The sequence below is a fragment of the Ochlerotatus camptorhynchus genome, unplaced genomic scaffold (genome assembly GCF_037179485.1).
Source record: "Ochlerotatus camptorhynchus isolate MF236.1 unplaced genomic scaffold, CSIRO-AGI_Acam_v1.1 ptg000511l, whole genome shotgun sequence".
Classification (NCBI taxonomy): Eukaryota; Metazoa; Arthropoda; class Insecta; order Diptera; family Culicidae; genus Ochlerotatus; species Ochlerotatus camptorhynchus.
In genome coordinates, this window is record NW_027040995.1 from 275,065 (window position 1) to 563,422 (window position 288,358).

The 288,358-nt window shown below is 39.0% G+C and overlaps 3 protein-coding genes across 4 annotated transcripts in view; 2 read left to right on the forward strand and 1 right to left on the reverse strand.

Moving 5' to 3' along the window:
• Positions 1-93, forward strand: part of LOC135712889 (putative uncharacterized protein DDB_G0271606) — a 1,777-nt gene extending 1,684 nt beyond the window's left edge. Inside the window, exon 4 of the mRNA XM_065235977.1 lies at positions 1-93. This exon is cut by the window's left edge and continues 96 nt beyond it. Coding sequence (XP_065092049.1) covers positions 1-93 — 93 coding nt within the window.
• Positions 94-15,278: 15,185 nt separating this feature from the next.
• On the reverse strand, positions 15,279-230,647 carry Dmtn (transmembrane and coiled-coil domain 2 protein Dmtn). Of its 2 annotated transcripts, none has more exons than XM_065235981.1 (10): positions 230,557-230,647; positions 223,532-223,684; positions 220,268-220,712; positions 220,087-220,217; positions 150,597-150,804; positions 150,434-150,542; positions 93,781-93,885; positions 87,391-87,504; positions 25,328-25,503; positions 15,279-15,421 (listed from the first exon to the last, which is right to left on the reverse strand). In XM_065235981.1, exons 1-10 carry the CDS (start codon positions 230,630-230,632, stop codon positions 15,298-15,300), a joined length of 1,641 nt encoding a protein of 546 aa, XP_065092053.1. In that variant the 5' UTR covers positions 230,633-230,647; the 3' UTR covers positions 15,279-15,297. The 2 variants fall into 2 exon arrangements, with proteins under 2 accessions (XP_065092053.1, XP_065092052.1); XM_065235980.1 differs by having other exon boundaries at positions 150,597-150,816.
• Positions 230,648-239,714: 9,067 nt separating this feature from the next.
• Positions 239,715-240,302, forward strand: LOC135712886 (uncharacterized). The gene has a single exon (XM_065235973.1). The coding sequence runs from the start codon at positions 239,715-239,717 to the stop codon at positions 240,300-240,302; it is 588 nt and encodes a 195-aa protein (XP_065092045.1).
• The last annotated feature ends 48,056 nt before the right edge of the window (positions 240,303-288,358 follow it).

Sequence of the window (288,358 nt, forward strand, 5' to 3'; positions counted from 1 at the left end):
TTTGGAAACACTGAAGATCTTGTACGGGCGTCCAGAGATGGTGATCAATTCGCTTCTACAGAAGGCTCGTTCCACACCAGCGCCAAAACCTGAGAAGCTGGAGACGCTCATCAGTTTCGGTATCACTTGTCGGAACTTAAGCGAGCATTTACGGGTAGCAGGTCAAATGGCTCATTTGTCAAATCCATCGTTACTCCAGGAGCTCGTTGATAAATTACCAGCAAACATAAAGCTAGATTGGGCCATATATAAGAGACAGTTTGCTGTAGTAGATCTCAACGTGTTTGGAGACTATATGGGAAACATCGTGGCGGCCGTTAGTGATGTGACTGTACCAAATTCAGCGGACGGTGTGTTCAGTAAACCCAAAGAAAAGGAGAAATTGTTCGTGAATGCTCACTCTTCCGATGGAACAGATTCAAAGAATGAAGGTCATCAATTTAGGAACACACTACGTAAGGAAAATCATCAACCAAAGCCGTGCTTTATTTGCCAAAAAGCTGGTCATAAATCAAAAGACTGCCATGTTTTTTTGGATTTGGATTTGAGCGAACGCTGGAGAAAAGTACAAGAAAATCATCTCTGTCGACGTTGTCTTATGGCTCACGGAAGATTTCCCTGCAAAGCGCCGAACTGTGGAATAGCAAAGTGCAACGAACGCCATCATATACTACTACATCCAGGAAATCCGGAATCTATCACCAATCCCTCAGAAGCACCATCAACTTCAGGAACTGTGTCAATGCATCGCCAACTTCATCATTCTATCATGTTCAGAATCTTACCAGTGACACTCCATGGGAAGAGCCGAAGTCTTGACACTTTCGCATTTCTTGATGAAGGATAATCGACGACACTGATGGAAGAAAAAATCGCAGAAACGTTGGAATTGCAAGGAGAGACGCATCCTCTATGCCTACAGTGGACCGGAGACGTTGAACGAACAGAAGAAAATTCGAAGATGGTTGAATTGGAGATTTCGGGTTTTGGAACTCGGAAGCGACATATTCTGAACGACGTCCATACTGTATCATCTCTTCAGCTACCTATTCAGTCGTTTAAATTCGATGAACTCAGCAAACAATATCCATATCTGCGTGGAATACCAGCACATAACTACCAGGACGCTGTACCAACAATATTAATCGGCTTGGACAATACGCGCTTGAAGCTTGCGCTAAAGGTTAGAGAAGGTAAAAAAGGAGAACCGGTTGCTACCAAAACAAGATTGGGATGGGCAGTATATGGACAAGTACCTGCAGGATCAACAACGGACTATAATCATCATCTGCACATTTGCACGCGGTCATCGGACAGTGAACTTCATGAGATGGTGAAACAATTCTTTTCTGTTGAAAATTTGGGAGTGTCCACCTTGTCACCAGTAGAAGGCACTGAAGAGAAGCGAGCTAAAGAAATTTTGAAGAAAACTACTGTACGACTACCATCCGGGCAGTTCCAGACAGGACTATTATGGAAATACGACAATATCGAACTACCGAATAGCAGACCAATGGCAGAACGTCGATTGCAGTGCCTCGAACGGCGTCTGAAAAAACAACCAGATATGTATGAGAAAGTGAGAAAGCTGATTGCGGAATACGAAACAAAAGGATATGCCCACAAGCTAACTGTTGAAGAAATGAAGTCGCTTGATCCAAATCGTGTTTGGTACTTGCCATTAGGAGTTGTCATCAATCCAAAAAAACCAAATAAAGTGCGACTGATATGGGACGCCGCCGCGAAGGTTGGAGGACACAGCTTCAATTCAGCCATGTTATCTGGACCAGATCTCCTGACTTCGCTCCTATCGGTTCTCTGCAGATACAGACAACGAGAAATTGCTATCAGTGGGGATATAAAGGAGCTGTTTCATCAGATCCTAATAAGAGTGGGAGATAAGTACATGCAGCTGTTTCTGTGGCGTGATGATCCTTCCCAATTACCGAAGGTTTATGTAATGGATGTCACTACATTTGGTTCAACTTGTTCTCCATGCGTAGCACAATACGTCAAAAATTTCAACGTTCAAGACTTCGCAGAACAGTATCCCACTGCTGCTACAGCTATCGTTGAGAATCACTATGTAGACGATTACCTGGATAGTCTTGATACAGTTGAGGAAGCGGTGAAACTAGCATTGGAGGTAAAACTTATCCACACCAAAGGAGGTTTTGAGATGCGAAACTGGTTGTCGAGCTCTAAAGAAGTGCTGGAACAGGTCGGGGATTCGAGCCTAAAATCTGTCAAGAATTTCAATACACAACCTACTTTAAGTTTTGAGAGAGTGCTAGGAATGATCTGGGTGCCGGAATCAGACGTCTTCACTTTTTCTGGAATTTTCAATCAAGATAACACTAGTTTACAAATCAACATAAAAAGTGTGAACTTTAGTGGTTGACCAACGTTTCTAATGCAAAATCCTACGCTGAATTCAATGCCGTGGTCAGAAAAAAAATTAAAGTAGAGCCATTTTTGAGATATACAAAAATTTTGATTTTTTGAATTTTGGACAAAAGTACGATTACTAAAATGTCAATATCTTTGGAACTAGTGCACCAATTTTAAATCTTTTTTTTATGAAAGTGAAGCTAAATAAATTTTCTATCGTTCACTAGAATATTATGTCTTAATTAAAAATTGAATTTTGAAGTCATTTAAAAATAGACAGCATTTTTTTTTATTTTTCCTGCGAATTTTCCAAAAAAAAATTTGTTTTAATCAACATTTTTAATGGGATGAAAAGATTCAAAAAATCATTCCATAATTTATTCTTAAAGTCCATTAAAAACTGGAGAAAATGAGCCTTTAATGGATGAAATCGGTTGGAAATTGTCGAAGTTATGAATTTTTTTGTAAAATCATGGAAATTTAATGTTCCAAGATTGGCCGTTGTCCCGCTCCTAGGTTCATGCACTACTTACAGTAAGCCTTTCTGCGGACGTGTACGCATACGGTGCATTTCACTAACACTACCAGCTGTCACGCAAAATTAAATGGGATATTTCAACAATATAATTTACGCTAGTGTTTGTGAGATCGCTCGGCGAGAACCTAACGCAACCAACTCAATTTGACAGCTTTCTTTCTTTAACATTGCTTAACGATTTATACGACAAAACGTGAATTCAAGTGTAAAAATGATCCTCAAAAGTTGTGTTACGCGTGTGGCAACTAGATATTTACAAAATCGGTCAATTTCACTGCTTCGTTGCAAACTGCATACAGGCTTTATTTTAAAATTGATCCTGGAGACTTTGACGAACCGTGGATTCCAAAAGTATTATGTAGTTCGTGCAAAACGTGCTTGGCTAGGTGGATGTCAGGCGCAAGGTAAATTGATTTTTTGAATAACTTTCATATAAACAATTTATGTACAGCATGGTAGTGCTTTGTTCTTTCCTGATCGACATTATCTTACTTCATCTATTTTGATAAGTGTTAATGTCTTACTTACTAACTCACTTATTTGTTATCTGTCAGTCGCTATTTGTCCTTTGACATGCCCACCATATGGCGTTGACCGTTTTGTCATGCAACGGATTGTTATTTCTGCTTGACAAAAGTTAAGCAACAAGGACGTCACAAAACAGTTGAGTATCCACAAGTGGCTTCTATGATAAAACCTGTTCCACATTCAAGTTCGGTCCCGTATCCTGTTTATCCAAAGCGGAAACGAGCGCCCTCTGTTGAATCGACCGTTACAAAAAGTGAGGAGGAATTCAAGGAGGAATGCGAGGAAGACTTCGAGGTGGAATTGGAAAGAAACCCAAAACTGTTTACACAATCCGAATTTAATGATTTGGTGCGAGATCTCGACTTATCGAAGGAGAAATCCGAATTGCTGGCATCACACTTGAAAGAACACAACATGCTGAGCAAGGAGGTCAAAATTTCTTGTCACAGGAATCGTCACAAGAAATTTGACAAATATTATTCTACAAAGGACAAGGCATGTTTTTGCCATGACGTAAACGGCTTGTTTGAAGAGTTTGGTGAGCCATATGATGCAGCTGAATGGCGTTTATTCATCGATAGCAGCAAGTTGAGCTTGAAAGCCGTTTTACTGCATCAAGGGAATGAGAAACCTTCTATTCCATTAGCTCATGCCGTTAATATGAAGGAAACGTATGAATCAATGGCTCTATTGCTCAATTTGATAAATTACAATCAACACAATTGGAAAATTTGTTCCGGTCTTAAAGTGGTTGCCATGTTGACTGGATTGCAACAGGGATACACAAAATATATGTGTTTTTTGTGTAAATGGGACAGTCGAGCTCGTAAGGAACACTACGTCCGAAAAGATTGGCCAAAACGGGATAATTTCACAATTGGTAAAGACAACGTTAAAAATGATCCTCTTGTGGTAAAAGAACGCATAATACTTCCACCACTACATATAAAACTTGGGCTATTCAAAAATTTCGTCAAAGCGTTGCAAAAAGAAGGGCCGGCATTCCAGTACTTGAAATCAGTATTTCGAAATTTATCTGACGCAAAGATAAAGGAAGGTGTATTTGTTGGCCCACAGATCAAAAAACTGCTCAATGATTCCGCATTCAATACAGTTTTGACACCAGATGAGGAAGAAGCGTGGAAATCGTTCCAGCGTGTTGTCACAACCTTTTTAGGAAATTTCAGAAGCCCAGATTATGAGGAAGCCGTCGATGAATTGCTCAAAAATTATGAGAAAATAGGTATAAATCAAAAATATTGTGTTTGTTACATATAATTAATTTCAAATCCTTTTATTTCACTGAACACAGGTGTGAATATGTCTTTGAAGATACATTTCCTACATTCTCACATGGATTTTTTCCCGGAAAATCTTGGTGACGAGAGTGATGAGCACGGCGGACGTTTTCACCAACAAATGAAGATGATGGAACGTCGTTACCAAGGGTTTTGGGATGAAACAATGATAGGTGACTATTGTTGGTTTCTGATTCGAGAAACAAGTTCAAAACATCGAAGACAAAGTCATTCGATTCTCAATCATTTTTAATAAAACCTAAATAAATTTCTTTTGTATCAACTTGGTTTTAAATCCTGCTTTGCCTTAATCAATTAATCAAATTCATATGTAGAGAAGAGAATCTCCCATGAAAACTTTACATGCGATTTGGATGCTTACAACGACACCTAGAAAAGGAACTCTAAAGCTGTTGTATTTCAGCAACATTTTTAAGTGTTTTACAAAAATGCTCATAACTTCGACAATTTCCAACCGATTTCATCCATTAAAGGCTCATTTTCTCCGGTTTTGAATGGACTTTAAGAATAAATTATGGAATGATTTTTTGAATCTTTTTATCCCATTAAAAATGTTGATTAAAACAAGATTTTTATGGAAAATTCGCAGGAAAAATAAAAAAAAATGCTGTAGATACGAAAAAAGAAGGACCACGCGAGTTGTTGCTCTACGTTGGGCGCTTCAACACGGGAGTGAAACATGGATGTGCAACGAAGTTGGGCGCTTCATCTGGTGACAGCGGAAACTAAACCGCTATTTTCAAGTGTTGGAACGCCAAAAAAGTGTTGGAACGCCAAAACGCCAAAAGTGTTAATTATCAAGAAAAAAAAAAAACCAAAAAGTGGCTTTGATTAAATTACAAAAAAAAGTGAACTAGTGATTAATAAAGAGTACAGCACATTGGTGCACATCTGGTCAACTATAAGGATATGGGGACTTCATCTGGGAACTTCATCGCAGACTCAACAAGGAATGATCCTGATCCTGCTCTTGATAGGGTAAGTACTCAGTTTAAAAAAAAAAAAATGTGTAATGTTCTATTCTAGATACACATAAATGGAGTGTCTCATATCATACAAGTGAACATTATAAATTGAGTAAAGTTCTGATAAATTTCATACAATATTATAAATATTGTACATTTCATCTTTGTAAGAAATATTTTTTGCAAGATGCTGGATTGCGTGATATGAAATATAAGTAATTCAGAATTTTTTGCGGTGTAATTATTATCCTTTTCTTAATCAACCACTTTAAGGGAACGTTAAATTAATTTAAACAAATTTAAAAGGCCAACAGGCAAATTTGATCAACAAAGCACAAAACATGAAAAAAAAAGTTTTTGTTTATCTTGAATTTACGCTGAAAGCGTTTTTGATCCAATTAAATTCGCGAAAAGGCAAGATAATACCAATATCCATAAATTAATAAGGGACTGAGAAAGAAACAGTCGCATTTTTACTCGTTTGCTTCGAAAAACAAACAAAAATGGCAGAGTTCCCAACTTAAAGAGCTATTCAATGCATTCCAGAGTTCAGAGGCGCGGCCTTAGAATTACCATCGTTTCTATACCAGTGTGATTTCTTCGCTAAGAAATTGTCAGTAGAAGAATCGCATGAACCTTTAATTCAGTTAATTTTGATGAAATTGAAAGATCCGGCATCAGGGTATTTCAAACGCATTTATGCGGAAACATAGCCCGAAGTGAGAACCAATCTCGAAATAGAATTTGGGACACATGTTAAACTGGAAGAAATTTTTCAGAAAATCGAAACTTTGGAGCAAGGACCAAACGAATCCTTTCAAGATTACAAAGATAGGGCATTAACATTAAAAGAACAAGTAGATGAATATGAAGAAAATAATGCCAAAGGCAGAGAGTCATATGCACTACGGAGTTTGAGGATACATCTTTTGGGAGGTTTGAAAAACTACAAAGAATGCAGGGGCAAACAACCCAAACAAAAATAAACAACAAGCCATCAAGCGATTCCACTTACCAGTATTTGAGAACTGACCAACCTCAAAGGGACTCAGTTTTTAATGAATTAGTAAACATGGATATAAGTGACAATGAAAACACCACAAAGAAAGATGATAACCACAATTTATACAATGATTTTAAAGCAAGCGTAGAGCAATCATTAGGAAACACAGATGAATTTATGATTTCAGGGAAATTAACTAATGACTCAGCAGATGCTACATTAGTTATATTAAATAGTAGATCAGCCTACAAGGAAATTTCAACTGTGTGTAATTTACCACATGGATTGAAGGATTATGATAAAAATGGAATTATAAATATACCAAACGAAAAGATTGCAGGAATGATTATCGAGGGGAAAAATAACTCTTTGCTCAATGGTAAAAGTTTCCTAAAGAAACTCAATAGGAGCTTTATAAAAGGTCCTGACTATATAAAGCAAGCAAAACATGTCCATATATTATTATTTCGCAAAATAAAACATTTTGAAGTATTACAAATGATACAATACATATCACTGAAATTTGATAAGAAAATTTCTTTGTACAATGCAGACTCTGAACGTATCCAAATAGAGGGTGAAGAAATCGAAACAATTTTACGAGAATTTCATTACGCACCCCTAGGTGGACATGTAGGAGCAAAACGTATGCGAAAGAGAGTTGGATCTCTTTTTACATGGAAAAATATGAGACGAGATATTTTGAAAAATTATTTATGGATATCGTTGTTTTACCCGAATCGGAATGGGGTTGTAAATACGGATTAGTCGTTCAGGATGACCTAACCAGATATTTAATTGTCGCATTTATGGAAAATCAGGAAGCACAAACAGTAGCAAGAACTTTTGTCGAAAATGTGATCTGTAAATTCGGGTGTCCAAAAGAAATAGTGACCGATCAAGGTGCAAACCTCATGAAAAACATATGTAAAATTTTGAAAATTAAAAAAATCAACACTACATCAACAAACCATCCACAGGCTAATTTAGTGGAACGTTCAAACAGAGAGTTGAAAATCTATTTACGACAATTTATTGGAAGGAATTAAAGAACATGGGACCAATTGATACCATACTTCAACTTTGAATACAATACAACGATTAACTCTTCAACAAATTACACCCCATTGGAGTTACTATATGGACGAAAGGCAAACATTCCTACATCCATTTATAAAAAAGGTAATTCCACAATGGACTAAAGGGTGATACGGTCAAAATTTGGTCAATATCAACTTGACGTATTTCTTTCAATTTTGCATTTAAAAAACCTGAACACCCCTCATTTTGAAGGTGTGTGTGTGTAGAATGTTGCTCCTATTTTGATTTGGAATTCACTCTTCAGTTGTCAAAATGCCGTCCAAGCAAGAAGAGCAGCGTATCAAAATTTTGCTCGCGCATCGCGAAAATCCGAGCTACTCGCACGCAAAGTTGGCAAAATCGCTAAAAGTTGCCAAATCATTCGTTACAAATGTAATTAAAGTGTTTGGGGAACGTTTGTCGACAGCCAGGAAGTCTGGATCGGGGGGAAATCGAAAACCGGAAGCCGCTGAGACGACAAAGAGAGTTGCCGGTAGTTTCAAGCGAAACCCTAACCTCTCTCTCCGAGATGCCGCAAATAAGCTGGGTGTATCGTCTACAACCGTGCATCGAGCCAAAAAACGAGCCGGACTATCGACTAACAAGAAGGTAGTGACTCCAAATCGCGATGATAAACAAAATACGACGGCCAAAGCGCGATCCCGGAGGCTGTACACGACGATGCTGACGAAGTTTGACTGCGTGGTAATGGACGACGAAACCTACGTCAAAGCCGACTACAAGCAGCTTCCGGGACAGGAGTTTTATACGGCAAAAGGAAGGGGAAAGGTAGCAGATGTTTTCAAGCACATGAAACTGTCAAAGTTCGCAAAGAAATATCTGGTTTGGCAAGCCATCTATACCTGTGGCTTGAAAAGCAGCATTTTCATAGCTTCCGGGACTGTCAACCAAGAAATTTACGTGAAAGAGTGTTTGAATAAACGTCTGCTGTCTTTCCTGAAGAAACACGGTTGTTCCGTACTGTTTTGGCCGGATTTGGCATCTTGCCATTACGGTAAAAAGGCCATGGAGTGGTACGCCGCCAACAACGTGCAGGTGGTTCCCAAGGACAAGAACCCTCCCAACACGCCAGAGCTCCGCCCAATTGAGAAATACTGGGCTATTGTCAAGCGGAACCTAAAGAAGACCAAAAAACTGCTAAGGGCGAGCAGCAGTTCAAGGCAAACTGGCTTTCTGCGGCGAAGAAGGTGGACAAGGAGGCTGTACAAAATCTGATGGCAGGGGTCAAGCGTAAGGCCCGGCAATTCGGATTTGGAAAAGCGGAAGCCTAACTGAATATTTTTCCTGAATTTTATAATAATTGAACTTGAAAAAGAAATTTAATTTGATTTTTTAAATAAACGATTTCACCGATTTACACGCGTTTTCCCTTGACCAAATTTTGACCGTATCACCCTTTATCATGATTACGTTGGTGAAATGAAGAGCATTTTGAGCAACATTCATTATAACGCGAGAGAAAACTTGAAAATATCAAAAGAAAAGCGGAAGGTTCAATATGACAAAAATTCAAATCAATGACAACCAATGTGGGGAGATTTAGTTTTAGTGCAATCAAACCCTATGGGGGTAGGACAAAAATTACAGAGTATGTGGCGTGTGAACAAACCGTGGTATTACAGAATGGGAAGAAATTAGAAAAAATCCACGTCAATCGTATAAAGCGATACAATGATTAATCATCAAGTACGCGAAACAAATTCGTCAGTGCAGATAAAGTTTCTTATAATCAAAATAAGTATTTATTTATCGATTATTATGTACAAAATATTTATATTATAATTAAGAATAGAGAGACACACATATTAAAATAACAATTAAAATTTGGATGTTACTCCAGGAGATGGCTATGAAAATGGAAAGAATACTGCGAGCAAATAATAAAAATATTGGTGAAGTGAAAAAAAGGAAGTGATAAACTGTAGCTAATGTATAAGAGGGATACATGGAATGTTTTTGAGAGAGTGCGTTAGACAAGGGAAGACGTTCCCGGAACGAATGATGTATATGGTGATGATTAAATTGAATAGTAATATAAATAAATAATAAGAATAAAAATCGAATGGATATTATTGACTAAATGATAATGACCCCGGGGTATATATAAAATTAAGAATTGTTATTTGAAAATGAAAGAGGATCTAAGAAGTGCGTTCAGAGCGAGGGGAACGACTCTATCTACGATGCAAATTGTGTTTTGCTGTGGCTAGCTGCGCGCACGCTGAGTAGATAGAAAGAAGATTGATGACGATACTAAAGATTTCCTGTAAAAAGATGATGCGCGATGCAAGTAGATGCGACAAATGAAAGAAGATTTTTCGAAGATTGATTCGCTAGTGTGAGATTTGTTGAGCATCTAAACTTGAAATTAAGATGTGTCGCCCCCCTCGGTTCAGAGTGCACTGCGGTCTGGGAGATGTCGCGATGTCAATCCGGATGAGAAAGGCGTACGGTGGCATGCAAGTTCTGAACGTGGACGAACTGACAGAAACGATTGGCGTATTTGGATTTTAATTTCATCTATACATGATAAAGCTCCAAGCGTTCAATACCTAACACTATTTCACCACACATATTTTTTAACTTGCATCCCAGTACAGTCGACAAAGACGTAGTTCTATGTGTCATTACTATAGCAGTGTAGTCCGTTAACAGTGGGTGAAAAGAAGAATAAAAAGAAGTTTGTATAAAGGTTCGTTTGATTTATCCTTTGGTTTGTTTTCCGTCGATCTTGTTTTCCGTGCTGAGCACCAATGCTACCGACGCCAAGGAGGCAGCTCCCACACCTGGACCCTACCTATCGACCCATCAAACTCATGAACCGGGGACCAACGGCTTTACTTCCCTTCCGAAGGAAGACGTGATCAGAGATGTTGCGCCTCAGAACATCCCGGCGGCGCCAACTGGGATTGAACCCAGGCCTGCTGGGGTGAGAGGTAATCACGCTTACCACTACACCACCGGCGGCCCTAATGGTGGGAGTCGTTAAAACCCATGGATTACGGAAATGGGTATCAAACCCTGTTTAGCGCCCCCTCGGTGGTTATGCTCTAATGCTTCTTCGAGAGCGTGCACTGAAAAAAGTTTTCACTTAGTTACTATTAGGAACGCACATAATATTTTTCCAATAACAAAAATAATGATTGTTATCTGAATATCACATAGCATAAGAAATTCTATATGCTAAATCATATAGATTTCATGTGAAATTCCCATGGATATTTTCCGCTGGTTATGTGATTTATTTTAGGAGTGTGGTTTAAAGGCTTGGATTTAAGTAGTGACTTCATTCGCGTGATGAGTACACGAAACGAAAATCAATTATTTTATTTATGTATTTCACTTATACATTTTTGCCAAAACATCAGCCTTATACATTCCATAAGACAAACCACATAGGTCCTATAAGATTGCATAAAAGGTATTTGTGACCGCTTATACATTTCATTTGAAACATGTTCTTCATTAGCTTTTTGCAAGGCGTCTGCTAATTAGTTGACTTATACATTTTATGAATAATCAGCAATATAAATTTGCCAAAAGATATAAGGAGATTTCTATCTGTGTAGACTTATGTCCAACCACTACTCGTTAGATGCGCATCTCCATAGAATAAACCTCGTGTACAGCAACATCTGTCAGTGTGGAAACCGTTATGATGACGTCGAACACGCAGTTTGGCAATGTACGTATAATGACTTTGAATACTTTCGAGACCCAAGGAAGACAACCCTATGTTCCTATCAGAGACGTGTTGGGAACTCGTGATATCCGCTATATGCAGTCGATTTATGTGTTTCTTCAAATGTCTAGTATAAGAATTTAATTCCTCTGTCTTTTGTCTCTCTTTAATAGTTTTTGTTTGTTCCGTTCCCCCCGTTTCGGCTACCCTACCCCGGAGTTTAACAGACTCTGTGAAGTCTTGAACAATGTCCTGAAAATATTTAAGAGTCTATGAAGCTTTAGAGAGCCTCTTCATGGACATCAAGAAATGCAACTTTTTGCCATGATACATCGAAACGTTTTCGGAATTTGTGAACTATGACTATGACTATCACAGTGATTCGAAAGGATGACGTAGCTCAAGTCTATTTTCCACGATCCAACATTTTCACGAAACAGATTGGGATTCAAGAAATACAGGATGGCTCATTCTACCCTATCATTCGCATCCAAGAAACAACTCGAGGAGGAATTACAGAAGGCTCACATCAATCACATTCCAACTATCTGGCGGAAATGTTGGGTACGGTAAGTCCGTTAATAAGTTAATAAATTACAGTGCGTTACTGAACTCCTGATGATTGTAATAAATGCATATTACAAAAATCCCTAGCCCAGCAGACCAATCAACTAGTGAAAAACAATCGAATGGAGAAGTCCCAGATGTTTGTTGCACAAACTCAGCGTTGCCAACAGGCAACAATCAATCGAAGCAGGATTCTGTACTGTTAGAGGAAGGAAACAGCTACCGCAGTATGTATGTGCAACAATTAGAATCGGATGAACTAGAGAACATATCGTATGTTAGAGGTGCAGTAACGCCTGAAAGGGACTGTATGAACATTCCTACAATCAACGTATGCGCCACCGAATCGAGAAAAGATGCCATTGATCTAAAGCGCAGTGAACGATACATTGATATGTGTGGCCTTCAGGAAACCAGAATGTCTTGGGGAGCAACCACGACCCGCAACTATCAATGGCATTTGAGCCCGATTGAGAGTAAAACTAGTCATCGAGCGAGGCATCGGTATTAGCAATGGGCGATCTTGGATCGAAACACAAAAGATCGATTTTTTGGTTCGATTAATCGATTCTTTGAATCGATCTCAAACACGACAAAAATCGATTGGATCGATCCTTTTTAATCGATTTTTGTTTCAATCCAAAAAAAATTTCAGTTCATTTGCATTTGCAATTTAATATTGATTTTTTTTGTCTTCAGCTTTGCACATCACTTGCCTTGAACATGGATTCTGCAAACAAGCAATGTGACAGTTCAGTTGAATCATTCACTTCTTATGATATATTTCAGGTTCATCAGTCCTCTGCTATGTCAGAACTGAATTGCCATGGGGACATATCGGCAGAATTACAAAATTTCTTGCATCAGCCTGTTTTCCCACGTTCAGTCGATCCTTTTCAAGCATGGGAGAAAATCCGTAGTGAATATCCCCATGTATATCCCATTGCTCGAGACTGTTTATCAAGAATGGTAACAAGTGTTCCGTCAGAGAGGCAATTCTCTAAAACTGGTGAAACCACACAGAATCGATATCGGCTCAATGCAAAACGCATGGCTCAATTAGCTTTCTTGGGATCCCTCTCGGATGAGTTTTGGGATATCTGAATTAAGTACTTTGCGTACTTATCTGCTTTTAAACTCCGACCATCTAATCGTTTTGTGTCATATGTTAATCTTTCGTTTTTTTAATCGTTTATTTAATACCTCTAATCTAATATTATAGTCTGTTAAATCACTCACCTAATCAATTATCCTGAGCAAAAACTTCCAGATGTCAAATGAAATCAAAATAGTAATTTACTATGTTCTCATCATGTACAGGGGTTACTCAAAATAACTAGGATAGGCAAATTTTTGGTCAACTTTGGAGTGTTGTAACTTCGTCAAATATGATCCGATTTTAAATCTTCCAAGAGCATTTGACTGGAAAACTAATATTGTTTTAAGGTGTAGCCACGAACATAATCCTGGTCACCGGATACCGGAGATATTCCGGGTTTCCGGAGGGCTTCCGCCCAAAACTTGGTCATAATCTTTAGCAGTGATCTTTCTTTTCATGGCAACGATTGGTCCAACTGAGTGCCTCATCCGTGCTTTACAATCGCTAGCGAGCACAGAAGTGCTGGCGAACATCTCCAGAGCTGACTTCGACAGTCATTTTGTTCATTAAAGAGTTGTTGTTGTGCTCTTGCTACACCTTACATCAATAGAAGAGAGAGAGATTTTTATTGGTCTACAACCAGAGTTGAAAGGCCTAACCTCCCCATCCACTGCTAGTAGTCAATGCTCCATTTCAAGACTTCAGATTGTTCGAGCTGTCTAACGGCATTGTGAAGTGAAAATACAATTTTCCTTTTACATGTTATCCTGGGGCATCTACTGGTTCCAGAATGAGCTCCCCAATGGCATTGTTTTGTGCAAAAATGTGATTGCAGCCTACTACAGGTTCCCCCCGGGGGATTCCAGACACTCCGGAAAGACCAATGTGGTCAATGTTTCACTTTAAGTTTATAGAAAGGATATTCATGAAAATCCTTGCAGAAAGAGCAGTCGCACGGCACGTTTTTGAGGCGCACTGGTCACCATAGCTGGTCGAACTCCAGACGAAACTAGAACCGCGTTGATGAGACAACGAAACCTCACCCCAAGCTCCTCCCCTGATCCTATCCTTCGACAATGTACCTCTCTAACCGAGAGTAAGCCGCGAGTATTCGGCCCAACTCCTACTAGACAAAGAATTAAGTGAATTTTGTTGAACAATGAACAATGAATTATCAGCTCCGTAAAGCTAACGCAATTGCGCTTTCCATGTAAACGAACTAGATAAAAAAGAAGACAGATGGTTCGCTTTAAAGCAAAAATGTCCTCGTCAGTTAATGTTACCCTTGGAGTTCCACAATGATCACATTTAGCTTCTTTATTATTTATTTTATTTGTACATGACGTGAAGTTTGTGTTAAATCGCCTAAATGTGCTCATGTATGCTGGCGATATGAAACTGTACATGGAAATCTTTAACAATTCTGATTTGCTACATTTTCATGATGAAACTGACAGCGGCACCGGTGGTGTAGTGGTAATCGTGATTATCTCTCACCCCAGCAGGCCTGGGTTCAATCCCAGTCGGCGCCGCCGGGATGTTCTTGAGGCATAACATCTCTGATCACGCCTTCCTTCGGAAGGGAAGTAAACCGTTGGTCCCCGGTTCATGAGTTGATGAATCGTTAGGAAAACAAGATCGACGGAAAACAAGTCAAGGAAAAAAAAAACAAGATGAAATTGATGTTTTCTACAATTGTATTATATGTTATATGTTATTCCAGAAAACACACTACTCTAGATTTTACATGTAGGAAATCAGCTGGTTGTAAGTTGCGATAAAATTAGGGAAATATTTTAATTAAATTATAGCCAAATAGAAGGTATTTTTATTAATAACTACTGAGTTAATTAATTATTCTTAAAAAATATAGCAGTTTTAATGCTTCCGACAGACTCACTTAATCAAGTCCAAAAGTATACCGATAAACTGGGATCAATTAAAAGTAGAAATTTCAAGAATTTCGATGAACGCCCAGAAAAATTACACCTCTTTGATTTGTTTTTTTGGAGAGAAAATATAATATGCTAATAGTGGCCAGGGTTAACAGTGATATAGTAATACGGAAAAAAAACAAGAACATGCTGAAATAATACATCTTTATTTAAGTTGAAGCAAAAATTTTCATTGTATCTATTGAATAAAACCATAAATTCCTGATCTCAGTCCATTGTCTAAAAATAAACACCACAGATATGATACAAACGACCGTTGTCAAAACACGCACCCTGTAACGAAAATAAGATAAAATTTATGATGTGCAGCAAGGATAACTAACAAAAATCTATGGTTATTGAACTATCTGTATGTCTTTATGATCTTCTCGTATATCTATACATTTTTAAGTGAAAAGGGACGAGCAGTACAGGGTCCGAAAGTGAGTTTAGTTTTTTAAGAGTCTGTGTGTAACAATTCTGCACAACAGAAATTAATCAGTTCCAAATCAGGTCTTTAATATTCTTTAAAAATTGGAGCTCATCTGGATGCAGTCACTGCACAGGCTCTTTGAAGATTAAACATAAAGTAATTATATACAAGTAATAGGGTTAAGATCTGTCATACTAAGCAAAACTCGCACTTAACCTCTCTCTTACGATCGGGTTTGAACGAATAATGGAATGTTTCAATCAAAGATAATTTCTTAATTTATTTTCCTTTACCTGGCCAATGAAACACAAATATCAAGATTACAGCGCTTGCAGAATAAAATAATGCGTTTGATTTTGAGATGTAATAGATTCACTTCCTCAACTTTTATGCTAGATGCCTCACAATGGTTTTCGGTGAAGCAAAGAATTGTATAGTTGATTATAGTGTTCATTTTCAAGTAGTTAACGATTTGCTACCTCGATATTTGTGTGATAGAATTGAAAGAGGAAGTTACTTTCATAGATATTATTCTAGTATTGAAATAAGAACACCAAATGTCTTGACTTGTGCTTCACAAAATTCATGATATTTTAAAGGAATAAATGTTTTCAATTTGATGCCTAGACATATCAAACGTTCGCAACACTTACATAATTTAAGAGGGAAAATACAAGTAAAAATTTATTTTTATCAATTTTTTATATTTTACTTTAAAAATTAAAAAAAAATGCTACGAGCACGAGAAAAGAGTGATCTATGGCCCAGGTTTCGCCGATTAACCGTAAGTTCCAGAAATCATGTTTTTACACAACCCAAAACTTTAAACGCGTTTTTCTCGAAACGGTGTTTTCCAAATTGGCGGGAAAGAATGTGAACCACTGATATCATGAAAAAATTAACAATAAATAATTTTCATGTTTGCCTAAAGTGGAAAAAAAAACAGTGAAAAATCAATATTTTTTTTTTCTAAATTTTTAAATGGTTTTTTATGGGTTTTAGAGGTTCACATAGAACAAAAATCTTTTCTGAATAAGGTCCAATTGATAAAAGTAAGTTTTGTCCATTTTTCAGGGCTCTAGAACGCCCGCCAATTACCAATCCCCACCGGAGGCGACCTCCTTCCGATATGACCCCAAGGAGCCACAAATGTCACAAACCAATGAAAAAAATCTCAAATGTAAGCAATTTAATGCAAAAAACCTCAAACGCTCACAAAAAAAAAATCCGAAAATCGTCGAGTTTTTGACGTGTTACTTATATTTCCCATGTAATGTGTCTAAGTAGGCATCCCTAAATTTCATACCAAAAACAAACATCCAACCGTTCAGGCAGCAGAGTCAATGTATCACCTCAAAACTGCAACCATGAAATTTCGAGTGCCTTTTGTATTTTGTACCTGTCGTCCCAAATGACGAGCTGCCCGGGCGCACCTAATAATCGATATTACTGATTAAGCAATATAAACTTCAATTGTCGCTCCAGTTGTCTCCCTTATGCAAAACTAAACCAAAATTACCAAATTGAAAGCTCAGTCTATCACATAGTCTGGCTCAACTGGTCTTCTCCGGTTTGAGTATCAGACACTCTAAAAAGTACCTACCGTGTTTTCATTTCGACTCTAGTCGAAATCGAATTGAGAAAAGTCCACGGTACGCGTGTAAATGCCGCGCAGGAATGGCACCGTCGCGAAACGGAACGCGAAGTGCAGGAAATAAATCCACACCCCCCTTAAAAGACACTGCATTTCACACATTAAACCTGTGTTGTGAACACGTATCCAGTGATTTTTTTATGAATTGACAAATTATGTATCTTGACGACATTATCTCTAACGGATTATTTTGTATGGATAGCTGTCATAATGACTTTTTAATAATTATTGTAAGCGGCATCGGTGATGTAGTGGTAAGCGTGGCCTGGGTTCAATCCCAGTCGGCGTCGCCGGGATGTTCTGAGACATAACATTTCTGATCACGGGAAGGAAGGGAAGTAAAGCCGTTGGTCTCCGGTTCATGAGTTGATGGGTCGATATGTAGGGTCCTGGTGTCGGAGCTGCCTCCCTGGCGTCAGTACATTGATGCTCAGCACGGAAAGCAAGATCGACGGAAAACAAATCAAGGAAAAAAAATATTGTAGCACTGCAAAAACTTCGGCACGATGGTTCGCGTCCGTTTGAGAGTGGATTGCTTCCACAAGTTGTACTCCGACACAGGCAGCATGGTATTTTTTGTTACAAAATTCGCACTTCCATAGAAAGCGGTCGTCGTTGATGCTGCATGATATTACACCGCACGGCATAACTATGTTGTAAATATTCGACGCGATACTATAAGGGACAAATGGCCAGCGAGACCCACACGCGTCGTTGTCTAAGTGTAAAAAAAAACATTTATATATATACAAATTACTTGCGGACCAAAATGCAAATGCGTCCGCGCCCGAAGACAGCTCGTGGCGAAAAAAAATGGAAGATGCTCTCCACAATTCCAGAAAACGTGAACATGGGAGCATGTTCTTGCTGATTTTTCAGCTGTTTTTCTGGCTGAAAAATGGGATATCTGGGGTTTTAGATATTCCCAGAAGTGGTGGAATTTACTACATTTAAATTCCGGTGGTGGGGGGTTTCGGTACATTTCCACTACCTCTTAAATTTGTCAAGGTAGGTTGAGAGTCCATACGAGAAGTCTTACGAGGATTTTTAGTGTTTTTTTAAACCGCTTTCTCGTGTCACCTTTAAAGACAAAGGGACTACCGTCACCAGCCTCTGAGTCAGAGCCCTGATCATCATCTGGCAAAATGGAGTATGTGTTTTTGCTTTTTGAGGTGGTTTGGGAAGATGAAGTAGTGTTTTTTAAGAGTTCTGCAAGTGACCTCTTGGAGCGAGCTTGCAAAGACCGTTTAAGTTTTTCTCCCTGCTGTTTGTACTTCGGACAATCAACCAAAGCATGCAGAGTATCCTTGCAGTAAACACATTTTGGGGTAGACCGGCAAAGACCATCTGCATGCAGTTCGCCACATTGATCGCAGCTCGGTTTGTTTGAGCAGAAGTCAGCGGTGTGACCAAGTTGCTTGCATTTTGAGCAGTTCACCCGCGGTATAAACAAGCGTACAGGCAGTCGAACCTTCCCAATTACGACTTAGTCAGGTAGCGCCGATCCTGAAAAGGTCACACGGAACGAGTCTGACAGAGAATACGTTTTTTTTTTTCGTGCCAATGAGAGACACTGATTGCATTTGGATGCAATCCAGAATCTTCACTTTCGGAAGGACACGGTTTTTAAAAATACCGAAGGATTCGACATGAAGGAAATCTTCGCAAGTTAGTTCGCTTCGGTGACCACTCCTTCGATTTCTACATCGCAACTGGGGATGTAGACTCGATATTCCATCGTAAAAAGCTCATAGGCAACAATCCGGTTTGCCTGCTTCGGGTCAAACTTGCCAAACTGTCGAAAAAGTTATAGAATCAAGAATTTTACTCTTTTCAGCGAACGTGAAAAAGGGGAATGATAAGGTTAGATATAACAGTAATAATATCTAAAATTAGTTGTTGAAGGTCATGGAACAGGGTCGATAGGTACTGCCAATCACATACATCTCTATCTCTTTATCCCACCTTTTAAATATTATCACTATTACTTTGACTATCCCCTATATTCAATAACTTTCCTTACTATCATCTGACCCCTGTGATTATTGTGGAATAATTCTATGATGTCAAATCTATATCTCTGATTTTTTTACTGGATACCCTATGACCCCATTATGTGCTTGAAAACGAAAACGAAGTCAAGAAAAATAGTTATTTATTGACTATAACTTTTTGAATCTATAATCAACTATTTTGCACTACATGGTTACCACAAAATAATCAATAATGACTATAAAGCATGCAAATAGAGGGAAAACGGAACTACCCATTAAATGAGTAAATTTCACCCATTAATGGGTAGCTGTTAGTTACAAATAGGGGGGATAGAATTAATAGATATTTTTGGTCGCTATTGAAAATTTAATCGCTGGCTGAATTTATGTATGGGCCCAAATTAGGAGCATTTAGGCCGACATTACATTTATTTCCCCTATGTTGGGATTCATAAAAAGATTTAATTATCATTTTAAAAACCCATATACCATCAAAACACTTTATACAGCTTACATGAGATCAATTCTCGAATATTGCAGTGTGGCTCAATACCTTGAAACTTATATAAATCGTATAGAATCAGTTCAAAAACAGTTCTTGTTATTTGCTCTTAGGAAACTAGGCTGGACCCCTTTTCTCCTTTCTTCTTATGAGTCCCGTTGCAATTCTTAAAAAGAACATCACTTGTCTTTTAGATCAATCAAAACTTTTTGAATAGGTTGTCATAGAGACCCTAAATGCGCATTGCAAGCAATATCTAAGTATAGATCAACACGGATTCATAACTAGGCGTTCCACAACTACGAACCTGCTGTGTCTAACGTCTTACATCACAGAAAGTTTGATTGCTCGGACCCAAACGGACGTTATTTACACAGATCTCACGACAGCCTTCGATAAACTGAACCACGAAATTGCGATCGCTAAGCTTGATAGGCTAGGTATCGGTGGAAATCTTTTGAGATGGTTTCGTTCTTACCTCACGGAGCGCCAACTGACAGTAACTTTGAGTACTTGTCGCTCAGCAAGCTTCTGCGTAAAGTCCGGTATACTTCAGGGTAGCCATCTGGGACCATTGTTATTTCTCCTTTACTTCGACGATGTTCACCATGTTATCACAGGGCCACGATTATCGTTTGCAGACGATCTGAAAGTTTTTCTGCGCATCCGCTCACTCGCCGACTGCCGTTCTCTCCAAGATCAGATTGACATCTTTGCTGACTGGTGTAGTCTAAACCGACTGGTGGTCAACCCAGCTAAGTGTACAATCGTTACTTTCTCACGCAAGAAACAGTCGATTATTTTCAATTACAAACTACTATGCACGATTATCGAACGGGTGCATTGCGGGAAAGACTCAGGCGTTTTTCTGGACTCAAAGCTGACATGTATTGTATGTCGTCGACAAAGCGTCCAGAACTCTTGGCTTTGTCTTCAAGATTACTAAGAACTTCGCGAGAACTCTTACGATCTACGTTGGAATACTGCTCTGCAGTCTGGGGCCCAAACTACAATAATGGGGTCGAGCGAATTGAATCTGTGTAACGACGTTTTCTTCGCTTCGCGCTCCGTAAGCTGCCTTGGAGATACCCATTTTGTCTTCCAAGCTACGAGAATCGCTGCCAATCAATGTCGAGCCCTTACGTATCCGAAAAGATGTTTTCAGATCCTTAACCGTTGCCGATACTCTGCAAGGAAGAATCGACTGCGAAGCAATTCTGCAACAAGTGAACATTAATGTTCAACCTCGATCACTACGCAACAGTCTTATGCTAAGACTTCCACTTCGAACTAATTCTAGCTTAGGGAGCGCTATTTACGGCTTGCAGCGAGTGTTCAACCGAGTGGCGTCGATGTTCGATTTCCACTTGACATGGAATATGCCTGATGCCCAACAGCTAAGTGTAAAATTTTAGACTTATACATTTTTAGTAACTTGACAATGCTTTCCTTGTTATTTTCGTTTGTAACTGTAGTATATGTAGTCTGTATAATCTGTACTTTTTATACAATACATCATTGGGACTCTTTCTAGTCTGTTGATGCAAACATAACAAATAAACAAATATAGATGAACATTGAAACACTTCAGAGAAATTTCCATGATTTCCTTTCTACTTATATTTTTGCGTACCATCACGCATCTTAACAACTCGAAGTGTATTAAACATTTTCAACTACTATACTGCCGTTATACGCATAAGAGTCCAACGGTGCAAAAGGATTGCATAGAACATGGGACAGTTATGTGTATAACGGCAGTATATACATTTTTTTTCCTTGATTTGTTTTCCGTCGATCTTGCTTTCCGTGCTGAGCACCAATGCTACCGACGCCAGGGAGGCAGCTCCCACACCTGGACCCTACCTATCGACCCATTAACTCATGAACCGGGGACCTTAAGGAAGGCGTGATCAGAGATGTTATGCCGTAGAACATCCCGGCGGCGCCGACTGGGATTGAACGCAGGCCTGCTGGAGTAAGAGGTAATCACGCTTACCACTACACCACCACCGGCGCCGCTGTGTATACATTAGTGGTGTGGAGAAATTATGATTAAAATTGGGCTGAAATTCAAATGGTGATAGTGATAGTGATGTTCCCACTTAACCCTATAAAGGTTTGAGCTAGACGATTTATTTTTAAGTTAATTAAGTATGACATCTTAACCAGATTAGCAAACAAAAACTAAACGGCGCCGGTGGTGTAGTGGTAAGCGTGATTACCTCTCACCCCAGCAGGCCTGGGTTCAATCCCAGTCGGCGCCGCCGGGATGTTCTGAGGCATAACATCTCTGATCACGCCTTCCTTCGGAAGGGAAGTAAAGCCGTTGGTCCCCGGTTCATGAGTTGGGTCGATAGGTAGGGTCCAGGTGTGGGAGCTGCCTTCCTGGCACGTCGGTAGCATTGGTGCTCAGCACGGAAAACAAGATCGACAGAAAAAACAAACCAAAGGAAAAAAAAAAGCAAGCAAAAACGAACTGGTTACAGTTACCGCTTTAAATTCCCTCAACACTTTTCAATTGCTTCACAGCGATATAAATGTGATAAATATTAGTCTCTATAATCTGTACTTTTTTTACAACACATCACTGAGACTATTTCTAGTCTGTTGAAATTTCCATGATTTCCTTTCTACTTATATTTTTGCGTACCATCACGCATCTTAAGGGGAAGTTTAACGGCCCGAAAAAAAAAAATATTTTTCTTTCTTAGTTTTTTGTCAAAAAATTACATGTAAAAATATTTAGTCTATCTCATCATGAAAAAAATTGGACTCTCAGCAAAACCGAAAAGTCGATATTTTGTGGTTTTTTGAGTCCAACTTTACGCCATAATGACTTATAAAAAATGGTTTTGCCCGGAATTTTCTCTGAAAAATTAGAAAAAAATGTGATTTTTTTAGATTTTTTATACCTTTTCTCAATATTTTTAGAAAAATCCTAATGTATATTTTTTTTCGGAGCGGTTAACTTCCCCTTAAGAACTCGAAATGTATTTCAACTGTCACCTAACAGAACGAATTTAGGGTAAAAATAGACCAATTAATAGAATGATGAGAGTGTATAATAATTATTGTGAGAGTATAGATCTAACTATGTCTAAAGATACAGCAAGGAGAATACTAACGGCTAGTTCTTTTTGAACCATTTTTATTTCCTATGTAGATGTTTGAATATGTAGTCTACATTGATTGACAATTTCAAATAAAACGTTTGTTTTAAAATAGCATGTAAGGTAACAGCACTATTGTAAAACGGACTACACTGATTGGCGACAAATAAATAAATAAATAAAATAAATAAAGTTAATAAAATAAATAAAATAAGTTAAATCAATAAAATAAATAAATAAATTTACATGAGCGTCAAGTTGCCATAAGGCATAGAATTAGACTACTGCATGGCTTTGACTAGCAAAGCCCTTCAATCGTTGATGTGGGTGGATTAGAATAGGTTTCGGGATGCTGAAAGATATAGATTGGTTCGTGGTTACTTGTTTGGAACTTATTCCAGTCTTAATCAAGTTGCAGCAACTTATTGTGATTGAAGTGTGCTGCTTGGGTCGTTTTTCAATTTTGTAAATCATAGAGGATGCGTAGCTGATGAGGTTTGTTGTAGTAGATCATTTTTTGACAAACCTATGCTGTTCGTCTGCGATGATGTGGTGCACACAGTGTTGAGAAAATATCAAAAAATGAAATCTCAATCTCTTCGATGATCACGCTTGATTTTCGTGGACAAATATCAACAAACAAACAACAGCGGATGATATTTATTGCTGGACTGCTCGAAACATGAAAAAAGTGTGATAAAAGTACACGTTTCCGTCAAATTGTGTTGGTGTCTTCGGAGCACTTATTGCTTACATCATATGAAGACGATAAGAAGAAAACTCGCACTTTATAATAGGTGAAAACGCATTTATTTGTCTAGTTTGGTATGAATTGTGCAATATCAAGATCTGTATCAAACACAAGTCTAGACGAACAATTAAAAAGATCCTATCTGCTTTAATCGATTCTCTTCATCGACTTTCTCTTTCGTTAATAACTCAGCTGCAAAAACATTCTCTGTTGAATTTGATGTTCTGGGATGGAATCTTCTTTATAAAAAAAAAGGTTTTGAACAAAACAAAAAATGTTTTCATCAAAGATAACTTCTAAATTTATTCACCTTTCCATACGTACCGTTGGAATTGATAAAGAGTCAAACAATGTTGAGATATTATTAAAAATCTAACACTGTTTCTTTATTCTAAATTCGTCCTACGAGTTTCAATTCCGTCCTAACGCATTGAAACGCCATTAGATTTTCTTCGTCCTACGGATGATTGTAGAAAAAGTGAATTCGCTAGGAGCGCTTCTTTTGTTTTGAGGACAATGAGTGTAAATATTCATACAATGCGCTGTACTAGGCTTCATGTGGTGGCTTATGAACCAACGGATCGGAACAAACGTATTATTGATTTGTGCACGGTGAAATCATTGATATTATTGATGATTTCTGCTCGATAGAACGGAAATTGGCGATTACGACGAAGTAGCGCTCTTCCCTATGCCGTTTTTTCCTCGATTTTTCTTTCGTCGATCTTGTTTTCCGTACTGAGTACCAATGTTACCGTCGCCAGAGACGCAGCTCCCACACTTGGACCCTACTCTAACGACCGATCAGCTCATGAAACGGGGGCCAACAGCTGTACTTCCCTTCCGAAGGAAGGCGTGATCAAAGATTTTGTGCCTCAGAAAATCCCGACGGCGCTGACTGGTATTGAACCCAGGCCTTTTGGAGTGAGAAGCAATCACGTTTTCCGCGCGGCTCGTATATTCATCGTTATCAAATGAGAAAATCAGTTAAGACTTTGTACACTGTTGTACTACCGTTGTACTAGAAACTACCAATTTTAAATTGGCTCACTACTTGACTAGCCTATTAGTCCCAAGTACATCTATAAGCGTACCCCATTCTAGTCGAAATTCTAGTACTATACTATGTTTGTTTTGATTCGCTATGAAAGTTTGACAGATAAAATGAGGGGTTCGTTGATTTTCCTTCGAACCGAAGATAGTACCAGAGCTGAACCAAAAAGTTGAGCACGTTTCTTCGGGACCTTCTGGTCTTAGAGTCACCTCTATGGTTGTACTGATTTAAGCTAGTACTACCATAGAGGTAACTCTAAGACCAGAAGGTCCCGAAGAAACGTGCTCAACTTTTTGGCTCAGCTCTGGTACTCTCTTCGGTCCCAAGCTAATCGATGCACCCTTCCAAACAGAGGAAAATCCACGAACCTCTCATTTGGTCTTTCTTTCATAGCGAATCAAAACATAGTGTAGCACTAGAATTTAGACTAGAATGGGGTACGTTAATCGTTTTCTTGGGACCAATAGTCAAATAGTGAGCCAATTTAAAATCGTTTCCATCGGTTGGTACTACTTTGTATGTCTGTCGATGGTATAAGAGAATCGATTAATGCAGATAGGAACTTTTGTAATGTTCATCGAGAATGAATGTTCCTCTCTAGTGCAAACGGGGAATAATGATGGCATAATCGATATACTTAAATCTCTACATATAATAGCCTGTAAATTACCATTACTTTATGATAAAATTGTAACCTACCTCGTTTTAAGGAAAGGCATAGTAATTCCAGCAGCAGTTGCCACCAGTAAAAGTATCACTTGAAGAACTGTCAAAACCACATTTATAAGTTTTACAACTACTGCTCTTGCATTCGAGTTATCTATTCCTTCCACAGTTACATATTGTTGCTGCGACAAATGTTCTATTTTAGAAATCTGAAAAATAGAGCGTATTTAGTTGTAAATTAGTGCCATTTGAATCGTGTTAGTTAACTTATTTAAAATATCAGGAAGTTTGGTGATAAAAGCATTAAATAATTAGTCTTGCAAGGTTAAAGGCATACAATTCTGTTAGATGTAATAGCAGCGGATGCCGATTTCCAAACAAAATGGTCAACTTTACCATGCTGTAAATTTGTTCTCTTATAATAAACTGAGCTGAAATCTTCTCCACAGAACTACAAATGTGTTCAAAATGTAAATATTTTAAACATTTTCAACTACTATACTGTCGTTATACGCATAAGAGTCCAACGTATAACGGCAGTATATACATTTGTCAATGGTGTGGAGAAATTAGGCTGAAATTCAAATGGTGATAGTGATGTTCCCACTTAAACCCATAAAGGTTTGAGCTAGACGATTTATTTTTAAGATAATTAAGTATGACATCTTAACCAGATTAGCAAACAAAAACGAACTGGTTACAGTTACAGCTTTAAATTCCCTCAACAATTTTCAGTTGCTTCACAGCGATATAAATGTGAAAAATATTAGGCGTTCTCCTCTTTGTTCACTCTTTTGTCCACCTCAAATATTCGCAGGCATTCCCAGCGACCAAGAGTTAATGAATGATCAACAAAGAATCCTATTACATTACCAACCCCGCATGATATTATCATAATTTTCAGCAATGTCAATAATGCTCACGAACCGCCGACATTCAGCCAGAAAAATTACTATTAATTCAAGGCTACCACTCACTGTAGCAAGACGACTGTCAGTAGACTGTGGGCTGTCCTCGCTGTTCAATTAGATCAAATGTAATAACCTCTAATGTTACTAAACCTGCCATTGTACGAAGAGTAAAAAACGGGATGGGTATCGTCCACGTGCACCCACGAGATAGTTGAGAATCTCCTTCAAGCAACAGGATCATGCAACCGATCAAGAAACCAGCCATCTAACAGAAGAATGCCCCAATGAGTGGGGAGAAGAGCCCGCCCTCTATTCACGAAATGTTAAAAATAAGGAGATGGCATTTCCACTCTTCCCATCTATGCTGCTTCAATTGGTGGATCGTTAATATAATAATCCAATTAAAAGTTAAAATATAAATAAAGAATGATCACACCCGATATCCAGAATCCATGACATCACGATGATTTCGAAGAGCTCCCATAGGTATGTTGCCGTTACATCCTCAACCGGTGTTAAAAACGGCACTCTCGCCTTTTCCTTCCTGGGTTTTAAGGACTAGGACAACAACTACTTAACATATTCTAGCTGCTCCGACTAAGGGATCTAGCAGAGAAAAAAAGGACTGCGACCACTTTTCATCACCATTCATCGCGACTCAACGGATTCAGTTCATCTGTACACCGTCTGGAAGGCGCAGCGCCAGTCCCCACCGGCCGAATCAACGCAGAAATCAGAAGCGACAAGTCCAGCGACCAAAAAAAGCGTCTAATATTGACCAACATAACCAACATAGATAAGCGCCTTTCGTCCGGGAGGTGGAACGCCAGCACGCAGCAAGCAAAAGGATGAAACAAAACATACACCCACAGAGCATGGCACGAGCAGAACTGCTAACGACCGGTGCCGGTGGTGTAGTGGTATGCTTGACTGCTTTTCCCTCCAATGGGTCTGGATTCAATCCCAGCCGAGGTCGGTGTGATTTTTCTGAGGTATACAAATCTCCGGTCACGTCTTCCTTCGGATGGGAAGTAAAGCCGGCCCATGTTTTTTGATGGGTATTATATCCTATGCTGGTGTGGAAGCAGCCTCCCTGCCATTGGCGTAGCTAATGAGGGTGCCTGGCTCCCTTCAGAATGATTCAGGTCCCTCCAGTTTTTTTTTTGGTTATTCAAATACCGACGATTTAAATAATATTAATCTACAAAACATTCTGGAGGGGGCCTAGATGATTGTAGAGGAGGCTTTGCCCCCTTGGCACCCCCATTAAATGCGCCCATGCTCCCTGCACATCCGATTGTCGTCAATAGATGGCAATGATTGGCACTAGCTTGAGGAACAGAGACCGACGCACGGAGTGGTATCTGGTAAATCTAGCTGACCAAAACACATTTTTTCGAAATGGGGCTAACTGTAAATGAAGTCGTGCAAGGTGAACAATACCCTGTACTTGTTTTATCTTTTACGTATCTGTTCGCTTGCTGTAGCAGTTCAAAGTTGACTTTAGAGTTGGTCGTGTGATTCGTGCAATTATTTTTTTTTCGCGCCGTTGAGGATTCTGTTCCGCTAGTCAACTCAAGTTATATTTTTGAAAACACATCTAGGATGGACTCTATTCAGGCAGGTAATTAAGAACATATTAATTTGAATCATGCATGAGTTAGGTATTAACGGTGTTGTAAATAAGTACACAGCAAAAAAAAAAAGTAATATGCCTCAACGTAATGATGCTAACGTATCAGGAAACTAGATGTAATTGTGAGAAATATGTGCAAATTAACACCAATTCCATGTAATATTATATCGCTCTTCTAGAGATGAACTAGCTTAAGGCTAAAAATCTCTTTAATAAAGCTTTAAAAAAAATATCGCTCTTAGAATTACGCAGAAACAAAATGACTATTTTTCATTCCGTCACATGTGTGTAATATTCACAAATAAATAACATAATTATTACACATAAACAGCTGCACATAGGTCATTCAACAAATAGTTGTGTAATATTACACTAATATTATGCGATATGACAGCTAATTACTACGCGATATTAAATCTCGCAAACCGCCATTGTTATTCGAGTGCTCGGTCCAGTGCCTTATTGTAAAATGTTGTCCGTTAATTGTGAACGTGCTACAAAATGGTAAGTTGAGACAAAAACCACCAATTTACGTATTTCATTGACAAAGAAATCCCTTATTACGGGGGACAACGAGTCACATTATTTGATTGGCATGGTGAATCACTTCAGGCCGATAACATAGTGAGAGGATGCTGTTCTCGGCGACGCAGACGTCTCGGACAGAGGAACTGGGTAAGCTTGCGTAAATCAGAGCCAATCTATGTCGGGGTGGACGATCTCAAGGCGGAAGCCACCGTCACTGGACTGGAGCAGGGTTTCTTAGTGTGTCCCTCGGAGAAGCGTTTGCTCATGTCGTTCATGTTCCTTAATAAGAACCACAAGAAGAAGGTTATGGTGTTCTTCTCTTCGTGTTTGTCCGTTAATACCATCACGAGCTTTTCAACTTTTTTTCTAAAATCTTTCGGCAATTTAATCTGAGCAATTTTCGATTCACAGGGTGAACAGAAACAAGCCAGTCTTCTTCCAGTTTTGCAGCCGGAATACATTCACCGAGTCGGCCGTATTGCCCGAGGCGAGAACATCTGTGGCCATCCTCTGCTGTTGCTATGTCCAGAGGAGGTGGCTCAAGTACCTTAAGCAGGCAAAGGTTCTACTTAATGAGTTTGAGTTCTCCTGGAGCAAGATCGCCGACATTTAGTTGCGGTTGAAAAATCTGCTGTCGAAGAACTACTTCCTTAACCAGTCCGGCAAGTTGTCGTTCAAAACGTACGTTAGAGCGTACGAAGGACACCACATGAAGGATGTTCTTAATGTGGCGAAATCGTTGGTTTCACGCAGCCTCCCAACGTGGACTTTGGCAAGAGCTACAATATTCAGATCTCGGATCGGCGGGCAGGAAATCGGGGGTTGGGTCACTTCAAGACCATGAACAAGGACAAGAAAGGCGAGATGAAGTTTAAGCATATTATTAATCGGCAGGAGCTGAAGAAGTGCCAGTAGGCGAAATGTTGGTTGTTAAGGAAGCTTTCTTTTTGGTAAATATACTTTCTAAGCTTTTGGTTTTCGGTAGAATGATAGAGAAATTGTCCGATGTTCCGCTTGCGTAAAGGGAGCGCTATTAATTATAAGCAGCGGAAGCTTTCTATGGCACCTGAAAACAGTCTTCGTAAGATGACAGCCTCTTCACGGCGGATATGAAACCTTAGTCTAACTACTTTTTTTCCTCGGAACATTACACTCAAAAAAGTCCACATGTCGGTTCGAAGTGTTTAAACGCTTGACTTTTCAAAAGTTATTTTAAGTGTATTTCACCTTGGTTCAAAGTGATATACACGTTGATTTCTAGTGTTTCAATCTTAGAAATGTTGATAATCTTTCACTATCAATTCAAGTGTATTGCACATTGAATCACACTACTTTTCAAAACAGAAGGATTCGAAGTGTTTTGCATTACAATGTGAATTGATTGTTCTGCTAGGTAAACATCTAAAACATGAGTTATGGCTTCATCCTTATGAACCATTTTCATATATGAGAACAACCGTGGCCCACTCGAAAAAAAAAATAATTATAATAAAACAACGAAATTTCAATAATTTTTACTGTTGAATTTCGAGTACATTAAAATTTATTGTTAAATTGTTGTACGGGAGAAAATACAAAATTCATTTTTTAACGATACAATGCTCAAACAATGAAAATTAATGTGATAAGAACAAATTTGTTCTAGAAACATCAGCTTTTATATTGCTAAAATACTTAACAACCCCTCTTATTTACTGTAAATTCATCAAATACCATGATTTTTATTGTTGTGAATTATGAATTTCGTTGTGATTTTATGGTGATCGACAAAAATGTCCAATGTTTTCACAATAAATATCATGGTTACAATGACATTGAAACTCATTGTATTTTTATTGTATTTTTTTTTTTACGGGCAGTGAGATCGAACAAATACAACGGCAGCAGCACACTTCAACAGTCCAGGATCGAATCCCAAATTAGACCCATTAAAAAAAGCATGTATAAGCCCGCTCCCTTGCAGCTTTTTGTTTATATATTTTCGATTAATTTTTAGAATAGCTAAAGTAGAATATCGTAGAACATTGAAGTGTGATGTGCCATTGATGTCTTTTGAACATTTTTCTCGTCAATTTTTCCTTTGCAAGGTCGTTGAATATTGCTCAGCGACTGAGTAACATTGTATTGCAAATTCATTTTTTCTCACGGAAATTTCACCCAGTTAAACCGCTGTTACTCATACACGGTGTTTCACGAAAACCCATTAATGGGTATAAAAATACCCATTTCCGCTAAAAGTGCCCCTCCTCATTTAATGGGTAAACTATGGTTTACTCATAAATGGGTAAATGGGTGGTCTGTCAATAAATGGGTGTTTTTTCACCCATTTTCTTATATTGTGTTTACCGTAAAATGGGTGAAAAATACTCATTTTTACAAATGGAGGATGCAAGCGCTCGTTGATGTAAAAATGTTTCTAAAACATTGAAAATAAATGCAGGTGTTCCGCTCAAGTTTTTCACGAAACATTATAATACAAATTATCCATTGTATTGACTTATCCGTAAGCCGGTGACGGAAATGAGCCGGTGACGGAAATGAGCCGGTGACGGAAATGAGACGATAAAATTTCGAAGTGTTTTTTCACCCATTAATGGGTAAAAAATATACCCATTATTCAACCGTGAACTGATTCTTTAAATGGGTATTTTTTCACCCATTTTATGAATTCAAAATTCCCCCATTTTTTGACAGCTGCATACATGGTTTGAAAATGGGTATTTTTTACCCATTAATGGGTTTTCACGAAACACCGTGTAGATCTGTAACGGCAATTTTACTAAAACTGAGTAAAATTTCTGTGAGAGAAAGAGATTGCTATAAAATTTTGCTCAGCCAGTGAGCAAGGTCGTTGAATTTTGCTCAGTGACTGAGTAAAATTGTATTGCAATTTCATTTTTTCTCACGGAAATTTCACCCAGTTAAACAGGGACACTTTCAAATCTATGGTCCACGATGTTCCAGAAATTCCACCTGTAGCAAAGCTGCAATTCCTGTTGCAGTCCTTGGAAAAAGATGCCAGGAAGCCGTACGAGACGGTAGACATCGAGGCAGGTAACTATGGACCAACCTGGGAGGCCCTCCTCAAACGCTACGACGACCAGCGTTTCCTAAAGAAGCAGCTGTTCCGGGCTCTATACGATCTGACGCCTATTCGCAAGGAATCTCCGGAAGGTCTCCACACCCTAGTGGACGACTTCCAACGCCACGTCAAGGCATTGGCAAAGCTAAGGGAAGCAGTCGACACATGGGACACTCCTCTGGTATGTATACTCTCGTATAAATTAGATTCTGCTTCTCTCCGTGCCTGGGAAGAGCATTCGTCGAAAATGGACCAGGTTACATACGCTAATTGCATCGAATTCCTATACCAACGGATCAGGGTTCTCCAGACGGTCTCCTCAGAGATGGAACATCGTCATACACCGGTTAAGGTGGCCGGTACAAGTCCGTTCAGGAAACCACAGCAATCGAGGTCGGTTGCTAATACCGCGGTTGCTAGCCCACGATCCAGTCCCCTATCGTGTATCTCCTGCTCCGAAAAGCATCTCTTGGTACAGTGTCCAACATTCCAAAGGCTCTCCGTTGGTCAACGGAGGGAACTCATCGCCCAGAAACGTCTTTGCTGGAACTGTTTCAAGTCCTCCCACGTCGCACGGAACTGTGACTCAAGGTTTTCCTGTCGCCTCTGCCATGAACGACACCACACGCTGCTCCACCAATCCCAGCCTTCACCATCCCCACAGAAATGTTGCGTCGCCCCAGAAGTCGAACCACCAGCCTCCTCCTCCACGGTAAGGTCCGTGGAATCAAGTGTATCAGCTCATCCAGCTACCGAAGTGAGTCTGCCAGCTCATGCCCGCTCTTCAAGCACAGCTTTCCTTTGCACGGTTGTGCTGACAGTCCTCGATGAAGACGGTAACGAGCACTCCGCTCGAGCACTCATCGATTCTGGATCCCAATCCAACTTCATCTCCAAAAGGCTCGCTAGTCGTCTGAGTCTGAAACCAGAACGAGCCCACATCCTCATCACTGGGGTTGGGGAGTCGGCAACCAGAGTTTCACAGCTGGTCTACGCAACGATTCGCTCACGAGACGAGTACTACACAACTGAATTGGAATTCCTAGTTCTTCCAACCCTCATGACCGAACTTCCGGGCAGAGACGTGGACATCTCCGATTGGTACATTCCCAAGACAGTTGAACTCGCCGATCCCAACTTCAACATCAATAGTCCCATCGATATGATCTTGGGAGCTGACCAATTCCATGAGTACCTGAGGAACGGTAGGATCCACCTCAACCGTGGGTCACCAACGCTAATCGAAACAATTTTCGGTTGGGCAGTTTCGGGCCGCTGGTACAGCAATTTTCCACGAATCCCTCTACGCTGTTGTACCGCAACCACCACCCATAACCTGGAATCACTTATGGAGAAGTTCTGGGAGATTGAGTCCATCAATACTGGTCGAATTTACTCGGCAGACGAAGTCGCTTGTGATGAGCTGTACCAGGCTACTACGATCAGAAACGCAGACGGAAGGTAAGGTATGTAGTCGCTCTTCCAAAATCTCAGAATCCCCATATTCACCTCGGCGAATCCCGAGCCATCGCCGAAAGACGTCTGCGAAGTTTGGAACGCCGGCTTGAGCGGGACGAAGCTGTCAAGGTAGCCTACCATGAATTTATGGACGAGTACCTACGACTTGGCCACATGCGACGACTCGAAGATCCGGTAGATGATTCTCTGATGCACTACTACTTGCCGCATCACCCGGTGTTCAAGGCCAGCAGTACTACGACAAAGGTACGGGTCGTATTCGATGCCTCCTGCCGCACATCATCCGGCAATTCCTTGAACGACATTCTCCTCGTTGGCCCAGTCGTGCAAGAGGATCTCCAGTCCATCGAATTGCGATTCCGGACGAAACCTGTTGGAGTCGTGGCGGATGTGGAGAAAATGTACCGCCAGATAGGAGTTCTACGCATCGACCGATCGCTCATCCGAATTCTCTTCAGAAATAAACCAACAGATCCAATCTCCACGTTCGAGCTTCAGACCGTTACATATGGTACGTCCTCTGCGCCATTCCTCGCCACTCGAACCCTAGTTCAACTCGCCAACGATGAAGGTGAGAATTTCCCGATGGCCAAGAAGGCCGTGCTAGAAGATTTTTACGTCGACGACCTCATCAGCGGTGCCGAAACTCCAGAAGAAGCCATCGAACTCCGTCGGCAGCTCAGTGAGATGCTAAGTTCCGCCGGTTTTCCATTGAGGAAATGGGCCTCCAACAGCTCAGCAGTCCTAGCCGAAATTCCTTCGGACCAACTAGCAATCCAACCGTTCTACGAGTTCTCCGACGAGCAGTCGGTGACCACCCTCGGACTTATCTGGGAACCGAAGTTCGATACACTGCGATTCCGAATACAGCTTCCAATTCCAGCTACCGTGCTCACCAGACGAAACGTCCTTTCGTATATCGCGCAGATCTACGACCCACTGGGCCTCGCCGGTCCGGTAATCTCCATCGCCAAGCAGTTCATGCAGCGCCTGTGGGCGTTGACGACCAACGACGGGAAGACCTACGCTTGGGATGATCCACTTCCACCAAGACTCCAAACCGAATGGAAAACGTTCCATGATCAGCTGAATCTCTTGAGTGACGTACGAATTCCCCGATTTGTCTCGGTGGCCGGGGCAAACAACATCCAGCTACACTTCTTTTCGGATGCTTCCGAGAAGGCTTACGGCGCATGCGTATACATGCGCTCCGAAGTTCAACATCAGAACATTTTCGTCCACTTGCTGGCAGCAAAGTCAAGAGTCACGCCGTTGAAGACCCGCCATTCCATTGCGCGCTTGGAACTCTGCGCGGCGGTTTTGTCTACCGAACTCTTCCAAAAGGTAAATGCTTCCTTAAAATCCGACTGTCCAGTATTCTTTTGGGTAGATTCCACGACGGTGCTGCAGTGGCTAAATTCATCACCGGCCTGCTGGAAGGTATTCGTGGGCAATCGAGTTTCAAAAATCCAACAAGCTACGATGGGACATCCATGGAATCACGTCGCTGGGTCCGACAATCCGGCCGATGACATCTCTCGTGGCCTTACTCCGGCCGATCTTCTCCACTGCGAACGCTGGTGGACCGGACCAACGTGGTTGAAACTTCCGTCGGACCTGTGGCCAAACCAAATCAACGGAGGCGATAATACTTCAACAACCGTCGCTGAAGAACGCAAGATTTGTCTAACAGCCAACGCAACCCAATCCAACAAGTTCTCCGAATTCTTATTTGGTCGCTTTTCGTCAAACTCCAAGCTACGCCGAATCGTCGCTTATGTTTTCCGTTACCTGCGTGCACTGTGCGCATCAGCCGCAAGGAACCATCCAAATGGTGCTTGTGCGGTCTCATCGAAGTCTGTGGTACAACCCGCCGCATTTCTCACAACGTCGGAACTACGGGAGACCGAAATCGCTTTATGTCGCCTGGCTCAGCGCGATACGTTCTCTGGAGAAGTGGCAGCTCTACGAAACGGTATACTTGTGAATAAATCTTCGTCGATGAAATGGCTCAACCCTAGCATTAGCATCAACGACGTCATTCGGGTCGGTGGACGACTCGAAAACTCCAAGGCTTCTGACGATACTAAACACCCAATCATCATTTCCGGCAAGCATCCGCTGGCCACGCTGCTGGCCAACCATTACCATCGATCGCTACTGCATGCCGGACCACAGCTGATGATGTGCACCATTCGCCAGAAATTCTGGATTCTTGGCGGTTGGGATCTCCTTCGTCAGGTGTACCACCAATGTCACACCTGCTTCCGACGAAAGCCAGTCCTTGTGCAACAAACAACCGCCGAATTACCAACCTCACGAGTAACTCCATCCCGTCCGTTCTCTGTATCGGGAGTGGACTACTGTGGTCCGATCTACCTGATGGGAGCACACCGCCATGCAGGACCGGTGAAGGCATACATCGCCATTGTCGCATTTTGTATGTTTCTCCACCCGAGCGGTCCACATAGAACTTGTCCACGATCTTTCGACGGCAGCATTCCTTGCTGCACTCCGAAGATTTGTTGCTCGTCGTGGTATGGTCTCAGAGTTGCATTCGGATAACGCGACCAACTACAAGGGAGCTGCAAACGAGCTCAACCAAGTGTACCGAATGCTCAAGACGAACGAACAAGACCGCAAGCTCATCTTCAACTGGTGCACCAATAGCAACATCGAATGGAAGTTCATACCACCTCGCGCGCCCCACTTTGGTGGATTATGGGAGGCGGCGGTAAAATCGACGAAAAATCATATGCACAACAACAGCCACCCAGGACGAAATGACAACTCTACTCGCTCAGGTAGAAATGTGCCTGAATTCCCGACCAATCACCCAGATGTCATCCGATCCAGCCGATCTGGAAGCACTCACTCCAGGTCACTTCTTAGTCGGCTCCAATCTTCAAGCGATTCCCGAGTTCGACCTCAAACCAACACCAGACAATAGGCTGTCACGATGGCAGTTAGTGTAGAAGCGATTCCAGCAGATATGGAGAAGGTGGTACCCCGAATACCTCCAACAACTTCAAGCTCGCTCCACGAAAGGCAGTCGATTGCCCGTCAGCATCCAAATCGGTCGTCTAGTCATCATCAAAGACGATAACCTCCCTCCAGCACAGTGGCCACTGGGTCGCATCACAAAACTCCATCCTGGGCAGGACGGAATAGTACGAGTCGTCACCCTCCGGACGGCGACCACCAACAGTGTCACCCGACCAGTCGCCAAGATCGCTCTTCTTCCAATGCCATCGGACAACGCCGTGGAGGAGATAGGTAACAAATAAATTATCAATCTAATCAATTCAGTTTCGTTCCCGATGCTGTTTTCTGGTGAGCTACAGTCTGCCGCCCGATGCCCATTGGTCGATTCCCCACGTTAACGCCACCAGTACAACCCTAGAATCTACAGCAGCAGAGCGGTTACATGCAAATATAATTAAAATAGCATGGCCATTTTAAGGTGGCCGGAATGTTAGGGATCAAACCAAGCTTAAATTAGGAATTGCTTAAGCTAGCATTCAGTTATTTTTGTTGTATCTTGTTGAAGTTATCCTAAACTTAATTACGTCCACTATTACTACTGTACCCTCAATGACTTGAAAGCAATCTAAATGTAACATGCAAGAAGGTAGAGAATAGATCGTCATACCGAACCGATCGTTGATCACTCTTTATATACACTACTTACATACACATACGCACCACACACAAGAAATGGTAGAAATAGGTGATCGGTACCACGGTAGGAGTTAGTTCGCCTAGATACTTCGGCAGCAACAGTTCTGCACAAAAAACCACGTACCCGTGCCCAATCGAATAAAGTTAAAGTCAGTGAAATTGCTCTGTCGTTCTGTTTTTCTGCAAAGTCTGAAACTAAGAAGGGACTTGTGATCTTTCGTCGCGGGTGAAGTGTGTTTGCCCACGAGTTTCCCACTAAGTCCGAAACAGAGGTGTGGATTTAATATTTTCCTAGCGCGGTTGGAGTGATCAGCTACCCTGAATGGGACAGGGGGCACCGGAAAGAGCATTTTTGTTGTGGTGAAGTAGCAGATACCAGGTAGCTTTGTGTTAGTGTGACCGCGGTGATCGAGTGATCATCTTTTGGCCAGAGGCTGAAGCCGTTAAGCAAACCTCCGTGATCTGGACATTTTAAAGTGCTCTCTCGGGCACGAACAGGGTTCTTATTAGCCTTCCAAAATTTGAACTCATTTAGTAAGAAACTGACTTGGCACAAACCATTTGAACTTTTTATGGAAATTACTTGGGAAAACCATTTTTTTTTGTTCATATCTATATAACAATTCATCATCTCCCTTTGCTTTAAAACAAAATAGCTGGGCATTTGGAAAATTTCCTCAGCTACAACTTTGTTGAAAATCACTTTCCAACAAAATGTAAGGAACGAAAGTTATTAATTATTCAAGTCACTGATGTCTTATGATTATGCTCAATCAACTGTTCAACAGGCAACATTGGTGTTTCTGGTGCGAAGAATAAAGCACAAATATCATGGCTACTATGTCACACTGCAGAATTCAGTGTTGCCCACAAAACAGCTGCTTGATCATGCAATAAGATCTACTAAACAATTAATAACTATTTAATTTGACGTTTGGCTGAAAAACGATTTTCTACAAAGTTGTAGCTGACAAAATTTGCCATTAGAATAGAACTATAGAACTATTTAACAGTTTAATATAAAAAAAAAACTAGAAGGCAAGGAACAAAAAGTTAGGTTTCCCCATAGTAATTTCCATACAAACTTCAAATGGTTCGTGCCAAGGCAGTTTCTTACCAAAACAGTTTAAATTTTGGGAGGCTAATCAGGATCCAATTTGGAACCGGTTTAGCACTGTGAAGCGAAAATTTCAAATTTGCATCAGTCTAGTGTACATCGTTTTACCATTACATCCAATTGTATACATCGCTTCGTGTACGTCAAATTTATTACATCGGGAAAATTACATCGGTTTTTTGTATTGCACCAAAGGCCCTCGAGTACATTCCTTCTTGTACGTCAAATTTATTACATCGGGTAAATTACATCGTTTTTTTTTTGTATTGCATCAAAGGCCCTCGAGTACATCGCCCATCGTAATACTACACAACCGATGGATTGACCTATGTGCAGCTGTTTCGATGTAATATTCAACAAATTTTTTTGCTGTGTAGCAAAAAATGCAAAAATAGATAATTTTGTTATGTATTCGGGTGGATTCGGGCGATGTGAATCAGTTGAAGTTGATGCAAGTTGTCTTCGCTTATTGTTGCCACAAAAAAATCCTGCCGTTAACTGTCTCCGAGTACGTTGGAGGCATTTTTCAGCTCAATTCTATAATATTTTGATGAAATTTATATTTAACTACACCCCAACTATACATTTTTATTTTTTATGCAGTTCATAATAATCTCATTTGTTTAAAGAATATATTTATAGTTCTGTGCCAACATTTCAGCTCAATTGGTAATAACAGAACAAAGTTACAACACGTCGAAGTTGGATAGTTTGTATGAAAATCGTGCTATTTTATTGGGTTGAAAGGTTATTTACTGTAAGGGTAAACACTTTTAATTTCTTCGTGGATATCTCGTAAACAAACAATAACACTGAGCACACTGAAAATAGACAAACCGTATCCATAGCCCTTAGGCTATTTCTATACACCACCAATATAGATTGCGCTAGGCGATTATGAGAGGAAACGTCAACCAAGCCGTTTGTTTACATCAAAATTACAATTTTTATATCTCAAATTAACGCATATTGATATTTCATATTTCCATCGGTAGGGGTCTTATTTTATTATTTTTCACAGATTTGAACGGATTTACAGCTCAAATAACACCACATAAAAAATCCGGAACGTCAAAACCGCTGGGGTAGTTTTTTAAATCTTCACTTTTCTTAACAAAAATATGTGAAAGCACCAGCCGGATCACTGCAAAATCGATATATAAAACAAAATATTCCAAGTGGATCATGATAACAAGCACCTGCGATGGACAAAGTAATCAGAAAAGGTAAAAAACAGGTTTCCTTATTCACCACCAGAGGCTGGCTTAGTTTCTATTGCTGTAATTATACTGATAAAAAAAAATATGAAAATACCAGAGATTAACAGAGAAATGTTTTTTTCTATCTTTTAAAATTACATTGAAAGTAATGCACTAAATCATCAGGCTAAATTTTAATGAAAGGGAAGAAGAAGTTTTGGAAGCCATCATTGAATAAAACTCGCCCTTATTACCGATGTCACTTCACGGTGAAGTGACAACTTATCACTCACGGTGAAGTGATTCCCATTTGATTTACACGGCAATCACTTCACCGTGAGTGACAACTCTAGATAGAGCTAGAATTAGGGCCAAACAGCTTTTGTAAACAATGGCTTCTATCGATTATTTCTAGAAATTCAAGGCTCGCCCACGCAAACTAACATTCTCATCGGGTAGGGAAAGACTTCCCCTATCCGATGGTTATATTCGTCTGCGTGGGCATGCCTTGAGTTCCTAGAAATCATCGATAGAAGTCATTGTTTACAAAAGCTGTTACGCCCTAATTCCAGCTCTATCTAGAACTGGTCACTTCACTTCGTTTTCACCGTGAAGTGACACCCGTAATAAGGCCCTATATGGATTAATATAACAAAGAACGCGTTACCCACTGAGTTGCACCCACCGCTTGTCTTGCCAAGCGCTGTGATTTTCTGCGAGTGACTACAAGCTGAACATTGCATTTGGTCCTAAGTAACATTGACAGATTCTCTTCGTCGACTTTCTCTTTGCATCCCCCGGCCATGTAAAGACATTCCCACTTATGTTCAGCTCACAAATCGAAAAAAAATTAAGCTTTTATGTAGCATCTAATACGTCAAACAGATCAAGAAACGGTTATGTGTTCAAGTTATAAACGAAAAAGAAAGTCGATGAAGAGAATCGATCAATGTTACTTAGGACCTAATGCAATGTTCAGCTTGACTAGTTCTCCATTGACCCTACTTACATGCAAAAAATCAGACCGACTGGTTGAAACTAGAGTCGGTGTATAATGAGTCACGCCAAGAGAAAAATAGTTGAACTCACATCACGGTTTTCGAAAGATTACAATTCTTTTCACTTGGCAACAGAGGACTTCTACAACAACTTCAACTGACTTCTAGCGAGAGACAAAATACTGCGGCTGTAGTAAATCATTATATCAGTGATTTTGTCAAATTATCTTAACAAAAAATAGTAGAAATTCTCATTACTAATCATTACCGAGCGTATCCCATGACAATTTAACGCTCACTGCGTGTTTATGCTTATTCTTCGATTATTATTATTATTATTATTATTATTATTTATTAACGACACTTTACCATCATCGTAGCATTCGTGTCGGGTAAAAAGATATTACATAACAAATTCCTCATGGCAATTAATAAGATTAGATTTCATTATATAGGTTGCTATCTTTGAAAAATTGTAGAACTGCTGCCTTTTTCCGTGAGTTGTACGCCAATATTTCAGCTAATGATCCATTGATCCCGCAAGCGATTCGTGTTTGAGCATATTCCCTGCAGTCGACTAATATATGCTGTATTGATAGTTGCACTCCGCAACATCTGCATATTGGTGGAGGGTTCTTGTTCAGCAAATGCGAGTGGGTGAGTCGAGTGTGTTCTATTCGAGTCCGTGTTAAGATGCGTTGCTCGGAAGCACATTTGCGATCCGGATACTTCCCTGATGTGTGTTTGATTTGCCTCAGTTGAGCTTGGCTGTGGTACCATTCGGATTCCCAGGCAGCCCAAATGTTCCTTTTGATAGCATGTATGACGTCTTGAGATGGTATTGGGATGTCGAGTTCAGCTTCATTTCGTCCTTGTTTAGCAAGGTTGTCTGCTTCTTCGTTTCCGGCTTTACTTCCCGTGATCAGAGATGTTATGCCTCAGAACATCCCGGCGGCGCCGACTGGGATTGAACCCAGGCCTGCTGGGGTGAGAGGCAATCACGCTTACCACTACACCAGTGGCGCCGCTGAAACTATTTTCTGATTAGCATCAATTTTTTTGATGTTCGACGGTAAGGTTTGCGACGCTGCCACGCAAACGAGTTCTACGATGAAATGTTATATATGGGTCATTCCAGCTCAAGTGGGTACAGAATTAAAAAAAAAAAGTTGTGGTCGATGTCACCAACTTGAGCCAAACTTGGCCAAAGCGCTTATTTTGGAATTCTGAACAAACTCCTTTTTTGATTTTGCTATAATGTGCCTAGATCCTTCTGGGCTACAACCCTGGATTTCCGAGATTTTTAAAAATTTCCACTTTCAGAAGAGATTACTCCACAACCAAATAAGCTATTCGTGATCTTAAAACGTCAACTTGAAGGTTTTTTAATTTCTTCTTATAGGTGTAAAAACATTTTGTTTTTGTTATAGTTATAGTAACTTAAATCGATGACATCGACCACAGGTGGTGTTCGAGCCGTTCGCAAACGCCGCGTATGAAGGAAATTATTTGACAGTGTATCACCCGGCCGCAGCCTGATGAGATGCACGAATAAGCAACGTACCGCTACACGAACGTCGAAACAAAACGAGAACGAGATAGCACCATAGAGGTAACTCTAAGACCACTGGGTCCCGAAGAAAATCATTATTATTTTTGGCTCACTCAGTACCAGAACAACGGTCCCAAGCAGTCCCAAGCTATTTCACTCACCCCTGCATGTTCTGCATGAATCCACACACCCCTGATGTTATCTGTCAAACTTTCATAGCGAATCAAAACAAACATAGTGTAGTAATAGAATTTCAACTAGAATAGGGTACGTTAATCGTTTGCTTGGGACCAATAGGCTACTAAAGTGGTGAGCCAATTTAAAATCGTTAGTTTCGTATTGATTGTTGATAGCACGAACGGGAGGAGAAATTCTACGAGGAGATGGGAAGCCATTATTGTCCGAAGCTTCCACCAAGTGAAGATCATGTTTGGTCATGTGAGAGCAACAGTAGGAAATAAATGTAAATAAGTGTATATATAGTGGTTTAAAGAACAGCTAAAACTAACATGTGTTTTCATCCGAGATTCCGAAACCCTGATAGGAAATGGTTGTCTTTTGGAGTGTCCACCAGTTTCCATTAAGAAAAGGTTAAATGCATACAGTCCACTCGCGAACAGGTGGTGTACCCACTAGAGCTGGAATGACCCATATGTGGAGTAACATCTAATAATAGTCCAGAATGTATTGATTTTAATAATCTAGATGTATTATACTTTGGTCTCTCGGAGTTACATGCAAGGGGGTATCTTTGAAAGTATGATGCATGTTTCGTATAAACTACCTTTAAAAAAAATGTAGGCTGCAGTTGCAAGAGGATAAAGACATCGTGAAGCAAAGTAAAACTAGAATACAAGATGAATACAATTAACAAAAACTAGGCCTTCTTGTGGATGTACCCGAGCCAGGATTAGGAAATACGAATGATGGTAATACCAGTCGGCGTATTTTTGTAGAGCTAACTATTTCAGCCGATATAACTGGGATTGATTACAATTTACTCTATCGCTTCAAAGTTTTTTGGAGGTTCTATCTAGTGGCCATAAAATTGACATCAAAAAGTTTTCTATTTTACATTAAGCGGCGCTGGTGGTGTAAAGGTAAGCGTGATTACCTTTCACCCCAGCGGCCTGGGTTCAATCCCAGTCGGCGCCGCCGGGATGTTCTGAGGCATAGGGAAGTAAAGCCGTTGGTCCCCGGTTCATGAGTTGATGGGTCGATAGGTAGGGTCCAGGAGTAGAAACTGCCTTCCTGGCGTCGGTAGCATTGGTGCTCAGCACGGAAAACAAGATCGACAGAAAACAAAAAAGAAGTAAAAAAAATATTTATACAAAAGACACCGTAAAACTGCATTTGAGCAATTCTCTACAGATTGACGAATTTTTTAATTTGTCGACTCCGATTTTGATGAAAATTTGCACAGTTGTTCTTTTTTAGTAAAGATGCCAATTTATGTTATCAGTTCTTCAAATTGAATCACGACTACTTTTCTAACAGGGCCTGTGTAAAAATAGTACTAATGAGTTAAAAAATTTATATTGCTGAAACGCTTTGTTCGATTAATTTGGTGTCTTGAGCAAAGTTGTAGATATTATTTTGGCAATAATGTTAAAAATATACACTGTAAAAAAATTCGTTTGTTTCAATGAAAAAAAATATATTTCTTATTAAAAAAATTAATTTCTCAAAAAGTACGTTTTAAGCCTCATTGAAGCTCATAATATTTGCTACAAACTGGCAAAGTTTGGTGATGGTAAACTCAAAATCAAAAAAGTTATGATTTTTTTTTAAATTTCACGATTTTTACATTTACATTAAAAACACATGTTTTTCAACCGTGTATATTTTTTCAAGAATTGCATTTTAATTTTGCACAACTTTCTCAAAGACACCAATGCAATCAAGCAAGCCGTTTTTGCAATATAGATATGTTTATTTCATTAGTGTTTTTCTACACAGGCCCTATTGAAAAGTTAGGATTCATTACAACTGATACCATGAAAAGGTATCGTTACTAACAAAACTAAAAAATTCATTTGATGAATATTGAGCTAGAACTAAATAAAAGTGAAATGATGCTCAAACTAGCGATTAATTTTCTTTTTTATTCATTGTCTTCAATTTTGCATAGTTGTATCAGTGATCTTAACGGTAATAAGTCAACACTGTAGTAGTGAACACCAAAAACATCTGTCTGTACCTAATGTAGAAATTATACCTATCGATCTGATACTTAAATGAGTTTGAATGGTGAAAACAAGCAGTTGATCACAAAGATTGCTTTTTACCGCATACATCTTAAAAAGTTATCATAGGAAATAAGTGTAACACTATTTGGTTAAAAGGTAAGCATAACCTTCAGTTGTATTTCAATGAAATCATTTTTAAAGATTATTATTTTTAATTTTTTTAATACAGGAAGCAACATGAGTGAACGAGCATGTTTTATCAGGTGCATTCGGCCGTTCGAGGAAGTCAAGTGCTCGAAAGAGCTGAGGAATATTTCGAATATTACCATCCAGAAATTAAAATCGATTGGATATTCTGAAGCATCAGGATTGAATACTGGTTTTCGCATTTGCACGTCCTGTCGTCTTCGTGTTGATAAACAAGCTCTTTTCATCTCAAACGAGGAACAGCATGTTGCCGGAAGCTCAAAGATGCCAACTACAGTGATAGTACCTGTCGTACCGAGCTGTGAAAGCCTTACAACTGTACCATCAATGAAATCAGTTACTTCAGTTCAATCGTACCAAGAATTTACTCAACCAGTCAACATCGAGATATTCAACCGAGGCATTGCAGGAATCCAGGTATCACCGATAGACGTGGGAAAACTCAACTACATCCACTACCCCGAAAAGAAGCACCGTGAAATCAACGGAGGTATTAGAAAGAATCTTTTCAACTTCGAGTCTGAGGCTGACGAAGTGAATGAACTCAAAGAAGTTTTAGAAAACATGAAGGAAAAGTTTTCCAATGCATCCACTGCAAGAAGTGAAAAATTATTAATTTTATCGTTATTGCCTTATTCATGGTCAACACAAAAAGTTATGGATCAATTTAATGCTAGTAGATATATTGCGACAGAGGCTAAGTTGATAAAGGAAGGTCATTCGTCAAAAACCGCAAAATATGGCACACCCTTAAGTGATGAAACAAAATTTGCAGTCATAAATTTTTTTGTAGATGATGATATAAGCCGGGCAATGCCTGGTCAAAAAGATTATGTGTCTGTGCAGAAAGAAGGAAAACGACAAGCCATTCAAAAAAGATTACTAATGATGACTTTGAGAGAAGCTTATAAACGATTCAATGAAATTCACTGCAATGTAAAAATTGGATTCTCTTCATTTGCAAAACTCCACCCTAAGCAATGTAAACTTTTAACCAGCTCTGGAACCTACAATGTTTGCGTGTGCACAACGCATGAAAACATCAATCTAATTTTACACAGTTTGAAAAAACTTAACCATTTAAATGATGTAAAAACGTTCACTGACAGCCTACTTTGTGAAAACAAGACAACATATTGCTATCTACGGTGTTGTGAAGATTGTCCAGACTCTTCCGCATTAGAAAACATTTTATTAAAACAATTAGAGGAAAATGCATTGATCAGCTTTCATTTGAACAGTGGGTTACCACGGATAGATGTGATTTAGAAACTATTGTAAAGCCTGCAGACGAGTTTGTTTCATTTTTCTGCTTGAAATTGACAAGTTTGATACCACATGATTTCATAAAAACACAGCAATCTAATTTTTTGAAAACTACACGAAATAATTTGCAAGAAGGTGAATTTTTAGTTACTTGCGATTTTTCCGAAAACTACAGCTTTGTGTTACAGGATGAAGTTCAGTCTCATCACTGGAATGTCCAACAAGCTACCATTCATCCATTTGTTATATATTTTAGAGAAAATATGCAAGTTAAACATTTAAGTTTTATTATAATTTCTGAAGAGTTAAGGCATGACTCAGTGGCTGTTAACTTATTTATTTCTAAAATGATAAGTTTTTTACGCATTAACCAAAGTAAAAATATCAACAAGATTTATTTTATGTCCGATGGAGCCGCCTCACAGTACAAGAACCCGAAAAATTTTGCTAGCCTTTGTAAATTTAAATCAAAGTATGGAATTGAAGCCGAATGGCATTTCTTTGCAACATCACATGGGAAAGGTCCTTGTGACGCTATTGGAGGTACAATAAAACGTATGGCTACTAGAGCAAGTTTGGCCAAAGAACGTGAACATCCAATAAAAAAATGCAAGAGAGCTTTATAATTGGGCAAATAATCGAAAAGAAGAAGAATTAACAAAATTATCATTTAGTTTTGCCACAACAGAGGAATACGAATGTATGGCTTCACACCTCAACGTGCAATATAATAATGCAAAAATAATTCAAGGAACTCAAAAGTTTCATTCTTTCATTCCTGTATCAGAAAATAAAATTAAAGCCAAACGATACTCAAACTGTAATGATAATGATGCCAAAATATTCGATGTATTTAAGAAGTGATGTAAATAAAAATAGAAAGTAAGTGTATTACAATGAAAATAAATTATGTATCATTTGTCCATAAGGTTTTCGAATAAAAGAAAAGTAAAAAAGAGCAGATAAATGTATTTTGTGGATTTAAGTTGAGATTTTAAAATAAAAAAGTAGTCGGGATTCGCTATTACAAATTGTAATAGCGAACCCCGACTACTTTTCCGATAGGGCCTGTGTAGAAAAGCGCTTATAAAATAAACATTTTAATACATTGCAAAAACGGCTTGCTTGATTGCTATGGTGTCTTCGGAAAAGTTGTGCAAAATTAAAATGCAATTCTTGGAAAAATATACACGGTTAAAAAAAATGTGTTTTTAATGAAAATGTAAAAATCGTGAAATATTCAAAAAACCATAACTTTTTTGTTTTTGAGTTTACCATCACCAAACTTTGCCAGTTAGTAGCAAACATTATGAGCTTGAATGAGGCTTAAAAAAATGTACTTTTTGAGAAATTAACTTTTTTAATAATAAATATAATTTTTTTCATTGATACAAACGAAATTTTTTACAGTGTATATTTTTTACACAATTGCCAAAATAATATCTACAACTTTGCTCTAGACCCCAAATCAATCGAACAAAGCGTTTCGGCAATATATATTTTTAAACTCATTAGTACTATTTTTATACAGGCTCTTTTCAAAAAGTAGTCGTAATTCAATATGAAAAACTTAGAGCACAAAATGGCGCCTTTACTAAAAAGGAACAACTGTGCAAAGTTTCAGCGTAATTGGAAATGATCGGTCAGGATCGATTTGCGAACCTTCGTGGAATGCCTCATTTGGAAATATATCCAAGGATCCCGATGACGCCCACGATTCATAAAATATTGATACACGGTGGGATTGTTATTAAAAATGCTATGCTTTCAGAAGAAGCAGTAGAAGCGAGGAACAAGCTTATTCGATCATACCGTGAGAATTTTGCCAGGAATTTTTCTAGAGAATCGTGTAGCCGAGACGTGCTCAATAGGCTGGTTCTAAACTCGGATCCTCTACTTTCTTCATGTAAGTTTCCGTTTTTGACTACACCGTTCAAAAAATGCATGTAAATTTCGGCGAGATATAGCGCACATAAAATTAACGCTATATGTGGCATAAATTTACACGATATTTCCTGTAAATATAAGCGCAATATCGCATAAATTAGCAATATTGTACGCAAGCTTGTAAACGATTTCGCTGTTTATGCCAATTATAGCTCAAAATTAAACGAAGGGAGATTTTACGCGATAGTCAAAATTCAGAACCTATGTATGGTACTAGCACTTGGTTTTAAATCTAAAAATATATTATGCATGTGGTCATAGTACCATTATATACGTGGCAAAACATTTTAGGACTGCTAACAAAAAGGAGAAAAAAGTGATGAAAAGTTGCTCTCAATATCCAAAGTTACACCCATGCACGGTTTTTTTTTAATGAAAATATGCCATGGTCTTAGTACCATTATGAAGGTGTCAACACATGTTCGGTAACAGTTTTAACATTATTTTTTAGTGTAACAAAAAAGGGGAAAAACGTGATAGACAGTTACTCTAGTAAAACAAAGCTACACCCATTTACTGTGAACTGGTGTAAATCTTAAAATACACCATGCAAATGACCATAGCACCCTTTTAAAAGTGACAAAACATCTTTTGTAGCAGTTTTAGGACTATTTTCCGGTGTAACAAAAAGGACAAAAATGGTGGAAAGTTAGGGTTGATGCATATATTATGTCACGCTCTAAGGGGGCGGGGGTCTAAGATTTTGTGACAAGCAATGCATTAGGTATAGGAAAAACGTCACGGTAGGGGGGGGGGAGGGGGTAATTTTTTGCTCGATTTAGCGTGACATAATTAATGCATGGGCCCCTCATAATTCAAAGTTACCCATGTACGGTACTGGTAATTGGATTGAAGACTAAAAATGTACCATGTATAGGCCATAGTGCTTAGAGGTGTCAAAATATCTTTCGTAGCAGTTTTAAGTGTAACAAAATGGAGAAAAAAGTGGTGGAAAGTTACGCTCATTATCCAATGTTACACCCATGAACGGTACTGTTATGGAGGTATTAAAATGACATCTGATTTATCAAATACCCCTAAGTGCGACGTTAAATAAAAGAATATTTAAGAAAAAGAATTGCTAACGTTGAAAGCCAAACGCGAACTGGTTGGGCCTAGTATAGATACTATAGATTCCATAGATAACCGGAGGCACAAAAATTGTTTTGGCAACCATGAAAAATAAATGATCTTACTGGCATCCATGAAAAAAAATTCATGCCAGGCATAACATTTGATAACGGCACAAAAGCATTTGTAAACAAACTTTCAGAGGTCCTTTACACGCGAACCAAAGTACGGCCACGCCCAAACCAACAACATCATCGGATAGGGGCAACTATCACCTTTCCGAAAGTGGTATTGGTTTGCGTGAGCGTACTTTGGTTCGCGTGTAAAGGGCCTTAGAAAGTTTGTTTACAAATGCTTTTGTACCGTTATCAAATGTTATGCCTGATGCCATCATAGAGCTCTTCGTTGTGCAGTTTTGTTTTGTTTCGTGCGTAAAAGTTCAAAATGAAGTGCAAAGCAAATCTTTGCAACAATGTATCGAGGAATGATTTGCTTTATCTTTCCTTCTTCCATTGTCCGCGGAATGTGGAGTGTGGAAAGCGTTTTGTGCTCATAATATTACAACACTTCTCCCTCAAAACAACACCATGATGACGTCATGCTCGTTTGGCTACACTAACTGACAGTTCATTTGGCTACATTATACTTTTCCTCCGCTTATCTATGGAATCTATAGTATCTATAGGGCCTAGGGGGTGACATTAGGCCAAGATTTAAAAATGTAAATATGATGTAAATATAAATGATAGGGGGAAATGCCTCTAATGTTGGCCTATGGATCTAAGATTGGGCCCATCGCTAAAAATATGCTATTTATCAATTTTATCTAGATGATCGCGTCATGTGGACGGTACTTATGGATATTTTTGGTCGCTATTGAAAATTTAGTCGATTGCTGAATTTATGTATGGGCCCAAATTATGAGCACTTAGGCCAACATTTACATCCATTTCTTCTATTTAAAGGAAAAAAATGTTAGTTTATTCTTTTGGTTTGCCAAATCCGAACTCTCGTGCCTTCCGCTCAACCCATTCCATTTTGTAGTGGTCTCATCGACCTTATTCGCCGCCAGTTAGATTTAAACTGCTGCTTGTTTTCCATGGGTTTATTAATTTTTGAGATTCCATTGACCAAGGCCACATATCATATGTGGAACTCGATCATCAAAAATTGACCCCATTTCAGTGATTTCAAGTGGTATAAACGGACATCAATCTGTCAAATTGATTATACCAGCTGTAAAATGAGTAAGGGAATCAAGGGGTAGTCAATTTTATTTTTTCCTTGATCTGTTTTTCCGTCGATCTTGTTTTCCGTGCTGAGCACCAATGCTACCGACGCCAGGGAGGCAGCTCCCACACCTGGACCCTACCTATCGACTCATCAACTCATGAACCGGGGACCAACGGCTTTACTTTCCTTCCGAAGGAAGGCGTGATCAGAGATGTTATGCCTCAGAACATCCCGGCGGCGCCGACTGGGATTGAACCCAGGCCTGCTGGGGTGAGAGGTAATCACGCTTACCACTACACCACCGGCGCCGCTGGTCAATTTTATTAGAATAATTCTAACGTGGATTATAATGATATGTCTTCTTAATACTCCTGAACTCATGTTTTAGTATTTCCTTAACCATTTACCACATACAAACAGACATAACACATTGAATATTTTTCACTGTAAAACATCGTCGCTAAAACATTACCGCCATCTGTTGAGTACACTGTGGTGGGTAGTACGCTGAACAGATGGCGGTAGTGCGTAAACGTCAAACGAAAGGCAATCGACTATGCGCGCCACAGGTGGCGGTACTGCCAACTACGAAACTTTTAAATTGACCGTTAAATGCTTGTTCGATGAACAACTTGCGAGTGTTATGTCTGTTTGTCTGTGCATTTACGTTCTTTATTTATAATAATATAGCTAGCTTTAACATATTCATCACCTTGCTTCACCTGCAAAACATTAACGTTTGCATTAAAAAAGTAGACATCAATGCATCAATTTTGTGTTTAAATTTTTTTTTATAAGTCATCATGACTCAAAAAACTACAAAACATCGACTTTTCGGTTTTGCTGAGGGTCAAATTTTTTTCATGATATAAAAAAATATTTTGAAACGTAAATTTTCCCAGAAAAATTATCAAAGGAAACAACGGATTTTCTTGGATTTTTGATAAAAAAAAATTAAAACGTGCCGAAAACAATTTTTTATTCTCGGGTCGGTAAACTTCCTTCTAACAACGCTCTTGATTGATTTCTTATCGACTTGAAAATACTAGTGAAAATATCCTTTGAAAAAACCCCTGAAGAGCTTGTCGAAAAAAGAATGGCCGCATTATCAAATGAGCTGTAAACAGCAAACTCCGTCAACCCTTTAAACAGCGGAGGAACAAAAGAGACGATAAATTCTCTGAACCTCACCTCTTTACACTCATTGCGCATTACCTTGACAATTGACAATTCGCCTTTTCGTTCACTCTGTAACTCTTTACTCCTATGTAAAGAGGCTGAATTTATAAAGAGACGACATGTCAAAATTGGAACAATCGATTGTCTGTCAAAGTCATAGGAAAAGTCATTCCAATCGAGCAGAAGACCTATCAAATGGATAAGATGTCGCCTCTTTATAAATTCAGGCTCTTTACTCCTATGGTAGAATCCGTAAAATCCCATTAGCAAACATCAGTCTGTCCGTGAAACATGGTGAACATTTCCTTACCCTTTCTTTCCTATGAAAATCCCATAAGATACTGTCTTCTTTCCGCGAAAAGACGGCGGCTTGCATGGTGGAATGAAGAGATAAGACAAAGCCCGCTAGATTTCAAGCTCACATTACTTATGAGATTTTACCAAAGGAGTCAAGAGTTGCAGAGTCGCCGTCAACAGCAATGCCCACTTAGCATGCAACCATAGAGGTAACTCTAAGACTAGAAGGTCCCGAAGAAACGTGCTCAACTTTTTGGCTCAGCTCTGGTACTCTCTTCGGTCCCAAGCTAATCGATGCACCCCTCGAAACATAGGAAAATTCACGAACCCCTCGTTTTATCTGTCAAACTTTCATAGCGAATCAAAACAAACATCGTGTAGTACTAGAATTTCAACTAGAATGGGGTACGTTAATCGATTTGCTTGGGACAATAGGCTAGTCAAGTAGTGAGCCAATTTAAAATCGTTAGTTGCCACCGGTTGATGCAACCGTATATCTGCTTTTCTTTCATAAGGGCAAATTCCGCAAACGTAAATAATTACTTTTTCGGCGAATTTCTCGAGAATGAAAATTCACTCAAGTAAACCATCACGATGATTGTATAGAGCGAGAGTCCTCCTATCTGATAGAATTGGTGGCTTACATTGATTGACGAAATTTACGAAAGAAGCCATTGTTTACGTTTTCGACATTGGTCCTTATGAACGCTGAGTGTCGAAATCACGAAAATTTTGTTTTGACACATCGATGTCCAACTATGCCAGTTATATCACTGAGACAACATAAAAAATGGGTCAACTTTTAGTCAGCTATTTTGAATGAAGTTCCACATATGTTATGTGCCAAGGCCCCATACCGTTCAATAGGGCGGAGTTCTGGGCTGTTGGGAGGGTTGTGGTCTTTGGGTACCACAACCACGTTGTTCGCATCGTACCACTCGATTGCCTTTTTTCCATAGTGGCAGCTCGCCAAGTCCGGCCAGAACAGCACAGGTCTATTATGTTGCTTTAGGAATGGTAGCAGCCGCTTTTCCATGCACTCTTGGACGTAGATCTCTTGATTGATGATTCCCGTAGTAATGAAAAAACCGCTTTTTAGACTACACGTGCATATGGCCTGCCAAACGAGATATTTTTTCGGGAACTTCGATAGTTTGATGGTTTTGAAAATTTCAGCCACCTTCCCTTTGTCGAACTTTGTGAGCAGATTCGTATACAGCTTTCTAGATCGCTACTTTGTCGACGTGTTTTGTTTGTACCACCTTCACCTTCTTAAACGTCGACAACCCGGCTCGTTTCTTGGCCCGCTGCACAGTAGTATGGGAGACAGTTGAGCTTGCCAGCGACGTTCCGGATGGACAGGTTAGGATTCCGCTTATATTTCATATTCATATTTATATTTCCCACGTCCGGATTACGATTGCCGCCGCTTCCAGGCTTCTTGGCGGTCGACAGACGCTCCCCGAACACTTTTAAAATGTTTGTCACGGTCGATTTGGCCACATCCAGCAATTTTGCCAACTTGGTGTGAGAGAATGTCGGATTATCTTGCTGCGCGAGCAAAATTTTGACACGCTGCTCCTCTTGCTTGGATGTCATTTTGAAAACTGGAGAGCAAACGGTGAAAACTCATCATAGCATCCATGATGCAGCATTTCAGGTTTTTTATGCATTTTAACAGATATACACCAATTTGAAGTTGACCAATTTTTACGCGTTCCAGACTTTAAATAGTGCTGTAAATTTAAGCGTCCACGAGCAAACAAAAGTTTGAACACATTTTTATGTGAATAGACGAGAGTTACACGTAAAATTTAGCCATACATACGAATTACATTTTTATCATAACCTTGTATACTCTTACAGCTACGTTTCATTTACATTTTTATGTTTACGACACAAACCAGCCCACGGCTGAAAGTCTCGTTAATAAAGAAAAACTAAACTAAACTATGTTTTGGCCCAATTTCCGAACTATTTACCGAATGTTCAGCTGTTGAGATTTCGGAAACATTTTAGTGTAATGTGTAGTTCCCAGAACCTTTATAAAACCAAAATTGTTACTTGGGTACTACTATTGAATCAAAGATCAAAAACCCAGCATCGCCACCGTGACGAACACAATAGTTTTTACAGTGCTACAATAATTATTAAAAAGTCGTTATGGCACCTATCTATACAACATAATCACTTAGAGATAACGTCAAGATCAAGGAATCAAAAATATCGAAAAATGACAAAATGACAAGCGAGCAACGAACCGAATGATAATGCTATGTCAGAAGTGGAAAGCAATAATGATATAATCTTCTTCCTTTTTATCATGACAAGCAGCCCGTATGACACAGCTCATTCGGGGCGGTAGAAGGAAACGAGCAAATTGTTGGCAAGCTGCTTCACGAAGTAAAGCCGAAGATGATACACGTGTGTTAATGGGAATTTTTTGTTATGTCTTTTCTCGATTCAGATCAAGTTATGTCCTCATCCGTGTATATTGCAACAAAGCAGGCAAGCAATATATCATTATCCTTCTGCCACTCTGATCGAGCCATGTTACAGAGCGAGTTTGTCATGGTAGTCGTAGCAACCGTTTTGTCTGTATCGTTGGTTGCTTTATGTGTTTGGATTCACTGGTCAAGATACTTAATTTGTCAATTCATAAAAAAAAATGACTAGATAACTGTTCAAAACACAGCTTTAACATGGGAAATGTAGTGTATCTTAAATTTTGTAAGAATGGTTCATTGTATTAAAAACTTTTCATTCTTTAAAATAAAATTAGTTTTGTGAAGCACATGTCAAGAAATGTGGTGTTTTATTTCATCCGCAAAGTCACTTCCTTTTTCAATTCGATCACACAAATATCCAGAGAGCAAACCGTTCCTTTGGTTTGTTTTCCGTGCTGAGCACCAATGCTACCGACGTGCCAGGAAGGCAGTTCTCCCACACCTGGACCCTACCTATCGACCCATCAACTCATGAACCGGGGACCAACGGCTTTACTTCCCATCCGAAGGAAGGCGTGATCAGAGATGTTATGCCTCAGAACATCCCGGCGGCGCCGACTGGGATTGAACCCAGGCCTGCTGGGGTGAGAGGTAAACACGCTTACCATTACACCACCGGCACCGTTTGGCAGCAAACCGTTAACTACTTTAAAAATCAACACTAAAATTTAGGGTCTTCCTCTATATATTTAATTTCAATATCAACCGCATTATTTTACTCTGGAAGCACTGTAATCTCCATATGTTTGTATCATTGTACAAAACTAAAATTGGAGGGCAACAGTGAGCAGAGATTGATTTGTTTAGTTGTATTTTACTGGTAATAGTTAAAACGTTTTTTAATCGACATAGAGTTCCATACTTCTTGGCAATTTTCTTGATGACATTGGCAATGCATTTCCGCATCGAACGTTCGACTGTTTCGGTCTAGTGTTGCTTGCACTCCGTTATCAGTACTAGTTTTTTTTCCCTATTGAGGTTTTTTTCAAGCCGCTTTCACACTGAGTGGTGTTATAGTATACACAAGTGTAGTGAGCATCGCGGAATTGCATTTGCTGCACAACCGTTCGAGAAAGGAAGCAGTCATTTCCGGCCGAGTCCGGCAGATGAGCTGTTCATCTTTAGCCAACAAATTTCATCGCATCACGCCACTGCAACATCAAGGTCATCGAGTTCACCAGCCGGCGAGCCAGCCGGTGCTTTGTTGAAAACACTCGAGGGCAACAATAGAACGATCATCACCATCCTCACATCAGTAGATCATCGCCATCAGCCACACTCCGTGCGCTTGTGTGGAGAGTTAAGTAACAAACGGTTATCTTCCGTTCTCCGCAACCTGATTAATCTCCATACAGCGTTGATTAACTTTTCTGACACCTTTTTGTTTTTTCCTGAAAAAGTTTTCCTTTTTTTTCTTTTTCACTTTGGTTTTTTTTTTTGCTATTTATTGACACCTTTTTGTTTTTCTTGAAAAAGTTTTCATTTTTTTTTCTTTTTTTTTTTTTCACTTACTGTTTTTTTGCAGTCTGATTAATCTCCCTATAGTGTTGATTAACTTTCCTGGCACATTTTTTTTTGCTTTGTTGGATTAAGTATTATTTTTACCGTATATTTCTGGATAAGTTTTTTTTTCTTATATATATATTTTTTTTTATTATTATTTTATTTTATTTTTTTTTTTTCCTTACGCATATTTTTTTTCTTCTTGTTTATGTCGAAATCTGTTGCGGAGGTACTTAAGACCCCGCAATGGATTAAAAAAAAGATGATGGCGGGGGTATTTCGCTAGCAGATATCTCCGATGATGAGTCTGTTGAATCTCCATCATTCGAAAATCTGCTTCTCACTGAAGAGAAAATGGATACCTCAGGGGACTCTACTTCGGACCCCAAAACGAGCACTGGAGCTTACCCAAAGGTGATGTCTAAACAACAGCCTCCTGCACCCCCTGCCCCCCCTTCTCCACCATCGCCCCCTCGTCCACCTGTTCCCCCTACTCCAACCGTTCCCTTAAAAATTTCTGCGACCCCCCGCCATAAAGCTTACCCAAGTGGCTCAAAAGGTCCGTGGGTTGTTTTTTTCCGGCCCAAACAAAAACCTTTGAATATTTCTCGGATTTCGAAGGATCTGACAAAACATTTTTCGGCCGTAACCGATATATTTAAGGTGACGCCAAACAAACTGCGCGTTACCGTTGATGACCTGAAACAGGCAAACCGGATTGTTGCCTATGAGCTTTTTACGATGGAATATCGAGTCTACATCCCCAGTTGCGACGTAGAAATCGAAGGAGTGGTCACCGAAGCGAGTCTAACTTGCGAAGATTTCCTTCATGCCGAATCCTTCGGTATTTTTAAAAACCGTGCCCTTCCGAAAGTGAAGATTCTGGATTGCATCCAAATGCAATCAGTGTCTCTCATTGGCACGAAAAAAACGTACTCTCTGTCAGACTCGTTCCGTGTGACCTTTTCAGGATCGGCGCTACCTGACTACGTCGTAATTGGGAAGGTTCGACTGCCTGTACGCTTGTTTGTACCGCGGGTAATGAACTGCTCAAAATGCAAGCAACTTGGTCACACCGCTGACTTCTGCTCCAACAAACCGAGCTGCGATCAATGCGGCGAGCTGCATGCAGATGGTCCTTGCCGGGCTACCCCAAAATGTGTTTACTGCAAGGATACTCTGCATGCTTTGGTTGATTGCCCGAAGTACAAACAGCAGGGAGAAAAACTTAAGCGGTCTTTGCAAGCTCGCTCCAAGAGGTCACTTGCAGAACTCTTAAAAAACACCGCTTCATCTTCCCAAACCACCCCAAAAACCAAAAAACACATACTCCATTTTGCCAGATGATGATCAGGGCTCTGACTCAGAGGTTGGTGAAGGTAGTCCCTTTGTCTTTAAAGGCAACACGAGAAAGCGATTAAAAAAAAACGTCACTCAAAATCCGCGTAAGACCACTCGTATGGACTACCAACCTACCTTGACAAATTTAAGAGGTAGCGGAAATGTACCGAAACCTCCACCACCGGGATTTAAATCTTGTAATTTTAACAAGGACTTTCCGCCACTTCCGGGATCATCTAAAACCCCAGATATCCCAGTTTTTCAGCCAGAAAAACAGCTGAATAATCAGCAAGAACATGATGCCATGCTCACGTTTTCTGGAATTGTGGAGAGCATCTTCAATATATTCAACGTCTCTGACTCAACTCGGAACATTATTAATTTAGTGCTTCCATTCGTGAAAACTCTTTTGAAGCAACTAGCTTCTAGGTGGTCCTTCCTTGCATCGATCATATCCTTTGATGGATAATTTTCCGAATGAGGTCGGGGATATGATCTCTGTTCTTCAGTGGAACTGTAGAAGTCTTATACCGAAACTTGACACATTCAAATTTTTAGTTCACAACTCACTTTGTGATGCATTTGCTCTTTGTGAAACATGGCTTTCTTGAGACACCGATCTCCCTTTCCACGATTTTAACATTATTCGCCTTGATCGAGCAGATTCGTATGGAGGGGTGCTTCTCGGGATTAATAAGCTCCATTCCTTTCATAGAATCGATCTGCCTTCCGTGACAGGCATTGAAGTTGTCGCATGTCAGGTAAATATTCGAGGTAAAAGCCTCAGTATTGCCTCAGTATATCTTCCTCCAAGAACTGCGATTTCTCGCCAAGGTCTCTCAGATATCTGCTCAGCTTTATCTGAGCCTCGGTTGATATTAGGAGATTTTAACTCCCACGGTACAGGCTGGGGGGAACTGTACGATGACAACCGCTCAACCCTGATATACGACCTTTGCGATAACTTCAATATGACAATTCTAAACACTGGGGAAGTAACACGAGTGGCCAAACCTCCAGCAAGAGAAAGTAGATTAGACCTCTCCCTCAGTTCGAGTTCACTATCGTTGGATTGCTCGTGGAAAGTAATTCAAGATCCCTACGGTAGTGACCACTTGCCAATCAAAATTTCTATTACCAATGGTTCATCTTCCACTCGCTCGGTTGACATCGCGTACGACCTCACGAAAAACATCGACTGGCAAAAATTTGCGTCCGCGGTTCTCGGTGGTACTGATTCGGTTGAGATACTCCCTCCGCTGGATGAGTACTCCTTTTTATCGCGACTTATCGTTGACTGCGGTCTTCAAGCACAGACGAAACGCGTTCCGGGTGTTTTCGTTCGCAAACGACCTCTCACTCCGTGGTGGGATAAGGATTGCACCGACGCGAACAGCGAGAAGTCCGACGCGTTTAAACGCTTCCGCAAACACGGTAAGGTCGAGGATTTCGAGCGGTACACCGACCTCGAGAAAACTTTTAAGAGCTTGATTAAAGCCAAAAAACGCGGTTACTGGCGTCGGTTCGTCGATGGTTTGTCGAGAGAGACTTCCATGAGAACACTCTGGAATGTCGGCAGGAGAATGCGCAACGCGTCATCACCGGTCAACGAAGACAAGGAGTACTCAGACAGTTGGATATTCAGCTTCGCGCAGAAAGTTTGCCCGGATTAGGTGTCGGTTCAAACCAACGTTCGTGATAGTCCGCCGGGTAGTAACGAAATAGATTCTCCGTTTTCGATGGTGGAATTCTCACTTGCTCTCCTCTCATGTAACAACTCAGCTCCAGGAATGGATAGAATCAAGTTCAACTTGCTCAAAAATCTCCCAGACGTCGCGAAGAGACGCTTGTTGAACTTATTCAATCAATTTCTGGAGCACAACATTGTTCCGGATGATTGGAGGCAAGTAGGAGTTATCGCCATTCGAAAACCCGGTAAACCCGCGTCGGATTATAACTCGTACCGTCCCATCGCGATGCTGTCCTGTATACGGAAATTGTTGGAGAAAATGATTCTTTTTCGTCTAGACAAATGGGTCGAGTCGAATGGTTTACTTTCAGATACGCAATTTGGATTTCGGAGAGGCAAAGGAACGAGCGACTGTCTTGCGTTGCTTTCAACTGAAATTCAACTGGCCTATGCGCAAAAACAGCAAATGGGTTCAGTTTTCTTGGACATTAAGGGGGCTTTTGATTCTGTTTGTATCGATGTCCTTTCGGATAAACTCCACGATAGTGGGCTTTCACCAATTATGAACAACTATTTGAGCAACTTGTTGTCTGAGAAATATATGAGCTTTTCTCATGGAAACTCGACAACTTCACGAATTAGTTACATGGGTCTCCCCCAGGGCTCATGTTTAAGCCCCCTTCTTTATAATTTTTACGTTAAAGACATTGATGGTTGTCTTGATGAAAATTGCTCGCTAAGGCAGCTTGCAGATGACGGCGTTGTGTCCGTTATAGGGCCAAGTGCACCGGACCTGCAAGGACCATTGCAAGATACCTTAGACAATTTGTCTACTTGGGCTATGAAGCTGGGTATCGAATTCTCTCCGGAGAAAACTGAGTTGGTTGTTTTTTCTAGGAAGCATCATCCTGCACAGTTACAGCTTCAACTAAAGGGTAGAACAATCACTCAAAGTATATCTTTCAAGTATTTAGGTGTCTGGTTCGATTCCAAATGCACATGGGGAAAACATATTGCGTATCTAAAACAAAAATGCCAACAAAGAATCAATTTTCTTCGTACAATTACCGGAACTTGGTGGGGAGCACACCCGGAAGATCTTATCAGGTTGTATCGAACAACCATCTTGTCGGTTCTAGAGTACGGTAGCTTCTGCTTTCAATCCGCGGCGAAAACACATATCTTGAAGCTGCAACGAGTTCAATACCGTTGCCTCCGAATCGCGCTTGGCTGTATGCACTCGACGCATACGATGAGCCTCGAAGTACTCGCGGGTGTTCTCCCACTGACAGATCGTTTCGCTGAGCTGTCTTTCCGGTTCCTCATCCGTTGTGAAGTATTGAATCCTTTGGTAATAGAACACTTTGAGAAGCTGCTCGACCAAAATCCTCAAACAAGATTCATGAGTTTGTACTATGAGTACATGACGCTGGAGGTTGGTCCTTCTTCATTAATCTCCAATCGTGATTGCTTCCAAGCCTTCTATAGTTCCTCTGTAAATTTTGATCTGACCATGATGCAAGAAATCCATGGAATACCAGATCACCATCGGTCGATGGTTGTTCCCTCAATTTTTGCAATCAAGTACCACCATGTAAGTAACGATAAAAGATTTTTCACAGATGGGTCAACCATAAATGCTTCCACTGGATTTGGTGTATTTAATCAATTTCATAGCGCCTCCTATAAACTGCAGAAACCATGCTCCGTATACGTTGCGGAACTCGCAGCTATATTTTACGCAGTAGAGCGAATTGCCTCACTACCTTCTGACCATTATTTCATTTTTACGGATAGTCTTAGCTCATTGGAGGCTATTCGTTCAATGAGGCCGATGAAGCACTCCCCGTATTTCCTGCCTGAAATACGATCTAAACTGAGTGCTTTATCTAACTGCTCCTATACTATCACCTTAGCTTGGGTCCCATCTCATTGCTCAATTCCGGGTAATGAGAAAGCGGACTCATTGGCTAAGGTGGGCGCTATGGAAGGCGATATTTTTGAGCGACAAATCGCCTTCAACGAATTTTTCTCCATTGCTCGCCAGCAAGTCCTCATCAGTTGGCAACAAAAATGGAATGATGGTGAATTGGGAAGATGGTTACATTCTATTCTCCCACAGGTGTCGAACAAACCATGGTTCAAAGGGTTGGACATGAGCCGCGACTTTATACGCGTTATATCAAGGCTTATGTCCAATCACTGCTCGTTAGACTCGCACTTCTATCGAATTGGGCTCTCAGGCAGCAATTTATGTGCGTGTGGCAGTGGTTATCACGATATCGAGCATGTTGTTTGGTCGTGTACCTTACACCGTGTTGCCAGATCTGAGTTATCCACATCCCTCAGGGCCCGAGGAAAACAACCCGCGATACCCGTTAGAGATGTTTTGGCGAGCCGAGACCTTGACTATTTGAATTTAATTTATGTGTTTTTAAAACGGATAAATTTGAGGATTTAGAAGTTAGTGTCATCTTGTGTTCTCCCAAGTTGTTAGCTACCCATCGGTGTACCCCGATGTTTGTCTTTTTCATCAGAGTGTCGCCTAGTTCGAGATCAAGAGCACATTGCTCTCCAAACCTTGTGTTCACAATCCCTACCCTGCCATCCATTTGTTACAATTTGTTACCCCTAACCTCGAGATAGCCGCGAGTAATCGGCCCCCGCTTTACTAACGTTAGTTTTAAGTAATTTTGTTATCTAAACAATGAATATCGGCTCCGCAAAGCTACAGCAAATGAGCCTGGAAAAATAAACGAATTATTAAAAAAAATTGGCAATGTGAGAGTTGAACTTAAGTTTGTCATCAATAGTCACGCCAAGATATTTAATCTCCCGAACGTGAATAGTCTCGTCATCTACAATACAGACGTTATCATTTACTCGATTCCATGAATTTAGGTTCACTTGTATTCAATTTCAACTACTTCAGCCATCCACTTAGAGAACGCAAAGCTAGTGTTCAAGTGTGAGACTCATCTTTGTACATGGTACACTTAGTACTGGTGTGAAGTTTACCAAACCTCGTGATTTTGTGGAGTCCATAGTAAGCACGGCTTCCGACAATAATGTGTCTCGGAATTCCTCTGCTACAGTTGTTATCCGACGTCACCAATGATCCGAGGTATACAAATTCATCTGGGATTTACTTCCCAGACCCTGAATATCAGTCGGTGTAGATAAGTAGCCAGCTTATCCACACTTATTTTAATAAGTTCCGCTCTGATACCAGTCTTCCCAGCTGCCTGTTTGATAACACATTTAACTTCACTTACCATGGGAGTTGGAATGTCTCCCTCATCCGCCGTACCGATGAAGCCATTGCTCCCGCTGTCTTGGTGCTCCGCCTCTGCGCCATTCAGGTGTTCATTATAGCTTCTTCACTTTTCAATCACCTAACGTTCATCCGTCAAGATACCTCCATCCTTATCCCGACACTTTTCGGCTCGCGATGGGCGTTCAACTACTCAACAAATCTTGAGAATTACCAATTTAATTCGTTCAAACAAATCCGAAGGCTGCTCAACTGGAGTTGCGCAGTGTTTGGCATGAAGGTTTGATTGCTAAATTGAAAAAGTTAGCTTTTCCACTCTATATTATGAAATTATTTAGTTAAAAATCATTTAACTGACAGAACTTTACAGGTAAATTAACAAAATCCCAAATCTAATCGACTACATTTTCTTTCCTTGATTTCTTTTTCCGTATTGAGTACCAATGCTAACGACGCCAGGGAGGCAGCACCCACTTCAATATGTAATGGCGAACGTTATAGTTTATTTTGCAGTGCTGTGATAAATATTTGATTAAATAAATAAGTGTGAAATTGTGCTGTGTGCCACGATAGAATTGATGCTACGCGTGCCCTGTAGTGATCATTTAGTGGATAAGCAGGATAACGGTTGCTGCTGCAGCGTGTTCCTGTTCAATTTGCGTTTTTTCTCCTTCGCCCGGCATGCCTTTAGTAAGCTGCGTTCATTTTTTGAAACTGGTGCGGAAAAGAAATTAGCTGCAACGAATGGTGCATCTAGGACGATACATTCTGAATCGGACCGAAATCCCAGACCCAAAAAAAATGTAAATTTCAAAATAGTGACAACGTTTTGACTGATGATGTTTTTCAAGAAAAAGTCGTGCTTGTACAAGTACAAATAAAAATATAAGAAACAGTAACAAAACAAATAATCGTAAGACTCGTCCGGACATTGTGATTTAACCGAAAGAATCCAAACAAGCTTGCGAAGATACTCGTAAGTTTTTGAAAACACAGTTGGATCCAAAAACACAAAATTCAGTAATTTTAGGAATGGTAAAGATGGCTCTATAATTGTTGACTGTGCAACAGGAGCTAATCTAAATGATGTAAAACTGGTATTGAAAGCAATCTGGGTGAAAAATATAGTGCTGTTGTTCCCACTTCGGTGCCAAGATTAAAAATAGTGGACACACGCTATGTTTAAAGGCGACTTTTATTCAAAGTGAATGTACCTAAAATTTTATTTCACTAGATGATAATTTGGGACCTCTAGTTTCATTATCTGTAAGATTTAAAATATTTCATCGGTAAAAATTTGATTTTTTTTTTCATTTTTTTTTGACGTAAAAATATGTTTTGATTTAAAAAAAAATATTGAAACAGTATGTCGCAAGTCTAAAACCAGCACTTTTTTCCTCTAGTTTTTAGAAAAAATTACATGTAAAAACATTTTTCTGTGTTGTCATGGCAAAAAGTTGGACTAAAAAACCGGAAAAATCAACAATTTTTTTGTATTATATTATCTCTTAAGTTCAGACGCAAGGTCAATGTGCCTACTGTGATTTATGTATATCATTATTGTTGTCATGAAATGAGGAGGTAAAGAAAGATGCAGCTCGTCAAATGCATTTGTATAAGTAACGTGAAAATATTGTAAACACAAATAGTGACGTCACTATTTGCATGGGCAGCAAACGGAGCCCTGCGCGTATGCAGTTGAGATATCGCTTAAATCGTACAATGGTATAATGAGAGAGAGAGAAGGATTAGTAATTTCCATTTAATTCCACTACCTTATTTGCTTATCCTTGACAGATACGCGTATTTCGTCTACAATGTGCAGACTTCTTCAGTGTCTTATACTAATACTCGACTGGTCGAAGTTGAGTATTAGTACAAGACACTGAAGAAGTCTGCACATTGTAAACGAAATACGCGTATCTGTCAAGGATAAGCAAATACGGTAGTGGAATTAAATGGAAATTACTAATCCTTCTCTCTCTCATTATACAGGTATTCCACTAAGCCACACACATTCATCAGGACACGTACAATGGTGTCACTCACACAACATACCTAGCCAATTGCTTCACCATTGCAGATTATGTATCATCAATATAAGCGTATGCTTCAATTGAAAAGTAAAAACCATAATGTGTGGTCGCGAGGAGAAGCGTGGAAAAGTGTTCAGTCCACATCGTGCTCTCTTGCCGTGCGGATCTATTTGCTTTTTGCTGAAGGAAGTGTTACTACTACCTAAAGCTACAACAAATTTAAACATGCGCAACCTGTAAAATTTCTACCTTGTTCAACTCTTATTCCTCTTCGATCCTTGTTTGGACCCTACCCGAGGTAATCCTTCTTGGATATCGATTTGGAAAATTCCTCTTCGATCCTTCAGATTCTCCTTGTAAGTCGATTTGGATAAAAATTTACTGCCGCCATGGCGCCAAAACGCAAAAGAAAGGGGCAAACTCGTAATCCCCCTTCTGATGAAATTAATTTGAGTAATCAATTTGATTTGCTCACGGATGATGAGAATGATCCATCATCCAAGAAAAATTCTACTAAACTTTCCCGGCTTAATGTCAAGGAGGAAAAGATTCCCCCTATTGTGATAACCACTTCCGATTTCCATGCTCTTCGCATGGAACTTTTGAACTTCGTGAAAGTTAAGTTTTCACTACAAATTGGACGTCGGGGTGAATGCCGTGTATTGGCTGAAACCTTGGACGGATTTAAATGTCTTCTCAAGTATCTAATTGAAAAGCAGCACAAATTTTTTACTTACGACACCAAAACTGAACGTGTGTTCAAGGTTGTCATGAAAGGACTGCCCAGTGGTGAATCCCTGGATCAGATTAAAGATGAACTGGCAAAATTACTTGGAGTTGTGCCACTCCAAGTAATCAAAATGAAAATGAAATCCCGTCCTGGCGATTCGCGCAACGGGATTTCTAATGATTTTTATTTAGTTCACTTCAAGTCTAGTGAACTAAACAACCTTAAGGCCTTAGAAAAAGCTAGCCTTATGCTCCATGTCCGAGTGAAGTGGGAACACTTCAGGAAGACTGGAGGAAATTTCCAAAAGCTCACCCAGTGCCGTAAGTGCCAAGGATGGGGTCACGGAACTAAAAATTGCTACATACCAGCTAAATGCATGAATTGTGGTGATTCCTCTCACGCAAAGGACAACTGTCCTGTAAAGGAAGATCCTAAGAAATTTAAATGTTCATGTGACGGCAACCGAATGTGCAGGAAGGCAGCTTCCACACCTGCGTAGGATATCGCACCCATTCACAACACACATGAGCCAGGACCAACGGCTTTACTACCCTTCCGAAGGAAGACGTGACCAGAGATTTTTATGCATCAGAAAAATCCCACCGACCTCGGCTGGAGATTGAACCCAGACCCATTGGGGTGTTAGAAAGCAGTCACGCTTACCACTACACCACCGGCGCCCAACAAACAAGTTTTTAGACCGGCCATGCTTTACGCTGTGCCAATATGGTCTAGTTGTTGCACTACATGGAAAGTTCTGAAGATGATTTTGAGGTTGCCTCCCTGGTACAGTACTACCGAAGTACGTAGAATTTCGAATGTTGAGACTTTAGAACAAATGTCCAACAAAATAATTAATAATTTCAGGCAAAAATCGTTGCAATCCTCAATTGCAACGATTAATTCCCTTTATACTCAGGTAAGATTTAGTTTTAGTTTTTAGTTTTAAGATTTCAAATGTAATACAGACATGCAGGTTTAAAAAACCTGTTTAAAATACTGTGGCAAGGCAGGAACAATGTAAAAACACATAGATATATATCATAACAATTAAGGCTGGTAAGTCACTGTAGTAACTGGAGCACCTAGGTTAAAATGAAATGTAATTTATTTTGAATTTGGAACAAATAGAGTTAAAAAAAACGTGGAAAAGTGTGCATTTTATGCTTTTAATAGAGCAAAACAGCCGAAATTCATTCATCAAACCCCGAAGTCAGTGATTGTTGCAAATTTAGAATAAATCTATAAACCATTGATAATACAAAATCTGACATATCTTCAATGGTGAAGCAATTCGCTATGTTGTGTGAGTGACACCATTGTACGATTTAAGCGATATCTCAACTACATACGCGTAGGGCTCCGTATGCTGCCCATGCAAATAGTGACGTCACTATTTGTGTTTACAAAATTTTCGCGTTACTTATACAAATGCATTTGACGATCTGCACACTTAGTTTTTTCTACCGAGCTCGGCTGTGCAAATCTCGGCAAAAATAAGTTTCACTGAGATCTTAGCAAAAGTAACATTTGATTGCTAAGTTTCGGATAATGCCTAGCTGAATCTCAGCACATAAATGGAATGTTTGCTGAGATCTCAGTAAACCTTTTTTGCCGGGATTTGCACAGCCGAGCTCGGTAGAAAAAACTACGTGTGTGCATCTTTCTGTACCTCCTCATTTCATGACAACAACAATGATATAAAGCACAGTAGGCACATTGACCTTGCGTCTGAACTTAAGAGATTTTTTTTTCCTCTGTTCGGGATCTAACACCACTGCGACCAGTAATTTGATCTATTGTCGTATACCCCGTGTCCTTAGTTTAGTGCATGTCGTATTACTCCATCACTATTGAGAAATGATGAAGTATTCGAATTTTTTAAGTTTCTCGCTTTTATCGCAAGGATCCGACTCTAATTGAAAGGTTCCGCTATTTATACCCTATTGAAACACCCTCCAAAGGCACGGCCCTTTGTCAGTCAAAATTGGATTCTTTGGTAACAAAATTAAGGAATGACACCGATAAGACCATGCATCAGAACCTTAGTCTTAACCACTAGGGAACAACGAATAGAAGATTAGGAATCACATAGATGAAGACTAACTAACTCATTTTTTCCTTGTTTCACGATCATCCTCGGTGGGCCGAGGCTTGTCACTATCAACAAGGCATAAAAACTTTTTATTAAAAAGTAACAAGGACTAAGATGTGTTCCTTTGATTGCTGAAAAATCCTGTTCCCCTAGTTTGAAGTAGTCAGGACTAGGAATCGGTGGTAGATCTTACATCCCGTAACGTACCACGAAAAGGTGATCTACCTACGTTACGGGGTAACTTAAGAGATAATATAATACGAAAAAAATGGTTGATTTTTCCAGTTTTTTAGTGCAACTTTTTGCCTTGACAACACAGAAAAAATGTTTTTATACGTAAATTTTTCTAAAAGCTAGAGGAAAAAACTGCTGTTATTAGATTTGCGACATCTTGTATCAATATTTTTTTTTAAATCAAAACGTATTTTTACGTTTAAAAAAAACATAAAAAATGCAAAAAATCTAATTTTTACCGATGAAATATTTTAAATCTTACAGATTATGAAACTAGAGGTCCCAAACTATCATCTAGTGAAATAAAATTTTGAAAAAAAGTCACCTTTAAACATAGCGTGAGACATGAGCGATCAGTATTTCTCCGATGTCTTCATTGACTACTTAAAAAGTCAAAATGAAGACATCGCTATAAATGATATAAAAGTAGTTAACATGTTTGAAAATCCACGCTTCACTAACAATAAGTTAAGTTTTGTAATTGAAGTCGATGTAGATACGTATACATTTTTCTTATGTGCGAAAAAAGTACATGTAGGGTTTGATCGATAGTTCGATCCTTCCCGCGACTAATGTGTTGAGATACTTCAAATGTGGAGAATTTGGGCACAAGAGCATGGATTGCAAAAATTGTGAGAGATGCTCTGAGGTGAAGCCAACAACACAAAACGTCGGAGTGTACGTCAACTGTATTGAAATATATAAATTGTTTGAAAATGAATAAAAAACGTAAAATGAACTTGAACGTCATCCATGCCGCATTTAGTTCAGACTGTTTAGTTTATAAAAGACTTTTTGATCAGAAGAAAAGCAGCTTGTGTTTCAATAAATAGCAGCCAAGTTCCAGGAATGTGCATCAATTCGATTTTTTGTATTTGAATATTGCTGGATTGTCAAAAAACTACGTAGCATTACATCAGATTGTTGAGGAAAAACGTCCTCTTTTAGTATTATTATCTGAAACTCATATTGCAGAAATTGAAGCTTTTGATCAGTATAGTATTGTTTATCACATTCTAGGCACACTGGCGGTGTTGCTATTTATGTCAAATAATCAGTTCAATTCAACCTTCGTACCAACGAAGTTATTGATGGCAACTGGTTCTTGGGCATTACAGTTATACGTGACATGAATATGGGTAATTATGGTGTTTTGTACCATTCTCCCAGTTCTAGTGACCAGCGTTTTGTTGAAGTTTTAGAGAACTGGCTCGAGACATTACTTGATTCTAGTAAATTAAATATATTGGCTGGTGACTTTAATATTAATAGCTGATTTTTTTTCATTTAAAACAAACGGTAGATGAATATACGCGTATTTTCAGGCACATTAGAACTTTAATTGACCACGTTTATTCCAATTTTGATTCCATTAGGCCATGCTTAATGTATTAGATAATATCAATACCAACGATGAATTAGTTAAATTGAAGTGCTGTTTCGAATCTTGTTGAGAAGAGCGTGGATTTTCCACGGCCGGTAACTTAGATGAATCTACTGATCTACTTAGATGAATTACCTTTTGATTATAATATCGATAATGTTGAAACTATATGAAGGTTAGTGATCATTATTAGGTGTGTGGATGGAGTAGTAATTGAAGGAAATGAGGTTCTCATGTGGCTTATAGGTAATTCTAAAATTGGTAAATCATGCAAGCACACACCTTTTACAATTCTTGTCCTACTTACCAGTTCCGTCCAGTATAAATTGGCTGTCTCCAACCGGCGTGATCCTTTCTGACTACTTACTCTCTTCTTTTCTTGTTCACGCTTTCTCGCTTTTTTTCCGTTCTATTGAACATCTGGCCGTGTTCCCATTTGTTCTCGACAGTTTATATTGGTAAATGAAAAGAAGAAAGAAATAGAACAAGTGAAGTGTTAGCCAACATTCGTTGGTTAATCGTTTGGGTCATGGTGTTGTGATCCCTATTTTATTTGCCTCTATTTCGCTCTTAGATCACAACGTTTCACTGTCCCCTCCCCCCAAATTATTTTGGACGAAAAAGAGAACCTATTTTTTAGTAACCTCTCGCGAGCGCAATTCAAAAGATATAATAACAAACTAATCTAGAACTGGGCTCAAACATATATAATGATACGCGTTCCATGATGGTTTAACTTAGAATGTTTATTGAATTCAAATATTTGTTACAAGAAGTTTCGGTTTATTCGAAAAGAACTTAATTTTAGTTGTAAACATATAGAATCGTATTGTATATAAGTATGGGCGGAGCCTGGACTACTTGATCGTTGTATATTGGTGATCGATATGTAAAACGGAATAGAAATGCAACATATGCGTAAACTGTCGTTCTCACGACGAGTTAGATAGGTGGGCTGTAATTCGATCTTCATGCTTACGAGTTACATCGGGTACGATGCACTCAGCATGGTGTGTTGATTTAGGGTTGAGCATTTAAAGTGCATGGTAAACAAATGTGGCTATTTTGTAAGGATGCTTAGGTCAAAATATGAAATGTGGGAACGGTGCTGTGATTGCGATATCACACATATAACATTTTCTAAGACTGGTCATCATTAATATAGTAGGAATAATGAGAATTGTATGAAGAAAAGACGATCCCAAAAGAAAGTTCCCTAGCAATGGAACTATAACTATGTGCTAATCTGAGTTATTTCAAAATGGGAATCCACAAAAAACATACTCAGAAACTATACCTGATCTCAACAAACTGTACCGAAATCGGAAATCAGAACAGCTAACTACTCGGTAAGATTTTGGCATTTCTATTTAATTGCATTAAGCTACTTTATAGCTCTTTTCAATAATTGCAACATGTGAATAATGCAGAACAAGTTTAAAATTGTGCTAAATCCAAATTGGTTTTGAAAGGAAGGTAAAACTACCACCGAACAGCTCAGCCACTCTGAACCCTTCAAGTATGAACATTATGCTTTTCCTAAGCGGTTCCTCCGCGCTCTGCCTCTGTTAACCCAAAACCCTAAAACTGATCCAAAGATTATAATATAAAGAGTATAAAATAAAATGTCCATCTGCACTGTATTGTTCATTCAGAAATCATTAAACCCGAACCCACTTACTTGGCCAGACTTCAGCATCAACCGGTGGGCAGTGCACTCTACACTCCAAGTTCTCTTTTTCCTCATTTATCTAAAATTTCATACTTTACCCATTGAGTGTTGATTAATCACTATACAAATTACGACCGAGCGCGGACTTGAGGTTACTAGACTATTAAATAATTTAGATCCTTTTTAGGATTACATTTACATAAAAAATCCAATTTTGGCCAATGTTCACCGAAAATAAATAAAACTACTTTATGACTTAAAGTGCAATGAATGAGCGTTAGTTTCTGGATCATTTTAGTGTAAGAGTTATGTTAGTTTTGATCCGTAATAAGCCCTGCCGGCCCCTCCAACATTAGTTGCAGGCAGTGGTTGTTAGATCATACCACACTGTAACTACTACTATGTTAGATATATGATTCGTCAAGTTTGTACAACTCAATGTTTCAATTGAGATAAACTATTTATTTTATAATTACAAAAGCAAATTTTAAATTACAATTATATGCAAATGCAAAATAAAACTTGACAAATCATCGTCAATCCCCTTATTCTTGGGCAGGGCCTGACGATGTCAATCTGATTTGGATCAGTTAACGGGCATCATATGGTACATTCTATCACTATAAACCTGTCATTTCTAGTCTATCTGAACTATTTAATAAATGGAAACCATAACATGGGTTACGCTCCCCCTGAGCGGGCCCTCCGCATCCTATCTCTGTCTTATCTCAAATACCAAATGCCAATGCACAGTGGTTTGAATGCTCAATATCACGAACTTTTTTATTTGCGCCTTCAATGTTGGTTTTTTCACTATGGTGTCTTTAAAAGAGTTTTTGCATAAAATAAGGCGCAAAGACTAGTGATAGGTTTTAGTTCAGAACTCCACCACAGGCGGCGCTGCAAAATCTTACTTTTTACATTTACAAGATAGGTATGTGATGTCTTCAGCAAAGTTGTAGATAATTTTACTACAAAAATCTTTGCTGAACACACAAATCCTCTATATTCCTTAGTTTTTGAGATACGTAGCGTTTAATATGACTGTTCAACAAAATTTAATTTTTTTCACTTTTTATAACATATTTAAAAAAAACTATAGGTTTTAGAAGACTATAATGTTCAACAAATATATGTATTTTATTACAATACAAAACTTTGTTCATTTCGTCTGAAAGTTATAGATTACACAGACTGAGTTATTCACAAATTTAGTAAATTTTTTTTACATATTTTGTGCCCTCACAGACAAAAATCCGGCAATCTTGAATAGGATGAAAGCATGTTCAAAAGTGATCTCAAATTCCATTGAAACATTTGCCTCTTTTAGTATCCTCGTTGATTATTTTGCATTTCAAAAAGGTCTTGACCACGGACATCACAGTAATTGCCATAATCATAAATCACAGTAGTCTACTTGAAGGTAATATATAATTTTCAGTTAGCTATTATTATATTATAATTAAATGATTTAACGTATTACGTTATACATCATTGTATGCATGTATATATAAATATTTCAAAAATATTAACAAAGGTTACACAATATTGTTTTCAAAAACATTTTCATCTTTCTCTTCCACATCGCTTGTCTCGAGATGCTCTAAGGCTGCTGATGAGAGGATCAGAAAATGTTCCCATTTGATTCCAATTTGATCGGCACAATGGATGCAACAAACATATTTGCATCGGATTTAGTTCCGTCATCATCGTCAAGTGCTTGCTTGTGTTCACTTAATCCAGTTGTGCCATCAAATCCCCACTGAATCATCATTTTCTCCAATTCGTCATCACTAAACTTTTCCAGCATGCACGCATTTGCATCAACAATCCACATTGTCGTGTGCTCCAAGAGATCCTTTAGTTTCACTTTGGTCTTTCGATAAATTAAGATCCAATATTAACGCAAGAGCTTCCGTCTCCGAATAGGGTACAAAACCATTTTTGGATGACTGCAGCGCCGAACCCATTTTCACGGCTCTTGTCGGAGTTGTTTGCGTTGCCTGTTTTACAATGAACGCTGCATCTTCTTTACCATCCTCACGTAATTTCATTTGGGTTGCAAATGCAAGTTCATCTGTTGGGTAGTTAGACCGCATTGCAGACGTCTTGCGTCTCTTAACAACCTCGCTGCTTTCTTCGAACGCCAAAGATTTTCTTCCACGACGGGAAGATCCAGAAGTACAAGGGAAACGATCAACAGCTTTCTGTGGTAGTTTGAAGGGGCTATCAAAATAACCACGACTGCTTTCAAGCATAGTCCGGTTGTGGATTTCTCACAGTTTTTTTTTTTTAATTTTTGCATGTCGCCTTCACAAAATAGTTGATTTCAGCTGCCACTTGTGTCCAGAGAAGTTTTTGACTGTTACGGCATTGATTATGTTTCAATGCCGTAACAGTCAACAACTTCTCTCGACACAACGTTTGATTTATCAATGTCGTTTCCCTTAAATTCTTTCCACAGTTTAAAAAGCTTTCGCCTGTCGATTTCAACTGAAATTTTATTTGATAACTTATAATTTAAACTATTTTTGAAATTGTCACAAACAAATAACTTCCATAGATAACTCATTTTCAGCATGAATTGGAAATTAACACTGAATACCTTATTAACTACATGGTTGTACTTACCTTCATTGTTGAAAGACATGCTTTTCTCACTTTTGGGATCTGCTACGGAAATGTTGAAAAAATAACCTTCACATTTTCTAAGTAATATGCGTTTAATGCTGCAAAACCGATCAATGTGTGACCAAACTTTGTTATATTATCACTGAGCCTACTTTGATTCAGTATTTGACAAATGCGCGCTGACACTAAACTACGGAACGACCTTTTAAAAATACAAAACAATCAACGAGGATACTAAAAGGGACAAAAGTTTCAATGGAATTTGATATCACTTTTTAACAAGCTTTCATCCTATTCAAGATTCACCTGCCGGATTTTGCCGGATTTTTGTCTGTGAGGGCACAAAATATGTAAATTTTTTTACTAAATTTGTGAATAACTCAGTCTGTGTAATCGATACCTTTTGGACGTCTTGAACAAAGTTTTGTATTGTGACAAAATACATATATTTGTTGAACATTATAGTCTTCTAAAACCTTTAGTTTTTTAAATATGTTATAAAAAGTGAAAAAAAAATAAATTTTGTCGAACAGTCATATTAAACGCTACGTATCTCAAAAACTAAGGAATATAGAGGATTTGTGTGTTCAGTAAAGATTTTTGTAGTACAATTATCTACAACTTTGCTGAAGACATCACATACCTATCTTGTAAATGTAAAAAGTAAGATTTTGCAGCGCCGCCTGTGGTGGAGTTCTGAACTAAAACCTATCACTAGTCTTTGCGCCTTATTTTATGCAAAAACTCTTTTAAAGACATCATAGTGAAAAAACCAACATTGAAGGCACAAATAAAAAAGTTCGTGATATTGAGCATTCAAACCACTGTGCAATGGTTTGAATGTATCAATATATAAATTGGAAATTACGTTCAATCAAATAAACCCATACCCCACTCACTTGTCCAGGCTTCAGAATCGTCCAGTGGTCCAAGTTGAGTGTTGATTAATAACAATGAAACATTGTGACATAGCACAGACTTGAGGTTACTAGAGTTTTAAATAATCTAGTGTAGCATACAGCATGCTATATACGTGGAGCACACATGAGCTGAATGATCTATACCTAACCCAAATCACATAACCAAACCCTTTTTAGATTATCCTTCTTCATTATCCTTCAAATTTCATGACATGAGCATTGAGTCTCATGCTGACAATATTTTCCCATAGCTCGCATTTAGAACGCTTGCAATAAATTACTGCTAAGGTATATTTCTATCCGAAGCATAAACAATTATACCAATTGAGTCATAAACATTGTGACTCTCTTTTCCCACGCAAAGAACCAAGCCATGAGTCAACGTTGTTCGCGATGCCACATGTGTACATGAAAGTTGTGCAAGTTAGTTTAGGTTGGTTTCAAAGGGTAGTACTATATTAAGTCTGTAGAATAAAACTAAAAGAAATGAGAAATAAACGACATTCGATGATTCGAGTTGAAACGTAAGTCGTTGTACATTTTATCCGAAGCCCGTCAGTCCAGGCATTACATGGCGACCGTGAGCCTTCTCCAGTGGGCAGTGAAAAGTGTATGCAGTGAATTGGTTCTAAGTGGCAGTAGTTTACAGCAAAGAGTTTGAAGTGCTGTTATCGAGATGGGCAAATCGAATTCCAAGGAAGAAAATGGCGATATGATCGTCAATGTGGCCCAGGCTCAAGAAAGCCACCAGGAACAACTAACAAAACAGAATTGCTTCTGTTAATTGTTATCGTTATGCTTGCGATATTGCTAGGAGTGAAGCTGTATTCGAAGGTGAAAAAACATTTGAAAAATACGGCAGCAAAAGCGGCAAGAAAAACCGTGCTTACCGCGTAAAATGTTAAAAATACTGCCCGTGTACGTGAAAATCGTTCGGACAAAGCAGTAGTAGAGAAAAAAAAAATTACTGTGTGAACTGTAAAAAAAAAAAATGTGCGTGAAAAACTATGACTAAAACACAAAAAGTGGTGATAAGTAAAGCCATCGAGAGGTAAATTTAGAGAGATAAACAACAAAAAACAAAACCCCAAGGAGGAAATGCAGCTACCGTAAAAGTGCGCGAAACAAGGGGTTAATGAAAACGCCTTGTCGGAAGAATAAAAGTGTGTCAAATAATCATCATACCACTTCGGTCGTTAACGACGTGCTGCTGTCTTCTATCATGAGTGCAGCATGATTGAAATAAAAACAATCTACATCAGCGTAGCAGCCTAGTGAATCATCATCATTTTATTCCACGCCTGGCGTGAAGCGTTATTGATGCACCGAAGCACCTCACCACCAACAAAACGACGGACGATCGTTATCGTGCTACGTGATCATAAATGAGTGACACCAGCCGGTGAGTTAAGTTGAACAATTCTATATTTACCATTACGAATGCCGAATGCCGGAACAAGAGTATAAGTAACGAACATTAACTGAAGAGTTTAACCATTTATATAGTAATATTAGAAAGTCGAAAAACAATGTCAAAACTGAAACTATTATCGAAGAGCAGAAAAATAAATTAAATGATATAGTAATAGAAATCAAGAATATTCTTAAAGATATAAATGGGAAAATCCACAGTAAAGAATACAATGAACTAGTTCTGGACTATGAGAAAATACTCACGAAACGAACGTATGCTTTAGCGATATTAAATGACAAAACCAAAACGACGACTGCACAACCCACTTCTTTCGACGTGCGCACAGCAACTGCTGTAGTGCAAGTTTATGATGGGACTAGCGATGCCCTACAATCATTTATTGATTCCGCCAATTTAATGAAAGAATTAACAACGGAAGCGAATCAACCAATGCTGGTGAGATTTTTAAAAAACAAGACTCAAAGCTCGACTTGGATTGCCTGAAAACATAAGATACGTTTGATGGGTTAATCGAAAATGTAAAAAGAAGATGTCAGGATGTCACATCTACTGAACAAATTTTGGCAAAACTGAGATCGATTAAGCAGAAGGGAAACATAGACTTCTTCTGCGAGCAGATAGAAGCAATTTCTGATAAGTTAAAAATTGCTTATCTGCAGCAAGGAATTCCAGAGGAAGTAACGAAGAAAATGGTAAAAACAGCAGCCGTGGATGCTATTATTAACGGGGTGTCCAACAATGAGACAAAGCTCATACTTAAGGCTGGATCTTTTAATAGTGTCAAGGAAGCTAAAAGGTTCAAGAAAATGCATCGAGTAGCCAAAATTCTACCATTCTTACCTTCACAACTCAAGGTCAACATCGTCAAGGTGGGAATAGACAATCAGGTTTTCGAAGACAAAGTCAGTCCAACTACCAACCTAATTATAATAACCACAATAATCATAACAATAATGGCAATTATCGACCACGTTTTAACGGAAATTTTTGAAAAATATTTTCCAGCGTAATAACACAAACTACAATTTCAATGGACGTGGAAGGTTCAATAACCATAATAGAAACAATACAAGTCGCATGTTTGCCATGGAGGCGAATCAAGCACAAGCACCCGCAATGATTAATCATATGGGTATACCAATGCATAATGCAAACACAGCAGCGATGCAAACACCGTTTAGCCACCATCAGCAAAACAATCCTCTTTTAGGCCAACCGCTTACCTCAGGGTCAAGTGCAAATACAAGGCCAATTTACTCGATGAATCTGAGTGCAGCCAATTTTATTACGCTACATGTTCAAATGACCAATACAAAATGCACATTTATGATAGACACCGGAGCAGATATATCCATTTTCAAATGGAACGGAATATCTCGCCTTCAACAAATCGACCAATCGAAGAAATTCAAAATAACTGGAATAACAGACGGAATGCTAGAGTCTATGGCTGAAACAGAAACATTATTGCAAACTGAGAATGGATTAACTGTCTCTCACATCTTTCAGTTAGTTCAGGATGATTTTCCAATCCCAACACATGGTCTACTTGGACGTGACTTTTTAGTCAAGTACAAGTGCACCATTGATTATGAGTACTGGCTATTAAATTTCAATAATGATAACCACTCAATTTCGATTCCAATAGAAGACAATTTGAATCAGTCTCTTGTGTTACCACCGCGATGTGAAATAATTAGACGCATTCCACATTTCTCTGTACACGTTGTGTTATCTCAGGAAATACAACATGGTGTTTTTTGTGCTAACACAATTGTTTCTCCAACATCACCATATGTTAAATTTGTCAATACGACAAATGAACTAGTTTTATTATCAAAATTTTTACCGGAAGTACAACTACTTGAGGAATATTACCAAATTTACACCACGAATTCAAATTGTATTAACCGGGAAGATAGAGTTAAACATATAATGAATAATACTTCATTTGATAAGATGCCGAAATACGCAAAAAATGGTCTTGAAAATTTAATCAGAAAATATTCAGATATTTTCTGTTTACAAGATGAAAAACTGTCGGTCAACAATTTTTACACACAGCATATCCCATTACGTGACAATATACCAAGCTACATACCGAATTACAAAAATATCCATGCTCAAAACGAAGAAATTCAAAGGCAAGTAAAAAAAATGCTGGATGACGACATTATTGAACCATCCATTTCAGCATACAATTCTCCAGTGTTACTAGTTCCGAAAAAATCGGATGATTCGTCAAAGAAATGGAGACTGGTTGTAGATTTTCGACAGTTGAACAAAAAAGTGCTAGCGGATAAATTTCCTTTACCGCGTATAGACACCATATTGGATCAGTTGGGAAGAGCAACACTTCATACTGATATATGGAAATTTTATGGAATTACGAACAGACCAAGGAACGGAGTTCAACAATGAAATTCTTGAACAGGTTTGTAAACTGCTCGAAATAAATATTGAAATAGGAGACTTTGTTTACATAACCAACGAAAACAGGAAAAAGTTGGATGCATTCTATGTAGGTCCATACATAGTAACTGAAATCAATAATCCAAATTGTACGGTACAACATAATCAATCAAGACGAGAAATGATAGTGCATAAGAACAGAATAAAAAAAATGTAGCGATTAATTAGTCTATGAAACCAAGCTCAACAGCAAAAGATTTTTTTTTCCGCAGAATAGTAAACAATTCTTTTCAAGCGGTGGAGGTGTAGCATACAGCATGCTATATACGTGGAGCACACATGAGCTGAATGTTCTATACCTAACCCAAATCACATAACCAAATCCTTTTTAGATTATCCTTCTTCATTATCCTTCAAATTTCATGACATGAGCATTGAGTCTCATGCTGACAATATTTTCCCATAGCTCACATTCAGAACGCTTGCAATAAATTACTGCTAAGGTATATTTCTATCCGAACCGAAGCATAAACAATTATACCAATTGAGTCATAAACATTGTGACTCTCTTTTCCCACGCAAAGAACCAAGCCATGAGTCAACGTTGTTCGCGATGCCACATGTGTACATGAAAGTTGTGCAAGTTAGTTTAGGTTGGTTTCAAAGGGTAGTACTAGATTAAGTCTGTAGAATAAAACTAAAAGAAATGAGAAATAAACGACATTCGATGATTCGAGTTGAAACGTAAGAGTCGTTGTAAATTTTATCCGAAGCCCGTCAGTCCAGGCATTACACTAGGTCCTATTTAGGATTATATCTGAAAAATCAAAATCTGGCCAACGCTCACCATGATTACTTTCATGTCATTGGCCACATTTTGCTGGACCTTATTAATGAATCATTGCAAACTGGACATGTGCTACAAATTTGGAAGGAATCCTTAGTTGCTCGAACGATTAAAGCCAAAGAGTTTCGTCCCATCAACATGTTGCACACATTAGACAAAATTTTATAACCTGTTGTTAGAGGCCAGCTGTTGGAGTATTTAAATAGTAATAGTTTGGTGATACCAGAACAATCGGGATATCGTGAAGGTCATTCTTGTAAAACCGCGTTGAATTTGGTATTAGCAAAGTGGAAAAATAACTTGGAGCGTAAAGATACGATTGTTGCTGTTTTTTGTATCTAAAAAGCGCTTTTGAAACAATTTCTGCTGGCCTATAACAACAAGTTATAAAATTTTGTCTAATGTGTGCAACATGTTGATGGGACGAAACTCTTCGGCTTTAATCATTCCAGCAACTTTTTGAACAAGGACCACTAAGGATTCCTTCCAAATTTGTGGCACATGTCCAGTTTGTAATGATTCATTAATAAGGTTCAGCAAGATGTGGCCAATGACATGAAAGCAATCTTGAAGAACTCTAGCATTAACATTATCTACTCCAGCCGATTTTCCTAATGAAAAACAAATAACTCTAAGTTCATCTAATGTAATTGGGTGAAAAACTTCAAATCTACAACTATTATTAACTGGCTGTTTTATTTCGTCAGGCTCATCGACCAATTCAATGGATTGATGAATCAATGAAACACTGTCTACAAAATAATCATTAAACTTAGCTGCAATTACTTGTTCTGACTGTTCTAATGTGCCATTAAAAGTTATGGACCGCGGTTTGCAATTACTAGGTTTTAATAAAGATTTCAAAATTTTCCATAACTCTTTGCTGTTGTTTTGATGCTGATCAATCTTCCTTTGAACATATTCACAACGAGTTTTCTTTATCGATTGTGAATACTTATTACGCGCGATTTATTCTTCTATTCCAATGATTGTCATTATTTGATCTACAAAACTTTTTCTACCATTTGTCCCATTTCTGTTTAAGACGGAAAAGATCCAAATTGTACCAGCTCTTCGAGTTTTTCAAAGAAACAAACTTATGCTCAACTAGTTGATTGGTACACGTTTTCAAACCGTTATTAAGATAGATTCATCTAAGCTACCTGCCACTAATGGAAAATCCACACTCCTCTCAACAAGATTCGAAACAGCTTGCTTCGAATATTTCCTCCAGCACTTCAATTTTACAAAATTATCGTTATCGTTAACATGGTCTAAGACATTAATCACTAAGGTCTCATGATCGGTTATTTTCAAATCAGTATTCGTAACTGAACAAATGGAATCAAAATTGAAATAAATGTGGTCAATAAAAGTTCTACTGTGCCTGAAAATACGCCTATATTCATCTACCGTTTGCTTTAAATTAAAAAAAAACAGCTAAACGCTTCAAATTATGGTTATCACGCCAATTGATATTAAAATCACCAGCCAATATGTTTAATTTACTAGAATCAAGGAATGTCTCAAGCCAGTTTTCTAAAATTTCAACAAAACGCTGGTCACTAGAACTGGGAGAATGATACAAAACACCATAATTACCCATCTTCATGCCACGTACAACTGTAATGCCCAAGAACCAGTTGCCATCAATAACTTCGTTGGTACGAAGGTTGAATTGAACTGATTATTTGACATAAATAGCAACACCGCCAGTGTGCCTAGAATGTGATAAACAATACTATACTGATCAAAAGCTTCAATTTACAAACGGCGCCGGTGGTGTAGTGGTAAGCGTGATTACCTCTCACTCCAGAAGGCCTGGGTTCAATCCCAGTCGGCGCCGCCGGGATGTTCTGAGGCATAACATCTCTGATCACGCCTTCCTTCGGATGGGAAGTAAAGCCGTTGGTCCCCGGTTCATGAGTTGATGGGTCGATAGGTAGGGTCCAGGTGTGGGAGCTGCCTTCCTGGCACGTCGGTAGCATTGGTGCTCAGCACGGAAAACAAGATCGACGGAAAAAACAAACCAAAGGAAAAAAAAAAAAAAGCTTCAATTTCTGCAATATGAGTTTCAGATAATAAAACTAAAAGAGGACGTTTTTCCTCAACAATCTGATGTAATGCTACGTAGTTTTTTGACAACCCCGCAATATTCAAATACAAAAAATCGAATTGATTCACATTCCTGGAACTTGGCTGCTATTTATTGAAACGCAAGCTGCTTTTCTTCTGATCAAAAAGTCTTTTATAAACTAAACAGTCTGAACTAAAGGGTGTCCACGATGAAATTGCCACACTATGAAATTGCTCTAACTTTTTAACCGTTGGGTAGAATTTAATGAAAATTTGGGTGGATTTAGTTCATATTGCATTATTTACATCCTGCAAGTTTTAAAGTCATGTGATCAAAACTCGCGGAAATGGAGTCGAAAGAACAGCTCGTGCGTGATAAAATCTTGCGCATTCATCACGAGAACAAGGATCTCTCGCATCGTTCCATCGCTAAAACGTTGGGAATCGCGAATTCCACGGTGTCGCGAGTGATTAAGCGGTTCGAGGAACGGTTGACCACCGATCGGAAGCCCAGAAGTGAAGGAAAAAGTATTCCGTACAATACCAAAAATCACAACCGCGTAGTTGGGGCCTTCAACCGAAATCCGAACGCCTCCGTTAGGGATGTGGCTAAGAAGCTGCACCTAAGCCGAAGTTTTGTCCAGAAGGCCAAAACTAAGGCTGGGCTTCGAACGTTCAAGGTACAAAAGGCCCCTAATCGCGACGAGAAGCAGAACAAGTCCGCCAAAACCCGTGCCAGGAAGTTGTACCTCAACATGCTGACGAAAGTTGAATGCTGCATCATGGACGACGAAACATATGTGAAGGCCGACTTCAAACAGATCCCCGGCAACCTGTTTTTCACGACCAAGGATAAGTTCAGCGTTCCGGAGCATGTCCGCACTCAGAAGATGTCCAAATTTGCGAAGAAATTCCTGGTTTGGCAAGCCATCTGCACGTGCGGGAAGCGGAGTGCACCTTTCGTGACCCAGGACACGATGAACGGACAGGTGTACATAAAAGAGTGCCTCCAGAAGCGGCTGCTTCCTCTCCTGAAGGCCCACAACGTCCCAACAATCTTCTGGCCGGATTTGGCCTCATGCCACTACTCCAAGGACGTGCTGAAGTGGTATGCGGACAATAAGGTCAATTTCGTGCCGAAAATGTTCAACCCTCCCAACACTCCGGAGCTCCGCCCCATCGAGAAGTACTGGGCGATTATGAAGCAGCACCTTCTTAAACGACCTAAGGTAGTGAAGACAGTCGAGGAACTGAAGAAAGTATGGGTTTACATGCAAAAAACGGTTGATTCACAGGTTGTGCAGAATCTTATGGCCAGGGTTAAGGCCAAGGTGCGGGCATTTGCGTATGGACTGTAAATAAAATACGAGTAAAATGGTAAAATGAAGTTTAATAGTTATTTCTCAATCCCTGGAAATTTGATGGCAATCGGATGAAAATTCGAATTTTGCGAATCAATTTTGTGTGTGGCAATCTCATCGTGGACACCCTTTAAATGCGGCATGGATGACGTTCAAGTTCATTTTACGTTCTTAATTCATTTTCAAACAATTAATACATTTCAATACAGTTGACGTACACTCCAACGTTTTGTGTTGTTGGCTTCACCTCAGAGCAACAATTTTTGCAATCCATGCTCTTGTGCCCAAATTCTCCACATTTGAAGCATCTCAACACATTAATCGCGGGAAGTATCGAACTATCGATCAAACCCTACATGTACTTTTTTCGCACATAACAAACATTTATACGTATCTACATCGACTTCAATTACAACACTAAACTCATTGTAAGTGAAGCGTGGATTTTCAAACATGTTAACTACTTTTATATCATTTATAGCGATGTCTTCATTTTGACTTTTTAAGTAGTCAATGAAGACATCGGAGAAATACTGATCACTCATGCCCACTCTTAAGAATCTTGGCACCGAAGTGGGAACAACAGCACTATATTTTTCACCTAGATTGCTTTTAATACCAGTTTTTACATCATATAGATTAGCTCCTGTTGCACAGTCAACAATTATAGAGCCATCTTTACCATTCCTAAAATTACTGAATTTTGTGTTTTTGGATCCAACTGTGTTTTCAAAAACTTACGAGTATCTTCGCAAGCTTGTTTGGATTCTTTCGGTTTAATCACAATGACCGGACGAGTCTTACGATTATTCGTTTTGTTACTCTTAGTAATATTTTTATATAGGGGAAATGACGGCTTCGGCATGACAGACTATTTTCGGCAACACAAATTGAAACACTATTTTCACTGGATTTTCTTACGAAAACACTTCGCTGAATGCATGCAAACGATTCTTTATGCTTTCAGCTTCAATTTGACTATATTTTTACCACTGAGAAAAAGCAATCTAGCAAGGTTTTCTTGAAATGCAACACACGCACTACAAATTGTAGCTGATTTCGAGTTGCCGATAATAGAACAGCAGATTAACATGCAGGTCAAATGGAACGGTTGCCGAAGAAAAACTGGTTTTCGACGATACTCGCTCTCACTAGAGAAGATTGGAGCTTTGTAAAATAGTTTCAAAACAGTTTTTGACAATTCTTTCGACTGAAATTGTTAGAGCAGCTGGCAGCAAAAGATTGTAAGCAAACCAATACTACATATGTGTGCGTTCCTTAGAGAAAAAGGCTATAGAAAAAAGGTCGCTGCTTAGGTTGCCGAGAATACGTAAATTCCCCTATTTACAACATCCACAAAACTTGAATTTTCTTAAAAACATCATCAGTTGAATCGTTGTCACTATTCTGAAATTTACGTTTTTCCGTCTGGGATTTCGGTCCGATTCAGAATGAACCGTCTCAGACGCACCATTCGTTGCAGCTAATTTCTTTTCCGTACTAATTTCAAAACATGAACTAGTCATCGTATTCCACTTATCACTAATTAATTTTTCAAAGCAACTTAAAGAATCGTTCAAAATTTGTTGGATTTTTTCCATGCCAATTCTCAACGCGTTGTCTATCTGAGCAGCAACGTTGTTTCGTTTACCAGTGATAGAGTCAGCAACAGAAAATAATTGCTTCTTTGCTTCCCCATCATTTTGAAATCCGAAACCGATACATTCTGCTCGTCACAACTCTGATCTGGCAGACTATTACTATCTTTGAATAGAACATTTGCATTATCTGTAATAAGCTTTGCCTGAGTCCGCGTAAGTGTAGTGCACTTGTAATGATAATGTGATATTCATTGCAGCTAAGGATTTAGATAATGCAGTTTTACACATTAATGAAGATTTGCATTCTCTAAGTGAATGGTATAAGTATAAGCAGTTGAAATTGAATACAAGTAAAATAAAATTTATGGTTATTTCGCGGAATCAAGTAAATGAGAACGTCTCTGTTGTAATTGATGATGAGGCTATTGATCGCGTTGGGGAGATTAAATATCTGGCGTGATTATTGATGACAACCTAATGTTCAACTCTCATATTGACAAATTCGTCAAGAAAATTGCCATGAAGTATGGAATTCTATGTCGACTGAAAAACGATTTAACTATTGCCAGTAAAATGCAGCTATACAAATCAATCATCTCTCCTCATCTAGACTTTTTCCCTTCCATTTTATTTCTGGCCAATGACACACAAATCTCGAGATTACAGCGCTTGCTGAATAAAATAATACGTTTGATATTGAGATGTAATAGATTCACTACCTAAACTTTTATGCTAGACGCCTTAGAATGGTTGTCGGTGAAGCAAAGAATTGTATATTTGACTATGGTGTTCATTTTAAAGTAGTTAACGGTTTGCTGCCGCGATATTTGTGTGATCGAATTGAAAGAGGAAGTGACTTTTATAGATATAATACTAAAAACGCGGTTGAAATAAGAACACCACATTTGTTGCCTTGTGCTTCACAAAATTCATTATATTTTAAAGGAATAAATGTTTTCAATTCGATCCCTAGACATGTCAAACGTTCAGCAACACTTACACAATTTAAAAGACACTGCATTTCACACGTGAAAACTGTCTTTTGAACAGTTATCTAGTGATTTTTTTTAATGAATTGACAAATTATGTATCTTGACGAAGTTATCTCTAACGGATTTTTTTTGTATGAATAGCTGTCATGATTTTTCAATAATTATTGTAGCACTGTAAAAAATATTTTGTTCGCCACGATGGTGATGATGGATTTTTAATATTTGAGGTAATAGTAGTAGCTTTAAAAAAAATAGTCTACAGAGGTTTGAGTCTCGCGCGTATTACGGATATAGAGGACTGAATTCAACATTTGATAAAAAAAAAATGCAATTTTGAATCTTATTTGGAAGATACCTTGAGTTAGTAGTAAGTTTTCTGGCAAATGTTGGGGGTTCGTGAGCATTCCTGACATTGCTGAAAATTATGATAGCATCAGATTGCGGGGTTGCTAGTATAATAGGATGCTTTGTTGATTGTTCATTAACTCTTGATCGCTTGTAATACTTATTAATATTTTAGGTGGACAAAAAGGCGAACTAAGAGGTGGACGCCTGAGCTTTTCCACATTTATATCGCTGTGAAGCTACTGTAAACTCTAGAGGGAATTTATATCTGTAACTGAAACCAGTTCGATTGTGTTTGCTAACCTGGTTAAAATGTCATATTTAGTTATCTTAAAGATAAATCAACCTTTTTAGGAGTAAGAGGTGGGACCATCAGCATCATCATCATTATAATCACACCTGGACCATACCTATCGACCCATCAATCAAATCATGGACCAGGACCAACGGCTTTACTTCCCTTCCGAAGGCGTGATCAGAGATGTTATGCCTCAGAAAATCCCGGTGGCACCGACTGGGATTGAACCCAGGCCCTTTGGGGTGAGACGCAATCACGCTTACCACTACACCACCGCTGCCGCTAACTGATCGACTACCTGTTCAAGCAGGAGTTCCTCAAGGTAGCATTCTTGGGTCGATATTGTATAATATTTTCACTTCGAACCTCCATGCTTTGCCTCAGGGTTACCACAAATCTTTGTTTGCCGATGACACAGGCATTTCTGCAATAGAAAGAAATCTTGCAGAAAAGTTTAGATATTTTCTCTTCTTATTTACAAAAATTTGAAGATTTCTCCTAACGCTTCCTAAACTCATCTTATAACAAATTCAATTTGAAAAGTCTTAAGATGTAATACGATTCAATTTCTGATACAGTACGATGGAAAAAAATCATCGAAAATAAGTCGGAAATTGGCATTCTATATGATTTAACTTAAACACAATGCGATGTATGTCATTCTTATATGCGTTGTTGACATAAACTGTCGATACTGTCTGTATATTGTTATACGGCTTCTGGTTGTCTGGGTAATAATTTCAGGCAAAAAATGATGCAATGCCCAATTGTAACGAATAATTTCCTTTATATTTAGATAAGATTTAGCTTTACATCGAGCTTCACATTTTACTGTAACTATTTTTTATTGTATTACTTCTGCGTGAAGTTAACGATTTACATAGTTGAAGATGCTAATTAAAAATAACAGACAAAAGTGGTAATTTTTATACGATAGATGAGGAGATGAAAATATAGTGAAATTACTTTATTATTTACAAAAAAAAAAAATCAAAATTATTTAAAAAAAAAAATAATCTAATTGCATATTTTATTTAAATTATTATTATTATATTTATAGTGTAGTTTAGATAAAGTGCTACTTACTGACAATGTGTAGTTGCTGGGCAATTCATAAACAAAAAAGTTATGATATATTGAAAAAACTACTATTTTCCAAAATACTACCTGCAGTTATCGAATATCTTTGAAGTAGTGTTAACATTAAAACACATTAAGTTTACAACACAGAAGCAAACAAAAATATACACTGTAAAAAGTTATTTTTTAATTACGAAAAAATCAAAATAATTAAAACAAAAAATTAAAATTTATCAAATTGCATTTTTTTTAAATATTTTTATTATATTTATATTGTAGTTTAGATAAAGTGCTACTCACTGACAATGTGTATTTGCTGGGCAATTCATAAACAAACAAAAAATATGAATTATTGAAAAAAGTACTGTTTTCCAAAATACTACCTACAGTTATCGAATATTTTTGAAATAGAGTTAATATTAAAACAAATTAAATATATAACAAAAAAGCTCTTAAGGCCCACGCACATTAGATCCGGATCGGACGCGTTGCGGCAAAGTGACAGCTAAATCTATTGTCTAACTGTCAAATTTACGTCAACGCAACGCAAACGGATCTAATGTGCGTGACCCTTTAGTGCTTAAATTGCCGTAAGTTTTTATTTTCGAGATATTCGTAGGTCTAATGCAGACTTCTTCAGTTTCTTGTACTAATACTCGTATACGAGTATTAGTACAATACACTGAAGAAGTCTGCACTTTGTAGACGAAATACGCGTATCTGTCAAGGATAAGCTAATAAAATAGTGGAATTAAATGGAAATTACTAATCCTTCTCTCTTTCTCTATACTTCTTATGGTTGTTTTCTATTCCACCGTGGTCTTCGAAACTAGCTAGCGGTATATGGGGCCGAATAGGAAAATACACTTTTCCCATATGGTATCTTACTCATAATTAATCATATCTTGCACTTCTTCATCCGAAAACTAAGAAGTGATAAGAACACTGCCTCTTAGACCTCAGACTGCACTTATAATTGGATGTTTACCAAACATAAGAACTATCTATTTATCAACTGGGAGAGATAATTCATATTCATAACAACATACTCGTCACAAAGACGTAATCCTACGTCAAAAATGCTAGAACAAACGATGTTCCACACAGCCTAAAATTATTACATCAGTTAAAACATGTTGTTTGTGCAATATCATCTATATGTGCAACTACCCTACCCACTGTACCACTACACGAAGAAGCTTAGCGGGAGGAGGGGCATAGTGGTGGGGCATAGTGGTGGGGCATAGTGGTGGGGCATAGTGAGCATCCCGCAGTTTGGCTCTGGATCTCCACACACTTAATCTAGCTCGGTAAAATCTCCAACAGCCGATTACTTCGGCATTCACTTTTGCTGATATCACTGCAAAATATCTGTTTGTTAGCTGATATCTCAGCAAAATTTTATTTGTTAGGTGAGTCTCGGCAATTGTTTGACTGAATATCAGCAAAATAAATTGCAGAATTACTCGGCTGTTGGAATCTCGGCGAAAAAATTTAAGTGTGCAGCTGCATGAAACAAATCAACTGGTAGTAGGTTCAATATCATTATGATATTGATCTTACCACCAACCAATTTGTTCCGAACGACCGAAAGTATAAGCTGGTGCACGGGATGCTCACTATGCCCCTCTTACCCCTACACACTTAGATTTTTTCGCCGAGATGGGCACCACCGAGCAGCTCGGCATTTTATTTTGCTGGATCTCAGTGAAAAACTTGCCGAGATTCAGCTAACAAACGGGAATTTTGCCGAGATCTCAGCTAACAAACATATTTTTTGCTGAATTTCCAGCAAAATAAAATGCCGAGCTGCTCGGTGGTGCCCATCTAGGCAAAAAAATCTAAGTGTGTATATAAGTACTATATAGTAATGGTGAAACGGAACGAAAAGTCGTGGATTACCTGGGAAGGAGAGGGATAAGGGTATTCACATAGCGCATCGTAAACATTTACGCTATTGCAAAAATACCAGGCTTCAGTATAACGAAGGTTATTCATTTACGAGGGTTTACACGCTTAAGATGCGCTATGTGAATACTCCTATTATGTTATCTACTTACACGAGTTTGACAATTCTCCATTATCTCGTAAACATCACGTAACCTTTCGTCACTTTGATATTGAACTTTCTCCTCCAAATCTGCAATCGCTTGTTTTAGATTTTCAATTTCATTCTGAAAATACAGTAGAAAACATATGTTAGGCTCATACTTAGGCAGTTATCTCGAAAGAAGCACTGCTCGCTTCAAAGCCATGCGTAGGACGGTGTTTTATTTTTACCAAAATATAAACAATTTGTCATCAAATCCAACGATACATGTGTGGAAAGTACAAACAGGTGTAGCTCTTTGAACAACCTCTCCTTCAAAATATCGTCATGGAACACCTCGCAAGTCGTTCTATGAAAATAAACTTGGTTACTAAATCAAGGATTAGTTCCAAAGTAAAGTCCAAAGTCGAGTCCCGTCATCGCCTTTGTCTTTCGTTAATCATTAACTTGTCTAAAAAACCGTAGATGCGTAACGGCGAACTTTTATTAGCTATTTCGCACTTTTGAGAAGTCCAATTAAGGGCCACGCACAATGGATTCGTTTGCGTTATATTGACGTCACCCATGGGCTACCTGTCAAATCCACGCTAACGCAATGTATCCATTGTGCGTGACTTTTTAGAAATGAAAAATTCAATATTATTTATATTGACGTTAAATGCTTGAACGATGATTTATGATACGATGAGTTACGTCTGTTTGTCTGTGTCTGGCCGTCTGTGAATTTAGAAGTCATCCTTAGTCAAGACATTCTACTTTTTTGTTCAAATCCATTCAAAAAGAGGTAAAGGGCAGGGTTATGCCATAGCAGGACGGAAATTCGATTTAAAACCTAGTAAAACTGGTGTTGAAGTGGAAGATGCACAGTTATTTCCTGTGCGGCATGGCATTTAATATAACAATGCAAATTTACTTTGTAGCGTAATAAATGCATATGGGGATTTTTCTTAAATTGCCAAACAGGTTTGGGCCGAAGGGTCTTCGATTTCTGTGAACCTTCGCCCATAGGTAGAGTTCATGGATATATTAACAAGAGTAAATTAAAAAACATACACCACATTGCACAGTCAAAGTCAATTAACAAAAAATACTTGTAATTTTGTCAGCTATTGATAAAAAATACACTTGGAAACAAATTTCTCATAAAAGTTTTTACCATTAAAGAAAATCCAAAAGAAAAGCTGTGTAAATTATCGTCTATATCACTTGTTTTTAGAAAAAAAAATGTTTTCATGTTTGGAAATGTATAAGCTTTTTTTTGTGAAAATTTCAAGTAGGTATCTTATACCGGTTTGGAGATATGCTCGAAAAACTGATAACCGGTCTAGCGCTCTTTAAAAAAAATCAAATTGTTCTTTCTCCTTGCACTACGTCCGTACGCGTAGCAGCTTAAATACCTATAGGTATACCTACCCATCTATATTATAATAAAATCAAATGAAATTATATTAAAATCAAGGGGTTGGCCGAGTTGAAACGTCTAAGTCAAACGATCTGGTCGACATTATGATACAGATCGTTCCGGTGATCGTCGCCACTATGTATGTATACGTAATAAAGCCTTTATGAGAAAGTTTGAACATACTGAGAGGTAAGTACATATCATCGGTGAGAAACGTGTGTGAGAAAATTTGCGAAAAAATCTAAGGGCACCGGTGGGATTCGAACCCACAATTCCCATTCAGTACACGGGTGCATTGCCAATTATACAACGGTGGAATTATATGATCTATGAATGTATTTGGCTAATGACATTTGAGTTTCGAATCCGTTTCCCACCCTAGTCTCTTTACGCAAGCGTTCTCTAATACACAACAATCGTCTATAAGGTTTTGCACAGTCGGGGTTAACCTCAATCGGATAACAGTTCAGTGGTACTGTTTACGTGGACTTAGTCGATTTTTCTTGGGCAGATTTTCTCGATAATTTTTCAGACTGCAGTGAGATGTAAACCAAACTTCTGTAATGTCCACGAGCAACATCCTTTCACCGCAACATCCTTTTACAGTTTTCGTGTAGATTCCATAGATTGAGAGATAAAAATCTTAAAAGAGGCCGTTATAGCTAAAATTCACAAGAGAAGATTTGGCGCTGCGTGGTTTGATTGTTTCTCCCGCACCAAAAATTTGTGGCATCGCGAGTGAAAATTTTAATTTCTGTTTATTTACGCGGTAATGAGCACGGCGCTGATCTATTGTTAGGGTTTTGCGATGTGCACGGAGTGTCTTGAAAAAGAAAAGTGATATTTGGTTGTTATGTGGTTGGAGTGGAGAGAAAAATATGCGTGGAAGCATCGGGAATGCGCTCCCGGGTGAAGTGATTTGGTGAGTACGTTCCAGTTGAAGATTGTTGACAAATGTATTTGTGGTGATGCAAATTATGGTTTAGATGACGCATGGCTTCAAACATTTTGTGTATCCAAATAAAACATGTTACATACTAAATACGCACAGGGCATCGTCTACTGACCATTGCGGCGGGTATATCGTGGGAGTCCCAGGTACCCGGTTCAAGCTTTAGTTGGCGGCGGTGGCTCTTCTTGACCTTCTATCCCCTGAGTAGTTAGTGTGCATAAGGGCGTCTATGTGATGTTTTGCTGTACCTGTTGTGGACATCTAGTGCATCCTGTTCCCTTAACTTGTTGAGGAAACCCTGTCTTGCCTCAAAAGTTACCCTTTTTGAAGTACTAGTCTTCACAACATAAAGGGCACCATTACGGAGCAGGAGATTTGATCAAATTATTCGCAGTTCTACTTGTCCAACGCCCCCGGCTGGGTGAGGGATAGAGGATGACACACACACACACACACACGTTATAGCTAAAATTCACAAGTCAACAGAGCCAATAAACGATTCAATTAGATTGTCAGAACATAGTTACATTGCTTTTCAATGACGACCGATGATTGTTTCATTGATAGATGATATTTTTTGAAATATGAATCCTAACATGACGAACAGTAATCACAGTTGACCCGGTGCATCCCGAACATTTCTGTTAAAATGAACAGGTCTATTGAGTATGAATAATATGTCATTGTTCATGATTATGCATAACAATTCGTTTCTCTCTTTAGCTCTTGTCATGAATCGGCATAAACCGCCTCAAACAAGTATTTTTATCCGAGCTCCAAGTGGAAAAAACTGCAGTAAGTGTTTATAAAACATTATTTAAATGCAGCACCTTAATTTTAGATGCTGATGTTTGGCTATCCACAGCACAAGTTCATCGGAGGTATTAGGTACGAGTATTTTGTAGAAGATTGGTCATTCATCTTTGCTTTGTAGTGCGACTAATTAAGGTGGTCAACGATGAGTCGGAACTGGAACGGATCATGGGGATATCGAGAACAAAAAAGAGTTCCGATGAGGGAATCGAGAAAGGTGAGAATAAAGGGTGATACAAAATTTGTTCAATATCAACTTGACGTATTTCTTTCAATTTTGCATTTAAAAAACCTGAACACCCCTCATTTTGAAGGTGTGTGTGTGTAGAATGTTGCTCCTATTTTGATTTTGGAATTCACTCTTCAGTTGTCAAAATGCCGTCCAAGCAAGAAGAGCAGTGTATCAAAATTTTGCTCGCGCATCGCGAAAATCCGAGCTACTCGCACGCAAAGTTGGCAAAATCGCTAAAAGTTGCCAAATCAACCGTTACAAATGTAATTAAAGTGTTTGGGGAACGTTTGTCGACAGCCAGGAAGTCTGGATCGGGGGGAAATCGAAAACCGGAAGCCGCTGAGACGACAAAGAGAGTTGCCGGTAGTTTCAAGCGAAACCCTAACCTCTGTATTATTTTTGAGCTATAATTTAATGCTGCGAATGTTCAATATATTAAGTTTTCTATAAAAACAAGAAAATATGTAACAGCGTAAAGTTGTCATACTCAAATAGGAGGAGGAAAGGGTGAACTTGAATCTGCATAGCTTTTTGGTACTTGGGCTTCAAGAAGGCTAGATAATGTTGTGCTCCCATTGCCACATTCTCCCATATAAACAAAAAAATAAAGCAAAATAAAGTTAAAATAAGCTATAACTTTGCAATGCATTATTTTAGAGACTAACGGTCTTGTACAAATACATGTGTTTTTACTGTTTTAAGATTATTTGGAACATTATATACTTCAAATATAAAAGAGTAAAAAATTATGTATAAAAAACCTAAAAAAGAAAGTGAAAAATATATGAAAAACCATAAATAATAAGGTTACTGTACTCAAATTTGGGAAGGGAGCGACAAATGAAACCTTCTCAACTTCATAGTACTTGAGCTAAGCTTCAAGAAAAAAAGTTGGTTTTGTGTCCTCACTTGCCCCATTCTCTCCTAAAAGCTTATGAAGTAATGGATAAAATAAAGATAAAAGTTGTTATAACTATACAAGGAGTAATTATAATGATTCATGATCTTCAGCAAAAACGTGTGTTTTGATTGTTCAAATAATTGTCTTGAACATTGTATACTTGAAAAATGAAATTTAAAGAAGTTAAGTATAAAAAACTAAATTTAAGGGAACTTCCATAGAAAAAGCTCCATAACTCTGAAAATACAGGATTTAGAATTTTGACGTATTGAGTGAAGTTGCTTGTTTTTACATTGTCTACAACTTTGCTAAAGACATCGTTCCCCTATATCCTCAAAGAAAAAAGTTAGTGTTTTTATTTTTTGCATAGTAAGACATGACTAATTTTTGACAGTTTTATATTATGTAAGATATTTATACAAACATTTTTTCCCAAGACACTATATGGCTAAAATGTAAAGGCTAGGCTCTAGGAATAAAGTTCCACTTTTTGCCGTTTTGGACCACAGTGCAGCGATCGTACACAGGAGGGAACCGAACTGCCGTCACCACAAAATCGATGAAGAGGAAAATCCTGAACGTTATCCTAAAAATCCTAAAAAATGATCTTGAAATTTTCACCGAAAAAAGCTTGTACATTTCCAAACATGAAAAAAAAAATTGGTAAAAATCCATGATACAGACGATAATTTCCACAGCTTTGCTTTAATGGTGTTGCGAACACCCCTCGTCGATGAGCACACGTCCATATCGACCGTGCGGTACCAACTGAATGGTCGACAGTTGACAGAAGCAGATCATGGGAAAAACAAAGGGTAACATTATGAAAGCGATCGAAAAGACCGAACTGATGTGATAAAATATCGAAAAATGCTTTCTAAATGTATTAGCTAAATTATCGCGTTTATTTGCATAAGACCCTAAATTTAATTGCTTAAAAAGCCAAAATTTGTTATTCTACCCAAGCAATGAGTTGAAAAATTAATTATTCTCTAATTGAAGTGCTAATTTACATGCAAATTATTATTCTAGAAATTACACTTGGCTAATAATTGATCACTGTAAACACACGGTAAATCTGTTATCAATTCCGGGTTGAAACAAAACGATAGTAAATTACAAAACGTAAGTCAAAAACATTGAAAGTTAAAGATTGTAAACTAAATCACATGAATTTTCAGGAAACTTTAACGCAATACATTTTCAATTCTTTCAAAATTTCGGAGCAGACCTTTCTATTCGTTGCATAAGCAACAAATGGTAAAAACCTTCATGCAAAATTTGTTTCCAATTGTATTTTTTTAAAAGAATAGTTGATAAAATTACAAGTATTTTCGTTAATTGACTTTGACTGTGCGATGCTTGGTTCAAAAGTTATGATTTTTTTAAATTGGTGGAGTCTGAAAGAATCGGAAAACTTTAACTATGGTTTTCCGGAAAAAATTGGCCCTCCTTATTTTTTTAATTTACTTTTTTTGATATCTATGAACTCTACCTATTGGCGTTGACGGCACCGTCGAAAAATTGTCTCTTCTAGAAAAGATTGACAATTTCTTATAGGATTTTTCGGTGGAGGGAAAGAATAGTAAGAAGAACAAGAAGTCCGCCATGTTTCACGCACAGTCTGATGGTTGCTTATGGTAAAGAGCTACAGTGTCGTCGTCAACGCCAATGGGCGAAGTTTCATAGAAATCGAAGACCCTTCGACCCAATTTGCCGATAATTAAAAAAAAATCCCCATATGTTAGATGAACATGGACGATAGAGTGTCTAAATACAGATCAAATCAAAATTACAGATTTATCTTCATAAAATTTACGTGCCATTTAGATGGTATTTCGTCTTAATAATTAACTTTATATGGTATTGCGCATTACGCACATTATAAGTGCGACCGCTAATAAAAGGCCGCTTGACGTTAAATCGTTTTGGTGTCTTAGACACACTTATTCCTTGGCTTATAACAAAAAAGTGCGCAAAAGACACCAAGACGATACAACGTAAAAGCACACTTTTATTAGCGATTCCGCACTGTTGAGGAGCCAAGTAAGAAATGCTAAATACAATATAAATCGAGTATAAAATCTATCTTCTACTAACCTGATGTAGCTCAGTTAAGTCATTTAGTTGCTCTTCCAATCGTTCCGCCCGGTACCGCTCCGTTTCTAATGACATGGCCAGCTCACTGACGTCTTTATGCAACATCTGCCAATAATTAAAAAAATACATAGTTCGTAAATGCTGTATGAGTAAATTTTAGATGTGTTTAATGACGCAGCTCGCACTCAGTCGAAGTTGCCCGGACTTACTCGTGATTTTCTGTCAAAAATAACTGTCAAAGCTGCCTCGAGCAACTACGAGCTTGTTAGACCTACTTGTCTCAATGATCACCCATTTGATCCGATTAGCAAATTTCTTTATTTTTGCACCAAAATGCTTAATTCTTATTCTTTTCTAAAATCCTGTAATTCTTATGCTTCTCTAAAATCCTTGTAATCATAGGTCAAAATCTCGACCGAGTTCAACCTGCTATAACTTAATTGCACTATATAAAGCGAGCTGTTCCAACCACAACGCATTCCGTTGAATTTTGGCTGAATAAATATCAACACAAGCAACTCGAGCTTGGGTCCCCTGAATGAACGCCAACGCTCTGCAGTGCGTTAACTACTATTTAAGTCTATTAAATACAGTCATACTTTTGTAATTAAAGTCCGTTTACTTCATTTTCAAGTATAAACGAATTACATTTTGAGTACTATTAACCCTCTCCTTCCCATGGTAGCATAGATGATCCACAACTTTTCCGTGCGACTTATGTTTGTCAATTAACAATGTTAACCTTTGCGTCCTTAACGTCTAGATCTGGGTAGATTTGAAAATGCAATTAGCTCTTAAAAATCATTTGCCACATCAAGTTTTATTTTGTCGGTAATCTTATCAGATTTTTGAATCCGTTAAGAAATTTGTGATTCATTACATGATTCCGCCCGGTACCCGGATTTCAGAGTTATTTCAGTTTCCATTGGGTTACTCTGGCTCGGCTGATTGTTCTGTTATACACTGGAGTCGCTTTTTACGTGGGTGATACGTCCCGCGTAGGAAAAACCGCGTAAATTCCGGAATCCGCGTAAAAAAAACCGCGTAAATTCCGAAATCCGCGTAAAAAAAACCGCGTAGAAAACGACTCTAGTGTATAACGATAAACCGCGTAAATTCTGAAATCCGCGTAAAAAAAAATCAAAATCCGCGTAAATTCTGAAATCCGTGTAAAAAAACCGCGTAAAAAAAACCGTGTAAAAAAAACCGCGTAAAAAGCGACTCCAGTGCAGTTGTAAAAACGGTAAACATAAGGTTTGCTAAACCAAATGATGTTATTGGAACAATGCGGGTAATATTGATGGTCGATGGCCATATTGGGCATCCCGGGTATCATCCGGAGCCTTCGGGGGAGTGGTCAATTCTTGACAATAGCCTAAACCTGCCATATGACATATTCTACTTTTTTTTCAAAACTTGGCCATTACACAGTGTTGTTTTTTGCCGTTTTCCTGCGCTTTTTTAATAGCTTCTCAAACATTGATTTTAGGGGTATAGTTTGTTCAAAGATGTTTTTGCATATGTTAATCCGCTTCTTTTGATGTAGACGGTTTGGTGATTAATCCACCTAAAAGTGAGATCAAAAAAAAATTTTTTTTATCTGATTCAGATAGAGACTTATCGTCTTCAATAAAGTTGTAGCAAATATTATTTTATGCAACTTTGCTCAACACTCAAAATTACTTGCTCTTATAAATTGCGAGATATGTATCATTTTTCGTGAAAGGTCCCTTTAAATCATGTTTTTTAGTATAACTGATTTTCTAAGCATCCTATAATTTTGGTTTTTTCTACAACTATATTTTGCATGCATTTGCTGAACATTGTAACTAATTAGCTCTTCCACGTCCTTGCATCTGGTAGGGAAGGGGGAGTAATGTTAGTCCAACACTTACTTAAGAAAGATGCAGAGAACTTTACGACCCCTCATAGGTGTCACGGGAAGGGTATAATTTTGTTAGTAGGGAGAGTAACCCATAGGATACGTCCAACCGGCGTTGCTGACAATCGATATATCAACCGGTGAAAACTAAAGATTTACATCGTCGATTAACGAACCCCATTCTAGCCAAAATTCTAGTACTACACTATGTTTGTTTTGATTCGCTATGAAAGTTTGACAGATAAAATGAGGGGTTCATGGATTTTCCTATGTTTCGAGAGGTGCATAGATTAACTTGGGACCGAAGAGAGTACCAGAGCTGAGCCAAAAAGTTGAGCACGTTTCTTCGGGACCTTCTGGTCTTAGAGTTACCTCTATGGTTAAATCAAGTATTTTGAGTAACTAGCCAACGACTAAAAATTTCTCTAATAAAGACAAAAACAAATTAAAGCATGAGCATGAATGACCGCCCACGGTTGCTACTCTATTATTGCCAGATAGACGATGCTTGGGACTAGCAATCATCCTCAATGTGTAAAAACTGGTGATCTCAAACTAGGCAATACCAGCGCCGGCCGCGCCCGAATGCAGGTCAAGGTAGGAATGTGTTGACGTGACACTCGCTTTGATGGAAGCCGAGAAATCCTCTGCACTTCCACTAGGCATCACTGGGATGTTGGGTAAGATGGTAGGGTTTGCAGCAGGGTTCGTTTTGGTAAACGATAAGCTGAAATGATGTCCCAACGATAGGGAGGGGTTACTGTATAAATAACGAAGGAATGATCTCACACAAATAATCAAGTGGAGCTGCACCAACAGCAACCGGCCTCCTCGTAGACTTTCTTCGACCCATCGCAGGTATCTCCTTCAAATACAGACGTCAAAAATCCGGATCCATTTCGTCGATTAATAAAATATAACAAAATACAAACAACTTCGATTCCAGTCACTCAATTTCTTTAAACTCAAGCTATATGAGAATATTTTAATTGCATGGTGTGATTGAACTCAACTTTGCCTATTGAATGAATCCACAATTCAAGTAAAGAATCAATTTGCTAAATAATCGAGGTTATTTGAGCATACAAGAGTTATTAAAACAATATTCCATAAATAATTCTTAAAATAGCAAAACTCTGCAAAAGTAAAAAAAAAAATATTGACCTAATATAGGGGAAAAGGCTCTAATGTTGGTCTATGTATCTAAGCGGACCCATCACTAAAAATCTGCTATTTATCAATTTTATCTTATTATTTTATTTTATATTTTGGGATGGTAGAAATGGATACTTTTGGTCGCTATTGAAAATTTAGTCGATTGCTGAAATTATATATGGGCCCAAATTAGGGGCATTTAGGCCGACATTACATCCATTTCCCCTATGATGATATCCAAAAAAATGACTAATTTCTAATACATTTTTATGGTATGCCGAAGGACAAAATCAAAAACGTATTAATTCGAAGTTTTAACCGAAATATGAACCCTTAGGAAAACGGCTACCCTTAGGCTACTCTTAGAGGATTTACATGCCAAATACATTCAATGTTTCCAAGTAAGATATTGAAGAGACCATCGAGTTGGGAAGGATTTTGAGTGGTAATTTTTTATTCATTCTTATGAGACTTGCCGGGAAGCTTTCGAAACAACCACAGAGCAATAGGGCCAGTTTCATTAATTGAACACTTCTAGGGTTGTTCCGGATCTTCCAGATGGTCACCCCGTGCACCCTAGGTCCATTTTCCGATCAAAATGAAACTTTTATAAGTACTTTTAAAAAAATCACGTAGCTCTAGAACTAGTTTAATTAATTGACCGCGTTTACGATTGTTTTAGATCTTCCGGAAGGTTAACCCAGTGTCCATTTTTTTTGGTTAAAAGTCGAAGTAATTCTAATTGCTTTCGAAAATACCGCAGGACCATTTTCATAATTTCATTGCATTCACTGTTCTTGCGGATCTTTCTAAAGGACATCCCGTGAGTTACCAGTTTTAATTTTATGGAATCAAGTCCGAATTTATTCTATTGGCACTTGTATTGATTCTTTCCGCAGACATCTAGGACCAGTTTCAATAATTGATCACTTTCACGGTTGTTCTGGATCTTCCGGATTTTTAAGAAGGTCACTTCGTGGCCCCCCAGTATCCATTTTTGATCATAAATACGAAGTCATTCTAATGAGACTTGAATGGGTGCTTTCGGAGTTAGGACCCGTTTCACGTATAGCCCACTTATACAATTGTTCCGGATCTTCAGGATGGTCATCGGTGTACGTGGATACAGTGTCTATTTTCCGACCAAAACTCCGAATTCATTCTAATCAGTCATCTGAAAGTGCTTCGGAAAAAACACAGAGTTCTAACACTAGCTTAATGAATTTACGAGTTAATTGACCACTTTTACGGTTGTTCCAGCTCTTCCAGATGGACACCCCGTAACCCCTCCATTTCAAATGGAATTTTAGAGCACTGAAACTATTTTAAATAAGTGCGATTACATTAGCAACAATCCCCATCTTAGCGTCCCTCGTTGGGACTTTGTATGGGAGCGAGCTGTCATTTTTTTAGTTTTGTGTCAAACAGTGAAATAATTATTTTGCCAAAAAATGTTGATTTAAAAATCGAGATGGAAGTAAATGGGATTGAAAAAATACGTTGTGCTCAGAAAATAAAGCCCTTTCAGATTATGTATAGTAACTAATGAATTTTTCAAAATTAAAGAGCCCATTTGACCACTTTTACGACTTTTACGGAAGGTTGTCCCGTGCCGGAAGATTTTCGGAAAATTTGTAGTTTCTGTACAAATATTGCTTCTATCTATTAATAAATTTCTACAATTTGTTCTTTGTGGTAATAGCGATATTACTTATACATTCTGTTCTTTGAAGGAATAATGATATTTTATGTAGGAATAATATTACGTACAAAGTGCATAATTATTGGTAATTTTAATTAAAAGTGAATTTCGCCATCAGGTTGGTTTTCAATCAGCTCATACGATTGAAGGCGGTTCATCCTCTGTTGGTGAAGCAGGACGAAGCACCCTATAAGGTTTTGCGCCGCCGGGGTTGACCAATGAACTGGATTACCGAGGTGAAGCAATCGGTTAAGTTGTGTGAGTAAAACCCCTGTACGATACAAGCAATTAGTGACGTCACTATTTGCGTTTACGTTGATTTTTTGGTTTACTGATGTAACAATATTTCACGATCTGCTTCATCTCTCTCTGTACTTCATTGGGAGTTGACCTCAATCGGATGACAGTTCAGTGGTACTGTTAACGTGGACTTTTCTTGGACAGATTTTCTCGATAATTTTTTAGACTGCAGTAACATGTAAACCACACTTTTGCAATGTCCGTGAGCAACATCCTTTCACCGCGAATTTCCTCGACAATTTTCAAGTTAAAATTCGGAAAATTAAAAAAAAAATCGAAGAAACGACTAAGTGCTTGTAAGCAGTACCACTGAATTGTCAAAAAGGTTCAGCCGATGTACACTGAGTTTATTCGTGACGTCCCGCTGCAGAACCTAATTATCCTGTGCTGGACAAGCATATCCTGCGAGTTGGTGGTCGAATCCGGCACTCTGACATCCAAGGACTAGAAACATCAAATGATATTGCCAGAAAACAACCGGTTCACAGAAACTTTGATTGCGGCCTTTCATAAGGAACATCTCCATCTCGGTTTGATTGGTTTACTAGCGGTTGGGCGAAAGAAGTTTTGGCTGGTCAATGCTAAAAAACGATTCATCGTGTACTACGAAAGTGCGTTACCTGTTACAGAATGAAGCCAAAGACTTTGGATCAGTATATGAGTGATCTTCCAAGCGTTCGGGTATCCGCAGCCCAGCCGTTTTCCCGAACAGGAGTTGATCACCCAGGACCATTTTACCTTAAGGCCATCGTTCGGACATTTTGAGCCGTTTGTCTGTGATTTGGGTGGTTTTCCAGGAAACGTCTCGAAAATCCTGTGAAGGAAAGCGAATATCGGGAAACAAATTCCGTCTGATTGTAGCCAAGGTTTTTGTTTTCCTAGTTGTGTAAAATTTGGGTGGAAAAGTGCATTCAACTTCAAGTGGTGTGCTTTTTCCGGGAAAGTGGCATTTCCACCCAAAGAGAATATGCACGTGGGGTGTTTGATACTACTGGCTATTTCTCCCGTCAGTGTATATGTGCGCGCAAGGAAATGCATTCTTGCGCCTATGTTTTCCCGGGAATTTCCCAAGAAAGTATACCATATTTTTATACCAAGACATTCTGCAGACTATGCACAACATGATGGTATACATAAACATATGATTCTCGAAAATTTGTAGCATGGTTTTTCAATTTCCAAACCATGCGCCAAACATTCTCGCTGTAAATTCGTCACGGACATAGTAAAGAAGCAATCAGCAATTACGCATTTGTTTTACCACGTTGCCACATTTTCTTTCTACCGGATCACATGTTCGTAGGTCCACGAGTCCTTTTTCGCTAGTTCGCTCATCATATCAAATTGATCAAGAATTCTTCCGAATGTCAAAAATTACATCGAAGACCTACGACGGATCGGAAATTGAAATTGAGATCTCCATATATTCTTTAATCATATCAAACTAAACAGGAGTTCTTCAAAAAGCCGGCGCCGGTGGTGTAGTGGTAAGCGTGACTGCTTTCTCACCCCAATGGGTCTGGGTTCAATCCCAGCCGAGGTCGGTGGGATTTTTCTAAGGCATAAAAATCTCTGGTCACGTCTTCCTTCGGAAGGGAAGTAAAGCCGTTGGTCCCGGCCCATGTGTGTTGAATGGGTGCGATATCCTACGCAGGTGTGGAAGCTGCCTTCCTGCACATTCGATTGCCGTCAATGGATGGCAATCGATGTCCGTCGGTGATTGGCACTAGATTGCGGAACAGAGACCGACGTTAAATAAAGGAAAGAAGGAGGAGTTCTTCACAATCTTATCTTATCTATCGAAGACCTACGACTTATCGGGAATTGAAATCGAATCCTGCATATTCCCTCATCACTTAAAATTGATCATTAATTCTTCCGAATAATCAGATATTATATATAAAACGTATGACTAATCAGAAATTGAAGATGAGTTCTCCATATATTCCATCAACACATCAAATTGGTCAGAAATCCTTCTGTAGACATTCGGGCAGTTAGAATATATTTCAAAATACAAGGATGGTCAGAAATTCTTCCAAACTATCAGAAGTTATATGGAAACCCTTCGATTGATTGGAAATTGAAATCAAATTCTCCATTAATTCCTTGATCATATCATATTGGAATTATCAGGAATTATTCCGAATAATAAGAAATTATATCGGAAATTGAAATCGAGTTCTCCATATGTTCCCTCATCACATCAAATTGATCAGGATTTCTTCCAAATTATCAGAATTAATATCAAACACGTATGACTAATTGGAAATTGAAATTGAGTTCTCCATGTATTCCATCAACATATCAAATTAATCAGAAATCCTTCTGAAGATCTTTGGGCAGTTCGAATGTATTTCAAAATACAAGGATGATCAGGAATTATTTCGAAATTCTACCGAATTATCAGAAGTTATATGGAAACCCTATGACTGATTGGAAATTGAAATCGATTTCACCATAATGTGTACCCTATGTACCCTATCAAAGTGTTCAGAAATTGTCAGTTGGTCAGTAAGAATGTATTTACAAAATGTAATAATGATCAGGAATCATATATATCCAACAATGTCAGTTTGATAAATAATTCATTCGAATTATCATAAATTATACGAAGACCTACGATCGGAGATTGAAACCGAGTTCTCCATATATTCCCTGGTCATATCAAAGTGATCGGGAGTCCTTCTGATTATCTTTGGTCTGTAAGAATGTATTTTCAAAATTTAGCATTGATCAGGAGCCATGTAGACGATCTTCAAATGATCTTGAAATAAAACCATTTGAATATTCTGACATCATATGAGATTGGTTAGGAATTCTTCCGAATTATAAGAAATTATTTCGAGGACTTCCAACTTATAGAAAAATTTATATTGTGTTCTCCATATATTAGCTTCTCATATCAAGTCATCTTCCGAAGATCTTCGGTCAGTTAGAATGTATTTTCAAAATATAAAGATGGTTAGTCGAAGCCTTTCAAATGATCTAAAATTGAAATTCAATCTTTTGAATATTATCGCCCCTTATGAGGTTGATCAGTAATTCCTCCAATTTATCAGAATTTATATCGAAGACTTACGACTTACAGGAAATTGAAATCGATTCTCCATATATTCGCTCATCATATCGAAGTGATCAGGAATTATTATGATGATCGTCGGTCAGATAGAATGTAGCAAAACTTCGAATATTCAAAGGATTTTATTTCAATTTCTGACCGTTTACAGATCTTCGACATGATTCCTGATCAACACTATATAATGAAAATACGTTCTTATTGACTGAAGATCTTCAGAAGAATTGCTGATATATTTGTTATAAAAGGGGCGCTGGTGGTGTAGTGGTAAGCGTGATTCCCAGAAAGGCCTGGGTTCAATCCAAGTCGGCACCACCGGGGTTTTCTGAGGAATAAAATTTCTTATCACGCCTTCCTTCGGAAGGGAAGTTAAACCGTTGGTCCCCAGTCCATGAGTTGATGGGCCGATATGTAGGGTCCAGGTGTGGAAACTATCTCCCTGGTGCCGGTAGCATTGGTACTCAGTACGGAAAACAAAATCGACGGAAACAAACCAAGGATTTTTTTTTATATGATAAAGAAATATATGGAGAACTCGATTTCAATTTTTTTATTAGTCCAAGGTCTTCGATATAATTTTTGATAGTTCGGAAGTATTCCTAATCAACCTCATATGATGAGAGAATATTCAAAGGAATTATTTTTAATGTTTAATCATTTGAAGATCTACGATTCTTATATTTTGAAATGCATTCTTACTGACAGAAGATCTTCATAAGAATTTTTAATAATTTCGATTTGATAAGGAAATATTATATCAATTTATCAATTTATTTATTTATTTAGTCGTTAATCAAAAGCGTGGATTACATTATAATATCATTACTTATTATCTATGATTTCGCAGTGCTTGGAATTATTTTTCAATTTTAGCGATGACATATTTAGGTCTATCATTTCACAGTTTTCATTCTATATAGACACGTTATATTGAAAGGTTCTAAGCCAAAGAACACGTAATAAATGGGAAGTTCGTAAACATAGCTCTCGATCATAAGAAAAAAGAAACGCCCATAAATGAAGACAAATATTTCCTGAACTAATACATAGGTATATGAAACATACTGCAAGGTTCTGAACCGAAACCGAAACTAAAATTTCGAAATACTCTCGGACCGAAGTCACAGATATTTCAATTCTTTGCAGTGGATTGTTAGGTTTTCCAGAAACCTGGAAAAATATTTTCCCATCTCATGAATGTTCATAGGCACCAATCTGCAAGGTTTTCGGGAAGGGCAGTTCTTCATAAAGCTGCTGGAAATCGCAATTTCAACATTGTCCCGGGATAAATTCACAGATATTCTATATCTTATATTGTTGTTGCTGGTCCATTGAGGTCTTTCAAAAATCTGGAATGGCTATAGGAACGAACTTGCAAGGTTCTGTACTGGCAAGAGTCTATTCTACATCAATCTGCTAGAAATCGCAATTTCAAAACATATTTTGGGCAGAAATCACCGATGTTTCAATTCTTATATCTGTGTAGTTCATGAAACCTGGGAAAATAATATTGAAACTTGGGAATGAAAACCCCAATTATACAATAGTTTCCAGATGAAAGTACAATAATTTCAATTTTTATCGTTGCAGTGTTCAGAAATACGGCAACATATTTGCGAAACTCAAGAATGGTAATAGAAACCATAGGATTATGTATTTGAAGGGATCGGTTATCCATTCAATAAAACTTGCAAACTAATTTACTAGGTTCTGTACCAGAATGAGTCAGTTTTCCTAAAAACTACTGGAAACCAAAATCTCAAAATTGTCTCGAACTGAAATATAAATAAATAGATATCAACTTGTTGCACTTCCGAATAATCAGAAATTATATCGAACACGTACGACTAATCGAAAATTGAAATTAAGTTCTCCATATATATATTCCATCAACATATCAAATTTATCAGAAATCCTTCTGAAGATCTTCGGGCAGTTAGAACGTATTTCAGAATACAAGGATGATCAGGAATTATTTCGGAATTCTTCTGAATGATAAGAAGTCATATGGAAATCCTACGACTGATCGGAATTTGAAATCGATTTCTCCACCCTATCAAAGTGATCAGGAATTCTTCTGAATTATCAGCAATCATATTGAAGGTCTTCGATTAATAGAACAATTGCAACCGAGTTTTCCATGTATATCTCTATCATATCAGGTTGATCAGGAATTCTTTCGAATTATCAGAAATTATTAAAAAAAACTTCCTGATCAGAAATTGAAATCGAGTTGTCCATATGCCCTTACCATATCAAATTGATCAGGAATTCTTTTGTGTGACCAAAAATTGTATCGAATACCTACGAATGGTGGGAAATTGAAATCGAGTTTGATCAGGACATCTTCCGAATTATCAGAAATTATATCGAAGACCTACGACTGATCGGAAATTGAAATCGAATGATCTATATACACTAGAGTGTTTCAGCGTTATATAGAAAAAAGTAAAAGTCTGGAATTTCAAACGCTACCCCCTGGAATGGTAGTTTGGGGGGTCAGAATTACCCTGCCTAAATTTGAAGTGATTTGGTTCACGGGAACCCCTCGCTCATTCTATAGAATATTCTTCCCCTCCGAGTTACCCCCGAAAAGTTATTAGCGTTTCAAACGAACACCACCTGCTTTACTTCTGGGGAGGGCCTAACGCGCTTGTGCAGTTTTTATTTTTACGAACAGGTATACGAATAGCAATGTTTGCATAGGTATAACTTTTTTGTTTAACCATGAAATTGGTTGAAATTTTCACAGTGAGTAGAAAAATGTTCGAAATTATGGTCTACTAAAAATTGGAACAGATTGGCCGAGTGGTTCCGGTTTTATTCCGGGTTTCCGAGAGGCCATCGGGGGCTGAAAAGGTACCAGTCGTCTAGAACAAGGTGGTGCTGGAAATCCACAGCAACAGGCATCTATGGGTAGTGCTGATTAATATTTTAACAAAATCAACCCATAACCTGGTTCTAAATACTGAGCGTCCACCGGAAGGCCTTCCGATGGCCCGGGTCAACCTTATTCTGGATTATTATGTATTTTTGATCAAAGTAGGCCTTGATTATTCTCTGCAACTATATGAAATGTAGTAAATTAATGATTTTAGATGTATAAGTGTTTCAATGGCTCCAAGTGGTCACCAGATGACCCACCGGAAGATCCGGAACATCCGTAAAATTTATTGCTGCGAAAATTTGATCAAAGTAGGCCTTGATTTTCCTCCGCAATTATATGGAATACAGTAAAATGGTGATTTCTGAAATATTAGCTGGTCATTGGCTCCAAATGGTCACCAGATGACCCACCGAAAGATCTGGAACATCCGTAAAATTGGTTGCTACGTAAATTTCATCAAAGTATGCCTTGATTTTTCATTGCAACTGTATATAATGAAGTAAAATTATGATTTTTTATATATTAGCTGGTCACTGGCTCCAAGTGGCTCACCGAAAGATCCGAAACATCCGTAAAATGTATTGCTGCGTAAATTTAATTAAAGTAGGCCTTGATTTTGCTCTGCAACTACGTGAAATGTAGTAAAATTGTGATTTTTGTTGTATTAGCTGTTCAATTGTTCCGAGTGGTTACGACATAACCCGCTGGAAGGTCCGGAAAATCTGATAAATTTATTGCTGTGTAAATTTGATCAAAGTAGGCCTTGATTTTACTCTGCAACTATGTGGAGTGTAGTAAAATGGTGATTTCAGATACATTAGCTGTTCAATGGCTCTGAGTAGTCACCAGATGGTCCGTGAGAAGATCAGGAACATCCGTAAAATTGATTTATGTGTAAATTTTATCAAAGCAGGCCTTGCTTGTTCCCTGCAACTAAATGGAATGTAGTAAAATGGTGATTTTTTTATATATTCGCTGGTCATTGGCTTCGAGTTTTCACCAGGTGGTCCAGAAAATACGGAACATCCGTAAAATTTATTGCTGCGTAAATTTGATCAAAGCAGGCCTTGATTTTGCTCTGCAACTATGTGAGATGAAGTAAAATGGTAATTATAGATACACTAGCTGTTCAATGGCTCTGAGTAGTCACCAGATGGTCCGTCATAAGATCTGGAACATTCGTAAAATTGAGTTATGTGTAAATTTGAACGAAGTAGGCCTTGCTTTTTCTCTGCAACTATATGGAATGTGGTAAAATGGTGATTTTTTATATATTAGCTGTTCATTGTAACATCAGTAAAATTAATTGCTTCGTATGAGGACAGCTCCAGCGTAGTCGTTAGCAAGTGTGTAGGTGTGTAAGTCATACAAACATCGCATGTATTTAAATCGATTGGCAAACAGGTTGACACACATTTTCATCCTCAAATAAAATATTTTAGGATAATAAAAAAATCAGTATCTCTGAGCCACACATCCAACGAAGCCTTAAGTTATCCCCTTTCATTTCAGGGTAGTGTTCAAATGTAATTTCGGGGGAACATTTTGACACTACCCTTAAACTAAATGTGATAGTCTAAGATTTTGTTTGGTAAGTGTTTCTGTGATACCGTAAATGGAGGTGACATTGGGCCAAAAAATCAAAAAAATTCGTTCCCTACCTAACAACGTTCACATTTTAGCAAGGAAAACAATGTTAAGCATGTGAATATATTCATCAATGATATATTTACGACTGTCATGGAAATGGTTGATTGAAATTGAAAGCTCATTTTACTAAAATTAATTAAAAAATAGACCAATGTAAAACCTTATGGCGGCTGACATTGGGCACATAAATTTAATTAAAATATCTTAACATATCTTAAAATATGTAAATTTATCGTAGCTATTAGGAGTACACTTGGTTATGATCACAATGTACTTCGTATGTATGGTTAAAGATCGCTTGTAACCTTCGTCTATTTTCATAAAAGTGTGTTCAAACATTTGTTTGCCTGTGGACATTTAAAAAAATCTACTACTATTTATGACACTTTACTTTACAGCACAAATTAAATAAAACAACTAGTTAATGTTATCTACACTTTACTCCAGAAGCTCAAGAAACATATACTAGACATCATTTTCTGTATATTCAAGATATTTGCAACAATAAACATTTTTTTCAATTTTGACCCAATGAGACTTCCTAGTTTCAATGTCACCCCGTCTTACGGTACTATTTATTTAATCAGTCAGAAGACCAAGGGAGCAAAATGCATGACGATGCTGCAACACTGCTTGACTGTCCCGTTATTGAGAGCCATGCTTGTTCACAGCATCGTCACGCGCTTTGCATCCTTAGTACTCTGACTGTTAATTATGTTTCGAACAGATGTATGTGTCCTGGAAGCTGATATTTGTGCACTTAAAGTTTGGAAGTGGTTACTAGAATAAGGATCTCACAGCGAAACACCTTATAAAGAGTTAATTTAAAATCGTTTGAGCTACATATGTGGAACAAAATCGATAATTTTATGCACCACACCACAATGGTCCACTGTTACCTAGCAGCTTGATGAACTGTTTCTTGATGCTTCTGTGTTCTGTGCAGTAACCGTCCAAGCACTTGTTTATTCGATGGTAGCTTCATCCCTGTAATTGACGGTATTGGGATTACAATTCCCGAGCACGATTCATCACGAGTTGTTCTTTTAAACGCTATCCAGACTGGAGAGTTATAACATGTTATAACGGTTGTCAAATAATTGCAACACAGAAACCACCATCAAGATAGCGCTATAACATGTTATAACTCTGAACAAGGCATTAGACATGATTTTCAATCTTTTCGATGCCGTACACATAGATTATTTTGAAAACAACACTAATAACACTATAAACTTCAGTAAAAATGTATTCATCAATCAATTCACACTTCATTCGAATTAGACATCATTTATTAAAAATAGGTGCTTTGCCTACTATTGGTATACTAACCATAAGTGAGGATCAACAATAAAAGAGTTGAAATCAGTAACAAAGGAATTGATAATACAGTCAACTCTCCATATCTCGATATTCAAGGGAACATCCAGACAAGGAGAAAACGAGATATAGAACACCATTGATCTACTAGACCGCTTGAAGGGACCGAGATAACCATCGACATATAGAATAAAGTGGTCACATATATATCGAGATATGGAACATGGTACTTATGGAGAGTTGACTGTATTCAAAACATGATCGCATTACATACATTGCGGCGTAAAGCATGCAGTTGAAACCTGTGTATTTTTGGTTGATGAGCGGGTTGTACAAATATAAATAAATATATTGTAACTTGAAATGATAGAATATGCATTGTAAAGCAATAAGCGATTATACTTAAGGAATACCAATTATTCTGTTAAACTAAATTCATATCCGTATCAGAAGGATATTTTAAATAGGTGCTTGTAAAACTATGGTGTACTGCTTTGTTGATATACTCACAAGTGAGATACACACGGCTGTAGAATTCAACTCAAATTTGAGTTCCATTTACTCATATCCTCTAGAAAGCAGGTTACTTATAGACTGAGTAATAATTATAATAATAATGAAAATTGTCTTCAGGTATACTCCTAGGTTGAGCAAAAGTTCCCTCGATTTGCCTCAAAATCGAGAAAAATCCTCATTTGAGGAAAACCGAGAAAAATTTTACTCAGTCTATGAATATCCTGGGTTTAGCGAATTTGAGTGAGCGGAATGCAAATTTGATTTGAATTCTACGGCCGTGCGGCAGTAATAATATTTGAAGATACAATCGCATTGCATGCATTCCAGCGTAAAGCAATGTGGTAGCTGTGTATTTTTAGTTGATACGAGACAAAGAGATCGATTGGTGTATGATGATATGTTAAACCCTATACTTACCACAATTTTTTTCGCTGTTTTGAAATGTTGAATTCAATTTGAAGAAAGCTAAGATGAAAATTTACTCATGAATGAACTTTGACAGGAGGCATTTAACTAACGACTGTAAGAAGCAACATCAATAGCATCGTTTTACTACATTTTACAAGGCCTACTTTGATCAAATTTACGCAGCAATAAATTTTACGGATGTTCCGTATTTTCTGGACCACCTGGTGATAACTCGAAGCCAATGACCAGCGAATATATAAAAAATCACCATTTTACTACATTCCATTTAGTTGCAGGGAACAAGCAAGGCCTGCTTTGATAAAATTTACACATAAATCAATTTTACGGATGTTCCTGATCTTCTCACGGACCATCTTGTGACTACTCAGAGCCATTGAACAGCTAATGTATCTAAAATCACCATTTTACTACACTCCACATAGTTGCAGAGTAAAATCAAGGCCTACTTTGATCAAATTTACACAGCAATAAATTTATCAGATTTTCTGGATCTTCCAGCGGGTTATGTCGTAACCACTCGGAACAATTGAACAGCTAATATATAAAAAATCATAATTTTACTTCATTATATACAGTTACAATGAAAAATCAAGGCATACTTTGATGAAATTTACGTAGCAACCAATTTTACGGATGTTCCAGATCTTTCGGTGGGTCATCTGGTGACCATTTGGAGCCAATGACCAGCTAATATTTCAGAAATCACCATTTTACTGTATTCCATATAATTGCGGAGGAAAATCAAGGCCTACTTTGATCAAATTTACACAGCAATCAATTTTACGGATGTTCCGTATCTACCAGCGGACCATCTGGTGATAACTCGGAGCCATTGAAACGCTTATATATCTAAAATCATTAATTTACTACATTTCACATTGTTGCAGAGCAAAATTAAGGCCTACTTAGATCAAATTTTCGCAGCAATAAATTTTACGGATGTTCCGGATCTTCCGGTGGGTCATCTGGTGACCACTTGGAGCCATTGAAACGTTTATATATCTAAAATCATTAATTTACTACATTTCATATAGTTGCAGAGAATAATCAAGGCCTACTTTGATCAAAAATACATAATAATCCAGATTAAGGTTGATCCGGGTCATCGGAAGGCCTTCCGGTGAACGCTCAGTAGAACCAGGTTATGGGTTGATTTTGTTAAAATATTAATCAGCACTACCCATAGATGCCTGTTGCTGTGGATTTCCAGCACCACCTTGTTCTAGACGACTGGTACCTTTTCTCCCCCCGATGGCCTCTCGGAAACCCGGAATAAAACCGGAACCACTCGGCCAATCAGTTCCAATTTTTAGTAGACCATAATTTCGAACATTTTTCTACTCACTGTGAAAATTTCAACCAATTTCATGGTTAAACAAAAAAGTTATACCTATGCAAACATTGCTATTCGTATACCTGTTCGTAAAAATAAAAACTGCACAAGCGCGTTATCCGAGCAAAGTCAGTTAACAAAATGAAAGCAAATCGATATTAAATTTTGCAGTTCCTATCATAATGAAAACTCATTTTGATTTCAATTGTCGCGACAGAAGTCTGATATCATATGGTGATAACATTATGCAGTCAAGACTTTTTAAATCAAAGTAACTTAACTTGAAGTTCTGCTGTTAATTTCTTGTTAAAAAATTTGATTTAATTTCATCTGTCGTTTAACACATTTTAGGTAGTTTGTGACTAGCCCGAGGTGACATTTGAGCTCAAATCTTTCAGCGTGAGAAGCATGGATGCTAACCATTTACGATAGGCCCGTATTCAGTCAAATATTATGAATGCAAAATCAGTAATCAAATTGATTTCATTGAAAGCAGAATTAGTTTTCCGTTTGATTCAACAGTGTAAAATTTTGCTCTCATTTTTGCTGTGTTAACCGTTAAGTCAACCAAAATGAGATCAAATGGAGTATTCAAAATGAGTTACATCATAACATCAAATTCTGATTTCAATTTGATCTCTAACTTTGCTCGGGTAGGCCCTCCCCAGAAGTAAAGCAGGTGGTGTTCGTTTGAAACGCTAATAACTTTTCGGGGGTAACTCGGATTCACATCCGGTCTTGAGCCAAGATGTTCCCAATACTCCAAAGGTGCTACATTTTGTACACGAAGAAAATCGACTCACTACAGCGCCACCTAGAGCCGCGAATGTGAAAGTGGCTCGCTCCCCCATACATTTTGTCGATTTTCCCCATACAAACTTCAAGCCGTTTGAGCGAGGGGTTCCCGTGAACCAAATCACTTCAAATTTTGGCAGGGTGTTTCTAACACCCAAAACTACCATTCCAGAGGGTAGCGTTTGAAATCCCAGATTGGACCTATTTTGAAACACTCTATTATACACCCTAGCAAAGTGATCATGAATTCTTCTGAATTATCAGAAATCATATTCAAGGCCTTCGACTTATAGAAGAATTGTCATCGATTTTTCGATATAGGTATACCTTTATCATATCAGGTTGATCGGCTATACTTCCGAATTATCAGAAATTATATCTTTTTTTTTCTTTTTTTCCTTTGGTTTGTTTTTTTCCGTCGATCTTGTTTTCCGTACTGAGCACCAATGCTACCGACGTGCCAGGAAGGCAGCTCCCACACCTGGACCCTACCTATCGACCCATCAACTCATGAACCGGGGACCAACGGCTTTACTTCCCATCCGAAGGAAGGCGTGATCAGAGATGTTATGCCTCAGAACATCCCGGCGGCGCCGACTGGGATTGAACCCAGGCCTGCTGGGATGAGAGGTAATCACGCTTACCACTACACCACCGGCGCCGTTTAGAAATTATATCGAACACATACGGCTAATTGGAAATTAAATTTAAGTTCCCCAAATATTCCCTCATCATATCAGATTTATAAGGAATTCTTCCGAATCAGCAGAAATTATAAAAAAAGACCAATTACTGATCGGAAATTGAAATCGAGGTCTTTGTATATTTCCTCATCAAATCAAAGTAATCAGGAATTCTTCCGAATTATCAGAAATTAAATCGAAAATCTACGACTGATCGGAAATTGAAATCAATTATCCGTATATTCATCACATCAAATTGATCAGGAATTCTCCCGAATTATCAGAAATTATACCTAACACGTCTGACTAATCGGAAATTGAAATTGAGTTCTCCATATATTCCATCAATATATCAAATTGATCAGAAATCCTTCTGAAGACATTCGGGCAGTTAGACTGATTTTAAAAATACAAGGATGGTCAGGAATTATTTTTAAATTCTACCAAATCATCAGAGATTATATGGAATCCCTACGACTGATTGGAAATTGAAATCGAATTCTCCATTAATTCCCTCATCATATCATATTGATCAAAATTGTTTACGAACTATCAGAAATTACCACTGATCGGAAATTGAAATCGAGTTCTCCATATATTCCAACATCACATTAATTGATCAGGAATTCTCCCGAATTATAAGAAATTACATCGAAGACCTACGACTGACGGGAAATTGAAATTGAGTTCTCCATATATTCCATCAACATATCAAATTCTAAAAAAATCCTTCTGAAGATCTTCGGGTAGTTAGAATGTATTTCAAAATACAACGATAGTCAGAAAATATTTCGAAATTCTTCCGAATTACCAGAAGTTATTGATATTGAGTTCTCCGTATATTTGCTTATCATGTCAAATTGATCAATTCATCTGAAGATCTTTTCAGTTTGAATGTATTTCAAAATATAAGAATCTCAGGAATAATGTCGAAACCTTCAAATGACCAAAAATTGAATCACCATCGTTTGAATAGTATCCCGAGCAAAGTCGGTTAACAAAATGAAAGCAAATCGATATTAAAGATTGCAGTTCCTATCATAATGAATACTCATTTTGATTACAGTTGTCACGACATTAGTCTGATATCATATTGTGCTTTCATTATGCAGTCAAGACATTTTAAATGAAAGCAACTTAACTTGAAGTTCTGCTGTTAACGTCTTGTTTAAATTTTAAGTTAAGCTTATCTGTCGTTGAACTAACGATTATTGTTTAATTGTTTTGTTTAACACATTTTAGGTCATTCGTAACCAACCCGAGGTGACATTTGAGCTCAAGTCTTTCAGCGTGAGAAGCTTGGATGCTAACCATTTACACCAGGCCCGTATTCAGTCAAACATTATGAATGCAAAATCAGTAATCAAATTGATTTCACTGAAAGCAGGATTAATTTTCCGTTTGATTCAACAGTGTAAAATTTTGCTCTCATTTTTTATGTGTTAACCGTTAAGTCAACCAAAATGAGATCAAATGGAGTATTCAAAATAAGTTACATCATAACAGCAAATTCTGATTTCAATTTGATCTCTAACTTTGCTCGGGATCCCACCATATAAGAATGAACAGGAATTATTCCAAATTCTCCCATCATATAAAATTCTTTCAAATCATCAGAAATTATATAGAAGCCTTACGGCTGATCAGAAAATTTTTCTCCGAAACATGTTTTATTGTAATTTTGGTTTATTGTAAGACTTTCAATCACATGAATAGTGCATCGCAATTTCATAAAAAAAATAACTAGGAAGTCATTATCCAATTTAAATCTAAAGAATTTGAGCGTGTGTGGGTGAAAACAAATATAGCAGGTGATATATATATTATATTTATATTCGCCACAGATTTGATTGTAATATTTCTATTGAAATATTCTTCCAAATAGCCGAATAAATAGTATCTCAATTTCCTCCTGAAATTAAAATTCATATCTATGGCATTTTCAATCAACGCAATGCTGATTTCATTCATTTCTGATTCAGAAAATGAGAGCATTCTGCTCGCAGTCATTGGTGTAAATGAGAAATTGCAGTTTATTTAAAAAAACAAGAACATTACTTGTATCATATAATGAAGTTGTAATTCGGTATTGCAACTCTTAATTATCTGTTTATAACACATTATATAACACTGATGGTATTTGATGAAAATTTGCTAGTCATGTGTACCACTGAAATATAACTTATTACTTTCATATTTTAAATAAGTTATATTTAAGATGTATTCATATTTGCTCACGTTTCTTAAACTGACATACGAAAAGATGTTGTATATAAGGCTAGAAAGTTTTCACCAAGTTTTTATTTATAAATAATATTATAATATAATATTATCAACAGATAATTGAGACATTCCAAAGACATACCGAATTATAACTTCAAGATAAACAGCATGTCAGAAAGGTTGAATACTTCTCAAAAACAATACAACGGGTCTAAAACAAGACGTTTGGCAAGCAATTAATATAGAACTTATTCACAACTGGGATTTCTTTTATTTGTCAAGAACGATGTTGCAAGTGATACTTGGGAACGGAAGGTCAGAAAATTGTTAGATACTGCGAGAAAAAATCTAATTCAAGTCCTGTCAAGAGTTCCTCAGGGCTCGCACTTGGGACCTCTTCTTTTCATTTTGTACGTTAACGATATCTCTCTTGTTTTGAAAAAGCTCAAAGTGCTTATTCATGCTGATGAAGTACATGGTTTTTTTAAGACGTGGTGTTGTAAAAGTTTGTTTGATAAAATAAATAATATATAATATAAAAGATTTACGAGCTTTTCTAGATTCTAAATAAGCATTTGTGGATCATTATAACACAATAATTCTTAGATCAGGCAATTCATATTTATTTTATAAAGCAATTTTATTTTATAAAGCGTTTTGGTTTCACTTTACACCTTACACAATTGAACGAATAGAGTCAACCCAAAAGTAATTTTTATTATATGAGTTAATTGGGATAGACAGCATTTCTTCTCCCATTTTATGAAGCATGTTGCTTGTTAATCAACATTCAGGTATTGGAAGAGCATCTAGCTACGCGAAATATGGACCGATAAGTCAGATGATATCTATATATAATGAAAACTGTGAAATGATAGACCTAAATATGTCACTGCTAAAATTGAAAAATAATTCCAAGCACTGCGAAATCATAGATAATAAGTAATGATATTATAATGTAATCTACGCTTTTGATTAACGACTAAATAAATAAATAAATTGATAAATTGATATAATATTTCCTTCTCAAATCGAAATTATTAAAAATTCTTATGAAGATCTTCTGTCAGTAAGAATGCATTTCAAAATATAAGAATCGTAGATCTTCAAATGATTAAACATAAAAAATTTTTTTTTTCTTCGCATTTCAAGCTTATTGCTTATGGCATATTAGCTTATCGCGTGCTCTCAACTTAATAACTCCACAGTTATTAATTGAGAGCTTTCGATGCCTGCTACCATTTTTGCATTAGTATAATTGTGTGGCAAGTACAATCATACTCTATGCCCAGGGAGTCGAGAAATTTTCCAACCCGAAAAATTCCTAGACCGGACCGGGAATCGAACCCAGTCACCTCCAGCATGGTCTTGCTTTGTAGCTGCGCCTTTACCGACTGAGCTAAGGGAGGCCCCAAAAAACATAATTCCTTTGAATATTCTCTCATCATATGAGGTTGATTAGGAGTACTTCCGAACTATCAAAAATTATATCGAAGACCTTGGACTAATAAAAAAATTGAAATCGAGTTCTCCATATATTTCTTTATCATATAAAAAAAAATCCTTGGTTTGTTTCCGTCGATTTTGTTTTCCGTACTGAGTACCAATGCTACCGGCACCAGGGAGATAGTTTCCACACCTGGACCCTACATATCGGCCCATCAACTCATGGACTGGGGACCAACGGTTTAACTTCCCTTCCGAAGGAAGGCGTGATAAGAAATTTTATTCCTCAGAAAACCCCGGTGATGCCGACTTGGATTGAACCCAGGCCTTTTTGGGAATCACGCTTACCACTACACCACCAGCGCCCCTTTTATAACAAATATATCAGCAATTCTTCTGAAGATCTTCAGTCAATAAGAACGTATTTTCATTATATAGTGTTGATCAGGAATCATGTCGAAGATCTGTAAACGGTCAGAAATTGAAATAAAATCCTTTGAATATTCGAAGTTTTGCTACATTCTATCTGACCGACGATCATCATAATAATTCCTGATCACTTCGATATGATGAGCGAATATATGGAGAATCGATTTCAATTTCCTGTAAGTCGTAAGTCTTCGATATAAATTCTGATAAATTGGAGGAATTACTGATCAACCTCATATGGGGCGATAATATTCAAAAGATTGAATTTCAATTTTAGATCATTTGAAAGGCTTCGACTAACCATCTTTATATTTTGAAAATACATTCTAACTGACCGAAGATCTTCGGAAGATGACTTGATATGAGAAGCTAATATATGGAGAACACAATATAAATTTTTCTATAAGTTGGAAGTCCTCGAAATAATTTCTTATAATTCGGAAGAATTCCTAACCAATCTCATATGATGTCAGAATATTCAAATGGTTTTATTTCAAGATCATTTGAAGATCGTCTACATGGCTCCTGATCAATGCTAAATTTTGAAAATACATTCTTACAGACCAAAGATAATCAGAAGGACTCCCGATCACTTTGATATGACCAGGGAATATATGGAGAACTCGGTTTCAATCTCCGATCGTAGGTCTTCGTATAATTTATGATAATTCGAATGAATTATTTATCAAACTGACATTGTTGGATATATATATGATTCCTTATCATTATTACATTTTGTAAATACATTCTTACTGACCAACTGACAATTTCTGTTCAATTTGATGGAAAAAGGATATACAGGGTGTTTGGATCCGGGTTTTACATATTTTCAGGGTAGATAGGGCACCTAAAGTTATGAAAAAATCCCCATGAAACATAGGGTCGGAAATGACTGCTAAGTGAGTTATTCAACATTTTATGTTTTTTTGTATTGCCAACTTTGGTTAGCTATTTTTTTTTTAATCTTAATGTGGTTTTCTGATTTCAACATACCAAATGAAAGATTGAAGTCTTAACTATCAATGCTCTTTGAAAATGAACTCGATTAAAGTTAATTATCATAGATTAAAATTGAAAAGTATGCCCTAATAAAAATTTTATGGTTAATTTGCTTAACGACGTGTTCGGGGTATCATCCAAACCATTTTTGGAATAGTTCGATCATTTGGGTTATCTACCCTGAAAATATGTAAAACCCGGAACCAAACACCCTGTATATTGAGAGCTCGATTTCAATTCTTCTTTTAATCGAAGGCCTTCGGTATAATATATGATAATTCGGAAGAATTCCTGATCACTTTGATATGATGAAGGAATATATGGAAAACTCGATTTGGATTTCCGATCAGTCGTAGGCCTTTGATATAATGTATTATAATTCGGAAGAATTCCTGGTCAATTTGATATGGTCATGGAATAAGGAGAACTCGATTGCATTATCTGGTCATAAATAGTTTTTTTTTAATAATTTCTGATAATTCGAAACAATTCCTGATCAACCTGATTTGATTGAGATATATATGGAAACTCGGTTGCAATTGTTCTATTAGTCGAAGACCTTCAATATAATTTCTGATAATCCGGAAGAATTTCTGAACACTTTGATAGGGTACATAGTAGGGTGCTTCATTCTGAAAAAAGTGATGAATTTCTGATGGGCCACCCTCCAGTTCGATTCATATCCCTAAAATATGAACCTGTGCAAAAATTGGTAAAGATTGATGAAGGTTTAGAGGTCGCGCCAATGATTTGAAATTTGTATGGGAATTACTATGGAAGAATTTAAAAAATCGCTTATATCGCTATAACTTTGCTTCTACTTGTCCAAATGTCGAAAAAATTTAGTATGTTATTGCTATGGCAATAAACAAAAAGCCTACAGTTGCTACGCTCAGTTTTGCAGCGTATCAAGAATTATAAAAATGTGAAAAAATGGCAAAATAGGGTAAATTGACAGATGAATATGTACAAGGCAACAACGCCAATTTCATCGCAACAACAACAGGCTTGTTGATCATTGTCATGACAACCACATATTTTTTTTTTTCAACGTTTGGACAACTACAACCAAAGTTAGAGCAATGTAAACGAAAATCAATAATTTCCCATACTAATTCACCAAAATCTCCATACAAAATCCAAATCATTGGCGCGACCTCTAAACCTTCATCAATCTTTACCATTTTTTGCACAGGTTCATATTTTGGGGCTATGAATCGAACTGGAGGGTGGCCTATCAAAAATTCATCACTTTTTTCAAAATGAAACACCCTAGTACATAGGGTACACATTATGGTGAAATCGATTTCAATTTCCAATCAGTCATAGGGTTTCCATATAACTTCTGATAATTCGGTAGAATTTCGAAATAATTCCTGATCATCCTTGTATTTTGAAATACATTCGAACTGCCCGAAGTTCTCATTCCTAGTTGAGCATTCAGTCGGTTAACAACGTCCCGGTTTCAGTTGCGCGGCATCTAGTTTTTTTCGGTGTTTTTTCCGCCCGAGCGGTTTTTTTCACCCCCATTGGGTGCCCCAAGTGACCAGTGTCCAACAGAGGAAGTGGAATTCCATCGGCCGAGCCCCTTGGAGTTACCATCCAGCTTTAATTCATCCCGGTAATCCATCACCGGAGTTAACGGCGTCGTCAAGTCCATCATTTTTTCACGCCGTCGCGAGGGTGTGCAAGTGATAGTGAAGCGTGTCGTATCACCAGCTTGCCGACCCACCAACACCAACCATCACCACCGGATAGCAGCGTGGACCAACACCAACGCACCACGTGATAACAGCGTTTCCACACACACGCTTTGTGCCGGTGTAGTTAAGTAGCGAATAAGTTTTATTTATTGCCCCTTTGTTTTAGTATCCCCTTTCTCCCATCCCACGCAAATATTTTCTTCTTCTTCTTCTTTTTCTCTTGTCCCTGTGTGTTCCCTGTGTGTAGTTGTTTTGTATCTATTGCGGTGGCAGTTGCCCCGCAATGGATGGTAATAGTGATGGCGGGGGGAATACCCTTCCTGCCCTTCCCACTGAAGACGAACTGTCCGACGTGGAAACGTCAGCCACGGTGAAGAAGTACACCGGAACCATCCCGAAGCGGCCCAGGCGAAAACGAGCACCGGAGCCCGTACCGCCTACCCCATCTCCTCCTACCCCGCCTAATCCATCGCCACCAACACCACCAGCACCGTCACCCCCCGCACCACCAAACCCGTTTCCCCCTACCCCACCTAATCCCTCTCCCCCCACACCGCCAAAACCGTCTCCCCCTACTCCGCCTAACCCCGCCAAGAAAACAAAAACTGCCCCCCGCCATAAGTCATACCCAGACGCCTCGACAGGCCCATGGGTTGTTTTTTTCCGACCCAAACAAAAACCGCTTAACGTTAACCAGATCGAAAAAGATCTATTCAAACGTTTCTCGTCAGTGACCGACATTTTGAAGGTGAGGCCAGACAAACTGCGCGTCACTGTTGGTAACCGCAAGCAGGCGAATGAGATTGTTGCCTGCGAGCTTTTTACGTTAGAGTACCGCGTTTACATTCCCAGTCGTGACGTGGAAATCGAAGGAGTGGTCACCGAAGCGAGTTTGACCTGCGATGACTTCTTGAAGAGGGGGGTTGGTGTCTTCAAGAACCCCGTTCTTCCAGAAGTCAAGATTCTTGACTGCACCCAAATGCAGTCAGCATCCCTCGACGGGACAAAAAAAATCTATTCGCTGACTGACTCGTTTCGAGTGACTTTCTCCGGATCGACTCTGCCAGATTACGTCCGAATTGGGAGGGTTCGACTTCCTGTGCGGTTGTTTATACCAAGGGTGATGAACTGCACCAAGTGCAAACAATTAGGCCACACCGCCGCCTTCTGCGGCAACAAGCCACGATGCGATCAGTGCGGCGAGAAGCATGCGGAGGGTGCTTGTGGTGCTCCTCCTAAATGTGTTTATTGTTTGGCACCTCCGCATCCTCTCGCAGATTGCCCGAAGTATAAACAGCAAGGAAAAAAACTTGAACGGTCTTTGAAGGCGCGCTCTCAGCGTTCCTTTGCGGAGATCTTGAAGACTTTCAATCCTCCTCCCAAAATCACTCCGGAAAAAGAAAACAATAATCCGTTCAATCTTCTCCCAGTTGACGAGGACGACACTGACTCAGAGGGCAATGACGGAAGTCCTTTTGTTTTCAAAGGTCCTTCAAGGAAGCGATCCAAGAATGACTCGCAGAAAACTAAAAAAACTGACTCCCAAGCCCACTTGGATAAATCAAGAGGTCACGGAAATAAACCGAAACCCAATCCACCGGGTTTTAAGCCTGTCGATTATGACAAAGAATTTCCGGGGCTTCCGGGAACATCTAAAACCCCAGATGTCCCAGTTTTGCAACCAGAACAGCAGAACGCCATGTTCACGCTTTCTGGAATTGTGGACAGCATTCTCGATCTGTTCAACATCACTGACCCTCTTCGGAGCATCATTAACATGATGCTTCCAATCGTGAAACCTTTTCTGAAGCAATTTGCTTCCAAGTGGCCCCTCCTTGCTTCATTCGTATCCTTCGATGGATAATTTTCCAAAAAAATGATACGGTATCTCTCCTTCAATGGAATTGTAGAAGCATTTTACCAAAACTAGACATATTCAAATTTTTACTGCATAACATACACTGTGATGCGTTTGCTCTCTGCGAAACATGGCTCTCTCCAGATGTTAACCTTTCTCTTCACGACTACAACATTATCCGTCTCGATCGTGCAGATTCGTACGGTGGGGTGCTCCTAGGGGTCAACAAACAACACTCATTCTACAGAATCGACCTTCCTCCAGTGTCAGGTATTGAAATAGTCGCATGTCAGGTGAATATTAGAGGTAAAACCTTCAGTATTACCTCGTTATACATCCCTCCGAGAACGGCTGTTTCTCGGCGAGCGCTATCTGACATCTGCTCAGTGCTACCTGAGCCGCGGTTGATCTTAGGGGATTTTAATTCCCACGGTACAGGCTGGGGAGAGCTGTACGATGACAACCGCTCAACCATCATCTATGACCTATGCGACGATTTCAATATGACCATTCTAAACACCGGTGAAGTAACTCGAATAGCCAAACCTCCAGCAAGAGAGAGCAGACTAGACTTGTCACTCTGTTCGAACTCACTATCATTGGATTGCATGTGGGAGGTAATCCAAGACCCCTATGGTAGTGATCATTTGCCCATCAAAATTTCGATTTCCAACGGTTCATCTTCACAGTGTCCAATCAACATCGCGTACGATCTCACGAGAAACATCAATTGGGAAGAATACGCGAACGCGGTCCGTGACGGTTCAGAATCGGTCGACGTTCTCTCTCCATTGGATGAGTACTCCTTCCTATCGCGGCTCATAGTGGATTGCGCGTTTCAAGCACAAACGAAGCCTGTTCCTGGCACTACCATTCGCAAACGTCCTCCCACTGTGTGGTGGGACCAGGAATGCACTGACGTGAATAAAGAGAAGTCTACCGCGTTTAAACAGTTTCGTAAATACGGTTCCCGCGAATACTTTGAGCGGTATACGGAGCTAGAGGAAAAGTTTAAGAGCTTGGTCAGGGCCAAAAAACGCGGTTACTGGCGTCGGTTCGTCGAAGGGCTATCGCGAGAGACTTCCATGCAAACGCTCTGGAATGTTGGCAGGAGAATGCGTAACGCGGCATCGTCGGTCAACGAGGGCAAGGAGTACTCTAACAAGTGGATTTTCGACTTCGCGCGTAAGGTTTGTCCCGATTCGGTTCCGGTCCGATGCAACACTCGCGATCCGCCGCTGGAAAACGATGACATGGACTCCCCGTTTTCGATGGTAGAATTCTCAATTGCTCTTCTTTCATGCAATAACTCAGCTCCGGGAATTGATCGAATCAAGTTCAACCTGCTCAAGAACCTCCCAGAAGTCACAAAGAGGCGATTGTTGAACTTGTTCAATCGATTCCTTGAGCTCAACGTTGTTCCGGATGATTGGAGACAAGTGAGAGTTATCGCCATCCAGAAGCCCGGTAAACCCGCTTCGGATCATAATTCGTACCGTCCCATCGCGATGCTGTCGTGTATTCGGAAGCTGTTAGAAAAAATTATTCTTCTTCGTCTGGACAAGTGGGTCGAGGTGAATGGCTTACTCTCAGATACGCAATTTGGATTCCGTAGGGGCAAAGGGACGAACGACTGCCTTGCGTTGCTTTCAACTGAAATCCAATTAGCCTATGCTGAAAAACAGCAGATGGGTTCAGTTTTCTTGGACATTAAAGGGGCGTTTGATTCTGTTTGCATCGACATCCTTTCGGAAAAACTCCATGCGAGTGGGCTTTCTCCGATTATCAACAATTTCCTGTTTAATTTGTTGTCCGAGAAACGAATGAGCTTCTCTCATGGCAACACGGAAATTGCACGAATCAGCTACATGGGTCTTCCACAAGGCTCATGTTTAAGTCCCCTCCTGTACAACTTCTATGTCAAAGACATTGATGAATGTCTGGCCGAAAATTGCACGCTAAGGCAGCTTGCAGATGACGGCGTGGTTTCCATGGTTGGACCAACAGCACCGGACCTGCAAGGACCATTGCAAGATACCTTGGATAATTTGTCTACTTGGGCAATGAATCTGGGTATCGAATTCTCTCCGTAGAAAACAGAGATGGTTGTTTTTTCTAGGAAGCTTTATCCAGCACAGTTTCAGCTTCAACTTATGGGTAGAACAATCACTCACAGCATGTCGTTTAAGTATTTAGGTGTCTGGTTCGATTCCAAGTGCACTTGGGGAAAACACGTTGCGTATCTGAGGCAGAGATGCCAACAGCGAATCAATTTCCTTCGTTCCATAACCGGCACTTCATGGGGAGCCCATCCGGAAGATCTGATAAGACTCTACAAGACCACCATTCTCTCGATTTTGGAGTACGGTAGCTTTTGCTTTCAATCGGCGGCGGGGACGCACATATTGAAGCTCCAAAGGATTCAATATCATTGCATTCGAATCGCGCTAGGTTGTATGCAATCGACGCATACCATGAGTCTTGAAGTTCTTGCGGGCGTCCTCCCCTTAACAAATCATTTTGCGGATTTATCGTTCCGGTTCCTCATCCGCTGTGAAGTCATGAACCCGCTGGTGATCGAAAACTTTGAGAAGCTGCTAGAGCGGAATCCTCAAACACGATTCATGAGCTTGTACTACGAGTACATGACTCTGGACATCGGCCCCTCCTCGTTCAACCCTAATCGCGCTGTCTCCCATCATTTCAGTGGTTCTTCCGTGAGATTCGATCTCACAATGAGGCAGGAGATTCAAGGAATTCCAGAGCCTCACCGTGCCCTGATTGTCCCAACTATGTTTGCGAACAAATACCGCCACGTCCCCACCGAGAAGAGATTTTTCACAGATGGGTCGGTGATAAATGCGTCCACTGGTTTTGGAGTATTCCACGATCTTCATAGCGCCTCATACAAGCTTCAAAAGCCGTGTTCGGTATACGTTGCTGAACTAGCAGCTATATCGTACACGTTAGAGCGTATTGCCTCACTTCCACCTGACCATTATTTCATTTTTACGGATAGCCTAAGCTCCCTGATGGCTATGCGTTCAATGAGGCCGATGAAGCACTCGGCGTATTTCCTCCAGGAAATACGATCGTCATTGAGTGCTTTATCAAACAGCTCACATGTCATCACCTTGGTATGGGTCCCTTCTCATTGCTCTATCCCGGGCAATGAGAAAGCGGACTCGCTGGCCAAGGTGGGCGCTATGGAAGGCGATATTTACGAGCGACAAATCGCCTACCACGAATTTTTCACGATCTCTCGTCAGCAAGTCCTCGCCAACTGGCAACAAAAGTGGAATGATGGTGATCTGGGAAGATGGCTACATTCTATTGTCCCACAGGTGTCGATCAAACCCTGGTTCAAAGGGTTGGATATGATTTGTGATTTTATTCGTGTAATGTCCAGGCTCATGTCCAATCACTGTTCGTTAAACGCCCACCTCTTCCGTATTACGCTCGCCGACAGCAACTTATGTACCTGTGGAAACGGTTATCACGACATCGAGCATGTTGTTTGGTCCTGCTCCTTGCATTGTGAGGCGAGATCCGTTCTGTGTGATTCCCTTAGGGTCCGAGGAAAACAACCCTTTAAGCCAATTAGAGACGTCTTGGCTTGCCGTGATATCGACATTATGAAACTTATTTACGACTTTCTTAAAGCTGTTGATATATGTGTTTAGTGTTTTGTGTTTTAGTCATCCTTTACGTTTAAGTTTTAAATTAGTTCAAAATGCTTTCCCTTGTCCTCCCTCCAAATGATCAATAAATCTAATCCCTAATCTCGAGTAAACTGCGAGTAATCGGCCCCCGTTCTACTAACATTAGTTGTAAGAAAATTATATTCACACACAATAATGTAAAAAATATTCGGCTCCGCAAAGCTAACGCATTTGAGCCTTGACAAATAAATGGATTATTAAAAAAAAAAAAAAAAAACTGCCCGAAGATCTTCAGAAGGATTTCTGATTAATTTGATATGTTGATGGAATATATGGAGAGCTCAATTTCAATTTCCAATTAGTCATACGTGTTCGATATTAATTCTGATAAATTGGAAGAAATCCTGATCAATTTGATGTGATGAGGGAACATATGGAGAACTCGATTTCAATTTCCGATATAATTTCTTATTATTCGGAATAATTCCTGATAATTCCAATATGATATGATCAAGGAATTAATGGAGAATTTGATTTCAATTTCCAATCAATCGAAGGGTTTCCATATAACTTCTGATAGTTTGGAAGAATTTCTGACCATCCTTGTATTTTGAAATATATTCTAACTGCCTGAATGTCTACAGAAGGATTTCTGACCAATTTGATGTGTTGATGGAATATATGGAGAACTCATCTTCAATTTCCGATTAGTCATACGTTTTATATATAATTTCTGACTATTCGGAAGAATTAATGATCAATTTGATGTGATGAGGGAATATGCAGGATTCGATTTCAATTCCCGATAAGTCGTAGGTCTTCGATAGATAAGATAAGATTTTGAAGAACTCCTGTTCAGTTTGATATGATGAAAGAATATATGGAGATCTCAATTTCAATTTCCGATCCGTCGTAGGTCTTCGTTATAATTTTTGACATTCGGAAGAATTCCTGATCAATTTGATATGATGAGCGAACTAGCGAAAAAGGACTCGTGGACCTACGAACATGTGATCCGGTAGCAAAGGAACAAGAAAATGTGGCAAAGTGGTAAAACAAATGCGTAATTGCTGATTGCTTCTTTACTATGTCCGTGGCGAATTTACAGCGAGAATGTTTGGCGCATGGTTTGGAAATTGAAAAACCATGCTACAAATTTTCGAGAATCATATGTTTATGTATACCATCATGTTGTGCATAGTCTGCAGAATGTCTTGGTATAAAAATATGGTATACTTTCTTGGGAAATTCCCGGGAAAACATAGGCGCAAGAATGCATTTCCTTGCGCGCACATATACACTGACGGGAGAAATAGCCAGTAGTATCAAACACCCCACGTGCATATTCTCTTTGGGTGGAAATGCCACTTTCCCGGAAAAAGCACACCACTTGAAGTTGAATGCACTTTTCCACCCAAATTTTACACAACTAGGAAAACAAAATCCTTGGCTACAATCAGACGGAATTTGTTTCCCGATATTCGCTTTCCTTCACAGGATTTTCGAGACGTTTCCTGGAAAACCACCCAAATCACAGACAAACGGCTCAAAATGTCCGAACGATGACCTTAAGCAAGGATGAGTTAAAAGTGCACTGAAAGCATACGTTAGCTTGTTTGTGTGCATGAGTACAAAGGCGATTCATTTGGAGTTGGTGTCATCGCTGATAACAGATGGATTCATAGCTGCTCTGCGGCACAAATTTTACTGGAGCATCAAAGTAATTAGTTGAGCTGAGAAGACTTTTGAAATCTCAAACTCTTGAGCAGAAACCAGAAAGTGAGTGAATTTTCCCAACAGCGAGAAATCAATTGGCACTTTATCGCTCCAAGAACACCTCACCAAGGAGGTCTATGGGAATTGAACGTGAAGAGCATGTAAAACCATCTCTACAAATCGTTGTCAGAAAGAAGCCACTCCAAGTAATCAAAATGAAAATGAAATACTGTCCTGGCGATTCGCGCAACGGGATTTCAAATGATTTTTATTTAGTTTACTTCAAGTCTTGTGAACAAAACAACCTTAAGGCCTTGGAAAAAGCTAGCCTTTTGCTCCATGTCCGAGTGAAGTGGGAACACTTGAGTAAGACTGGAGGAAATTTCCAAAACCTCACCCAGTGCCAGGGATGTGGTCACGGAACTAAAAATTGCTACATGCCAGCTAAATGCATGAGCTGCAAGCTCATATCGTCGATAATAGACGATTGTTGTGTATCAGAGAACGCTTGTGCAAAGATACTAGGGTGGGGAACGGATTCGAAACTCAAATGTCATTAGCCAAATACATCCGTAGACCATAGGTCCACCGTTGTATAATTGGCAATGCACCCGTGTACTGAATGGGAATTGTGGGTTCGAATCCCACCGGTGCCCTTAGATTTTTTCGCAAATTTTCTCACACACAAGTCTCTTACCGATAATATGTGCTTACCTATCAGTATGTTCAAACTTTCTTATAAACTATACCTACTCCCCTCGCTGCTAAAAATGTTCAGCGAGATAATGGAACTACCTATGCTGCTATTGCAGCGGGTAGAAATCAAAATACTAACCAATGTAATTCTAACGGAAATTTTGAAAATTTTGACATAGGAAGCATTACGGCTCCTAAAATGGATTTTTTACAGAAATCATTAATTGACATGATTACTGATCTGCTTAAATCTAACTCCATGTTTGATGCTATTCAAACTGGAGTAAAATTTGCAAACAATATTGTCATGACTTTGAAATTCAGTAATGGATTTTAAAACATTAAATATTTTAAATTGGAATGTTCGAAGATAATAAAGACGAGCTATTTAATTTTTTGAGAGTTCATAACGTGCATATTGCCGTTATAACTGAAACGTTCCTTAAACCTGACCATAAGGTTAAGAGGGACGCAAATTATTCCATTTATAAAAATGATCGTCTTGATGGAGCCGGTGGTGGCGTTGCCATCATTGTTCATAGACGAATCAAAAATAAAATAATTTCGTCATTTGAAACCAAAGTTTTTGAAACTTTGGGAGTTTCTGTTGAAACAAAATTTGGACAACTTGCGTTTATAGCTACCTATTTGCCATTCTAATGCGAAGCCCAGCAACAGAATTTTCTCACCTCCAGAAACTTACCCGTCATAGGTCTAAATTCTTCATTATTGGTGATTTTATTGCAAAACACCGCTCATGGAATAATGCGCAAAGCAATTCCAATAGTAATATTCTGTTTGATGATTGTTCTGCAGGTTATTACACTATTCAATATCCAAACAGCCCAACATGTTTTTCTTCAGCAAGAAATCCCTCCACTATTGATTTGGTCTTAACTGATTCATGTCAACTTTGTAGCCAATTGGTTATGCTGACTTCGGTTCTGATCTCCTTCCAGTAACTTTTGAAATATCCCAAGAAATAATTTATAATCCCAACAGGTCTACTTTCAATTACCATAGAGCTGATTGGGAGCGATATCGAACATTTATGGAATATAACTTCGATCCAAACATTCTTTTGCAAACCAAAGATGAAATTAATTATGCTCTTGAATCTCTGACTACTTCTATAGTTGAAGCAAGAGCTGACTCAGTAGTAAACTGCGAGGTTAAATTCGATTCAATTATAATAGACGACGATCTTCAGCTCTTGATCCGTCTTAAAAATGTCCGTAGGAAAAAAATATCAAAGAACACGCGATCCTGCCATGAAAGTTATCTGGCGGGATTTGCAAAAACAAATTAAAAAGCGATTTGAAAATAATGTTTCTAAATTAGACCCAAGTTCCAAACCCTTTTGGAAACTCACAAAAATTTTGAAAAAAAACCTCAAAAGCCAATTCCAGCGCTTTAAGAAGGTGGTAAAATTTTGATCACAAATTTGTAAAAAGCTCAGAAACTTGCTAAGCAATTCGAGAGTTCCCATAATTTCAGTTTGGGTCTTACTAGTCCTATTGAGAATCAGGTTGCTAGGGATTATCTGAATATTTTCTCCCGGGAAAATATTTTTGATGATTCCTGGGGGACTGATTTGGACGAAGTAAGATCTATAACTAAAAAGTTTCATTATATGAAAGCTCCAGGTAATGATGGAATTGTCTATATCCTCATAAAAAAACTCCCAGAGAGTACCTTGTCTTTTTTGGTAAAATGATTTAACAGATGTTTCCATTTGGCATACTTTCCTGATAAATGGAAAAATGCAAAAGTTGTTCCAATTTTGAAGCCGGATAAAAATCCAGCTGAAGCTTCTAGCTGCCGCCCAATAAGTTTGCTTTCTTCAAAAAGTAAACTGTTTTTAAGGTGATACTCTAAGGAAGCCTTAGCGTGAAACTTCAAGGGCACAAATGTCAGCTTCCACAAAACATACAAATTTGAAATTGCTACTCTCTGTGCTGTGCTACTACAGCAAACAAGGAGTAGCAATTTCAAATTTGTATGTTTTGTGGAAGCTTTCATTTGTGCCTTTAAAGTTTCACGCTAAGACTTCCTTAGAGTATCGCCTTAAGAGATAATTTTAAATAGAATGATGCTTCACATCAATATGAACTCAATTTTTGCAGATGAGCAGTTTGTATTTCGCCATGGGCATTCGACTACTCATCAACTCTTAAGAGTTACCAATTTAATTCGTTCAAACAAATCTGAAGGCCACTCAACTGGAGTTGCTCTTCTAGACATAGAAAAAGCATTTGACAGTGTTTGGCATAAAGGTTTGATTGCAAAATTGAAAAAGTTTAATTTTCCACTTTATATTATGAAATTAGTTCAAAATTATTTAACTGACAGAACTCTGCAGGTAAATTATCAAAATTCCAGATATGATCGACTACCTGTTGGAGCAGGAGTTCCTCAGGGTAGCATTCTTGGGCCTATATTGTATAACATTTTCACTTCGGACCTCCCTGATTTGCCTCAGGGCTGCCACAAATCTTTGTTCGCTGATGACACAGGCATTTCCGCTAAAGGAAGAAGTCTTCGTGTTATTGGCAGCAGACTGCAGAAATCTTCTTATTTACAAAAATGGAAGATTTCTCCCAACACTTCCAAAACTCAACTTATAATATTTCCAAATAAGCCTAGAGCTTCCTTTTTGAAACCTAGTAGTAGTCACATAGTCACTATGAACGGAGTTCAAATTTCCTGGTCAAACCAAGTGAAATATCTTGGATTAGTACTTGACCAAAAATTAACTTTTAAAGATCACATTGAGGACATTCAAGCCAAATGTAACAAATATATAAAATGTTTGTATCCTCTTATAAACAGGACATCCAAACTTTGACTGACGAATAAACTTCTAATATTTAAACAAGTTTTTAGACCGGCCATGCTCTACGCTGTGCCAATATGGTCTAGTTGTTGCACTACCAGGAAAAAAGCACTTCAAAGTATTCAGAACAAAGTTCTGAAAATGATTTTAAAGTTGCCTCCCTGGTGCAGTACTACCGAGGTACATAGGTACATTGAGACTTTAGATCAAATGTCCAACAAAATAATTAATAATTTTAGGCAAAAATCGTTGCAATCCTCAATTGCAACGATTAATTCCTTTTATACTTAGATAAGATTTAGGTTTAGTTTTTAGTTTCAAGATTTCAATTCTGACATGCAGGTTTAAAAAACCTGTTTAAAATACTGAATTGCCAAGGCAGGAGCAATGTAAAAACACTTAGATATACGGGAAATGGTTGTAATGTTGGCCTATGGATCTGAAAATCGGCTATTTATCAATTTTATCTAGATGAACGCGTCATTGGGACGGTACTAATGAATAGTTTCGGTCACTGTTGACAATTTTGTCGATTGCTAAATTTATGTATGAGCCCAAATTAGGGGCATTTAGACCGACATTACATTCATTTCCCCTATATCATAACAATTAAGGCTGGTAAGTTACTGTAGTAACAGGATCACTTATGTTAAAATGAAATGTAATTTATTTTGTGAGCGGTGCCGGTGGTGTAGTGGTAAGCGTGATTACCTCTCACCCCAGCAGGCCTGGGTTCAATCCCAGTCGGCACCGCCGGGATGTTCTTAAAGCATAACATCTCTGATCACGCCTTCCTTCGGAAGGGAAGTAAAGCCGTTGGTCCCCGGCTCATGAGTTGATGGGTCGATAGGTATGGTCCAGGTGTGAGAGCAAAATAAATTTGGATCAGTGCAAACACTTTCCTACACCCTACCATTGTAAACCTTCATACATAACCCACCCCTGCTATACTGTCTTGATTTTCTTGAAATTTTGTCAGACCGGAAATTCTCAGTTACGCCTATTATTTCGAAATGTGAGGCGGAAGCAAATGTTCACATATACGGAGATTTTAACCAACGCTCAGTGAATTTTATTGTTGATGACGACAACGAATCTTTGTTGATACCGATTATAGGAGAAAATGAAACACTTCGTACTCTGTTCGACAAAAGTGCAGAAATTGGACTCAACTAAATAAATCACATAAAAAATCAAAATAACTGCTACTTAGATTTGTTATTCACTAATATGACTGATGATTTCTGGGTATCAGAGTCACCCACCCCTCTTTGGAAAAACGAAGTGTTCCACACTGCTATTGAATACTCCATATTCATACATGAAAAAACGGTAACGTTGGATAACAATTTATCTGAAACATACTTCGACTTTCATAAAGCAAACTATGTACTTCTTAAAGAAAAATTAGCCTGTATTGACTGGCAAACTACGATACGTAATCTTGACATAGAACAGGCAGTGGACACATTTTATCAAATTATTTATAAAATTCTGCAATAGACGGTACCCTTGAAGCAGAGGAAACCCACAAAGTCCAAGACACCAGTTCAGTTTGGTACAATAAAAAGGTTTTCAATCTTAAAAATAGGAAACAGAAAGCACATAAGATTTATAAAAGAAATCATAGTGAAGAAAATCTTACATTTTATCTAGAAGTCTGCGATCAACTGAATGAAGAAATGAAAAATGCATATGAAGAACATAATACCAAGGTAGAAAATAATATTAAAACAGATCCAAAATCATTTTTTAACTATGTTAAAGAGAGACAAAAATCGAAGAACTTTCCTTCTAAAATACAGTTAGATAACAGAACCGGGAAAACATCTGGTGAGATCAGTAATTTATTTGCGGACTTTTTTCAGAACATTTACACAACTCATGACGAGAATGATCGCGATTATGAATATTTTTCATACCTTCCGGAGCCAATGACGGATATTACAGTTAACAATTTATCCCTCAAAGAAATCTTGCATGCTCTTGAGTCCTTGGATACGTCAAAAGGCGCTGGTCCAGATGGTTTACCACCTATTCTTCTAAAAACACTTTCAAATGAATTAGTAAAGCCTTTATTTTGGTTGTTTAATTCATCGTTAAACGCCAGTATGCTGCCTCCAATTTGGAAGGAATCTTTCTTAATCCCTATTTTTAAAAACGGGAAAAAATCGGATATCACAAACTATCGCGGGATTGCTGTATTATCTACTATTCCTAAACTTTTCGAGTCCATCATTAATGCCAACATATTTTCCCAAGTTAAATTTCTCATTACTAGTAAACAACATGGATTTGTTAAAGGTCGATCTACAGCCACTAATTTGATACCTTTTGTAACATATGCTTTAAATGTAATCGATAAGGGAAATTACGTAGAAACATTATATACTGATTTTAGTAAAGCATTCGATAGAGTGGATATACCACTGTTGATTTTCAAGTTGTCCAAGTTAGGTTTTAATACCAGGCTACTGCAATGGATCGAGTCATACTTGTCAAGGAGAACGCAAAGAGTAAGATTTGAAGGAAAATTGTCGTCTGTCGTTCATGTAACATCTGGTGTGCCACAAGGTTCGCATCTTGGTCCACTACTATTCATCTTATTTGTCAATGATATAGAATACATTTTGAAGCTGCTTCATGTTTCAATATATGCAGACGACATGAAACTTTTCATGGAAATATCTAAAGCATCTGATATGCAGCTATTTCAGCAAGAAGTTGACATTTTTTACACTTGGTGTAAGAAGAATTTGTTAGAGATTAACGTTAGTAAATGTAATTCTATATCGTTTACAAGAAAGCATGCCATAGTAAATGACACAATTTCCCTTGGTGAGAAAACAGTTGAAAGGTGTAATCAAGTAAGGGACTTAGGCATTATTCTCGACTCTAAGTTGTCATTTGTTGCTCACTACAATAACATTATATATGTATAAAGCAAGTAACATGCTAGGGTTTATCAAAAGATTTAGTCTGCACTTCAATGATCCTTACACTATTAAAACATTGTATGTGGCCTATGTGAGACCTCTTCTTGAATACTGTAGCGTAGTGTGGGCCCCGTATCAGGATACATATATAAACCGCATTGAGTCTGTTCAAAAACAGTTTTTGTTGTTTGCCCTTCGAAAATTAGGTTGGACGAGATTACCACTTCCATCTTATGAATCGCGATGTTTGTTAATAAGTTTAGATGGACTGAAAAAACGAAGAGACTTTGCCATGGTAACATTTATAAACGATGTTATTGCTCAAAGAGTTAATGTTCCGGAAATTTTAGAAAATATAAATTTTTATGCTCCCACTCGCTCTCTGAGGATTAGGAATTTGTTTTACATTGAATAGAATTATGACCTGCTATAACGCATATTCCCAATCAATTGATGTAACAATGAATAAAATAACACTAAAAAAAGCATTCTTTTCAAGGTTAGCCAGGCAATAATATTTAAGACATAGTTAATAAGCATTCATTGTAATTGGTCTACGATTGATTGACGACATAAATAAATAAATAAATAAATAAACTCAGTTACAGTAAAGTTATCGTTCAGTAAACACGTATTTTATACAGTCCACGATTGTACGACTTTTCCCCGAAAACCAGTCCCACGAAAACACTTTCCCCGAAAGTTATTTCCCCGAATGTAACTTTTCCTCGAAAAACATTTCCCCGAAATACAATTCCCCGAATGGAACAGTTACCCGAAAATAATTTCCCTGAATGTACCATTTCCCGAATCTGCGAATCTTCGCTGGTTAACTACTTGTATCGAACAATACCACAATAAACATATTAATGTGTGTCGAATAAAAAATTGTTTTATTCAATGTTTTATGTTTTTTTTTTTGGTCACTTGTGTTTTTGTGTTGATCCAAATAGTTTTGATAATATAATTGCGCATTCTTGTTTTTTTTTAAAGGTTGATTTTTGTCCCAGTCTTGTCTTCTGTCGTCACTTATTGTGTCATTTTGTCTCGTATATTAACCCCAACTTGTCTTGTGTATTGTGTCAACTTGTGTCTATTGTCCTTCCCCATCTGTTTTTAAACTCGTTCTGTTACTCTGTTATGACTAATTTCATTGATATATAAATGTTGTGACGACCACTGGGTCGTCCCAGAATATTGTGCAACCGTGCAATCCCTCGACGAAGTGACAAGTTACATGAACGTCAACAGAATAGACATATTTGTATAACTATTAAAGAATACCAGGGATTGTTTACAAGCGAAAAACGATAGCTACAGATAACGTGCAGGTTTTCGATAAACTGAAATTTAATTTAAGTATTGCTAAAGTTATAAATTACGTACATGTGTGTACTTATATTTACTGGATCGTGAAGGTAAATTTACTTCATTGATAGCGGAATTATATATTATTTGGTAAATTGTATTTAAACATGTATTCCACTGTATAACCTCTATACAGATTTAGAATGAGTCACACAGTGCTAGTTAAAACACTATAACCAGTTCAATTACCGTATACAACACTGAAATGTAAGTCTCAAATTATTATTGTTTAGTACTAGCGATAACGAGAAATAAATTTACAGCTTTGAAGCTGTTTTTGGACAGCTAGCAAAATTTGGTGTAATTCAACAGCCTCAACATTCTTCAAAGATTTCATTTCTTTGCCGGATTTGAAATAAGTAATTTCACCCGGGCACAATGGGAGAACCCCAAAACACCTCGAATAGAACCGTGGATATAACTATGAGGCCTTGTATTATGTGTGATCAACCAGAATCCGCAAATAATCTCATGCGCAGGGGTGAACGATTCCATATCTGATCCGGATCGCAGCTTTGTATGTTTCAAATGTACGGAAAATGACGATGGTGTATCTGTACCGTCGAGACGATCAAGCAGAAGTTCCCGTAGTAGCCGTAGATCGGCGAAGCTAGCACTCGATCTGCAGAAGCTAGAAGAAGACAATAGGATCCGTATGCAGCAGATCGACGAGGCTGAAAGATTCCGTCAAATGAGATTTCAGGCAGAACAGGAACTGATACAAAAGCGATTCCAGTTGCTTCAAGCAGACCTGGCCGACGATGTTGATGCAACTAGCGAGGCAGCTAGTAGAAAGATCAGGGTGAGTTTACGGGTAGTCCAGAAGAATACGGAGAAGTGGGTGCAAAAGGAAGGACAGACAGAAGGAGCTAATAATAAGACTGCTGCCTCGTCTCCAACAACAACCCGCAACAGTCTACTTCGGCCAGTACTGATCCTAGTGCTCAAGATCCTGCAGCAGTATCACCGTTGGGAGAACCGAACGTTGCAAGTGAGATACCTCCGGAAGCCTCAGTGAGCAGTACTCCGAAGAAGGATTCTGCCATATCAAATCTTCCACTAGTTGTGACAACTAGGTCGATGGGAAATTGCTCGTCGTTAACATTTGTGTCAGTAGCACCACCGAGACCTGAACAGCCTGTTTCTAACGTCGTCGCAATTGTTAAGTCAGCGCCAGTTGTGCCTATTGTGACTACGTCGGGCAACGTCACCACGGTTTCATCAGTGCCAGTGCTACAGCCAATACCAGTTTCCAGTGCGGTTGCAATCACTTCGTCGATAGTACAGCCAGCTATTTCGATCATGGGTGCTACTACTATGTCCATTCCACTGCTACCGCCTATGTCCATTCCAATCACCAGAGTGTCCACTCCGTCAGCCCATGTACACGTACCAGCACCTGTACCGGGCGCTGTTGTCAGTGCTCCGTTGGTAATACCGCCAATATCCATTCCAACCGTTGTGACTGTATCGTCAGCATCAAGGCGATTTACGAGACCAGAACAGATGGCGTACCATGTTGATGGAATAGGTCTCGTTTCGACAGCTCCGACGATTAACACCGCATACCGTAATCCACCGTTAAATATTTCTTTGGTTTCACAGCCGCCGCCGGGGCTGGAATCGTCGCGATATCATACCTTCCTCGATTATGATCCGTTGCCATTAGAGCCACCGTCGGGGCCTAATCAGGCTGCGTACAATATGCCGGTAACTATGGCATCCGTTCCAGGACCATGGGATAGCCGTGTACCTCCCAAAGCTCGTTCGATAGCATCAGTGCCACCGCACTTGATGTTCCGCCTATATGCAGTTTCCCAACGATCAGTTCGTCGTCAGTAACGATGCCAATGACGTATTCTGGTACGATTCCTCGCACGTCTTATTATGCTCAACCTCAAGGGGCAGGAGTAGCACCTCCTGGATATGAGCAGCCATATTCAACATTGAATACGAGCGTTCCACGTGTATCAGTTTCGACAGCAGCTCCATATAGGTCGGGGCAGAACAATAATCAAATCGCCTTTGGACCAAATGCAGTGCAAATTGCTGCACGACAGGTGATACCACGAGATTTGCCGGTCTTTGTTGGTGATCCTCAAGACTGGCCAATATTCTACAGCTCATTCCGGAACTCTACGGAAGTATGCGGATACAGTGATGCGGAAAACTTAGCCCGTCTACAGCGATGTTTGAGAGGACACGCCTTAGAGGCTGTGCGTAGTCGCTTACTGATTCCGGAGTCAGTTCCTCATGTTATGGCGACTTTACAGCAGTTGTATGGGCGACCAGAAGTCATCATCAACGCACTCCTAAGACAGTTACGGAATGTGCCTTCTCCGAAGGCGGACGACTTAAAAACGTTGATCAGATATGGAATGGCTGTTCAAAATCTGGTTGAGCACATGATCGTAGCGGAGCAGCAACAACACCTCTCGAATCGGAGTGGGCAAGCTATAAAATTGGAATGCTAGAAGTGAATCTAGGAACCTTCAGTGATTTCATGTCACGATTGGTGACAATGGCTAGTGATGTTACCATGCATGTGGATCCGGGTTATGCTATTAGTAAGAAACCGGAAAAGAACAATCGTGACAAGCTACCGAAGGAGAAACTGTTTATTCACCACACGGAGTCAAGCAAGAACCAGGACATCAAAGAACATGTCACGAAACCATCACACAAGATTCTGCGGAACATACACCAGTGAAGACGTGTTCCTTTGGTAGCCAAGTTGGTCATCGGATTGCAGATTGTGTTTCGTTCAAACGGTTGATTTTCAAGTTGTCCAAGTTAGGTTTTAATACCAGGCTACTTGTCAAGGAGAACGCAAAGAGTAAGATTTGAAGGAAAATTGTCGTCTGTCGTTCATGTAACATCTGGTGTGCCACAAGGTTCGCATCTTGGTCCACTACTATTCATCTTATTTGTCAATGATATAGAATACATTTTGAAGCTGCTTCATGTTTCAATATATGCAGACGACATGAAACTTTTCATGGAAATATCTAAAGCATCTGATATGCAGCTATTTCAGCAAGAAGTTGACATTTTTTACACTTGGTGTAAGAAGAATTTGTTAGAGATTAACGTTAGTAAATGTAATTCTATATCGTTTACAAGAAAGCATGCCATAGTAAATGACACAATTTCCCTTGGTGAGAAAACAGTTGAAAGGTGTAATCAAGTAAGGGACTTAGGCATTATTCTCGACTCTAAGTTGTCATTTGTTGCTCACTACAATAACATTATATATGTATAAAGCAAGTAACATGCTAGGGTTTATCAAAAGATTTAGTCTGCACTTCAATGATCCTTACACTATTAAAACATTGTATGTGGCCTATGTGAGACCTCTTCTTGAATACTGTAGCGTAGTGTGGGCCCCGTATCAGGATACATATATAAACCGCATTGAGTCTGTTCAAAAACAGTTTTTGTTGTTTGCCCTTCGAAAATTAGGTTGGACGAGATTACCACTTCCATCTTATGAATCGCGATGTTTGTTAATAAGTTTAGATGGACTGAAAAAAACGAAGAGACTTTGCCATGGTAACATTTATAAACGATGTTATTGCTCAAAGAGTTAATGTTCCGGAAATTTTAGAAAATATAAATTTTTATGCTCCCACTCGCTCTCTGAGGATTAGGAATTTGTTTTACATTGAATAGAATTATGACCTGCTATAACGCATATTCCCAATCAATTGATGTAACAATGAATAAAATAACACTAAAAAAAGCATTCTTTTCAAGGTTAGCCAGGCAATAATATTTAAGACATAGTTAATAAGCATTCATTGTAATTGGTCTACGATTGATTGACGACATAAATAAATAAATAAATAAATAAACTCAGTTACAGTAAAGTTATCGTTCAGTAAACACGTATTTTATACAGTCCACGATTGTACGACTTTTCCCCGAAAACCAGTCCCACGAAAACACTTTCCCCGAAAGTTATTTCCCCGAATGTAACTTTTCCTCGAAAAACATTTCCCCGAAATACAATTCCCCGAATGGAACAGTTACCCGAAAATAATTTCCCTGAATGTACCATTTCCCGAATCTGCGAATCTTCGCTGGTTAACTACTTGTATCGAACAATACCACAATAAACATATTAATGTGTGTCGAATAAAAAATTGTTTTATTCAATGTTTTATGTTTTTTTTTTGGTCACTTGTGTTTTTGTGTTGATCCAAATAGTTTTGATAATATAATTGCGCATTCTTGTTTTTTTTTTAAAGGTTGATTTTTGTCCCAGTCTTGTCTTCTGTCGTCACTTATTGTGTCATTTTGTCTCGTATATTAACCCCAACTTGTCTTGTGTATTGTGTCAACTTGTGTCTATTGTCCTTCCCCATCTGTTTTTAAACTCGTTCTGTTACTCTGTTATGACTAATTTCATTGATATATAAATGTTGTGACGACCACTGGGTCGTCCCAGAATATTGTGCAACCGTGCAATCCCTCGACGAAGTGACAAGTTACATGAACGTCAACAGAATAGACATATTTGTATAACTATTAAAGAATACCAGGGATTGTTTACAAGCGAAAAACGATAGCTACAGATAACGTGCAGGTTTTCGATAAACTGAAATTTAATTTAAGTATTGCTAAAGTTATAAATTACGTACATGTGTGTACTTATATTTACTGGATCGTGAAGGTAAATTTACTTCATTGATAGCGGAATTATATATTATTTGGTAAATTGTATTTAAACATGTATTCCACTGTATAACCTCTATACAGATTTAGAATGAGTCACACAGTGCTAGTTAAAACACTATAACCAGTTCAATTACCGTATACAACACTGAAATGTAAGTCTCAAATTATTATTGTTTAGTACTAGCGATAACGAGAAATAAATTTACAGCTTTGAAGCTGTTTTTGGACAGCTAGGAAAATTTGGTGTAATTCAACAGCCTCAACATTCTTCAAAGATTTCATTTCTTTGCCGGATTTGAAATAAGTAATTTCACCCGGGCACAATGGGAGAACCCCAAAACACCTCGAATAGAACCGTGGACATGAGGCCTTGTATTATGTGTGATCAACCAGAATCCGCAAATAATCTCATGCGCAGGGGTGAACGATTCCATATCTGATCCGGATCGCAGCTTTGTATGTTTCAAATGTACGGAAAATGACGATGGTGTATCTGTACCGTCGAGACGATCAAGCAGAAGTTCCCGTAGTAGCCGTAGATCGGCGAAGCTAGCACTCGATCTGCAGAAGCTAGAAGAAGACAATAGGATCCGTATGCAGCAGATCGACGAGGCTGAAAGATTCCGTCAAATGAGATTTCAGGCAGAACAGGAACTGATACAAAAGCGATTCCAGTTGCTTCAAGCAGACCTGGCCGACGATGTTGATGCAACTAGCGAGGCAGCTAGTAGAAAGATCAGGGTGAGTTTACGGGTAGTCCAGAAGAATACGGAGAAGTGGGTGCAAAAGGAAGGACAGACAGAAGGAGCTAATAATAAGACTGCTGCCTCGTCTCCAACAACAACCCGCAACAGTCTACTTCGGCCAGTACTGATCCTAGTGCTCAAGATCCTGCAGCAGTATCACCGTTGGGAGAACCGAACGTTGCAAGTGAGATACCTCCGGAAGCCTCAGTGAGCAGTACTCCGAAGAAGGATTCTGCCATATCAAATCTTCCACTAGTTGTGACAACTAGGTCGATGGGAAATTGCTCGTCGTTAACATTTGTGTCAGTAGCACCACCGAGACCTGAACAGCCTGTTTCTAACGTCGTCGCAATTGTTAAGTCAGCGCCAGTTGTGCCTATTGTGACTACGTCGGGCAACGTCACCACGGTTTCATCAGTGCCAGTGCTACAGCCAATACCAGTTTCCAGTGCGGTTGCAATCACTTCGTCGATAGTACAGCCAGCTATTTCGATCATGGGTGCTACTACTATGTCCATTCCACTGCTACCGCCTATGTCCATTCCAATCACCAGAGTGTCCACTCCGTCAGCCCATGTACACGTACCAGCACCTGTACCGGGCGCTGTTGTCAGTGCTCCGTTGGTAATACCGCCAATATCCATTCCAACCGTTGTGACTGTATCGTCAGCATCAAGGCGATTTACGAGACCAGAACAGATGGCGTACCATGTTGATGGAATAGGTCTCGTTTCGACAGCTCCGACGATTAACACCGCATACCGTAATCCACCGTTAAATATTTCTTTGGTTTCACAGCCGCCGCCGGGGCTGGAATCGTCGCGATATCATACCTTCCTCGATTATGATCCGTTGCCATTAGAGCCACCGTCGGGGCCTAATCAGGCTGCGTACAATATGCCGGTAACTATGGCATCCGTTCCAGGACCATGGGATAGCCGTGTACCTCCCAAAGCTCGTTCGATAGCATCAGTGCCACCGCACTTGATGTTCCGCCTATATGCAGTTTCCCAACGATCAGTTCGTCGTCAGTAACGATGCCAATGACGTATTCTGGTACGATTCCTCGCACGTCTTATTATGCTCAACCTCAAGGGGCAGGAGTAGCACCTCCTGGATATGAGCAGCCATATTCAACATTGAATACGAGCGTTCCACGTGTATCAGTTTCGACAGCAGCTCCATATAGGTCGGGGCAGAACAATAATCAAATCGCCTTTGGACCAAATGCAGTGCAAATTGCTGCACGACAGGTGATACCACGAGATTTGCCGGTCTTTGTTGGTGATCCTCAAGACTGGCCAATATTCTACAGCTCATTCCGGAACTCTACGGAAGTATGCGGATACAGTGATGCGGAAAACTTAGCCCGTCTACAGCGATGTTTGAGAGGACACGCCTTAGAGGCTGTGCGTAGTCGCTTACTGATTCCGGAGTCAGTTCCTCATGTTATGGCGACTTTACAGCAGTTGTATGGGCGACCAGAAGTCATCATCAACGCACTCCTAAGACAGTTACGGAATGTGCCTTCTCCGAAGGCGGACGACTTAAAAACGTTGATCAGATATGGAATGGCTGTTCAAAATCTGGTTGAGCACATGATCGTAGCGGAGCAGCAACAACACCTCTCGAATCGGAGTGGGCAAGCTATAAAATTGGAATGCTAGAAGTGAATCTAGGAACCTTCAGTGATTTCATGTCACGATTGGTGACAATGGCTAGTGATGTTACCATGCATGTGGATCCGGGTTATGCTATTAGTAAGAAACCGGAAAAGAACAATCGTGACAAGCTACCGAAGGAGAAACTGTTTATTCACCACACGGAGTCAAGCAAGAACCAGGACATCAAAGAACATGTCACGAAACCATCACACAAGATTCTGCGGAACATACACCAGTGAAGACGTGTTCCTTTGGTAGCCAAGTTGGTCATCGGATTGCAGATTGTGTTTCGTTCAAACGGTTGGACGTTGATAGTCAATGGAGATCATTCCGTGAGAAAGGTCTGCCCAAGCAACATACATGTTCTATTACAGTTTATATAACCTTTGTATGACTAGTTTTGGTTGTATAGCAGTTTACTCAACATTTTTCTATGAATTTGTGTTACTTGGGTGTATATGTATATGTTTAGTGCCGCACAAATCTTTGCCGTGTCGCTCCAAGCGAGAATGCGGATTCGAGAATTGCCGGTTACGTCACAACTCATTGCTACACTCCGCAGCTACAGGTAACAGTCAGCCTAGTACATACAAAGCTCCAGTGAATGAGAGTAACATACACACCAGAACCACCATTTTCTGAAAGCATGTTCTCTTCTTCGTTACCTACCGATTACACTCTACGCAAACGGTAAAGAGGTAAAACTTTTGGCCTTTCTGGACGACGGTTCAACTTCGACGATAATGGAAGCTGAGGTAGCTGAACTGCTTGGAGTAAAAGGTCCAGAAGAACCACTGCATCTCTGCTGAACAGGTGACGTTACGAGGATCGAAGAAAAGTCGCAGCGGATCCAGTTGATGGTTTCCGGAACAAGTATGAAGCAACAATATTTATTGATGAACATACGAACGGTAAAACAACTCAAGCTACCGAGCCAGACGTTGAACGTCGATAACGTGAAATTGAAGATACGGGAAGGAGGTTATGGAGGACTCATAGCCGCTAAAACCAGACTTGGTTGGAGCATCTACGGTCAGCATTCAGAATCGGAAGGCATAGAACACCTTAATTTCCACGTGGACCGGGCAAAACAAGTTCCAGATAACGCAACGCTGCACGACCTGATGAAGCAATTCTTTAAAATTGATGAGTCCTGTATCACTACGAGACCTCAATCGCAAGACAACAAGAGAGCTGCTGATGTCCTTGAGAGAACAACTGTTCGCGTTTCAACAGGGTTTGAAGTTGGACTTCTGTGGAAGGAGGATGAACATAACCTTCCTGACTCCTATCCGCTTACACTCCGCCGTTTGAAATGCTTGGAAAAGCGTTTGCTGCGGAGCCCGGACTTGTACGCCAAGGTGAAGGAATTAGTTCAGAGCTACATCGAGAAAGGCTAAGCACATCGAGCATCGAAGTCAGAAATGGAATCTGTAGACCAGCGACAAACATGGTATTTGCCACTTGGAGTGGTTCAAAATCCCAAAAAACCGAACAAGATTCGTTTAATTTGGGATGCGGCAGCAACAGTAGAGGGCTTGAGTTTCAACGATCTTTTGTTGAAAGGTCCGGATTTGATGGTTGCGCTCATTGCCGTTCTGATCAGATTCCGCGAGAGAAATATAGCGATCGGTGGAGATCTGCGGGAAATGTTATATCAAATCATGATTCGAGCGCAGATAGACAGTTCTTGAGATTTTTATGGAGAGATCGCCCGGAAGATCCACCGCAAGTATACGTCATGGGTGTGGCCATCTTCGGTGCATCCTGCTCTCCGTGCATAGCGCAGTTTGTAAAGAACAGGAATGCTGAGGAGTTCGCAGAAGAGTATCCACGAGCAGCAAAGGCAATTACCGATAACCATTATGTCGATGATTACCTTGACAGCGTGGACACTGTTAAAGAAGCGGTTGAGCTGATGGAGCAAGTGAAATACATCCATGCCAAAGGAGGATTTGAGATCCGGTCTCGAATTCGAAGGAAGTTTTACGGAATCTGGGAGTACTGCAGGAAGTTACAAACAAGAGCCTGAATCTGGATTCGCAGTCTGAACGAGTTCTAGGAATGTTCTGGGAACCCGCTAGTGATATATTCACGTTCACATCTCCATCTAACTCACATCTCCATCTAACTCGCCTCCGGATAACCAACCATCAATTCCGACGAAAAGACAAGTGCTTCGGATTATTATGAGCATATTTGATCCGTTGGGGTTGATAGCCAATTTCATCGTACACGGCAAAAATCCTTATGCAACATATTTGGCGAGCTGGGACGAACTGGGACGAGTTGATTCCAGAACGTTTACACGATAGATGGAACGCATGGCAAGACTATCTTTCACGTCTACACGAGATCAAGATTCCTCGATGCCTACTTGGTTGCACACGTTCGGATCAGGAACGGGTTTCGGAACTACATGTATTTGTTGATGCGAGTCGGCAGGCCTATGCATGTGCCATCTATCTACGAACGGTCGGTGAATCGGGAGTTGAGTGTTCACTCATCATCGCCAAAAGTAAAGTGGCACCATTGAAACCAGTTTCTATACCCAGACTGGAGCTTCAAGCGGCACTAATCGGAGCCCGCTTGATGGAAAACTTTTGCCAGAATCTGACACTTCCTAGGACCCGGAAGTTATTCTGGTCTGATTCATCAACTGTGCTCTCCTGGCTAAATTCAGATGCCTTTCGTTATCACCAGTACGTAGCATTTCGTGTTGGTGAAATCCTGTCAACAACCAGAGTAAATGAATGGAGATATGTTCCATCAAGGCTGAATGTGGCTGACGACGCCACAAAATGGCAGGCTGGTCCGGACTTTAGTACGGAAAGTCGGTGGTTTAACGGGCCCATGTTCCTTCGCCAACCAGAATCGGAATGGCCGGTACAACCAGAACGTCAGAATACTACTGAAGAACAGGTGAAACAATTGTTTCTTTATCAGGAGGTAGTGCACAATCCGATTATGGATGTAACCCGCTTCTCCAGTTGGTGCCGTCTACACCGAGCAGCTGCATTCGTGTGTAGAGCAAAAACATTGTTCAAGAACAAGGGTGGAGCTGCTGAAATCCGACGATGGCTATCTTCGGAAGAACTCGTTGAGGCGGAAAATCTATTGTGGCGTCAAGTGCGAGAGGAAGCGTTTCCTCGGGAGTATCAGCTGCTGAAGTGACGGATGGATAACGATGGAGAGATAGAGTCATTGGTGGACAAAACGAGTCCGCTGTACAAACTGTTGCCGTTCATCGATCAATCGGGGGTCATTCGAATGGGCAGTCGTATTGGGGCTGCTCCATTCACCCCATACGAAGCTAAGTACCCAATTATCTTACCGAAAATCCATCCGATAACATTCCTCCTTACTGACAGCTATCATCGACGTCTGCTTCACGCCAACAACGAGACGGTTTTCAATGACATGAGACAGCGGTTCTATGTTCCGGCATTACGACGACTTGTAAGGAGAGTAGCAGCCGAATGTCAACGATGTAAGAACTCCAAAGCGGTACCTGTAATTCCTCGCATGGCACCATTACCTAGAGCACGGTTGACCCCCTTCTTGAAGCCGTTTACGTACATCGGGATCGACTACTTTGGGCCGATTATGATCAAGGTCGGACGAAGTCAAGTCAAGCGCTGGGTGGCCTTATTCACCTGCCTGAGCATCCGGGCAGTTCATATGGAGGTAGTCCATAGTCTCGCAACACAAGCCTGTATAATGGCATTTCGGCGCTTCGTGGCACGGCGTGGAGCGCCTCTGGAGGTGTACAGCGATAACGGCACCTGTTTCGTTGGTGCAAACCGACAGCTAAAGAAGGAGATTGACAAGATCAACGAAAGCTGAGCAGCTACGTTCACCAACGTCCGCTCTAAATGGATTTTCAATCCACCTGCAGCGCCACATATGGGTTTGCCGGACAGTGGGGGTTAGACTGTTGATACACACACACACACACACACACACACACACACACACACACACACACACACACACACACACACACACACACACAGACACACACACACACACACACACACGCACACACACACACACACACACACACACACACACACACACACACACACACACACACACACACACACACACACACACACACACATACACACACACACACACACACACACACACACACACACACACACACACACACACACACACACACACACACACACACACACACACACCTGCAGTGCCACATATGGGTGGCCTGTGGGAACGGATGGTACGCTCCGTGAAAACGGCAATGCTTGCCCTCGGAAACGAATTGCGGAATCCTAATGAGGAAACTTTTGAAACCATCGTTCTCGAAGCCGAAGCGATTGTCAATTCGCGCCATTTAACATACGTCGGCCTCGATTCATCGGATCAGGAGGCGCTGACCCCTAATCATTTTTTGTTGTATGGAACACAGGGCGTCAACCAGCCTGCTGTTCAACCGGTAGAGTACCGTAGCGCACTCAGAGATCGTTAGAAGTTGGCTCAGTGGATGATTGACCAGTTTTGGAGACGCTGGATACGAGAGTATCTTCCGGTGTTGACAAGGCGATCCAAGTGGTTTGAGCCAGCAAAGCCAATCCAGGTCGGCGATGTAGTGGTGATAGTAGATGACTCCATCAGGAACCAGTGGCTTAAAGGAACGATCGTCGAAGTATATACTGCATGAGATGGACAAGTTAGGCAGGTCAAGGTGCAGACAGTCAAAGGTATCATCGTACGACCAACAGTGAAGTTTGCAGTTTCGGATGTTCTCGGAAGATCCAGGTCACACGGGTCGGGGAATGTTGTGACGACCACTGGGTCGTCCCAGAATATTGTGCAACCGTGCACTCCCTCGACGAAGTAACAAGTTACATGAACGTCAACAGAATAGACATATTTGTATAACTATTAAAGAATACCAGGGACTGTTTACAAGCGAAAAACAATAGCTACAGATAACGTGCAGGTTTTCGATAAACTGAAATTTAATTTAAGTATTGCTAAAGTTATAAATTACGTACATGTGTGTACTTATATTTACTGGATCGTGAAGGTAAATTTACTTCATTGATAGCGGAATTATATATTATTTGGTAAATTGTATTTAAACATGTATTCCACTGTATAACCTCTATACAGATTTAGAACGAGTCACACAGTGCTAGTTAAAACACTATAACCAGTTCAATTACCGTACTAGACTAGACTAGACTAGACTAGACTAGACTAGACTAGACTAGACTAGACTAGACTAGACTAGACTAGACTAGACTAGACTAGACTAGACTAGACTAGACTAGACTAGACTAGACTAGACTAGACTAACCAGTTCAATCACCGTATACAACACTGAAATGTAAGACTCAAATTATTATTGTTTAGTACTAGCGATAACGAGAAATAAATTTACAGCTTTGAAGCTGTTTTTGGACAGCTAGCAAAATTTGGTGTAATTCAACAGCCGCAAAAATAAAAATAGTAATATCAATTATAGGATAATATGGTTATTTCTACTAATTAATGAATTATTTACAATTACCTCTCATGATCCTTGGCTGCACTATGATGTTAACTTACCATTTTTTTGATTATTTATCAAATACCTCTCCGAGTAAAGGGTGATACGGTCAAAATTTGGTCAAAGGAAAACGCGTGTAAATCAGTGAAATCGTTTATTTAAAAAATCAAATTAAATTTCTTTTTCAAGTTCAATTAGTATAAAATTCAGGAAAAATATTCAGTTAGGCTTCCGCTTTTCCAAATCCGAATTGCCGGGCCTTACGCTTGATCCCTGCCATCAGATTTTGTACAGCCACCTTGTCCACCTTCTTCGCCGCAGAAAGCCAGTTTGCCTTGAACTGCTGCTCGCCCTTAGCAGTTTTTTTGGTCTTCTTTAGGTTCCGCTTGACAATAGCCCAGTATTTCTCAATTGGGCGGAGCTCTGGCGTGTTGGGAGGGTTCTTGTCCTTGGGAACCACCTGCACGTTGTTGGCGGCGTACCACTCCATGGCCTTTTTACCGTAATGGCAAGATGCCAAATCCGGCCAAAACAGTACGGAACAACCGTGTTTCTTCAGGAAAGGCAGCAGACGTTTATTCAAACACTCTTTCACGTAAATTTCTTGGTTGACAGTCCCGGAAGCTATGAAAATGCTGCTTTTCAAGCCACAGGTACAGATGGCTTGCCAAACCAGATATTTCTTTGCGAACTTTGACAGTTTCATGTGCTTGAAAACATCTGCTACCTTTCCCCTTCCTTTTGCCGTATAAAACTCCTGTCCCGGAAGCTGCTTGTAGTCGGCTTTGACGTAGGTTTCGTCGTCCATTACCACGCAGTCAAACTTCGTCAGCATCGTCGTGTACAGCCTCCGGGATCGCGCTTTGGCCGTCGTATTTTGTTTATCATCGCGATTTGGAGTCACTACCTTCTTGTAAGTCGATAATCCGGCTCGTTTTTTGGCTCGATGCACGGTTGTAGACGATACACCCAGCTTATTTGCGGCATCTCGGAGAGAGAGGTTAGGGTTTCGCTTGAAACTACCGGCAACTCTCTTTGTCGTCTCAGCGGCTTCCGGTTTTCGATTTCCCCCCGATCCAGACTTCCTGGCTGTCGACAAACGTTCCCCAAACACTTTAATTACATTTGTAACGGTTGATTTGGCAACTTTTAGCGATTTTGCCAACTTTGCGTGCGAGTAGCTCGGATTTTCGCGATGCGCGAGCAAAATTTTGATACGCTGCTCTTCTTGCTTGGACGGCATTTTGACAACTGAAGAGTGAATTCCAAAATCAAAATAGGAGCAACATTCTACACACACACACCTTCAAAATGAGGGGTGTTCAGGTTTTTTAAATGCAAAATTGAAAGAAATACGTCAAGTTGATATTGACCAAATTTTGACCGTATCACCCTTTATATAACTCACAGATGCCTTGTTTATTTCTGGTCTCTAATGGATTGGTCCTGAATTTGTTTGATATCCTGTTTGAAGTAATTCTATTCCTTATCCCATGCTTGGCATACGCAGTTTTGGTCACAAACTGCTCATTTGCTAATAACTTTGCACACAGTTGACAAAACGTAGTTCTGTTTGAAGCAGTAGATAGAATACAGTTTAAGCTTGTAATGAGTTCGTAGGCAAAGGTAGATTTTAATTCTAGTAATAAACTGTATTTGTTTTTGCGTTGTAAAAATGAAGTGAGAAATGCTCGCTGCACATCTCGGACTTTAAGTGTAAAAATTCATTAGTGTTGATTCAAATGTTAAGATTTACCTACTCTTTACTTATTTTTAGTAAGCTATGATCCTAATCTATAAATTACTTTAAAGAAAATCAATTTTCAATAACTGAGTGAAAAGTTATTGAAAAATGAGCAGTTGGTGTGTACAACTGTGCATGCCAAGCACAGTCCTTAGTCCATTGAAATCACGTTATTTCTTTGATTCCAGCTTGTACGTGTCCTCATGTCATATGATTCACCATGCATAAAGATAATGGGTTAAAAGGGAGTAAAGCATACATAAAGGTAGATTAGTATTAGTTGTACCTGATCCAAACAATAGAAAGAAGCATAGACAAATTAGTAGGAAAATAAAACTAATATGTAACTAAAAGGACAATGGATGAGTGTTAGTTCCGGGATCATTTTAGTATTAAGAGTTATGTTAGTTTTGATCCGTATTCAGCCCTGCCAACCCTGCTCCAGCACTATTTGCAGCAATTGTGATTAGATTATGCGACACTGCTACTACTACTATGTTAGATTATGACTTGTCAATTTTCATAGAGAAGAATACTGTTTTCTAACGCAACGCAATGTTTCAATGAAGGTGTCTTTCAAAAAAATCACTCAAACAATTTGCTTTTTGAAAATTTGCTCAAAAGGGTTTAGTTGACACATTATACCTTACCGAAAACTAAAGTATCACAATCCTAATTCTTATTTCCAACCTATCAACATATTTAACATATATATTTCCTAAAACTTCACTTATTCGTAAGCGCCTGATTGAAGATATGACTTTCACTATTGACATTGCCTGTAATTAACAAATATACTATATATTAAGATTTATAATACAACTTTGAAAGGCTAGTTGCCTCCCTAAGCGGACCCCCACGTCTTATCTCTTATGTTAACTGACTTTCTGAATTTTCTTATTGAAGTTCAACTTGATGATTATTTAGTTTTATTTAATAAATAGCTGAAATCTCTAATCTACCTACACAATCATAACCCATGCTTGTAAACTAAAATTTAACGTGTTTCAAGTACTTTTGGCTTTGACATATGTTAATTATATCTTTGTTCGTCCCAGGTGACACCTTCAAGTGACTAAAATGCTTCACGTTGAAGTTAGTTTCCTAGCTAATTTTAAATTGTATATTGTATAGGGTATATGTTCAAATTACGCTCTCACGTTTCCACTATGTCGCACCACAAAAATACGTATGGGTATGTCACAATAGAAGCACGCCACAGTGGAAATCCAGAGCCATAGTTCAAACACTTATCCCAAATCAAAATAAGCACGTATAAGATTAGTTACAATACCATGTACAAAAATGGTGTTTAACATTGTTCCCTGAGTAATACTTTAATGAAATCAACAATGAAAGCTTGTCACGCAAATAGAAGTAGCACTGTTGGGCACTTTCAGAAATATTTCAATAGTATAATTCCCAAATAAATCTATCTGCGTAAAAATTAATAAAATAAGAGTGATTTGCGGAAAAACCCGCCAGTATCGCACCCAACGTCAGTGCCTATACGTAAGCGTACTACAACGCGGCTCTCAAAAAAAGGAGTAACAAGTGTGATACTATAACTGCTAGACTAGATATTTGGTTTTCTCGTGCAGTGGTTCATCAGAGAGGGGAAGCTCAGTAATCCCAAGTGAATGTCCATGGTGCCATTCTATCGCGACATGAGCCAACAACGCCGACCATAAACCTACCGTCTCCAACACTTCACTATAAAGCATGAAATTAAGCCAAGGTACAAAAACTAGCCAAGGGGAGGGAGTTTTTCTAGCGAAGTCTTCATTATGAAATTATTGGATAGTAACCACTTTGTTCGTACACTTTACACACACGTCAAACAAATACAATGCAAGCTTTTAACGAAGACTGTCGCCAAATGTTATAAAAAGTCATAACCACAAACTTTATCTAGGGTATTGAACGACTTTGTACTGTTTATCAATATTCAGCAGAGATATTTTTCACAATTTCATATCGATAAGTTGTAACAAACGCTAGAATCATATTTAAATAGATCGTACAGGGCAAATTGTATCTTTCGGGGAACTAGTTCGGGAAAACGATCCTTTCGGGGAACTGGTTCATTTGGGGAATAGTATTTCGGGGATAAAACTTTCGGAGAAAAGTCGTACAATCACAGTCCACTACAATGTCCACTGACTCTTTTTCGTGCTGGGATTGCTCGAACAGCAACCAACATTGTTCCAGAAACCATTACGAACTAAGTTAATGACAATGACTATTACCGCTATAGTTCAACATTAGGGATATTTAGGCTGGGTTCCATTTGGTGAATTTTCATTTACCTTATAATAAACCTGCTTTTGTAACAGACTTATTTCTGACAGACCAGAAATCAATTTTGAGCAACACCTTCTCGAAAATCGAAAGATCAACAACAGAGGGATTTTGAACATTATAATTTATTTGCGAAGTGTCAAATTTAAGTGAAAATTCACCAAATGGAACACAGCCTTAGGCCGATATGAGGAACATTAACCCTATTTATGTGATTTGGTCGATGGTCAAAAATCTATTGACACGATTATGATACTATTCAGACCGTCACACAACTACACATGTGGTTTAAAATGTTTAGCTGATCTATGCTTGAACATTTATTCGATCCAATGATAATGTAAACATATGGATAGACACCTAATAACAATAAGATTGTATGAAATAAACCAACCTCTAATCTTTCGAGTTTTCCTTTTAACCGATCATAATCATCACGAATATCATGAATTGCCTTATAATTCGTACAATGCCGGTTTCTTAATACTCGGTGTTTTCCAGAACTGTAATAAAAAGAGTTATCGAATTTGTGTTAAAAAAATATTGATAAAATGTACCTTAGTGGAATGCTATCGCTTGTCACACTGCTGCACTCACTTTCTTGCTCGCTGTACTTTTCTCCAAGATCTCCGATTATTCCTGGACTAGATATTCCGATTGGATCTGTTTCTTCACTCATACCCAAACTCGAGTTCATTATATTTTCATAGCGGAAAGACACGTTGTCCTCAATATGGGATGGGTTGATTTCCATGATGTTGTGATCTGCGTACCATGCTTAATAAATTTTTATTTCAATTTTGGTATGTTAATTAAATTTGTTATCAAATGGAAGTTATTTGTCTGTCAGTCCGATCCTGGAAAAGGAGTTGCATATTTTTGAAAGATGAAATACTTTCACCTAGCATTATAATTTATCTTGGCTTGCATCAGATTGCTTCATGACACCCTTCACTATATAAACTCTTGATAATTAATTAGCTCAGTCATTGTTTACCAGTCCAACTAACTACATTACTACTGCTTAACATGGTGTAGGAATAAAACTGCTACGCAAATGGCGATCTAACGATAGTTTTTTCTTCTTCTTCTTATTCGCATTTAAAGCTTATTGCTTAGTGCATATTAGCTTATTGCGTGCTCTCAACTTAGTGTTCTAAATGCACTTCCGCAGTTATTAATTGAGAGCTTTCGATGCCAATACCAATGCATGAATTTGTATATTGTGTGGCAAGCACAATGATACTGATACAGGGAAGTCGAGAAAATTTCCAACCCTAAAGATTCCCTCGACCGGACCGGGAATCGAACCCACCGCCTCCGGCTTAATAATACCATGCCTTTATTGACTAGGCTATGAGGCCCCTAACGATAGCAGTCATGGCGAATAGAAGAAATAGAAATAGATTTTTTTTTTCCTTTGGTTTGTTTTTTCTGTCGATCTTGTTTTCCGTGCTGAGCACCAATGCTACCGACGTGCCAGGAAGGCAGCTCCCACACCTGGACCCTACCTATCGACCCATCAACTCATGAACCGGGGACCAACGGCTTTACTTCCCATCCGAAGGAAGGCGTGATCAGAGATGTTATGCCTCAGAACATCCCGGTGGCGCCGACTGGAATTGAACCCAGGCCTGCTGGGGTGAGAGGTAATCACGCTTACCACTACACCACCGGCGCCGTTATATAGAAATAGATGATGGTTTCAAAATTTTGCACATTTATTTATTATCCGAAAAAAATATTTGTTATTTTTTATATTACTTTCTTTTAGATACACGGTTAGAAAAAAGTCCCCAAAATTAAGTTCTTTTCACTCATCTCGGCACTATAGTGCAGGAACCCAAAAGTAGGTAAAGCGGGTCAAAGTAATTTTCATTTACTTGTGTGCAGTTCGTATGGAATTTTCCACTGGCTTTTTAATCAAAAGTAAGTTAGTTGTACCCAACAGTAGGTAAATATGATTATACCCAACGTTGGGTTCCCACACTTTACTACCCCTGTTGGGTGGTTTTGCTCCTTCGTTTTTGACAACATTAGTAGGAGAAAAGGAGACAAACTAGTCAAAAGTAGGTAAAAGTGAACTGGCCGTTGGGTACTTTTTTCTTACCGTGTAGATTTCCACCATTCTATCCCCGTAACCAAACAAAAAAAAACACATTATTCTTAAAATAAAAGCATTTTAAATCATTCTCCCATACCTTGCAGAGCAACATTTTTCTAGTTCTCCTATTTGCCACAAGCGGCGCTTTATGTTATCGCTAGATCGTCAATGGGCTTTTCGACCAATGTACTGTCGTTCTACGCATATCTGTCCCATGTTACTTTTGGACGGTTTTCACTTTCGTTCATAAAACAGTACTTTTTTATGTAGACTTTGGAATGAAAATAGAATAACATATAATTTGTTCTGGGTTTGTATAAAAACAACATCAAGCCTAATTGTCCCATGTTAAAATTCTACGCATAACCGTCCCACAAAGATTTTCTTGACTGAATCTATTATTAGCGAATCGATTTGTGTACATTATGTGTGATTGTTGAAACAGGATCTATATAATCAAAAGAAACGGTATGAACCATTATAGGAAGTGGAAGTTTTATTTTATGTAGATAAATATTAAGAAAAACGGGATTTCATATTAAAACACCAGTTTCTAATTTCAAACAATGCATTACTAGACACTTACACTCGCCACCCCCCACACTCCCTCTATAGCGTCTACGTGTTTCATGGAAAGCCCTTTATATAATATAATAATGCGTAGTGTAAAGGCCAACTCCGTACGGGTTTTTTGACAGATAATGCATGGGCTAACTGTCAAAAAAAACCTGAAAGCTTATCCATTGTGCGCCGGCCTTAACATGCGTAGAATTTCCTACTTCATTGCAAATTTCTAGGCATAACAGTCCCATTAAATATTGTTCGTATAAAAATAGGCTTAACTAATTTCATTAAAGGTAATTTCTGTAGTTTTCACTAAAACATATTGATTCTGTTGAAATGTGAACAATGCGCTAACTTATTTTAACGTATATTTCTTACGACGAGCAGAAATGATTCAAAACATTCACCCCTATTATGTATTTCGTTTCGAACGAAATTCTTATACAAAAAAATATTTTTTTGCATGAGAATTTCGTTTGAAACGAAATACAGAATAGGGGTGATTATTCGCTATTTTTTCAGAAGCAACTTTTGAAATATGGGACTGATATGCGTAGAACGGCAGTGTAGCACTGATAAATTGAACTATTCCCATTTTGCTTGAAATTTAATCAATTTGACATTAAGCTCAGTTTAATCATATCGAATGATTAAAAATTAATAATCTTTTCCTAAAAATTATCATCTGATATTAAACCCAGTTTAATTATTTGTTATTCTATTTTAATAATTTTTTATTGAATTTTAATCTTTTTTGATTATATATTAATATTAAAAAAGAATAAATTTAATACTGGAAAGATTATTTCGAATTTAATCATGCATGACTACTGCCGAATAAATCATGGCTCGGACTCAATGAGGTGAAGCGGGAATCTGCATACTTTTTAAGCTTTTTTGATTTAATTTATCTTTGAGTGAGAGTGCGCCAGGCGATTGGCAAATCAAAGTTGGCACTCGTGGAGAATAGAAGAACTATGAGAGTGATGATGGTTTCAACATTTTACACGGTGAGGTGTACGAGTGTAATCTTATAATGCTTTTATTTGGCAAATGGGGCATTTTATTCAAATCTGGTTAATGCTACGTTAGTAGAAAACTTAAGGACTACTCAATAGACATGTAATATAGAAAAAAATAATTTCTTTCCAGATGTTTAGGTGTATACATAGACTTCAGCTTGTTACCACTGTAGCAGCAACCAGTGATGCAAAATATCATGACACTCACGTGACACTCGTCTTCGCATCAACCGACTATCGCTGAGAGATCGTTTTATCACGCAGTGAGAGTTAGAGCCATCCCTAATAAAAAATAACCATAAACGAACGATAACCCAAATCATTGAACTATTCCACAAATGGTTTGGATGATACCCAGAACAAATTAACCATACAATTTTTATTAGGGATGGCAAACAACAATCACCAATAATGGTCGCTGCTCACAAGCAAAACGTTACACTCGCTGCTGATGATGAAAAGCACAACGAAAACAGTGAAGACTTCTGCAGTACGATCATGAGAAAAAGCGAAACGACAGAAGAAAATGAAAACAATGCCTACGCATTCCAATTTCGTCTCGGCAGGCGCGACTGTGTGAGTTACAAACAAAACAGGTATCATGAAACGGAAGCAGTTGGGCTCACTCACCAACACACTCACATAAGCAAGCAAAGCGGCAACTGCTTCAAAACGAGCACAGATGAGTGTCGTGATTGTCGGGAATGACCAGATCAGTGATGGATCACAACAGAAGACGACATTCATCAGTTGCTTTTTACTTCTTTCGTCAACTTGATGGATGGTCATGGAAAGAGCTTCGACGAGCACATTGATAGGAATGTACCAAGCGTTACTAGCATCAGCTGTTTGGCGATCGTGATTGTGATAGGTCGCAGCTCTGGCAGCAACCAGATTTAAAGAAAATGCTCCATTTGCAAATTAAAAGCATTTTAAGATTGCACTAGTATACCTCCCCGTGGAAAGTAAACCATCATCACTTTCATAATTCTTCTATTCTCCACGAGTGCCAACTTTGATTTGCCAGTTATGAGAATAAACGTCAACCAAATCGTTTGTTTATTTCAAAATGAAAATTACATCATCGCATATTTTTATACATAAAGACTGACCAAAAGTAAGTAGGTACGCACAAAAAGATTTGGAATTTTTTTTTCCGTCTATCTTGTTTTCCATGCTACCAACGTCAGAGAGGCAGTTCCCACACCTGGACCCTACCTATCGACCCATCAACCCAACGTAATTCGTGATTCAATAAGTTTAAAAAGACTATTAATAGCTGCTTTACAGTACTTTTATTAAAACTTCAAAGTTACAACATTAGATGGTTACATTTCTCCAGATCGACTGAAATCTCGAACCTTCCTCTGGGTGGAGCCCATCAGCGCCCGCACAGTGGAAACGGACACGGAATAAGCGCATTTCTTCCATTTTGCCCGCATAGGCTGGATGTCCTTGACTGCCCCGCCGCATCGTCGAAGTCGCTGCTTTGAAATTGCCCAGTATTTTTCAATTGGTCAAAATTCCGGGCGAATCGGAGGATTCATTAGCTTGGGGACAAAATCGATCTTGTTGGCAGCACACCACTCCAAAACCACCTTGGAGTAGTGGCAGCGGGTCAAATCGGGCCAAAAGATGACTTTGCCCCAATGCTTGCGGATGAACGGCAAAACACGCTTGTTCAGGCATTCTTCGATGTAAACTTGGGATGTAATCGTTGAGGATGTGACGAATGGTTCCGTTTTCAGGCCACAACTGCAAATCGCTTGCCAAATCATGGCCTTTTACGCGAACTTGTCGGCAAACATGAACTTGAATCTTCCCGGTACATCCCAACAAACATTGCAAGCTGAGTAACAGCCTATTCAGGCAAAAATATGCTTCTTAAGCTAAAAAAAAATAGCTTATTCAGCTCAAATTGTTTGTTGGGATCCCCACGTCCAGTAGCGATGTGAAACTTTTGACCGGGAAGCTGCTTAAAATCGAGTTTGACGTATGTTTCGTTATCGATCAAAGTGCAGTCCTTGTGTTTAGTCAAAACACGGTCGTACAAGAGCCTTGCACGCTTTTGGCCACGGAATTCTGCTTCATGTGCCGGTTCGGATGTTTACTGGCTTTGTACGACTTGTTTCCTTCCCTGGCAATGATGTTCCGCACCGTTTGAAAGTTGGCGTTGTACCTTCTGGTCACATCTTGGGTCGAAAGACCGTGGTTGGCTTTAACGCTCCTCAACACCTTGTTGCGCAGCTGACGATCCCTTGTTCCAGTTTTTGATGTAGGATTACGTCTTTCGGCAACATATTGGGGGTGCAATTTCAAAAAAATCAAAATTGACCGCATTACGAAAAAGGTCAGGTTTTGACCACTTATAATTCTGTCAATAGCGAATGGATTTTAATTCTAAACAAGCCAAACGATTGGAAGCAGAATCTACGAATCTGCTTAAATGAACACTTTAATCATTTTCAATAGGTCCCAATAGGTCCCAAATATCCAACTGTAGCAATGGTGATCAAAATTATGCAAAAAACGCTTTCCCTAACACAGATTTCCGGTGTCCCGTGCTTCCGTCGCGTGAAGGTGAACATTGTTCTCCAGTACACAACGAAAGGCTGTCTGCAAGCAGCGAGCTGCAGCCCACATGAGTATCCATAGAAGGAGGAAGAAGCCGCACCGGTACAGATCGGAATCAGTATCGTGAGTTGCTGTGGGCCATCTATGCCAAGCGTGTCACCCTCGTTCCAAACAACATACAGCTCGCCAGCCTCATCCGTGTTGAACACCCTAATAGCTCAGCACTACCACAAACGAAGTGACAGACGGAGCGGCTCGAAAACTTTGGTGACTAACCTGCTATTGCAATTTTTCAGTGTACCACATGGCAACACCACTACTACTGGATTGTACCACATGGCAACACTACTACTAGATTGAACTAGCATTTTAACCGAATGTACTAGAATGTTTTAGTTCTATCTCTTTCACTCTACTCAAAACTGAAATGCATAAAAAAATTACAAAATGATACGCACTCTTTACACACTGTCAAAGAATCATTGTACACAAAATCAACTTTGTTCAAATCAAAACAAAAAAACTAACCCATCTGGTGGATGATGGCACAAGCTTCCAAGAAAATTCTATTACAGTGAACCACATTATTTTAATGGATTTCTTCGCCAGTAAGTCGTCTGTCACTTCGTTTGTGGCACTACTCAACCATCACGACAAAGTGGTCCTTTTCAGGACCACCATACATTATTGTTGTTTAAGAGTTAATTTTCATTGAACGTTCGCTCGCCATGCTGCCAGCCACATCACCCACAAAGCTCTTTGATAATGCACCCAGCAACAAAACGTTTGTGGTCAAGTATTGAAGTGGTATTCCTCGCAATGGCCGAATACCACATTTTTTTTTTTTTTTTCTTTGGTTTGTTTTCCGTCGATCTTGTTTTCCATGCTGAGCACCAATGCTACCGACGCCAGGAAGGCAGCTCCCACACCTGGACCCTACCTATCGACCCATCAACTCATGAACCGGGGACCAACGGCTTTACTTCCCTTCCGAAGGAAGACGTGATCAGAGATGTTATGCCTCAGAACATCCCGGCGGCGCCGACTGGGATTGAACCCAGGCCTGCTGGAGTGAGAGGAAATCACGCTAACCACTACACCACCGGCACCGCTGAATACCACATGACCATGTCAATTCACCAGAAATACTTCGAATTAAGGTAATGTTTTCTCAAAGACGCTAGAAAAAAACCGAAAAAAAAGTTGGAAGGGTTGTATACTAGATACGACCGCAGGGTTGGCGTTGGATAACGTCTGTTATGTGTTGTACTTAATTGTGTATATTATATTTTAGGAATATTCCTTAATAACTCTTTTGCGAAAGTTTGGTGGCCCTGAAAAGGGCCGTTTTGTTGGGCTGATGTTGTTGACAATGATGGAACGGGTGACCTTGTTGGACGCTTATATAGTAGAACAGAAATAATCAGAGGTGTCAGATCAGTCCGCATCGTGCTCTCTTGCCGTGCGGATCTATTTGCTTTTTGCTTAAGGAAGTGTTACTACTACCTATAGCTACAACAAATTTAAACAGCACTTTTCAGTGCTCAACCTGTAAAAATTTTCTACCTTGTTCAAGTCCTCTTATTCCTCTTCGATCCTTGTTTGGACCCTACCCGAGGTAATCCTTCTTGGATATCGATTTGGAAAATTCCTCTTCGATCCTTCAGATTCTTATAGTAATCTGCTTGGAAGTCGATTTGGATAAAAAATTTACTGCCGCCATGGCGCCTAAACGCAAAAGAAAGGGGCAAACTCTTGACCCCCCTTCTGAAGAAATTAATTTGAGTAATCAATTTGATTTGCTCACGGATGATGAGAATGATCCATCATCCAAGAAAAATTCTAGTAAACTTTCCCGGCTTAATGCCAAGAAAGAAAAGATTCCCCCTATTGTGATAACCACTACCGATTTCCATGCTCTTCGCATGGAACTTTTGAATTTCGTGAAAGTTAAGTTTTCACTACAAATTGGACGTCGGGGTGAATGCCGTGTATTGGCTGAAACCTTGGACGGATTTAAATGTCTTCTCAAGTATCTTACAAATTTTTTACTTACGACACCAAAACTGAACGTGTGTTCAAGGTTGTCATGAAAGGACTGCCCAGTGGTGAATCCCTGGATCAGATCAAAGATGAACTGGCAAAATTACTTGGAGTTGTGCCACTCCAAGTAATCAAAATGAAAATGAAATCCCGTCCTGGCGATTCGCGCAACGGGATTTCTAATGATTTTTATTTAGTTCACTTCAAGTCTAGTGAACTAAACAACCTTAAGGCCTTAGAAAAAGCTAGCCTTATGCTCCATGTCCGAGTGAAGTGGGAACACTTCAGGAAGACTGGAGGAAATTTCCAAAACCTCACTCAGTGCCGTAAGTGCCAGGGATGGGGTCACGGAACTAAAAATTGCTACATGCCAGCTAAATGCATGAATTGTGGTGATTCCTCTCACGCAAAGGACGACTGTCCTGTGAAGGAAGATCCTAAGAAATTTAAATGTTCAAATTGTGGTGAAAACCACAAATCCAATTTTTGGGAATGTAAGACTCGCAAAGCAATCCTACAATCTCGTTCTAACCGACAGGTAGGAAACGCTCCACGTTTCCGACCAGGTACAAATTCCTCTGCTGTTAACAACGGTCAGCGAGGAACAAATTCTACATTCGTACCCGTAGGTACAAATATCACCCCTGCTTCAAATGTTTCATCTGTACCTACTCCCCTCGCTGCTAACAATGTTCAGCGAGTTAATGGAGCTACCTATGCTGCTATTGCAGCGGGTAGGAATCAAAATACTAACCAACGTTCTAACGGAAATTTTGACAATTTTGACTTAGGAAGCATTACTGCCCCTAAAATGGAATTTTTACAGAATTCATTAATTGACATGATTTCTGATATGCTTAAATCTAACTCCATGTTTGATGCTATTCAAACTGGAGTAAAATTTGCTAATAATATTGTCATGACTTTAAAATTCAGTAATGGATTTTAAAGCATTAAACATTTTAAATTGGAATGCTCGATCTCTTAAAGATAATGAAGACGAGCTATTTAATTTTTTGAGAGTTCATAACGTGCATATTGCCGTTATAACTGAAACGTTCCTTAAACCTGACCATAAGGTTAAGAAGGACGCAAATTACTTGATTTATAGAAATGATCGTCTTGATGGACCCTGTGGTGGCGTTGCCATCATTATTCATAGACGAATCAAGCATAAAATTCTTTCTTCATTTGAAACCAAAGTTTTTGAAACTTTGGGAGTTTCTGTTGAAACAAAATTTGGACAACTTACGTTTATAGCTGCCTATTTGCCATTCCAATGCGTAGGCCAGCAAAAGAATTTTCTCAAGGGTGACCTCCAGAAACTTACCCGTCATAGGTCTAAATTCTTCATTATTGGTGATTTTAATGCAAAACACCGCTCATGGAATAATGCTCAAAGCAATTCCAATGGTAATATTCTGTTTGATGATTGTTCTGCAGGTTATTACACTATTCAATATCCAAACAGCCCAACATGCTTTTCTTCTGCAAGAAATCCCTCCACTATTGATTTGGTCTTAACTGATTCATGTCAACTTTGTAGCCAATTGGTTACCCATGCTGACTTCGGTTCTGATCACCTTCCAGTAACTTTTGAAATATCCCAAGAAATAATTTCTAATCCCAACAGCTCTACTTTCAATTACCATAGGGCTGATTGGGAGCAATATCGAACATTTATGGAATATAACTTCGATCCAAACATTCCTTTGCAAACCAAAGATGAAATTAATTATGCTCTTGAATCTCTGACTACTTCTATAGTTGAAGCAAGAGCTGCCTCAGTACCAAAATGCGAGGTTAAATTCGATTCAATTATAATAGACGATGATCTTCAGCTCTTGATCCGTCTTAAAAATGTCCGTAGGAGACAATTTCAAAGAACACGCGATCCTGCCATGAAAGTTATCTGGCGGGATTTGCAAAAACAAATTAAAAAGCGATTCTCTGCCCTGAGGAACAAAACTTTTGAAAATAATGTTTCTAAATTAGACCCGAGTTCCAAACCCTTTTGGAAACTCACAAAAATTTTGAAAAAACCTCAAAAGCCAATTCCAGCGCTTAAAGAAGGTGGTAAAATTTTGATCACAAATTTGGAAAAAGCTCAGAAACTTGCTAAGCAATTCGAGAGTTCCCATAATTTCAGTTTGGGTCTTACTAGTCCTATTGAGAATCAGGTTGCTCGGGATTTTCGGAATATTTTCTCTCGGGAAAATATTTTTGATGATTCCTGGGGGACTGATTTGGACGAAGTAAGGTCTATAACTAAAAAAATTCAAAATATGAAAGCTCCAGGTGATGATGGAATTTTCTATATCCTCATCAAAAAACTCCCAGAGAGTACCTTGTCTTTCCTGGTAAAATTATTTAACAGATGTTTCCATTTGGCATACTTTCCTGATAAATGGAAAAATGCAAAAGTTGTTCCAATTTTGAAGCCGGATAAAAATCCAGCTGAAGCTTCTAGCTACCGTCCAATAAGTTTGCTTTCTTCAATAAGTAAACTTTTTGAAAAGATAATTTTGAATAGAATGATGCTTCACATCAATACGAACTCAATTTTTGCAGATGAGCAGTTTGGATTTCGCCATGGGCATTCAACTACTCATCAACTCTTGAGAGTTACCAATTTAATTCGTTCAAACAAATCTGAAGGCCACTCAACTGGAGTTGCTCTTCTAGACATAGAAAAAGCATTCGACAGTGTTTGGCATGAAGGTTTGATTGCTAAATTGAAAAAGTTTAATTTTCCACTTTACATTATGAAATTAGTTCAAAATTATTTAACTGACAGAACTCTGCAGGTAAATTATCAAAATTCCAAATCTAATCGACTACCTGTTAGAGCAGGAGTTCCTCAGGGTAGCATTCTTGGGCCTATATTGTATAACATTTTCACTTCGGACCTCCCTGATTTGCCTCAGGGTTGCCACAAATCTTTGTTCGCTGATGACACAGGCATTTCCGCTAAAGGAAGAAGTCTTCGTGTTATTTGCAGCAGACTTCAGAAAAGTTTAGATATTTTCTCTTCTTATTTACAAAAATGGAAGATTTCTCCCAACGCTTCCAAAACTCAACTTATAATATTTCCACATAAGCCCAGGGCTTCCTTTTTGAAACCTAGTAGTAGTCACATAGTCACTATGAACGGAGTTCCAATTTCCTGGTCAAACCAAGTGAAATATCTTGGATTAATACTTGACCAAAAATTAACTTTTAAAGATCACATTGAGGGCATTCAAGCCAAATGTAACAAATATATTAAATGTTTGTATCCTCTTATAAACAGGAAATCCAAACTTTGCCTGACGAATAAACTTCTAATATTTAAACAAGTTTTTAGACCGGCTATGCTTTACGCTGTGCCAATATGGTCTAGTTGTTGCACTACCAGGAAAAAAGCACTTCAAAGGATTCAGAACAAAATTCTGAAGATGATTTTGAAGTTGCCTCCCTGGTACAGTACTACCGAAGTACATAGAATTTCGAATGTTGAGACTTTAGCACAAATGTCCAACAAAATAATTAATAATTTCCGGCAAAAATCGTTACAATCCTCAATTGCAACGATAAATTCCCTTTATACTTAGATAAGATTTAGTTTTAGTTATTTAGTTTTAAGCTATCAATTGTTATACTGACATGCAGGTTTAAAAAACCTGTTTAAAATACTGAATTGCCAAGACAGGAACAATGTAAAAACACTTAGATATATATCATAACAATTAAGGCTGGTAAGTTACTGTAGTAGCTGGAGCACCTAGGTTATAAATGAAATGTAATTTATTTTGAATTTGGAACAAATAAAGAGTTAAAAAAAAAAAAAAAAAAATAAAAAAAAAAAAAAAAAAAAAAAAAGAGGTGTCAGATACTCGCATACGTACGTTAAACTCTTTCTTGATAATGTTGTGGCCATTTTTCTAACGCGCTCGGCGTAGTTGCCCTTGCGGAGCAGACGGTGAATACGACCGACTGAGAACTGCAGCAGCTGGGCATTCCATGACGGCGGCCCAGTATACCGGAGCACTGGCACCAACGCACTCGGTGTAGTTGCCCTTTCGCCCCCAGGCTCTGCTGCCGCTGCTCTGCTGCCGTTGCTCTGCTTCCGCTGCTCTGCTGCTGGGTCGACGATCGGATAGACAATGATGGAACGGGCGACCTTGTTGGACGCTTATATAGTAGAACAGAAAATATCAGAGGTGTCAGATACTCGCATCTGATGTCTCGGTTGGAGAAAGTATAAAAATATAAAAAAATCAATCGATTTTCACCATCTTTAGACAATGGTTTACTTTTAACCATTTTTCAATAGTTTACAGAATGAAATCAATAGTTTTGAAACATTCAGCAAATTGCTAGAAATATTTCCAATCGATTGATGCCATTATCTCGTAAATCTATCGAGAGACGGTTGAGTTATTATCGTTCAAAATCATTTAATTTTCCGTAACGCATCCAAAATGACTGTTTTCAATTTTGTACCCCCGTATGTTGCCGAAAGACGTTATCCAACGTCAAAAAAATCGGATTTATATGATTGATCGCGAATATCTCACGATTGGACAAATTTTAGCAAGAAATTCCTCCAATTAATTTTCGTTTTTTTTTTTTATTTATTCAATAAGCCTCAAATTCCGTGCATTTTGTGCACGAAAATGCGTAATTTTGTCATCAGAAAACGAGGCGTTTCCGTTTTGGGAAAAGTTGTTTACCTAACACAGTCGTCGAATATTGATACGGTACCTATCTTTATGCGAGGAAACCAGAAAACCAGGAAAACCGGGAAAAAGTCGGGAATTTATTTTCACCAGGAAAAACCGGGAAAAAACCAGGAATTTCATAAGTCCACCAGGAAAATAACATTGTTTGTAAAATTTAAATAGGTTTTAAATTTTATGTATGTAAAAGTTTCTTTTTTATAATCAGATCAAAACTAACCATTTTGTTCAAGCTAAATCTTTCACACAACTAAACATTGATGAACAAAATTTACCCTGAGTAAATATATTTTGTATTTATTTTTAATTTATTTATTTTTTCTCGAATCAATTGCATGTATGATTTTTGCTTAATTGATAGCAGACTTAAGCAGTGCCGACGCGTAACTACTTTGAAGTACCTGTTCAACATGTTCAATAAAAAAGTTCTATTTCTAAAAACTTCAGATAAGGCCTTCAAACTTCATGCAAGTTCTACAAAATTCGAGAAAGTCTTACAAGTTTCAGGAAAATCCTGTGAACTACTGTCAGGACGGTCAGGAAATCTCTCCGATTCTTCAGAGAAGTTCTAAAATTTCAGAGAAGTCTTACGAACTACAGGGAAGTCTTTTAATCTTTCGGGAATAACTACGAATTTTACAGAATTTTCTACAGATTTAAACGAGAGCATGTTAACCGTTGATCCCGTATTAAATTTAAGAACCGACTGGTATATTAGTTCTATTCCGGTAAAAGACGTGGCCGACGAGCACAAGAACGTGTATCTGACCAAGCATCCTGCTAGCGTTATGGTGTTTGGATTGGTGGCTTCCGATGACAAAAAACGGTGTTCATTCCAGAAGGCGACAAGGTCAACACGGAGGTCTACATTGGGATTTTAAGTAAGTATGTTCTTCTGTGGATCAAAGAACAGTACGGTTCGATGCCAAATGTTGTATTTCAACATGATGGGGCTCCGTGCCACACCTCGAACAACACTCAGAAGTGGTTGCAGGAACATCTTCCGTTCTGGGCGAAGGATATGTGGCCGCCATCCAGCCCCGATCTTAATCCGCTGGATTGCTCAATATGGCGCGTCATGAAGGCCAAGGTCTGTTCTAAACGCCACCCGAGTTCAGCAAGCCACAGGCAAACATTGACCCGTACCTGGAGAAAAATGGATCCAGACTACATTATTAGAACCTGCATGTGAACAGGAATCATGTCGAAAATCTCATGTAATTTTTATGGCCACCTAAATAAACAAATGCAGTAAAAGCAGCGTAATGTCAGTTTATGCACTGTATTGATGATAATTTTGTCCTTTTTGGCAAGTAATATTACACCATATTTTTGACACGATTGAAGTGATATCAAAATTATGTTTTTGCTGTGTACCCTTCGGAGTGTTGAAACACCCTCCAAAGCGGCCCTTTGTCAGTCAAAATTGGATTCTTAAGCAACAAAATTAAACAATGAGACCGATAATGACTATGCATCAGAACCATAGTCTTATAACCACTTCAAACTAGAGAACAACGAATAGAAGATTAGGAATCACATAGATGAATACTAACATTTTTTTCCTTGTTTCAAGATCATCCTCGGTAGACAAAGCCGAGTCTTGTCAATATCAACAAGGCGTAAAAAGGAACAAGGACTAAGATGTGTTCCTTTGATAACTGAAAAATCATGTTCCCCTAATTTTAATTAGTCAGGACTAGAAATCGGTGGTAGATCTTACATCCCGTAACGTACCACGAAAAGATGATCTACCCACGTTACGGGGCAGCTAAGACCGTTAGTTTATAATTACTTCCGGAGAACCAGGATCAGATCCTGGATGGTGGCTACTGTCCTCAGATTTATGTTTTGTTTGCATTTTAATATTCACCTCGCATGCATGATTTTACGTACCACGCGATATAGTAGCTTCGAATATATCATTCCTAGTCATAATCCATAATTTACGGAACCAGATACTCGAGGCATTGGAACAGATGCCAACGTCTACCTATATGACAATGAAAATATCTGAAATAATCGTTCATGGCCATATCCTATGATTTGATATGCGGTATGATTCATTTACCTATGCAGTATGATCATAGAGGTAACTCTAAGACCAGAAGGTCCCGAAGAAACGAGCTCAACTTTTTGGTTCAGCTCTGGTACTATCTTCGGTCCCAAGCTAATCGATGCACCCCTCGAAACATACGAAAAACCACTAACCTCTCATTTTACCTGTCATACTTTCATAGAGAATCAAAACAAACCTAGTGTAGTACTAGAATTTCAACTAGAATGGGGTACGTTAATCGATTTACTTGGGACCAATAGGCTAGTCAAGTAGTGAGCCAATTTCAAATCGATAGTTTCGTATTGATTGTTGGTATGATTCATTTGCCTATGCCAATATGACTATGGCCTAAATAACTGGGTTTCAGGATCACATGAACCGATGTCAATGTGGCCATGTGTCACATGATTGATCTCAAACTGTTTTCATTAGGCATATCTTTTTTTGTCATGATTGGAACCACCACATGATATGGTTTCCATGAATATGATTATACCTTTTTTTAACTAGTTTGTTTATTTATTAGGCTCAGTCGTGTGTGACACTTTGCGGAGCCAAAATCAGTAATGTTTGATTTACATTATAAATAGCAGTATTTCTAGGTTAGTATTGGGTACCAATTATTCGTGGCGGGCTCGAGGTTAATGAGTAACAATTTCGATTAGAAGGACCTAGGTAGGAAACTGGTTTCTGAAGCCTCCTTCAGATACTACTCTCGGACGGTTGACCAAATCCTGGTTGGACAGGAGCAAGTAGCGCAGGAACAGGAGGATAATAAGACTGGGACACAATGGCGGGAAATTGTTTGGAAAGGAGGGGATAGTCACATCAAACTCTAACATCAGACAAACAAAGGAATTCGTAGATCGCTTGCATGTAGGGAAGATCACGTGTTCCCAATACATCTCTTACTTCACGGAAGGGTTGTCTACCTCGGGCCACTAGGGTATCCAATAGTCGTGCTCTGGAGGCGTCATTACCCGGGCAATACCAAACTGCGTGATCGATGTCATCATAACCGGTTCTGCACCTACATATATTGCTGTCAACGAGGTTTATTCTATAGAGATGTGCGTCTAGCGAGTAGTGGTTGGACATAAGTCTTGACATCACTCGTTTGAATCCCCGACTTACATCCAGACCTTTGAACCACGCTCTCGAAGAAACATTTGGAATAATGGAATGTAACCACCGCCCAAGAGAATTACTTGTCCAATCGTTTTGCCAACTTAAAAGAGAACTCTGACTTACTAATGGGAAAATTCATCATGTGAAATTCTTCTATCATAAATCTCGCCTTGTTGTGCGCCCACCTTTGCAAGAGAGTCTGCCTTCTCATTGCTTGGGATTGAGCAATGTAAGGGGACCCATACGAAGGTAATCATATATGATCTTTCGACCAGCAAACTCATCTGCTCCCTTACCTTTGAAAGGAAATAAGATGAGTGCCTACCTTGTTTCATCGACCGAATAGCCTCAATCGAAGTGAGACTATCCGAGAAGATGAAGTAATGGTCTATGGGCATATCGGAAATCGTCCCCAATGCGAAGTTGATTACTGCTAGCTCAGCAACGGAACAAGGTTCCTGAAGTTTCCGAAAGGCGGTTGAGTATTCATTGAAGACGCCGAAGCCAGTGGATCCATCAATGCGTGATCCATCAGTGAAAAATCTTCTATTGCAATTGACTTGTTGGTACTTTTCAGCAAAAATGCGGGGAATTGAGATAGGTCGAAGTTGATCTGGAACTCCTTGAATAGCCTGTTTCATGGAGAGATCATAGTCAATGGGGGAACTGTAGTTAGTAAAGCATACACGAGAGGGGTTATAGCATGGAAGGCTTATATCCGATGGCATATAATTAAGATACATTCGCACGAATCTAGACTGGATGCTCAATTCGAGCATTTCTTCGAAGTTTTCAATCACAAGGTTGTTACTGACACTACATTTAATCAATATTCTTAATGAGAGCTCCCAGAAACTGTTCTGCAGGGGTTTTACACCCGCTAGGACCTTTAGGCTCATATTGTGTGTTGAATGCATACAGCCAAGGGCAATACGTAAGCAACGATATTGAATACGTTCCAATTTGATTAGGTGGCTTTTTCTTGCCGAGAGGAAACAAAAAGAGCCATACTCAAGAACTGAAAGAATAGTCGTTTTATATAGTTTAATTAGGTCTTCCGGGTGAGCACCCCACCATGTCCCGGAAATTGATCGTAGAAAGTTGATCCTTTGTTGACACTTTTGTTTCAAATACGTAATGTGGGTACCCCAAGTGTATTTTGAATCAAACCAGACTCCAAGGTATTTGAAGGTTAAAGATTGGGTAATGTCTCTGCCCAAAAGATTTAGACGCAGTCTGGCTGGAAACCGCTTCCTTGTAAACACTACCAATTCAGTTTTTGCGGTGGAAACTCGATCCCTAAATTTCTTGCCCAGAGAGACAGATTATTTAGGGAATTTTGCAATGGTCTTTGCAAGATTTCTGCACGTGGACCTCTCGTGGAAACCACGGCATCGTCTGCAAGCTGTCTAAGCGTGCATAGATTATCTAAGCAGTTATCAATATCTTTGACATAGAAATTATAAAGTAAGGGACTTAAACATGAACCTTGGGGTAAGCCCATGTAGCTAATTCTAGAAGTTGTTAGTTGACCTAGTTTGAAGGTCATTTGTTTTTCTGACAGCAAATTATACAAGAAATTATTTAAAATACCGGGTAATCCACTACTGTGCAAATTGTCGGACAGTATGTCTATGGAAACCGAATCAAATGCGCCCTTAATATCCAAAAAGACTGAAGCCAATTGCTCCTTGTGCGCAAAGGCCAGTTGAATATCAGATGAAAGCATCGCTAGACAATCGTTTGTTCCTTTACTCTTCCGGAAACCAAATCGCGTATTTGAAAGTAGATTGTTTGATTCAACCCAATGGTCAAGTCTTAATAGGATTATTTTTTCTAATAATTTCCTCAGGCATGATAACATAGAGATCGGACGGTAAGAATTGTGATCAGACGCTGGTTTCCTAGGCTTTTGAATAGCTAATACTTTAACCTGTCTCCATGCTGGTGGAACTATATTGAATTTCATAAATGAATTATATAGGTTAGTCTTTTAGCGATATCGCGGAGGTTTTTTAGAAGGCCGAATTTGATCATATCGCTTCCCGGAGCAGAGTTATTCGATGAAAGAAGTGCCATTGAAAATTACAGTATTGCGAATGGTTCATCCAGAGAACCGTTACTTCGGGCTGTATCCCGTAAAGTTGGTTGTGCTGGAACAGAATCCGGACAAACCTTTTTAGCGAAGTCGAATATCCATTGGGAGGAGTATTCTTCACTCTCATTGGAAAATAAGCGGTTTCGCATATAGCGAGCCTTTTTCCAAAGCGTTGTCATCGAGGTTTCTCTAGAAAGTCCCTCGATAAAAGTACGCCAGTAATTTCGTTTCTTTGCTTTTAGTAAGTTTTTAAGCTTTTTTTCAAGCTTTAGATACTTTTCAAAAAGCTCAGATCTTTCATGTCTACGATAATCTTTAAAGGCATCGGATTTCTCAAGATACAACTTTGTGCATTTGTCATCCCATCCAGGGGTGGCGGGTCTTCTTTTGAGGGATGCACTTGGAACACGTCGTTTCTGAGCTTCTAATGCGCTTTTGTAGATTAGTTCGGTAAAGAAACGATACTCTTCCAGTGGTGGTAGAGGATCGGTAGAATCAATACCAAGAGTTACCGCCGATACAAATTTTTGCCAATCAATGTTCCTCGTGAGGTCAAAAAGAACTTGAATTGACTGATCTGTTTTTAGACGACCACTTTTGATTGAAATAATAATTGGCAAGTGATCACTACCATGGGGATCATTGATAAGGGGCTGTTCATAAACTACGTAGACAGTTTTTTGGGATTCTTGACCCCCCCTCCCCCTGCGTAGACAATTGTCCATACAAAAAAAAATGTATGGGCCGTGGATAATTGCCAACCACCCCCCCCCCCCCTAAACTGTCTACGTAGTTTATATAAAACCCCTAACCTTCCACAGACAATCTAATGATAGTGAGTTAAAGCACAAAGATATATCTCGAGCATATATATCTCGAGCAGGAGGGTTTGCTATACGTGTTGCTTCACCAGTGTTCAAAATAGTCAAGTTGAAATCGTAGCACAAATCATAGAAAATACCCGCTCTATTGTCATCGTATGATTCGCCCCAACCAGTACCGTGTGAGTTCATATCGCCCAGTATTAGAACTGGAGATGGAAGGATATTAACTGAACTCCAAAGCTGACGGCGGTTTATGGAAGTCCTTGGAGGGACATATACAGAAGCTATGCAAACATATTTGTTCTTCACATTTATTTGGCAAGCGACAATTTCAATGCCTGAAATTATTGGGATTGAGATTTTATAGAAGGAGTAGCACTTCTTGATCCCCAAAAGTACGCCACCATATGAATCATCTCGGTCCAGGCGGATAATCTTAAAATCGTGGAAGTTTAGTTCATCTTCAGAAGAAAGCCAAGTTTCACAGAGTGCAAATATATCACAATCAGAATTGTGAATCAAATACTTGAACGAGTCTAATTTCGGTATTAAACTACGACAGTTCCATTGTAATAAAGTAATCGTATCTTGAACCTCACTCGACGAATTATCCATCGAAAGATATGAATTCACCAATGAGGGGCCATGATACAGTCAATTGCTTGAAGTAGTTTCCGACTATAGCAACAAACAGGTCAATAAGCCCTCGAAGTGGTGATTCGTCGGGAAAGCCGAGGGCATTCAAAATATTATCCACAATGTCCTACAATTTAATCTTTCCTCGCTTGGACGGGAGAGTTTTCTTTGAATTGCGAGTAAACGTGGTGTTTATTTTTGGTATCCTCTTACGATTACCTTTATTAGGTAGCAGCGGGTAGGAAAAGCTGCAGCAAGGATCAGATGGAGCAGCAATTACCGATTTGTTCGGTTTTTTCAATGAATCCCCGCTACGTTCAGATTTTTGCATGCTTTTGAGAGTGGTTTTATTTTTTCCCGGCGCACTCCCGGGGAGCTAGTCGGCTTCCTTTTACCGGGGGCGTGTACCTCCGGAGACTCACTCTCATCTGCTATGTCAGAGTCCAGTTCATCGGAAGACAAAATCTCAAAAGTGTTTTCATTTTGAGCGGCTGATGCCAACGAAGCAGAGGTTCCATTTTGCAACTTAAACATTTCTGCAAACGTCAGCTTGGAGCGTTCTTTTATTGAACGCTTCACATTGTTGGTACGCTTCTTGTACGCGAGGCAGTCCAGCAAAGCATGAAGAGGTTCTTTGCCACAGTAAGCACATTTAGTTGCTTCCTGTTGGCAAGCACCCTCCATGTGGTCTTGGCTACATTTGCCACAACGGGGCTTGTTGTCACAAAAAGCAGCTGTGTGTCCCATTTTTTTGCAGTTGGTACAATTATATATCCTTGGTACAAAAAGACGCACCGGGAAAAAAACATTTTCAATTTCTAAAAACTTTGGGAGAACCGATCCAGCGAAAGACACCTGTAGTGAGCCTGAACACCTGTAGTGAGCCCAGAACGTCCACGGTAGATGTAGCAGCATTTTGAAGGCGCCCTATACCTTTCATGACGTCATCACACGTCAGGCTCACTGCAGAGACCACGCCGTCTATCTCCACATCTCGAGATGGGATGTAGACGTAATACTCTTCATTGTAACCCTCGTCGTCAGCAATCTCATTTGCGACTTTATATGTGAGCAGAGTTATACGCAGTTTGTTCCGATTGACCTGATGAAATTTGGTCCCCGGGAAACGACGCGTTCTTTTAATCCCTAAGAAGTTTAGGGCTTTCTCTTTCTGCCGAAAGTAGACAACACAAGGCGAAGCAGAAGACGCCTGGTAATGACGCTTTCTAACTTTATCATTGGGAGGCTTGACGCCCCCCTGTGCATCATCCATACGAAATTTAAAACTTTCGTTAAGAAGTAATTAATTAACGAACCACCCTATGTGGAACGATTCCACTGGGGGAGAGACAGACGATTCACAAGCAAACAGTCAGAGGAACACCGTCCGTGCGGTGGCTCACTGCTTTCTGCTGGTTATTGTTTCCAGTTGTACACACCGTCCGTGTGTTTTGCCGTATGCCGAATTTCGGTATCGTCGAAGCGGGTTTTAAAGGTGGACAGTCCGACCGTAGACTTCGCCAGGATCGGCTGCTTCCTCCAGAAATGCGCGGGTCACCTGAGGCACAAAAACTTTTTCCGGAAAATAACGTTTAGCGGTGAAAAAAAACACTTTCAAAGCTATGCCGTGTGACGAGACAACAGACCCTGATGTCGCTCATTCGCTAGCAGAACGAGGAATGGTGATTATACCTTACCGTATCGTATTTCGGAATCTATGAAATGGAATTCCGGAATCCCGGAACCGATGCCAATGTGACCATATGCCAAAGGAATCACCACAGATAATCTTTATTTACCTTATCTTATCATGCTAACATGATTTAATAAGCAACATGTTACTGTGCGGTATAACACCGGATTCCACAGATTTCCCGGAACTGATGCCAATGTGCCCATATGTCAGCAGATACACGACAACCTGATTTTATTGATCATAGCTTGTCATTTTGGCATAATAGGTTATGAACCTCAATGTAATTATATTCCAACAAACCATTCACAGATCCGCGTTCCGGAACCGATGCCAAACTGGCCAAAATTATCTCAAATCATCTTCATTCTTTTAATTCTGTCTATTTGACATGATTTGACATACCACAAGATACTTTTGCCTGAGATATTACCATAGAGTTAACTCTAAGACCAGAAGGTCCCGAAGAAACGAGCTCAACTTTTTGGCTCAGCTCTGGTACTATCTTCGGTCCCAAGCTAATCGATTCACCCCTCGAAACTTGGGAAAATCCACTAACTCCTCATTTTATCTGTCAAACTTTCATAGCGAATCAAAACAAACATTGTGTAGTACTGGAATTTATACTAAAATGGGGTACGTTAGTCGATTTGCTTGGGACCAATAGGCTAGTCAAATAGTGAGCCAATTTGAAATGGTTAGTTTCGTATTGCTTGTTGATATTACTATGTCCTACAGAACCGCTTTCTGGGACTCCCGGAACCGATAATATCGTAGCCATACGTTATGGAAATATCTAAATTTAGTCTTACTAATCATATGTCATCTATCTGATATAATTTGCTGCACCAGACAACCGATTTGCGTGAAAATTTAAAACATTTGGTTAAACTGGTTAAAAAAAAGTACAAAAAACAGACCTATTTACATCTCCCAAGAATGAGGAGGGTTCTAAGGGGGTGGTACCTACGACAAAAGTTAGTTCAACTATTCCCCTTGAATGAAAATCCAAGTTTATGAACGAGTTCGTTGAAAAAAAAAAAACTTTCGTCCTGGTACTTTACGGGTTAAAAGCTAAAAGATTTTAACACGGATGATTCGTGATTTCGGGAATCTTGTGTGCGTTAGGCAAACATAGCTCATGATATCATGAATATTATTCATGGTGTATTTTCATAACAGGAAAATACGCTGTGTTCATGAAATCATGAGTAATTTTTCTCATTTCGGAGATTAGATTTGTTCCCGTGAATTCCCGGATGGAATTCAACTTTGAAATCTGTGTTAGGGAAATCGACTTAACCGAGGCAGCAAATGCAGAAATTGCTGCTAAATTCCTTAAAACGAGGCTTACATGAAAGGCTTGTATTGACCTTTCTAACGAGGCCAATACAACTGCTTTAATTATCCAAAAGATTAAAGATGTCAGGATAGAACAACACCGGACCACAAACGAAGTGACAGACGACTTACTGGCGAAGAAATCCATTAAAATAATGTGGTTCACTGTAATAGAATTTTCTTGGAAGCTTGTGCCATCATCCACCAGATGGGTTAGTTTTTTTGTTTTGATTTGAACAAAGTTGATTTTGTGTACAATGATTCTTTGACAGTGTGTAAAGAGTGCGTATCATTTTGTAATTTTTTTATGCATTTCAGTTTTGAGTAGAGTGAAAGAGATAGAACTAAAACATTCTAGTACATTCGGTTAAAATGCTAGTTCAATCTAGTAGTAGTGTTGCCATGTGGTACAATCCAGTAGTAGTGGTGTTGCCATGTGGTACACTGAAAAATTGCAATAGCAGGTTAGTCACCAAAGTTTTCGAGCCGCTCCGTCTGTCACTTCGTTTGTGACCGGACAGTAGGGTTAACTACCCCATTTCCGGCTTATTAAGCACAACCCGCACTTAGTCTTTCTTAATCTAACGTAGCTTAGCACCAAACGGAATGTTATTATTACTGATGGCTTCCATTGAAACGCCAATGAATTCCATTCGGCCTATCGGGTGAAGATAAAGATTGATTCAGTCAGAGCGCTTCATTTGTTTTTGAGAATATTGGGTGCAAACATTCATAGCACGCGTTCTTATTGACTTCGTTCTTTAGCATTTGAACTAAAGTATCGTACAAAACGCATAATTTACTTGTTAACGCCAAAATCATGGATTTATTTGATGTTTTCTGCTTGATAGGCCCATAGGGCGCTTAGGCTGAAGTAGTTCTCTACCCTACCCCATTCAATAAACGTACACTCAAAATAATTTTCACGTCAATGCTACGTGAAAACATACATAATTTTTTTCCATCGCACTTTTCACGTAAGAGCTATGTGATTCATACATGGAATCATTCATCTCAGTGAGCGAGATGGTTACTGGATTATCTCGTAGAATTTATGATGGAATTTATAATCGTCTTCAATGATTTTTATTTCGTTTTAAATAAAATTTATTATTGATTTCGCATACTTGTATTCCTTTTTCTTTTTTTTTTCCTTGATTTGTTTTCCGTCGATCTTGTTTTCTGTGCTGAGCACCAATGCTACCGACGCCAGGGAGGCAGCTCCCACACCTGGACCCTACCTATCGACCCATCAACTCATGAACCGGGGACCAACGGTTTTACTTCCCTTCCGAAGGAAAGCGTGATCAGAGATGTTATGCCTCAGAACATACAAGTATTCCTTGATTCCAATATATCTTTATTGCGGTCAATATACACACATGGGAAAATAAATTCGAGCGGGATAAGTATCGGAAACGGGGTTACAACCATATGATGTAAGGGAAATTAACTCGCTTTCATACACATGGTACTTCTTGTCGGTATACTGAAACCAAAAAAAAAAAAAAACCTAAAAGTTATTCTAACATTTTTTTTTTAGTTAACATACTTACACACCAAATTATTCCACGCAAATAAATAGTTAACAAATTTATCTATTTTTACTGGTATGTAAACATGCACATTGCAATGTTACCATATTGTGTACCATTATGAGTGATGTACTCATTATTTTTTTTATATGTGATATGTGATGTCACTTAGAGTTTACGTGAAATGCACATAGAATTTGTATACGTACGTTTCAATAAAAAATCTACTGACTTCGAAGGGAATTTCCGTTGATGCATTCGCGGTATCACGTAGACTCTACTTGTGTCACGTAAAATTGACAGAAGCGGAAAAAGTGTGTGTGTGTGTGTGTCTGTGTGTGTGTGTATGTGTATGTGTGTGTGTGTGTGTGTGTGTGTGTGTGTGTGTGTGTGTGTGTGTGTGTGTGTGTGTGTGTGTGTGTGTGGTGTGTGTGTGTGTATGTGTATGTGTGTGTATGTGTGTGTGTGTGTGTGTGTGTGTGTGTGTGTGTGTGTGTGTGTGTGTGTGTGTGTGTGTGTGTGTGTGTGTGTGTGTGTGTGTGTGTGTGTGTGTGTGTGTGTGTGTGTGTGTGTGTGTGTGTGTGTGTGTGTGTGTGTGTGTGTGTGTGTGTGTTTGTGTGTGTGTGTGTTTGTGTTTGTGTGTGTGTGTGTGTGTGTCCAACATCTAAAAGTTAATTGCGAACCACTTCTGCGTTGATGTAGGCGCGTTGAATCCGACAGCCGCCAAAAGTTAAACATGCATCAATACTACATAAGGAAAGATCGTACACCAAATTCTAGTTTTGATGTTCGGTAATTTTTTTTACGGTTTTGATCTGTCAAATTTAATTTTTACTGAGCGATCTGTAAAATTGCTTCAATTTTCTACTGACTGTCAAATAAATACAAGTTTTCGGTAATTCCTATGAGAAAATTACTGATAATTTGCATTTATTTTACCGATGTACATTGTAAGCCATGAAATGTCATTCAATCTCAACTGTTCAGTAAAAGTTTTACCGACTGTCAGTAAAAATTTATAAATACTGACGAAAAATGTAAAAAATACAGGAGTTCAGTAATTATTACCGAACACTTCAGTAAAAATCACGCCTGTCAAATCTTCGCCATTTTCGCAAGTTAAGCGGTGGAAAATTCAAGTGTAAACCAATTAAAAGAAAATCGGGCGCATATATTTGCAGAAACAAACTTGCAAACCATTGAAATGGAAGACGTGTTAGATGTTCTAGCGGCTACGGATGCGGAAGTAAGGGAGCTTTTCAGTAAGTACTGTTTATATGTTTTTATATGTTTTTATATGTTTTCATTTTTTAGCCCTCAAATAAAATGGCTGGCGATCGCATAATTTGCTTTTTCTGTCGAGGCCCGGTTCCGGGATATGTAGAAGGGCTAGGACGTCACATTCAATGGCATATCCAACATCAACATTTTTTAGCTAACGTCTCCTTTTACGATTGCACAGTGCGTCAATGTCGAATGCGCTACCAACATTTGGGATCGTTAAAAAGGCATATCAGAGAAACACATCCTCTGGATTCTAAAAGCCAAAAAAATTCAGCTCGTGTTTCTAGTGATGAACTTGATCAGCTTGATAACATTGCCCAAGATATTGATCCTGTTGAAAATACAAATGAAAATTACTCACGTACGTCTTTGGATGAAATTAAGCAGATCGTAGCCATGAGTATTTGCCGGCTGACAGCTAATGTCGAAATTCCTCACAATAAAGTACATGAATCTGTGATGATTTGCGAAAATATTGCCAATCATGTATCCAAATATCTTGAAGAGCTTACGGCATCATTTTTGAAAAAAAAGCGAAGTTGATATGAATGTAAAATCCACCATCGATTTTCTGAATGAGTTTAAAACACTTGACTTATTTGGAAGTGTTAGAACTTATAAGCAACAGCAGATATTCCTAAAATCGCTAGCTGTGAACGTTACTCAGCCATCTCCTAAGTGCATAGGAAGTCGTGACGTCATTCGCTGTGTTGATGGTATCAATAAAACTGTCCGCGTCAACGAAACCTTCATGTACATCCCCATAATTCAAACGCTGAAGCTATTGTTTCGAAATCCTGCAACCAGATCCCTTCTAACAGAAGAAGAATACTTTAACCAATCGACACCAGGCGTTAGAGAATACAGCTCATCATGTACAGGACTGCTTTACGAGAAAAATGATTATTTTAAAAAATTCCCACATGCTGTACGCCTTTCGTTATATCAGGATGATGTTAAAGTTGGGAATGCGTTTAGCTCAAGAGCTGGAAAAAATAAAATTTCAAACTTTTGCATAAAGGTTCAAAATTTTCCTGCACAGTGGAATTCGTCTCCAAAAACCATTTTCCCTGTAACACGCTTTGTCAAGCCAAGTTAAGCAGTGTGGGTATAACAAAATTTTGCAACCATTGATTTCGGATCTCAAAAAGCTTGAGGAAGGAGTCATAGTATATTACCACAAACGAAGTGACAGACGGAGCGGCTCGAAAACTTTGGTGACTAACCTGCTATTTCAATTTTTCAGTGTACCACATGGCAACACCACTGCTACTGGATTGTACCACATGGCAACACTACTACTGGATTGTACTAGCATTTTCACCAAATGTATTAGAATGTTTTGGTTCTATCTCTTTCACTCTACTCAAAACTGAAATGCATAAAAAAAAATGACAAAATGATACACTCTTTGCACACTGTCAAAGAATCATTGTACACAAAATCAACTTTGTTCAAATCAAAACAAAAAAACTAACCTATCTGGTGGATGATGGCACAAGCTTCCAAGAAAATTCTATTACAGTGAACCACATTATTTTAATGGATTTCTTCGCCAGTTAGCCGTCTGTCACTTCGTTTGTGATATTACGGAACCGAAAAATTTGAGTTACGAGCTACTGTTACCACAAACGAAGTGACAGACGGAGCGGCTCGAAAACTTTGGTGACTAACCTGCTATTGCAATTTTTCAGTGTACCACATGGCAACACCACTACTACTGGATTGTACCACATGGCAACACTACTATTGGATTGAACTAGCATTTTCACCAAATGTACTAGAATATTTTGGTTCTATCTCTTTCACTCTACTCAAAACTGAAATGCATAAAAAAATGACAAAATGATACGCACTCTTTGCACACTGTCAAAGAATCATTGTACACAAAATCAACTTTGTTCAAATCAAAACAAAAAACTAACCCATCTGGTGGATGATGGCACAAGCTTCCAAGAAAATTCTATTACAGTGAACCACATTATTTTAATGGATTTCTTCGCCAGTAAGTCGTCTGTCACTTCGTTTGTGCTGTTACTGTGTTTTGTGGAGATACGCTGGCAGCCCATGAAGTATTCGGACTACTTGGCCCTGGAGCAAACTATTTTTGTAGGATCTGCACAATTTCTCGACCAGCATTTCATGAGAATCTCACTGCAGAGTTCCCAAATCGAACAAGTGAATGGTACAATGAGAACTTACAAGCTGTTAGAAATGGTGAGATAAAACCATCAGAATGCGGGTTAAAAGTCACTGGATGTAATTTAAACGAGCTCAAAAACTTTCACGTCACTCAAAACTATGCTTTGGATACCATGCATGATTTGGCAGAAGGTGTAATTCTTCTAACAATTCAACTAACATTGAGCTTCTTTTACAAACAGAAGGATCTCAAATTCACCAAAGAATTAATCAATAATCGTATTGCTTTTTTTCACTATGGATACGTTGACCGTAAAAACCGGCCATCACCAAATATTTCAGAAGACATGCTGTCTGCTCCTCAAAAACATAAAATGAGACAAACTGCTTCTCAACATTTTTTACTGCTACGAGCTTTTCCGTTTTTATTTGGAGACATGATACCTAAGGATAGCCAGCACGTAGTCATGGTTGGTCACCTTATCAACATTACCCGAATATTGTCATCACCAGTTGTATCCGCTAACATGCTGATTTGGCTTAATGAACACATCCGTCTGTTCCAAGATATCTTCTTTTCGAACTTTGATAGACGCATAAATAAGCTGCATCATTTGAACCACTACGAGGAATGTATTCGACAAAGCGGAAGTATGAAACAATTCAATTGTCTTCCTTTCGAGCAGAAAAATAAGCCATTGAAAAAACAAGCGCTACATGTCGCAATTACAAAAATATTTGCAAAAGTTTAGCGGAACGCCAAAACTTCCACACAGTGTTGGAAATCCTGGATAATCCTCTACAAGATCACATGATGTTTAAGTCGGGACCAATTATGCACAAAAACGAAACACTTTCTGGGGAACGTCTAGGAGAAAATGTTCAACTAATTTACACACCAACTTCCATAATATTAAACGGTGTGGAGTTCTGCAAAAACTTAGTTGTTGCATTAAAGTGTCACAGAAACGAACTGTTCCCAACATACGGCGTGATTCAAGAGATTATTAAATCGTATGATGGCCTTCACGTTCTTTTGAGAATATGCGATACAATCTTGTATGATGACTTTTTCCAATCATATGAAGTACACGTAACTACAATAGATCAGTTGTTCAGCATTGACGCAGTTTTCCAACATATTACATTCGCAATTTGGAAGCCTTTTGGAAACTCCAGCAAATACATATCACGGCGCTGCTATAATAGAGATTATTGAAGCTATTAACATCATCATCACACAGAAAAAAATGCAATAAAGGCTTAACTCTCAATATTTTCAAATAAATTACTTGCTCAATCCACCCACAACAATTTTGATACGAGTTTTGATGTGACAGACAGATAGATCTATTTGACAAGACCCGCAAAGGAATTCAAAACAATCATTTCAAGCTGAACATTACATTAGGTCCTAAGTAACATTGATCGATTCTCTTTGTCGACTTTCTCTTTCGTTAATAACTTGAGCACATAACCACATAACCATTTCTTGTTGTGTTTGTCGTATTAGATGCTAGACAAAAGCTTCTTTTATCGATCGGTGTGCTGAAGATACCTGGGAATGTTTTTACATGGCCGTGGAGACGCAAAGAGAAAGTCGAAGGAGAAAATCTGTCAATGTTACTTTGGACCTTGAAGTGCCTTTATGGTGGTAAGCTCCAACTCGGATTAATTTTTAATACCGTCCCTGTTTGGATTACCTGCAAAATGTTTGCTTAAAGTCGCGTTGATTAACTCTGATGTCGACATCAAAGCAGTCGAATATTCTTGATCGGGATTTAATCCGAGGATAATACCGGTTGGAGCTTACCACCATTAAGGCCCACCCACATTAGATCCGTTTGCGTTGCGTTGACGTAAATTTGATAGTTAGACAATAGATTTAGCTGTCACTTTGCCGCAACGCGTCAGATCCGGATTTAATGTGCGTCGACCTTTAGTGTCGTATCAAATCTAGCGTATTACTTCAAAGAGTCCTATTAGTATTTATCGGTAGTCTATTTTGTTGATACATCGCGCGATTCAAAGGGTTGCCACAACGAATTAAAATAAATCTTATTTCATGTTCTCATGTTTTATCTTCCAGTTGACGAAGGGATCACAGATTTTTGTACGTTCTTGGAACTTAACGATGCAGATTTCGTACGGCTGCGTTTAAAAACAAAAGTTATCAAAACGATTCAACGGATTCAGAAGGAATTGGCAAGCGATCCAATAGTAGAGAAATTGGAGGTGGATGAATACGAACAAAATACAGCTGAGCTTGAGGAAACCGAACAAATTGCACGAATTCAAGAGATGGGTGAAGAAAACGTAGCAAAATTGAATGACAAACCGTATGAAGGAATTCTTCTAGAAGAGGTGAGTTTTTTTATTAAATTTTTGAAAAAATTAAAATCTATTAGCAACAGCTTCAATTAATCATGTTTTGTTGTTTTTGATATCATCCACATCCAGAGGGCCAGTCACTTTCGAATGTATGGGAATGGTAGGAAACCATTTGGAAATGCATGAAATTTTTTAGTTTTTATTCATTATCGTCTTTATGGGCAGTTTTAGATGCACAAAAATTGCACGAGTACATTACTATGGTGATAAGGTAAACACTCGTTTATTTGTTTCCTTCTGTGAAAGCATGTTTAGTGTCAAATCGTGGATTTTCTGATATTCTCCATACTGCAAAAAAGATTTTCCTACCACTGAAGGGGCGACATCTCTCGGATCTTCAGTATAGCTGCTACTCAAATCATATAATTAATTCACTTGTAAAATAAGCCATATCAGGCATAACATTTGATAACGGCACAAAAGCATTTGTAAACAAACTTTCTAAGGCCCTTTCCTATTTGTTGATTTCTACTGTAGAACATGCAAAAATATTCAATAGGATGTTTTGAAAAATTACTCTAGCTTATTTAATGTGACATACGTTTTGTTGCAGGAGATCAACGTCGACAACATATTCCAACAAACCCGTGCCAGTAAGGATGTGATGGAGATTTTAAAGGAAGGTACGAAGCCTACGGATGGGTGTTTGAAAACTATAAACAACATTCTTTGCGATTTCCTAAAATCAAATATGGCTTGTAAGTATTACCTAGTAAAATATGTAGTGCAATACTGAATTGATTTTTACTTCATAGGCGTCCCTCTTCGTACCACAAGAATGTATTGGCAGTGTCTCTGGTCAAAACGTATCCTGCTTTGGCGTCTTCCAACCTTTCTGTACCTCAAGCTCTATGGTTTCACCCACATGCCAGAGGGGTAAATAAACATTCAGGCAGACTACACTATCATATGGAATATCTGGTGCGTAAATCTGGCGAACGACTCATCCATCGTCAAAATAAAGTGACTGCTCCAGACAACGTAGTCTTGCCAGATATCAGTACTGCATTTGAAGATCAAATTGAACAAATGGTATCTATACACAAAGTTCCTAAGCAATAATCTATTTACACAATAAACTGTTTTCAGAGAGAGGAACTAAAATTTATTTGTCCAGGACCGACAACGAAAGCACGAGCGCAGAAGCTGTGGATGGCTACTTTTAAAGATCGGCAGCACATTCGCCAAACTGAGAGCCTGCTATGTTACCTTAAAGACAATCCAGTTGGGTTGGCATTCAATGGAGAGTTGGTAATATATTAATAGAATTAATTAGTTATTATATTAGGTAACAGTGAATCTGTACCACAGACAAACAAGCAAAACTTCCAATTTTGTCGGTGTTCCAATCATGTGACATGATTGTTTTACAGTTTTCCTCCTTGAATCTAGTTCTCCAATCGACGTATTAAATAAGAGCACACAGTATATCCAAGTCTGTCGTGGTAAATGTCTTATCAAATGTTTCATTATAACGGTCAAACGACAGCAGTAAATTTTTAAGTGTAGTTTCGTTTTGTCTGTGGTATTTTTACACTTATGCGGACGGGTTTGTTTTGCTTTTGTCTACATCTGATTAATCAAATGGGTGCTTATTGCCCGGGCACCCCAACTCACACAATGAAAGTGGGGATTCTTTTATCTCAAGTATTAGTATACAAATTCATTAGGTTACATTATTCATTTCAGATCTCTATCGAATTCCGTCTTCTCAACCCAAAATGTTTGGATTTCAGTGAAAAGTTCAAATCCCTGCAGGGATAAATCCTTACAGAATATGGTGGACATTACCGGCACATCACGAACGGTAAATACTCTTGATTGAATAGTAAAACTTTATAATGCATATTCAATAATTTCACTTATGATTTTTTTATAGATTTTTTTAGGACACTGGCCATCATTCGCTTTAAGAATCCTAGTCGAGGAGCAAAACGTTTGCGAGAGTCCAATGCGGTCAACGACAACCCTCTTCATGGTGTTATGGAATGGTTTCAGGTAATTTTTTTTTTTGTATTTACATCAAAGATTTCTAAAAAAATATTTTATTTTGTCAGGATGACGGACTTCCCCCATCCAAAGATGTCCCTGTTTTGCAATTCAAAGGCGACATCTATGCAGACAATTGCGATGGCTACATCGTTTTCAACAATTGGAGCATGTGTATCAACAGTGATTATGAGTACTGCTTCCGGGTGTTGGTTGAGTCGTTTCCGGTGCTCAATGTCAGTTGCCGCCCTTCCGACAAACAGTTTTTTTTTGTTTGCTTCCGCTTTAATGGGTATCGGAACACTAACGACGACCGGTGAAAAATTTATGAGCAGTCTCAAATAATTTTTTCTTTGTTATCCTTTCGGTTCACCTTCAACTTGCAATAAGTTTGAAAGAATTAAGTTCGCTGACTCGTTGAATACACAGATTGTCGTGTAATAAATCGAATTGCATTTAATAAAAAATATAAACAACAATTTATATTGTGCGTGATTTTTTACGAAGTTCCAAATCCTTGACTTCCACTGTGTTTCAGTAAAAACTACCGAAAGAACTGTAATTTTTGGCAGTTGACGACGTTTCTATTTTTACAGATTTTTTTTGTAAATTTTACCGAACTTCGGTATTGAGTGATGAGGTAGTCGGTATTTTTTGACAGCTGAGTGTACATTGCAAGTTTGCCGATCGTTCAGTAAACCAAACTTTTACCGAACTCATTACCGAATGTTCAGCTGTTTGAAAGTCAGTAAAATGTTTACCGACAACTGTAAAAAAAAGTTGGTGTGAGGCAGTCACGTAGGCTTTAGTTCATAGATTAACATTGACTGCTGTTTACAATTTATAAGTACTTGAAGACAAAGAAATAAGTTAACTCAAATGCTTTAACAGCATATACATATCAGAAATCTCTGTTGAAATCGGGTATTGAGAGAATAATCGAGTACAATAAACTCAGGGGAAAAACAATACCTACAAAAGATTAAAAGTTATTAATTGTCATATACCTCTAATTTGGCTTATTTCCGAAACTATTCATCTCCTTGTTAATCTGTTATTGGTCACTTGCGTTTTCTTACTGAAGGAAGATTTATTCTACAACTTTAAAGGTTAGTTGCCTCTCTTAGCGGACCCCCCATATCCTAATTCTTTTGTTAATCTACTTAATGTTATTAGACTTTCTGATGATTCTTTGAGGTTAAGTTCATTTGATGATTATGATATCTCATAAGTCTAATTTAATAAATAATTGAAATCTTTAATTCATCACCTAATCAATCATAACCCATGGTTTATTAAGTACGTTCACTTGTGCTTGTAATCTAAAACTAAACGTTTTTCAAGTACCTTTGACTTTGACCTATATTTATTATATCTTAGTTCGACCCAGGTGACCCCTTCAAGTGACTAAAATGCTCCACTTTGAAGTTAGTTTCCTAACTGATCTTTAAATTATATAGAGTATGTGTTCCAACTACGCTCACACGTTTCCACTACACTTGCTAAAACGAGTCAAATCGGTTTTCTCGCTTTCCGAGAAGTTTTAGAATCGAAAAAGAAAATATGATTCATCATGTTTGCAAAATTGCAAGCATCAGAAGATTTGGCGCTGCGTGGTTTGATTGTTTCTCCCGGACCAGAAATTTGTGGCATCGCGAGTGAAAATTTTAATTTCTGTGCATTTACGCGGTGATGAGTACGGCGCTGATCTATTGTTAGGGTTTTGCGATGTGCATTGCTTTTGTGCACGGAGTGACTTGAAAAAGAAAAGTGAAGAAAAGTGATATTTGGTTGTTGTGTGGTTGGAGTGGAGAGAAAAATATACGTGGAAGCATCGGGAATGCGCTCCCGGGTGAAGTGATTTGGTGAGTACGTTCCAGTTGAAGATTGTTGACAAGTGTATGTGATGCAAATTATGGTTTAAATGACGCATGGCTTCAAACATTTTGTGTATCCAAATAAAACATATTACATACTAAATACGCACAGGGCATCGTCTGCTGACCATTGCCGCGGGTATATCAAGCTTTAGTTGGCGGCGGTGGCTCTTCTTGACCTTCTACCCCCTGAGTAGTTAGTGTGAATAAGGGCGTCTATGTGATGTTTTGCTGTACCTGTTGTGGACATTTAGTGCATCCTGTTCCCTTAACTTGTTGAGGACACCCTATCTTGCCTATAAAATTACCCCTTTTGAAGTACTAGTCTTCACAACATAAAGAGCACCATTACGGAGCATGAGATTTGATCAAATTATTCGCAGTTCTACTTATCCAACGCCCCCGGCTGGGTGAGGGATAGAGGATAACACACCCACACACACAACTACGCTCGCACGTTTCCACTATGTCGCACCACAAAAATAGGAATGGGTATGTCACAATAGAAGCACGCCACAGCGGAAATACCGAGCCACAGTTCAAACACAGAATCAAAATGAAGCATATATACGATTAGTTGCAATACCATGTACAAAACTTGTGTTTAACATTGTTCCCCGAGTAATACTTCAATGAAAACAACAATGAAAGCTTGTCACGCAAATAGAAGGAGCACTGTTGGGCACTGTCTGAAATATTTTAATAGTTTAATTCCCTTGCAAACCCAAATAAATCTATCTGTGTTTAAAATAATAAAGTAAGACTGATTTGCGGCAAAACCCGCCAGTATCGCACCCGAAGTCAGTGCCTATACCGACAGGGCGTACTACAACGGGGCTCTAAACAAAGGAGTAACAAGTGTGAGACTATCACTGCTGGACTAGATCTTTGGTTTTCTCATGCAGTGGTTCATCAGAGAGGGGAAGCTTAGTAAACCCCATTGCCTGCCCATGACGCCATTCTATCGCCAACCTACCGTCTCCAACACTCCACTATAAAGCATGAAATTAAGCACGCCCACCAACAGCTAGGTGCAAAAACTAGCCAAGGGGAGGGTCCAAATAAAACATACATATTACATACTAAATACGCACAGGGCATCGTCTGCTGACCATTTACGCGGGTATATCGTGGGAGTCCCAGGTACCCGGTTCAAGCTTTAGTTGACGGCGGTGGCTCTTCTTGACCTTCTACCCCCTGAGTAGTAAGTATAAATAAGGGCGTCTATGTCATGTTTTGCTGTACCTGATGTGGCCATCTAGCGCATCCTGTTCCCTTAACTTGTTGAGGACACCCTGTCTTGCCTCAAAAGATACCCTTTTTGAAGTACTAGTCTTCACAACATAAATGGCACCATTACGGAGCATGAAATTTGATCAAATTATTCGCAATTCTACTTGTCCAACGCCCCTGGCTGGGTGAGGGATAGAGGATGTCACACACACAGGAAATAAATTTATCAGATAATTCGTCGGTATATATTAAAAACTACCGAAATGCGCAATCCAGTTCGCATCGCGCTCTCTTGCCGTGCGGGTCTATTTGCTTTTTGCTGAAGGAAGCAATTTAAACAGCACTTTTCAGTGCTCAATATACCTGTACATTTTCAACCTTGTTCAACTCTTATTCCTCTTCGATCCTTGTTTGGACCCTACCTGGGGTAATCCTGATTGATATCAACTATCAAGTAATCTGCTTGGAAGTCGATATAAGTTTTACTGTCGCCATGGCGCCTAAATGCAAAGGAAAAGGGCAATCTCTTGATTCCCCTTCTGATGAAATTAATTTGATTTGCTCACGGATGATGAGAATGATCCATCATCCACGAAAAATTCTAGTAAACTTTCCCGGCTTAATGCCAAGAAGAAAAAGATTCCCCTTATTGTGATAACCACTTCCGATTTCCATGCTCTTCGCATGGAACTTTTGAACTTCGTGAAATTTAAGTTTTCACTGCAAATTGGCCGTCGGGGTGAATGCCATGTATTGGCTGAAACCTTCGACGGATTAAAACGTCTTCAAGTATCCTACTGAGAAGCAGCACCAATTTTTTACTTACGAAACCAAAACTGAACGTGTGTACAATGTTGTCATGAAAGGTCTGCCCAGTGGTGAATCCCTGGATCCGATCAAAGATGAACTGGCAAAATTACTTGGAGTTGTGCCAGTCCAAGTAATCAAAATAAAAATGAAATCCCGTCCTGGCGATTCGCTCAACTGGATATCTAATGATTTTTATTTAGTTCACTTCTAGCATAGTGAACTAAACAACCTTACGGCCTTAGAAAAAGCTAGCCTTATGCTCCATGTCCGAGTGAAGTGGGAATACTTCTGGAAGACTGGAGGAAATTTTCAAAACCTCAATCAGTGCCGTAAGTGCCAGCTCACGGAACAAAAAATTGCTACATGTCAGCTAAATGCATGAATTGTGGTGATTTTTCTCACGCAAAGGACGACTGCCCTGTGAAGGAAGATCCAATCAATTTAAATGTTCAAATTGTGGTGAAAACCACAAATCCAATTATTGGGAATGTAAGAGCGATCCTACAATCTCGTTCTAAGTGACAGGTAGGAAACGCTCCACGTTTCCGATCAGGTACAAATTACTCTGCTGTTAACAACGGTCAGCGAGAAACAAATTCTACATTTGTATCCGTAGGTCAGTGGCGTCACGTGAGAAAATTCACTAGTTGTGCACCTATTTTATATATATTTTGTCTGTAACAGTAGAAGCTAATTTTGATGCATAATAAAAAAAATGGGATACAAATCTTTCAACGGAAGTACCTGCATCAAAAATAAACGAAATGATGATGGGAAACAGTTCTGCTACAAGTTTTGCTTACTCTTGCATAGAAACATTGATTTTCTTTTTAAGTCTCATGTTTATGATATTTGTCATCGTTACTCACCGTTTCCTAAGCAGTAGCGTAGAGTTGACGCCAATTGCGATTTCCTCGAAATGCTCCACTTGCCGCGCAATTTCCTCGAGCATGACACAACCAACAATTTCCACTTGTCTATTTTCGGCAAAGTTCCGCGTTATGATTTTACTATTTCTTTTACATGTCGTTTTCAAGTTGTCCAACTTTGGTCGAGGGACGTCCATTCTCGCAATAAGCATTTTTTTCCTCCATGGATCATCTGGCAAACGGTCTTTTCAGGAGGTCATCAACAATATCCTGTTCCATGATTCCTATTTAATTTTGCACTATGCTATGAACAATATTCCATCAATGCGCTGAGGCTACTGAATAAAATGCAGACATCGTAGTGAGAAAATTTAAAAATTTAAAAATTCGATGTGTGCGTGTAGGTAGGTATACAACGAATGACGGCTCTCCAAGATTCAATCAATTCAGAGAGAAACTCAAATGCGACATTGCCTATACGTGCCAATTTAATCTGTGCAAAGATAGAAGTGCACAAAATAAACACTAACACAGCGGCAATTATGCTTACGGGACTTCAATACATATGCAACTGATCTGGTTGTAAATACGAGCGTTTCTGGTGCACAAGCAAAAGTGCTCAGACTGGGAGAAATAAGCATGCGGTGGCTTTGGTAGAACGAAGGCATATTTTTCTTGCTTGTTTTGTGTCGCTCATTCGCCATAGAAGCCCAAAAAGAGTGTTGTCTGCACGTGGTAAAATCCTAGCGTGCCCGTACGTGAAAACAAGATCGGTATTTTTTCGCTTCTGTTTTTACGTACTTTTCTTTCAGTGGCGGGTAAAACGGAGGTTGAGCAGCGATGTGGTAAACAATTCAGCTACTATCCAGTGATGTGGTGGATAATTCAGTTACTATCCATATGGAACCAATAAATAGGGCGGACAAAAATGGTTTTAATTGAGTATTAAATTTTTGCCTCTTAACTTTTATGAAATATAAATTTTACTTTTTGAAAATTCGAGACTGTGCAGTGCACGAGGGGCACATATGGACGAGACGCCACCTAAGTACAAATATCACCCCTGCTTTAATTTTTTCATCTATACCTGCTCCCCTTGCTGCTAACAATGTTCAGCGAGTCAATGGATCTACCAATGCTGCTATTGCAACATAATTCTATCGGAAATTCTGATAATTTTGACTTAGGAAGCATTACTGCTCCTAAAATATAATTTTTACAGAAATCATTAAGTGGCATGATTACTGATATGCTTAAATCTAACTCCATGTTTGATGCTATTGGAGTAAAAGTTGCGAACAATATCGTCATGACTTTGAAATTCAGTAATGGATTTTAAATCATTAAATATTTTGAATTTAAAACAAATTAATAATACGTTTGTTTCGATGCGTTAGCTCATAAGCTACAACACATAGCATATGCGAGTGCGTTGTACGAATATTTAAACTAATTGTTCTCAAAACAAAAGAAGCACTCTTAAAAAATCCATTTTTCTGTCTTAATTCGTAAAACGAAGAAAACCAAAGGCGTTTCAATGCGTTAGGATGGAATTAAAACTTGTAGAACGAATTTGCAATCAAGAATCAGTGTTAGATTTCTTACAATATCTCAATAGTTTGTGACTCTATCAAATCCAACGGTACGTAAAAAAAGGTAAAACATGGAAGTCATATGTGGTAGAATCACTCCACTTTTGAGTTCATATCCGTTCAAAAAAGAGAGCTTAAGTGCCGGTTATGCTAAGTAGGACGAAAATTAGATTCAAAACCCTAGGTAATGGAGAAATGAAGAGAATCAGAACATTACTATATGAAAAAAAAATGAAAATAAATATATATGGATAATGAAGAAACTTTGACCCCAAGCCTATAAAAGCTCTCCCAATTTGGATTATATCAGCTTATTGTCAACAAGTGCTTAATTCAAACTTACTTTTTTATTTCAGACTTTTTTTCTTCAGAATTGTCCGTAATAATAAATTTATTTCTAAACCATTACTACCATTTCTAAACCAGACAAACTAAACGAAACGAGAAGAGATGAAATTTTTCTATATGTGGAAATAACAATCAGATACTGCAAATATTGTGTTCATCTTAAGGATCTGGCTCGCATTCTAAGGAATACTCCATTTTCACGTTGTTGCTGTTTTCATAACCAAAACATTAAAGTTTCGTGTAATTCCAAAAAATCCCATCTGATACCGCAAACCCTTACTACCCTTACATTGAATGTTTCGATAGCATGTTTCGATTTTGAAGTTCTAGTTTAATGGGACTTGATGTTTTGGTACGTAACCTTTTTCTGAATCAAGTGGAAAAATTAACAGGTCGCTTAGATATTCCATTTTCATGTATGATAGCTGTGATCAACTCATGCTTTGGAATATTTTTTGATCATATTCAGTGTATAAAATATGGATAAAGCATGATGTACTAATTGAATTCATATGTTTGAAAAATGACAGTTTTTGCTCCGATCAACAACCACATGACGGGCCACCACACGGGGCAATATGAGCAAGTACCCTAGTAAAAGATAACGTTTTGGCAGGTTTTCGCTAGAAAATAAAATTAGATATCATGTGAAATAGAAGCACAAGGTATTTTAGCAACTGTTATGTGTATTTCATTTCAGCGTATCGAAAAAGTGCATTATAGTGAATACAAGGCTTATTTTGATGACAATTACTATTACTAACACTGAAATTAAATGCACGTACAGTCGGGTATCCTTATTCTTGGAAGGTTCCGTATTCCTTTTGTTGGGACCCATAGACATCCCTAGCGCACGCAACAGAATCCATCGACCAGCTGAGCTCACTGTTGGCAAACCACCCTGTCTCCTGTCGATGCTACCGAATAGCGAGAAACGTCATCGGCAGTTTTAGAATGATAAATGAAACGCTGTTTTACACACGAAGTATAATTTGTGTTTTACATAATAAAGTTATTTTAATTGTATTTATATATCGCGCATTACATACATCCGGTGTCACGGTCAACTAAGTCGTCCGAGTCGTAAAAGTGGTGACGAGAAATTCGATTTTTCGCGGAAAAAGAGCGAGTAAAAAATTACTCCACCCACGAGGAAGAGGCGTCGAATCGCGAGCATGAGTTCACCGCCCGGAGAAGATTTTGATCAATCTGTGGTAAAAGGCGCACATCCCCCGGAACCAGGAGCGCCTCTACCACCACTGGGAGGAAACAATCAACATCAACTGCCGCCAAACCCAGGAAATCCGCTTCTTCGTCCTCCAGTGATGCACCAGGGAAACCAACCTCAAATGTTGGTTTGAGGTTGGTTTTTCAAATGTTGGTTGGCAACCAGTTGCTTGTACAGCAGCAGGAATTGGCACAGCGGCTGCAGCAGGCATTTTTAAAGCAGCACGAGCAGGTAATCTGGTCCACAATGTCAGCTTTCGGTTAGCCACCAACTCATCCGGAACAGATTCTCGATTCACTCGCCAACAACATCGTCGAGTTTCGATACGAACCGGATAGTGGCATCACGTTCGCCGCCTGGTATACGCGGTACGATGGCCTGTATTCAAAGGATGCCGTTCGCCTACTACTTCGGAAACTAAGACCGTCGGAACAAGAACGATACGTAAGCTACATTCTGCCGAAAACTACGTAGGAGGTGATACGGATACATTACGGATACATATACCAGGTAAGTCCGATGGAACTGGTCCAGCTACACCAGTTGAAACTGCGGTTCCATGCACTATGCACGGGATTGCACCTACGGCAAGCACAGGTGCAACGAATGCGGCCAGTGTGGCCATCAGGGAAGCTACTGTTTCAGCACAAGGAAACCCAGCTGCTCTTCGAAGCGGAAGAAATTCAAGCCGGTGGCAACCAAGACCGTTCTGGTGAGCAGCGTGAAGAAACAGAGGAAGTTCGTGACAGTGCAGTTAGGAGGGAAAGCGGTTAATCTTCAGCTCGATACAGCATCCGACATCCGAAAGAGATCGGTCAGCCACAGTTGAAGCCAGCAACGATAAATGCGTCTACAGCATCCGGTCATCCACTGAAGCTTGAGTCGGAGTTTTCGTGAGCATTTCTGCAACCAGGTCAGCAGTTTTCCGTCAAACATCGACACCATCAAGCAAGCGTTTTCCTCGACATTCTACAACGCACCGGGGTGGTGCACGAAAACGAAGATCCGTTATTACACACTCCTCAAGTGGCTTAAATCATATTTAACTTACCGCCATCAAATAGTAAAATACAAAGGAAAGACATCAAATTCCGTTCAGGTCACTTCAGGAGTTCATCAAGGCTCCCATTTAGAACCGCTTTTATTAATTCATTATTAAGAAATTGAAAGTTTTAATCTATGCTGACGACATTGAAGTTTTTTTTTTGAGATGAAAGATGCCAAAGACATTAACACATTGAATTAACATATGGAAATACAGATATTCCATACTTGGTGTCATAAAAGCCTGCTACAATCTTCTATCTATCTATCTATATATATAAAAATGAATTTCTGTCTGTCTGTCTGTCTGTCTGTCTGACCCTTATAGACTCGGAAACTACTGAACCGATTGGCGTGCAAATTTGTATACAGGGGTTTTTGGAGCCGTGGAAGGTTCTTATGATGGTTCGAGACCCCTTCCCCTTCTGTAAGGGGGGGCTCCCATACAAATGAAACAGAAATTTGTGCATAACTCGAGAACTAATCAAGCAAATGGAACCAAATTAGGCATGTGGGGGCGAGTGTGGGGGTATAAGGAGATAATCATAGGGGGTAGCCCCTTAGATAATGGGGGGGCTACGTACAATATAGCATGCTAGACCGGGCACACTCAGCTAGTTAAATATAAAAAATGTAACTCAATTACCATTAGTAGAAAACGAATCCTACCCGATATAACAATCACTTCAGGAAACCAGAACGTAGAAAAGAGTGATAGAGTCAGGGATCTAGACCTAGGTGTTATTTTGGACTCAAAACTTACTTTCCCCGATCATTATAACACAATTATTAACAGAGCTAACAACATGCTTGGTTTCATAAAACGTTTCTGCTCTAACTTTCACGATCCTTATACGATAAAAACATTGTACATTGCTTATTTAAGGTCGATATTAGAATATTGCTGCATAGTTTGGTCTCCTTTGTCAATCACACACAAAAAAGAATAGAGTCCGTTCAAAAGCAGTTTCTATTGTATGCACTCCGCAAGTTAGGTTGGAGTGTATTTCCTCTGCCATCTCGGTGTATGCTCATAAACATCCAAACATTAAAAGAGCGTCGTGAATTTGCTATGATTTCACTCGTAAATGATATCGTATCACATTGCATTGATTCAATAGAACTATTGTCATCCTTAAATGTATATACACCATCTAGGCATTTACGAAATAGAAATATATTTGCTAAAGGGTGTCCATGATGAAATTGCCACACACAAAATTGATTCGCAAAATTCGAGTTTTCATCCGATTGCCATCAAATTTTCAGGGATTGAGAAATAACTATTAAACTTCATTTTACCATTTTACTCGTATTTTATTTACAGTCCATACGCAAATGCCCGCACCTTGGCCTTAACCCCGGCCATAAGATTCTGCACAACCTGTGAATCAACCGTTTTTTGCATGTAAACCCATACTTTCTTCAGTTCCTCGACTGTCTTCACTACCTTAGGTCGTTTAAGAAGGTGCTGCTTCATAATCGCCCAGTACTTCTCGATGGGGCGGAGCTCCGGAGTGTTGGGAGGGTTGAACATTTTCGGCACGAAATTGACCTTATTGTCCGCATACCACTTCAGCACGTCCTTGGAGTAGTGGCATGAGGCCAAATCCGGCCAGAAGATTGTTGGGACGTTGTGGGCCTTCAGGAGAGGAAGCAGCCGCTTCTGGAGGCACTCTTTTATGTACACCTGTCCGTTCATCGTGTCCTGGGTCACGAAAGGTGCACTCCGCTTCCCGCACGTGCAGATGGCTTGCCAAACCAGGAATTTCTTCGCAAATTTGGACATCTTCTGAGTGCGGACATGCTCCGGAACGCTGAACTTATCCTTGGCCGTGAAAAACAGGTTGCCGGGGATCTGTTTGAAGTCGGCCTTCACATATGTTTCGTCGTCCATGATGCAGCATTCAACTTTCGTCAGCATGTTGAGGTACAACTTCCTGGCACGGGTTTTGGCGGACTTGTTCTGCTTCTCGTCGCGATTAGGGGCCTTTTGTACCTTAAACGTTCGAAGCCCAGCCTTAGTTTTGGCCTTCTGGACAAAACTTCGGCTTAGGTGCAGCTTCTTAGCCACATCCCTAACGGAGGCGTTCGGATTTCGGTTGAAGGCCCCAACTACGCGGTTGTGATTTTTGGTGTTGTACGGAATACTTTTTCCTTCACTTCTGGGCTTCCGATCGGTGGTCAACCGTTCCTCGAACCGCTTAATCACTCGCGAAACCGTGGAATTCGCGATTCCCAACGTTTTAGCGATGGAACGATGCGAGAGATCCTTGTTCTCGTGATGAATGCGCAAGATTTTATCACGCACGAGCTGTTCTTTCGACTCCATTTCCGCGAGTTTTGATCACAGGACTTTAAAACTTGCAGGATGTAAATAATGCACTATGAACTAAATCCACCCAAATTTTCATTAAATTCTACCCAACGGTTAAAAAGTTAGAGCAATTTCATAGTGTGGCAATTTCATCGTGGACACCCTTTACAAGTCGTCATCGTACGAATTATGCCAAATGTGAACCCTTGAACCAAATGATGGACACATATAATAAGCACTGGGATAACATTGACTTTACAATGACAAAACCAAATTAAAGGAATATTTTTATTCCTCGCATAACGTCAGCTTGAAGTAATTTTTTTTAACTTCTTCTCAAGACATATTATAAAAAATATAACAAAGACAAAATTGTAAAAATAGCACTTAAGACAACAATCTACACTGATTGACGAAAAAAAAAGTCGAAGTGGAGATCTGCTAACAGTCAACACGCATTGGGGCTGTATCGCTACAACCGATTGCCGCCAGGAGTGAAAGGACACCATGTTGATCGGACTCAAGCATACCTTAGGTTACATCAATGACGTGATTGTAGAAGGAGTGGATGAAGCGGATCACCTGCAAGCACTTCTTCAGTGCATCCAATAATATGGCTTCACCATCAAGACGGAGAAGTGTTCTTTTGGGCAGCGACAACTAAAGTACCTTGGGAATCTCATCGACGGACGAGGATTGCGACCGAATCCAGCCAAAATCCAAGCCATCCGAGATTTGCCAGCTCCTACGTATGTGTCCGGCGTTCGCTCGTTCCTTGGGGCGATTAACTATTACGGTAAATTAGTCTCAGAAATGCGGACTATGCGATATCCTCTCGCTGAATTGTTGAAGGCCGGCAAGAAGTTTGCCAAAAATCGTTCGACAAATTCAATCAGCTTTTCGAGACCGCTGCCTCCACCAACTGCATTGAGGTCATCCCGGAGTCTAACGCGTGAAGGCAATAGCTCGTAGCTACGTTTACTGGCCTTCAATCGACGCCGACATCGCAGCATTCGTCAAGACTTGCCGTCAGTGCGCATCCGTCGCGAAAAGTCCTCCGAAAGCTCCATCAAAACCGTGGACGGAGTCAACCCAGCCGTGGCAACGCGTACACATTGATTACGCTGGGTCACTCGTAGGTGACCATTTTCTACTAGTCGTCGATTCCTTGTCGAAGGGAATCAAAATCGTGAGAACCAAAAGCATCACCTCAACAGCCACGATTGTCATTCTTCGGAGTATTTTCGCACGTTTCGGAATGCACACCACTCTGGTTAGCGATAAAAGCGTGCAGTTTACGAGCGCTTAGTTCAGCAGCTTTTGCCTTGACAACGCTATCGACCACATCACCACGGCGCTCTATCATCCGCAGTCCAACGGGCAGGCCAAACGCTTCGTCGATACGTTCAAGCGGGCAATCCGGAAAATACGAGAGGGGAGAGGAGACATTCAAGTTAGCACTCGATACCTTTCTGCTAACCTATCGCACCACACCGAATCCTTCAGCTCCCGATGGTAAATCGTCAGCGGAAGTCATCTTTGGACGTGTCTGGAACTGTTGCGTCCTCCAGCGGCCCGAGCAGAAGCAACCAACGATCAAGAAGCCAAACTACGATCGTTCAGTATGAGAGATCTGGTGTACGCCAAGGTCCACTCCAACAACACCTGGAGGTGGACTCCTGCTGTGTTGCTAGAATGGATCGGAAGCACCATGTACATCATTTGTACTGAAGACCGACGACTATTGTGGTCACATATCAATCAGTTAAGAAGCCGATCAACTTCAACCAATGCCGCTAGTCAGTTGACGATCCATACAGCCAAGCCTGTCGGCAAACAACTTCCTCTGGATATTTTTTTGGGAAAATGGAACCTTCAACTTCCCGAAAGTCCAGCATCGCCATGTGTTCGACATCGCAGAACAGTTCTTTGCTTGGTGAACCATCAATGCAGTCAACACAATTGGTACATTCTACCGATGGCTCAAGGCGACAAGAACGTGTATCGGTCTCACCACCGTCAGCCGATCGTCCGGAAACGTCTACAACTACGTTGGCATCAACCACGTCTTCGTCTGGTGCAACCAGTTCCATGACAACGTTGTCGGAGTTCCAGAGCGCTTCCGAGCGCAGCCAAGCGGTACAGCTACCACGTCGCTCTTCGAGGATTCGAAGGCAGCCTCAGTGGTTCGATCCCTACCTTCTATACTAAAAAGGGGAGATGTTGGGACTCATAGACATCCCTAGCGCACGCAACAGAATCCATCGACCAGCTGAGCTCACTGTTGGCACACCACCCTGTCTCCAGTCGATGCTATCGAACAACGAGAAACGTCATCGTCAGTTTAAGAATGATAAGTGAAACAGCGTGTTTCACACACGAAGCATAATATGTGTTTTACATAATAACCTTTGTTCGGATTCCTAGATTCTTGATATTCGGCAGGTGCCATAATAAACCACCCCCACCCAACATTTGTCACTTATGGAGTCCTGGAGATGCGTTTAAACCCTGATATTGAACGGATTTTCCAAGATAACCAGAAGTACCAATCGAACTGTCAAGCGAAGTACCAAACAAGCAAAGTAAATAAACATTATTGTTCCCACAACCAGTGAACTACAAGTATTGCATTCATTACTGCCAATACAGGGTGTTTGGTTCCGGGTTTTACATATTTTCAGGGTAGATAGGGCTCCTAAAGTTATGAAAAAATCCCCATGAAACATAGGGTCGGAAATGACTGCTAAGTGAGTTATTCAACATTTTATGTTTTTTTGTATTGCCAACTTTGGTTAGCTATATTTTTTTAATCTTAATGCGGTTTACTGATTTCAACAAACTAATGAAAGATTAAAGTCTTAGCTATCAATGCTCTTTGAAAAAGAACTCGATTAAAGTTAATTATCATACATTAAAATTGAAAAGTATGTTGAAAGTACCAAAAAAATTGGTGAAATTTCATACATTTTAGTGTTTTTAAGTTGAAAATTTCCATTTCTGTTTATTTTGTTCTTCTACAAAACATTTTCCATGCAGTTCTCTAGATTTGTGCCTTTGGTAGTAACCTTGTAGGCTTTATGGTTTCTTCGTAATTATTGATTTAAAACAGCCATAAAAACTTGTGACGTTTTCATAAAATGCGCTATAGTCACCCTATTCGTTCGTACGTTCGGCTGTTGCAGTGGACTACGTACATGAAAATTTGGTAGAATGTTATTGTAAATGTTTAGCTACATTTTTAACTTTTGATTACCGCACATCTCCTGCGCCGAAAGAAAACATAACTGCGGAGATGTTTCGCGGTATCGAATATTGCTCAGTCTCAGCAGAAAACACAACGAGAGACACCGAATCAGCGAATTCTGTGAGCGGAAGGGAGAGAAGTAGGTAGTGGTAATAAGTCGATGTCCTTTTAATTTCATAGCACTCGCAGCTCAGCTGCGGTGCTGTTTCGATGGAGGAGTGTGGAGCTCCGCTGCTTCTGTATACACACTTAGATTTTTTACAGGAGTTAGTATTTTTACTGGATTTTTGGATTACTGACTCGGTTAAAATTAAAATGACTGTTATTCGTAAAGATTGGATAAAATCTAAATTTTTTATTTTTCATCATTACACGGGGTTAACAGAAGTTAGTCGGTAAATTTTCGTAACACATATTCTCAACTTTGAATTTTTCACTGATTTTTTAAATTTTACCGAAGAGTTCCGAAATTCAAAAACTCGGTAAAAATTACTGACTCGATAAGTGTGTAGTGATGTATGGTTGGTGAAGAGGTTGGCAACTGGAGGGTATTCTCGGGCTAGTGAATGCCACCCATCCCCACTTATAATTCAGTAATACACTATTCATTCATTTCTGTTTGATATGTTTACAAAGTTTGCAAACAGAAATGAGCATTGCAGTGTAGTTACCAATTTTCCAAGTCATAGACTTCAGATAACTGTTCAAAGTCCCAGATTTTTTATAACGGAATCATGAACAAAAAACCAAATACCACTATGACAAATGCGATCGGTCTGAAGGGATCTTTACATAGAAATTGTTTTAAGGTGATACGATCCAGATCCTCGGGCTCTGGTTCCACTTCGTTTTTTTCAGGGGCCATTATCTGCTACCGGAAAAATACAATAACAAAACTGTGATGATAATTTAGTGCCTTAAATCGCAATAGTGCCCGAGATTAACTCCCTATAAAACTCGAAGTGGCAGTGAAAGTGCCTATGATTTGTGGACGCTGAATCGTAGCACCTTAAGAACTCAGTATGTTCCAGTCCTAGGTTGGAAATTTTCTCAACTTCCCTGGGCATAGAGTATCACTGTGCTTGTAATAATACAGATTCATACATTGGTTGGCATAGAAAGCTTTCAATTAATTACTGTGACTGAGTTCTTAAGGCATACTGAGTTCTTAAGGTGGTATGGTTCAGCGTCCACAAATCATAGGCACTTTCACTGCCACTTCGAGTTTTCTTGGGAGTTAAACTCGGACACTATTGTGATTTGAGGCACTCAATTGTCATCACAGTTTTGTTATCGTATGTTTTCCGGTAGCAGATAATGGACTCCTGGTAAAAGCGAAGTGGAACCAGAGCCCGAGGTTCTGGATCGTATCACCTTAAAACAATTTCTATGTATCGCGTTTGTCATAGTGGTCTTTGGTTTTTTGTTCATGATTCCGTTATAAAAAATCTGGAACTTTGAACAGTTATCTGAAGTCTATGACTTGGAAAATTGGTAACTACACTGCAATGCTCATTTCTGTTTGCAAACTTTGTAAACATATCAAACAGAAATGAATAAATAGTGTATTACTAAATTAAAAGTGGGGATGGGTGGCATTCACTAGCCCGAGAATACCCTCCACAAGCTAGCCTCTTAACCAACCATACATCAGTACGCACTTATCGAGTAAGTAATTTTTACCGAGTTTTTGAACTGCGGAACTCTTTGGAAAAATTAAAAAAAATCTGTGAAAAATTCAAAGTTGAGAAAATGTGTTACGAACATTTACAGACTAACTATTGTTAACCCCGTGTAATGATGAAAAAAAAAAAATCGATTTTATCCAATCTTAACGAATAACAGTCATTTAAATTTTAACCGAGTTTTTCAGTAATCCAAAAATCCAGTAAAAAATACTGACTCCTGCAAAAAAACTAAGTGTGTATACAGAAGCAGCGGAGCTCTACACTCCTCCATCGAAACAGCACCGCAGCTGAGCTGCGAGTGCTATGAAATAAAAAGGACATCGGCTTATTACCGCTACCTACTTCTCTCCCTTCCGCTCACAGAATTCGCTGATTCGGTGTCTCTCGTTGTGTTTTCTGCTGAGACTGAGCAATATTCGATACCGCGGAACATCTCCGCAGTAATGCTTTCTTTCGGCGCAGGAGATGTACAGTAATCAAAAGTTAAGAATGTAGCTAAACATTTACAATAACATTCTACCAAATTTTCATGTACGTAGTCCACTGCAACAGCCGAACGTACGAACGAATAGGGTGACTATAGCGCATTTTATGAAAACGTCACAAGTTTTTATGGCTGTTTTAAATCAATAATTACGAAGAAACCATAAAGCCTACAAGGTTACTGACAAAGGCACAAATCTAGGGAACTGCATGGAAAATGTTTTGTAGAAGAACAAAATAAACAGAAATGAAAATTTTCAACTTAAAAACACTAAAATGTATGAAATTTCACCAATTTTTTTGGTACTATCAATATACTTTTCAATTTTAATGTATGATAATTAACTTTAATCGAGTTCTTTTTCAAAGAGCATTGATAGCTAAGACTTTAATCTTTCATTTGGTATGTTGAAATCAGTAAACCATATTAAGATTAAAAAAATATAGCTAACCAAAGTTGGCAATACAAAAAAACATAAAATGTTGAATAACTCACTTAGCAGTCATTTCCGACCCTATGTTTCATGGGGATTTTTTCATAACTTTAGGAGCCCTATCTACCCTGAAAATATGTAAATATGATGGATTTCAACTTTGAAATCTGTGTTAGGGAAATTGCTTTTCGCAGGTAATCGGTGATAATTTTAATTATCATAGCAAAAGTTGCACATTCGTGCAATTTTCAATAGTGTCATTTTGAAAAAAAAATGATAAAGTCTTAAATAGAAATATATCTGATCGATTAGTGATAAAACTATTGAAATTGGTCCAGGGGCAGCTGAGTTATTAACGTTCACAATCTTTCATAAATTTGTTACATGTTCCATTTTCTGTTTCAAAATGTACCCCCATATAGAAATCACAGACGTAGTCCTACAACAAAACTACGTTGTGTTGATGTATTGAAAAGCGATTTTTTATAAGAATATGCCATAATAAAATAAGGATTTTTGTATTCGCAATTTTTGCATTGATCATTATTAAATATTTTCTTTAATTGATCAAAAATTATATTCCTAAAAACAAGCGGGCAAGAGTGTCCCCATTACATTTATGTATACAATTATACAAAAATGTTCAACAATTAGCACAATTGGGCATTTATGGTTCCAATATGCATAGTTTTCGTGAAATTTTGCAAAACAAAAAAAATTAAAAAAAAAATGTTTAAAATAGTATCAAAGTGAGGTGGAGAACGGCTTCAGATCATAGTCATTGATGAGATATGATTTTTAGATATTTTCCCAACACTGGTCTTTCCATACTTTTCAGACTTTTGATATTTCAGCCTTATGAATTCAAACTTTTGTGATTTCAGCCTTATGTGTTTCAGCCTTCTGTTGGAAACCCTACTGAAGTATCTCTCGACTGTAATGGCAGCTTGTCAAATCTAGTCAAATCTTCACATGTACCTTAATGTACGGTAAAGTGCGTTTTTGCTTGTACACTTTCGAGTACACCATCTTGTTTGTTTTACTTAAACTTGCCGAGAACATCTCTTCGTGCCGTGGCCAGGACATTGTACAAGGTAGATTTGGCCTATTTAAACGTTTCGCGATTTTAAGAACTGAAGGATATTCGATGTGGGTCAGTTTGAGTTTGGCTTTCATCGATATCAGTTAAGCTCGTGCTGTGCTCTGTGTGTGCATTTTTCTTCCCATGCTTGCTGCGTGCTGGCGTTCCGCCTCCCGGACGAGTGCTTGTCACATGTTGTCGTAGTCGTGTTTGTGCGTTGATGTTGTATTTCAGAAATGCAATCAAAGCGTGCTGTGTCCTCTGTTAGACGCATTTGTTTTCGGTCGTTTGAGTTGTTGGTTCTGATTTTGTAGTACAAGAGAAGCATGCTAGGGTATATATAGGTAAAAATTATTGAATGAAACTCTGCTGTCTAGTTGTACCTAAAATAAGTGTCGGGAGTGCTTTTGATGACCACCGGCGACGCTACACTCAATGCACTAAACTTGATGTGATATAATGGCTGCAATGATTATTTTCCCTGTTTTTGATGACAAGCTATACTGCCATATTTGTTGAAGAACAGCTTATGATTTAATGGAAAGAAGTAACAATAATCACTATTATAATATTATTCCGAATCCTGAATAGTAGATTTCCTCAAAAGTTACAGCTTAGCGCCACTCTCCGAATCGAGAGAGAGCTGACGCTGATCAAGAGGCGCGGATGGAGGCTCTCTTCAGGGCGGGTCAATAATGCTCGAACACCGATCCCAATTGACGTTTACGAGGGCCGATTGAATTTGCTTCAATACTACTAAAACCCAAGGTTGCAAATACTCATTTCAGCTAAAATAATGTTTTTCGGAATAATAAAACCAAAAGATGGTATGATGACATGTTTTACTTGTAACTTACAAGAAGAGGTTACAAAGTATGCGTTTAAAACATAAAACCTGTAAATTTTGCTTTCTATGAGTCACAATCAGCGATTTGCTGATCGCTGAGTGAGTGAGTAAGTGTGTGAAATATCGCTGATTGTGACTCTCATGAAGTGAAACAAACAGGTTTAATATGTCAAACACATTCTTTGCAACCTCTTCTTGTATCTTACCTATTCAAAATATGATCATAGCATCTAATTATTGCATAATTTAAAAAACATTGTTTTAGCTGAAATGAGTATTTGCAACCTTACTAAAACCAAATTAAATTTAAAGATAACGAAATGAAAACTATTCAGCAAATAAAAGAAAAACTAGTCTTTTAAACCCTGTCACCCAAACTGAAGGCATCAACTCTCCAAATCGAAAAATGAGCTACTAAGCTTTAGAGAAAGTTCAACGACTTTAAAGTGCACTATATTATAGGGGATTTCAATCGTCTCTTAAAGCTAGAATGACGTCACAAGCTCATAAAAAAAGAAGTTCTGACCTTGATTCGGTGGATCCAAAAGGGGCGATGACTTACGGGGCTTCCCACGGCGGATGTCAGCAAGCAGGCCACACAAACATGCAGTGGCACGGAAAAGGGTCCGATTCCTGTCGTGGACCTTCGGGACCGTGCTCCGATCCCGTAGCGGGTTTAAATCGGATGAACAGTATCCAACACGTGTTCGAGCAGTTGAAGCGTAATACCCGAGTCGGACGAGGTATCGCTATCCAGGACACACACCGAGTCGAACCGTTTGGCTGATGTCGACGACAGGCACTCGAACCGACCGAACGGGAAGCTTTCCGATTGCCACAGTTCCAACGACGGCTACTACTGGCGCCACAAGCTATCAAGGTGGTTGACCGATGCCTCGAACGATCAATCGTGGAGAGCTTTGATCGAGCGTCGTTGGGTGGTTGTCGGATCGGTCTCACTCCGGTGAGAAAAGCTTCGTCCGAGGGTCGAAAGGCGGGTATGCACTACGGATGCGCAATCCTGTGCGAGGTTCGGTCCAGCTCGCAGGCTTCCAAGCCCCAAACACGCACCCACGTCGAACAGTGGGTTAAATCTGTTCAACGTGGGTGCGTGTTTAATTAGTGCGTCGTATTCACTTGATTTTTCTAACTTTCTAAATCTTACCCGACATTATTCGTAGCGGAATTCACAAGTAGATTAATCGCTAATACTGAATTAACATTTGACCCTGTTACATAAAATTAACGTTTTAGCTAACAATTCGGAAACTCATTTCACAAATTTACCTTCAGGTACAATCAGTTTTAACACAGTGATTAACAATTTTGTTATCCTTTTAAAGGAATTCTAATAGCTTCAACTTTTTGAACTTGATTACCGTTCACAATTTAATTTTCTGCCAAATCTGGATTTTAGGCGCACTTGCTCAACTACCGACTTTTCGAGATGACGGTCTCCACTTTAATAAAATTCAAAACCCAAACCAGAAGTTCTCTCCCTCAAACAAAGGCGATGGCCTTGGAGGCTGAATAATTGGCATTCCATATGCTATTGTTAAAGACCAACAAATTGGGGCTACCTAAATCATCCGTGTGAGGAAATCGTGTATTTAATATTTATTTTCTAGATTCCTCCTTTAGCCCATCTTTTGGTCAAATTCAAATAGCCCTCGAGAACGTTATGAGATCTGAGTGGAACTCACCGAATAATTCACGCGCGAGCTTTTCATCACTCTCTCAACCTGCCGAGAGAGGGCGAAAATTGCTGCAGAAAAAGGTTAAAACTTTTTTAACGAACGAGAAGCTTCATAGCTAATTAAGGGCGGTATTCAAATGTGGTTACATGGTTGTAATATTGCCTCATGACCTGTATTCTAACTATCATTCATTGAATATTTTTCCTTCTGTATGACATGAGCTATTCCTTAATATGTTTTGAAGATCATTCATGGCTGCAAGGAGTAACAAAGCGCACGTTTCCGTCTAATCGTCTTGGTCTCTTCGGTGCACGTATTCCTCATGAACACCTCTATTCCCGTTTTCGAACGAATTGGATTCGTCAAACAAAAACATGTTTTTTGTATGACGTGCACAGAATACACCAAAACGATTTGACGGAAAAGTGCAGATTATATAAGTAATCCAGTTTCAGTTGCAATATATGCTGTAATCTTTGAAGATTAACGGTTATTAGAACAGATCATAATCAAAAGACCATGGCCAAAAATCTTTAAAATAAATAATTTAAAAAATCATGATCAAAAGTAGGAAACATAATCATTTGATATTTTTCCTTCTTTTGGACAAGAGTTGTTCTTTCATATTTTTTAAAATAGATCATGATAAAAGGTTTAAAGGAGTAATGTTTGAAAATATTGGTTCTTTCAATAAAATACGAAAGAACAGATCATAATTTTTTTTTTTTTTTTTTTATTATAGTCACTTTAACACTCTTGGGTCATTCGTGACTTGTCCGGGGGTGAGATTTGAACTCGTGACTTTGGTGTGAGAGGTATGGATGTTAACCACTACGCCGGGTCCCCTTCCAACAGATCATAATAAAAAGATGGAAAAGTCATTATTTATTGGATGTTTTTTCTTTATTCAAATATAACACCCATAACAGCATATGATGAATAGATACAATGGCATTTCTGCCCCACTGCACAGTGGTCCAGAATGCAGATTTAGGTGGAATGATATGTTTTGAGCCTGAAATTGAAACTTTAGACTAAAAGTCCCTTCTACAAAGTTGTTCCTTATAGTTAGGCCCTCATTTTTATGACAATGAATTCTAGGGTGGTTCCTATTATCATTAAAATCAAATATCTAACTTTTTTGTTTGAATAAATTAAGGTATACATTCTTCGGCAAAGTTATAGCTGAGTTAATTTCAAGCAACTTTGTTGAAAACAACTTTTTTGTATCTCTTAAATTGGCCGATTTAGAGCTATTTTCTTGAATTGAGTTAGGGTGACTCTTAAAAAAACAGTTTTTTTGCTCTATTTTTCTTATTTCGAATTTCTCAGCAAAGGTGTTTTCAGATAACTTTTAGATCTTAAGAAGGCGCAATTTTTTGCTGCACAAAGCTTGTCAATATCTTTCGCCGATCAAGAGTTATTGACGTTTGTATACTAAAAATATACACTTTTCAAATGTTAATATCTCTGGTTGGGGCAAACAAAAAAAAAGTTTTTTTGCAGCATTTGAAAGGGCGTATGTTATTCTTCATAATATGAAAAAATTGGAGGTATGTTATTTTTTAAACTCGTATAAAATCAATTTGAATTTATTCATATTTTTACTATATTTGAGTATATCTTTTTTATTAGAAGAGATACAGGCAACAAATTCAGCTATAAAACATTCGTCTTAAAGAGTTTTAAAAGTCTCTAGAAGATGACTTTCATGATAAATTTCAAATAAAAAAGTTATTGGCAATAGATGGATTTCATAGGACCACTCTAATGACAAATTTATATAAAATGTGCTAGTACATTTGTTTCAATATTTGGACATTTAGTGTCTTCGAAGAAGTTTTTGTTCTTAAAAATTCCCTTCTTTTGGTTTTTGCAAACGTCAGGGTGGTCCTCAAATTAGGGAATTTTTAAAACTAACTTTTTTGTTCTACAAAATATAAACATGTGTTGTTCAACAAAGTTGTAGATAAGTTACTTGCAAGCAACTTAGTTGAAGAAATTTTTTTTCTATCTCTTAACGTTCTCATTTTAGAGTAATTTTTCGGAGTTGACTTAGGGTGTTCCTGGAAAAAATAGTTTTTTAGCAATAACTTTTTTATTTGAAAATTCGCATGAATGTTATCTTCTAGAGACTTTTAAAACTCTTTAAGAAGAATGTTTTATAGCTGAATTTGTTGCCTGTATCTCTTCTAATAAAAAAGATATACTCAAATATAGTAAAAAATATGAATAAATTCAAATTGATTTTATACGAGTTTAAAAAATAACATACCTCCAATTTTTTCATATTATGGAGAATAACATACGCCCTTTCACATGCTACAAAAAAACTTTTTTTTTTGTTTGCCCCAACCAGAGATATTAACATTTGAAAAGTGTATATTTTTAGTATACAAACGTCAATAACTCTTGATCGGCGAAAGATATTGACAAGCTTTGTGCAGCAAAAAATTGCGCCTTCTTAAGATCTAAAAGTTATCTAAAGACACCTCTGCTGAGAAATTCGAAATAAGAAAAATAGAGCAAAAAACCTGTTTTTTTAAGAGCCACCCTAACTCAATTCAAGAAAATAGCTCTAAATCGGCCAATTTAAGAGATACAAAAAAATTGTTTTCAACGAAGTTGCTTGAAATTAGCTCAGCTATAACTTTGCCGAAGAATGTATACCTTAATTTATTCAAACAAAAAAGTTAGATATTTGATTTAAATGATAATAAGAACCACCCTAGAATTCATTGTCATAAAAATGAGGGCCTAACTACAAGGAACAACTTTGTAGAAGAGACTTTTAGTCTAAAGTTTCAATTTCAGGCTCAAAACATATCATTCCAGCTAAATCTGCATTCTGTACCACTGTGCACTGGCATTCCCAGCTCACTGGAACTACCACTATACCACCTCACTGGCGTACTTTTAATAGAGATTTTCCCTTCTTTCAAACATGAACTGTTCTTTCGTTTGTTTTATTATTGCTTTCTGACTGATCCTTCTATTTCGCGCAACCAATGAAACTTAAATTGATTATATTTAATTGGTTACCTAACTGAATTATGCAAATTAACTTATGTCGGCCTGATCGCGCCATTTCTGTACCCAAAACCTGAGCTTTTCAAGATGATGCTTCGATAAATACTACGTCTTAAGATTTTTTTATAAAACACATAAGGAATCAGTGTTGCACACACCCGTAGAAACTTTTCTACGAATCTATACAAGACGTGTTGTGGCAATCCTATTGGTAGTCTAAAACTACAATACAATAACAATAATTATATATTGGTATAAGACTAAATAGAGGATATTTCTGCTACTGTTACACTGCTGCTCATTGTAATATCAACCGTTAACAATGGCTGACGAGTTTTTGGTTTCGAGAACAATCAAATTCAAAGTGAAATCTGAAAAATAATTCGGGATGGTAGGTCCATAAAGCTTCTACATGAGGCATAACCATATGCCGAATACACTGGGTACTGAAACAGCTCGGTACAGAGCAGCCTTAAAACGAAAGGCTAGAGAGGGTTCCGAAAAAACCAGAAAAAAATCATAAGGTTGACTGCGACCAGTGTCTGTTTTTATCATTTACCATCACAAGCAAGGAGTATCGCTTCAACCCAGTGTCGATGAATTGCGTTTGTTTTGAACATCTTCGTAGTTACGAAACGAGCGAAATGAACAAATGAGTTCATTATACATCAACGAATACGCGTTTGTTGATATTCACCAGTGCTCGATTATCAAACCCAAAATTGTCAAAATCAGAAGTGATCCTCAAAAGCAAAATAATCAACGACATTTTGGGCAAAATGATTATTTTGAATATTGTCGACCACACTGCCTAAATCATCGATATTATCATCAGTTCAGCTTGAGGCAATAATTTGCCGTCGACTTATGCCTAAAAACCACGTTCTTCAGCGCTATATTTGTTTAAAATGAAAATAATCATTTTGCATTTGATCCTCAATATCATCCCGACCAAGATGAAGACGAATATCAATATTTACAAACAGAGGCGATAATGAGAATCCAGCCACGAATGAAGAAAAACAAATGTTATTATTGATACTCAGAAATTGCCTAGATCAAGGGAATTTGTTTATATCAAAATTCAAATTCATGCAGGTAGATGGTCTATCTGTTAAGGTTTTCATCATTTTCAGCTAAATTGAGTGTAGAAGAAAGGATTTTTATCAGCACTGACTGCGACACAACACTCTTCGGAGGTGAGTAATACGTGGTGGATGCTTCAATGCAATATTGCATGCAAGTTAACGGTCAATCGTATGCATTGTCAATTTTCAATAAAGATTTCCGATTGGTTAAGTATGTGTACGGATAAAAAGTTACTCTATTAGCGAATTTGTTTATCATCGGGGTAAGAGTGCAAAACCGAACTTTTTGTCAGTGCGAACCTCAACCTGAGCTAGGTTTTAAAAACAAACGATCAAGCTGACGTTTGCAAGAAAACAAGTAGACCCAATCTTGATACCCGATCCAGGTTGGAACTGAATAATAAACAAATTCACTATATGATTCGAATACGGCGAGCTACTCATTTTACCACGCTCACATATAAGCATTCAGAGATCTCTATTGCGACCAACGCGAGCTTGCTTCAGTGTTTTATTCAACAACGGTCTTTTGAATATAGTTTGTACGTGCAACTGCTGATGCACTTCTTTTGCAATAGGTACAGGCTACGACGTCAACTAGCCCAGCGGAAGATGATCCAACGTATTCGTAAGACCACAAAACTTCCTAATAACCCTGACGACTACGATTGCGTCGATACATACATTCAAACGAACGACGGGCAAAATTTGTTGCTGAAGAACATTTTGTTAGAGGAAGGGCGGCTGATAATGTTCACTACAGTGAACAACCTAGCAAGGTTGAGTAAAGCTAGGGTGGTAATTGTATATGGAACATTTTCATCCGCAAATTGTACCGGTTCATGGCTCAATCGGTAGTTGTTCAACTCCAAAGTTCATTTCGTATGTGTATATGTTGCTTCCATCTATGGACAAAACAGGGTATAAGCTAGCGTTGCGACTTTTGAAAATAATTGCAAATCAAAACAAAATAACTAAACGGCGCCGGTGGTGTAGTGGTAAGGGTGGTTACCTCTCGCCCCAGCAGGCCTGGGTTCAATCCCAGTCGGCGCCGCCGGGATGTTCTGAGGCATAACATCTCTGATCACGCCTTCCTTCGGATGGGAAGTAAAGCCGTTGGTCCCCGGTTCATGAGTTGATGGGTCGATAGGTAGGGTCCAGGTGTGGGAGCTGCCTTCCTGGCACGTCGGTAGCATTGGTGCTCAGCACGGAAAACAAGATCGACGGAAAAAACAAACCAAAGGAAAAAAAAAAAACAAAATAATTCTGAACCCCCAGTTATTTTAACTGATTTTGAGCAGGCTGAGATTAAGGCGATTGATGTGGTCTTTCCCTAATCGATGAAGAAATGTTGCTTCTTCCACATTAAGCCTAGTATACAGATCGAATCGAAAAAAAATTTGAAGCACGCCTGTTCCGTCTCCGCCGAAAGTGAACCAACCATCTTGACAATCGCCGCTGACGAACAGCGATAAACAACACTAACCAATCAGCGACGTCCATATCACCATGCGCAGACAGCGCGCTCCTATAAAAGTGGCACCCATTAGGCAAACTGACAATCAGTTACCTTTTGACCGGCCACGAGTAAGCATCAGCAAGCAGCAGAAGAAAGCAAACCTTTGTAAACAAAAGCAGTAGAGAAATAAAGTAGTTACTAGCGTAGCAGTTCGCCGTTTGAATAATTACCCAGCAAGCATCCCTGGTTCGGAGCAAGCGTTGAACCCCACCCCCAGCTCTTTTCAGAGCTCAAAGAGTTTGATTTAGATCGACGCTTGCCTCCTCCACCAATCATTGCCGATACAGTCCACTGCCGAAAGGGAAAGTGCCTTCCCAGACCGAACATCAATTTGGTCCATCACGAACCGGATAGCGAGCCGTTTGAAGAAGCTTTCGCCCGAAAGTTTGCCCAGTCCTACCAAAAGGATCAAACTGCCTGCCGCCTTCCGAGTGGGGAAAACGGACGAGCTACGCTAGCAAACAGTGCCAAAACAAAACTGCTTCCGCTGTTGCCGATGCCCGTCGTGCGCGAATAAACAAGTGAATCGAGTTCGTGTGCGCGTTCGCGACAAATTAAAGACAAAGTGATTTCGTAAAAATACGAAAATGCCTATTACGCGTTCGTCGACACGCGATGGTGTGCAAGATGCTGGTGCGACTCGCGATGGCGTGCAAGATGCTGGTGTCGAACAGCAACAAGGAAATCCGTCACCATCGGATGGATCTGGATCGTTCCATGGATTCGACGAATGGGAAGCCGACTGGGATGAAGCTACAGCAAAGAAATATCGTGGATTGGTTCGCCAGCGCTCCCAAGCGAAAATGAAGTTGGTGCGGATTAATCGGACGTTGATCAATGAGACGCTTGGGTTGGCACAACTTGGTGTGCTATCCAAGAACCTGGCTGTTACCTACGCTGAGTACAGCCAATTCCACAGCAAGGTAATAGCCCTGGTACCCGATGAAGCGCTCGATGGACAGGATGACGAATACGCAAGCTTCGAGAAACTGTACTACGACGTATCCAATGCTGTGGAAGAGTTACTGCTAGAGGCAAAAGCTCGAGCCACTCCAAAGGTTCCTCCAGCCATTCCAGCAGCACCTCACGTGATTATCCAGCAGCAACCGTTAAAAGCACCAATCCCAACGTTCGATGGGAGTTACGACGCATGGCCCAAGTTCAAGGCCATCTTCCAGGACCTGATGGCCAACTCGGGGGATACAAATGCCATAAAATTGTATCACCTCGATAAAGCTCTTATCGGAGATGCTACTGGAGTTCTGGACGCTAAGCTCCTAAGCGAGGGTAACTACGAGCAAGCTTGGACCATTTTAACGGACCGATACGAGAACAAGCGAGTCATAGTGGAAACTCACATCCGTGGGTTGTTGTTCCTCAAGAAGATGACGTCGGAGTCTCATAAGGAATTGCGAACATTGCTGAACGAAACCACTCACCACGTCGAAAGTTTGCGCTACCTTCAGCAACAAATCACCGGAGTTTCAGAACACATCATTGTGTATCTGATAATTTCAGCACTTGATAAATCGACCCGTAAGTCCTGGGAAGGGACCCAGAAAAAAGGAGATCTTCCGAAGTATTCCCAAGTCATCGAGTTCCTGAAATCCAGATGCCAGATTCTGGAAAACTGCGAAGCAGCGTTCCAGTCAGTGCCGCCAACAATCAAGCCAAAACAAGCCCAGCTACCTTCAAGAGTTCAGCCGCAGAAGAGCCACGCAGTTTCCACCAATGCGTCCCAAGCATGTGAGATTTGTGGTGGTGATCATCGGAACTTCCAGTGCACTGCCCTGAACAACCTAACCGCTTCCCAGAAGAACGAAAAGATCCGAGCCGCAGGAGTCTGCTTTAACTGCCTGCGCAAAGGACACCGTTCCAAGAACTGCCCTTCAATCAAGACGTGCCACAAGTGTCAGCGCCGACACCACACGTTGCTCCATGATGATGGGGCACCCACCCAGGAGAAAATGCCAAACATTTCTCTTTCCGCGGAATCTATGGCAATCCCGCCACCGGTTCCGGCTGCTCCGAGTCAACCGTCGACGTCGGTGCAGAAGATTCTTGCCCCCGTGGAACATCCTGTGTCCACCACCTGTTCGTCAAACTTCGCCCAGTCGACCAAGACGGTACTGCTGCTTACCGCAGTGGTGCAGGTGTTTGATAAGAAGAGTCATCCCCATCCATGCCGCGTCCTGTTGGACAGCGGCTCCCAGGTGAATTTCGTGACCGAAGACATGGCCAATCGCCTGGGTCTGCCGAAGAAGCCAGCCAACGTTTCGATCACCGGTATCAACGCGTTGCGCACCCTCGCTCGTGACAAGGTGACGCTGAAATTCAAGTCCCGAGTATCCAACTTCCAAGCCAGCTTCGAGTGCCTAGTGACGCCGAAAGTAACGGGCACAATTCCATCGTCGAAGATCAACATCAACAATTGGGACATCCCTGCTGGAGTGGTTCTTGCCGATCCCGAGTTCCACACGCCCGATAAGGTGGACCTGTTGATCGGCGCAGAGCTGTTTTTTGATATACTGAAGCCAAGCCAACTCAACCTGGCGGACAACCTGCCACAGTTGCGAGACACTCACCTTGGGTGGATCGTATCTGGTGTCATCGTCGAGCCACAGATTTCCAACGTATCAGTTCAGCATGCCAGCCACGTTTCTCTTGAAGACATCGAGCGAAAGATGTACAAGTTCTGGCAAATCGAGGAAGTGCCGGACGTACCCAAGTTATCAACCGAGGAGATGGCATGCGAAGCACACTTTCTGTCCACATACCAGCGTGACGAGTCCGGAAGATTTATCGTGAGCTTGCCGTTCAACGAAAATTCTTCGCAGCTGGACGATTGCCGTGCTTTAGCTCTGAAGAGGTTTCTGATGCTGGAGAAACGACTGATGAACAATCCCGAAGTACAAGCGCAGTACGTAGAGTTCGTTCGAGAGTACGAGGTTCTCGAACATTGCCGTGAAATCAATGAAGCTGATGATCCTCCCAACCAGCAGAGGTATTATCTTCCACATCACGCTGTACTGCGTCCGTCCAGCTCGAGCACAAAATGTCGTGTCGTGTTCGATGCAAGTGCCAAGTCGTCATCCGAAAAGCTGTCTTTAAACGAAGTCCTGCAAGTCGGTCCTATGGTGCAGAATGATCTGCATTTCATCGTCCTACGCTTCCGAAAGTTCAAGATCGCCTTTTCTGGAGACGTTGCCAAGATGTACCGGCAGGTACTGCAAGCACTACAAGATCGACGTTTCCTCAGAATCTTCTGGAGACCACACCCGTCGCAGAAGCTACGGGTTCTGGAACTGTGTACTGTTACCTACGGTACAGCATCCGCTCCATACCTCGCAACAAGGTGCCTGGTACAGCTCGTCGAGGAAGAAGGTGAGTTTTTTCCTATCGCCTCTCGCATTGTAAAGGAGGAGACGTACATGGACGATGTACTGTCCGGCGCAGACTCGGTGGAAGATGCAATCGAAGCTCAACAACAATTGAAGCAGCTCCTAGGACGTGGTGGTTTTCCGATACATAAATGGTGCTCGAACTCCAAAGAATTTCTCGAGCGCATTCCCGTGGAAGACCAGGAAAAAAGGGTACCGTTAGAAGAACGTGATGTAAACGAAGCTATCAAGGTCCTTGGCTTGCTCTGGGATCCGAATGCCGATACGCTGTACATTGCAAACCATCCGAAGCTACCGCCGCCATTACAACAACGTGTTACGAAGAGGGTAATGTATTCGGAGATAGCCAAATTCTTCGACCCTCTTGGGCTGGTCTCTCCAGTCATCGTATTGGCAAAACTAATGGCTCAACGGTTGTGGCAGCTCAAGGTCGGATGGGACGATCCGATTGATGAAGACACGGCGCAAAAGTGGCAAGAACTTCAAGCTTCGTTGTCGCATTTGCACAACATCACCATCCCAAGATGCGTGACATTCCAAGGAGTCGTCGCGTTCGAATTGCACGGGTTCTCCGATGCCTCAACAGTGGCGTACGGGGCCTGCATCTACCTACGAAGCCTCTTCAACGATGGTTCAGCGAAGCTCCGCCTACTGACAAGCAAATCCAAGTTGGCCCCTCTTCACGATCTTTCCATCCCACGAAAAGAACTTTGCGCCGCTCTCCTGCTGACACGATTAGTTCTGAAGGTATTACCTGCCCTGGATATGGAGTTCCGGGAAATTGTACTTTGGTGTGACAGTACGATTGTCCTAGCCTGGATCAAGAAACCGCTCAACCAACTCCTATTATTCGTCCGAAACCGAATCGCTGTAATTCAAGAACACACTGGTGGATTCCGGTGGGAGTACGTTAGATCGTTGCAGAACCCTGCCGACATCGTCTCGCGCGGCCAACTACCTGGAGCCTTGGAGAACAACAACCTTTGGTGGAATGGCCCTGAGTTCCTCCAGAGAGTGAAATACGACATCGATCCACCCGAAGAAGTACCAGATCCGTTGCTGCCAGAGCTGAAACCAGTCATCGTCACCGCAGCTGTGAGTATGGAACCTTTCCCATTTTTCTCCAGATACAGCAGCTTCCGCAAAATCCAACGTGTAATGGGCTACGTTTTGCGATTCGTTGGTAACTGCCGTATGAAGAACCCTGCCGAGTGGAAGACAAACCATCACCTGATGATACCGGAACTGCGACAGGCAACCGAAGCTATAATCCACGTGGTTCAGTTCGTTCATTTGGCGGACGAGATTCAACGAGTTGTTGCCCACGAACCCTGCAAGAAGTTGGCAAACCTGCGTCCTATCTATACCGATGGTCTACTTCGTGTGGGCGGTCGACTCGATCGCTCACAACTACCGTTCGAGAGCCGTCATCCCATCATCTTACCAGACAAGGACCCGGTGGTACGCCTTTTGATTCGACAGATGCACGTCGAACAGCTTCACGTCGGGCAGTCTGGCCTGATGAACGCCATGAGACAACGATATTGGCTTCTGAACGCTCGCTCCACCATCCGGCAAATTACACGTAAGTGTGTGAGATGCTTCCGGATTAATCCAACCAATACCAGCCAACTGATGGGAAACCTGCCAGCATCGAGAGTGGTACCATCGCCCCCATTTGCCGTGACCGGAGTGGACTACGCCGGGCCTTTCCTGATTAAGCAAGGTGTGCGCCGTCCTGCTCTAGTGAAATCATATGTGGCCGTCTTTGTTTGTATGACCACCAAGGCCGTCCACCTAGAAGCGGTTTCCGACTTAAGCACCGATGCCTTTCTGGCGTCCCTGAAGCGATTCCTTGGACGACGAGGAATGATCCAACAGCTGCACTCGGATAATGCAACCAACTTCCGAGGTGCCAACAATGAACTGAACGCCTTGTTCCAACAGTTCCGGGATCAGCAAGCCGTTAACACCATCGAGAAATTCTGCCGCAACCGTGAGATCGAGTGGCACTTCATCCCACCGGACGCACCCGAATTCGGTGGCCTTTGGGAGGCCGCAGTCAAGTCCGCCAAGAGCCATCTAAAGCGTATTGTCGGCAACGTAAAGCTCACGTTCGAGGAGCTATCCACCGTTCTGGTAGAAATCGAAGCTGTGCTAAATTCTCGACCACTTTTCACCATCTCCAACGACCCGGCAGACCCACTGGTGATCACGCCAGCCCACTATCTGATTGGACGCCCTCTCACTGCCATACCCGAGCCATCCTTGGAAGACGTCAAGGCAGCACGTCTAACTAGATGGCAACACCTGCAACTTATGCGCGAACATTTCTGGCGCGCTTGGAGTCGCGACTATCTGAACACCCTACAACCCAGAAAGAAGAATCTTCGAACTACGCCGAACATCCGTGAAAACATGGTTGTTCTGCTCCACGATCGAAACCAACCCCCACTCAACTGGAAGTTGGGTCGCATCATAGCCGTATATCCAGGCGATGACGGTTTGGTCCGAACTGTCGATATCGTTGCAGGGGGTTCCAGCTACAGACGCCCTATCAACAAGATATCGGTACTGCCTATCGAAGATAACGTACAACCTCCTGGTAATTGTTGAGTTACCTCAACCGGGGGGAGTATGTTCCGTCTCCGCCGAAAGTGAACCAACCATCTTGACAATCGCCGCTGACGAACAGCGACAAACAACACTAACCAATCAGCGACGTCCATATCACCATGCGCAGACAGCGCGCTCCTATAAAAATGGCACCCATTAGGCAAACTGACAATCAGTTACCTTTTGACCGGCCACGAGTAAGCATCAGCAAGCAGCAGAAGAAAGCAAACCTTTGTAAACAAAAGCAGTAGAGAAATAAAGTAGTTACTAGCGTAGCAGTTCGCCGTTTGAATAATTACCCAGCAAGCATCCCTGGTTCGGAGCAAGCGTTGAACCCCACCCCCAGCTCGTTTCAGAGCTCAAAGAGTTTGATTTAGATCGACGCTTGCCGCCTCCACCAATCATTGCCGATACAGTCCACTGCCGAAAGGGAAAGTGCCTTCCCAGACCGAACAACACCAAAAATTAAGAAATTTCGCTAGCGAAAAAGGTTGCGAAAAATTGTTTATGGAACATTTTCCAGTTTCCTTTTTTTGCAGTTTACAGTTCATGTGAAACGAAATCGATCAGTTGACACCTCCGGTAAAGTGAAAATCTGACAGAAACGCTCTTTCTCGAAACGTCAACTTTTCGCTTAGCTGCTGCTCTTTTCGCGAGCACTGCAGGCGATTTCCTTATGATGTTGCAAGAGGCTTCAAGATCGTTGAAAAATCTTCACCAAAACCCATGCAACCTTTCTTTAAGTATTTGGAAAAGAATTAAGTATTGGGGACAAGAAAGAGCAAAACTAAAGCTCCTCCGCGATTCCCTCCGGAATTTTGGTCAGCTCATCACACAACTTTGAATGATTTACCACGAACTACAAATGCAATTAAAGGATTTCATAACAAGTTCAACGCACTGTTCAAAGGGGGTGGAGATCAAAAGTTTTATGCAGTGCTCAAGGCTTTCAAGGAGGAGGAACAATCGACATCGGCAGAGTATATGAGATACTTTCAGAGAGAGTTTGCTGTACTGTACGTCGTGTTAACAAAAAACTGTTACATAAGAACGAAAAGTTAAAGAGAGCTACTCAGCGCAGGACGATGGATTGTGCATTTCAGAAAGTATTCAAGGAATAGCATTGATTTTGTCTCAAAAGTAAGGGTGTTGGACTGTACAGAACCAGAACAAATGATGACCGATATAAAAAGAAGTATTCTGCTGTATTTTTAAAAATATTTTCTCGAGTTTCTAAGCCTACAAATCCAAAATTGAAAAACAAAAACAAACATATGGTGCACAGAACAATATAAATAAACAACAACTATTTATTTGACAGTTTCTGGGAAATGGTACATTCTGGGGATTTTATTTTTCCGGGGAATGGTACATTCGAGCGGTTCCATATCATTAAAGCAACGAGTAATTTTCATCTTTTTTGATTTGCATGAAACCTTGCATACAAGTTTTTGGGAAAGAAAAACGCCGTTTTGCATACTTGGTTCGCCATTTTGAATCTAGCCTTACTTATGAGAAGGGCCTATGAAAAATGCACATGATATCATCAAAAAATTGTATCTCGAAAACGGTTTGTCCGATTGGTTTGGTGTCTTTGGCGAAGTTTTAGACAATTGTTGGTGTTATATGGAGAAAATATGCACGGTAAAAAAAAAGTTTGGTATTTGTGTTTTGAGCTAAAATATAAATTTTCCCTTTAAAGTGACATGTCAATAATTTTTTTATTATCTTTATGTTATAGCTGACTGAAAATGCTATCTAGTGCACAGTAGGTTGTTCTGGAGAAAAATAGGTTACCATGAAAAAAATTGTTTTTTAAAAAAATACAATTTTCAAAAAAGCTATTAAAAAAAGTCAAAAAAGTTTGTCACCCTAATTTTATGAAAGAACATCAAATTTGCAAACAAAAAGTACTTCGGTAACATTTTTCTAAGATGCACCGTTTAGAAGATATTACTGATTTAATATTGTTTTTTTTGATAACTTAATAAGTTTTGGCCCTTTTCGGATATACTCCGTGTTTTTCCAGTTTCAAAAGTATTTTTTTCGGAAATATTGAAAATTTTTGAGTTAAAATGACACTGACAGCTTAAAGATTCGAGTGAAATTCTCTGCCTTAAAAGTATTTTGAAAAACAAGTTACAAAATCCCACTATCAGGAACAATGATTTCTTCAAGTGATTTTTGGTGCGTTGTGCTGAAAATGTGCATTCAACTCTTGCATATCGCCTAACAGTTAAATCCATTTAAACTGGATGTGTTTATACTGTGCATATTTTCTCTCTATTGCCGAACATCGCCACAGACATCAAACCGATGAGACAACTCGATTTCGAGATACACCTTTTTGAGAACTGCAAATGTAAGCTCCTCAATTAGCAAGATTCAAAAGAGCGAATTAAGCTTATTTTTCAGGGATGGTGACTGTGCGCAATAAAAAATAACACTATATGTTGGATATCATCAGTTTATTTTTATTCCTGTATTTTTATAAAATTATTGTTTACACAACTTTCTTAACAATATTGAATATTTTGGCATCATTGTCAGGACAGTTTGAATAAAGCTTTGCCTTTATTGTATTTTCTGATAGAGGAAGAAATTAGTGGTATTTTAGAGTTCCTTGAATTGTTTTTGCATTATTATATTGATTATTTAGCTGCAAAGACATATTTTCGTATTCTTCTGTAGTAGAATAACAAAATGACAACTTTGTAAGTTCTTCTTCTTTTCGTCCCAATTAAATAACTCTCTTGCAGTCTTTATCGGGTGTTCGCGTTCTTTGGCTAAACTTGCTCTGGTAGCCATGCGTTTTATCGTACCTCCAATAGCATCGCATGGACCTTTTCCGTGCGATGTTGCGAAGAAATGCCATTCAGCGTCAATACCATACTTTGACTTAAATTTACAAAGGCTAGAAAAGTTTTTTCGGTTTTTATACTGTGAAGCAGCACCATCTGACATAAAATAATTTTTTTTTATGTTTTTATTTTGATCAACTTGAACAACTTGAATCAGCTTGAACCTTGAGATGAATCAAATACATTATCTCTTTCCTTTCTTGCATCTGATGCCATATTTCTACTGGTTTTAAATTCGTCTACAATTTTTTGTACTGACCATGATTTTGGCAACAATGATAAAATTGATAGTTTTTCTTGCCTTGTGGCTGAATTTAAAAATTTAATTTTCATATTTTCTATGACTTCATCAAACTCGTTTGCTTTTTCTGTTTTAGCGTCTAATTTAAAAAGATTTCTTCGTACACCTTCGACGATTTCAGCGCACTTTTTTTCAGGATAGTGAACATTTTTAACCTTACCCAAATCTTTTTTTTTTATAGGAAAGTTTGAACATACTGAGAGGTAAGCACATATCATCGGTAAGAGACTTGTTGTGTATCAGAGAACGCTTGCGCAAAAAGACTGGGGTGGGGAACGGATTCGAAACTCAAATGTCATTAGCCAAATACATCCGTAGACCATAGGTCCACCGTTGTATAATTGGCAATGCACCCGTGTACTGAATGGGAATTGTGGGTTTGAATCCCACCGGTGCCCTTGGATTTTTTCGCAAATTTTCTCACACACACGTCTCTTACCGATGATATGTGCTTACCTACCTCTCAGTATGTTCAAACTTTCCTATAAACAATTAAATTGACTGCAAAGTCGCTAAACCGTAAATCAAAAAACTTACCTAAATCTATAGGCGAAACACGAATAGCTGCTATTCCTCGGTTGAATATTTCGACGTCTATAGGCATCGTGAATTCTTCATTTGATTTAATTGTGCTTAGCGTTGACTCTGATGGTATCGTGACCAAACTTTCAACAGTTGGCATCCTTGAGCCGCCGGCTACGCTTTGTTCCTCGTTTTGGGTGAGGTGAGCTCTTGAATCAATATGTAGACGGCAAGACGAACAAACACGAAAATCCTTGGTGTTCAGTGTGGATACCTTGGAAAATCCAATTGATTTTAGTTTTTGGATGATACCATCCGTGAGATATCGCAGCTCTTTCGAACACTGAATGTCTTTGAATGGGCGAATACATCTTATTTTACTCATTTTGTAATCTGTAACATAGAAAATATTTTCCAATTGTTAGTTTTGTACGAAAATATCACAAAACATATTATTAAAATGTGTATTTAAAACTTACCTTTGCACCAAAACGTGTTACACTTTCCTTTACAATTATTATGTTATCAAACAACACTGGATCTCGTTCACAAACACAGGATTATGAGCTGAAATTACTATAATCACTATGCTACTAGCAACCTTTCTGCATTTATTTATTATTAAGGAACGGTCAACGACGGAGCTAGCCTCGTTATGGCCAGCGTGGCCATGGTGGATTAGTTCCAACAAAGACCATGTTTACAATCACCAACTGTACGTAGTACAGCTAACTGGTATCTGATTACCTGTATCTAATACTAATACTTAGCACGTTTTCAGCACAACGCGCCAAAAATCATTTGAAGAAATCATTGTTCCTGATAGTGAACTTGTTTTTCAAAATACTTTTAAGGCAGAGAATTTCACTCGAATCTTTAAGCTGTCAGTGTCATTTTAACTCAAAATTTTCCAATCTTTCCGAAAAAAATACTTTTGAAACTGGAAAAACACGGAGTATATCCGAAAAGGGCCAAAACTTATTAAGTTATCAAAAAAAACAATATTAAATCAGTAATATCTTCTAAACGGTGCATCTTAGAAAAATGTTACCGAAGTACTTTTTGTTTGCAAATTTGATGAAATTTCATAAAATTAGGGTGACAAACTTTTTTGACTTTTTTTAATAGCTTTTTTTAAAATTGTATTTTTTTAAAAAACAATTTTTTTCATCGTAACCTATTTTTCTCCAGAACAACCTACTGTGCACTAGATATCATTTTCAGTCAGCTATAACATAAGGATAATAAAAAAATTATTGACATGTCACTTTAAAGGGAAAATTTATATTTTAGTTCAAAACACAAATACCAAACTTTTTTTTTACCGTGCATATTTTCTCCATATAACACCAACAATTGTCTAAAATTTCGCCCAAGACACCAAACCAATCGGACAAACCGTTTCCGAGATACAGTTTTTTGAAGATATCATGTGCATTTTTCATAGGCCCTTCTCATAAGTAAGGCTAGATTCAAAATGGCGAACCAAGTATGCAAAACGGCGTTTTTCTTCCCCAAAAACTTGTATGCAAGGTTTCATGCAAATCAAAAAATACAAAAAATAAAAACTGGAAAAATTTGCCACTTGTTCGTGGAACCGCTCATTCTGGGTATTTTTTTCTGTGGAATGGTTCATTCTGGGGATTTTTTCTTTGGGAAATGGTGCATTCTGGGGAATGGCTTACAGTGGAATGTCATACAATCGTCAGTTTGTCTGTGATATAGCCATAACCGGTGCACATACCTTAGATAATGATAATACTTACTGGATGATAGTTGATTGATATTATCGGCACTTCCAAACTTATTTTTGATTAGATGAGCAAATTCTCGTGGTTTGGACATAACAGTAGCAGAGAGGCCAGAAACCCCATCACGTATATTTCCTCCCACGTTCCTGTTAAATTGACCGTTATGCAACATTTTTGAATGAAATTATGTACTTACCGTAATCCTTGACCAACATCTCGTAACATCTCCCTTGGCTGACGAATGCTTTGCTGCTTTTGGTTTTGATGGTATTGCATATCCTTGTACCTTTTACTATATGATTCTAACTTTTTTTGAAGTTGTGAAATATTATGAGCACTTTTCTGATTTTTCTTTTCAAACACTGCCTTTATCCTCTGAAGTTGTTGCTTGTCGGCATTAGCTGCGAGTTTTAAGTACTCGTTAACGTTAGCGTCCCGGGCAGTCTGTTCTTTTTTAATGGATTCTTTCGTGCATGCAATTTTAGTTGTGATACGATTATAAGCAAGTGAACTACTTGTTCTGTGATGGCTTTTATATAGTTGCTTAATGTCAGCTGAATCATTACTTATTTGGGATATTGTTGTCAAGTTCCCATCATTTTCGTCCAGCTGTGCAGACGGAATACACGTTTCGTCGTTATCTATAAATGAAACAAAATAAGAAATAATATATTTATGTAAGCTTTATTAAGATGAAAATGAAGGGGGTTGACTATTCTTGAATTTTGCGTGACGTACTTATTGCACGGTTCCTGAGGAGAAATTCCTTGAAGCGTCATAATTGGTATCCATGACAAATACGTATTTCGACTACAATGTGCAGACTTCAACATCAGATCACTTAATTCATTTTGTTATCCATGCATTTTTTATACCTGTGATCTTGACATTTTTACCTAGGGGATGAATACTCAAGGGGGTTAGGTTTTGATAAGTCTTTAGTGGGTCAGTTGAAGATTAGATCTCATTGCCGATAGATGTTTTGTTCGATCACTGCGTTGTTTTTTCGGTTGCTTTTGATAGCTATACAGTACGGTGAAATGTCGAGTGTAATAGCCGTCACGAATACCATTGCTTTCATATTCCCGAATAATGCTGCCCAGCCAACTCTACCGGAGATGGTCCGCTTCGTGAAAGGCCTCACCGGTGATCAGGGAATAATTGACACGGTGTATAAGAATGCTGAGGAGAAGACGTTATTCATTAAATACAAGTCCGAGGAAGGTATGAGGGAAGCCCTCTCTCGTAACGATGAAAGGCAAACGTTCCATTATTCTAATGGAACACAAGTGGAGGTTTGCATGTCGGTAGCGGGTTGTCACATCCAGTACGTAAGGGTGTTTGACCTACCACCGGAGGTATCCAATCGTGATCTTGCTGCTGAACTAATCAAATTTGGGAAGATTAAGCGCTGTGTGCAGGAAAAGTATCCACCCGAATATCAACCGGATTTGTTCACTGGTGTCCGCGGAATTTACATGGATGTGGAGAAAGAAATTCCACCAATGCTCTACTTCCTTAGCAGAAGAGGAAGAATTTTCTACCAGTGGAAATAAATTGAAATGTTTTCCTTGTGGACAAGAGGGACATCAAAAAAAGACTTGCGGAAGGAGGAACGTAAAAATAACAAGAGACACAGGAGCAGGGGTCGAATAAAAGAAGACGGGAAAAACACATTCGCTGCCGTTCTCGCAGGAACGAGTTCGACAGACAAAGTCGAGAAGCAGGCAATAGATTTGGAAATAGAGATGCTGGAGAAGGAAGAAGAAGAAGAAGAAATCGGTACAACACTGGAAGCTGAATTGGATCACGGAAAACAGCAGAACAATCAACACAACCAGCAGCAGCAGAAGCAACCGGTATTACACTACCAACCGCAAAAGCAGCAAAATATTGGAAGTATGCCAATGATAGTTCACCGCCCAGGAAGACCTTACGTCCCAGCTCTTCACGTTCGGGCACCGGATCAGATTAGTTTTAATAATTCAAATGAATTGTAATTATTCATTCTCTTGAATCTTGGCTCCGTAGAGTTTTAACTAACAGTTGAGCCTTACAAATAAATTAAATGGATAAAAAAGTCTTTAGTGGGAATGTCATTGTAGTCGAAATACGGATAACTAAATTAATTAAGTGGAATTAAATGGAAAATAACTTTTTTGCTTTTATTTAAGCATTCCGCTAACAACCCAATTCCATGAATTCACTTATTATGAAATACATGCCCTTTTACCAAGGGGTAAGTCACTCAGCACATTGTGCCTGAATTATATTCTACACAGCTTGGGCACATCCATCGGCACATTTTCGGCATACCTTCGGCACAATCTCGTAGGCATTAGATTGTTGTAAATAAAATGGGAGCACTGCTGGACAGCTGTCATTGAAGTTGTTCAGAACATTAGTGCTGTTTTAATGTATGTTCAGGAACATCTTCTAATTTAATATATCAGAGAAACTCAAACCAGCAGTTCACTTATAGATCTAAATATTAAATGTAGAGTGGACTCAAGAGGAAGAGCCAGTTAATCAGACCTCATTTGTACCTTTAATTCAAATAATGCTGCAAATCACACAAAACAAACTAAAGAAGTCTATTCATCATCCTCTACACGGAATAAAAAATCATGAAATGAAAAAAATTGCCATCCCATGAACTCGTAACAATGATTCATGATTTCGTCATGGAAATGCATGATTTCATAATGCAGTGGAATCAAGATCGCTACTAGCGTTACACGTACTTGGCAAACCGTGTTCATAAACCGCGCTACATAGGTATCTCTTATACACCTTTTCTCTTCCATCTTATACAAGTACTGATAGTCTAGTGGTCAAAGTATGGTTTTAATGATCTTCAAGGTTCGTGGTTCGAGTTCAGTCTGATGCTTTATTTTCTTCTTTTGACATTTTTTGGTTCAAAGTTAAACCCATGAATTTAGCTCATGATTTCAACTCGGATGATTCATGATTTTGGGAATGTTACTGCGTTACGCATAATTTGGTCATAATATCATGAATATTATTCATGGTGTATTTTCATAACATGAAATTACGCTGTGTTCATGAAATCATGAGTCATTTTTCTCATTTCGGAGATCGGATTTTTTTCCCGTGTATAGTCGGTCTCTAACAATGCTCCCCGCCTGTTCCAACTCTTTCCGGCCGAAAAGCTAGATTTCTGGTCTGCCTTTAGGGCATCATAAAACACTAAACACAGGTACCCTATGGATCACAAAACACCGAAAGTTCACACACCCGCCACTTCCCGCGTCATCCTCAATCCGATTTATCCTTGCCGATTTCAAACCAAAACATTCAAGGTGTCAGAAATACCAGGTGGCCGGGATGGGTATTTTACAAACAATCGCAGCTTGCTCTATGACCGGCACACTGACAAAAAATATGACCCAAGATTGGTGTGCGGAGTGACCTACCACTTGCCTTTTACCTTTCTTACCTTTTAAATCATCTGTAACAGATGTATTATCGTTGATTGGAACCGACTCCTCTCTCTCGCGTAATTTCTGCTCGACATTATTACGCTGCGTAGGACTGTCATCAATTTGTAAAGCTGATGTTTGCTGATCCGTTGATTCATTCAGTACATACCCTGGAGGAAGAAAATACGCAAAATACAATGCAATCAGCAGAACCATTATTTGAAATCTTTTCATGAATGCTTAAATTACTTGAAACAATTTGATTATTTTAAATAAATGTTTTGTATCAGTAAGGTTGGGTAATAAGGGTAATGTGGATGGCCCAAGCATAGTTCTTAACATCATGGATGTTAACAACAACATTTTTATAGCGAAATGAGTACTTGCAAGCTTGGGTACAAATGAGAACCTTATTGGGCTAAAGTAATCCATCAATATTTTAAGATAGTCGAATGCGATGAAAGTCTCATCTATTTGATTTTTTTTATTGACTACCAACATCAACAGGCTCAATGAAGCCCCCTGGTTTGAAAAAGTAAGCCATCATTGGAGTTGCGTTGAACCTGTGGATTTTGACAAACAAATAAATTAATTCATTTTCTAGCTTACTCATCTTGCCCCGTCTCCCATCTTTTGACGTAGGACTACGTCTTTTTTACTATACTATACGTCTTTTTTTACTATACTATACGCATATTTCTCCAAAGCATTAATGTGAAATGGCATTCGACGGCGAAGTTAGTCAGCAATTTTGTGGCATATAGTACAAATAAGCTAAAAATCTAAGAAATTTAACTAAAATTGGAAGCATCAAAATTTTCCATGCATTTACTTAAACCACAAGGTGTCTTTCCTAAGAGCACCGCCACGGGAGGAGCTATCTCTATCCCTATAATAAGGCTCCATATAGGTAGTTATTTTAGCTTAGCACCCCACACGAAACGAAAATCAATTATTTAATTCATGTGTTTCACTTATACATTTTTGCCAAAGCATCAGCCTTATACATTCCATAAAACAAACCACATAGGTCCTATTAGAATGCATGAAAGGTATGTGTGACCGCTTATACATTTCATTTGACACATGATCTTTATTAACTTTTTGCAAGGCGTCTGCTTATTAGTTGACTTATACATTTTATGAATAATCAGCAATGGAAATTTGCCAAAAGGTATAAGGAGATTTCTATCCGTGCATTCTTCCACCGGTGATTCATGTTGGTTTCTATTTTGAGTTTAGCGACTTGAGTGATGCTTTTCTACCGTGTGTTGCTAAAACCCAAAACAATATCACCACAAAGAACATCGTCATATTGTTGTAATATATAATTTGTGTCGATCGATCAATGTGCTGTAGTTGTGTAGTTGTATCATCAATATTTCAAATTCATCGACGGCAGATTGTTCCCGGAGCCAGGTGATTTCTTCATTTTAAGTGACGAGTAAGACATTGAAGTTTTTTTTTTTCCTTTGGTTTGTTTTTTCCGTTGATCTTGTTTTCCGTGCTGAGCACCAATGCTACCGACGTGCCAGGAAGGCAGCTCCCACACCTTGACCCTACCTAACGACCCATCAACTCATGAACCGGGGACCAACGGCTTTACTTCCCTTCCCAAGGAAGGCGTGATCAGAGATGTTATGCCTCAGAACATCCCGGTGACGCTGACTGGGATTGAACCCAGGCCTGCTGAGGTGAGAGATAATCACGCTTACCACTACACCACCGGCGCCGCTGATCCAATAATATTGTAAAACATGATAACACTGATTTATAAAAAAAAAAATCAGAAACATAACAACACGTTGTGTCAAAACCATAATAATCACATCACTAATCAAGGTGAATCCTGATCATGCAAACCTAACCCTCTAACAAAATTTGCCTCCCGTGTTTTGTGTGGGAATGTAGAGGTATACTCGGTTCCAGTACAGCACGCTCTAACATTCCCTTAAATATTTAGAATCACAGATAATTGTACAGTGAGAATGAACGGCAATTCCCAGTCAGTAATGAAGTTGATTAATTGCACAAATCAACGCGGAATGCTTTCAGTCTGTGGAATGTATTTATCAAATTGAGATTTCATATTAGAATTCTTTTGAAACTCTTTACAGGGCACTTGGAGTGTATCTCAGTATTTCCTTGAAATACTCATCAGAACTTTTTTTTCATGCTCAGAATTATTTTCAGAATTCTTTCTCAATTATGCAAAATTTCTCTCCGATCTTTCACTGGAATCTACGTTATAATTTGTTTCACGATTTCCAGGGCTGTTACAAGATTTTCTAAATTTGATCCGCGAAATCCGCGATTTCTCAAAAGAAATCTGCGACTTCAAATACTAATCCGCGACAAAAAAAAACTGTTTTCATTGCCAAAAAAATTGCATTTGTATACTACTACATGGCATTTCAAGCTTATTGCTTATAGCATATTAGATTTTTGCCTTAGTGTTCTTTGAAGTACTTTCACATTTTAATTGAGAGCTTTCTATGCCTGTACCATCGTATGCCCAAGGAAGTAGAGAAATTTTCCAACCCGAAAAATTAATAGACCGGACGGGAATAGAACTCAGTCGGCTCCAGCATCGAGTATCGTTTGTAACCTTTGAATTTAAAACAAAGAATTATTTATGTATAATATAAATTCTGAGTAATGGTGAACATAATAAAACACCCTTACATTATGAGATTCTATTGAATAATACCGGCCTAGATTTGATGAAACATTATTAAAAAAAATTAATGCATTTTCATTTGAAATGCAAATTTTCTTGAAAATCAACCTTTACGTCTCTGACGTATTTTGCTGTTCTAAATGTTGTAGTTAATTTGGCTCTAGTTTTCTCAATTTTTTACCGATTCAAACCAAACACCCTGGAAATAATCGAGAAATTACCAAAGTTTCATAAGTCACGCTTGTTGGTCACGTCGCGGTTGTATATTTACACGGATATTCCTTGGGTTCCAATGGTGGGACATTTTCATGGTTTTTTTATTTTTATTTCTAATACGAACCTAGCACTTTTCGTTGTCAAATCATAACCGAATCGTATAAATGTGACTTTGTGGATCATGCACAACTCATTACTGGGAATACAGGAAATTATAGGTTTTCCAAATCGACCAGGACATCAGTTGATTTGTTGTACTAGATCAACCAAGACTGCAATAATGTCTGAAGTATCGAAATATGTCCAATCAGATTCAAAGTGTCTATGTCTAATCATGCATGATCTATTTCCGAGTAAACCAGATGTTCAAAATTCTTCAAATCGTCCTGGAGTTCAGATAATTTGATCTACTAGATCAACCGAGATTGGGACAATGTCTTTAGTATCGAAATATTTCCAGACAGATGCATAGTGTCTATGTGGATCATGCATGAACTATTGTCATGTATACCAGATGTTTTAAGTACTCCAAATCGTTCTGGGCCTCATAGTCTAGTCACTAAAGGCACGGTATTACTAAACCGGAGGCGGCGGGTTCGATTCCCGGTCCGGTCGAGGGAATCTTTCGGGCTGGAAATTTTCTCGACTTCTCTGGGAATAGAGTATAATTGTGTTTGCCACACAATACACAAATTCATGCATTGGTATTGGCATCGAAAGCTCTCAATTAATAACTTTGAGAGTGCATTTAGAACACTAAGTTGAGAGCATGCAATAAGCTAATATGCACTAATCAATAAGCTTGAAATGCGAATAAGAAGAAGAAGAAATCGTTCTGGAGTTCAGATGATTTATTCAACTAGATCAACCATGACTGGGATGAAGTCTGTAGCATCAAAATATGTCCAAACAGATTCATAGTGTCTATATGGATAATGTTTAATTATTTCCCCGTATACCATATGATCTACTTTCTCCAAATCGTCCTGCAGTTCAGATGATTTGTTTTACTAGATCAACAAACACTAGGATAATATCTGTAGTATCGAATATCGATTTGGAAATCCTAAAACATTTGGCATGATCCACATAGACACTGCAAATTTGTTTGGGCATATTTCGATACTACAGATATTGAATTAGTCTTGGGTGATCTAGTAGAAAAATAACCTGATCTACAGAATGATTTCAGAACCTATAACATCTTGTATACGTAGGTCGTATAGGTCGGGTACAATCTATATAGACACTTTGAATCTGTTTGGACATATTTCGATACTACAGACATTATTGTAGTCTTGGTTGATATAGTAGAACAAATCAACTGAACTCCAGGACGATTTGGAGAACTTAGAATATCCGGTATACATGGCAATTACTCGCTTATATACGTTTCGTTTATGATTTGACAACGAAAAATGCTATGTTCATATTGGAAAAAGACCTCAGGGAATTTCCGATTATTTACAGGGTGTTTGGTTTGAACCGGTAAAAAATGGAGAGCCAAATGAACAGCAAAATTGAAGACAGCAAAATAATCCGGGACGGAAAGGTTACAATGAATTCCACATTTTTTGTGACAGCACATCAGTCCCTTCGCGATTTTCGCGACATCATTTAATGTTTCCGCAATATTCTGCGACTGAAAGTTCAAATCCGCGACAAATCCGCGAAAATCGCGAAATCCGCGAAATTCGCGAAATCCGCGAAATTCGCGAAATCCGCGAAATTCGCGAAATCCGCGCCTGTTGTAACAGCCCTGGATTTCATTAAAATTTCAACAAAACTTCGTTACAAATATTTTTTAATTGTTTTGATCCTCCTACTAACTTCTATACACTATCTCCGGATGCTCTGAGTTTTTGAACTTCCATGGAGTTCAAAACTGCTAAATAACCTCACTTTGAGGCTGTCGAAAATTATAGATTTTCCTTTCCTATTCTAGGATTCCTTTGGAATTGCATCAACTTCAGGTTCAGATTCCTTTCGAATTATTATCACAATACTTTTGACATTTATGTCAGAATTCCTTAGAACTTCTTGTCAGCATTGCTTTGGAAGCCTTGTCAAAATTTATTTGGAGTGGTGGAGTTTTTTTTTATAGTTTTTTGGAATTATCCTCTGAATCCTCGTAGAATTCTTCTCAAAGATTCTTTGAAATTCTCCTGAATATTTCCTCACAATCCCTTGGAATTCAAGATTACCATGTAATTTTACTTATAACCTTGTATGCACCTCGAGGTTTCCTCACAAAGCCTTTGAATTTCTTTTTAGAATTACTTTCTAGTCTCCTCGGAATTTCTTAAGATTACTTTCCAGAATTCCTTAATTCTCATGGAAATTGCTTTGTATTTTTTTCTGTAAATTCATCCAAGTTCAAAACAGAACCCGGTTTCTAAAAGAATTTCTTATTACAATCTTTCACTTTCCAAAATTCAACCTCGTTCAGCATAGTATAAGCTGGATAATTTTCATAAGTAAAGGGTGATACGGTCAAAATTTGGTCAATATCAACTTGACGTATTTCTTTCAATTTTGCATTTAAAAAACCTGAACACCCCTCATTTTGAAGGTGTGTGTGTGTAGAATGTTGCTCCTATTTTGATTTTGGAATTCACTCTTCAGTTGTCAAAATGCCGTCCAAGCAAGAAGAGCAGCGTATCAAAATTTTGCTCGCGCATCGCGAAAATCCGAGCTACTCGCACGCAAAGTTGGCAAAATCGCTAAAAGTTGCCAAATCAACCGTTACAAATGTAATTAAAGTGTTTGGGGAACGTTTGTCGACAGCCAGGAAGTCTGGATCGGGGGGAAATCGAAAACCGGAAGCCGCTGAGACGACAAAGAGAGTTGCCGGTAGTTTCAAGCGAAACCCTAACCTCTCTCTCCGAGATGCCGCAAATAAGCTGGGTGTATCGTCTACAACCGTGCATCGAGCCAAAAAACGAGCCGGACTATCGACTTACAAGAATGTAGTGACTCCAAATCGCGATGATAAACAAAATACGACGGCCAAAGCGCGATCCCGGAGGCTGTACACGACGATGCTGACGAAGTTTGACTGCGTGGTAATGGACGACGAAACCTACGTCAAAGCCGACTACAAGCAGCTTCCGGGACAGGAGTTTTATACGGCAAAAGGAAGGGGAAAGGTAGCAGATGTTTTCAAGCACATGAAACTGTCAAAGTTCGCAAAGAAATATCTGGTTTGGCAAGCCATCTGTACCTGTGGCTTGAAAAGCAGCATTTTCATAGCTTCCGGGACTGTCAACCAAGAAATTTACGTGAAAGAGTGTTTGAATAAACGTCTGCTGCCTTTCCTGAAGAAACACGGTTGTTCCGTACTGTTTTGGCCGGATTTGGCATCTTGCCATTACGGTAAAAAGGCCATGGAGTGGTACGCCGCCAACAACGTGCAGGTGGTTCCCAAGGACAAGAACCCTCTCAACACGCCAGAGCTCCGCCCAATTGAGAAATACTGGGCTATTGTCAAGCGGAACCTAAAGAAGACCAAAAAAACTGCTAAGGGCGAGCAGCAGTTCAAGGCAAACTGGCTTTCTGCGGCGAAGAAGGTGGACAAGGTGGCTGTACAAAATCTGATGGCAGGGGTCAAGCGTAAGGCCCGGCAATTCGGATTTGGAAAAGCGGAAGCCTAACTGAATATTTTTCCTGAATTTTATACTAATTGAACTTGAAAAAGAAATTTAATTTGATTTTTTAAATAAACGATTTCACCGATTTACACGCGTTTTCCCTTGACCAAATTTTGACCGTATCACCCTTTATGTAGCTCGGAAAACTTCGTTAATCTTAATGAGACCTTGGTAATTTTTCGAGATCTCCCACTTCAAAATATTATATTAATTTTAGAGCTCAGAAAATCCGTTACAGTTTTCTAGATAAAATATATTTAATGATTTGTGAATCTATTGTTTTTACGATCGAAAAAAAATGTTGTTATTGATGTAATGCATTTTGTGGAAAATCGCTGAATAGAAAATCGCTCCATTAGCCCTTTTGGCCATACTCTTACAACGGCGCTGAGTGTCGTCCGCTTTTTATGAAGAAACTTGCAACATTGCCCACCATATGTCTTCAGCTGAGAACCACTAAACTAAATTCCTTTAGGGAACAAATACTGCTACTTACGATTCGGAGAAGTTTCCCTACTGGAATGTTTACTTTCGGCTGATAGCGATTTAGGCAATACTTTTAATGTGTCCATGTAGATCTGAAAAGAGATAATATGCACTTATGAACGTTACTGAATATCATTTAGATAGGGCTCCTAAAGTTATGAAAAAATCCCTATGAAACATAGGGTCGGAAATGACTGCTAAGTGAGTTATTCAACAATTTATGTTTTTTTGTATTGCCATCTTTGGTTAGCTATATTTTTTTAATCTCAATGTGGTTTTCTGATTTCAACATACCAAATGAAAGATTAAAGTCTTAGCTATCAATACTCTTTGAAAAAGAACTCGATTAAAGTTAACTATCATACATTAAAATTGAAAAGTATGTTGAAAGTACCAAAAAAAACTGGTAAAATTTCATACAGTTTAATGTTTTTGATTTGAAAATTTTCATTTCTGTTTATTTAGTTGTTCTACAAAACATTTTCCATGCAGTTCCCTAGATTTTGTGACTACGCACATGAAAATTTCGTAGAATGTTATTGTAAATGTTTAGCTACATTCTTAACTTTTGATTACCGCACATCTCCTGCGCCGAAAGAAAACATAACTGCGGAGATGTTTCGCGGTATCGAATATTGCTCAGTCTCAGCAGAAAACACAACGAGAGACACCGAATCAGCGAATTCTGAGAGCGGAAGGGAGAGAAGTAGGTAGTAATTTTTACCGAGTTTTTGAATCGCGGAACTCTTCGGTAAAATTGAAAAATTTGTGAAAAATTCAAAGTTGAGAAAATGTGTTACGAAATTTTCGGATGTAACACAAGCTGGCGCTTTTGATTTAAAATTTATATGGGGATATTGATTGTAATGTATGGTGAAATAATATTCCTTCACTCTATTGTGCATAGAACTGGTGCAGCACATTCGATTTAGCTCAGAATTTCACCGCACGTACCTTAATCTATAAGAAACAACTTTGCTGAAGACAGCATCACGATTTAGTATTATGGAGATATTAATTAATAATGTGCATTCAGCTCGTATATTGCAGTTTAGGCAAGGTATCAACATCAACCACGTATTACCACTAAAAATAAAAGTTCATATTTTCCACCGGCCAACATCCAGGCTCGTGTCTTTTGGTGCTATAACCACTATCTGAATGTTTCAGCTCTTTTTGACGTTACACGGGCTGGTGCTTTTGGTTTAATGTTTATATAAGAGATTTGGTTGAAATTTGCATATACAAAATGCTCATATACATACATTCAAATGCGAATATATCAATAAAATTAACTTGATCCATGATGCAATCTTCAGCAAAGTTGTTACTCATTAATTGAACTAGGTACAAGTTTTGAAAATCTGAATCATATCGACAATAAGGAAACTTTTTTATGATCGATAGAGTGTATGAGAGTTATTTTTTCATGTATTTTATCCAAATGCCCCATATACAATTCAAACTAAAAGCGCCAGCTCGTGTTGCATCCGCCAGCATTAAAATGTCTTCATTTTTAACATATATTGAGAATGGCACTCTTGCCCCGGGTGGCCTTCTTGTCCCTAGTTATTCTAAACCGCAAAAACTTAAACGACTCAAGGTGACAGTTGATTGAATCCACAAATGATGGCCCCTTTTTATTATCGGTACAGTTGAAAACCGGAAAACCTTACGATTTTACTCTTGTTCTGTACGTTAAACATAGTGTCGGACATAGTGCGCTGTATTCGCACAATGATGCGTTATAACGCGCACTTTGTCCGACGTTAGGTTTATTGTACGATTCTGTGACACTACCCCCAATGTCACTACCCCGAACGCCGTTACCCCGAATGTCCTACTACCCCGAATGGCCATTACCCCGAATGCCCTACTACCCCGAATGGCCATTACCCCGAAAATAAGACAAATGGAAGAACAGCAAGGGATCAAAAGAAGGGTACATTTTTTTAGAAAGAAATTTTGTTTTGGAATTTATTCTTAATAGGGTAGAGCGCTACTTCGTCGTAATCGCCCATTTCCGTTCTATCGATCAGAAAAGATCAATAATATCAATGATTTCACCGTGCTCAAATCAAAAATAGATTTGTTCCGATGCGTTAGTTCATTAGCTACAACATAAATCATGTTAGAGCGCATTGTATGAATATTTACGCTCATTGTTCTCAAAACAAAAGAAGCGCTCCTAGCGAATCCCCTTTTTCTCCGTTTATCCGTAGGACGAAGAAAATCTAATGGCGTTTCAATGCGTTTGGACGAAATTGAAACTCGTAAAACGAATTTATAACCAAGAAGCAGTGTTAGATTTTAAACAATATCTCAACAATTTATGACTCTTTATCGAATCTAACGGTACGTATGGAAAGGTGAATAAATTTAGAAGTCATCTTTGACAGAAATATTCCATTTTTAGTTAAAACTCGTTCAGAAAAGAGAGGTAAAGTGCGTGTTGTGCTTAGTAGGACGGAAATTAGATCAAAAACCCTACAAATGATAATTTTTTATTGGAAATAAGAAGCACTTAATTTGCTAATATAATTATTATGTCTAGGTACATATAAGAGCATTTTTAAAATTGATTCATGTAAATCAGTGAAGCAAGAGTTCATTATGATTCGCGAACTTTTCCCTACGCATAGCGCATTATTGTGTGATTACTGCGCACCTACTTCCAACACTATGTTCAACATACAGAACAAAAGTAAAATGGTTTCTCGCTGATGGGTTATTCCAGTTTTCATCTATACCGATAATATTCCATATTAAGTATTAGATCATAATATGGGAGTACTACGAAAGGCCGAATCACAAAAGGCCGAAATACACAAAAGGCCGAATCACGAAAGGCCAAAACTACGAGTTTTTTCGGCCTTTTGTTAATTTGTTAATAAAAATAAAAAATAAAGTTAGAATTATTATTATTTTGCATCTTCGAAATAAAATATAACGGAAGCTACTTAATAGCCATTCGATTTTCGTAATGAAAATTAAAAATAAAACTTAAAATTTAGGCAGCTTTATTTTTATGTTTGTTTGAGTGTTTAACGACGATTTAATGACAAGATGGCTTCGTTTTTTGTGAATGCGATTCATGATGAAATTAGTAATTTATCACTTTTTTTTTGTCATTTGATATTATATTCCAGTTTTATATTACAGAACAGCTTAATATACATATTTTATTTATTACAAAGCGCCAATGCAAGGCCCTGAATATGGATCTCTCCATACATTGACGTAGAAAAACGTAGTAAGCTTAATCCTTTCCGAATATTTCATTGTTTTAGACACAATGATTTTTCTAATGTAAGGCGTCCATAAATATACAGGTCCGCGGGTATCTTGCACACTGAATAATACATCTTCTGAATACAAATTTTCTCGATAAATTTTACACATTTGATTTAATATATTTTTCATGATTAAACTCTCTGATTAGTTTCACTTTACTAAATTGATGATACACTACGTTTATTTTTATGGAACTATGTAATTATCAATTCCAAACCATTTTAAAGCTTTTTAGAAAATGACAACCTTCAAGTTTTTGAGCACTTCGTTCAAAGGGTCTAATATGCAATCCAATTCAACCAGTCGGAAACTGTTAAACCTTATCAAAGAATTGTTCGACCTGAGTTGAAGAATTTCTCGTTATGGATTGAAAAATCGGTGCATGGAACGTTGAACCACAAACGAAGTGACAGACGACTAACTGGCGAAGAAATCCATTAAAATAATGTGGTTCACTGTAATAGAATTTTCTTGGAAGCTTGTGCCATCAGCCACCAGATGGGTTAGTTTTTTTGTTTTGATTTGAACAAAGTTGATTTTGTGTACAATGATTCTTTGACAGTGTGCAAAGAGTGTATCATTTTGTCATTTTTTTATGCATTTCAGTTTTGAGTAGAGTGAAAGAGATAGAACCAAAACATTCTAATACATTTGGTGAAAATACTGGTACAATCCAGTAGTAGTGTTGCCATGTGGTACAATCCAGTAGTAGTGGTGTTCAACCACAAACGAAGTGACAGACGGAGCGGCTCGAAAACTTAGGTGACTAACCTGCTATTTCAATTTTTCAGTGTACCACATGGCAACACCACTGCTACTGGATTGTACCACATGGCAACACTACTACTGGATTGTACTAGCATTTTCACCAAATGTATTAGAATGTTTTGGTTCTATCTCTTTCACTCTACTCAAAACTGAAATGCATAAAAAAATGACAAAATGATACGCACTCTTTGCACACTCAAAGAATCATTGTACACAAAATCAACTTTGTTCAAATCAAAACAAAAAAACTAACCCATCTGGTGGATGATGGCACAAGCTTCCAAGAAAATTCTATTACAGTGAACCACATTATTTTAATGGATTTCTTCGTCAGTAAGTCGTCTGTCACTTCGTTTGTGGTTGAACTATCGATTACAAATTTATAACATTATTCCACACGTTATTATCCCAAATGGTCATTACCCCGAATCCCTTGCCAAAAGCTATTGATTACATATTTTCCTTATGTATTAAAAGAAGGGAATATTCCCTTCTTTATCATACATCCAAAGAATTAATTATTTTCTCTTTTATATATTCAAAGAAAGGAATATTCCCTTCTTTATCGTTTGTCCAATAATTAATTATTTCCTTTTGTTATATTTTCAAAGAAGGGAATATTCCCTTCTTTATCATATATTTAACGAGTTAATTATGTTCTCTTTTATATATTAAAAGAAGGTAATATTCTTATCGTATATCCAAAGAATTAATTATTTCCTATTGTTATACTTTCAAAGATGGGAAAATCCCTTGAGAAGAAGATTCCAGGAGTGACTATAATAAACAAAAATAGTCAATTTAATACATGGCATACTTTTCTGGGGAATGGTATTCTGGGGAATGGTTTTCTGGGGAATGGTTCATTCTGGGAAATGCTTTTCTGGGGAATGGTGCATTCTGGGGAATGAGATTCTGGGAATGGTTTTCGGGGGAATGGTTTCTGTCTGTGCGTTTTTATTATACAAAGACAAGTAAATAAATAAAAAAAAATAACGTATAAATCGAATGTCACGTGTGGGTTTTTCCGATGTCCAACTTGACCGACAATAGGTTATTTTGCCTTACCACTTCGAATTTAGGATGGAACGAATCGCAGAAACTATAAATATTTTGTGTGAGAAACTATTTGTTGGTGTAACAACGGTCATGGCACCTTTCACTACATACCTTGATGCAAAGAGCTATACTGTAGTGACAGTGATAGCGACAGAGACGGTAGCAGAGCGAGAGCGCAGCATTAGCCTTCTGCTGTGTGCGTCATTTTTATCATTCGGAAAAGTAAACTCGATGTGTGTAAATAAAGTTTATATCATCAAACATTAAAAACTCGGCCTTTCATTCCGCTGGAACTTCAGTCCAAGAGATTATGGGCAAAGTTATCGTTTTCGGTAGTGGATTTTTTCATCGGTGTTGTGAGTCGAACGAATCGGATCGTAACTTTGCAAGTGACCGGGTTTTGCTTGTGGAAAACAAGATGGCGGACATAAAAGTGACGATCGAGAAGTTGAACGACGGTTATTACGCGGTATGGAAATTCAAGATGCGTTTGCTGCTAACGAAGGAGATGCTGCTGAGAGTGGTGACCGATCCGAAGCCAGCGGCTGCTGATGCGACCTGGAGCTCGAACGATGAGAAGGCGCAAGCGGTTATCGGCTTGGCATTGGAAGACACGCAGCTGATCCACGTTATACAGAAGCAAACGGCGAAGGAGATTTGGGATGCGTTGAAGGATTACCACGAGCGCGCATCTCTATCCAGCTTAATCCACGTAGTGCGTAAGTTAATTACCATCCGAATGACGGAAACCGGTGATTGGCGGAACATTTGAAGAAGATGTCGGCTCTCCGGCTTCGGTTGGTGGCGCTGGGGGAAGAAGTCAAGGACAAGTGGTCCGTTGCGTTGATGTTGTCCAGTCTTCCCAGATCGTACAACGGTTTGATCGTGGCACTTGAAAGTCGACCAGATGCAGACATCACAGTGGACTTTGTGAAAGGTAAACTGCTGGACGAAGGTCGACGTCGTGCTGAAAGTGAGAGTGATAGTACTTGTGAAAAGGCACTGGTCATGAACACAGCTAAACCGAAGTATGCAAGTAAGCACTACGTGAAGAAAGAAGTGCTTATTACGGATGTCACTTCACGGTGAAAACTTGTCACTTGTCGTCACGGTGAAGTGATTCCCATTTGATTTGCACGGCAATCACGCCTCTTATTATGAGTATCACTTCTTTATCACCGTGTAGTGACACCCATAATAAGGCCCGTTGTGTCATTACTGCAAGAAGGAAGGACATTTTCGGCGGGATTGCCGGAAATTAGCGCAGGACAAGCGGGAAAAAGAGAAGACGGATGGCCAGAAGGTGAGTATGGCCATCAAATCCCGTTCTTTTTTGAAACGTGCTTGGCAGCAGGCGAAGCCGATAGAACTGGTTTCTGGTACCTGGGTTCAGGTGCCTCAGCACATATGACGAGTGACGCGTCGTTGCTGGATGGTGTGGCAACCTAAGGCAACGGCGGTCTGCCTGGCGGATGGAAAATCCATCAAGTCAGCTGGAAGTGGTATCGGTAAGCTAGTCTCCTTCAACGGAGATGGCATCAGGATGAACGTTCGGCTCGAAAACGTCCTGCATGTTCCATCGCTCGCAGGTAACCTGCTGTCGGTGAGTCGAGGGGCACGCAATACAATGAACCGATGCGTTGAAGTTAAAATGCAATCAAAAGTACTTAAAGTAATTAATGCGTTTTAAAGTAGTACTGGCGGTAATTAAAATTATCTATTCGAAATTAATGTAATTAAAAGTATTGAAAATGTAATTAATGTACTTTAATTAATAGAGTTAAAAAGTAGTTAATGTTCTACATTGTGTAATTAATGTAATTAAAGCAGTAGAGTTAATGGAATTAATTTAATTACAGCCATTGCCTGCGTTGGAGTTAAAGGTTGTTGAGTGCCCCTAGGTAAACTCACAGATTTGGGTTTTCGGGTGCTGTTTGGGAAAACGGAGTGCCATATCCTGAAAGGAGAAGATACAGTGCTAGTTGGGCAGCGTAAAGGAGGGCTGTACCACTTGAAGCAAGCTCCGGAGAAGGCATTTCTGGTAGATCCGAAACATGCAGAGCTGTGTTGTCATTTGTGGCATCGTCGTTTCGGACATCGCGATATGCAAGCTGTAGACAAAATAATACGTGATAACCTGGGGTACGGGTTAAAAGTGGAACCTTGTGAAGTTCAGTCGGTGTGTGGTCCGTGTTGTGAGGGGAAGATGGTTCGAGAGTCGTTCCCAAAAGTGTCGGACAGCAAATCTAGCGCGATAGGAAGAAGAAACGCCAAGTGGTAATCGATTCTACATCGTTTTGGTAGACAATTACAGTCGTTACACGGTAGTGCATCTGCTGCGTCGGAAGTCGGACACAGAAGAGAAAATTCGGGATTTCTGAAGTCTGGTGGAAAATCAGTTCGGGCATTATCCCAAGAAGATTCGTTCTGACGGTGGTGGCGAGTACACGGGTGGTTCGCTGCGAAAGTTTTTTCACGGAGCATGGAATAGTTCATGAGCAGACGGCACCGTATTCATCACAGCAAAATGGTGTCGCCGAGCGGAAGAACCACTATCTCGTTGAGATGCTGCGGTGTATGCTTTCCGAGTCACGGTTGGACAAGAGGTACTGGGGCGAAGCAATTTGCACTGCAAACTATTTGCAGAATCAGTCTTTAAGACACCGTTTGAGCTCTGGAACAAGAAGAAACCTTCCTACGGTCATCTAAAGATCTTCGGATCGAAAGCGTACGTGCTTATCCCCAAGGAAAAGCGGCGCAAGCTGGATCTCAAGGCTGACAAGCTGGTGTTTGTAGGGTATGCTGACGGTCGTAAGGCGTATCGTTTCTTGAACCTTGAAACGGATATGAGTATGATTAGCAGGGATGCAAAGTTCTTGGAGCTATGCGATACGAAAGAGGCTGTTCGGATCCAGGGTCTAGAAGCAGGAGGAGTACTGGAAGTACCGCTAGTGTTGCCATCAGGAGATGAGTCTCGGGCTGAGACGGATGGGACCTCAACGTCATCGGAAGAAAATTCGGAGTCGGTAGAAGAATTCATGGAATCTATAGAATACGGCCAGGATCTGAATGGATCGTTCTACGATAGTGCTTCGGATGGAAACCAATAGTTTCATGGCTTTCCTTTAGACGAAATAGCACGGCGTCCGAGAAGGTCAACGAAGGGTGTCGCGCCTCAGAGACGTTGATTGAGGAGATTTTTGCTGCGGAGTCTGTGGATACGGAGGTGGTCGAACCAAGATTCTTGAAGAAAGCCGTGACCTGTGAACAGAAAGAATGTTGGAAAACGGCAATGGTTGACGAGCTGAAATCTCACGCACAGAATTGAACGAGGGAGCTTGTTAACTTACCTGCTGGGCGAAAGGCTGTTGGCAGTCGCTGGGTGTACAAGCTGAAGAGGAACGCAGCTGGTGACATCATCAACCACAAGGCTCGTCTAGAAGCTCAGGGAGTACCCAAAAGTACGGAGTTGATTACGACGAGATTTTCGCACCGGTATCCAGCCACACCACACTGCGGCTGCTGTTAGCCGTTGCTAGCAAGAAGGAAATGACGTTGAAGCAATTGGATGTGAAAACGGCCTACTTGTACGGCGATTTGAACGAGGAGATTTTCATGAAGCAGCCACCTGGGTACATAGCAAAAGGGAAGGAAAACATGGTGTGTCGTCTGAGAAAGAGAATTTACGGACTCAAACAGTCCGCACGATGCTGGAATCAACGATTGCACGGTGTCCTTGTGGAAATGGGGTTCCAGCAAAGTGTTGCTGATCCGTGCCTGTACACAATGCTGATTCATGGAAAACGTGTATACCTGATTGTGCATGTGGACGATATTTTGGTTGATTGCGAAGATGAAGCGAAGATCGAAGCGGTGAATAAAGTGCTGAAGCAGTATTTCTAAATCACCAATCTTGGAGAGCACAATTACTTCCTGGGACTAGAGACTCGGAAAGAACATGGAAAGTACAGTGTTTCAGTGGAAGGGTACATCGATCGTGTTGCGGAGAAGTTTGGACTCCGTGATGCAAAGCGGGCGAAGACGCCAATGGAAGAGGGTTTCCAGAGCACGGAAGATAAGAGTCCTCAACTGTCGGACGGGATGGATTATCGGAGTATTATTGGAGCGCTTCTCTACATTTACGTGTGTGCTAGGCCGGATGTAGCAGCTAGCGTAGCGATATTGGGTCGTACAGAGAGTGCGCCTACGGAGGCGGATTGGATAGCGGCAAAACGTGTTGTCCGCTATTTGAAGGCAACGAAAGAGTGGAGATTGAAGTACAGCGACGCGGCTGGAAAGCTAATCGGATATTCGGATGCCGATTGGGCTGGTGACGTTGGTACAAGAAGATCAACAACAGGATTCGTCTTCCACTATGCCGGTGGAGCAGTATCGTGGGCTAGTCGAAGGCAAAGTTGCGTCACACTGTCTTCGATGGAATCCGAATATGTGGTGCTGAGTGATGCAAGTCAGGAACTGATCTGGCTTCGGAGCTTGCTGAAGGACATGGGTGAACAGCTGAGCGATCCTGTCAAAGTGATAAGCAAAGCTGTATCCAGTTCGAAACGTCAGAACGCAAGGGTCGTTGGTCCAAGCACATTGAGGTGCTGGACATTTCGTGACGCAACTGTGTGATGACGGATGCATCGAGTTGCAGTACTGTCCAACAGAAGACATGGTCGCTGATGTACTCACTAAACCGGTGGGTTCAATCAAACAGTCAAATGAAGTTTTCACGGATGCTGGGATTGTCGTCATAGGATGGCAGTGTTCGTTGAGGAGAAAAGTTGGTGTAACAACGGTCATGCCACCTTTCACTACACACCTTGATGCAAAGAGCTATACTGTAGTGACAGTGATAGCGACAGAGACGGTAGCAGAGCAAGAGCGCAGCATCAGCCTTCTGCTGTGTGAACTATTTTTATCATTCGCAAAAATAAACTCGATGTGTACCCGAAAAAAAAATTACAGTGAAATTTTCAGTGGAAACAATGCTCTAACATTAATATTAATTGTCGACAATAATGCCCGGAAAAATAATAACAATACAATTACCATAAAATAAAATACAATCACAACAAAATCTATTACCAACAATCGATCTTATTGTACGTATATTGTACAAGAAATTTTAACATATTGTTATTACAATAGATTTACAATACGTCCCATATAGTAAGAATTTTCAACAATAGAACAACAATACAATTAATGGTAAATGGCTCATCTTTGTTCGGGAAAAAGTGATTTTTCCTATGGTTAAGATACATAACAACCCCCTTGTTCTATTGTAGATTTTCCCATTTACCATAGATTCTATTGTGAAAACAATACATCATATGGTTATTTTATCGTTGTAGACAATATGATTTATTGTAAATACAATAAATTCTATTGTATGGTTACAATACATTTCATTGTGCCTTTATGGTTCTTTTTTTTACGGGTGTTGTACCCTTCCGAAAACGGCAAAACTTCTACCTAGCTTTACAATGAATGTACATAATAAAATGTTGACATGATTCGATCATGAACAGTAATGAGCGACTCTATTACAGTAAAAAAAATTGTTAAATTAAATATTGGTGTGTTTTCATTGTGGGTTACTTCACGAACAATAAAAATAACTCTGATTGAAGCATGCAGACTATGGGCCGTATGAATAAAAAGAGTTTACTTTACTTTCCCGTGCTTTTCTTACGGGAAAAGTAAAGTAAACGCTTTCATTCATACGACCTTATGAGAGGGTCAGCAACACTGCCAATGTAATCAAGATAGGTGCTATTTCAAAACTACCCAAATTTGGGTACAATTCACCCAGATCGGTCAAAACTGAACCTACCCAAAAATGGGTTAACTATGTTCGGAGTGACAAGTTGACAAATGAACAAAGTCGATCGGATTCATGTCGATGTTGTCCATTTGTCAATCCGAACATAGTTTACCCATTTTTGGGTAGGTTCAGTTTTGACCGATCTGGGTGGATTCTACACGGTAAGAAAAAAGTACCCAACGGCCAGTTCACTTTTACTTACTTTTGACTAGTTTGTCTCCTTTTCTCCTTCTAATGTAGTCAAAAACGGAGGAGCAAAACCACCCAACAGGGGTAGTAAAGTGTGGGAACCCAACGTTGAGTATAATCATATTTACCTACTGTTGGGTACAAATAACATACTTTTGGTTAAAAAGCCAGTGGAAAATTCCATACGAACTGCACACAAGTAAATGAAAATTACTTTGACCCGCTTTACATACTTTTGGGTTCCTGCACTATAGTGCCGAGATGAGTGAAAAGAACTTAATTTTGGGTACTTTTTTCTAACCGTGTACCAAAATTTAGGTAGTTTTGAAATAGCGTGTATGGCTCTGGCTTTGACAGTTCGTTTGGCTCAAAACCAGCCAGTCCGCGTTCGCTCATTTCTTAAGGCCGGCGCACACCATACCACAAACGAAGTGACAGACGGAGCGGCTCGAAAACTTTGGTGACTAATCTGCTATTTCAATTTTTCAGTGTACCACATGGCAACACCACTACTACTGGATTGTACCACATGGCAACACTACTACTGGATTGTACTAGCATTTTCACCAAATGTATTAGAATGTTTTGGTTCTATCTCTTTCACTCTATTCAAAACTGAAATGCATAAAAAAATGACAAAATGTTACGCCCTAATAAACAAATACCATAAACGAACTGTATCCCGGATAGGTAAACTATCTCACAAATGGTTTGGATGATACCCCGAACACGTCGTTAAGCTCTCTTTTATGGTTATTTTTATTAGGGCGTACTTTTTGCACACTGTCAAAGAATCATTGTACACAAAATCAACTTTGTTCGAATCAAAACAAAAAAACTAACCCATCTGGTGGATGATGGCAAAAGCGAGGGGCAATTGGCGTCTTGCAGTGAAACTTTTCCAAGCTTTCGCCACCTACATTTCGAAGTGAGAACTACTAGAAGGAGGATAGTTTCCAAATTTTCCAAGTAAAACAGACGCTTTTTGGGGCAAATCGGTCCATAAAGAAAAACTAATAATTTCCCGTGGAAACTTTTGCTTGAATCGTGTAAGAAAACGTGTTTGAAAACTATTTGTTATTATTTTGGTATGAATCGGAGATGTTTTCATGGCAAATTATGCATAACAAGTTTGCACCCACAGGGAGAGGTTACCTCCTGCGCAGCGGCATTTTTCGGAAAATGGTGAATATGTGCGATTTCCACTAGGATGAAAGTGGAAATTAAGTGAATTTACTTAGGAAAGGTTGTATCATGCTGGTGGTAATGGAGATTGGTTGTATAGGACGCCAATATTCAATAAATGTTCATTTTGGCCTTTTGTTAGCAAACATATTGATGCTCACAATTTTCGACGGAAAACGCAACGGAACTTGCTTTACTCAACACGCACCATACTATAAAATGGTGCTAGATGGTCTTCAAAGTGATAGCAAGATGACAAATCATCTCTATTTTGAGTAATTGAGCAATTTACTTCTGTTTACATCATATTTACGATGCAGCATTGTTGGAGCCGCGAAATGAAATGAATATATCTTATGAAAGTTCAACTGGAAAAGTCAAAGTTGCACATCAGTCGGATCGTAAAAACGTTTTCTTCTGCAATTCGAATGTTATATTGGAAGAATTTTACACAGGCTTGATGAAAATTATGATTTAACGCTAAATTTCACGAATTTTATATGCAGTCTGTCAACATTATCATCATCATGCAGTGGCGACATCTGCGTTGAGCTTTTACGGCAATCTTCCAATTCACTGCTCTCAAGAATGAATCAAAAATACGTTTATGAAAAAAATACACAAAAATTCATCATTACTCGTCATTACTAAAAAAAATGCAAAAAAATACAAAATTCGGAAAAAAAATACAAAAATATTCGACGAATAATAAAAATACACGATAATTCGTCATTTGGACGAAAAAATCGAAAATATGTACAATCAAAATGCTGAATTCGAACAAAATGCGTAAATTTATTATTTTGTATTTAATCCGAGCTCGAATCACAAAACAATGCATTAATGAGTAGAATTTCGCCCATTTTTAAGAAAAGTGCCTTAAATCATTTATTAAATAAAAAAAAAACATTTTGAGTAGTTGTGAGCCACAAACAAGTAACGATTATTCATTAATGCGTAACAGATGCTTATTAATGCGTAATGAGCGAGGTAAGGGGCTGTTCATAAACTACGTAGACAATTTAGGGGGGGGTATGGCAATTATCCGCGGCCCATACAAATTTTAAAAATTTTGTCTGGACAATTGTCTACGCAGGGTTTGGGGGCGGAGAAACCTAAAAAAACTGTCTACGTAGTTAATGAACAGTTCCTAATGAGTTAATGAGTTAAGCCTCTTTTCTTTAAAATGGGTGAAATTCTACTCATCAGTGGGTATTTTAAAGTTAGCGTGTGTTGTGCATTTGTCAAACAAAACGTCAACATTGTGAGTTTGATCCGTTTGATCATCGGTTCGAGTGGTAAACATAAACACTGAAATGGCAGAATACACTTATAACTGATTTCCAATACATTAATGCATAAAAATACACTTTTATTTTTATAATACACAAAAAAATACATAGATTCAAAAAATACAAAAAAATACATTATTACACAAAATACACGTTCATTCGATAAAAAATACTTCAATACGTTCATCAATGCATTCATGTTGGCCTGAATCGAAAATACACAAGTGAATCGCCCCTCGGGCACAAGCTTCCAAGAAAATTCTATTACAGTGAACCACATTATTTAAATGGATTACTTCGCCAGTTAGTCGTCTGTCACTTCGTTTGTGATAGATACGTTTTCAGGTTTTTTTTACAGTTAGCCCATGTGCAAGGCCTCAAATTCCAATATCAATCTGAGTAAGAAATTAACCAGTAATAGACCCCCATACGGTAGGAGCAAATACACAACTTAACAGCAGCAGTGACAATGTCGCACATTTCCAGGGTCAGTTGTTTATAAACAGTTGCTACCGCGTCGTCAGCGATGCGCGCTGGCTTAACTAGGTGCTTCGAGAAAGGTCAAAGTAAACATTGGTGAGTAAGCATCCTACATAGCCGTTCCTACCGCGAGGAGCATTAATTCTTGTTAAAAAACAGACACCGACTTTCCAAGAGAAAAACTATCTGTCTCGCTTTATATGTACATACTGGAGAAAAACTATTGTGTAGAGTTTAAGTAACAAATTCATGTATAAAAGGTTTCGAATAATAAAGAATCGGGGCAGTTGTTCTGATGAGTTTATTATCTGAGGTTTGCTAGGTGCGGACGAGCACAGTTCCAACCTCAGGATAACTGATTCATCAAAGAGCTTTTTCCATACAGTAGAAATGGAATTGCACTGTCTTTCATTTTACGGAAAAAGAAAGACCACGCGAGTTGTTGCTCTACGTTGGGCACTTCAACACGGGAGTGAAACATGGATGCGCAACGGAGTATGGGCGCTTCATCTGGTGACAGCGGAAACTAAACCGCTATTTTCAAGTGTTGGAACGCCAAAATTTCGACTGGCTAAAATCAGTAAGTGTTAAAAAACCAAAAAGTGACTTTGATTAAATTACAAAAAAGGAAAAAGTGAACTAGTGATTAATAAAGAGTACAGCCCATTGGTGCACATCTGGTCAACTATAAAGATATGGGGACTTCATCTGGGAACTTCATCGCAGACTCAAGAAGGAATAACCCTGATCCTGCTCCTGATAGGGTGAGTACACAGTTAAAAAAATAAATAAAAAAAAATGTGTGTTCTGATACATTATCGTATTATAAATATTTTACGCGTACAATATTATAAATAGTATACATTTCATCTTTGTAAGCAACATTTCTTGCAAGATGATTAATGCTTAATCAACCACTTTAAGGGAACGTTAAATTAATTTAAACAAATTTAAAAGGCCAACAGGCAAATTTGATTAACAAAGCACAAAACATGAAAAAATAAATAAAATTTGTCTTGAATTTACGCTGAAAGCGGTTTTGATCCAAATAAATTCGCGAAAAGGCAAGATAATAGCAATATCCATAATTTAATAAGAGACTGAGAAACAGTCGCATTTTTTCTCGTTTGCTTCGAAAAACAAACAAAAAATGGCAGAGTTCCCAACTGAAAGAGCTATTCAATGCATTCCAGAGTTCAGAGGCGCGGCCTCAGAATTACGATCGTTTTTATACCAGTGCGATTTCTTCGCTAAGAAATTGCCAGTAGAAGAATCGCATGAACCTTTAATTCAGGTAATTTTGATGAAATTGAAAGATCCGGCCTCAGGGTATTTCAAACGCATTTATGCGGAAACATGGCCCGAAGTGAGAATTAATCTCGAAAGAGAATTTGGGACAAATGTTAAACTGGAAGAAATTTTTCAGAAAATCGAAACTTTGGAACAAGGACCAAACGAATCCTTTCAAGATTACAAAGATAGGGCATTAACATTAAAAGAACACGTGGATGAATATGAAGAAAATAATGCCAAAGGCAGAGAGTCATATGCACTACGGAATTTGAGGATACATTTTTTGGGAGGTTTGAAAAATAGGAACTTGAAAAATATGGCAAAATCACAGAAAAATAACACCTTCAATGAACTAGTCAAATGTTTACAGGAAGAATGTATCTACGAAAAACAAATTGAGGATATCGAAAAAAGACTTCAGTGTATTCACATCGCTGAAAAATCAAAATCACAAAGGAACCGAAATAATTGGGATAATCATGTTAATCAACCCAAATATTTTAACCGGTATCAACGAAAACATCAACAAAACAATTCGTTTGATAGAAAATTCAGACCTCATAGAGATTTTCCGAATAATTTCGTTAGGTCTAATCAAAGGTCGTTCAATGGAAATCAAAATGGTTACAGGAGCACGAGTTACGAATACCAAGAAAATAATAATTTTAGCAGAAATATGAATAACAATAATTCACCGACTAGGTCAGACAATTACAACAGGAATGATAACGGAAACTACAACATAAATTACCAAGGTGAATACAGCAATAGATACAATGACGAAAACCGCAGAGAGAATTTCAGTATCAGAGATAATTTCAACACAAGACATAAAAAACTAAAATTCCGGAATCCTGGAAAGACACATGTTACAGATTCCCAATGTTTTCACGCTGGGATAAAATTTGACCCAATCATTACAACAAAGCATAAATATCCAATGTTCGGCGGAAATAACGGGGATTTCTACTGGTATATGTCAACAGCAGAAAACCCGGAGTTCTTTTGCAGATACTATTTTAACACAAGTAAAACCGAAAATTTTATGCATAAAAGTATAGCATTGAAAGTGGGAGCAAAACTGATAAACCCACTTAGTGTGGCATATACAGAGATAGACGGAGAAGAAGAAGAATCATTTGGGGACATTTGGGTCAATTTAAAAATAGGCAGAAGTAACATACCAATAAAATTTAACTTAGTTCATAATTTAGCTGTACCAGCCACGATAGGCACAGCATTCGCAAGAGATCATATCGAAAGTATAGGTGGGAGCTTCAGATTTGCAATCTTCAAAAGCTTCTCTCATCCTATAAATAAAAAATATATTGATTATATACATAGAGAAAGTAGTGTAAAAGATATTAAACGATATGTGGAAATTGAACCATACGTTTTTAAAAAGGACATAATAGGAATTACAGCGGATGAGAATATAATCGAGAAAAATAAGGAGCTTTCAAGTAAAAATAGTCATGAAATAGAATTTAATTTTCATGCAATAATGGGGAAACAAAATAAAAATAAGCAATATAATAACAGCAAATCAACTCTTTATAATATAATATCAAATAAAATAGCACTTAAAAAAATCTATTCTAGAGATAACTTATTTTTTGTCGAGATACCTACATCTAATAACCCTGCATATAGGCTGAGATGTTTACTCGATACAGGTTCATCAGTAAATCTACTCAGATATGAAGCAGTCAAATCGCTAAGAATAGACCAAGTAAATACAAATGATACTATAACAATAGCGGGAATTGGTGGAAATACAAAAACAATGGGATCAGTTAATATAGGTTTAATCATAGGAAACATAGTATTCCCAGCAAAATTTCATTTAATGACACATTTATTAGTACCATGTATACTCGGAGGAGAGTTCCTTCAAAAACATGTAGCACAAATTGGAAGAAATTTTGAATATGCTATTTTTGAGCTTGACACTTGCAAGAAAAACTATAAAGAAGACGAGTGTAAAGATTTTAAACAAGTCCATACATTCAATGGAATGGAAATAGATGACCCGTCGGAAAATGATTTTTATCATGAAGAATATAATGAAGAAGGAAGTGAATATGACGACAGAGAAATGTTGGACTTAAGGGCAAAGGAAGCGGGGCGCCCGGGAGAACTGTTTTACTAATTTCAAGAAATTGAGCAAGTTTTCTTGGGATTTTCTTCCACTTATCTGTCCGGAACTGATTAGAGATCATTTTTTGGGAACAAACTATACTGATAAATCTATTTGTTTTTACAGGAATGTGTTTTTACTGAAAAAAATGGTCAAAAGTACTCGACATTACTTTGGTTTTCTAGTTTCAACACCGGGCCAGGGCATTTTTTTGGATATTTATGTCAATCCATCGATAGCCAACTCCCAAAAGAACAATTTGGTAATATAATATTGCCCAATTACTTTCACTGGGATTAGTGAATGTACTTTTAATTCAATACAAAAAATCCCAGATTTATCATAAAATTAGCCATCACTATACTACCATCTTTACGAGGCGACTCATGAACCTATCGAGATTGACCAAAATGATCAAAATGAATCATCGGAACAATCCACTGTGCGGCATTTCATAAAATTAGAACTGCAGGCTGGTGACGATTTTATTTTATCGAATGCTCAGAATTTGTTCGCATTTTCCTGAAATTCCGCAATTTTTAAGAATTGTTTAAAAGTTATTAGTTTACATGTTCCTGACAACAAAAGCACCATATGGCATACCGCGCAAATAGAGCTGCACTGATGTTACTACATCAAAGAGAGCTGCACTGTGTTATAATAGTACTATGATAAAACGGGGTAGAACATGGATAATTGCTAAACATTGGAACCCTACCATAACTTCTTATTACCTCAATTTCTAACAATGCCTACTATTCAGTTTGATTTGTCTTTGAAACGATAGTTTCAACCAACATAATTGCACAGACCCACCCTAATCATTGTAAAAATGAACTGCTTCTTGGTGCACGCATTTATCCCGTGCGGTGAATATGCTTGTATAGGTGCGCTAAATGGACATGATCATATTACGCCCACGATTGCTTGAAATTTTTATATGGAACTATGTATATTTTTTATATCAAATAATTACTAAGAGTAAAAGCAATCCATTGATGCCAATTATAGAACACAAATAATAAGTTCATAGCATACTTTTTGGATTTCCAAATCATGCGCAAACATTCCCCGCTATAGCAGCAGCACGCAGTGTGAAGTGGAAAGCCGAGAAATAAAAACAACCCACAGCGTATGTTCATCTACAGCTACGAAATTTCCGGAGCATCCGTAAAAGTGATCAATTTATGAAATTGATTCTAGAACTCTGTGTTTTTTTCAAAACCACTCATAGACGTCTTTTCAGAATTATTTTGGAGTTGTGACTGGAATATGGACCCTGGGTATCACAGAATGGACCTCTGGATGATCTGGAACATCCATATAAGTGGTCAATTCAAGAAACTGATTCTAGAATTAGATTTTTTTTTGAAACTATGTATGGAAGTCTTATCAATATGAATTTGGAGATGTGAGCAGAACATTGTCCCTGGGATCCAGTGGACAGTACTCCGGAAGATCTGGAACATCCATCGCGATGTATGTTAATTAATATAGAGGCGAAGAGAGCTTACAATGATAGCTTTTGATAAACGATGTTATTGTGCAAAGGGTGAACACCACAGAGATTTATGCTCCTACTCGTCCTCTAAGAAGCATACATTTCTTTCATGTCAACAATCAAAGAAGGAACTTTGCTAGAAATGGGACGTTCAATAAAATGATGTTTTGTTATAACGATTATTGCGAAACAATTGACGTGACAATAACCAAAAGTATGCTAAAAATGTTCGAGTTGAGCCAGATAAGTTGGTATAAAAAAACAGACGTTATAAACTTATTATAACTGAAATAGTCGACGTTTGATTGGTGAAGAATTAGTAAATAAATAAAAATCATCGCCCCGAAGTGCTTTTTCTCGGTAACATCTGAAATTATCTTCAAAATGTATTGGTTGACCATAATATAGGTACCCCATGATTTGTACGATCGCATTAGCTAAATGGATATTATGTTATATAAAAATAAGGTGCAAAATTGAGCACTTCGTTTCTCGATCCACAGTACTTGTTTAAAAAAAAATTTATTGGCAAACATTAATTGTGGTAAAAAATATTTATAATATTAGCTTAGCTAAGCTTAGCTTAGACTGACTGCACATATCAATGGTTGCTACTCCGTGATTGATCAGAATCAGTGAAATTGTACAATGAATCAACTGAATGGGGCTGAGAGTGACCGTTCATTCTCATTGTACAAGTTTCAGTGACTCCATATTTTATAGATCAATAACGGCGCCGGCCACGTCCTTGCAATCAGGTCAGAGTAGGGAAGGAATATTAGAGTGACCTTTGTTGTTTGTGGGCCGTGTTTACCTCTGCGCCCCAACAAAAGACACAGGAATGGAGATTTTGTTAGTAAGTTGGGTTCGTTGGATCAGGATTCACCTAAATGATGCGACCATGTTTTTAAATGAATCAGTGTTATCATGCATTATACTTGGATTTGCCTGATGCCTAAACAAAATAGTGGATCATTATAATATAAATCTGAAGACTTTCCATCATCGTAAAGCTGAAAATAAACTTAGAGCATGAGCATGAGCAAAATTGACCGCCCGTGACTGCCAACACCAAAGAGCTGAAAACCAATTTAAACAAATCAAATTTGCAGACAAAAGCAGGGTGAAATCTGTAAGAGTGAATCATTACAGTTTAAATCTTATGACGTTCCGTTATCGAAGAGCTGGAATAAAACTTAAATAATTTAAATCAATAGATCCAGTCTGAATGAAGGCTTAAAAAAGAGAATAACAGCAATGACCCCATTTTGTCAGCTAGCAAAGTATGTGTATCTGAAAAATCCATCTTGAAGGAGGAAGACATGAAATTATAATTATGTGGAGTTATTGAAAAAAATAACAGTCTGATGCGCGGAGAGGCAGACAGGATCGGGTCATAACTGTAGTGTGAATATTAGGAAGATTTATCATCATCAAACTATTCTTGAATTAACCTGGAAGAATGCTGAAAAATATGAACAGTACAAAGATGTTTTTCCTTTGAAGAACTTAAAAAAGTTTAAAAGAGTTGAAAAAAGCTGAAAAAATACTTAATTTGGTAACGTGAATAAAAAAAAGATTAAATTTTTAAGTGTTATCATGCATTAGAATATTCTTGAATTAACCTGACAGAATGCTAAAAAAGAATGAATCATTACACTGCCAATCTAAAGATGTTTCTCCTTTGAAGAGCTGAAAGAAGTTGAAAAAAGTTGAAAAAAGCTGGCACCTGTGGTAAAAAATATTAATAATATTCTATAAAAACTGCCACAGTAACCTCGTTTTACGTTACCCAACAATTCCGCTTGTTCCATGGGAAACTACCCATCTCTCCAAAAGGTGCACATATTCACTCAAAAATAATCAAAATTGTAAATAGTAATAAAATTGTAAATAGTAATGTAAGCTTTGACTAAACTTTATTTATACAAAGCTATGAAAAAAATATGCACTTTTGAAATACTTTTTATGATAAACCTGTCTATTTGGACTTTAGTTTATTTGACACAGACATCTACTTCATTACTTTTTCTGGTGGCATCAAACACACGGATGTCTTTGAGGCATGAAATTATTCCGTGAAATTAAATTCATTTGCCAAAATAAAATATTTTAAAGGTTATTGCATGCATTTTGTTTTGTTTGTTTTGTTTACATTAAACGAATTCAAAACTGTCGAATTTATTTCGTTTACTACTCGGTGTACATTTCCTTCTACGCCGTTCACGAATATGGGAATGGATTTTTTTTGAGTTTATTATATGAATGTACCTGATGGATCATTGATTTTAAATATGTACGGTACTAATAAAATAAAACTGGCCAACTTTAAAATATTTTAAATAAATTATGAGTTTGACAAAAACTCCCAATGCACATTATAATATTCTTAAAAGGAAAAAAGATTGTCGAGTAACGCAAAAACAAGTTACTCGGGGGAACGTTGATGAATGTGGGTAACAATTATTAAGTTTTGGGAAACAAAATTTAAACTATCCATTGGATATATCCACCTAGAGATAAGGATACTTCTCCAATCAAAATACCACAATCGGGTACCTCGTTTATAGTTTATACCAATGTCTATGAGTGGTTTTGAGAAAACATGGAGCTCTAGGATCAGTTTCATGAATTAACCACTTTTAGGGATGTTCCGGATCTTTCACAGGACCAGACTTGTGACCTACCGGAAACTGAATGTTCCCAAAATTTGGCTTACTATCTACTTAACAACTTCTTCAAAGACATCAGGAAATTATCTCTTCAAATTTCCGTACAATCAGTGTTTGGTCCCAATTAGCTCAAATCCCATATGATACGTGCATTCGTTAATGCTGGATCGACCGTACTATAGGAATCCAGTGTCCACCGTGCTATAGGAATCCGGTAAGAACGAATCCGTACTATAGGAATCTTGACTGTATGTAATTGTTTTGCTGTTATATCACTACTTCTAATCCACTGGACTGATTAACAATGTTAGAAGTAGAAGTACAAATGAAAAGGAAGACCGGTATACACTGAATACCAAATCTTCTATCTTTCTATTTCTATCTATAATCAATTTGCAATATTCAACGAAGATATTCTGCATGGTTTCTATCATGTTTGGAATAATTTAGAATAATTTGAAAATAAAAGTCCAAAGTCGTGAAATTTTCATGGTAGCTGCTCAATACTCAAAACTTTGTGGTACATCCTTTGTTTTGACCAAAACCCCGAAAATTTAAATATTCTTACTATTTTTCAAAATTTAAAATCAACGTGCCTTCCCCTTATCAAAACTGGGAGGGTCCAAACTTCGGATTTATTAGTTTTAAGCCAAACCCAACCAGAAAAGTGCAATTTAGAGCTGGGCAGAACAAACGAATCATTCTCGGATGCAGTGGTTGTCTGACTTATCCGTTTCTATTAGGTACATTAGGTTGGGTTAATTTCACAACCCCCTTATTACCACTGTTTTTTCGATTAGCATTGAGGTCTCCAACAACTGTGCAAAATTTGAATGCATTTGGTTGTGCCCTCGATTTGCGAACTAATTTTCAAATTTGTATGGGAAAATGTATGGGGAACGACCAACATTTAAAAAACCAGTCAAATTTGATAAAATCCCGGATATAGATTGTACAAACTATGAACAACAACTTTGTCGAGGATCGCAAACCGATCCGACTATTGAGCAAAAAGTTATGATCAATTTACTTAAGAGAGCATTCACCTTAGTGCTCTGCACGTACCTACAGGCGTATTCAGAGCTTGTAGGTATGTACCGGACATAATATACTATGCTATATCAATAGGGAACAATACACAAAAAAAATTGCATTATTTTTACAATATAATTAAAGTTTTTAATAATATTAAAACGTGTAAATGTATTTATTGAGTATTGCCTGTGAGACCTAGGGGCGTCTTCTAGAGTAACGAGCTTGCGCATTGGAAGGCCGATTATACTGATTAGTAAATCTTAGTGTGATTGTCAAGAGCATTGAAATAAAAGTATTGTATTGACATTTTATTGTAAAAGTGTAGTATTGTCATTAATCAATGGGATTTTGTGTTTGTATCGTAGTACCTCTAGCATTGAAAGTCAGTTCAGTTTTTCAAGGATTGTGGTACCCAATACTAATAATATTTTTATAACAAGATATCATTCTTATTACAAGTATCATTTGTACAAATGATACGAGTCAGGTTAGTTTTGCCGTAATCCAAATCTCAAGCCTATCAAAGAAACAATGTTATGCATGGTTTCAACGATCACGGTGGAATGCACTCAGTGTGGTGCTACCTTCACTGGCACAACAGAGAGTCCGAAGAATAAGCAGCTGATCCGGAAACCATGTGTCTGGGCCACACTAGCCAGCGGTGAAACATATTCACATGCCGAAGAAATGTTTGCCCATCTTGGCGTACCATTCATGTGCAGGGAAGCCTTTGCAAAAACGTTTTTGTCTCAATTTTTTAAATACTGCCTAGGCAACCGTCAATTATCGACCCCAAAATGATGTGTTTAGAACAATATTGCAACAAAACTAAACCAGATAGAAAGTTGGTGTCAAAGAGAGAGTTGTAGAACGCTGTACAGGCATCTTTTGGTTAGACAAAACAATACACTTTATTACGTAACATTTGAAATAATAAGGTATAATAATAATAATTTACGGAATCATGATCAGTGTACATCTGCGATCATGAATTATCATTTGTGTTACACATCATGATCATACGATAATCCACTGATAATCCGATAATCCACGATAATCCACTGAAATGATAACAATCACTGTGTAATGTATCTCGAAATCTAGGAATTTGCTGTCTTCGGCAAAGTTGTTTTGGATGTCAAGTACTCAACAATATGGACCGGGAAGACATGTAGATGTAGAAAATCGATGACCACTGCCATTTTGAAATCTAATATGGCAGCCGTTGGTTTCAGAAAAACTTTCAAATACCCTACAATATGGGCATTTTGGAACTGAGATAAAGTGTATAGGCCGAAAATCAATGTCCACTGACATTTTGAAATCCAAAATGACGACTGTTGGTTTTAGATAAAACTGTAAAATAAATTGATCAAAATGGCGGCGGACATTGATTTTCGACATACATATCATTCTGATTTAAAAAATACCCACATTGTAGGTTATTTGACAGTTTTTCATAAATCAATCGCTGATTTCAAAATGGCAGCGGACTTCAACTTCTGGCATCTACGTGTCATCCCGGTTTCAAAATTATCCATATTGTAAGGTACTGCTTTTGTTTTATCTAGGATTCCAAAATGGCAGCAAATTTTCTACATTTGTATGTCATCCCTGATCTATAAATACCCATATTGCAGGGTGTTTGACAGTTTTTTGACAGCCACCATCTTGGATTTCCAAATGATGGCGGTCTTCGGTTTTCGATCTATATACGTCATCCCGTTTCGAAATTACCCGTTTTATAGAGTATTTGGTTTTTCTTGCTCTCAGTGCCAGTTGATAATGATGAACGGAGGTTATTGCTATTTCATATGATCATAACCTGTAACACAAATGATAATCGCATTATATCTCCAGAACTGTCCGTTGTGAATTTTGGGTTTGTAATGGTCATGAGTGTAACCAAAATGAGAATGACATTATCTTTATCTGAAACGGTGGATTTGATTCCCTGGTCGCAAGTAGTATTCAATACTCCAAAAGCCAAAACTGGATAACTTCATAAAATATAACTCAAAAACGAAACAAAACACATCGTTTATTTTTTATATGTTATGTAAAAAAGCCTAACTTTTCAAGGAAGAATATAAAAACATATTACTCTCTCTGTCTACAAACCCTGATAACCATAAAAAAAAAACAAGTATAATCAATGTTTACAGTACAAAATCCGATTTTTTAATATTATTGTACGTTTTCTTAAAATAACTTTTAATTACCTTTCATGTAATAGTTTGATCTTTGAAATCGGCTTAGTGGTACAAAAGTTCTGAACATATAAAAATGGCGATTTTGAAAAATATCTAAAAAAAAACGATTTTTTGGACCACCCTAACATATAAATGGTCACCCTAATGACAAAATAAAAAAAAACACTAGTCTAATATTTTGCAATAATCGTTTTGCTTTGGAATGACTGTATATATATATATATATATATATAGCCTCTCATACACAGTTTCAGTGAGATAACCATATTTTATGCTCTAACTCTTTTGTTTAAATTTTCTCACTAAAACTGTGTATGAAAGAATTGTAGATATAGTGAAAACCTACATTTTGTATGTTGTTTCGACTTGATTCTCATGAGATATAATTCAATTTTAGATTTTTAGAAAAAAAAAACTTCTAATTTCATCCTCAAATGTTGCATAATATGTGGCCTTTCAGATTCCACATCAAGAAAAATTATATCTCTCTGCTCCTAATCAACTAATAAAATTTTACGCCGAAATATTCCAACAATTTATTTAACCATAAATTTTATATTTTTATAAGAGCATATATTTGTCCATAACGTTTTTTTACAGGTCTATCGGAAGATGGGACAACTGTCATAATTGTTAAGAGAAAAGAGCTGCAACACATGAAGAAGAAGTTTCTTCATATAAGAGAAGCAGCGAACAATACAGCAGGATTTGGATTCAAGACCAAAAATGATGAAATTTGCGTAGACAGCAAGCATGTTTTGGAAGGTCAAGCCACGATGACTGTGATAAAGGCAACAATGTGCTACATAGTCTTCGTGAATGGTGGAAATCCTAGTGATATAGAGGTTGCTAGAATTCCGAAGGATAATTCTTTTTTTGCGAATAAAATCGAAGTCAGTATTACGGATTTTATTAACAAATATTTTATTGAATTTGAATTGTATATTGAATTCTTTCAGATCAAGTATCTTCTGACTTTTTTTTCTTTATCATCGTTTCCAAATCCAAATCCAAATTGTATTTAAATTTTTTGAATCTCGATGATATTAGCAAATATTTAATTAAATCGAAATAAACTTATAGCAGGCGCTATTATTCTTCCATCGAAAATTTGGCCAACTTCTCCTGCATAATTAAAAAAAAAACTGATTTCATCCTCCTAACACATACAGTCAAGATTCCCAAAGCGCGGATTCGTTAATGCTGGATTCCTATAGCGCGGATACAATAAGATTCCTATAGTGCGGTATAACCACGCTATGGGAATACAGGTACCATATGAAATTTGACCTAATTGGGGCCGAACTCTGATTTTGAAGCAATTAGAAAATATAATGTCCTGGAGTATTGGGGAAACTTATTGAGCAAATAGATGGTGAAATTTATCTGCCACTAGGGTCCTCTGGGAGAGCTGGAAGATCCGGAACAAACGTAAAAGTGGTCAATTCATGAAATGTGTCCAACAGATTCCCGTTTTTCGAAAGTACTTACAGAAGCCTCATTAGACCGAACTCTGACTTGAGACCGGAAAATGGGCGCTGGAGGCCACTGGGTGACCTTCCGGAAGTTTCGGAACAACCGTAAAAGTGGTCATTTAATAAAATTGGTCCTAAAGCTCCGTGTTTCCTAACCTACAGTGTGGGTATTTCCGGAACTGTATATCATGTGATTTTGAAATCCAAGATGGCGACTTCCGGGTTGTTAAAAAGTGTCAAATACCCCACATTATGGATATTTCTGGAACGGGGACGACGTTTAGAGGCCGAAAATCGATGATTGATGCCATTTAGGAATCCACGATGGCAAATTACGGTTTGAGAAGAAATGTCGAAAAACCACAATATACACTGAGCCAAAGAAAGTAAGAATTCCAGTAGAACCACTTATGAATTTTAACCACAAGAAATCGGTATGAATTTAACTGATATGCCTTATGAAAAATAATAAACAGACTGGAACCGAACCATGGACGTTGAGAGATTACAGGGCCTGTATCATGACTACTCATCTGTCAACGCTAAGAAGAATGGAATGGCTAAAGGCGAATAAGAGCTACCTCATGTTAGACGAAAACCTTGCATAAGTCATGTTGTTTTATGTTTTATTGGAAAGTGAGATACTGAAAAGCAAATTACATTGCCAGAAACACACGTATGGGAGAAAATTTTTGTGAAAAACCCGGCTACCGGAAACCGGTGGGACTTGAACCCACAACTGCCACCTCGGTACGCGGGTACATTCCCAATTATACTGTGACATGTTTATGAAATTCATATGGGTCGTTCATAAGTGGAACTTGATGGAATTCTTATGTTCACTTGCCTTAGTGTAGATATTTTTTGAAACGGGACAACGTGTAGAGGACGAAAAAGGATGTCCTACGTCATTTTTAAACCTTACATGCCGGCCATCGGTGTTAGGAAAAGTGTCAAGTACCCCCACAATATGGGTATTTCCGGTACAAGGACAACGTGTACAGGAAGGAAATCAATGATTGGCGCTATTTTGGAACCCAAGATCCTGTTTATTTCTATCCACTTTATATATGTATCAAAATAATTATCTACTCCATGCCTGTCCGGATAATTTTAAAGCCTGAAAAGCACCTACATAAAACTCATCAGAAAAAGCTCAAACTTGTGACCGAAAACTGGACCCTGATAGCCACGTGATGCCCTTTAGAAGGAATTCGGATTTGCGAGCGGAAAATATTAAATCTCCGAAGGTAATGTTTGTCGATGATTTGAAGTTCTTTCGGGTAGTTTCATCGTTAGTTGATTTCTGTGCCATACAAGATGACATCGACGCGTTACTACACTGGTGCAGGCTAAACGAAATGGATTTAAATGCCCAAAAATGTAATGTAATTTCTTTCTATCGACCGCCAAGGCGTACGCAGTGCTTGGATTCATCAAACGAAACACGCAGCAGTTTGAAGACATTCATTGCTTGAAAAGTCTATATTGAAAAGTCTGTACGCAGCAACCTTGAATATGGAGTGCTGGTGTGGGTGCCATACCATGTCGTTCAGATTAACCGGATCGAGCGTATTCAAAGGAACATTCTTCAATTTGTACTTCGTTTACTTCCGTGAAATGATCCGGTTTGATTACCACCCTACGAGCATCGCTGCGCCTTGATACATCTACCGACCTTGGCTAGTAGGAAGATCCTGTTGCAGCGGCTTTTTATATTCGACATCCTGAAGAGCAACGTAGACTGCTATACGTAGCAATATAAATGTAAACATTCCGGCCAGAACGATCCGGCCTGCAGATTTTCTCCGCCTTCCTGTGCACCGCACTCTTTATAGACAGAACCATCCGTTTGATGTTTGTTGTCGTCGTCTTAATGAAGTATTTGTCCTTTTTGATTTTAATGTATCTAAGACAATGTTTAGAAATAGGATTAGTGAATAGAAATATCTGTCTGTACAATCAGTTCGAAGACTAGTAAAATAAAATAAAATAAAATTAAATAGACCCTGAATACTTTAGAAAAATCCACGAGCTACTACTACCAGTTTCAGGAATTGACCATTTTTTCTGTTGTTCGTGATCTTCTGGAAGGTCACCCTGCAGCCCCAGGGTCCATTTTTCGGTCACAAGTCTGAATTCATTCCAATGAGTCTTCCATAAGTGATTTCGAGATAACCACAGAGCTCAAGGACCAATTTTATGATCATCCGGAATGTCATCCAGTGGTCGCCAGTATCCATTTCTCGCTCACAAGTCCAAATCCATTCTAATGAGTCTTCTACAAGTGCTTTAAAAAAACGAGTTCTAGGGCAAGTTTCGTGAATTGACCACTTTTACGGTTGTTCCAAATCTTCCGGAATGACACCCAGTGGCCTCCAGTGTCAATTTTAGGGTCACCTGTCTAAATTCATTCTTATGAGCATTCTAGAAGTGCTTTCGAAAATAGCGCAGAGCTCTAGGACCAATTTCACGAATCGACCACTTTAACGGTTGTTCCGGATCCTCCGAAATGTCCCTTCATGGCCACCACGGTCTATTTTCTGGTCACAAGTCCAAGTTCTATCTGATGAGTCTAGTAGAAGTGCTTTCGAAAAATTCGTAGCTCTAGGACCAATTTCATGAATTCACCAATTTACGGTAGTTCCGGATCTCCCGGCTTTGCCAGAGGACCAGCTGGTGCCCTAGTGGAAGCTAGATTTTAATTTAATAGATTCTGCAAATATATAGCTCCCCTAGATATATACAGTTGTATTCAGCGCATGTCGATTTTCATACAAAATGGCCAACTTTGAAATGCTGTAACTTTGTTCTCTTTTGATCAATCGAGTTCAATCTTTCACGGCAGAACTACAGTTCAATTTGGTAGAAACGAATTATAAAAAAAAATATACATCTGTCGGAAAGTGAGATACTAGGTAAATTGTTCGAAATAACAGCATTTCCAATGTTTTGTATTTCTGTTAAGATTTGAATTTATAATTTGTTGCAGTACTCATGATTAAACAATTGTCACCCAATCAACAAATACACAGCATGGTTGTAAAATTATAAAATTTTCGCAGAGCAAATATTTGCAAACCAAAAGCTGCTATTATTTAAAAAAATTGCTTTGACCCCAACTTTCCGGAAAAGGCCACGAAAAATTTTATGTTTCATATATACAAAGTTGAGCATATTTTTTGTTCTGATGTGAAAAGAGGACAAAGTTACAGCATGTCAAAGTTGGCCGTTTTGTAAGAAAATCAGCATGCTGTTATTCTGAACACAACTGTATAAATAATATTGAAACAAACCATTGCCAAACATGTTTTTTTTAATCGTTAGGAATGGAATTTGCTAAAATGTATAATTATTTACCAACCATTATCACAAGCCTTCCAGAGCTCGCTACTCTAAAAGACGCCTGTTGATATAAATGAAAATGCACATGTTAAATAAAATGTGTGCTTTAAAATATAACTGAAATGTTAAGCAACATTGGAAAAATAAATTTTTTGAATTGCTATATATTGATTTAGCATATAAGCTAAAATTCATTAATTATTTAGCAATCAGTATCACCAGCCTTCCAGGGCGCAAGCTTGCCATTCTAAAACATTGCCTGTATATCTAAAAGAAAATGGCAATGCTCTTGAAAAAATAAAAATTTATACTTTAACATAAGACTAAAGTTTTCAACAAAATTGGTAAAACAATTTTGTATTCAGAATGTATCGGCTCGCACACCTGAACCCACCATCGACCCACAACGCATCCGGGCACCAACGGTTTTATTTCCCAAGGAAGGCGTGATCAGAGATTTTAGGCCTCAGAATATCCCAGCGGCGCCGACGGGGATTGAACCCAGGTCCTTTGGGATGAGAGGCAATCACGCTTACCACTTTACCACCGGTGCTGCTAACTGATTTCAGTTGTTAGTAAAAAGTTGTTAGCATTCTGAAATTCAGAATTTATCGGCTTTCCAGCCGCAAACTTGCTGACATCATACACGCCTCAGGACTAAGCGGATCGTAACTATGACATTGCTTACTGAAACTTGAAATAATTTTATATTTATTTTGAATATGTTTTGAAACGTTTGTAAATTGTCTAGAATAAACTAGTTGAGTACTGAATATTGATTTCAGTCGTTAGAAAAGAGTTATTAACAATTTGGAATTCAGAATTTACCAACTCCCAAGCCGCAAGATCGCTGGCCTCATACACGCTCGCAGCCACAACCAAGATTAGTGCCCACAAATTCAGGATAGTTATTTTTCAAACTATTTCTGAACATATATAAGTATTGTTGATCGCTCACCCCAAAAGGGCCTAGGCTCAATCCGGGATTTTCTAAGGCATACAATCTACGATCACACCTTCCTTCGAAAGGAAAGCAAAGCCGATCCATGAGTTGATGGGTCGATTGGTACGATCCAGATGTGGGAGGTGCCTCCCTGGCGTCGGTACCATTGATATTTAGTACGGAAAACAAATCAAAGGAAGAAAAAGTATTGTTGTACAAGTTATGAAATAATTATTTATGATTATATTGAGCAATTAACTTGTTTATAAAAATTCTCAATTATATCTTTAGCTGTGTGTAGAATCAATATTTCAGAAAGGTATTCATATCAAACAACTATTCCATACAAAAATGTAAATTAAATGACACAGATGATTTCTTTTGGGGTTTGTATAAAATGTTTACTGAACGACTACATGAACTTTTTTTTTCGGTTTATTTGGAAATAATTTCAACTTGTTGCAATGGCCCTCTGTAGCGTATACTCGCTGTTCACAGAGGAGACTAGGTACATTTACAATGCCTAGCTCATTGGTTGAAAAAGTGGATACAATTTCTAGATAAGAACGAGCATGTAGCATACATTGTAGAAATGATTCCCTCTGACGCAATCCGAATCTATTCAAAATGGAAATGTGTGAATGATGAATGTGGATGAACACGCGCTGCAGCAGCTGCTTTTTTTTCGTTTCTTGGTTTCCACATCACGATGGTCTATAGCGAGAATCGTTTTCATTTGAATTGAAAACTCAAAAAGTATGCTACAAACTTTCTACTTGTGGGCTATTATTGGTACCATTAGATTCCTTATGATTCGAGGAACGTTTTGGTATAAAAATAATTACATACTTCTAAATGAAAAAACCAACTAATCATAGGTGCTAGATCATTACTTCTATCATGCTTACCCATACACACATGCGCGCGGCGTAGGATAAATGTGTACAGCAAATAACAAGTAGGAGTTCATTTCATTTTATGATTAGGGTGGGTCTTGACAGTGGCACCGTTTGAACCTTTCGCTTCTAAGAACTTAGAAAACTGATAAAATTTGAAAAGCAACGTAATTTGAAAAGAAGATCGATGATAGTTATAACGACAGCCCAGGACCACATTGGCGACACCTGGACATGTTCCGAGTGTCCCTGCGTAAGTTACCAGTGTCTAACGTTCATCAAAACCCATTATGCGGTACCTCTCATCGAATCATAATTCAAAAGCATCTTTCTTTTTTTTTTTTTAAGAATGCGAAATTGTGCGATGATAAAAATTTAAATAAGATGAGGGAACTTCTTTTACTCAGTTGGTAGATGCGCGACCCGATTCTGTTTTTGCACGAGGATACGTACCGTGCAAAAGTGTTGCATAGAGAAATCGTGCAAAAAAAGTTGATCTAGAGAAACCGGGAAAACTGGAAAAAAAAACCACGAAAAATCGTCAAATATCATATAATATGGGTATTTCCGGAACCAGTGCGATATGTAAAAGCCGAAATGCATGTTTGGCGTCATGTTGATATCTAAGTGGTGACTTCCGGTTTGCTGGAAAACTTCGAAAATTCGTCATACCATACAAAATGGATATTTCCGGAACTGGTGTGACATACGGAAGCCGAACATGCATGTTTGGCGCCATTTTGAAATCCAATATGGCAACTTCCGGTTTGCTGGAAAACTGTTAAATTCGTCAAATATCATACAATATGGGTATATCCGGAACTGGTGTGACACGTAGCACCCAAAAATACATGTTTAGCGTCATTTTGAAATCCAAGGTGGAGACTTCCGGTTTGTTGAGAAACTGCTAAAACTAGTAAAATATCATATACAGGTATACCTCAATATAACGTAACTATTACTTTTTACTTCAATCGTCGATATCTCGCAAATAACAATTCAATCATACAAATCAACATTACCAATAGATGGGTAATTGTCTCATATATCCGATGGTGTTGTTAATTTGCTTGATTGAATGATCGTTTGCCAAAAATTTACGATCGAAGTCAAAGTTACAGTTACGTTATATCGAGGTATACCTGTAATATGGGTATTTCCAGAACCGGTGTGATATGTAGAACCGGTTGACATGTAGAACCAGGATGATATGTAGAAGCCAGACCCGGAAGTTTTGGATTTCAAAATGGTGCCAAACATGCATTTCCAGCTTCTACATGTTATACCGTTCCGGAAACTCCCATTTTGGATGGTATTTGAAGAGTTTTCGAAGTTTTACACGAAACCAGAAGTCACCATCTTGGATTTCAATATGGGGCCAAACATGCATTTCCGGCTTCTACATGTCACACTGGTTTCAGAAATACCCAAATTGTATGGTATTTGCAGGCATCAAAATTATCCTTATCCGTTATCCATTATCCAATCTATCATTGGATATTATTCCTATCCCTAACCGGATAATTTTAAAACGGATAATATTCAAGTTAAAATTATCCGGATAGAAAAGTTTTAAAATTATCCGGAGGAAAGAATAAGTGGATAGGGATAATATCCATTATTTTTCCCTCCGGATAGTATCCGGAGTACTCCGAACAGTTTATGTTTAGAATAGGGATGTTTGATATGAAATATGTTCTCATCAATATGGGTATTTTTGGAATCGGAAAGATGTCCAGAGGCCGGAAAATGATATCCGAGGCCATTTTGAAATCCAAAATGGCGGCTTCCGGTTTCATATAAATTGTAAAATTCTGTCAAATACCCATCAATATGGGTATTTTTGGAATCGGGGTGATGTCCAGAGGCCAGAAATTGATATCCGACGCCATTTTGAAATTCAAAATGGTGGCCTCCGGTTTTTTTAAAAAGTGGGAAATACTTGCAAATACCCATCAATATGGGTATTTTTGGAATCAAGGTGATGTCCAGAGGCCGAAAATTGATATCCGACGCCATTTTGAAATCCAAAATGGCGGCTTCCGGTTTCATAAAAAGTTGGAAATACTGACAAATCCCATGAATATGGGTATTTTTTAAATCGGGGTGATGTCCAGAGGCCGAAAATTGATATCCGACAAAAATTTTAAATACCCATATCTTATTATACTTGGAGAAAAACCCTATAAAAAAGCTATAAAATTGTCTCGGTTGATAAGGCACGAAAAAAAGACCAAACCACCCCTCGCCTATAAATACTACGTAACTTTTGAATGACCCCTTACGAAAACAAGAATATGATGGAAAATAATTCTCTATTCTGCATAACTCGACAACTAATCAAGCAAATGAAACCAAATTTGGCATGTGAAGGTATAAGGAGATGGTCATAGGGGGTAGCGCCTTAGATAAGAGGGGGGGGGGCTACTTACAATAAAGCAACTCAATCTTATATGGAATTCCGAACAAGGCCGGGCACACTCAGCTAGTTTCATATTTTATGGCATTTACAATGATATCTTATGATCAGGAAAGACAAGCTATTTTGAAATACATCAAATTCTAAGACTGCATCGGGAATCGAACCAACATGGTCTTGCTCTATTTCTGGAACTTATTACCGAATGAGATCAGTCCTTAGATAACAATACTTTTTCGGATAAGAACAGTCAAACGCTTGTGTTCATTCTGCTGTTTTGGATATGTGTATGTAATTGGTTCATTCTTGCGAACGGTTCATCCAAAAAATTCAAATCGGACGTTGTTATGCGGGTGATCGACTTCCTTTGCCCTTAAAGCACCCAAACAAAACAATTAAAATGTATGGGGGTGCGGTCAGTCTAGGGGAATCAAACGATTTGTTGACTGGACGAGGGTTCGTTGATTTGCCAGCCCCTTGTCACGTGATTTCAGATGCCTATCTGGTCGTTTTGTCTTCCAAAGGTCTTCAATTAAGCTGATTCACCCTGCTGCAACAAACCACCAGGCAGAACTTTACAACCGGTAAAGTATCTGCATACATTTTTCAATCTTTGCACTGATGGTGGGTTCCACTCACATCACATCACATCACAAAATAGGAACAGAACCTACGCAGACTTTTTGAAAATTAATTTTAATATTTTTCAATTGCTATAAGATGCAATGGTGTGAACTCAAACAAAATGAATCAAAATGGAACCAGCTTGACTTTCATTTGATCTAGAATGAAGTCCAAGTTATGTTTCAAAATTTTCAATAGCTAAGCTCACCGAATAATAAATCACGTGCGATCGAGTCACAAACGAAAATCAAGAACAATGACGAAAAGTTTGCAAGGATGTGTTTAAAATGAAAGAAACTCACCATGATCTATGTCCAATGGTGCGGACCCATTGTACTTTACTCGCTTAATTCAGAAATGGCAGACAACAACCCGGAACCCGTCCAACATATTCAAAATTTATACATTCTGCATCAGGCAAACCAATGGCATGGAGAACAGATCCGGCAATGTGAACTCGTCACCTCCCCGTATCCTCCACTGCTCCCTTGCAACGACGAGATTACCTTCACAAAAACAGCGGGAGAACGAAAGAGACGACAACCCGCACCGCCGGACTCCCTCTCAACAACTCTGAAGATAAATGGGCTTCGAATCATCCTCCACGTTAGCGTCGCCGGTGGTGGAGTGGTAAGCGTGATTACTTCTCACCCCAGCAGGCCTGGGTTCAATGCCAGTCGGCGCCGCCGGTAAGGCATAACATCTCTGATCACGCCTTCGGAAAGGAAGTAAAGCCGTTGGTCCCCGGTTAATGAGTTGATGGGTTGATAGGTAGGGTCCAGGTGTGGGAGCTACTTCCCTGGCGTTGGTAGCATTGGTGCTCAGCACCGAAAACAAGATCAACGGAAAACAAATCAAGGAAAAAATTCCTCCACGTTAACCACCACAAAACTCACATGAGTAATAATCGTTCCGCGCACATTTTCTTCCACTCGATTCCAGCCGCGCAATTATTGACTGTTCTATATCATATAATTTATTTATTTTTTCTTGGCCGGCACTTTCATCACCATCATTCACTCTAAAGACCAAACAACGCTAGCAGCACACTTGTTACTGAACAGTGGTGGTTACTTGTTTGCAACTTATTCCAGTCACAATCAAGTTGCAGCAACTTATTTTGATGGAAGTGTGCTGCTTGGGAAGGGCATGATCGCACCATTATTTCTTTTTTAATTTATGTAAAATAGGTCTCAGCACCGCAATCTAGTGCCAATCACCGACGGACATCGATTGCCATCCATTGACGGCAATCGAATGTGCAGGAAAGCAGCTTCCACACCTGCGTAGGATATCGCATCCATTCAACACACATGGGCCGGAACCAACGGCTTTACTTCACTTCCGAAGGAAGACGTGACCAGAGATTTGTATGCCTCAGAAAAAATCCCACCGTCCTCAGCTGGGATTGGACCCAGACCCATTGGGGTGAGAAAGCAGTCACGCTTACCACTACATCACTGGCGCAAGCTCGCACCAAAAAGCGAAAAATCTGACAGTTAGACAATACATTTAGCTGTCCCTTTGCCGGGGCCATTATGAGATGATGATGATATATGATAGAGGTTTACCATCCGTTGTAGCACGGAAACTAAGTCCGACAGCAATGGGCTCTATTCTCTGTTTGTCTTGATCAAGTTTAATAACCTCTGATTGTCCTCAACATGTCACTGTATGAAGGGCCAAAAACGGATTGAGTAGATCGATAGGCAAAGTCGCCTATACGCATCTACGGAGCAACAAAGAATCTCCTTTCAGCAACTTGATCAGCCAATTGGTCAAAAAGACAAGCCCCCAAACAGGAATGAGTGGGGACAAGAGCCCTCACTTTATTCACGAAATGTTATCAACTCCCCGTCCAAACCGCTCAAATCGGGTGCCCTGTTGGACCGTCCCTTCCCTTTTCTATATGTACCAGCTGAGTGTGCCCGGTCTTACTCGGGATTCAATATTTGCTTGAATTTATGTGCCGATTCAAAAAAGCATGCTATATTTTTCTGTTTCATTTGTATGGGAGCCCCCCTAACAGATGGGGGAGGGGTCTCAAACCATCATAACAACCTTTCCCGGCCCCAAAAACCCCTGCATACAAATTTTCACGCCGATCGGTTCAGTACCCAAGTAACAATTCAAGCTGAACATTAAGAACAAAAGCTGATTATTGGTTGATTTAAGGTGTACAAAGCTGATTATCATCAGGCTGAATATATAGTTGATTAGTAGTGCATGAAGCGAATTGTATCCCCATAATCCAACCTCAATAAGTTAGCTGATCTAAAGATTGAACAAGCCTTATTTAAGCTTAACACAACTCCACAAATCAGCAATGCATTATACATATTTTGATAGCTTGATTTGTTAAATGCCGTCCGTGTCTGTGTCACTCGTTACATGTCCTACATTTAAGTTCTTCTAAATTCACTGCCTACCTTTCTAATTACAAGCAGTGGCATTAGTAGAGACAAGGAAAATGAGATTTATAGGAATAACTACAGGTAGATGTGGGCTGCAACGACGTCGGAAGTGTACATTTGTATTCCTGTGTTTTGTCTGTTATATTGCTACAAATATTACTCAACTATGGCATCCAAATGACCATCGAAATAAAACACATTGTGTTAACTGCACTTGAAAATGAGAGGAATGTTTTACTGTCACCAGTTGTTGTTTACAATCCTGCATTGCTGTATAATACTCTTCCGGTTGCTGTTATTCAACTTAAATTTGACGTGCTTCAAGTTAATGACCATACCTTTTGCCACACATATGCTTAAATGGTCCAGTAGGTATGGTTGACGCCTGTGAATCACCGACTGCCGGTTCGAATCCCGAAATTCAAAGGTAATTTTTAAACTTATATTAACAATATAAATACTTAAATTCAATTTGTCAGCAACAAGTTAAAGCAGTTCCATATAAATGCATAAGATATGAAGCGGGCTTCCATTATTATTTTTTAAATAAAACTAGAAGACTGAACAAGGGTTGGAAAAGATTGTTATATAATGCCTTAAAAAGCTTATAATGCATATTATTGTTAAGCTTTTGGCTTATTAAAATCACCAGATTTAGATGTTTAAAAGCTGAACAAAGGTTAACGTGTTTTATTTACAGCAATTCCCAGGTAACAATTTGATGCCTAACAAGTGTTGTTTAATCGATTTTAATTCAGCCTTAGATTGAATAATTGTTGTACATACACCACGTTTTCCGGATATGAACCAGCCTGCGGCTGAAAATCTACTAAATAGAAAAAAACGACCACTTTAACCTTTTTTCAGCTTTTAAACATCTATATCTGGTGATTTTAAACAGCTAAAAGCTTAACAATAATATGCATTATAAGCTTATAAAGGCATTAAATAACAGTCTTTTTCAACCCTTGTTCAGCCTTCTAGTTTTATTTCAAAAATAATAATGGAAGACCCTGACAAGTCAATTAATGACCTCTGTAGTGATGCGAAAAGGAAGATGAAAATGATTTTGATAACAGTATTGTATAACCTTTGTTTATATTATTGAAATATTTATATATACATACATACAATGATGTATAACTTTATATTTTAAATCATTTAAAAAAAAATCTGAATTGTAACTATCGCGTAAAATCTCCCCTCGTTTAAATTTGAGCTACAGTTGGCAAAAACAACGAAATTATTTACAAGCTTGCATACAATATTGCTAATTTTAGCTATAAATCTTGTAAAATTATGCCAAATCTAGGGTAAATTTTATGTATGCTATTTCTCGCAGAAATTTACATGTACTTTTCAAAGGGTGTACCAACAATCAATACGAAACTAACGATTTTAAATTGGCTCACCACTTTAGTAGCCTATTGGTCCCAAGCAAACGATTAACGTACCCTATTCTAGTTGAAATTCTATTACTACACTATGTTTGTTTTGATTCGCTATGAAAGTTTGACAGATAACATCAGGGGTGTGTGGATTCATGCAGAACATGCAGGGGTGAGTGAAATAGCTTGGGACTGCTTGGGACCGTTGTTCTGGTACTGAGTGAGCCAAAAATAATAATGATTTTCTTCGGGACCCAGTGGTCTTAGAGTTACCTCTATGGGTGTACTGTGATGAGCATTATGGCAAATGATCTGTTGTCCGTGGTCGAACGTCCTTTTTGAAATGCAAAATAATCAACGAGTATACTAAAAGGGATAAATGTTTCAATTGAATTTGAGATCACTTTTGAACAAGCTTTCAATCTATTCAAGACTAACCTGCCGGATTTAGCCGGAGTTTTGTCAGTGAGGGCACAAACTATGTCAATTTTTTACTCAGCCTGTGTAACCGATACCATTTGGACGTCTTCAACAAAGTTTGCTAATATACAAAAGATTGTAAAACATTATAGTCTTCTCAAACCTATAGTTTTTTTTTAAGTATGTGATAAAAACTGAAAAAAACTAAATTTTGTGGAACAGTCATATGAAACGCTACGTATCTCAAAAACTAAGATATATAGAGGATTGGTGTTGTCACCAGAGATTGTTATATTAAAGTTATCTACAACTTTGCTGGAGATACCACATAAAAAGTTAGATTTTTCATCGCCACCTGTGGTGGAATTCTGAACTAAAACTTATCACTAGTCTCTGCGCCTTATTTTATACAAAAACTCTTCCCAATACACCATGGTGAAAAAATCGATATTGAAGGGACAAATAAAAAAGTTCGTGATTTTGAGCATTCAAACCACTGTGCAACGCCCACCGCCAATATAGGGCCATTATGAGAATCATAAAATATGTTCGTTCATAGTCGAAAACCGCTTATCTATTAAAAAATAAGCAATTCAGCTACTAGAATTGAATGGAAACTACAAATCCTTCCCGCTTTCTTTATACACAGATATTTGACTGGTCGACATCATTCATCTGTGTTAGATTCAAATTGCCAAAGAATATTCAGAATTAGATACCAGGCCAAATTTAGAAAACTGGCACCGCAACTGCATCAATCCCCCAGTCTCAGCAGAAAGAAGCGGAATCTTCGTAACACAAAGAAATCTTGCTCTTCTATTCCCAAATTCATGGCGCCCATGCTTGCGCTCGGTTGCGATTTCCCATGGGAGGCATCTTGATTTGGTTTTCCCGTAAATAAGCGAACCAAATTCTAAATCCAAAACATTCTCCATAGTGTTCTGCTCTAGTTTGAACAAGGTAGTTCAGTGAGCATCCAACTGTTATTTGGCACCGACTCAAACCCATTCCTCTTGGATCGGATTTTAAAACGTGTGTCTTATTATGCTATGCACATGGCTTTTGCTACGTCCCTCGCTCTCATGCCCTTCTCCTGGCTGGGATCAAAGTTCGGATTGGTGAGTGAAGGGAAAAACCAATTCCTAGTGGGGTAAGGTATCACATCCTAAGCGTAGTAAAATCGAAAAAAACGCCATCGAGATCGGTATGCAGCAGAGGAATATTAGATTAACCTTTCTTTGTTTCGATCAAAACGGTGAAGAAATATGAAGTCATATACTAAAAATCAACTGTTCATGTGCAACGATGAAAAACCGAAAACCTCATTTTGACCTGAGAAAAAAAAAACGAACTGATCTAAACTTTCTTCAAACAATTAATTTCCAGCCCACCGTTCATTTTGCAAACCAGCATTTTCCCAGGATGCTAAACCACTCGAATGAAAAGAGCACAAACCGGTCCCCCCAACCTCGGCACACCTTCTATTGCCACTCCCCGAATAGTTTCTACGGTAGTGTCCCACCAATTTTGCCATGATTTAGATTCAATTAAAATCCATTGACCGAATTTCCCGAACCGAAGTACACACAAAAAGCGGGGCGCGGTGAATTGAAACTGAACTGAACTGAGTTGAACCGAGTTTGAACTTGCAGGACAAGTGAAGAGTAACAAACTACCCTCCCGTGTGCTGGTGCTGCGGTGGGCACTGGAAATCCCCCGTCCCGCTACTGCCGCCACCACCGATGAGCGCAAGAGATGCGTTTGTTTGACTAGCTGGGCCAGTTGAAGCGCCAAGTGTTTGGCACCTGGCCTGGATGACAGGCCAGGAGCAAGAGCAAAGGTAAAACGGGTGCAGGAAGGGCTTGTTGCGGTGAAAACCTCGAGCTGAGTTTTCGGGAGAAAATAGATTAATTCATTATAGAAACTTTGGCTTCCGCCCTGGTGAGCACGACGGAAGCGATGAACCGTGAAAAAAGGATGGTTATTTGTTTTGCTATCGAATGGAGGAGTGTCTTTGCTCGGTGCAGGTTGATTCAAGTGCACTAGAAATAGGAGTGTTTGTTTTACAATGTTTATAATGGCATGCATATATTAACAGTCTAAGAAAAGACAGGTGGGGGGGGGGTGGATTGTTAGATTTTGTGATAAGCAATGCATTAAGTATAGGAAAAACGTAATGAAATACAGAGATGTTAGATAAACAATGCGATTGATGTGAGCCGATTTTCACACAAAGTTCTTGAGAAATGTCTTGCTTCTAAATATTGGAACCCTAGGAACCGTAAGTATAGGGAAATGAAAGAAGTGAGGTTTGTTGATACCATACACTGCCGATGACATCGACTTAAAATTGAGTGGTTTTTTACTCAAATCGCTTAACTCAGTTACTCATAGTCTTAGTGACTTTTTCTCAAATATCTGCTCAAATGTGAGGCAAATCGACTAAAATTTTACTCAGTCTAGGAGAAACCGATTTTTTTTGCGAATTTGAGTTTGTCTAATTGGCCGTGTACGCTTGGGGTGAAAACTATGGAGATATGTAGCTTTTGCAGCTGGCAAATAAAACATAAATAATTGATGATTATCTCGAATACTTTAGAGCATACATAAAGTGATGTCCGACACGAATGCCACAAATATGGTAAAGAGTCGTTAATTAAATAATAATAATAATAATAATAATAATAATAATAATAATAATAATAATAATAATAATAATAATAATAATAATAATAATAATAATAATAATAATAATAATAATAATAATAGCACCTCAGCAGAGCTCCATGATCTCCAAGACACCACTGTACAGTGATTAAGTGCTCTTGGTAAACGGATGCGACGTTATGGAGAAAGTTCAAAGCGGAAGAAGGAAAATCGAATGTTCAACACTAACGAAAGGGAGTTCTACAGCCACATCTGTAATAACAAAACCGACTAAAGCGTAGGATTCCCGGAGATTGGCGACGTAACACAGCTTTAGGCCGATCTTTGGGAGAATCCTGTTCAACATAACAGTGATGGGATGTGGTTGGCAGAGGAAGACGATAGGAGTAATGGAATTGTAAGTTTGCCCACTCTCGTTTTAACCGCCCAGGATATTCGAGAGGCTACCCGGTATACCAGGAATTGGGCTGCACCAGGACCCGATTTTGTGCATAACTTCTGGTATAAAAAGTTCACCTCAATCCATGAGTGGATGGCGGAATGCTTCAATATGGTACTAACGGGTGTTCAATAAAAAATGAGAATGATTTCAATACCGTCCAGCGCTCTTGTGAGAGCATCGCGACTAAGTTGCGTCGTACGGCTGAACAGGGCCCTTTCTCCAATATTCATTGACGTTTTTTTTTTTGAAGAATAAACATTATGTTTTTAATAAAAAAAATACTGAATTCGTTGAAAAAAAACATTTACCAGCTATATGACTGAAAAAATTATCATTTTTTATTGAACACCCGTCACAAGTACCTGCCAGACCCGGTACTGGAAAATAGTTCCATAAATCTGTACTGGAATGGCAATATCATTACGGATGCCCACATTCGTGTCAATCGCCCTGACATTGTGGTCTATGACAAAAGGATGAAGCGGGTGGCCCTCATCGATATCGCTGTACCGTTAAATCGCAATGTTCAGTCAAAGTTTTCGACCAAGATACTGAAGTACCACGATTTAGCAGAGGAGTTAAAGTAGATGTGGTGCGTATAGCTCCAGTAGTAATCTTGGCAACGTCTACTGGGTCTTTGAATTTCTCTGGTGGTATCATTTTCGGCGGTCACCAGTGAGTCCAAATACAGGAACTCGTCAAACACCTCGATTTCGTCACCGTCATTCTGAACTCGGGGTGGAAGGCTAACATTGTCTTCCCTAGAACCTCTTCCTTTCATGTATTTAGTCTTTGATGCGTTGATGGTAAGTCCAATCCGTCTAGGTTCAGCCTTCAGTCTGATGTACGTTTCCGCCATCATCTCAAAGTTCCGTGCCATAATGTTAATGTCATCGGCGAAGCCAAGGAGCTGGATGGACTTCCTGAATATCGTGCCACACGTGTCTATCCCAGCTCTTCTGATCACACCTTCTAACGCAATGTTGAATATTTAGCAGACACGGAAGTCCATCACCTTGCCGTAGCCCCCTTCGAGATTTGCAGGGACTCGAGAGTGTCCCCGATACTCGAACAACGCACATTACTGGATCAATCGCGTCAGTTTATCCGGAAATCCGTACTCGTGCATAATCTGCCATTGCTGATCTCGATCGATTGTGTCGTTTGCGGATCGACGAACAAATGATGTGTGGGCACGTTGTATTCGCGGCATTTCTGTAGAACCTGCCGAATCACAAAAATTTGGTCCGTGGTAGTGCGGGCACCCATGAATCCTGCCTGGTATTGGCCCCCGAACTCTCTTGCAAATGGTGACAGGCGGCGGCATAGAATTTGGGAGAGTACCTTGTAGGCGGCGCTCAGCAGTGTGATCGTGCGGAAGTTGCAGCAATCCAACTTGTCGCCCTTTTTGTAGTTTGGGCATACCCACTACTCCGGTAATATCTTCTCCTCCCAAATCTTGGCAATCACCGAGTGCAGCGCTCTAGCCAGTGCTTCACCACCGTATTTTAATAGCTCACTTGGTAGTTGATCTACACCAGTTGCTTTGTTGCTCTTCAGCCGACCGATCTCCTCCTCAACTTCTTGAAGATCAGGGGCCGGTAGCCTGTCGTCTTCTGCGCGTGGTCCAAGGTATGTTACCATGCCACCTTTGTTTTCTGCTGCTTCATCGTTGAGGTGCTCGTCATAGTACTGCTTCCACCTCTCAATCACCTCACACTCGTTCGTGAGAAGGTTACCGTCCATTTTCGCTCGCATTCTTCTCCTCTACTAATAGTTTGCATTCGCCGTCAAACCAGTCATCTCCTCGGTCCGGGATCGCAGTACTTAGTGCCGCTGCAGCAGTACTACCTATGGCGGAACGGATATCCCTTCAAAAGTAGCTGCGCCAAGCTGCTCTTCCGTGGGTAGTGCAACTTCCAGCTGCTGTGCGTAGTCTTGGGCAACTCCGGCGTCCCGTAGTTGCTCAATGTTGGGTCGCGGTGTTCAACTTCAACGGGTGTTATGCACCGTCGAGAGTTTTGAGCGCATGCATACTGCAACTAGGCAGTGGTCCGAATCTATATTCGCATTGCGGTACGTGCGGGAGGCTTTCCCCCGTGTCCGTATCTTTTTCCTTTCTTCTGGTATCTTCGCTTCCATAATATGCTGTTGTGGAACAAACCATTATTTTGCCATCAAATAAGTCGGGTCTTTACGGTAATTAAACCACTTCTGAACCTGGGTTCCACTTGCTTGTTCTTTTTTTTCGATGTTTTTGTCATCTGAGGTCGTCTCGTCGATTGTCATCACTTCTTCGTCGAGCACCTCAGCCACGTCCGCTGCAGCATTTCCAGCTAACACTCCTGTGTACGAACTAGTTTTCAAACTGCTGTCACTTTGATCTACGTCCTGGTCCCGCTTTTGTTCATTCTGCTTCCGTTATTCGTCCCGTTTTGCTTCTCTGGCTACTTCCGCGCCTTCCGATTGGGACAATAATTCATCCGATGAATAGATTCCCTTTCCAATTGAGGAAATGCAGCGATGTAGGTATTTACTTTTTCACATCCATATATGCTCCACGTACCCCAGTGTAAGCATCGATGCCCAGATCTGGGGGAAATTTTCTTGGATTTAAAATTGCCGTCAGACATGAGTTTCCAGTCCCTACACGCTTTCCGGTCCCCACACTTCACCCCGATTTCAAAAATACCCATATTGTGGCGGTTTTTCAAACTGAATACTGCGTAAAACAAGACTTCGTGAACGTAGGTTTCAGTGCATCAATATTTGAAAATGTCGTATTTTTCGGTTTATATAGAAATATTCCAACAAAAAGAGAGGAGACGAACCAGCCAAGGGCTGAAAGTCTCCTTAATAAAGATATAAAAAAAAACAAAAAGAGGCAGCAACAATGTTGCTTAAGCAAGAATGAGAGCTATAATTTTTTTTAAGTTTCTACACCATACTATCTACGGAAAATCGATGAAGTTACTGTTGAAAACCCGATTTTTGTTTTTTGATTGGGCAATGTCAAAATTAAAAAAAATTTACAAAAAATTCGTTTTCTAGTTTTTTTTTTATTTATCAAAGGGGGGATGTTTCTCAGAGTCTTAAACTATGTTAATCATCGATCGAGTTTCCACTTGCTGCAATTACGGCCTCCACACGTTTCCGGAATGCACGGCAGGTTCTAATAATGTAGTCTGGATCCATTTCTCTCCAAGTACGGGTCAATGTTTGTCTGAGGCTTGCTGTACTCGGGTGGCGTTTAGAACAGGCCTTGGCCTTCATGCCGCGCCATATTGAGTAATCCGGCGGATCAAGATCGGGGTTGGATGGCGGCCACATATCCTTCGCCCAGAACGGAAGATGTTCCTGCAACCACTTCTGAGTGCGGTTCGAGGTGTGGCACGGAGCCCAATCTTGTTGAAATACAACATTTGGCTTCGGACCGTACTGTTCTTTGATCCACGGAAGAACATACTTGCTTAAAATCCCGATGTAGACCTCCGTGTTGACCTTGTCGCCTTCTAGAATGAACACCGGGTCTTTGCCATCGGAAGCCACCAATCCAAACACCATAACGCTAACAGGATGCTTGGTCAGATACACGTTCTTGTGCTCGTCGGCCACGTCTTTTACCGGAAGAGAACTAATATACCGGTCGGTTCTGGAATTTGATACGGGATCGACGGTAAACATGCTCTCGTCGGTGAACGTGATTATCGGATTTTTTCGCTTAAGGAAGTTCAAGATTTTCTTGCATCATCGTTCGACTCGTAGCTCTCGGATGCGGTTGGTAATCATGTGAGTTTTTTTTTCCGTTCCTTCGACTTCGCCCCGCAATCTTCCTTTACGATCTTCCGTGCCGTAAAGTCACTGATCCCGTGTTCCTATGCTATTTTCCTTATTGAACGCACTGGATTCACCCGAATCTTCCTTTTGATAGCAGCGATAACCCTCGGAACCCGAGCTGAACTTGGACGACCTGTGACCACCTTCGCGGATAGTTGTCCTTTCTTTTCTCGGTCTAAAACCCTTTTGACGGTCCACCGGGACACTCCCACGGCGATTGAAATGTCTTTTTGCGACATTTGCGCGTGGTACTAATCACGAATACGCTGCCACTTCGTCATGGTGCAACTGTCAAACTAAGTAAATCATTTTCTTTTATACACAGCCTACTACGGTATGAGCTATAGGTTACGTGCATGCAAAGAAAACCACGACATTGTATGCACAGGTGAAACGGGAACCTTATTTGTACGATGGTGCATACATTATCACGCATACGGTATAGTTCGTTTATTTGGAAACCTCAATCGCGTTAGCTTTACGGAGCCGATAATTCATTATTCATTGTTTGTAACAAAGTTCACTTAATTCTATGTCTCGTAGGTGTTGGGTCAAATACTCGCGGCTTACCTGAGATAAGAGGGGTACATTGTCGAAAGATAGGATCAGGGTAGCATTGTCGCCAGTATAAACGGTAGCATGGAACTAGATTCGTCTGGAGTTCAACCGGCTATGCAGACCAGTGGGTGAGGATGAGAGTCATCGAGACAAGACAAGTAAAATTAAAAAAGTGAGACAAAAGACAAAGGAATTAAATCCTTAATTAAGACATTTGCAGAAACACATACATCGGCTGCAGATAGCAGAGATCGCGAGTTCCAAACACGTCTCTGGTAGAAACATCGGGTTGTCTTCTTTGGACTTCGAGGGTATTCAAAAGTTGCTCTCTTGCGGCGTCATTATCTGTTCATTGCTAAACTGCGTGATCGATTTCATCGTAGCCGTTTCCACTCCGACATATGTTGCTGTCCACGAGGTTAATTCTATGGATGTGTATCTAGCAAGGTGTCCAAGTCAAAAAAAAAGAATGTGTCCGACTCTGAATCCACTCCCACTTTACAGCCCTGGATTTATCAAACTGACTCTCGGAGCTCGGAAATGTCTAGAGACCATGTATAAACCCGTGCCGTTGAAGCAGTCCATTGGATCGGTCCCTTCTTTATTAGCCTCGCGTGATTATCGAATTTTTTTTCCTTTGGTTTGTTTTCCGTCGATCTTGTTTTCCGTGCTGAGCACCAATGCTACCGACGCCAGGAAGGCAGCTCCCACACCTGGACCCTACCTATCGACCCATCACAACTCATGAACCGGGGACCAACGGCTTTACTTCCCTTCCGAAGGAAGGCGTGATCAGAGATGTTATGCCTCAGAACATCCCGGTGGCGCCGACTGGGATTGAACCCTGGCCTGCTGGGGTGAGAGGTTATCACGCTTACCACTACACCACCGGCGCCGCTGATTATCGGGTTGATTTTAATAATTTACTTGTATACGTTTTGTTCTCGAGTTGTTAGTGCATTCCCTTTCTTTATCCGGTAAAACTTCGATCGCGTGAGATCTATTGTTCTGTTGGTCTAATTTGCCAGGCTTTTGATCGCATGACTCTGTCATGTTAAAAAAAAAAACAGTAGTTGCTGTGATCGCGATCCAACGTGAAAACTTTGGGCTAGGCAGATTAGTGGTAGCCCAGGATTCACATATGCTTGAAATTATGGTGAGTAAACTTATATACAACCAAAACCAGTCATACATAAGTTATATAAACTGGCTAACGGCTTCCAAGGAAACTAATCAGCTGTATAGACCACGCTAATGCCTTGCACAAAAAAAAATTGGGCCAAAATTAATGAAAAAGCTGTTCTTTAAACACTGTATGCGTAAAACTAATGATTTAGGCACAAATAATGTATTCAACGTTAATACGTGTGTTTTGTGAATGTTGTTGTTGTCGTCGTCCGTGCCGGGTTCGAATGGTAAAAACAACAACTCGATCATAAGTGGTGCCCGGTGGCCATAGAGTGACCGTTTTCGCTTGTTTAGCATAATGTCATGGGTATAATCTCAGGCCCCAGCACATTTAACTTGAACCCATCGTTTTTTTTTTTTTTTTTTTTTTTTTATAACTTTTTATTTGTTCTAAATTTAACACAAATTACATTTCATTTTAACCTAGGTGCTCCAGTTACTGCAGTAACGTACCAGCCTTAATTGTTATGATATATATCTAAGTGTTTTTACATTGTTCATGTCTTGGCAATTAAGTATTTTAAACAGGTTTTTTAACCTGCATGTCAGTATAAAAATTGATATCTTAAAACTAAAAACTAAAACTAAATCTTATCTAAGTATAAAGGGAATGAATCGTTGCAATTGAGGATTGCAACGATTTTTGCCTGAAATTATTCATTATTTTGTTGGACATTTGTTCTAAAGTCTCAACATTCGAAATTCTATGTACCTCGGTAGTATTGTACCAGGGAGGCAACTTCAAAATCATTTTCAGAACTTTGTTCTGAATCCTTTGAAGTGCTTTTTTCCTGGTAAGGCAACAACAAGACCATATTGGCACAGCGTAGAGCATGGCCGGTCTAAACATTTGTTTAAATATTAGAAGTTTATTCGTCAGGCAAAGTTTGGATTTCCTGTTTATAAGAGGATACAAACATTTTATATATTTGTTACATTTAGCTTGAATGCCCTCAATGTGATCTTTAAAAGTTAATTTTTGGTCAAGTATTAATCCAAGATATTTCACTTGGTTTGACCAAGAAATAGAAACTCCGTTCATAGTGACTATGTGACTACTACTAGGTTTCAAAAAGGAAGCTCTAGGCTTATGTGGAAATATTATAAGTTGAGTTTTGGAAGCGTTAGGAGAAATCTTCCATTTTTGTAAATAAGAAGAGAAAATATCTAAACTTTTCTGCAGTCTGCTGCAAATAACACGAAGACTTCTTCCTTTAGCGGAAATGCCTGTGTCATCAGCGAACAAAGATTTGTGGCAACCCTGAGGCAAATCAGGGAGGTCCAAAGTGAAAATGTTATACAATATAGACCCAAGAATGCTATCCTGAGGAACTCCTGCTCTAACAGGTAGTCGATTAGATTTGGAATTTTGATAATTTACCTGCATAGTTCTGTCAGTTAAATAATTTTGAACTAATTTCATAATATAAAGTGGAAAATTAAACCTTTTCAATTTAGCAATCAAACCTTCATGCCAAACACTGTCGAATGCTTTTTCTATGTCTAGAAGAGCAACTCCAGTTGAGTGGCCTTCAGATTTGTTGGAACGAATTAAATTGGTAACTCTTAAGAGTTGATGAGTACTTGAATGCCCATGGCGAAATCCAAACTGCCCATCTGCAAAAAATGAGTTCGTATTGATGTGAAGCATCATTCTATTCAAAATTATTTTTTCAAAAAGTTTACTTATCGAAGAAAGCAAACTTATTGGAAGCTTCAGTTGAATTTTTATCCGGCTTCAAAATTGGAACAACTTTTGCATTTTTCCATTTATCAGGAAAGTATGCCAAATGTAAACATCTGTTAAATAATTTTACCAAGAAAGACAAGGTACTCTCTGGGAGTTTTTTGATGAGGATATAGAACATTCCATCATCACCTGGAGCTTTCATATTTTGAAACTTTTTAGTTATAGACCTTACTTCGTCCAAATCAGTCCCCCAGGAATCATCAAAAATATTTTCCCGAGAGTAAATATTCAGATAATCCCGGGCAACCTGATTCACAATAGGACTAGTAAGACCCAAACTGAAATTATGGGAACTCTCGAATTGCTTAGCAAGTTTTTGAGTTTTCTCCAAATTTGTGATCAAAATTTTACCACCTTCTTTAAGCGCTGGAATTGGCTTTTGAGGTTTTTTCAAAATTTTTGTGAGTTTCCAAAAGGGTTTGGAACTCGAGTCTAATTTAGAAACATTATTTTCAAAAGTTTTGTTCCTCAGGGCAGAGAATCGCTTTTTAATTTGTTTTTGCAAATTCCGCCAGATATCTTTCATGGCAGGATCGCGTGTTCTTTGATATTGTCTCCTACGGACATTTTTAAGACGGACCAAGAGCTGAAGATCGTCGTCTATTATAATTGAATCGAATTTAGCCTCGCATTTTGGTACTGAGGCAGCTCTTGCTTCAACTATAGAAGTAGTCAGAGATTCAAGAGCATAATTAATTTCATCTTTGGTTTGCAAAGGAATGTCTGGAGAACCCATCGTTTTAATTCATCATACCGTTCGCCAAAATGAACCCTGCTACAAACCACACACATTTATCCAACATTCCAGTGTTTACTCAAAAAACTACAGGGGATTTCTCGGCTTCCAACAAAGCGAGTATCACGTCAATACATTCCTTAATTGACCTGTATTCGGACGTGGCCGGTGCTGATATTGCCTACAATAAAGTTTAAGATCGCCAGATTTAATACATTGAGGATGTATGTTAGTCTTAAGCATCATCTGTTGGTTCTCAGTGTAATTACAGGTGATCTGGCAATAACGCAGTAGCGACTACAGCTCATGCTCATGCTCGACAATAAGCAAATGTTCACAAAGTTTCACGACAGGCTTTTTTCAGCCAACCATTTTGAAGCACTTTGCATTGTAAACTTTTGGCAAGTTTAAATTTATCACTGGAGCAAGCAAATGTAGAAGAGAATGAAAATAAATAAAGCCGTAATTGAGCAAAACAGTTGGTTAATGACTGTTGTTAATTATTCATAAAATAAAACTTTGCTTTTCGATGATTGTGGAAACGCGATTCAAGCTTCAAACAGTTGCAACTGTTTATTTTGGACTGAACAGAATAATTTGTTGATACAGCCTAGTGGATGGAAAATCATGAACAAACAGTTGCGATGAATGAGTAAATTTTCATTAAATCACAACACACCATGAACCTCATACTTTCAACCATTTTTTTTTTTTTCAATTATTAAATAAAACGCAAGAATTTATGATTCAACCAGCTGCTCTTGGAACACATCCATATTGATTATCACCAAAAACTTCAAACCCAAATGGCAGCCTTAAAAGCACCATAATCCTCACAAACGAAAAAAAGCAGAAGCTTCTTTTCCCAAAAACTAGTGCAGCACTACAACTTAATCACATTCCAGACAAATCACATACCCCGTCCAAACCATATTGCAGACGAAAAGTTTTCGCCAGCCACCCCCTTTCATCTTCGACAGACGTTGTCGTCCTCGTCGTCGTCATTATCGCAGTTTCCCCTCTAGCTGCTGCTGCTGACAGACAGCCGGAGTGTGATATTGCAATCGGTTTCGAATAGACTTTTCAGTTTTCTTTCCATGCAGCATCAATTGCAGATGTTTTCCGCTGGAATCGGTTTCCGTGTACACCTTCCTTGCGTTGGGCATGGACGACATAAGTGATTTTCACCTGCAGCACCTGATTCGATGATGGGAAATAGGCTGCTTGCCATTTGGTGGCCCCGAGTCACAATCACACGTTATGATGTTAGGGTAGTCCTTCCGAGAAAAGTGGGTGGCAGAGTGCGTTCGGGACACAATCGGTCCCGTCTGGAGCTGATATTGGACTGGCTGTTTAGGGGAGAGAGACGATCGAAGGATAATATTTCAAATGATGGTAACTGACAGCATCCGAATGAGAGCGGCGAGTCGAAGCTGAGAGTGAGAGCAAGAGAGAGTCTGAGCTCTCCGAGAGAAAAAGCTAAACGGAGCAGTTCTTACGGTGCAAGCGATTGGATGCTGTGGGAACCATCTGGGATCAGGGAAAATAGTGAACATTTTACACCAATACAGAAGAAAATGGGAAGTGCTTTTATAGAGAAATATTTGGGAGAACAACGCCTCGATAGGGGAGAGTGGAGAATGGCAAGATGAGAATTGTAAACACGTGGGAATGAAATTCATCACATACTGAATGAATTGAGAAAAGGAATGTGGCGGGATAAAGAATGAACATCATTCTTCTTGCTGGCTTTAACGCTCTTGTACGAGCTTACACCTACTCGCAACAAAGTGTTCTTTGGAGCATTTCAACAGTTATTAATTGAGAGCTTTCCATGTCAACCAATGTTTGAATTTGTATACTGCGTGGCAAGTACAATGATACTCTATGCTCAGGGAAGTCGAGAACATTTAACTGACTAGACTATCTGAGGTCCCATTTTGATCATAAAGCTTCCGAAAGTTTCAGGTACATATTTGAACATATGCTTTTTATCTGATGTTAACTGATTTACAACAATAAAAATATATACCACAACCATCCCATTTGTGTTCTTTAGAATATTCGCCCTTCATTTGCACCCAGGTGGATGTTTTTAAGAGAGAGGAAATACGTCTCCCAAAAACTTAGATGCAGTGTTCCAGTTTTCCACTCCGCCGGAGGTTTAACGTAATAAAGTCCCCTGCAATTCAATTTCGGCTTGGTAGCTGCTTTTACTACCAGGTTGGTGACTGAAAACTGCAAATGGAAAATTCGAACCGCTCAAGGGCGAATGACAGTGTGCAAAATACGACCAGTAGACCAATGATTCCATTTGTCCCGTGTGCCACCTGACCTCGATACAATTAAGTGCAAGTTGTGTTTTACGAGCCGACAGTTGCTGTGCTCAGCCATTCCCAGTACTATGGGGTAAAAAGGTGAAAGACCATATTGATCTCCATTTTTTTTGCAGTCCAATTTCTGCAGCAGCTTTTAATTCAAGTCATGTGTGGCAAGCATCGCCCGATTGTGAACATCAAAGCATCAAAACATCAAACATGCCAGACGGGAGCGCAATAAAATAAATTTTGCATTTTAGATTTATTGATGTTCTAGTTTCAATTAACGGCATTTATGTTTTATTCCAGACCAACGCCCGGTAGAAATGTGGTGCATTTATTTAACACAAATCAAACTTGAAAGCGGTAATCGAACCATTCAATTAGCTTTTGGCACTTGATCAATAAATATTTGATGGCTCTCACATGCACATTGTATGTGTAGCACAACCCGAATGATGAATGTTTTCAAATTTCAGTCGCTTTCAATAATGCCGCATGGGAGACAGCTTGTTTAGGATGGACAAACAAATTGAGTACACCAAAAACTTGCCCACTAAACATGCTATACTCAGCAGATTGTAGTAGCAGCAGTAGTATCGAATAGAAACTCCTTGCGTGTGCAAAATTGGCTTTCGTGTTCCAGTCGTTGATGATATGTATTGCGAATGTTGCAGAAACCTCATGCTACCTCCCATTACCACACTTCCCTAATATACACAGAGAACCCATCCCGCTGCATACGTGTTTATCGTCAATTAATTTGCAAAATGCTGCGGCACACACAGTTGGTTTCATTAGAATCTAACTTTTGAGGGCAGCAAGTTCACTAGATGGAACTTGTATTCTAAACTTACGCTGGAGTCTTGCGGAACGCGATAATGGCATAGGGTTGCATAGCACCTTTTGCAACCGCATCTTCGTCTTGCAGAAGGAACCTCACTCGAAGCTTATTGTACCCTCCGCAAGCACTTTGTCAAGGAGCTGTTGCAAAACAGATTAAAACTATTTCACTTTCTTTGTTGCTTGAAGAAAACAGCAATTATTTGCTGGCAAACAAGCTTTCTTTGAGAAAGCTTGCTTGCTTGCTAAGGCTTCGGGTGTCGCTTTTGCCATCCAGTGTACTCCTACTGCTACCATGTTGGAAGAGGGATTATTTTGTTGCCTTTCGTCGTTCACATAGGTGCGAAGGAAGGTCATGGTATCGTTCGAGAAATTAATTTTCGATTCAAGGTTCTGGTGGCTTGAGTTTCGTGTACACTTGGTATTTAGAGCGGTTTCTCAAATTATATTTAGATATTCAAAAACTCTGTTATGAGGGGGGAACTCTTCTAGTTCCCCTTACCTATTTTTAGGAGGCGTATCACTATAGGCCCCCAGCATATGGAGGCGTGAACCAACCCAATTTTTTGGTTAATTGATATATTTGCACAGGCTCAATCGAATAAACTTTACAGAGCCAAATTATCATTTACTTTATACATTATTAATGTTTCAAATCTAAAGTTAAAGGAATTCAACCGAATACTCGTGGTCTTCTCAAGGTTCGTGGATTACACATTTATGGATGTGGAGAGGGAGGAAGGGATTTGTAGTATGATCAATGATTCAAAAATTTAACTTTTTCTAAAACATGTACTAAATACTATTCACCGTTATATCAGCTCTGAAATTATACAATTATTACAGAAACAAACAAAAAACATACACGCAAACACAAAATACAAACAAAACACAAGATTCATCAAACTTTCAATACATGGTTAATATTCTTAAAGTAAACAAATATAAGTTTCATAAACTCCGGATCGAGTCCAGCCAAAACATTCCGAACGAATATGAGAAATCGGCTCGGAAAGACGAAATTTGGTGATTTCTGTATGTGCGTTTGTGGACACGTACCAATCCAGGTAAGCTTTCTCCAAGATGGCTTTTCCGATAAATATGGCATATAACTTTTGTTCTTTCTTTATTCGGAGAAAGACATTATGTTCAATTTGGTCGTAACGATTGAAGAAGACATGGTATGCACTTGCGTTATACTATGTGGGTCGTTCCACACCAAGTGACCAAGGTGCATAAAATTGAACTGGAGATTTTTATTTTGGTCTAACTTTTATGAATCTAAATTTTTGTGCTGGTCGGTCCATTTTCTATTTTTCGTGACTTTCAAGAAAGCACTACTTTCCTTTATCAATATCTTTGGAATAAATAAACCTACAGTACAGGGGAGTAGCTGTCAACACTGCTGATGATGGTACAGCACGCAACAACCACTCTACTGCTTTCTCTCTGAGAAAGTTGGTCATGACGAGAGGAGCAACACAATAGTTGGGTAAAGAAGAATTGCATTATAACATACCATCGACTGGAACTGCTTTCGGCAGCGTGGGGCTTTAGGTAGTGATGAAACATCACTAGAACAATTCCACAGCCGCAGACAGTATTTAAGCAAGTCAAACGAGCACTATTTTGCCTGTAGATTTGAAGACATACTTCAAATATCCGCGTACATCGTACGGGTTAGGCAAAGAGTGTGCGTTTAACTTGTACTGTCGCATTAATGGCCCTTCGCTCATTTTCGACTTCTATTCAATTTTCTTACTGCCATACTCTACCGGAACTATCTATCTACTCTCTTCTAAAGACCATTCTATAGCTTATAAATTATCACACTAAAGCTTCATGTTAGCATTTCTAACCAACTCTGAAGAATAAATTGTTTACAGTGTTTATTTAAGATTAATTTTCCATCTAAAAACATCAATGGAATGTTTTGAGGATGACGTTGATTTCTGTTCCAAAATATAGTGCCAATCAATGGCGGACATTTATTGCCATCCATTGATGGCAATCGAATGTGCTGGGAGGTAGCTCCCTCACCTGTGTATGATATCGCAACACACATGGGTGAGGACCAACGGCTTTACTTGTGGATATACATTATTTAAATTTTAATTTTTGCTTTGATAGCATCATCGCGTTCCACAGACTATTTTACATACACAATACTAAGTATATTTACACATACGAAAAAAGATTAAACAACATAAGTTCAAAGTATAGTTGCTGTGATATAGAGTTTTGGAAGGAAAATATTATTTTCTAAAGTAGAACAAACTGGTAAATTTTGAGATAGATATGAACCGAAATTATGGTTCCTCCATAGTAATTCCCATACAAACTTCAAATGGTTTGAGCCAAGTCAGTTTCTCACTAAATGAGTTCAAATTTTGGGAGGCTAATCAAAGCCCGATTTGGAACCGTTTGAGCACTGTGGAGCGGAAAATTTTGCATCAGTGTAGTGTGTATGTAAACGTTCAAATATACTTTCATGTCATTTCGATCATCGCTTCGCTTCAAAATATCTTCTTATTATATCCAACATTTTTTTTTTGGCCATTTGTAGTATTGCCGCCAGCAATATGACATCTTATGCAGTTTGTCGTATGAGCACTGCCACCATTTTTTAAGCACAGTGCCTTCCAAAGTTTAGTCAACAGATGGTAGTAGCAACCGGTGAACACTCGTGTTTATTTCAGTTACCATGGAGACATAATTTGTGATTAGCCCCGGTCCCTTTCAAATTGTATCATTATTTATGAACGGCCTTATATTTGAAATGACGTTTTACATTCATCTAGTGATGTCCGATTTTCATTCGAATAATCGTTTAATCGATTAACGAACCGAAAAGTAAACTATTTATAATCGGTTAGATCATGCCGATATAAGCATTAACATCTCCACAGGATCGTCACCGATCGTTTCAAACATGTGCTGCACTCTCTCTGGTGGAAAAATGGCAGCACAGCGAACAAAAAATAATCGGTTAGTTGTTAATCGAGTAATTAAAAAATGGGACATCTCTGATTTTGGTGTGATTGTTTTGATAAAAATGAGCGCAAAATTTCATCTCTTCCGAGGGGGCAGCAAAACCACAAAATTACCTTGAATACGGGGGGTTCTCATTGGATGAAAGGGACCGTGAAAGAGGACACTAAAATAGAGAGTTTTTCTTCCGACAGTTTCATCTTAGTATTCATCTTTGGTAGTAGTGCTTTGTGGACGATGTTTTACAGTCATATTCACAGTACTAGGGGAAATGGCTCTAATGTCGGCCTATGGATCTAAGATTGGGCCCATCGGTGAAAATTTGCTATTTATCAATTTTATCTAGATGAACGCATCGCAAATGAAAATTTAGTCGATAGCTGAATTTACGTATGGGCTCAAATTAAGCGTATTTAGGCTGACATTACATCCATTTCCTCTATATCAGTTTGTCTATGACGTGTCTATATCGTGACGTGTTAGAAAGCTTAGCCTCAAGTGGCCAAGCATGGTTGAATTTTTCTGCCCTAATTCGTGTTTATCGTACAGTGTTATTTTATAAGGAGTGTTAAAAGCGGTCTGACTTCGCTAGGCCCTTGATCCCTGGTCTAGCCAACGGGGATCACTGAGGGTGGGTTCTTCAACAACTTCTTTTGTGGTGGCTTTAGCTCGAGCATGAAAGATGACCCTTCAGGGTCAGCTGTAGCTAGGATTGTTCGATCAAATATTGAAAGCACTTTCTCCCTTATTAATTAGCATTTTATTTCGACTTACTGTGTGTGTGTATGTAGGTAGTGTCTAACGATGCGGCCGGATGCAAGCACGAAATGCGGCAATGTCGCCTTTGCCTTGACGCTCGGGGTAATGCCTACGCCGAATCCAAGAGGGACGGATCGTACGCCGGATTGGCAAATCACACTCCTTCAGACGTCGGCGCTAGAAGTCCAATCGCACGCCGGAATGGCGGATAACTTTCTGGACAATACAGGTGGTTAATAATGACCGCTCACTCTACAGTTATAACATACTCCTATGGGAGGACGTCTCTATTGGTCAATTAGCGTCTTCATTGTGCCCTTTGCCGATCCTTCCATGGGTCCTGTCGAACCATATTTCTTGTTCTCATTTAGTTGTTTAACTTATTATGATTTATTGTTATTTTCTGTATTTTCGTTTTTAGGTTTGCTTCTTGTAAACAGCCGAGAACTAACGTTTGAATTTTGTACTGAACCTTTGGACTTCGATAAATCCGTTACAGCAATTTCATTGACCTGACTACGACGATGTGTATTTTCGTGAGACTTGTGGAAAATGCTCCAAAATTTTTCATCAATAATACGTCCGTATCTTTTCAGTTTGGGCAAAGATCTGACTCCAGCACCTGTCATGGCGTTCTTATAGTCGAAGCGAAGATTACGCCAAATGATGTCAAACTTTCTGCGTTCTGAAATTAGCCTGATCATAGAATGAAAAATTCTCATCATGTCATGCAGATAATCAGTCAATTTTTCACCCCTGGCCTGCCGTCGTTCTGCGGCTTGAACCTCAAGTTGAAAGTTTAAACCGGGTGGTAAAAATTACCGTTTTAGTTCTCGTTTTAATTC

What these genes read in the sequence shown, in the direction of transcription:
- Dmtn (XM_065235980.1), bottom strand. Translation starts at nt 230,632, where the DNA reads ATGGACACATTAAAAGTATTGCCTAAATCGCTATCAGCCGAAAGTAAA. An exon ending in TAGGGAAACTTCTCCGAATC is followed by an intron (nt 223,685 to 230,556) that starts GTAAGTAGCAGT and finishes TTCTTCCTCCAG; the next exon opens with GGTATGTACTGAATGAATCA. An exon ending in ATGCCTTTCCTTAAAACGAG is followed by an intron (nt 15,422 to 25,327) that starts GTAGGTTACAAT and finishes TTTTCGTTACAG; the next exon opens with GGTGCGTGTTTTGACAACGG.
- LOC135712886 (XM_065235973.1), top strand. Translation starts at nt 239,715, where the DNA reads ATGGAAGAGGGTTTCCAGAGCACGGAAGATAAGAGTCCTCAACTGTCG.